Source organism: Chanodichthys erythropterus, chromosome 13, assembly GCF_024489055.1.
Source record: "Chanodichthys erythropterus isolate Z2021 chromosome 13, ASM2448905v1, whole genome shotgun sequence".
Lineage (NCBI taxonomy): Eukaryota > Metazoa > Chordata > Actinopteri > Cypriniformes > Xenocyprididae > Chanodichthys > Chanodichthys erythropterus.
In genome coordinates, this window is record NC_090233.1 from 6,712,336 (window position 1) to 7,000,693 (window position 288,358).

Consider the following 288,358-nt stretch of genomic DNA (forward strand, 5'->3'; position numbering starts at 1 on the left):
CTAAGCAGAGACGCTCAGACTTCCCTCTCCCCCGACACTCCTCCAGCTCTTCCGGGGGAATTCCGAGGCATTCCCAGGCCAGCCGAGAGACATAGTCCCTCCAGCGTGTCCTAGGTCTTCCCCGGGGCCTCCTCCCGGTGGGATATGCCCGGAACACCTCCTCAGGGAGTTGTCCAGGAGGCATCCGAAACAGATGCCCAAGCCACCTCAGCTGGCTCCTCTCAATGTGGAGGAGCAGTGGCTCTACACTGAGCTCCTCCTGAGTGACCTGAGCTCCTCACCCTATCTCTAAGGGAACACCCAGCCACCCTGCGGAGGAAACTCATTTCGACCACCTGTATCCGGGATCTCGTTCTTTCGATCATGACCCAAAGCCCATGACCATAGGTGAGAGTAGGAACGTAGATTGACCGGTAAATCGAGAGCTTCGCCTCGCAGCTCAGCTCCTTCTTCACCACGACAGACCGGTACAACGACTGCATTACTGCAGAAGCTGCACCGATCTGCCTGTCAATCTCCCACTCCATCCTTCTCTCACTTGTGAACAAGACCCCAAGATACTTAAACTCCTCCACTTGAGGCAGAACTACTACACCAACCTGAAGGGGGCAAGCCACCCTTTTCCGGCTGAGAACCATGACCTCGGACTTGGAGGTGCTTCACACTCGGCTGCAAACCGTCCCAGTGCACGCTGAAGGTCCTGGTTTGATGGAGCCAATAAGACAACATCATCTGCAAAAAGCAGAGACGAGATCCTATGGTCCCCAGACCGGACTCCCTCCGGCCCCTGGCTGCGCCTAGAAATCCCGTCCATAAAAAATAATGAACAGGACTGGTAACAGAGGGCAGCCCTGCCGGAGTCCAACACGCACTGGGAACAGGTCTGACTTACTACCGGCAATGCGAACCAAGCTCCTGCTCTGGTCGTACAGGGACCGGACAGCCCTTAGCAGAGGGCCCCGGACCCCATACTCCCAAAGCACTCCCCACAGGGTGCTGTGAGGGACAATGCCCTCTCCAAATCCACAAAGCACATGTGGACTGGTTGGGCAAACTCCCATGAACCCTCCAGCACCCTGAAGAGGGTGTAGAGCTGGTCCAGTGTTCCACGACCAGGACGAAAACCGCATTGTTTCTCCTGGATCGGGGGTTCGACTATCGGCCGAATTCTCCCCTCCAGTACCCTGGCATAGACTTTCCCAGGGAGGCTGAGGAGTGTGATCCCCCTGTAGTTGGAACACACCCTCCGGTCCCCCTTCTTGAAAAGAGGGATCGCCACCCCGGTCTGCCAGTCCAGGGGCACTGTCCCCAACCGCCATGCGATGTTTCAGAGGTGTGTCAACCAAGACAGCCCCACAACATCCAGAGACTTAGTACTCAGGGCGGATCTCATCCACCCCCCGTGCCTTGCCACCGGGGAGCTTTTGAACTACCTCGGTGACTTCAGCTTGGGTGATGGACGAGTCCACCTCTGAGCCCTCGGCCTCTGCTTCCTCAGAGGAATATGTGTCGTTGGGGTTGAGGAGATCCTCGAAGTATTCCTTCCACCGTCTGACGATGTCCCCAGTTGAGGTCAGCAGCTGCCCGCTTCCACTGTAAACAGTGTTGGCAGGGCACTGCTTCCCCCTCCTGAGGCGCCGGATGGTTTGCCAGAACCTCCTCAAGGCAGACCGATAGTCCTTCTCCATGGCCTCACCAAACTCCTCCCAGACCCAGGTTTTTGCCTCCACAACTATTCGGGCTGCAGTCCGCTTGGCCTGCCGGTACCCGTCAGCTGCCTCAGGAGTCCCAGAAGCCAGCCAGGCTCGATAGGAATCCTTCTTCAGCTTGACGGCATCCCTTACATCCGGTATCCACCACCAGGTTCGGGCATTGCCGCCACGACAGGCACCGGAGACCTTACGGCCACAGCTACGAACAGCCGCGTTGACAACGGAGGCAGAAAACATGGTCCACTCGGACTCCATGTCTCCAACCTCCCTCGGGGTCCGGTCGAAGCTCTGCCGGAGATGGGAGTTGAAGATCTGTCTGACAGAGGACTCGGCCAAACGTTCCCAACAGACCCTCACAGTACATTTGGGTCTGCCTAGTCCAGGGCTGGACTGGGACAAAAAAATGGCCCTGGCATTTTTGCTCAGACCAGCCCACCACAATCGGTCGGACACCACCCACCAGAGTATTACAATTATTTGGTAGAATTATTAAAAGTACACTTAGTAAGAGTAGGATTTCTAGATGGACAATGTGCTCCATGATATAAAAGCTAACCCTTAGAACGTGGATGTAGAATACTGATAATTTTATAAAGAATTAAAAAAAAAAAAATTCAATGAAACAGACAGCAGAAAATCTATAATTTACAATTACAAATATACTTTGTTTTAAAGAGCACAAACCCCTGTTTAAGTGTCAAACATTTACCTCTCATTGTTTAGATACTCCCCATTAAAAACAACGAAAAAGAAAACTATACTACCAAATTACTCACAAAAAACATCCTAATAAAATGATATTCATGCTATTCACTTGCCATAAACAACCAAGTGTTCATACCAGAGTAATAGGGTACAAGAGCTACAAAACATAACTTTTATAGCCGAAAAGTGAGATCTAGTAGACCATCATCACGACTAACAGCTATAAATAGGCACCTATAGTCTCATTGTGAAATAAACACATCATCAGTAATATTACATTATAATAATAACCTGAATTTTTTTTTTTTTGAAAAATCAAATTGCATCATTTCAGGTTTTTCTATGAGAAGGGCCGTTACTGCATAAGTGAACTCTGATAGCTACAAGGGCACTGCTAACTACAAAAAACAGTGCAAAATAACTTTTGCTGTGCTATTTGACTTTAGCTGACTGAGTGACCAGTGCAGTAGGTGACAGTCTGACTTTATAATAACGATGACGATTATGTTGTCTTATAATATTCATTCATTTAAGCATCATCGTCGTCGTCGCATCATGAGTCCCTCGCTGTTAATCATGTAACTACCCTGCTTACCGCTTCTATTATACTCTCCTGCTTACTCTGTCCCTCATTGGCTTCACTGTCAGACACCTGCTGCTCCTTTGCCTTACAGGTCTCCTCCATGTTCTTCTATGTTCACCTGTTTTTGCACGTCAGGTACTGTAGGTTTGGAAACTGAAGCTACAGTAACCGCACTAAACATGCCAGTAATTTTTGCACGTTGAGGCATCAACCTCTACATTTTTTTATTTTTTTTGCCCGCAACTTCTCCGCACCCCCCTTGCACTTGCACTTTTGTTTCTCCATCCTCCTAATCCACAGATGTTCTGGCGAAACAGAGGGGACGGGGTGGAGTCTAAGAGATGTGATTGGGCCAGCCCAGTGTCAGTATGGAAAATGAACCAATGGGCCGCTGTCCCTGCTTAATGGGCCGGTCGTTGGCCAATTTTATGTTTATTAAAAAAAATCATATCATATAGCGGCCCCGCCCTCAAGTGCGTCGGCCCACCGGGCATTTGCCCGGTATGCCAGATTACCAGTCCAGGCCTGGCCTAGTCTGTCCAACTTACTACCCCACCATCGGATCAAACTAACCACAAGGTGGTGATCAGTTGACAGCTCCGCCCCTCTCTTCACCCGAGTGTCCAAACGAAAGTGAGAGACCCATCCCTGACCCGAAGGCGTAGGGAAGTGACCCTCTCGTTCACCGGGGTTAACTCCAACACATGGCAGCTAAGCTGGGGGGCTATAAGCAAGCCTACACCAGCCCGCCGCCTCTCACCGCAGGCAACTCCAGAGTAGTGAAGAGTCCAGCCTCTCTCGAGGAGTTGGGTTCCAGAGCCCAAACTGTGCATAGAGGTGAGCCCAACTATTTCTAGTCGGTACCTCTCAACCTCTTGCACAATCTCTGGCTCCTTCCCCCCCAGCGAGGTGACATTCCACGTCCATGTTTTTAGCTGTCTCATAAAGGGCTTCTGAAACGCTCTTTGTCTGACCTGTCACCTAGGACCTGTTTGCCTTGGGAGACCCTAACAGGGGCATATAGCCCCCGACAACATAGCTCCAAGGGTCATTCGGGCGCTCAAACCCCTCCACCACATTAAGGTGGCGGTTCAAGGAGGATATATTATATATTAGATTAGAATTTCTGTACCTGAAAATCTAGTTCAAACCTACATGAGAAACTTGAAAAGCACCATTTATTTCATGTATATGTGTGGTCTGTTGTATTTATTTGTGCTATTACTCGTAATTTGATTATTTGTTACTATTTTATTACTTACTGTTTATTTGTCTAACAATATTTAAAATATAAGTGAGTTAATCTAGTAGCTTTTGGTGTCATAACCCTATTTATTGAGGTTAAATGTAACAAAGACAATAAAAACAACAGCTATGCTTATTTTATAGGCCCATTTTCTTGTCTTTTACTTTTATTATTGTTTTTGTTGTGGGGCCAGAGAAAATGTTGGCGGGGCAAGTACAAATTTGAAACACTGGCCCAACCGGGCCAGTAGAAAAAATCCTTAGCGTTAAGCCCTGTTGTATTTGATACAAAACTAACTAGACTTAACCAAATGTGGAAAAATAACTAAAACTATTTTTATAGTATTTCATTTTCTCCATAAGATTTTTTTATGAAAACTTATAAATTGTTTAAGACAGTCGTACTGTAACTATCAGAGCATGTTAATCGATAGTCTGTGCATTTATTAAAGTCATCAGTTTGAATAATTTCAGCTTATTTTTTTAAAGAATACTGATATTTTTATTTATTATAGCCTACATATATCTATTATAATTACATTTTATTTTTTATTTATAACAGGGTGCTAATTATGTTATACTTATTTTTAATTATTAATTTAAAAAGAACTTCTGGCATACACTTAAATTGACGCCATGGTGTTTTTTTATTTGTTGTGCCTGATTTAGTGTCCTAGACTGATACATTTAAAGGTGAAGTATGTTGTTTGTGTGACACTAGCAGCACCTAGCGGATTACAAAAATACAGCATATTTTGCAAACGCACCTTTCGCATGACGTGCCTCCGCCGACTCAAACATCACAAAAGCTCTTACGGTTGCTTGGGATGGCACGTCTCAACAGGTAAATGTAGGCTACTCTCAATAAAAGATCCAACATATTTGAAATACTTTTCATGGATATATGGATGTCACAGTTTGGTTCATGCAGTCACACAACGAATACAATCAGTCACAGGTGATCCACACTCCAATCCAGAAGGGGGTGTGATAGGTAATGCAATGCTACCAGTAAAAGGCGCAGAAGAAGGAGAAGAGACAATTGGTCTATCAGTGCATTCCAAACGGGATATGTCGCCCTCCGAAGGGCACTTCAGAGTGAAAATAATCATGGCTGCCATATTGAAGGGTCGTTCCAAAGAGAAGTGCTCAAAACAGGCCACTTCAAAGGGCCCTTCAGAATGAAAGATTTCAAAGGGTACAACTGATGGACACTTCGGGCCCCCATGATCATTTGCACAGGGAAGTTGTTTGACGTCACAGAATGGGTACAGGAGGCTCGGAATTTGATTTTAACTATAAATGTATGTATAATATTTTTCTGTACTACTGTAATATTTATACGAGTTAGATTTGGTACATTATTATGGTCAAAACGACATTGTACTTCAACAAAAATACTTTACAGCTCCCTTTATCAGTTCATTCAAATGTTTAAAATACATGGATACAATATAGCCTACATGCGATAAACCTAAAATAAATAAATAAATAAACTAACGTTAAAGAAAAAGGCACAGCTCACAATCTACTCCTCTTTGATTGTCTCATTAAGATGACGCAGAAGTGCGTTCCAGAAAAATAGTTTTTTTGACCCCCACACCCTTCATCCCTTCGATGCTCTCACTCCGGAGGGTAAACCCTTTGAAGGGATTGGGGCATAGGGATGAGCCCTTCCGAATGGAATGCAGGGTATATGTCTATATGCAATCTCTCAGCCAGCGTTTCAACTGCAGAAAGATATCAATAAAATATCTTGAGAATAATATCTCTCGGATTATATTTACCTCAGACATTTAGTGTTGGTAGCATGTGAGTTCATTAGAGAACTCTATTCATTATATTTACTTAACCTGTTAGTAATGTCTTGATTATTTGTGACCCTGGACCACAAAACCAGTCATATGGGTCAACATAATCTGAAAGCTTTCCATGGATGTATGGTTTAGGATAGGACAACATTTGGCCGAGATACAACTTTTTGAAAATCTGGAATCTGAGCGTTCAAAAAAATAAAAAAATACTGAGATAATTGCCTTTAAAGTTGTCCAGATGAAGTCCTTAGCAATGCATATCCACTCACAAAAATACTTTTTTGATATATTCACGGTTGGAAATGATGGAAAATGATCTTTATTTAAAGCTGCAGTCCACAACTTTTTTTGGTTAAAAATGATCCAAAATCAGTAATCTTGTCTCGATTCACAACAGTAAGCTTGTAATAATGTTTTATAATAAGAGCGACATGGCGGATTTCCGTGGGAAATTTGAGCATGCAGCAGTTCCTCTGTGCATCATTACATCACGTCCGTAAACAGAAAGGAAGGAGTCCCGTCGAGAGGCTAGTCAGTTATATCATGTGAGGATGCTGCCGGTAGTGGCACATTTATTTCTCACAGCAGCTGAAATAATTAAACATATCATTTTGATGGCGAATTGTAATCCAGAAAGATCCAAATGACAATCAGCAGTGACAAATGGAGATTCACCCGTAGCCAAAAGGCAAAAGACTTTGAACTGTGGAGTGACTACAGAAATTGAAATCTACAGGTAACGCTAATACACACTAAATACACAGTCACGCAATGCTGATGTTGTTAACAATAACAATTTGAGAACAATATAACAGTAATAATAATTTGCATGGTTTGGCATGATCCGAGCTAAGCGATCGTTAGATTTAATCATCATTGTCAGCGCCATTTTTTTGTTCACACCGGGACGAATAGCGTGACTAAACAACGGGCGCCAATGTGAGTGTGCACACCGACTCGAAAAACGCGAGGCGTAAAAGCGTAATTTAAAAAAAAATGCCTCGGGTTCGTTTTTTTTGGTTTGACGCGCCGCATTAAAAACTGGCCGACCAATGAGATTGGCGCTTTTGTTCAGGTGCCTGGAGCTGCTGAAGTTACGACTTGGTGGCGCTCAAGCACAAAACGGTCTTGCCGAGCACACAAGACGACGAAGAGAAAGTAAGTAGACGAGGAAGACCCCTACAAACTATCCCTGCGTCTCAAATAGCTCCCTAGCTTCCTAGGTCGTGTATCAGTATACCATATAAATCAATGTGGCCGAATCCCTGATCAGTGCCCTGACTAGTAAAGTAGAGAGCTGATTGAGACGCACACTATGGGTGCTCTGCCACAGTATTATTTCTGTATTTTTACTTTTTTTTCCTTTTACATTCAAGAAATATAGTTGAGAATGTCTGTTTCATAAATATGTTTATTTACACTACCGTTCACTTGCACTATATATTTATGTATGTATGTATGCCATTTTATATATGTATTTTTTAAATCTTCTTTAACTTTATTAATATCATATGTTTATTTGCACTACCGTTAAGCACAAGCGCCACATACTGTCAGGGAGTGAATTTGCACTTTCACTCGGCACATCACCGGTGAAAATCGCTTGGGTGTGAACACAAAAAACGTCTCGAAAAACGCTGACGATAAACGCGTGCGATATTCGTCCCGGTGTGTACGGGCCTTAATGCTTTTTTCCTCAGTTGGTCAGAACAAAAGTGGCAGACATGTTACTTACTTGTTCAGATGATATTTTCCAGTGAAAATTCTTATATTGGTCATACTTTCAAGACGTAGTATCTGTGATTCTGAAGTGCAGTATCCACACCGGTGCGGTGACTGAAAGCAAGCATTAGATTCATCCACGCTGACGAGCTGTGCCGAAGCACAACGCGCATACAGATAACTGTTCCGCATATGACTGCAATCGCATGTTTCAAACAGAGATGGCGACAAAGAGGAAAAATCGTGGACTGCAGCTTTAATATCCTAATGATTTTTGGCATAAAAGAAAAATCAATAATTTTGACCCAAACAATGTATTGTTGGCTATTGCTACAAATATACCTGTGCGACTTGACTCGTTTTGTGGTCCAGGGTCACATTTAGTGTATATAAAATAAATTCTTCATGAAAAAAAGTTATGATAGCCACTATTTGCTATTAATGTTATATGACAGCTACTATATTTGTCCTATACACAAATGGCTCAAAACCTTCCCGGGCAACAATTAGCCCCTGTACATACATAAAATAGAATGAAATAAATTATGTTAATCACTTAAATGGCTTATGTAAGCCATAGTTTCAAAGAAGCTTCCCATCTCTAATAGACTGCAAGGAAATCTTAATTTCAGATCACATTTTCTGACAGTAAAAGGCTAGTTCACACTCTCCCAACATCAAATGGCTATTGAGTTTTGTTGAATCGGTGTTAAATGTCTTCTTGTTTGTTGGAGCAGTGTCAACCAGTCAGCTACAAACACTGAATCTGACATCTACTTGTTACATCTATTTTTAGCACTGGGACAAGCATCATTAAATTTGGCAAGTGAAAGGAAAAACGATAGTGTGTTCCTTTGATAATATTAATTCTTTTTCTCATCTCTAAATATAATTTCCAGCACCTTGGACAGAGCGGTCTTTAGAAATCTCTGAGGCCTGCTTAATTCTTCATGCCATCTGCTTAGGTTTTCATAAAGCAGTTGTTTACCTTACTTTAATTTCAGTAGCTTCATCTTCAGAGCTCTTCAGAAGCTTACAGAAGGTCTCTGTAGTTTTATTTTGCTGGAAGTATAAGATTAGCCCTCCAGGGCTATAATGACATTCAGAGGAGGCAGGTGGCTCTTACTGGCAAATTATCAATTAATTTACAGCTGACATACACCTGCACTAACACATCTGAACCCTTATATAGGAACAGAAAAAGGACAGAATTGGGACTTGAGTAGCCTCTGCCTCAGAGATCACACCCACACACCATTGGCTGAATGTCTGATGCATAAGGCACACAAAATGGGAAACACTTTGAGAGTTTCGAAGTCATCATCTGATTGGTTGAATTCTCCAGGAATGCTAGGAGACATGTGTTGCATTTAGTCCACATGGAAGCAAAGCCATTGTGATGCATACAACTATAACAATGGGCACTTACTGTAGGATCAACTAAAAGGCTGGATTTTCAAAATTATGTGATGTTCACAGCACTATTGTTGAGCCATTGTTGCAGTAAACTTGCACAATGTTCTTGAATGAATTGCATGCTGGTCTGTCATTCATACCTTCAAACTAGTCGCTTTTCGATGAAATTCGCCATTTTGAATCAAAATATGTCGTTTATGTAAATCGTGTAGATCTGAAGAGTTTTTTTTTTTTTTTCGGGGGTGGGGGGTGTCAGGATGAGTTTGCAGGGGGCCGGGTCTAGTTTTGAGGTCTAGTACAAATATGATGATGATGATCATTAAAATACTGCTATCTCGATTCAAACACTCGCGATCTTATTCCAAAATGACAACAATTCAGCAGTCTTAGTAAATGTTTAAAGTTACGATCTGCCGGAATATGAATTTAAACCTGCTTTCACACTGCCACTGATCCAGTGTAAATCTGTGGTGAAAAATGGAACTGCAGTGCGCTGTAATTGTGAGCCATTGGGGCAGATTTCAGACTCATTTTAATTTTTTCATGCTTATTTCATTTTTTTTAAAACTTTACATATTCTAAATAAACTTTAAAGGCTGTTTGGAAATTAGCAAAATTGGGTTTAGAGTCACTCCATTTATTTTGATGAATACACAATTTTCCAAATAACAAAAACAAATCGATAATAAGCCTTTATATTTTTCTTTTGGAAAAGTCATATTCATTTGAATGAAATATGTTTTCCTCATTTGAGTGGGAACATTTTTGGGTAGTTCTTGGTGTTGTGTAACAAATAAAACACTGACAACTTGTAATATTTTAAAACTATGTGTGTCGTGTGTGTCAATCAATATTAGATCGCCACCCTCAGGCCAAATAACGCAACGTCTGACAAAAGTGCTCTGTGTGTGTTCAGTGATTAGAATATAAAGCTTGCAAAAATTGTTTAAGCTATCATAAACTAGCGCTAAAACCCAGAATCTGCCCTACCAAAATTTAAGGTCAGGAGCCGCTACTTGAAACTAATGTTACGCTTGATATAAAGATTGTATATTGATGAAATATATCTAGCTATATGATGAAATGCGTTCAAAAAATCTGAATGAAACAAGTCTTCATTCATTAATTAAGGATTTTACAGAATTCATTTAAATTGATAAATATTTTTAATAGACTCATTTATAACATTTATAGTCATTTATAAATTGACTCATTTATAACATTAAAAGAACATTTTGTAAGAACCCTTTTTTTTTTTTTTGGTTGTCTGTTTTGTTTTCAGAATCATGGGAGAACCGTGCTCTCTAAAAAATACAGATTATCCAGTCATAAATTAAGCTCAAAAGAAAATATAATATATTTGGCATCCAATTTATAGTAGGATGTAAAATATACAATAGAGATTACGATGATGTCTTTATGTAGCCTACATTAACAATGATTTGGGGCAATTAAAATGCATTATAATGGAGGATTATGAAAAGTTTTTTTCTTATTTAAAACTTGGTGATTCTCATCCAATGTGCAAAGTTCTGCAAACCACACCGCTCTATCAGGCTAAACTTGATGCTGAACAAAACAAACCGTTGCTTTACATGTTGGTCAGACCAAGTTCCCTCTTATGCCAAGTTTATACTATAGTATTTTAAGCCCGATTTGCAGGTTAACAAGCTCGCCGACAGGTCAGTCAATTCAAGCGTTCGCCAATCTTTATGTATGAACTACTCAACAATGCATCAAAGAGGCTCACCGACGTGTCGCCGACACCTCACTGACGCCAGACAAATATCTAGCATGCTAAATATCTGGAGCTGTTGGCCGACTTGATATCCTGTGGTGTCGCGGAGCAACAGCCAATGAAACATTCACTGATGTGATGGAAGCAGCAGTAACAATCCATTCAAATAGCCTATAATTTGCCCATGTTTATTCATATCAGATACACATTGTGTAAAACTATAAAGCTCACTCTATTGTTCTCCCAGTTCTCCGGCCACATGTATTTCGGTACAAATGAATTAATTCACGTGCTGTAGCCTACAGGACTCTCGGAACTAAAGCGCAAACAAATAAGGCGGCACTTGATATAGATTAAGATTAAAACAATTAAATGACAAAACACTCACTTGCAAATGTATGAGAATCAGAATATCAAATAGTTGATGACATGGTGAGAAAATCGATACATCTGCCATACAGTGAGACAGCAGTGTGTCACGTGACAATCATGACGTCATGGAAAAAATAAACGAAATGTACTAATAGTGTCCTTAAGTCTGGGAGGTCAGCCAGAATATTTTAAACTTATGTGTGAAAAGGTAAGATGCTGTGTGAACGAGACATTTCAAGACTGCCTGTAAGTAAATGTGGTTGTCAATCCCAAAAAACTGACAGTCTTAGCAAGTCATATAGTCTGAACAGCACAGCGATCTGCTGACGTTTAAAGTCCTGTAGTGTAAACTTGGCATTAGGCGGCCCTTGGCCAATGAAAGCTGCAATGGTGTCCAGACCGGTCGAGGGGGAGAAAAGCAACCTTGGAACAATTAAGGATTACTTCATAAAGAATTTTGCACATTATTAAAAGAGGAAGATCCCTGAAAAAGATTCTGAAAAAAAAAAATCTGAAAATTAAGTGCACTTAATTGAATTAAAAACACACTTGTAGTGTGCTTCAAATCTTGAAAGTATTTATTAAAGGGGCTCTCTGTAGGAATGACACCCAGTGTTCAAAATAGGTACTGTAGTCCAAATTCAAAATATTGTTTGTCCAGCCCTCCGTTCAAAGACGCGGGTTGCCTGCTTTTACAGCATATGGTTGCCAGCAACAATAGAGAGTGCAATTGACAATGAAAGCTGACGAGACTTAAACACTGTAAGTTGATAAGTTGATTTATGATTAGTTTTGATATGCTGTTGTTCATAGAAATAATTAGATGGATTCAGAGGCTTTTTAGTAGAGATGCACCGATTACAATTTTCTTGGCCGATTCCGATTTCTTGTTAGTGTGATAGGTCGATACATATTTTTTGCCGATTCCGATTTTCTTTCTAAGAACTATAAATGACAACATATACAAACAAAAATCTACTTTTCTTCAATGCAGAGTTTTATTTTCATTAAAATAAGTAAAAGTCAGTAATAAAATATAAACATCTCAAATAAATGCAATAAAGAGAGCTATGAAACTAAGTTTTTCGGGTTAACTGGGTTTTTATTCAGGCAAGAAATACTACAGAAATTAAAGTAATCAAATGTAAAATAACACATTGTGTTATTTTTGTGAGCGCGAGACCTGCGGGAATGACTAAAATTAATGCGCAATACAAGCACTACTTAACCGGAGTGAATGATATGAGAGAGAGTGAGGAGGCGCCCGTGCGGGTGTGTGTCACTTCACCGTGACAGAGAAGAGAGCAGGAACGCGCAGCTGACGTTACTGCCTGATTCTCTGACCCAGTTTGTTTGCTGGTTTCCATGGCTGTTTTCCGCCAACTGGCAACCTATGATGTTGAAATACAATTGGATAAACTGGCAGCACATGGTTTCGCACAGACCAAAACAAAAACAGACATTCTGACACGGAACGCACATTTTCAAAGTAGAATATCTGGCTGTAGCATTGTTTTTCTGAGAAACAAGTAGGTTAACTTAGCATGTTTCCTAAATATCTGCAAACACATTAGGGTATTTTTATGCTTTATTAAAGTAAAAATGTTACATAGAGCCCCTTTAAGTTTTAACTCCTTGAACTTTTGTTTGTAAATCTCACATTGGCTCTGGCCTGGCTGACATTAACGGCCCACTTGACACATTTTAGGGCTGTGTCAATGGATCCCTGATTCTCTCCCTTGTGACTTCAAACGATCGTGGTCAACTCGCAGTAATAATCGAATTACTGCGAGCCATGCGGCCTCATTCCAGACGTCGTCAAACTCCAATACACGTGCACACACAGAGGAACATACCAGAACATTGCTCAGAATATTCAATATATTGCAAGCACCGCTTCTCTCTATCTTAGATGCGATAAGTTACACGACCTAACAAAGTGATACTGATTCTTTGCTGGCTCTTAAGGATTGTCTGTAAGTTTTGCTGTTTGTCTTCTCTCTTTTCCGGTCTTTACTTTTGCTTTTGTATATATGTGTATTCTTGGTGTATAGCCATATAGCCTATGTATGTATAGTTTCATATATTAAATACATTATATTCATGCTTGACTGTTTCTGCTGCTTATTCAGAAAACCAAGTCACTTCTACGTTTTGATTCTGCAAAACTGTTTTACGCTTTAATTCTAGAATTGAAGTATTCTCCTGGCCAGAGAATAACTTTCTTTTATAATAGCTAGTCTATGAGAAAACTGATGGTTTGCTGGACAAACTAGGACAGTCTTTCTCAAACCACTATTAAACTAGAACTAATCATATATGTAAGTAATTATAATCCGTTGTAATTAATTCACAATATGTGCATAATTCCTAGTCTGGGTAAACCCAGCCTGGGGTGCGTTTCCCAAAGCGAACTATGGTCGCAAGTTCCGTCGTTACCAATAGAGTTTGATTGTGTTAAGCATTTACCTTAGTTTTGACGCTGATTGTGTTAAGCATTTACCTTATCTGAGAGAAATGTAGCAGAGCGTTGATCCGACAGTCTCTTCACAGGAAGATTACAAACGGCGATTAATGACACACAATGATTCTCTGCTGTTATTTTGGTGGTTAGCTTCACGATGTGAGTACAGGACTCTTTTACTTCAATGCTCCTTGTTGGTAGACAATATTTTTATTATTTGCTCTAACATATATGTTTCGTCTCCCTGCTTCTTGAATCTCGCGCCGCCTGAGCTGACTGGAATTATTTTGGTTGTCATGACAGTGACGTTAGAAAACAAATCGCTCGACTGGGTGTAAATATCACTCACTTTCATGTTTTTTTGCACAACCTGCAAAAATCGCTCAATGCCATTGCTGCTCCTGCAAACCGCTGATCAATGCTACAAACCAATACAAACCTGTCTGGAGTTTTCGCATCGCTCTGCAAATTACCTGGATCGTTGATCTGATTGGTTGAAGGACTATCCAATTGCGTGACTAATGCTCGTTGATCACGCCTCTTGTGCAGTAGAAAATCCATACAGACTCTCCAGACCAATGTTCAATTTTAAATAACTACATAATTCCCTCTTTGGTTGATTTATATTATAATGAATCTCCACATTGCTCCGCAGTTCTCGCCATCTCTTAAAAGCCAAGCCAATGTTGATTTTTTTTTTTTTTTTTAAACCAGGTCATTCTCCAGAGATTCGAGATTTGGCAGTCTCCATGTCAACCTTTCTCGCTCATTGTGACAACTAACCACACCATACACGCATCAAAGCAGCTGGAGTAAATTTTCTCTTGTGCTTATGAAAATGACGAGACATGCATGGGTGAATGACATATGTACAGTACGTAATTTCCCATGGAAAGCATCCCGTCAGGTCTAAAATATAAACACTTATAATAGGCTTGAATCAGGGTTAGACAAAAACACGTTTTGGAAGAAGGCTTGATTATGTATTGACTTTTTAAATTGTTAATTTTAAACAAAACAAAAAATATAATATTAATGAAATAAAAAGCCACTTTCATAGTAAACTTTCATGTCTATGGTTATAACACACAGTGCATCTGGAAAGTATTCACAGCGCTTCACTTTTTCCACATTATGTTATGTTAAAGCCTTATTCCAAAATGGATTAAATTCATTTTCCTCAATTCTACAAACAATACCCCATAATGACAACATGAAAGAACTTTGTTTGAAATCTTTGCAAATTTATAAAAAAAAAAAAAAAAGAAAAAAGAAAAAACTTGTACACAAGTAGTATTCACAGCCTTTGCTCAATACTTTGTCGAAGCACCTTTGGCACCAATTACTGCCTTGAGTCTTTGAGTATGATGCTACAAGCATGGCACACCTATTTTTGGGCAGTTTCTCCCATTCTTCATTGCAGGACCTCTCAAGCTCCATCAGGTTGGAAGGGGAGCGTCAGTGCACAGCCATTTTCAGATCACTCCAGAGATGTTTAATCATGTTCAAGTCTGGGCTCTGGCTGGGCCACTCAAGGACATTCACAGAGTTGTACCACTCCTTTGTTATCTTGGGTGTGTGCTTAGGGTCGTTGTCCTGTTGGAAGATGAACCTTCACCCCAGTCTGAGGTCCAGAGCAGTGGTTCTCAACTCCAGTCCTCGGGACCCACTGCTCTGCACATTTTGTATGTCTCTCTTATCTGACACACTCAGTTCAGTTCATGCAGTCTCTCCTAACGAGCTGATGATCTAAATCAGGTGTGTTAAATAAGTAATACATACAAAATGTGCAGAGCAGTGGGTCCTGAGGACTGGAGTTGAGAAACACTGGTCCAGAGCACTCTGGAGCAGGTTTTCACTAAGGATGTTTCTGTACATTGCTGTATTCATCTTTCCTTCAATCCTGACTAGTCTCCCAGTTTCTGACGCTGAAAAACATCCCCGCAGCATGATGTTGCCACCACCATGCTTCACTGCAGGGATGGTATTGGCTAGGTGATGAGCGGTGCCTGGTTTCAGCATGACGCTTGCTATTCAGGCCAAAAAGTGCAATATTTGTTTCATCAGACCAGAGAACTTTGTTTCTCATTCTCTGAGAGTCCTCCAGGTGCCTTTTGGCAAACTACAGGTGGGCTATCATGTGCCTTTTACTGAGGAGTGGCTTCCACTCTGCTATACAGGCCTTTATGGATGATGGAAGCCACTGTGTTCATTGTTACCTTCAATACTGCAGAAATGTTTCTGTACCCTTCCCCAAATCTGTGCCTCAATACAGTCTTGTCTCTGAGGTCTACAGACAATTCCTTGGACTTCATGGCTTGGTTTGTCCTCTGACATGCACTGTTAACTGTAGGACCTTATATAGACAGGTGTGTGCCTTTCCAAATCATGTCCAATCAACTGAATTTACCACAGGTGGACTCCAATCAAGTTGTAGAAACATCTCAAGGATGATCAATGGAAACACGATGCACCTGAGCTCAATTTTGTGTCACGGCAAAGGTTGTGAATATTTATGTATGTGTGATTTTTTTTTTTTTTTTTTTTTTTTTATAAATTTGCAAAGATTTCAAACAAACTTCTTTCACATCATTATGGGGTATTATTTGTAGAATTTTGAGAAAAAATAATTAATTCATTTTGCAATAAGGCTGTAACAACAAAATGTGGAAAAAGTGAAGTGCTGTGAATACTTTCTGTACTTGCACTGTAGTGTGCTTTGTAATAATGTCAAATTAAATGTTTTACTTTTAAAGTACACTCATTATATGTTAATATTTTGTGCTTTAATGAAGCACACTTGTACATATTGTGTTGATTCACATTCAGGACATGCACTTGATCATAATTTTAACTATAGTGTGTTTTCCTACATTATTCCCAATTTAGATGTACTAAATTACTAAAACATTACAAATGTGTAATAAAATAATTATGTAAATAACTATGGAAGTACATCTAAAAATGTACTTATGTCCTAAATAGCTTCAAGTTAGGTGCGTAGGTGCGTGCGTGTTCCATATCCACCATTGCAATTACCACTGTGTTCAATAAAGCCTGTCTTCATTTATACTTACCATCTCCCTGGTCTGTGTTCTGTGACATACATTTTCATATGATTTTTATTTTTTTTTTTCTATAAAGATATCTGTTTCATCAAGAGGTCAAAAGTTGTCTTATTCTGTGTTGACATCTGACAACCCTGCCAGTTAATTAGAGGACATGAGAATCCAATTCAAATTAAATTACTCTGACAGAAATGCTGAAAACAACACCCCACATATTCACCTTCATTGTCCAGGACAGGTCACTCACTTTGCTAGTTTGAATGACAAAATTGCAGAAATCAAAGTCATTTGTACCGAACACAGAGTCGTTCTAACAGGCTTCACACAGTTAACATGTCTTAACATGTCACACAGTTACACACTATTTTCAAGAACAATCATTATGATTGAGAGAACAAACTAAACTATAATAAAGCTGTACTATTTAAAACTACAATGCACATGTTAATACTTGTTGCCATAGATCCATCCAGAAAAATCCCATGAAACACATTTGCATTTCTTGTTATTAAAGCCCTAAAGATTAAACTGGTCATTAAACCAACCAAAGTGAGTCTTCACATCTTTTGTGGTGTCACTCATGGCCATGCAGTAATTTGTGCTTTGCGCATACAACCCACGCAGGAAGTCAGTAAAAAATAACACTGTAAATGGTCAGAACAAGTCATGCTGCTCTCATAGATCCTCGATTGCTGTTATATAAAATCAGTCACATAGATATTTATTGAAAGTCTCCATTAACATTCTTTTGAATTCACTGACACTATTAGATTCATTGTATCCCGAATTCATGATGGCCAAACCATCTTCAGAAAACTAACACGTTAGTTAAACAAGCAAAGCAATAATTATTAATAATATTATTAATAATGTTTATGCTGTAAATAATTCAAGACCCTGAAAATTATGGAGGCATTTAGCTTCCCAGAAGAAAAGTTTTCCAAGAAAATAATAATAATAAAGAAAAAAAAAAAAAAAACATTTAAAAAGAAAACAGGTCACTGTGCAAACTCAGATACAAAGGAAGAATTTACAACTTTACCTGAAGTTCTGATCTACATCTCTGGTCTAGGATGCATGTGGATCAGGCACCTCTAAATTAAAATCAAATGTGCAATTAAAGCACAGTAGGGCCAAGAAGGACAATAACAACATACATACATAAATGAATACAAATTCCCCATCCACACATGCAGTGACTTCCAGTGACAAAGCGACCTCATCTCATTCATTTTCAACTCGCAACCTCTGATGACTAGATTTGTGTGCATGCAGCGACTTGATAAAGTTGAGAAAAGTTTAACTTTATGCAAGAGAAGAGTGGCTTGCATGAGCGATAACCAATACGAAAGAAGATGTGATCTCATGTGATCCATCTCCTTTTAGCTACTACAGTGACAGAAAGATGGAGAAAAAAAAACTGAACCTTTTAACAATTGTCAGCTTCTTATATGACATGTCTCTGACCTCATATAGAGCAGAATTCAGATACAGTGGAATAAGAAAAAAACAATGTAACAGTTCATGTTCGAAGAGAGGAGGAGGAGGAGACGGGAACCTGCAAACATAAAGTTTGAATCACAAAATAAACAACAAAATGAAAGTATAGCGACAGCCGTCTCACGACTGACTGCCGCGTATGATAAAACAACAATGTAAATGTCCCAGGCCTAGTCCTCTATCACCCTTCACTGTCATCGCTCCTCCTTACATCCTTCTGGAGTTCCTTCATGGGATTTGAGATCAGTGTGCTGTGCAGGTGCCTCTCATTAGCATTTGTTCGACCTGGCCTGCTGTACCTTACATAAACCCATCACCCAGCAGACTGCGCTCTACACTCCCCCCTCTCCGTCATGCCAGCCACAGAACATGGTAGTTGGGATAGACGAGGCAAGAGAAAGGAGAAGGAAGGGTGAGGAGGTGCAGAGGCGAGAGAGGAAAAAGAACACTGCCGTTTGGTCCTCATCCAGCTGAGAGTCCCTCACTCATGGTGCCATGCAATGGTACTGGAAGCTCCTCAGTAGACGGTTTCCTACTCCTCAGTCCCTTCTCTGGCTTTGGCCACTCGGCAGAGATCCCACCGTTCCCTTTGCCTGCTCTTTCCCATCATGGCAAATGGCACTGAGTCCTCCATCCCCTCATGAATGGCTCTCTGACAGCATGTATTTTGGGAACCCGCAAACATTCAACGTAAGTTTCAGTAGCAGCTACTGGCTATAAATTTAGGTAGGGCAGATTATGGGTCTTAGCACTAGATTATGATAAACATTTTGTAAGTGTTATATCCTAATAGCTGAACACATAATTCTAATGTGCAAAATTCTAATGTCCTTGCCTTATTTAGCCTGAGGCTGGCACTCTAATGAATATTGACAGACTTTAGTACACATGTCAAATGCATAGAATGCTATCTTAGAAGTGTCTTAAAGGGTTAGTTCACCCAAAAATGAAAATGCTGTCATTATTTACTCATCCTCATGTCGTTGCACACCCATAAGACCGTCATTAATCTTTGGAACACAAATTAAGATATTTTTTTTATAAAATCTGATGGCTCAGTGAGGCCTGCATTCCCAGCAAGACAATTAACACTTTAAATGCCCAGAAAGCTACTAAAGACATATGTGACTACAGAGGTTCAACCTTAATGTTATGAAGCAATGAGAATACTTTTTGTGCGGCAAAAAAAACAAAATAACGACTTTATTCAACAATATCTAGTGATGGCCATTTTAAAAAAAAAACAAAAACGTGACTTTGGCAATTTGATATGCGCTCCAAACCACTGATTCGAAACAAAAAGATTCATAAAGCTTTGAAGCTTCATCAAGCAGTGTTTTGAAATCGCCCATCACTAGATACTGTTAAATAAAGTCATTATGTTGTATCGAATGTTGTTTTAGAATATTGCAAGTTGTGTAATAATTCCAGTGAGGAAAACAAAGTTATGTCTATTCTCAGAACAAACATAAAACAAACACAACAGAACTACTGTATTTAAAGGCTATTCATATGAACATGTTTAAGCTAAAGGATTTATACCTTCATTAATTTGATACGCTACTCCACATAGGAAGAACAGACATGCCAACTAGTTACTGACCTGATGCAGACACATAGCTGAAGCAGACTGATATCGTCTTGGTCTAGAGTGTGGTTTATGTGAGTTAACGTGAAAATAAGTGGGGCACTTGGAAATCTACCCCAATGGCTCTCAATTACAGCATGCTGCATTTCCATTTTTCACCACAGATTTACATTGGAAATTTGTGGGGCTCTGTAGAGCTGGGGAGGGCTCTGAGACCGGCTGCCCCGTTTAGTATCATAATACATGCCTGTCGAATCCATGCTCTTCATTTTAATATATCCTGCTCAATTTATGACTTGAAATAGTCTATAAAATCTAAAAAATATTTTTTATAATACAATATTTAACAATATTAATAATTTATTATTAATTCAGTGTATGTAGAGGTCTATGTTTGGATGAATATTTTGGTGAGGTTTTGTCACACCTGCCCATACAGATGAGCCGCTGCTGGTAACTTCTCTGCCTTCACACTCTCATTTTCATTCACTCCACCAGCCTGGCTCTGTTTACAGCTTTCGTCCCCCTGCTTCACACCACAAAAAGGTATACAGAAACTTTTTCTAAAACACTGCAAAAAATGCAGGAAAAACAGTCAGAAAAATAATGGAAAAGTAATGCAGTTGAAAAGAAAACACATTCTCTGTGAACAGCCCGAACATGTGCAATATTGTAGTACTGTATTTGAGTCCATGTCGAGTCCAAGACCATATTATCATGACTCAAGACTCGCTTTGTGCTATCTTGTCTCCGGACCAGAGCACACTGTGTATGTGCTGTGAAGGTTCACGTGACACTGATACGAAACCAGGTTTTATTCACCTAAAAGAAAGCATATTTAAGCCCCGGGTATACTTCACTTTCCACGCCCGGTTTTTCCTCTTTTTTTTTTCAAGCGTGTTGTTTTTAAACCAGTCTTTTTACACTCTTCTTCGATGGCTGAGCACTGTGCACAATACTGTGCATATTGCCACCTAGTGGACTCTTCTATACTGCTTGTGCACACACTGTTGCATATGGACTGTCCACGCGGCCTCGAAATTTGGACTGCACGCGAACTGGGTGAGCGGCCGGCTGCGAGCCCTTCGCATGACAAAAATTACGTCATGCGGGGGGTGCACGAACGCGGACGCTGTAGTATACCCAGGGCTTTACAGTCTAAATTGTTCAGATGGCTTTAACCAGCAGGTGTCCTCAGCATGCAATGTTTCGAGTGAATAGCTAGTGTAATCAATCTAATCTAACAGTGAATTTGGGAATAAAAACAATGCCTAGTCTTTTTCACTGCAACTTCAAAGGAAGCTAAACAATGTTGTCGAAACTAGCTCTGGATACCTGAGGTAATTTTGTTACACTGTTTGCTAGCCTGGCATAATGATCTCATCATTAATACTCCTCACCATTAATGACTGATTGTTTTTCATATATCCATTTTCTATAAAGTAGCCTTGAAAAGGGGATTTGACTTGTCAAAATGTGGTGGCTTTTTCTGGACCTTGGCAATTTACTTCTCCGCAATGTCATCTGCCATTTTAAAAATGTGCGAGCCCTTAAATTAGAATAGATTCTGATTGGCTTTCAGTGTTTTATCGTTCAATAGCTGTCAGGTATGAAGGAGCGAGGACTCAATTTGCAGGGAAGAGAAGGGCTTTATTTATAATACAAAAAAACCCAAAATAAAACAAAAACTACCCCGTGGGGGAAAAAACAGACTTAACAAAAACAGGACTCGACTTGACTCGACTTGACTTGACTTGACTTGACTTGACTTGACTTGACTGACTGACTGACAACACCAGGGAATATAAGACATTCAGTGACAAATTACGACAACGAACCAGCACAGGACTGCAAACACAAGGAGAATAAATAGGAGAGCAAACAAGGCAGGTAATGAGGGAGGACAGGTGGGGCAAATCAACCAATAATGAGGTAACCAGGTGGGCGGGGTCAAGACAATAGACATGAGAGCACATGGCACAAAGAAACACATGACAAGCCATGTGCTCACACCAAACAAAACAAAGACACAAGCACATGGCCAATGAAGACAAATCACAAGCCATGTGCTTACACAAGACGAGACATGAACACGTGACTATGAAAACTCATAAGCCACGTGTTAACACAAAACATGAGAGCACGCAGCCCGTGAAACACAGACTGCGTGCTACACAAGACAACACCACAACATGAAAGCACGCGGCAGGTGGAAATAACCGCGTGCTACACAAAACATGAGACAAGAGCGCACGGCAAGTGAAAGTACACACAAACCGTGCGCTCACAATAAAGACAGGACTGGGAGCGCAAGTGTCCGAATCCCGACACGAAACCGAAAACAAACTAGACACGAGTGCCGGGATCCGAACGCCACGCTCCCAACATGAAACAAGGCACGCAGACAAGAGAGCGCACAGCCCTGAGAACACTCGAGACCGTACGCTCACACAAAAACACGACAAGAACGGGAGTGTCAGAGCTCTGTCACAAAACCAAGAAATAAACAAGACTGAAGTGACAGAACCCTGACACTACCCCCCCTCTAAAGGGACGCCACCTGGCATCCCTACGAGGGACACAAGACAAACATGACAACATACACGACACAAGACAAAAAAAAACACACCAACAAGACAACATGACAGTACATCAGACACAAAGACAAAGAGGGGAGGGAGGGAGGGGAGCCAAGTCAGTCCAACAAAACAAAAACAGAATGTCTTTAAGGAAACCAGGGAGGGACGGGAGGGACGGGAGGGTCGAGCCACCGGCACCGGCGGGACAGACCAGGGCAGCACCGGCGGGACAGACCAGGGGGGCTTCAGCTGGTCTGTGGTCCTGGCTAAGGACCAGGGCGGTACTGGAGGGACCATCCAGGCAGGCTCCAGCAGGGCAGACAGCTTGGCAGGCGCTGGCAGGGCAGACAGCTTGGCAGGCGGCGGCAGGGCAAGGCGCTTGGCTGGCGCCGGCAGGGCAGACAACTTGGCAGGCGCCGGCAGGGCAAGGTGCTCAGGTGGCGCCGGCAGGGCAAGGCGCTGGGGACGCGCCGGCAGGGCAGACAGCTTGACAGGCGGCGGCAGGGCAAGGCGCTCGGGTGGCGCCGGCAGGGCAGACCGCTGGGGTGGCGCCGGCAGGGCAAGGCGCTTGGGCTGCACAAGAATGGCCTCTGGGGTTGGAGTGGGCTCACGGGCTGGAGAGGACTCCCGGGCCGGAGCGGGCTCTGGAGCGGACTCACGGGCCGGAGCGGGCTCTGGAGCGGACTCACGGGCCGGAGCGGGCTCTGGAGCGGACTCACGGGCCGGAGCGGGCTCTGGAGCGGACTCACGGGCCGGAGCGGGCTCTGGAGCGGACTCACGGGCCGGAGCGGGCTCTGGAGCGGACTCACGGGCTGGAGCGGGCTCTGGAGCGGACTCACGGGCTGGAGCGGGCTCTGGGAAGGCCTCCGGGCCTACAGCGGGCTCTGGGAAGGCCTCCGGGCCTACAGCGGGCTCTGGGAAGGCCTCCGGGCCTTGAGGGTTGGAGGAAGGCTTCTTTCTCCTCTTCCTCCTCTTGTGAGGGTGAGGCAGTGGCAATGTGCCTACCTCCTCTGTGGGTGCTGCAGCTTCTTTGGTCAGCTCGGGGGAGACTGCAGCGGTCACAGCCACCACTGGAGAGGCTGCAGTGGATTCAGCCACCTCTGAGCAGGTGGCAGATGAGGCTGACCTGTTCTTCCTCCTCCTCCCTCTCCCCGAAGAGGTCATCGGAGGACTGGGGACCTGGCAGCTTGTGAGGGGAATGGGAGGTGGACCAAGAGGGGGAAGGCCACCTTCTTCTCCACGATTGTATACATACCCCACAAGCTGCCAGAAAGACAAAATCCCCAGCATTCCCATCTCCCAGGCGCTGACGAGCTCATTAAGGCTGCTGTTAAAAATGTCCTTGAGCGCTGCGTCGCTGATGTTGAGCCCCTCCGCTGTAAACACAAACAGGTGAGCAAACTCCTTCACGCTGGCTTCCCCTTGCCGAAGAGAGAGGAGCTTGCTGCGATGATCCACCATCAGTTGAGCGGAGGGGCTGGGAGATGGGAAAAGGAAGATGCCCATCCTTCTGCTGAGTCCTCAATTGGCTGGTTCGTTCTGTCAGGTTTAGTGGGTGGTGGAAGGAGCGAGGACTCAAATGCAGGGAAGGAAGGGCTTTTTATTAATAATGATAAAAATAAAACAAAAACACAACAAAAACTACCCCGTGAGGGAAAACAGACTTAACAAAAAACAAGACATGACTTGACTTGACTTGACTTGGCTTGGCTTGGCTTGACTTGGCTTGGCTTGACTTGACTTGACGAAAACACCAGGGAAAATATGACATTAAATGACAACGAACCAGCACAGGACTGCAAACACAAGGAGAATAAATAGGAGAGCAAACAAGGCAGGTAATGAGGGAGGACAGGTGGGGCAAATCAACCAATAATGAGGTAACCAGGTGGGCGGGGTCAAGACAATAGACATGAGAGCACATGGCACAAAGAAACACATGACAAGCCATGTGCTCACACCAAACAAAACAAAGACACAAGCACATGGCCAATGAAGACAAAAATCACAAGCCATGTGCTTACACAAGACGAGACATGAACACGTGACTATGAAAACTCATAAGCCACGTGTTCACACAAAACAAGACAACATGAGAGCACGCAGCCCGTGAAACACAGACTGCGTGCTACACAAGACAACACCACAACATGAAAGCACGCGGCAGGTGGAAATAACCGCGTGCTACACAAAACATGAGACAAGAGCGCACGGCAAGTGAAAGTACACACAAACCGTGCGCTCACAATAAAGACAGGACTGGGAGCGCAAGTGTCCGAATAGCTGAATAGCTATGATGTGAGCACTGCTATTTTTTATATTTAGAACGATTTTTAGAACTGTATCTTTATCGTTATCTTTATAGTTATCGTTCTTTGCGTGAACAGGCCTTTACATGAATGAGCTGTTCTCGACTTCTAGACTGAATTTGTATACTTTTAAAGTGCAGGTAAGGCCTCAACAAAGTTACAACAATCAAACGATCAAAAGTCAGAGATATCAATATGGACATTTCTAATTCTTTCAAGATCAAATTATGTCCAAATTATATCTATTACATTTCCATAACCAAAAGAGAACAGTGTCTTTTCATCATGGCCACATCAAATCCAACAGAATATGATCTCCCATAACATCACAACCCATCACAATCTCATTATCAGCATGGACCTTTCCGTCACTCTGAAGCAACCAACTGGCACAAACACATTGCTAATGCTCATCTTTTGTCACCCATCACTAAATAATTCCTTCTACTCAGCTTGTCCTTGAGAGTGCTGTATGGTGATGATGAGACAGGTGTTCTGGATGATTCAGGGAACATGCCTCTCTGCTCCCCATCATTTTCTTCCAATTGACAGTAGCCTGGAAAACCTGCCATATGACCTATTTTTACAAGCTCAAGATTATGTATCAGTGTGAAATTTTGGTCAGTTTCAGTTATTTTTCATTTGACAGACACTTTTTAATACAAAACATATTAAAAACACTTAGGACAGGGACATATTGTGGACTTTGCTCAAGGGCACAATGATGGTTTTATTTTGATCACAACTTCCAAGCTCTGGACCTACAACCTTTTGTTTAACAGCCAAAATCTTTTAGCCATTACAAGAAAACATGAGGGAAAAAAAATATTGACAGCAATTTCACATCCTCGCCAACCGGAAAGGATAGGATGGAGCCAGCTGACCATAGCACAATGGAATGCAGTGTTAGAATGTCACAGCTAGATGTTTCACAGCAGACACCCAGAAACTGAATGACGTATGAGTCATATCACAAGCATTGTATTTTTACAGAAACCCTGCATGTTGTAAAACAGCCAAAGAGGATACACTTTTTTTTTCTCATTGATTTGTTGTTTAAACCAGTTGCATGCTGTATTTATCCTGGTTGTTGTACACCGCAAAGATGCAAATTAAAGCCTATTCACACCAAGGCAGATGAAAATTAGCAGTGATTAAATATTTGAATTTGCATGTTTATATTTTTACGTGTTTAGACCAGCAGTGTCAGAGTCCTGTCTTTGGATCCCTCTGGTCCCTCACCATGTACTCTTGTGTGTTGTTTTTATTGAGCACATTGCTTGTGATTGTTTTTTTCTTTTCTTTCTATATTGCAATTGCTGTCCGGATCCAACTGGATCAGTGTAGACCAGGGGCAGGCAACCCTGCTCCTGGAGAGCTACCTTCCTACAGACTTCAGTTCCAACCCTGCTCCAACACACTTGTTATCTCATTATTAGTTCAATTGCCCCACCAGCTCTCCCTCATTACCCTACTAATTTACTTACCTATTTATACTCCCTGTGTGCTCTGTTCTTTGCCAGATCATCATTGAATGTTCATGCATCTATAGTTTCCCAGTATGTCTTGCATTGTAACTTTATTTCCACGTTAATGATGCAAGACGCATATCCGAAGTAACACACACACACTCCTTACACAGCACCAAATGAGCCGATAAGCACGTCCAGACAGGTTTTTGAACCAAAGTACTGGTTCAAAATCAAGGTAACACTTTAAATTACAGCTTGGAAAGTACTGTGTAATTACAACAAATTTACAGCGTAACTTTCAATAATTATAATGTAACTATACAGTAAGTATGTGTTAGTATAAGGGAACAATATGTGAAGTATTGGGAATAAAGGGGTAACAACCAGGAAAAAGAACAAATTATTCATACTTTTAATATTTTATAACTAAGGGGTACGTATGACATAACTAAGGGGTAAATATGACATTACGGGCCTTAAATTAAAGTGGAGCTTGTTACCCTCTTATTTCATGTAGTTACAGGGTAAGTAATTAATAAAAATAAAAAAATAAATAAAAACGCAAACATTTGGAAAACTTTATTTGAAAAACAACTTATTTCAAAACAGATTTAAAGTTAAAACACTTCTTATTTGTTTCTCTTGCTTGGCTTCCTCCTCCTCTTGTTCCTCTTTTTCTTTCTTTCCACTGATGAATCTTAAGAGGGAATCCCATTTGCTATTCTGTATTTAAAAAATACAGTACACCCGGAAATGTGCTCACCGTTTACTCATCTTTTACCCTCATGCCATCTGAGATCTATACGACTTTCCCTCTTAAGATGAACACAAAAAGGATTTTAGGAAAAAAAGAAATCATCTGGGAACGCTTTATAATGCAAGCTCACGTGTTCCTAAAAGACGAAGCATCAAACAGCACAAGCAGCAATAACTACAGTAATCCATATGACCCTAATGGATGAATCGATGTCTTCTGAAGTGAAACGATACGTATTTGTAAGAAAAATACCAAATATTTGAATATTTTTAAAACTTTCGACCAGCTGTCTTCTGCGCGTGCATGCGAGGGTTGAGAGTTCATGCTGGACGTAACTTGAAGCGCGACGTAAGCGTGCCGAGAGACTCACGCAGATGTTGGATGCCGTCAGGTTTTTTTTTTTTTTTTTAGTAATGCTCACAACAAAATACACAGAATAGCAGATAATGAGAATGAGAAACAAACAAGACAAAATTACAGAGACGGCAGTTCTCGCGCGAGTTTCACACGAATCTCCCGCGAGAACGCCATGAAAGCTCCACGTTGCTCATTTCAAGGCGCTGGTGATAGTTGGTCGGAAGCGAAAAGATGAATAGCCTAAACCATGAGAAAATTTCGGGGTGTACTGTATTTTCTTATAATACAGAATAGCAACGGGATTCCTTCTTAAGATTCATCAGCTGAGAAACAACAGCAGGTGGAAGCCAAGCGAGAAACAACAACAACCAAAAAACGGACAAAACTCGTTACTTTCTGTCAGGACTTTAGAGTTTGAAATGAAAAGTTGATTAAAAAAAATGAATAATAAGTTTTGTAGACCTGTTTTTGATAAAGTTGTTTTTCAAATAAAGGTTTAGGAGTCAGTGACATCAGATTGTTTGCATTTTATTAATTACTTACCCTGTAACTACATGAAATAAGAGGGTAACAAGCTCCACTTTAATTTACGGCCCGTAATGTCATACTTACCCCTTAGTTATACGTCATGTACCCCTTAGTTATAAAATATTTACAGTATAAATAATTTGTTATTTTCCTGGTTGTTACCCCTTTATTCCCAATACTTTACATATTGTTCCCCTATACTTACACATACTTACTGTATAGTTACACTATAATTATTGAAAGTTATGCTGTAAATTTGTTGTAATTACGCAGTACTTTCCGGGCTGTAATCTAAAGCGTTACCAAAATCAATAAAATAAATCAAATCTACAGACAGAGTTGAAAGTCAGCTTTTCAGTAATGTACTGTACGACCGAAAAAGAACCAAATTATCTTCCATCAAAGTTTTTGAAGATTATACTTGGAAAACTTCAACAGTTAGACCAGGCTCATTCTGTTCTTGTTTTTTTTTTTTTTTGTTATTATTATTTGTTCATTTCAAACAAGTTTCTTTTTCAATAATGAATGCTTATTTGTTCATTCTGTATTTGTTTGTTTGCTTCATCGAATGTGCATCTTGCATCATCAGTCTGGAACTAAAGTTTGATTCAGTTTGATTCTGTGAATCGGCTCGATCGGTTACCAGCTTAAAAGAATGATTCATTCAATAATCAAACATCTTCACTTGTCTTGCCTTGCCCTGGTTTCAGTTCAGTGTTGGGATCTGGATACTCATGCTCCATGTTTGGTCTATTGCTGTGAGCACATAGTTGTTGATCTTGTTTCCTTGGGCGTGCTGTTGTCCAGTTCATTGTGAGCACATGGTCTGGGTGTCTGTTCCCTGCTCTTGTATAGTCTTGTGTGTTTTTGTTTGCTTTTGATGTGATTTTCACTAGCCATGTGCTCTTGTATTGTCATGTTTAGTGTGAGCACATAACTTCTGTTAACTTCATGTTTTTGCCATGTGTTTTCATGTCTAATGTCATGACTCCTCCCCTGTTTCACCTCATTATTATTTCAATTGCCCCACCTGCTTCTCCCTCATTATCTTCCTAATTTCCTGCCCTAATTATTATCCTTGTGTGCTCTATTCTGTGCTAAATTGTCGTTGAATGTTCATGCATGTGTGGTGTTCCCCAGTGTGTTCAGCTGTGTATAAAAGCCCATCATACTCACCATCCTTCAATCAAACATGGCAAACACGATCATTCAAATGCCGTCAATGTGACAGAATTATATATAATATACATTATGACCACTGACAGTGAAGTAAATAACACTGATTATCTCTTCATCATGGCACCTGTTAGTGGGTGGGATATATTAGGCAGCAAGTGAACATTTTGTCCTCAAAGTTGATGTGTTAGAAGCCAGAAAAATGGGCAAGCGTAAGGATTTGAGCGAGTTTGACAAGGGCCAAATTGTGATGGCTAGACGACTGGATCAGAGCATCTCCAAAACTGCAGCTCTTGTTGGGTTTTTCCCGGTCTGCAGTGGTCAGTATCTATCAAAAATGGTCCAAGGAAGGAACGGTGGTGAACCGGCAACATGGTCATAGGCGGCCAAGGCTCATTGATGTACGTGGGGAGCAAAGGCTGGCCCGTGTGGTCAGACGAGCTACTGTAGCTGAAATTGCTCAAGAAGTTAATGCTGGTTCTGATAGAAAGGTGTCAGAATACACAGTGCATTGCAGTGTGTTACGTATAGGGCTGCATAGCCGCAGACCAGACCAGTGAGAATGCCTATGCATAACCCCAGTCCACCGCTGAAAGTGCCAAAAGTGGGCACGTGAGCATCAGAACTGGACCATGGAACAATGGAAGAAGGTGGCCTGGTCTGATGAATCAAGTTTTCTTTTACATCACGCCGAGGCATGTGCTTCGCTTTCCTGGGGAACACATGGCACCAGGATGCACTATAGGAAGAAGGCAAGCCGATGGAGGCAATGTGATGCTTTGGGCAATGTTCTGCTGGGAAACCTTGGGTCCTGCCATCCATGTGGATGTTACTTTGACACATATCACCTACCTAAGCATTCTTGCAGACCATGTACACCCTTTCATGGAAACGGTATTCCCTGGTGGCTGTGGCCTCTTTCAGCAGGATAATGCACCCTGCCACAAGGCAAAAGTGGTTCAGGAATAGTTTGTGGAGCACAACAATGTTTTTTTTTCCGGTGTTGACCTGGCCTGCAAATTCTCAATCTCAATCTAATCGAGCATCTATGGGATGTGTTGGACAAACAAATCCGATCCATGGAGGTCCCAACTCGCAACTTATAGGACTTAAAGGATCTGCTGCTTGGTGCCAGATACCACAGCACACCTTCAGGGGTACAGTGGAGTCCATGCCTTGACAAGTCAGGGCTGTTTTGGCAGCAAAAGGGGGATCAAAACAATATTAGGAAGGTTGTTATAATTTTATGCCTGTTCGGTGTATATGAACTCCAATAATACTTGCGCTTTTGTTGACATGCGCAGAGCCAATACTTTTACATGAAATGATGGCTTGGTGGCACTCATAAACAGACCAGTCTACTACTAAGAGACTAGGAGTGCATAGCAGAAGAAGAATCCAGTGAATAAACAAAACACAAAAGTCAGGAACTGTGCTTGTTTCAACTGCTTTCACAGTGCAGCCAAACAAGCAGCAAAAAGCAATTTATTGATAATAATGCAGTGTTTTCCTCTGATATCCATCAGCTTTTACTATCCCATGTGCACTCCGGTATCTACACCCATTTACAATTAGCCAGAATGTGTAAAATATTTGGAACATTCATCTCTAAAAAAAAATGTCCCCTAAGCATTGGCATATCCTGATGAATATAAGTTGCTGAAAAGCCCCAGGATTATAGTTACTCTTTTGTTTGACTCTGAAATTATACAGTGGTAATATTCAGGTGAACAGGTCATTTCATTATGTTGGCTTCATATAAAATGACTCCAGTCATAATTACAAGGGCCAGCATGATAATCATGGTAATTTTGCCAAAGCTATGGCTGAAATCAAACTTACATCCACCCATTGAGAGTGCATTTCATGGTGGTGAAAACATGTAATTTATTTTTATCTAATGTATTTGTTTTTCAGTGTAATATTCAGTATAATCTCAGGGCATTAATTTTTCACAGCTACACATTGGTGGCTAACACTGTTTCAGTGTTAATGTATCTCATTTGCGTCACTTTTTAACCTTTCCACATCTCTGATGCGAAGGTATCAATTACACTGTCTCCCAGTCGTGCTATTCCTTTTCACAAGTGTAAATCTCTATCCCCTCGGATAGGGATGGGATTTCACAGTGCTGACAACCAGGTGTTATTTATTTCACAATACAATAGCCTGCACATCATGATGCCCCAGACTAAAACTAGCCCTCAAAACATACTATTAGTAATTCCTGCCTCTCACATGCTGCTGGGGTGGGGGGTATTATTGATGTTCTTTTTGTTTAAGGCTCAAATCTGCATGAATGATTAAAAATGGATGTGTTTGAAGTCTGTCGGATCAAACCAGATGAGGGCAGTGAAGGTTTGATGGTGTGAAGCCCCAGCAATTTACAAAGCCAGACATAACCTATGGGAAATACAAGAACATGATGTCTTGTTTGGCTTGTTCTGGGTAGTCTGCAAGCATCCAGTAGGGCCGCAAGATAACTAGGATATAAAGTGAATTTTTCACAATCCTTAAACTTAATTAGATTAAAATATTTTAAGTGTTGTCTTATGGGTCTTACTGTATTAGATAACATAAATAATAAATGTAAGACATAGTGTGGGTTCAGTCTAACAAAACAACAATAAATAACAAAACAAACAATAATTTCAAATATCAGCAGAATGGATCTAGAGAAATGTTATCTGATCTCCCCAGGGGATTTACAAATGGTTTTCTAAATTGTGCAAACCTTGGGTTAAATAAATAATAATAATAAAATAAAAAAAAAACAATGAAAATAAAATGCTTAATAAAAATTAAATATTTTGTTTACCTGCATGTCGTGTGACCATTAACTTGACATCAGAGATCCATCAGTATGTGCATTTGTTGTTAAATTATTGAAATATTACCTTCAATTTATTTAGGGGGGTACTTAACATTAGTTTTGACAAAATGAACCCTCGGGATCTAATCACATATCTTAAAAAAAAAAAAAAAAAAAAAACATTAAAGATTGTTTATTCATGATTGTTCTTTGATCTTTCTGAAATATATCACTTAACCTTTCCAAATGAACATTTATCCATAATGTTTTCACTAGAAGAAATCAATTTATTTTCTTAGGAGAATATATTTATATCACCCATGTCCATAAGACCAAATGAACAAGACGTTTTTTGCCTTTGATCATTTTCATGACTTTTCCCCTAATGCCTTGGTTGAGGAAAATAACTGAGTGGGCTTTTTAAGTGGTGCATGACATTCAGCAAAATAGCTTGGTGTGGAGGCCATCTATTTACTGTAGCAACAACATCAAAGCAGTATACGATCTACCTCAAGTGCTATCATCATTTTACCTCATTTTCTGTTTGAATGTGCATGTGGTACATTAAGTACACAATAAAACAGAGCTATCAGACGACTGTGACCTTCAGATATTTCAACAGACTGAAAATGTCAAAACATGTTAAGTTATACCTATTAATGAAGATATAACATACTCATATTTAGGAAGAAAATAAATCAGTTGCACTATAGGTCAGATGCTTTATTGGTACCATGTAGCAGTGATGATATCAGATGGTAGTAACCATAAATGTAACCATATTTTAAAGGTGCAGTGTTTTATAAGAGAATTACTTGTACGGCAGCGTTTGTGCATGTAGGTACCTCACGAAATTGATTTTGGACAGACTTATAAGGGAGGGTAACAGTTTAATGATCTACAGCAATATAGCGCGAGCTTTGGCGAGAACTAAACAAATATTTAATTATTACAGTAGTCATTTCTCAATAGAAATGATATCAAAATTGAAATATGTTTGGTCAAAATCATACATTTATACACAAACAGCAGCAAACACAATTTTTGGATGCCATCTTTATTTTTCTAGCTCAACTGTCACAGAATGGAAAGCACAGGATTGTGGGATATCAAAGGCAGCTAAGGATACATCTATGCTTCATTCAAAAATCGATCAGAAAAAGGTATCTCATGAGACAGGAAGTTAAGCTAACATTGGACTCGGACGTGCCTTGATGCCTTACTACCTTGAAATAAAAAAACATCAACTTGGCAAAACCATATATCCAGTCTCCCAAAACCAGGTGAAAAAGTTGTGTTATAGTCTGATGAGAAAGCAAAAGAACACCACACACAATGAAGCATGGCGGTGGAAGCATCATGCTTTGGGGCTGCTTTTCTTCAGCTGGAACTGTGGCTTTAGTGAATGTTGATTGAATCATGAATAGCTCCAAGTACCAGTTGATTTTGGCACAGAACCTTCTGGTGTCTGCTAGAAGAGAACTTTCGCCTTTCAGCAATGATCCAAAACACACACCTACATCAAAGAAGGCTTCAGCAAAGAAAGATGTATGTTTTGGAATGGCAGCCCAGACCTGAACAGCCCAGACCTGAATCATATCGAACATTAGCGAGAACTTTGGTTTTCAATGGCATTGCACTGGTTATAATTTTTTAAATCTGCAAAAGTTCTGATATGATTTATCTTTGTTTCAGTGTTTACATCACACACACAAAAAAGTCTGTTTTAACAAAGTTGTTTTTATTTATATCCACTGCAAGAAGGTTTTTGATGGCCTCATGCCTTAACTGTCAACTTTGACCATGCCCTTTAGTTTGAGTTGGTAACATTGTTGTAAAGACTGAAACTGTGTCAAAACTATTTTTTTCATTCTTTAGTCCAAAATGTTATTACAAATAACAAAAAACAAAAACAACAACAACAACAAAAAACAATCCATTCAACTTGTTTTCTCTAAAACAGGCAGAGAATGAAAAGACTCATGTGAACTGAACTTAAAATCCATGCTGTGTACCACTACTCAAAGTTCTCACTACAGAAGGATTTTGGATGAGTCCTGAATCCTGATACGCTGAGCCTTTTATGATCAATATAGCTGAAGTGAGCCTCATAGTGGATTTTTAAGGAAACAGACCAAGTCAATAAAACACATCAAAGTGCACTGTGGTCGTGTTCAGAATGTAATACTAGCTTACTATTTACGGAATACTGCACAGTATATACTGTAATATTTAGTAAATGAAAAAATATAAAACTGAACGCATTATGCAACGGTTGTTCAAACAATAGTGTGCTAGTTGTCATATGACATTCTTAGGCATGTTTAATTCAATGAATAGCATCCATATTGTTAAACCTGATAAGTTACAGAATCTCAAACCATTTGAGGAAACTGATTGCCTTAAACTGTTTGAGTTTTAAAACCAATAAGTATGAGTACTCTAAACTCATATATATTGTTAAATTCACTAATACTTTAGTGTTGGTTTAGTCAATCATTAGAGTAAATTCAACTTAAACATTTTAAATTTATTCCACTCATTCAGTTTGAATTCAGGTAACAAATCTAACTAAGTCTTAACAACTATATAGCTACTTAAATGGTTTGGGGAAACAGATTGCCTTAAATGGTTTAAGTTCATCAAAGCAATGATGACAGAACAGGAGCACTGTAAAACTCAATAAGTTCAGAATACTCAACATTTGAGGAAACATATTACATCAAAACATTTAAGTTAGTAGAACTTAAAACTTTGTGGAGCCAAAAGCTGTGGAAGCGGAGCAAGGCCAGTGTTGTGCACAGGTGTCTTTCATTAACCCTTTCGAGCGTGAGTTTAAAATATTCTAACTGTCCCCCCAGAGTGAGTTTTTTTAAGGGGACCGTTATTTTAGAACGTTTGCCTTTAATGTTTCCATAGCGGCGCGTCATGCGTGTCACGAGCGCTGAGCACAGCCACAATAACACTGTATGACAGGTGGATCGCTATTATTTTGTTTTTCCTTGTTAATTTAAAATATTCACAAACTTGCTTACCATAGTATCAACTATCTGATATTCCGATCCTCAAATATGTGTAAGTGAGTGTGTTTTGTTGTTTAAAAGCCTTTATAAATGATCTTTATCTTGATCTATAATGTGAGATGGGCGCCGCCATCTTAGTTTGCCCCGCAGTTCGCAGAGTCCTGTCAGTCGGATTTACAGCAGGTGAATTCACCATTTTCTCCCAAAATATATGCAAGTAAGTGGCTGGTGAACTGGAAGAATAATAGAGTAAACTTTGTAGTTACTTGGGCCCATTATGTGTATCTGATATGAATAAATATCGGCAAATTGTAAACAAATGGATTGTTATTGCTTCTTCCACTGATGTCTGACATCAGTTTGTATTTGATAAACTCTAAATATATTGTTTCACTAGTGCTTATGCGTATTTAAATGTCTGAAACCTTAAAAGAAACATTATGTGGCTGAAAACACTGCATAGCTGTGATATATGACAAGAGTTGTGCGCGTCCGTCTCACAGCCAAAGCGCGAAAGCGCAGTTTGAATCTGGCAGTTATGTGACGTCGCTGAACGTTCAAAATCCCATATGTGGGACCGTACGCCCAGAGGCACTGAAATAAAAATCCCATATCTGGGACCGTACCGCTCAAAGGGTTAACCATCACGTCACTGGCATCTCTTCATTCCCACAGTTCTCAGGCTCGCCAAACTCATCATGCATTATGATGAATTATACAGACCGCAAGTGTTTAATAATGAAAATAGCGACGGCTCTTGTCTCTGTGAATATAGTAATAAATGATGGTAACTTTAACCACATTTAACAGTACAGTAGCAACATGCTAACGAAACAATTAGAAAGACAATTTACAAATATCACTAAAAATATCATGTTATTATGGATCATGTCAGTTATTATTGCTCCATCTGCCATTTTTCCCTATTGTCCTTGCTTGCTTACCTAGTCTGATTATTCAGCTGTGCACACCCAGACGTCCTGCCCTTGTGTAATGCCTTGAACATGGGCTGGTATATGCAAATATTGGGGTCATACATATTAATGATCCCGACTGTTACATAACAGTCTGTGTTATGTTGAGATTCGCCTGTTCTTCTGAGGTCTTTTAAACAAATGAGATTTATGCAAGAAGGAGGAAACAATGGTGTTTGAGACTCACTGTATGTCATTTCCATGTACTGAACTCTTGTTATTCAACTGTTCAATTCTATGGCACCTTTAATATGCAATGTTAAATACCACCATATTTAAGCTTTTCATGTCACAGCAACAACAGACCGCTCCTGTCAGCCAGCATGCTTTGATGGTTTCTTCATGCCAGTGTAATGAAATGTATATGAAAGCAGGAAAACCGCTAAATCTGATTAGTTTCAAGTTTCAAGTTTCAAGTTTACTTTATTTATATAGCACATTTAAAACAGCCACAAGACTGACCAAAGTGCTTCACAAGAGAAACAGCATCATAAGAATAGTAAAATCACATAAAACATAGTATAACAAGACAAATAACCAGAAAAAGAGAAATAAAACACAATAGACAGTCTGATCTGTCAGTTGTTCCCCTGTCTGTCGTGTGTTGTTGTGGTTGCCATCTGCAGCACATGTGTGCGCTGTCATTGTGGCGTCTTTCCCCGCCCCTTTGTTATTCCATTCATTACCTCGTTATTGTTTCACCCTTTCCACCTGTTCGGCATCAATTAATTATTCTATTTAATCCCCTCTCGTGTGCTGTCTTGTGCCAGATCGTTGTTTGTGCTTCGTGCAAGCAAGTTTTCAGCGTTGTCTCATGTTCTGTCGTGTGGATTCCTGCTACATTGTTTTGTGTGCGCCCAGTCAAGTCAGAGTTTTTTCCAGTTTTGTTTTTTTTCCCTTTCAGTTGCTGTTTGTTTTTCACCTCTTCTCCTGAATTCCCAGGCTGAATTACCCTCCGTTGCATTCAGTCCTGCTCGCGCTCTCTGTCTTCCCGCACGGATCGCTGTGTTGTTGCCCTGCTTCACACGCTGCCTGAGCGTCAGCCGCCCTCTGCCTCAACTGCACCCCCTGCTGCATGACATCAATATATTCAGGCTCTTCAGCGGCTGTGTTACTCTCAGAAGAACGCTGCTCTAAATTTATTTTTGAGATTGCTCCTGTCTGGATTATAGACTGCTTTTGTGTTGACTATTTGAGAAAGAGAAACTTTAAAATAAACCTTTTTAGAGCCTGCAGACTGAGTCCGTGTTCTGATTTGATCTGACATAACGATCTGGCCAATTATGGACTCAGCAGGCACAGATCCCCTCAGGTCAGCAGTCACTCAGCAGGGCATCCTCTTGGGCCAGCATGCCTCCCAGCTCTCAGCCACATCTCAGGAGGTGGAGTTTTTAACATCTCAGTTGGCAGATTTAACTGTCCAACTCCAGGAGCTTCGCAGGGAGACTTCAGTTAACAGAACAGATGCCACTACCAGCTTTTCTTCTCCCCATCAAGAGCAACAACCTGCCGCCTTATGATGGTAACCCAAACTCTTGTCGTGCATTTTTGGCCCAGTGCTCTCTGGTGTTTGCCCTACAGCCTCGTCGGTATGCAGAGGAACAGACCAAGGTTGCGTATGTATTAACCTTGCTCACAGGAAAGGCCCATGACTGGGGAACATCAGTCTGGGAGGCTCACGCCCCTTTTTGTGCTTCCTTTGAGACGTTCCGTATTGAAATGATTAAGCTGTTTGACCGGTCTGCCCGAGGTGAGGAAGCAGCGGCTCAACTGGCACGCCTACATCAAGGAAAACATTCAGTGACTGAGTTTGCAATTGAATTCAAGACATTAGCGGCTTCCTTTGACTGGAATGCGGCTTCATGCAGAGCTATATTTCGTGCTGGACTTAATGAGGAGATCCAAGATGAGATTGCTACCCACGTGATCCCAAGCGGTTTTGATGAACTTGTTGACCTAGCTCTCTGTGTGGAGAGTCGCCTTCGTTTTCGGCATCAGCGTTTGGGCCCATCAGTAGCCAGGGGATCCTGGTGGGCACTTCCTCCCTTGTTTCCTCCCCCTCTTCTCGCACCCTCCTTCCTGTTACAGTCCAGTTCAAAGGGTCTAATTACTCCTGCTCTGCTCTAGTGGATTCTGGGGCTGGCGGTAACTTCTTGGACAGTGGTATGGCGGAGCAGTGGGGCATTCCGGCCATCCTCCTTCCTAGTTCCATCTCTGTTCAGTCCCTGGATGACTCCCTTATCACCACCATCACCCACGTCACCCCCCTGTAAGTCTTTTTGTCTCCGGCAATTACCGTGAGGTCACTGAGCTGTATCTTCTCCACTCTCCCAGTGCTCCAGTGGTTCTGGGTCATCCGTGGTTGGTGCAGCACAGTCCTCATGTGGATTGGGCTGGTAATTCTGTTTTGTCATGGAATCAGTCTTGTCTTGCGTCTTGTATGGGTATGGCCTCCTCTCCTGGCTCTGTGTTTCCTGTTTTGCAGGTGGAGACGGCAGATCTGTCTGGGGTCCCGGTGAGATACCATGATCTTCGGCAGGTTTTCACCAAGTCCTGAGCCTTGTCCTTGCCTCCTCACCGGCCATATGATTGTGCCATCAATCTCCTCCCAGGCACTTCTCCACCCAAGGGTCGCCTCTATTCTCTGTCTGGTCCAGAAAGAGAGGCTATGGACAAATACATTAGAGAATCTCTTGATGCCGGTCTCATCCGCCCCTCCTTGTCTCTGGCTGGTGCAGGGTTCTTCTTCGTCAAGAAGAAGGATGTCTCCTTGCGTCCTTGTATTGATTATAGAGGGTTGAATGACATTACTGTTAAGAATAGGTATCCCCTGCCTTTAATGTCATCTGCCTTTGAACTTTTGCAGGGAGCCAAGGTTTTCAGTAAGTTGGACCTCCGTAATGCTTATCATCTGGTCCGGATACGAGAGGGGGATGAGTGGAAGACAGCATTTATCACTCCCTCGGGACACTTTGAGTACCGGGTTCTCCCGTTTGGGCTGACCAATGCCCCAGCTGTCTTCCAGGCCCTGGTCAACGATGTGCTGAGGGACATGATTAACAAATTTGTCTTTGTGTACCTTGATGACATTCTAATTTTTTCTCCTTCTGTTCAGGTACACACTCAGCATGTTCGTCAGGTGCTACAATGGCTGTTGGAGAACCAGCTGTATGTTAAGGCGGAGAAGTGTGTCTTCCACATGGAGTCAGTTTCGTTCCTGGGCTACATCATCTCGGCGGATAGGATCAGAGCTGATCCCACTAAGGTAAGGGCCGTAGCCGAGTGGCCAACTCCAGACTCACGCAAGGCTCTGCAGCGTTTTCTGGGATTCGCCAACTTCTATCGGCGCTTCATCCGAAACTTTAGTCAGGTGGCCGCACCCTTGACTGCTCTCACCTCTACCAAGGTACCGTTTAGATGGAATTCGAAAGCCCAGGGGGCCTTTGATGTTCTCAAGTCCCGGTTCATCTCTGCTCCTGTTCTTTCTTTTCCAGATCCTGAATGGCAGTTTATTGTAGAGGTGGATGCATCTGAGGTTGGAGTAGGCACGGTCCTTTCTCAGTGGTCCCCTAGAGACTGGAAGGTGCACCCCTGTGCCCACTTCTCTCACCACCTGAGCCCAGCAGAACGGAATTATGACATAGGGAATCGGGAGCTTTTGGCGGTCAGGCTTGCCCTGGGCGAGTGGCGTCACTGGTTGGAGGGGTCAACGCAGCCCTTCTTGGTTTGGACGGATCATAAAAACTTGGAATATATCCGTTCGGCCAAGAGGTTGAGCTCACGCCAGGCCCGATGGGCACTCTTCTTCGGCCGGTTCAACTTCACCCTCTCGTATCGCCCCGGGTCCAAGAACGTCAAGCCCGATGCGCTCTCTTGTCTTTTTGGGGCCCCTGGGGGGGTGCACCGGCCGATACCATTGTTCCCAGGGAGATGGTGGTAGGGTCCCTTTCCTGGGGTATCGAGAAGCGAGTGGAGGAGGCTGTATGAGAGAGAGAAGTGCCAAGGGTGGAAGTGTCCGGAGGGCAGGTTATTCGTGCCGGCTGGGTTGCACCCTGAGGTCCTCTGGTGGGGCCATTCGTCCAAGTTGGCCTGTCATCCAGGAGTTCGGAGATCGCCGTCCGCCATCCGCCAGCGATTTTGGTGGCCATCCATGACCCAGGATGTCAGGCAGTTTGTGTTAGCCTGCTCGGTTTGCGCCAAGAACAAGAGTTCTAACCAGCCACCTGTTGGTCTGCTTCACCCTCTGCCCATCCCCTCCCGCCCCTGGTCACATATAGCCCTTGACTTCGTCACTGGTCTCCCACCATCAAGGGGCAACACAGGAGTTTTGACGGTAGTCGATCGCTTTTCCAAGGCGGCCCACTTCATTCCTCTTCCCAAATTGCCTTCAGCCAGAGAGACTGCTCAAGTGGTGGTAGATCACGTCTTCCAGATTCATGGTCTTCCGTAAGACGTGGTCTCCGATAGGGGGCCACAATTTGTCTCCCGGTTCTGGAGGGAGTTCTGTCGGCAGATCGGGGCCTCTACGAGTCTGTCGTCAGGTTTTCATCCTCAGACCAATGGGCAGGCCGAGCGGGCCAACCAGGATCTGGAACAAGCTCTCCGCTGCCTGACGTCCCAGAATCCGAGCTCTTTGAGTCAACAACTATCCTGGATTGAATACGCCCACAACTCCTTGCTGGTGGCAGCTACAGGTATGTCCCCATTTCAGTGTTCCATTGGATTTCAACCTCCTTTGTTCCCATCACAGGAGCCCGACGCCGCTGTTCCGTCTGCCTTAGCCTTCGTCCGCCGGTGTCGTCGCAACTGGAGGAGGGCTCTGGAGGCCTTGGCCCGACCGTCACCGCACTCCTGCCCCTCGCTACATAAGAGGTCAGAAGGTATGGCTGTCTACCAAGGCTGTCTACCTCTCCGGGTGGTTTCTCACAAGCTAGAAGGGGGATTAATTGGGCCATAACAGATCACTAAGGTGTTGAGTCCTGTGGCAGTTAAGCTCAAGTTACCTCCTACTCTTGGTCGGGTACACCCAGTATTCCATGTTTCTCGGGTCAAGCCTGTGTTTCGTTCTAGACTTAACCCATCTGTTTCTGTCCCTACCTCCCCTCCTCCCCGTCTAGTGGATGGCTCTCCAGTCTTCACTGTCAGAAGGTTGCTGGATGTTAGACGTCGGGGTCGGGCTTTTCAGTATCTTGTGGACTGGGAAGGATATGGTCCGGAGGAGAGGAGTTGGATTCTGGCTCAGGATATTCTGGACCGGTCTCTGATCGAGGACTTCTACCGGAAGCGTGGTAGGCCTCTCCCTGGGGCGCCAGGGGGCGCTCCTGGGGGGAGGGGTACTGTCATGTCCCTGGGCTGATCTGTCAGTTGTTCCCCTGTCTGTCGTGTGTTGTTGTGGTTGTCATCTGCAGCACATGTGTGCGCTGTCATTTTGGCATCTTTCCCTGCCCCTTTGTTATTCCATTCATTACCTCGTTATTGTTTCACCCTTTCCACCTGTTCTGCATCAATTAATTCTTCTATTTAATCCCCTCTCATGTGCTGTCTTGTGCCAGATCGTTGTTTGTGCTTTGTGCAAGCAAGTTTTCAGCGTTGTCTCATGTTCTGTCGTGTGGATTCCTGCTTCATTGTTTTGTGTGCGCCCAGTCAAGTCGGAGTTTTTTTCCAGTTTTGTTTTTTTCCCTTTCAGTTGCTGTTTGTTTTTCACCTCTTCTCCTGAATTCCCAGGCTGGCCTCCGTTGCATTCAGTCCTGCTCGCGCTCTCTGTCTTCCCGCAGGGAACGCTGTGTCGTTGCCCTGCTTCACACGCTGCCTGAGCGTCAGCCGCCCTCTGCCTCAACTGCACCCCCTGCTGCATGACATCAATATATTCAGGCTCTTCAGCGGCTGTGTTACTCTCAGAAGAACGCTGCTCTAAATTTATTTTTGACATTGCTCCTGTCTGGATTATAGACTGCTTTTGTGTTGACTATTTGAGAAAGAGAAACTTTAAAATAAACCTTTTGAGAGCCTGCAGACTGAGTCCGTGTTCTGATCTGATCTGACACTGGCAGGCAGGTCATTCCAGAGGCGAGGACCTATTACAGAGAAGGCACGGTCACTTCTACGCTTAAGTCTGGAGTGAGGGATTAAAAGAAGGTTCTGGTCACCAGATCTTAGGCTTCTCGAGGGGATGTACTGATGCAGCAGTTCAGATAGGTAGCCAGGTGCTTGATTGTGTAATGATTGAAAAACAAACAATAATATTTTAAAATGTATTCTAAATTCAACGGGCAACCAATGAAGGGCCTTTAAAAGTGGAGTGGCGTGATCCCTTTTTTTTTCATCTAAAATAAATAACACCCAGATTACGTACCTGTGAAGTCACATAATGCACACTTGCAAGAATCACAAAAAAGAATGTGGGGTAAAGCTTCAGCCATCAACTGAAAGACTAATTAAATTTATAATAAATAAATAATCCCATTACACCAGTAATTGACATCAATAGCTGATTCAAAGTGAGCTATGTTATATGATTTCTAGGACACTATTAATCATGCTAATTTGAAAATAATAAAAAAAAACTATTCAAACTGCATGTGCGATATGGAATGCATGATGTCTACATTAGAAAAAATGACATTCAGTTGCACAATGAATGTGGACTGTAGACCAATGATATGTTTATTTTTTATTATTAAAACAAACTATAGCCACTTTTTATAACGGGAGGAAGAAAAAAAACAATTCTCAGATGTCGCCATTTTCTCTTCAACAATTCTGAATTGATTCTGCAAACTTAAGATTCAATTCTGAGCTGTTGTTCCCCCCTGCATATCCACAAAGGTACTTTTGTGTGCTAGAGACAGCCATATTCTGCATGATGACAGTTACACACAAAACCATCAAAAAGTATATAAACTCGCATACTGTTTCATGGTTATGCAAAATACAAGATCTTCATTGCTCAGCTTCAAAGCATTCTCAGATACTGAAAGCATTTTTTTTTGTTGTTGTTAATTGTTTGTAATGTGCTTCTTTGTTTTCCTTTGCTTGATATGTTTTGAAGCTATATTTAGTTAATCATTCTGAAAATTATTATTTATTTTTCATTTGTAAAATAAATAAAAATGCATATCTTTTCGATGCTTGTCTGTCACAGAAATGTCTTTGAATGCTCTTAATTTAAGGCTTTTCTGAGAAAATATTAACAAATTAGATTGAGATATGAGATAATTTGCCAATAATCTGTTTAAACAGTATATAATATAATTAATTCATTTTTAATTATAGTTTCTTAATCAATTGACAGCCCTAAAGATCTTCTGCTTGTTTAGCATCTATATTTTTTTATTAATTTCAGAACCATTATTTTAAACACATTCTTTTGGACTCACTGATTGTCTCTTCCATCATGTAATATTGATCAGACATCAATGAGTTTCTCTTCCGTTGTTTGGATTTCTCATCACTGGTGACTAGATTTTTTTTTTTTTTTTTTTTTAGGCCAGACCCACATAAACAGATGCACGAACACTGGAGAGGAGAGAATCATAAGGTCCCATAAGCATTTATTAAGTCTCTTGCATGGTAGAGGGAACAACAGCTCCTCTATCAGTGGCTAATGAGATTGGAGAGAATAAAGCGCAGGTTTTGCACGGGTCACTCAAAGGGGTTCGCTGCTGATTACATTTGCTTCCATGTGCTTGATATATTTATCAGCCTGGTGAAAAAGAAAAAGCATCTCTTGCAAACCTGCAGAGATTTAATCCAAATTATAAATAAAGCTGAGACTGCTGTGGGTCTTTAGTGCATTACCATTTCAATCACATCCAATTTTAGTTTTCATTTTCTTTGTAATGTTTTGGGTTGTACTGCACATCTACCTGTGTTTTGGCAAGACAAAGACAGAGATGCACTTCATCCACATCAAACAGATTAGCACATTCAGGCTGACGCAGACAGGGTTTCGTATCATGCTGTTGCTGTGAACAGAGATCTTCCAGTACATTTGGTGTAATATTTCCAAATATAATCTGAAGAAATATAATAATAATAATAATTATTATTATTATTCATAAGCAGTTTTGTGTATGCTTGTTTGTTGTAATATACAGATATATGTCTGTTACACACATCTCATTAATGTCATGTATTGGCTGTGTAGTTTAATTAAAAAATGATAGCCTATACATTAGGGGTGGGAATCTTTAGGCACCTCATGATCCGATCTGATTCCGATTCTGGGAGTCACGATCCGATTCCAAAACGATTCTTGATCCACTTTTTTTCTTATTAATTAATTAGTTTTGTAAACTTATTTTTTATATATATTTAATACATAGTCTATGTAATCATAAGTACTTTTTTAAATAATTACTAGTTTGAATTTTTTTAAATAAAATTTTATGCTAAGATTTTTAAATACAAACAGCTCCAACTATAAACAGCTTCAAAACATAAAAGCAAGTAGTCTAATAAATAATAATAAAAAGGAACAACGAAACATTACAAGCAATAAACAAAGAGTGCTTTCAGTATGAGTATCTGAAGAGTATGGGATTTTTCTCTTTCTCAGCTTTACGGTTGTTTGATTATTATTGATGTCATCATAGACTGCAAAAGAATATAGGCTGCATTCACAATAATGCACAGATCTCTTTTGAAATATAAGATGTTTTTGTCCTCTCTGTTTAATCCCTTAAGACATCTAACTGATGGCGTTTACATTAATTTTGCGGCATAAAAGCATTTTGAGATGCAAGTAGGCTACATTTAAACACTTAAACGGAGTCGCACACAGCCACTTGCGCGAGCGCCCTTCACAAAGCGCACGTGGAAATTTAAAGCAGCCTTCTGTCAGCGAGTTTCATATTTATAAAATATAAACGTAAGATTACATTAACTTAATATCTAGTGTTAAAGTTTGTTTTTACATTCATAATTATTGGAAGCAGGACGCGCCGTCATCTTGCAAGTGAAGTCAAATGATGTCTCGCTGAGGTCGGGGTTGATCGATGTACCCTGAGTTCACACGCCGAATGTCCGACTTTGAGTGGCATTCCAGACGTTATTTCCTAGAAGGAGGTGGGGAAAATCCATTCTGTCTGGAATGTAGCATAAGAGGCAGCCACTAGAGGCAAAATAAAAAGCATCACTGAGGCCTTGTGGTGTTTGTTTTGACACGTGGCTGTGCACGGCAGAGAGCTGGACACTTCAGATGCGGACTTAAATCAAACAATGAAACGGTATGTTATATAGTACACCACCGTAAGTATTTTCATATCATTATAACGTAATTAATTTGTTGAGATGCTACATTAGTGGAGAACAGCAGTATGTTTGCCGTCGAGGCTGAGAGGATGCTAGCCTACCTCAAGCCATTTAAACAATGTGACAAAAATACACGCAAGTCCCACCCAAATGTTTAATGTTAGGATTGTTACCAACTATTTGCATTAGTTTTTATCCAACTGGTCACTTTTATACATTCATTATGCAGCGACGTTGCATATTTAAAGTGCCCCTATTTTGCCTTTTTTAAGGTTCCTAATATTGTTTTAGGGGGTCTCCTACAACAGGTATAAATGCATGCAAGATCAAAAAAAAAACCTTTTAATATCCCATAATAATTACACTTTAAATTATACTTGAGTTTTCATTGTTTTGTAAACGATTCCTTAGAAGCAGTTCATAGAATCAGTCTCTCTAAACCCCTCCTTTCTGTGAGCCTACACTGTTCTGATTGGTCAGATGGCCCAATCCTGTGTGGTTGGTCTACTGCGCGCACTGCGTGCCCATTGCCATAACTAAATGACAGCTATCAATTCGCAAGACATTGTATACAATGTATGGACAGAAAAGATTGATTTTACCGTATCAAGTCAAATGAAATGTCTGAAGTAGTCGAACAACCAGAAACTGATTCGTAATCACGACTGGAGTACGACATTTCTATATGGTGTCATTGTAGTTATTTGATAACAGCGTCACTGTTATACTTTATGAGAGTGCACCTGTGGCAACTGTATCAGAATGCCAAGCGAAGCTGAAAACCTCTAAGATAAGATAAACATTTAGGCCAGATGTGTAAAGACTTTGTCATCATAACTAACAAAGAAAAATGGCTATTTTATTGTTTGACATTAAAATGAGTGTTTACTGTTTACAGAGAGAATACTTTAACTCCTATTACAGGGCAGATAGAGCTCCACTCTACTGTAATAATAAAAACGCAGAAGTTTGAGTTTGTTTTGTATGTTGTATACACCCACGTTAGCCGAGCACAAACGTGAATAGCTGATAATGCATTAGATTTTGAAAACAAAAGTCGTGCTCCATTCTTGATCATTACTCTAAGTAATAAGACAGACAAGCTGCATTAATCAACACATTTTTTTGACAATATTGGACCCACATCTGAATAGCAAAACTACAGAAACGTGAGTTAGCCAGTTAGCAGGAGACATACAGACTACACAACATAACATACAGAACTGCGAATTTTGAATGATCGATAGAAAATATAAACATTATAAACATCAATAATTATTAATCATACTTACAGGTTGAGATTCAGAGGAGCAAGCTGGTTCCAAATAAACTGGGCATTGTTATGTTATAAATGCCACGGGACAAAGACTTGCAGTGATTTCTGCTTATTTCTTAAATGAGCACACACATAGCGTTCATCTCACTGGCACAGTGCACTCTCTAGCACTGCCCGGTCCGCAACACCGTACCGTAACCAAAGTTATTATCGGGCATAACATCACATCTTCCCCCCTTTAAAAGTAAATAACTTTCCTTTGAAATCTTTTCTCCCAATTTGGACTTGTACCAAAAATAACATTTTCATAACTACATCACAACAAGTGCACCACAGAATTTTCACAATGAACTCCTTTTTTTAAACCCATTCAACAAATTTCAATTAACTTTTCAGGAGGTCTAACAGTGCGTTTTGGTCTGCAATACTTCCCAGGTGAAGCAGTAATGTCCTTTGTCGGATCAGAGTCAGTGTGATCCACAGAACTGTTGTTAGCTTGTTACCTTGTGGAAATATTAGACACATCTGTCATTTGACTGCGATTCGGCTTCTTGAACAGTCACTTGTGGTCTTAAGTACCCTCTGTTCTTTCTTAGAATTGCACCATGCATGGTCTGAATCTCATATGACCGTACTAATTCTCTTTCAACACATCCTTGTTGCATCTATGTTCCTGTTGTATGGTTCAAGATATAAAATCTCCAGGCTTGAGTTTCTGCAGGGATTTTGCTTTCTTATCGTAGATCTCTTTTTGTTTGTTTTTATGTTGTTGTTTAGCTTCTTTGATTTTGTTTGCCCCTGCAGGTGTCAACAGATCCTGGTGGATGGGTAAGTTAGTGCGTATCCGTCGACCCATCAACATTTGAGCTGGGGACAACCCATTTTGAAGCGGAGCACTCCTGTAAATCGTTAGACTCCTATGGAAGTCTGTCTTTCTGTTGTGACTCTTCTTCATAAGAGCCTTCACAATCTTTACAGAACTCTCCGCCAGCCCATTGGACCTAGGCTAGTTTGGGCTTGATGTGGTGTGTTGAAATCCCCACTCTTTAGCGAAAGCATCAAGCTCCCTACTGCAAAATTGCGGGCCAGTATTAGAAAACACCTCACAGGGAACTCCATGTCTTGCAGTCAGACTGTCTTCAGAAAAGTAATGACAGCTTGGCTAGATGTCACCTGTAGTGTTGCAACTTCTGGATAGTTAGAGAAATAATCGGTAACTACAATGTGGCTCTTACCATTGCAGTCAAACTGGTCTACTCCAACCTTTTGATATGGATGATCTGGCACTGGATGAGGCATAAGTGGCTCTACTTGTTGCTTAGACCTGTATGTGAGACATATTTTACATGAGGCTGTAGTCTGACTGATGTCATGGTTTATCCTTGGCCAGTACATTACCTCATGGGCCCTACGCTTGCATTTCTCTTCTCCTAGATGTCCTTCTTGAACTTTCTGCAGCATTTCTTTGCGCATCAATGCAGGGATGACAAACTTGTTTTCCTTGAAAATTATGTAATTCACTACTGAAAGCTCTGCTCTACACTACCAGTAATCTTGGATTTGCTTTGGACAGTCACTTTTCTTTTCTGGCCAGCCTTTCAGGATGATCTCTTTGAGTTGTGTCATTGTTCCATCCATATAGGTTGCTTTTCTTATTTGTTCAGTTTTCTGTGGGTACACAGGAAGAGAGGTTACAATCATGTCAACATATGCTTGTATGTCTGCTCTTTTCTCACTGTTAAGCATTTCATGCTTGTCGACTGCCCGAGAGAGTGTATCTGCTGCAAACATGAATTTTCCTGGTGAGTAGTCATTTTGACATCGTATTTTTGGAGTCTTATAAGCATTTGTTGGATTCTCATGGGACAATCATTTAAGGCCATGGATATTATGGACACTAGTGGCTTATGATCTGTTTCCACTTGGAAGGCTGTCAATGCATAAGCTACCGGCTGCCAGCTCTCACCATGTTGCTACAGAAGCACAGCACCTACGCCATATCTTGAGGCATCTGCTGAGATTCGTGTGCTCTTGTGTGGGTCATAATATCTGAGCACTGGCTCCTCTGTAATGATGCGCTTCAGATTTTGAAAGCACGTTTCCTGCTTGTGGGCCCACATCCACTCATTCTTTTGTTCGATGAGACATCTGAGTGGAGCAGAATGCGTTGACAGCTGGGGCTGCCACCGAACCGTTTGTTTGTGCCGGAGGGGTTAAGGTCCTGTGTTATCCAGTGGGGTCATTGTTCCAACATGGCTTGTCATCCAGGGGTTAATCGAACTAGGTTTGTGGTCAAGCAACGATTCTGGTGGCCTGCTATGGCTCGTGATATTCGCAGTTTTGTTTTGGCTTGCTCGGTTTGTGCTACTGGTAAGACTTCCAACCGCCCTCCAGATGGGTTACTCCAACCGCTGTCTGTCCCTTCGAGACCCTGGTCCCATATCGCTCTAGATTTTGTCACTGCCCTCCCACCCTCCCAAGGGTACACGGTTGTTTTGACCGTAGTGGACCGATTCTCGAAGGCGACCCATTTTATACCCTTAGCCAAATTACCCTCTGCTAAGGAGACAGCGGTTACTGTCGTAGATCATATCTTTCGGTTACATGGCCTCCCGGTAGATGTGGTTTCCGACAGGGGTCCCCAGTTTGTGTCCAAATTTTGGCAAGAATTTTGTAAGTTACTGGGGGCGACGGTTAGTCTTTCCTCTGGGTTCCATCCCCAGACCAATGGTCAGACTGAGAGAGCCAACCAAGATTTAGAGCGAATGTTGCGATGTTTGGCATCCAAGAATCCTTCCTCCTGGAGTCAACAACTCTCTATGATTGAGTACGCTCACAATTCGCTACCAGTGTCTTCTACGGGCCTTTCTCCTTTCGAATGTAGTCTAGGTTACCAGCCACCTGTGTTTCCCAGTCTGGAATCCGATGTCGCGGTCCCCTCCGCTCACGCCTTCGTCCAGAGGTGCCACCGCACTTGGAACAGAGCCCGTGAGACTCTGTTGCAAGTGAGGGCGCGCACCAAGGCTAAGACTGATCGCCACCGGTCGAAGCCTCCCGTATACTTCGTGGGTCAAAAAGTGTGGCTTTCTACTAAGAACATTCCGCTCCGTTCTGTTGCCAATAAGCTTGCTCCCAAATTTATCGGCCCGTTTACTGTCACTAAAATTATTAGTCCAGTGGCAGTCCGCCTCAAATTACCTCCGGCGTACAGGAGGATTCATCCCACCTTCCATGTCTCCAAAATTAAGCTTGTTTTTCATTCACACCTTAATCTGCCTGCTCCGGTTCCTCCACCGCCGCGACTCGTAGACGGGGAACCAACCTATTCGGTTAATCGGATTCTGGACTCTAGGCGGATGGGACGCGGATTCCAGTACTTGGTGGACTGGGAAGGTTACGGTCCGGAGGAAAGAAGTTGGGTTCCTGCTAGGGACATTCTGGATCACTCCCTTATTGATGATTACAATCAACAGGTAAAGGGTTCTGTCATGGTTCACGTATCTGCTGTCTCATACTGTTGTCTGTGTGAGGGTTTTGGGTGTGTCACCTGATTGTTCTGTGTGGGCGACGCCGCTGATTACTGATCAGCGGCAGCTGTGGCTCGTTACATCTTGCCTATTTAATGCCTTGTCTTTCGTCTCATGTTTGTCAGATCGTTGTGTGGAGTCCTGGTGTTTGTCCCGTGTCTCTCTCGTGTTGTTTGTTCCTGGCTTGGATTTCTCGTTGCTGTTCCTGGTTCCCGTCTGTTTCATTTGGATTACTCACTCTGGATTTCATTCAAGGATCATTGCACGGACTCACGGACTCACCTCACGGATCACCATTCATCACGGACATTCACCGCTCATCGAAGTCCCTGTGTTACCACTCTCCTGCTGACTGTGTTGCTATTTCTACTGTGTGTTTGTCCATCTACATTTTCTGGCGTGAAGCTCTAATAAAGAAATATTAACTTGCTATTGTATCCAGTCTTCATTTCCGTGACATTATCGGCCAGCATGGGCCAAGTTCGGTATTGGTATTGGTAGACCTAGCCTATATTTGTGTTGGATGATGGTGGAATTTTCACCAAGGTATTCCCAGAAATCCTTTTAAAAAGCAAACCCTTAGTACTTAGAGAAATTCTTTGTTCAGCCAGATGGTAGCATGCTTTTGCTGAATGTTTTCAAGACATGATTAACCGTAGGTCAGTGACACTGTTTACGTTTGCACTGTTTTTTCACTGTTTTTATGCTCTCCCAATGGTCGGATTCTGTTTCTGACATATTGCCGCAGAAAACTACCAGCAGCAGTTGATTATGAGTGCCAGAGTATAATTAAAGTTTATCCATTAATGAGATAACAATAATTGCATAGCTTCTCTGTAAGATTATTTTAATATTTGCTGTATTAGCTATAACTAAGACATACAGAATGGCTGATTGGGCAACATTCATTGATTGCTTTATAAAGATAGTGTGACTGTCTGATGAAAAAAAGTGCAGCGATGGTACTGTCACAGTAAAAGACATTTTGTTCTTAATAACTTTTATGGTCTAACAACAGTAGCTGAACCATGAAATGATTCCGAAAGCAGAAATTGCCAGAGAGCGAGCGAGAGAGAGAAAGAGAGAGATTTATACATTGTCGCAATAAAAAAAAAAAAAAAAAAAAACATCCAGGTTGCTAAATCTACCTGATTTTTCTTATCAACGGCAAAATATTCTGGGACAACCTGGCTTCTCTTGAGACTCCACTGCTTCGCAGCATAGTAATGATAGTATACATAGTATACTGATTGGCTTCATCACTCTGTCTCCTTTCCACCAATAAGCTGGTATGTGGTGAGTGCTCTGGCGATGCTGCACATTGGTGGTGGTTGAAGAGATTCCCCCTTCTATATGTAAAGTGCTTTGAGTACCCAGAAAAGTGCTATATAAATGTAATGAATTATTATTATTATTAATGATATGCTAAATACATTGAAGTTATTGGTTACGAGGTAGTTTTTGATGTCAGAAACGCAAGCAATTTCCAACTGCATTTTTGAGACTCTTTAGATCACTGCAGTTTTACAGAGAAAATACTCAGCAATGGTGCTGACAAATGAATTTGAACATGGTTTGTCTTAAAGTATATTAAAATCACCTCAGACAAATAAACAACATAAAAAACTTGATTTTCACCACAGGGGGTCATTAAAAAGGCTTAAATCTTCTTTAGGAAATATAACTTATTTTTCTTACTTTTGATTTTGAGGTAAAATATGAATTGGGAGTGTTCGTGAGAGTTTTCATGAGATCCACCCTATTATGTTATATACTGCATCTGTTCACCCTTATAGTAAAAAGCATGTCAAGCATAAGCTGATCCATGGCAGTAGAAGTAGGTGGTTTTGCTACGCTAAAAGAAGAGAGCTGCCGTACAAGAACAGGACCATTGTTCTACTGACACATCACCATGGTTACTCTTGGGTAGTGTCCTACTCGCTTGCCTGAAGGAAAAGCCTCTCTTCCTGACTGTATCAGGGTCAACCAAAAATAGGCACAACTTACGGAAATGGCTTTCGGGATAAAAGTCATCTTAGCTAGTGGGAAATGAGGTCTTTAGCTGGTTCTTTAAAACTACAGGTGTATTTAAACAATGTTTACCAACAGTTCCCTGGATTCAAAATGTTGCCTCACTAAAAGGACACAGAGTTACACTGACTCGCATTAAATTTTAATGAGCATGAGAGCTGCTGATTGGGGTATTTCATTAGTGATAGGGGGAAAAAAACCTGTCCAGAAACTGTATTTATGGTTCATTTAGGGATAGGTGCATTTCGATTCTACTTCTGAAGTAGTTTTTAAATATTAGTCAGTGTAAAAAGCTGGTTTAATGTGCAACAGCCACTTTGGAATAAATGAATTAGTCATGGCTTCTGTGCCTGCTAATTGATTGTAAACATTGCATTCACTTGTACTGGACAGGGAATGTCCTCCTTGAAGGAAAATATGTGGGCAGTGTGTAGGATTAGCATTGAGCTCATCATTACAGACTAAAATTCTGAATCTAGGCTCAGACCGAGGGAGTATTGCTTTTCTGCAGCTCCAGACATTTGTCCTTATGCAAATTCTGTCTGATTCATCTTTTGGTCCTTTTTAAAAAAAATTAGTTGAATATACATATCAAAGGGTATTCTAGACCTTTCAGTTTTTTATAATTTGAAATGTTGAAGGTTTGGAGTAGACAAAAGCTTCAGACCACACATTCTGAAAATTAAACATACCCCTTATGAAAAAGAAGTGCACTTATTGAATGTGCAATTGTAGTTACTTCATGTCTTAAAAGTATGTTGGGTAACACTTTGCTTAAAACCTGTTTGTATAATGCATTATTAGTATTGTAACCAAAGCTAAAATGCATTATATTATTTGCAGATACATCTAAAATTGGTTATTTGTCATGCGTTTAAATTAATGCACATTATACTTTCTAAAGGTGTGTTTAATTAATAGATAAGAGGGATACACATTCATACCGCAAATTTTCGGTACGTGTCTTTTGGTTCGGTACACGTCGAATACAGCGTGGTTGTTACATGTGAGGTTGCTGAAGAGACAAGGCAAACACGGACTTCCACAATAACAGATATTTTAATCAACGGAGGAGTAAAGATACAACAATCACACATAAACTAACAATACATCAGACAAGGAGTGCAGGGAGTGAGTCCATTATAAAGGGTGTGCAGACGATCAAGTCCAGGTGCTGGTGATGAGTGATGATGGGGAGATGACGAGGAAGTGAGTGCAGGTGTGGAAACAGGGAGGATTATGGGTAATGGAATCCGGGAACAGAGAGAACTGTGATTACCTCCCTCTCCTGGTAGGCGCGGCCTCGCGCCGTTAATGGAACAACCGGGGAGCAGGGGAGACCTTCATGAAGGTGCAGGGAGAGACACAGAAGGGAACAGACATCTCCAGGGCAGGTCTAGGAGCTCAGACGGCCATGGTGGGTCAGAGGCCGTGGGCAGCCATGGCGGGTCAGAGGCCTTGGCAGGCCATGGTGGGTCTGGCGTCTCGGCAGGCCATGGCGGGTCTGGAGCCTCAGAAGGCCATAGCAACTTTGAAACCCCGCCCATGAGTTCCCCATCCATGGGTACATGCCCCCAAATTTTCTTGGTGGTTTCAGCAGTGGTAGCAAGGGGCTTGTGGGCTGGAACTAGTTGGAGACTAGGAGCTAGTTCATCAAGGGCTGGAGAGGACTCGAAGGCCACTGGAGCGGGCTTGGCGAAGGCTGGAGCGGGCTCGCTGGCTGCTGGAGCGGGCTCGGGGGCTGCTGGAGCAGGCTCGTTGGCAGCTGGAGCAGGCTCGTTGGCAGCTGGAGCGGGCTCGTTGGCAGCTGAAGTGGGCTCATAGGCAGCTGAAACTGGCTCGTGGGAAGCTGGAGCAGGCTCGTGGGAAGCTGGAGCAGGCTTGTGGAAGACTGGAGCGGGCTCGTGGAAGACTGGAGCTGGCTCGAGGAAGGCTGGAGCAGGCTCGCGGAAGACTGGAGTCGGCGTCACTAGGAGCGCTCTCTTCTTTTTCCGCTGCAATCCTGCGCTGGCGGTTTCTTGAGGGCACGGGCATGAGGAAAATACCCATTGTAAATAAGTGGAAGTCCAACTGTATGGTCTGATCTTCTGTTACATGTGAGGTTGCTGAAGAGACGAGGCAAACACAGAGGATTAAGGGTAATGGAGTCCGGGAACAGAGGGAACTGTGACAGTTGTAGCCTGTTAACCAATTTTAACAACCAATAATTGCAATAGGCTCTGTGTTTTGTTACTTTCAGTATAAGAAACAAAGTCTCCTCTTTCATATTCTGTCCATTTTATCATGAAATTAAAAAAATAAATGCTGTTTTTCGATGTGGCATGACAGATTGCTGTATAGGCGTGATCATCTCTCTTCACTACATACAGTATGAAATAAAAATGCATAAACATCTGAAGGTATGCTGAAAGACAGTACAACTTACTGAAATGTGTAATCGCTAAATCAGTGCTTCAAACAACAAAAAACATCAATAAAACAGCTTGTAAACAATATGTCACATATAGCATATACATTTATACTTATTTATAAGTACTATTCTATAAAAATATTCATAAAGACTCAAGATTTAAACTGCATTATAAGAACAGTTATAGATACATTTATTTTATTTTTTATTTTTATAATTACTTATAAGCCATGCATTTTCTTTTTCAATGTGCATGCACATAAGCCTTTATACACTGATTTATAAATGATCACAAAATCTTTCCAGAACAAACACTTGTTTGCTGTATCAACTAGTTATTATGTCTTTAATAGCTAAAGTTTGCATTAGAGGTAATAAATGGTCCTTTTGATATGTTAAAATCTATATCTCCTCAGCCATTTGCATGGTATTGCTTATAGCAGTTTGGAATTATACTTTAAAAATATTGTTGCAGTGTTTTGCTAGTATGTAACATTAAAAAAAAGAAACTTTTTTCAACTGTTTGTAAATAAATTTCCGTTTTTTGTTTTTTTTTACTTACCTGTCTCCAGTCTGTCTCCTGTTCTCCTCCTGTGTGTAGTCCTTGTGTGTGAAGTCCTTTGTTGTGTCTGGAAACCTGCATTCAGCCATTGTCCTTCACCTACAAAACAAAGGACAGTATTAACACTCCATTTATCACCATTCACCTGAAGATTTGCCATTCACTCACCCGCTTAAGTGTTCTTCATCTGGTTGTGAAAATAAACACCTTACTTTCATATATCCAGTGTCTCTGCCCTTCTGTGATTGTAACAGAAGACCGGACCCTAACCGACTCACTCCAGTATGAGCGACACAGATCCATTTCAAGAGCTTGTCGATGCCATGCCCCGTACATCACTTCCACACAACCCAGCACCTCTCCTTTGCCGCCAGAATACGCCAGTCCCATGGCTAAACGGGCGCCCTTCTCAGGATTGGTGGAGGACTGCAATGGATTCCTGCTACAGTGCTCGCTGGTCCTGGAGATGCAATCGCACCTTTACCCGGATGAAAAAAAAGTGGCGTTCATCATTTCACAGTTAAGCGGCAAAGTGCTCCAATGGGCTGAAACGCTCTGGACACAGAAGAATGCGGTAACCCAGTCACTCTCCAGTTTCATCTCCCATTTCAAGGAGGTTTTCAGAAAACCTGCATGGGATTCATCAATTGGTGAGCAACTTAATCATTTAAAACAAGGATCTATGACTGTGAATGAATATGCTCTTCAGTTTAGGACGCTTGCACCACTACTCACCACCTATCGTCAAGAATTGAATCCACGTGTGCGGTTGCATCTCGCTGCATACGAGGACACCATCAGGCTCTGACACTTCATCCAGCTATCTATACGCTTCGCCACTCATATGCAGTTGTGTCTCAAGGAGCACCAGGGCCAGCTTGAGCTTCAAACATCCCTCCGCCGACCTGAATCTGTCAGCCCTCCAGAACCAGCCAACGAACCCATGCAACTTGATAATAATTGGCTGACACTGACTGAGCGGCAGAGGCGGCTGACCCTGAGACTATGTTTATATTGTGGAGGTTCTGGGCATTTACTCTCGGCATGCCCCATCCATCCTCCTCGTCCCATGGTGAGTGCCATTCTTCCTCCTATGAATTCCATGAAACCACTCACCATTGTTGTAAACCTTACTGCTGTTGATGTTTCTATTCCAGGCAGTGCCCTCCTCGACTCAGGGTCAGCTGGCAATTTCATCTCTGGCACCCTCTGCTGCCAGCTCAAGCTCAAGACAGCTAACACGTTGTCCAGCTACCAGATCCACTCAATAACTGGAAGGCCCCTCAGTCGAAGAAAAGTCAATCATATTGTCGGACCCATTCAAGTTCAAGTTGGTATCCTTCACGTTGAACAACTCCATCTGCTGGTTCTGGAGGAGTCCACAGCTGACGTGATTCGAGGGTGCCGATGGCTGGAGCAGCACAATCCTGTATTATCATGGAAAACCAGTGAGATCCTGAAGTGGGCGACAACTGTTTCCCGACCTGCTTCTTGACCCTACCGCAACCATCTTCTCCATGCTCCAGGCATCTCTCCCTCTGTGCCACTTCCATCGAGAGCTCTGTCGAGAAACGGTCTGTGGACATGCCACTGTGCTACGCCCACTTCAGCGAAGTCTTCTGCCCGAAAAGAGCCTCTAAGCTGCCTCCACACCGGCCATGGGACTGTGCCATCGATCTGCTTCAGGGTGAGCCAGTGCCCCGAGGAAAGATCTACCCTATGTCACTACCGGAGGAGAAGGCCATGGAGGAATACATCAGGGAGGCTTTGGAGCAAGGTTACATCCGCCCGTCTACTTCCCCTACTGCTTCGAGCTTTTTCTTCGTGGCTAAGAAGGATGGAGGCTTGCGGCCTTGCATCGATTACTGGTCACTCAACAAGATTAGAGTCAAGTTCTGTTATCCCCTTCCTCTCGTCCCAGCTGCTCTGGAACATCTTCGTGGTGCCACTGTTTTCTTCAAGTTGGACCTCCGCAGCACTTACAACCTCATCCAGATACGTGAGGGGGACGAGTGGAAGACTGCCTCTGTGACCCCTATTGGCCACTACGAATATCTCGTCATGCCATATGGATTAGTCAACGCATTCCAGGATTTCATCCACGAGGTGCTCCGGAAGTTCCTGCACAAGTCAATTCTGGTATACATCGACGACATCCTCATTTACTCCCGGAGCATGGTCGAACATCACCAGCATGTTGCGGAGTTCCTACAACGCCTGAGGGAGTACCATCTGTTCCTCAAGGCAGAGAAATGCTCACTCCACCAACCCTCAGTGCAGTTCCTTGGCTATAACATAGAGAGCAGTGGCATCCGGATGGACGAGGGGAAGGTGGAAGCCATCAAGGACTGGCTAGTACCATCCACAGTTAAAGAACTTCAATGCTTTCTAGGATTTGCCAATTTCTATCGTCGCTTTATTCAGAACTACAGTATCACCAGAACTACAGTATCTCCAGTATCACCAACTACCTCCGCAATAGGCCCAAGTCTCAGTTCTGGAACCCAGCTGCCACCAACACCTTCGAGACCTTGAAGAAAGACTTCACCACTGCTCCTCTCCTCGTCCACCCCGATCCAGACAAACCATTCGTTGTGGAAGTGGACGCCTCTACCACCGGAGTTGAAGCAGTTCTATCTCAGCAGCAGGGGAACCCAAGTAGACTCCATCCATGTGCCTTCTTCTCCCGCAAACTCAACCTGGTGGAAGTTAATTATGATGGCAACAGGGAACTTCTCGCCATCAAGTTGGCCCTGGAAGAGTGGAGGCAATTAATAACAAAATATTCACTAATTTGACAAATAAATCTGAGTAAAAAGTCATTTTAACCATAATATAACATTATAGCAATGCTAGCAGCATCTTTATAAATACATTCATGGAACCATATGACAGGCTAATTAATACTTATAAATCAGTGTATAATGAATTATGAACATACATTGAAAAGGAAAATACATGACTTATAAGTAATTATAAAAATAATATAAATGTAACTATAACTATTCTTATATATATGTCTTAATAAGTTTTTAGAAATAGGTTTTTAAAATAGTAATACTTGCTTATAAATAAGTATAAATGGAGCTATAATTCATTATAAGCTGTCACAGACACGCCAGTCTCCACCATCAGCCCGTCACAGCGCACCCAATCACCAGAGTACTAATCACCGGCACCTGCACCCCATCAGCACTCATCAGTCACAGTATAAAGGACTGACACTCACACACACTCACTGTCCGGTCTCGTTTGTATCATACTTACCTGTATGCTTACCTTAAGGACTCCAGACGATCTACTTACCTGTCTCCAACGTCTCCTGTTTCCCTTGTGTGCTTCTCCATCTGTGTGTGAGTGTTCCAAGTCTCCAGCGTCCATACTCTCCAGTGTCATTCAAGCTCTTCACTCCTACGATCACAAGAAGGACAGTATTACCACTCTGCATTGCTCCATTCATCTATACTTCACGTTATACTCACCTGCACAACTGTTTCCTCTACTGGTATCAATAAACATCACTGTTTGTTTTACTCCTGCCTCTGACCCTTCTGTGTTGTAACAGAAGACCGGACCATCAACAGCCGATTCCAGTATGAGTCACCAGGACCCATTTCAAGAGCTCGTAGATGCCCTATGCCAAGCGCTCACTCCTCAACCACCGTCACCCGCCGTTGCTTCCGCAACCATCACTTCCACTCCTTCCTCTATGATTCATGCCAGTCCCATGGCCAAACCAGCACCCTATTCAGGATCAATGGAGGATTGCAGCGGATTCCTCCTGCAATGTGAACTGGTCCTGGAGATGCAACCGCTTCTCTACCCTGACAACACATCGAAAAAAATTGCGTTCATCATCTCTCAACTGCAAGGCAAAGCTTTACAATGGGCGGACTCTCTTTGGTCACAGAAAGGTCCTGCTGTGCAATCATACTCCTCCTTCGTCTCGCACTTCCGTGAGGTTTTCGGTAAACCTGTCTCTGACTCATCTGCTGGTGAGAAACTTTACAATTTAAAACAACGATCAATGTCTGCCAATGAGTATGCTTTGCAATTTAGAACGCTGGCTGCTGCTAGTGGATGGAACGAGCAAGCTCTCATCACCTCCTATCGTCAGGGTCTGGAACCTAGAGTGCGGTTGCATCTCGCTGCATACGAGGATTCCATCGGCCTCAAACGCTTCATCCAGCTGTCCATCCGCGTAGGCTCTCGTATGCAGTCGTGTATGGAAGAACACCAGGGCCAGTCACTTCCCAACATCCTCCTCCGTCGATCCGAACCCGTCAGCCCTCCAGAACCAGCCAGCGAACCCATGCAAGTGGATACCTCCTGGCTCTCTTCCGCTGAGCGCCAACGAAAGCTGACCCTGAATCTCTGCTTATACTGTGGTGCTCCTGGGCATGTCATATCTGCATGCCCCATCCGTCCTCCTCGTCCCATGGTGCTATCATTCCCTCCATTAAGAATATGAAACCACTCACTACTGTTGTAAACCTTACTGCTGCTGATGTATCTGTTCCAGTGGTGGCGCTCCTCGATTCAGGGTCAGCAGGAAATTTCATCTCCGGCTCCCTCTGCAGACCATCTACCAAGTCCACTCCATCAAGCCGAAGGAAGATCGGTCGGTGTGTGGGAATATTACATATGGAAGAAATCCATCTGCTGGTTCTGGAGGAATCCACCTCTGATGTGGTTCAGGGACGCCCGTGGCTAGAGCAGCACAATCCAACCATCTCCTGGCGTACGGGTGAAATACTGAAGTGGGGCGAAACCTGTTTCTCCAACTGTTTCTCCGAGTTTACTGTTTCCAAGTCTCCTCGTGCGAATGATCTCTCCATCTGTACCACCTCCATCGAAAGTCCTGTTGAGAAACGTTCCGTGGATATTCCAGCCTGTTATGCTCCCTTCAGTGACATCTTCTGCCCACAAAGAGCCTCCACACCGGCCAATGGACTGTGCCATTGGTCTTTTACCGGGTGAGCCAGTGCCCAGGGGAAGGATTTACCCCGTCAGTACCGGAGGAAAAGCCCATGGAGGAATACATCAAAGAGGCACTCAATCAAGGTTACATCCGCCCGTCTACTTCCCCTGCTGCTTCAAGTTTCTTCTTCGTGCCGAAAAAGAACGGAGGCTTGTGGCCCTGTATTGATTATCGTGCACTGAACAAGATTGCCGTTAAGTTCCAGTATCCCCTTCCTCTCGTTCCAGCTGCCCTAGAACATCTCCGTGGTGCACTGTGTTCACCAAGCTGGACCTCCGCAGCACGTACAACCTCATCCGGATACGCGAGGGGGTCTAGTGGAAGACCGCCTTCGTCACGCCCACCGGCCATTATGAATATCTCGTCATGCCATACAGCCTGGTCAACGCCACCTCTGTATTCCAGGATTTCATACATGAGGTGCTCCGGGAGTTTCTCCATCGATTTCTCCTGGTCTACATAGACGACATACTCAACTACCCCCGGAGCTTGGCTGAAGATCGCCATCATGTTGCGGAGGTCCTCCAACGCCTACGACAGTTTCATCTCTTCCTGAAAGCTGAAAAATGTTCATTCCACCAACCCTCAGTCCACTTCCTCGGTTACATCATCGATCACAGTGGCATCCGGATGGACGAGGGGAAGGTGGAAGCTATCAAGTCCTGGCCCACACCATCCACAATCAAAGAACTCCAGCACTTTCTTGGCTTTGCTAACTTCTACTGCCGCTTCATAAAGAATTACAGTTCCATTGTTCATCCACTCACCAATCTACTCCGCAACCAGCCCAAGTCTCTGTCCTGGACTCAAGAAGCCACCAACGCCTTCGAAGCCCTCAATAAAGTCTTCACCACCGCTCCCCTCCTCGTCCACCGAAATCCAGATCTGCCCTTCGTCGTAGAGGTGGACGCTTCCACCACAGGAGTGGGAGCGGTGCTATCTCAGCAGCAGGGGACGCCAAGTAGACTCCATCCATGCGCCTTCTTCTCCCGCAAGCTCAACCCGGCGGAGGTCAACTACGACATCGCGGACCGCAAGCTCCTGGCTGTCAAGCTTGCTTTGGAAGAGTGGAGGCATTGGTTGGAGGGAGCTAAACACTCCTTCCTGCTCTTAACTGACCATAAGAACTTGGAATACCTGAGAGCTGCAAAGAGACTTAATCCCCATCAAGCACGGTGGGCCATGTTTTTCTCCCGATTTGACTTTTCAATTTCCTATCGTCCTGGCTCCAAAAATCTAAAAGCAGATGCCTTGTCCCGTCTCCATGCTCCAGAGGAAAAGAACGAAGAACCTGAAACAATTCTCCCCGAGTCAATCTTTGTGAGCCCCATCTCCTGGTCAGAAGAGACCTTACCCTCCTCCATAGCCTCCACCAACGCTCCGCCGGGTTGCCCCCAAGGCTTGCAGTACATCACAAGGACACAACGCACTCCACTGATTCACTCTGCTCACACGTCACTTGGCACTGGCCACCTGGGGGTCAATGAGACCCTCTCGCTGCTAAAGGAGTGCTTCTGGAGGCCCAACATGGCCAAAGACATCAGAAGGTACGTGCAGGGCTGCAGGGAGTGCGCCATCTCGAAGAGCCCTCGTCATCTCCCAGCCGGCAAGCTTAATCCTCTGCCCGTTCCTGAGCGACCCTGGTCACACCTGGGAGTGGACTTCATTACGGATCTCCCAGCTTCTGATGGACACACATGCATCCTGGTGGTAGTAGTAGACCGCTTTTCCAAATCCTGTCGTCTGATCCCCCTGAAAGGTCTACCTACCACCATGGAAACAGCAGAACTCATGTTTAATCACGTGTTCCGATACTATGGTATTACCGAAGACATAGTCTCAGACAGAGGACCCCAATTCATCTCTTGTGTATGGAAGGCGTTCCTATCACTCCTGGGTGTGACTGTCAGTCTGTCATCTGGTTACCACACTCAGTCGAAAGGGCAGACGGAAAGGAAGATTCAGGAGATCGGCCGCTTCCTGCGTACCTTCTGCCACCAGGACTCCTGGAACCAGTACTTGGGTTGGGCTGAGTACGCACAGAACTCTCTACAACAATCGACCACCGGACTCACTCCATTCCAGTGCGTGCTCGGTTTCCAACCCCCACTGTTCCCCTGGGACGGGGAACCATCCAACGTTCCAGCGGTCGACTACTGGTTCCGGGAGAGCGAGAGGGTTTGGGACTCAGCTCACCACCAACTGCAGCGAGCCCTGCACAGACGCAGGACGACAGCGGGCCTTCGACGTTCCCACGCTCCCTCCTATCAAACGGGACAGAAGGTCTGGCTGTCAACCCGGGACGTCAGACTGCGTCGGCCCTGCAAAAAGCTGAGTCCCAGATTCATTGGCCCATTCACCATCAACAGACAGATCAGCCCAGTACTTACCAACTCCAACTCCCTCCACAGTACAGAATTCACCCCACATTCCATGTGTCTTTATTAAAACCTCACCACCCTTCTGTTTCTCCCCCCACAGAGCCTGACGTGGCAGCCGCCGAGCCCCCCCTTCCACTCATCCTGGACGATGGTGCAGCCTACGAGGTCCTGGCTACGGTCCTGAGGAGCGCTCTTGGGTCCCCAGAATGACATCCTCAATCCCAATCTTCTTGAAACATTCCACGCCAGCCACCCTTACAGACCTGGGAGGGGTACTGTCACAGACACGCCAGGCTCCACCATCAGCCAGTCACAGCCCACCCAATCACAAGAGTACTAATCACCGGCACCTGCATCCCATCAGCACTCATCAGTCACAGTATAAAGGATTCACACTCACACACACTCACTGTCTGGTCTCGTTTATATCATACTTACCTGTATGCTTACCTTAAGGACTCCAGACGATCTACTTACCTGTCTCCAACGTCTCCCGTTTACCTTGTGTGCTTCTCCATCTGTGTGTGAGTATTCCAAGTCTCCAGCGTCCATACTCTCCAGCGTAATTCAAGCTCTTCACTCCTACGATCACAAGAAGGACAGTATTACCACTCTGCATTGCTCCATTCACCTATACTTCACGTTATACTCACCTGCACAACTGTTATACTCTACTGGTTTTAATAAACAACACTGTTTGTTTTACTCCTGCCTCCGACCCTTCTGTGTTGTGACATAAGCATTGTCTTCATAGAAAGTATTACCAAAATGTTAATTGTAATTTAATTTATTTAAATACTGAAACACAATTTGTTCAATAAACCACTGTTTAATAAAATTTATTAATTTATTTTTATTAAAGATTATTTTTGTGTACTGTTACACCCCTAATGGGTATTACAGTATAATGTATTATAAGAGACAATACAATGCCTTATAAGGTGGATTACAAGGGATAATTAATGCATTAAAACTATTTTATAATGCATTATACTGTTTATAAAGCCTTTAAGTAAAGTGTAAAAACTGTAATTGCAGATAAGAGGCCTTAATAGTTTATTAATATTAAGTGTATACTACAGAGAGCCCTACACTATTATAACATGTATTTCTTAAAACACTTAGATATATAAAAAGTATGTTTTAACCTTGTCATGTTTTAATAATTACACTTATTTTGTTGACTAACATACTAAAGCATGTCAAGTATTATAATTTTAGCATTAAATTGTTAACCATAAGAGACTGGAAATAATTATTCCTTTCTGTAATTGTTTTAGAAAGGATCTGCAAAAAGGTTATAGAAGGTAATATTGACAAGGGAAATGGATATGTGATTGTATTATTTGCATGTAAAAAACAAAGCAGCATAGAAATATTCCTAAGAGCTTGTCTAAATATAGTGAAAGCATTTTTTTTTTTTTTTAAATGAAGCCCGGAAGGGGCTGATTTTCCCAAGGGGTTGAGTCTGTACCTAAGAGGAACACTTCCATAACGTGTAACAAATTGTTTACCTGCATTTTATCACAGTCACTTGGCAACAGTGTGTGCTGCACTAAATTATTGATCTATTGTTGTGCTCCATTGTAAGTAGTAGTTATGTTGAAGTTCTTCTGAAACACGTCTTCTCCAGCTTGTATGTTGCATTGTGTTAATTTTAACTTTTATGTAACCAAAAGAGAAGTTGAATGACCATTTCTCATGTCTATTGAATTTATTTGACAAGTAGAAATGGATTTTGTGAATGGTTTCGCATGAAGCATAGGATTATACCTGATACTGCTATTGAACTAGGCATTCACATATTTATCAAACGATTTTAACTTGTCATGTCTTAATCCAATTGACATATGTTCAGGAAACCAGGAATACTGTGGGGAATTGTTTGATGACACTTTGATAGTCAAATGATGGCAGAAAAAAATAATTGGTGGGAAGAAAATCCATTGAACCTTTACTTACCTAAAATAATCTGCAGACTGAAATTGTTCCCAATTATAATTAAAATGTAATGGATTTTACAGTAATTGAGAGTGCATCCTTACCTCCCTTACATATGGACTGCTGGGAACATCAGAACTATTTACGTTGTCCCTTGTTTAAAAAAGAAAGAAAGAAAGAAAAAGAAGTACATTTTAGCATATACTTTTAAAAAAAGAGTACTTAATGGAAATAAGTGCGAACTGAATGTTTCGGACACTTAATTGGATGTTAACTGAAAATGTATAATAGTTTAAAAGCGTATTAAATGCAACTGGCTGAGCGTAAGAATGCTTTTTTGTAAATGTCCTCTATTGTCTTTGAAATATGGTTTAAGTGTACTGCTGAATGTACTGACAGGAAGGAACTGATGGTAAACTGAAATGTATTTTGATGTAATTTCTATTGAAACTTGAATGTCATATATTTAAAATATAATTGTTATTAAACATTTGTAATGATGATGTTGTGACAATTGTTACAATACATTAAATTTAAATGTAATATTGCACACTGCAGTTAAAATGCTTATTTAGCCACAGCTTTGATCTGTTCATATTCCAGATTGTGATGCCAATAGACTTTGTTGGTTTTGCCATGAAAACAAACCCTTGTTCAAACTACATCTGATATGTTGTGAAGCTCTAAGATTGCTTCTGACACAGGTCACCTCCTATAGATTCTACATTGAGTGTGCTTTGTCGAATTCATCCAATAAGCCAAGCTAAACACTTGATGATTACCTAATGGAAGCTTTTAATATGCAAAACCCATACCCATAATGCAAATTAATAATGCATTATGGGAATGCATCTGAAGGATTACATAAGTAGTGTTTAAATAGAGACTATACACTTGAGGATGTATTCTTGTCTCTTTAAGTCAACTTGATGCATGTTAAGTGTGAACAGAGCAAAATAGTGTTAAACACTAAGGAGCATCTATCGACTTCCTGACATTCTTTCTATTAACAAACCACTGTGATATTGACAGCTATAGAAAGTATGAGTGTACTTTGCCCTCCAGTGGAGAATATGATGTATGGCACTGGTATGAGTCTAGAAATTTGGCCTGCTGGCTACATTTTCTAATTTTAGTGCTACCTTGCTGTGCATACACTCTGCATGCCTCAGTCACACTTCGCCACCCAGTGATTAAGCTTGAGTCATGAAATGGTAGAAGGGTTCGCTAATGTTGCTGAAAAGACTGATATCCACAATCGTTTTTATAAGCCTAGCACAGCTAATGACTGTGAGCGTATGTGTGTGTTTGTGGATGTGTAGAAGCTCTTGGGCCCTCTCTCCCTCTCTCTAGGGGGTTTGGAGTAATGGCGCACAGCAGTGAAATCTAATAACAGCTGTGAAGAAATTAGCTGGGGTATATGGCCCCACATGCTGCCGTAGTGATTTAATCTCACATCAAAATCCACTGCTATAAAGATTAAATAAGGCATGGTGGATAAAGATATGGTATATATAGGCAGTGCTAATCAGAGTCTGGACTGATCTTTAAACAATATTTTGTCACAGATTTAAAGGTGCCCTAGAACCCTTTTTCACAAGATGTAATATAAGTCTAAGGTGTCCCCTGAATGTGTCTGTGAAGTTTCAGCTCAAAATACCCCATATTCAACTGCCTATTTTGGGGCATAATTAAAGAGTCCCCTTTAAATGCTCGCACTCCCCACCCCCGAGCTCACAACTCTACACTGTAAACCCTAATGCTCAAAATACTTAATTCGTTTGAGTAGGACAAACTTAAATTAAACAAATTAGTTCAGTTAAATTAACAGTTATGAGTATTTAAAACTTTCTTTTACTTTTGAGTTCACAGCACTGACATATTTCAAGTAAACTAAACTGTTTTAGTTGCAGCAGATTTCTAATTCCCAGCATGCTTTGCATCAGACTGTCTAAATGTTGAAATAAAGTGTTATTTTGTGTGTTTTTGCATAAGATTAACATAGGGAGACATAAGTTAGTGTTTAATGTTGTGTTATGTTGGGATTGACAGGGGGTTCTGTTATGTTAGTTTTGTAGGGTTACCATTCTGGTGAAGAGTAGACCGTGTGGTTAGGTTGAGGATGGGCTGCAAAACTTTTAAGACCACATATACTGTATGTTGTTTGATTATATACATGCAAGTATATATTGACAGTCTCTTTGATAATTATAATAGCATGTGTTTTTTGCTAACTAACATTTAACCAAGACTTGAATGTGATGTTTATGTAAATTAACTATATGTACTTGAGTAGGGCGAGGCTGAGAACTGTGGGAGCGAAGGAATGCCAGTGATGTGATTGTTAATGAGAGACACCTGTGCACCACACTAGCATTGCTCCACTTCCATGGCTCTCGGCCCCGCCCCACTTGTCACAAAAAAATTAAGTTCTACTAACTTAAAAAAAATAAGTTAGTTAACTTAAATGTTTTGAGGTAATAAGTTTCCTCAAATGTTTTGAGTATTCTGAACTTATTGAGTTTTACAGTATATAATACATTGCATAAACAAAGTTCACACAGCTAATATAACCCTCAAAATGGATATTTACAAAGTGTTCATCATGCAGCATATCAGATCATGTAAGTATAGTATTTATTTGGATGTTTACATTTGATTCTGAATGAGTTTGATAGTAGCCTATGCTCCGGCTAACGGGTAATGCTACACTGTTGGAGAGATTTATAAAGAATGAAGCTGTGTTTATGAATTATACAGACTGCAAGTGTTTAATAATGAAAATAATGACATGGCTCTAGCTTCCATGAATACAGTAAGAAACAATGGTAACTTTAATCACATTTAACAGTACATTAGCAACATTTTAACGAAACATTTAGAAAGACAATTTACAAATATCACTAAAAATATCATGATATCATGGATCATGTCAGTTATTATTGCCCCATCTGCCATTTTTCGCTGTTGTCCTTGCTTGCTTACCTGCATAACGTCTGTTGATTCGGCTGTGCACAGCTCCAGACATTAATACTGGCTTGTCTAATGCCTTGAACATGGGGGGAAATTTGGGCATGTACATATTAATGATCCCGACTGTTGCATCACAGTCAGTGTTATGTTGAGATTCGCTTGTTCTTCAGAGGTCTTTTGCACAAATCAAATTTATATAAGAAGGAGGAAACAATGGTGTTTGAGACTCACTGTATGTCATTTCCATGTACAGAACTCTAATTATTTAACTATGCCGAGGTAAATTCAATTTTCAATTCTAGGGCACCTATAACATGATATGATTCTGCTTACCTTTGCAGAATCGTGGGCATTTATAAGATGGAATACTAGCATACTGCTTATTGCTTACCCTATTGTACAGTATATGCTATATTCTGCTAAGAACTGATTTAATTAATGGGTGAAATAGCATGCAATAAACATTTTAAACTGCAAGATTGTCACTAGGTTGTAAAATTTGTACAATGAATTGATTGTTGCTTTTTGCTGTGAATCCAATTTTTTACAAAAATGTCTTATCAATCTATTAAAATTAGTCTAGAAAAAAAAAATCTACACAACTGCTGAACAAGGTGATTTCTTTAGTTTCAGAAAGTTTTTTCTAATTTTTTTTTTTTTTTTTTTTTTTTTTAACTCCTATTACCCAAAAACTTGGCAGATCTTCTACCAAGAATCCACAAGTTGATCCTTGTCTATTTGTAAATTACAAGCCATGGATAGATCAATAGGTCATTATATCCTCCGGGGTGACTGGAAAATTATGTTTTCATTTGTTGACAAGCATTGTTATTTGAAATCTTACACAAGAGAATGTATGGCATGCCACTAGGCTCTGTCTTAGGTCTTCTATTGTTCTCTTTGTGCATGATTTACCTTATGAAATATTATGAGAAAACATGGAATTAACTTCCGTTGTCGATGGCACTCAGATTAATATTTCCTGCAGGCTAGAAAACACTTCTCAATTTTCCAAGCTAGTGGAGTGTATTAATGATATTGGAAGGACTATAAGACCAGCATGACTAAATTCTGACAAAACAAAGCTATTGTTTATTGGGCCAAAAAAAAAATAATAATAAAATAAAAATATTATATCTATATATCTGAAGGTAATCTGCTACAGCTGGACAGAATGATGTAGATGACAATCTACATGACAGAATTGTTATGTCATCAGATCTGGGTGTCTAGCTTGACAGAAATTTGTCTTGTTAAAATCACATTTACAGTCTTCCTACAACATTCTTTCACATTAGAAATATTCTAGGCTCAGAAACATGCTCTCTGTTCCTGACTCAGAAAAGTGTATGTATTCATGATCTCTAGATTAATGTAATGCATTACTAACAGGGTGTCCTGCAGTCTCCATAAACATGCTTCAGGTGGTCTCAGTACTAAAGTGATTTTCAATCACACTATAGTTTGTCATGTTCATTAAGGCCACAAAACAGCCTGTTGATAGTATCTAGAATATCAAAAACTAAAATAAGTGGTTGAGACTTTCCCTTTTGACTCTTAATATTTAGAATAGACTACTTAGCAATGAACTATATGGAACACAGCTGAGACACTCTTTTATTTTAAATCTAAACATAAAGATTCATATCTTTAGCCAGTCATACATCTAACTTAAGTCTCAGTATTTTATTTCTGCACTAAATAATAATAATAATCATCACTCACACTAACATTATCTCAATGGTTTTCCCTTCTTCTCCCTTGGGATACCCATCCCACCTCATCTGTGTTGCTGAGAGACGCCTACTGCCAACTGCAGTCCATGCCAGACAGACAGCAAATGATGCTTCACTAGCCAGCTCTACCAGTCATTTTAGGATGGGATTCAAAGACTACAATGTGCCAACATACTTCCAACACTAGCCAGACAAAGAGATACGCTTCGCAGACCACTGCTTGCATCTTTACCAGTCATTCTAGGATTGGCAAAGAGTATAATGTGCCAGCAGGCTAATACCAGCCAGACAGCAAGAGACACTTCACTGACTATATCTCATTTTAGGTTGGACTACAAATGCTAAAATCTTTGGTCTTTAACCCTGCTCCTGGAGACCCACTGCCCTGCAAAGTTAATTTCCAACCTGCTTCAACACACTTGCATGTACTTTTAAAGTGAACCTGAAGGCATTGATTATCTGGTTCAGGTGTGTTTGATTACATTTACATTTAGTCATTTAGCAGACGCTTTTATCCAAAGTGACTTACAAATGAGAGTAGTAGAATCAATCAAATCAACATGAGAACAACAGTATGTAAATGCTGAGTGAAGTCACAGTTATGTCAGTAAAGTGCTCATAGCGATTTTTTTTTTTTTTTTTAAATAAATACACAAATAGATAGGAGAAGAATATTAGTAAAGCAACTATACAGCACTAAAATCAACTAGAAACGACAGCAAAACACTTACAGTATGCAGATCCTCTTGTAGCTTCAATGATTCTCTCTGATTTGATTTTGGTTTGATTAGGATTGGAGCTAAATTCTGCAGCACAGTGGGTCTCCATAAGCTGGGGGAGGGGGGGGGGTGACTAGGGCGGTGGCTAAGTTAAACATCAAATGGCCAGCAGAAAGACCTAAAGCGCATTTGAAAAGCAAACTGCATGAGCGCTTTCTTCCCGCCCAGTCACAGCCTCAGGGCTTCCACACCGAGGTGTCAAAATCGTGGCAGAAGCCGGCTAAATTTTGAGTATATAACCCTCAGACTTCCCTATAGCAATATAGTAGGATCAAATGAACATGGTTATGGGGCGATGCCTCAAGTAGAAGAGACGCTCGCGGGCTATCTCTCACCTAAGTCAGCATCGTCCCTTAAGTCCCCGATGCTGCCCACCAGACCATTACGTACAACATCATTGCTGGTGGGCAAAGCATACGCCTCAGCAGGTCAGGCGGCGGCATGTCGATTCTCCAAGCCTACCAAGCCGACCCGCTGGGGGAAATTGATGAGAGCGGTGAGGCAAAATCAATTGGCCATTCTATGGCAGCCCTGGTGGCCACAGAGAGGCATTTATGGTTGAATTTATCTGACATCAGAGAGAGAGATAAATCTGTGCTCTTAGATTCACCATTGTCTCCCCTGGGCCTCTTCGACGACACAGTTACTTCAGTCGTTGAGAGGTTTCAGGAAGCAAAAAGACATTCGGTGGCTTTTCAGAGGTTTCTCCCTCGCCGCTCTCTCCCCGCCGAGGCTGCTGAGAGGGAGCAGCCTCGGTCGTCTGCTAGCTCCTCAACTGCGCATAGAGTGCAACAAAAACAAAGTTTTACCGCACGTGCTCCCCCACAAAGATCTTGGGGACCGGGACGGGCAAAGTCTTCCCGGGTTAGGACAGATCTGAGGACTGTCATTATCGCCAGGAAAGCTTCGAAGAAGTCCTGACGCCAGTGGCGCAGGACTTCTGAGGGCAGCCCCCTCCGGAGAGGGTCCTGTATTAAAATCTATCAAGTTAACTCCTCTCCGGTGCCCTCAGGGGGCCATTCTGCCAACCCTGCCACTTCATGTGCTTCAGGGCGCAGCGTTCTCCGCCGACCCTCTGAGCGTTTGATTTGGCTGTTCCCTGCCGGTGCGCCACTTTAGGGTGCCAAATCAAATGCCCGAACAACACCAGAGGCCAGTTTTGAGAGACTGGTTCCCTTAGTAGAATTTCTGGAGGAATGGAAATGTCTTCCCAATATTTCTCAATGGGTGCTGCAAATGATAAAAAAGGGTTACAAAATACAGTTTGGGTTTCGCCCGCCCCAGTTCAACAGGGTCCTTTTGCAAAAAGGAGCTATAGAAAGGGTTCCTCCTCCCAGCAAACAGTCAGGGTTTTACAGCCGTTACTTCATTGTTCCGAAGAAGGATGGAGGGTTGCGTCCCATACTAGATTTACGTATGCTAAATCGCTCAGTGCAAAAGCTGAAGTTCAAGATGCTTACACTCAAACAGATCACCACACAGATCAGGTCCGAGGACTGGTTTGTGACAATAGATCTGAAAGACGCTTACTTTCATGTGTCAATCCATCCTTCACATTGGAAATTCCTCAGGTTTGCTTTCAGGGCCAAGCTTACCAATACAAGGTTTTTCCGTTCGGCCTATCTCTTTCACCCCACACCTTCACGAAGTGCGTGGATGCAGCACTGGCTCCCATGAGACTCCAGGGCATTCGCATGCTAAATTATATTGATGATTGGTTGATTCTAGCTCAATCGGAGCAACAAGCAATTCAACATCGAGATGTAGTTCTGTCACATATGAGAAGGTTAGGGTTGAGACTCAATGCCAAGAAGAGTGTGCTTCTACCAGCTCAGACTACCAACTATCTAGGGGTAGTTTGGGATTCCACTACGATAAAGGCACGTCTGTCTCCTCTCTCTGAGAGCAGCTTATATCCCAGGGCATCAAAATGTGGGGGCAGACACCCTGTCGAGGCAGGGGCAGAGGCCCAGGGAATGGAGACTCCACCCCAAGGTGGTGGAGCTCATATGGAAGAATTTCGGTCGCGCAGAAGTCAACTTGTTTGCCTCGAAATAAACGTCTTATTGCCCACTGTGGTATTCTCTGACTCATCCAGCCCCTCTGTGGTTGAATGACATGATACAAACCTGGCCGAGGCTGCGTCTGTATGCATTTCCCCCGGTTTTTCTGCTCCCTGGAGTTCAGGAGAGGGTTCGGCGGGACGGGGTCCATCTTATATTGGTAGCCCCATTCTGGCCAACCCGAATATGGTTTATGGATCTAGTGTCCCTCATAGAAGGCTCCCCCATGGAGATTCTGATCAGACAGGACCTTCTGTCTCAGGATGGTGGCATGATAATCCACCCTGCCCGGAGTTATGGAAACTGTGGGCTTGGCCTCTGAGGGGGCCGAGCTCATAGAATCCAGTCTCTCAACTGAGGTTGTAGAGACCATACCATGAGAAGACTGTATGCATATCTCAAGTGGATCCGTTCCACTCCTCTATCAGTCATGTACTGCAATTTCTCCAAGAAAAGTTCTCTGATGGTTTATCTCCTTCTACATTGAAGGTTTATATTGCAGCAATCTCCACTTATCATGCTCCCTCACCCGCTCTGACGTCCCGTCACGCTATTGGTTCGATTGCACAAGTGCTTCAAGACATAAACATGCAGAGGCGCTCCCAAAGCGACAACACAGCGTCTTGTTCCCATATTCAGGGAACGTCTCGGTTACAAAGGTAACCCTCGTTCCCTGAAGGAGGGAATGGAGACGTACGTCGGACAGACCGACGAATAGGAATCTCGCTAGAGAGGCCAGTCTACTTCGAGTGTAACTAAAACGAGCCAATGCACATTGGCATGCAATCATATGCATCAGCTGCTCGCCTCGCAGCGCGGGTATATAATGAGCAGCAGGTGCGTTGCATCTTCAGGTTTTCGCTGAGGAGCCGAACCGGATAGGCGGCAGCATCAGCGGGGTACAGCGACTGTGGCGACGGGACGTACGTCTCCGTTCCCTCCTTCAGGGAACGAGGGTTACCTTTGTAACCGAGACGTTCCCATTCAGTCGGTCACGTTCGACGTACGTCGGACAGACCGACGAATAGGAATCCCTACCAAAGCGCCACAGGAGCTGCCCCCTTCCAGCGCTCTGTTGTAAGCCACCTGAACCCCCTTGCTTGAGGATGGTGGGACAGGGCTAACACAGAGAGAGTCGATCACTGCTGTTCCCCAAAACCCATCAGTGAGACAATTGGATAACGCTGGGAAAGCGTACCCTTCGCTGGGAAAGGAACGCTGCGGAAGCCACATCCTTCCCCGAAGGAGTTATGTGGAGAAGTACATATGGACTAACCCTGTAGGGCTGTTCTACATATGGAAGATCTGGGGTGACTCCAACCCGATGAAGGGTAGGTTCTCCCAGAGGGAAAGACACGGGCTTCGTTTAGGAGCAACCGTGGAACCAACCATATGGGATCCCCGTAGGGTCACACATATGGAACCCAGCCTAAACCCGGTTCTCAAGGATACAATGGAGTATAGGCCTGGCGCCAGACGCTCCGCCACGTCGGCTGCCGAAGGGATATCGGAGGACTCGACAGGGTCTGCCTTGTAGGGACTCTCTGGAGAAAAGAAGCGCATGTAGCGCAGCAAGCCGACACTAAGCCGGGGCCTCTCCGTGCCTCTGACCTGTGGCGAGAACATGGGAGGAGACCGGCTCGACACGAAGGCTATAGTATCTAGCGAACGTGTTGTGTCGCCCAGCCCGCAGCTCTACAAATGTCTGTCAGCGAGGCGCCACGAGCCAGCGCCCAGGAGGATGCGACACCTCTCGTGGAGTGAGCATGCAACCTGAGCAGGCAGGGCACGCCCTGAGCTTGGTAAGCCAGGGCGATGGCATCCACTATCCAGTGGGCCATCCTCTGCTTGGAGACAGCCTTTCCCTTCTGCTGGCCTCCATAACAGACAAGAGCTGATCTGAGGTCCTGAGGCTTTAGGTTCTGTCTATGTACAGTTGCAAAGCGCGGACTGGACAGAGTAAAGCCAGGGCTGGGTCTGCCTCCTCCGAGGGCAGCGCTTGCAGGCTCACCACCTGGTCCCTGAAGGGAGTGGTAGGAACCTTGGGCACATAGCCTGGCCGGGGTCTTAGTACCACGTGGCTATCACCCGGCCCGAACTCCAGGCACGATTCGTCGACCGAAAATGACTGCAGGTCCCCTACCCTCTTGATGGAGGCCAATGCCACCAGCAGCAAAGTCTTCATAGACAGAATCTTTAAGTCTGCTGACAGCAAAGGCTCAAAGGGAGCAATCTGAAGTGCTCTCAGCACCAGAGTGAGGTCCCAAGAGGGTATGGAGAGGGGACGAGAAGGATTTAACCGTCTCGCCCCCCTAAGGAACCTGATGACCAGGTTGTGCTGACCAACAGATTTGCCATCTAAGTGGTCGTGGTAAGCGGATATAGCAGCAGTATGGACTTTGAGGGTGGAGGGGGGACAGCCTACGCTCCAACCCTACTGCAAGAAGGAAAGCACGACTCTGATCGAGCATCTTCGGGGGTCTTCCCGGCGAGAAGAGCACCACTCGACGAACAGGTTCCACTTTGAGGCGTAAGCACGTCTCGTAGACAGTGCACGTGCCGAAGTGATGGTGTTAAGTACCTCAGGGGGTAAGTCACCTAGAACCTCCGCATCCCGTCCAAGGGACCAGACATGGAGTTTCCAGAGGTCTGGACGCAGGTGCCAAAGAGTGCCCCGTCTCTGAGAAAGAAGGTCTTTCCTCAGAGGGATGGGCCAGGGAGGGGCTGTCGCGAGGAGTGAGAGTTCTGGGAACCAGGTCCGGTTGGGCCAGTAAGGCGCAACTAACAAGACCTGCTCCTCGTCCTCCCTGACTTTGCACAGGGTCTGTGCAAGTAGGCTCACTGGGGGAAACGCATATTTGCGCAGGCCCCGGGGCCAGCTGTGAGCCAGTGCATCTGTCCCGAGTGTCCCCTCGGTCAGAGAGTAAAACAACTGGCAGTGGGAGGTTTCTGGTGAGGCAAACAGGTCTACCTGAGCCTCTCCGAATTCTCTCCAGATCAGCTGAACCACCTGGGGGTGGAGTCGCCACTCTCCTGGCAGCGCAGCTCGTGATAGCTCGTCGGCCACACGGTTGAGCACACCGGAGACATGAATGGCGCAAAGCGACCTCAGATGCTTCCGACTCCACAGGAGGAGATGGCGGGCGAGTTGCGACATGTGACGGGAGCGTAGACCAACTTGACGGTTGATGTACGCAACGGTCGCAGTGTTGTCCATACGGACCAGTACATGCTTGCCCTGAAGCAGGCCTTTGAGGCGGCTCAGAGCAAGGTGTACTGCCAGCAACTCGAGGCAATTGATGTGCCAATGCAGATGGGGTCCCGTCCAAACCCCTGAGACTGCATGCCCGTATTACGTGGCACCCCAGCCGGTGGCAGAAGCATCTGTGAACACCACAGCATGCCGTGACACCTGTTCTAGGGGCATTCCTGCCCGAAGAAACAAGGGGTCCGACCACCGACTGAAGGTTCGGCGGCACTCCTGAGTGATTGGCACCCGGAATGTACCGCGCTGCCACGCCCATCTCGGGACTCGGCCGTGAAGCCAGTGCTGAAGCGGTCTCATATGAAGCAGACCGAGCGGTGTTACAGCCGCAGCAGCCGCCATATGCCCCAGGAGCCTCTGAAAGAACTTCAGTGGGACCGCTGTCCTGCCATTGAATGTATTCAGGCAGTTCAACACCGACCGAGCACGTTCCTCTGTGAGGCGTGCTATCTGCTCGACCGAATCCAACTCCATACCGAGAAAAGAGATCCTCTGCACCGGGGCGAGTTTGCTCTTTTCCCAGTTGACCTGAAGCCCCAACTGGCTGAGGTGTCTGAGCACCAAATCCCTGTGTTTGCACAACTGATCCCGGGACTGTGCTAGAATGAGCCAGTCGTCGAGATAGTTGAGAATGCGAACACCCTGTTCTCTCATGGGAACAAGGGCTCCCTCCACGACTTTCGTGAAGACGCAGGGAGACAGGGCCAGCCCGAAGGGTAGGACTCTGTACTGATATGCTCGACCTTCGAACGCGAATCTCAGGAATGGCCTGTGTCGCGGAAGAATTGAAACATGGAAGTACGCGTCCTTCAGGTCAATCGCTGCAAACCAATCTCGGGGACGGATGCACTCGAAAATGCGTTTCTGCGTGAGCATTTTGAATGGTAGCTTGTGGAGGCTCTGATTCAAAACTTGCAGGTCCAAGATCGGTCGTAACCCGCCGCTTTTCTTGGGTACAATGAAGTAGGGGCTGTAGAACCCAGACCTCAAATCGGCTGGAGGGACCGGCTCTATCGCGTCCTTCGCCAGTAGGACTGCGATCTCCGCACGCAGGACAGGGGCATCGGCATCTTTCACTGTAGTGAAGAGGACGTCCCTGAACTTGGGGGGGGGGAAGCCGGGCGAACTGAATCGCAAAGCCGACCCTGATGGTCCGAAGGAGCCAGCGAGACGGACTGGGGAGCGCTAACCCGGCTCGCAGAGACCGTACAAGCAGGACCAAAGGTACCACCGGTGTACCCGCAGCAGGGCAGCGAGGTGGAACAAAGGGACGCGGCTCGGGGGGCTCTCTTTGTGAGGTGGCCCGAAGCGGCGTCACAGTGTGCTAGGCAACACTTACCTGGCTCCACGGATGGACAGAGGGAGCAGTCGAGGCTTTGGCTGCCCGCTGCTCGCTGCTGTCCGCTGGCGACAGAAGAGGGGGATGAGAGTGGTGAGGTTTTTCTCCTCCCACTGCTCTCCAAACCCTCTTCAGACCTGGAAATGGAGGAACTGCTCTTTAAAATTTGGGTACCGCTGCCTCTTGGGTCAGTGGCGGAACAGAAACAAACCCAATAAAGGATTTACCACCTGGCCCTCCTCCAGGGGTGGAAGAGCAGCCCCACCCATCTCTGGGTCGCCCGTCTCAGGGGTGATTCTCACCAACCAGTTAAACAGCTGCAGAGACGGGAGGCGTCATCTCCCCGCAATGGATACAGCAGAGCCTGCTGGGCCGGAGTTTCTTGCAGGGGACGACACCCTTGGCGACGAGCAGACTGAGGGGCGGCCCAAGAGGAACTCAATGGTTTGTCATGGGAAGCTCCCCGATCCGCTACTAACTGAGGAGAACCGCTGGGCTCAGTCCTCGACAGTGTCACCGAAAGGCCACCTCGTAAGATGGGAGCATTGAGAAAGCATTTAGCTTGACAACCTCTCACACCTCACAAGGTAAGCCAGGGGGCACTTCTGGACCACGGAGGTGGACATCGTCTGGCTGAGGGCCTGCGCCGTGACTTTGATCACGGTTAGTCAACAAGCGCAGCTCAACCCCAGCACAGAACTACCCTCATGCAAAAAGAGTGCCTTGGCCTCACATGCAGGGTAGGTGTGGTCTGTGTACAGCCACCCCATCCAAGAGGGTAGTGAGAGAGGAAAAACTTATGCAGATTGGCACCTTTGGCATTCCATATTTATGGCACCAATATACCCCCATACTGCCAAGTTTTCCATGCACATCTGGAAGACCCAGGAAAGCATGGCTGTAAACTCTGAATCTGAGTCAGCATAAGCACACACCATTACAGTGGGCAGCGTCACCCTCATTTCCAGAGCATAACAGCACTCTCTCCGATGCTGCAATCGACGTCGGTCCCTCAGCTGGAGCTCTGAATGAAATGCTAGGTTCCCCTATGAAAAGGACCAGCAATCCAATCCAGAAACTGCACAGCTTGCAATGCGCTAGAGAGGGAGGGGCCCTAGGGGGTTGGTTCCCCGAAGGAACCCCTCAACCTCATGTCACCCAAGCCATATCAGCAAAGTAGACCTCTTCTGGTGCACCAGAGAGGGCACAAGGGAACCGCGCATCTAGAGCGCCGAGCGAGCGCTGGGTTGCCGTGACAACCCGCGCTGCAGCCCGGCAGCTCGACGGCACACGACACGCAGAGGAGCGAGAGGTTTGCTCTCGCTGATCTCCACGGTCTCCCAGAGTGTCGGGCAGACCCGCGGCTGTGCTTTTACACACAAGCGGCAGCTGGCCAACAACAGAGGGGACTCAAGCTTCCCGGAGAAAGAAGAGTCACGACCGGCGTGTCGACGTGATCATGTTCTCATATGAAAACATGAACACCCACGAACATCATTTCAGCACGCGCCCAGACATGCGAAACGGTGATCGTGGCCGTCAGTGAGGACAGGAACGATCGCATCCAGAAACACAAGTAGGATGTCGTCTTTAAAAAGACGCGAATCTACTTGTGTAAGCTCTTTCAGGGACTTTACTCTTTTAGAAGTGCTGAAGCACGCAGGGGAACGGCCACCGCAACACAGACAGGGATTGTGTGCAGCCTGTCATGTGCTTTCTCTCTCTTTGAAGGCGCTCACTCTTACCAGCCGTAAAAACGGCTTTTCAGCGCTCAAAAGCGCACCGTACCGGCCGTGAGAACAGCCTTCTGACGCTGTCAAACAGCTATTTGCTCAAAAACGGCAAACGAAACAAAAACAGAAAAAGAGAGGACTTCGACCCCGCTGCTGTGCTGTTCGCCCGCACTCGGAAAAAAAAGAGAAGTTCAACCAAAAAGCTTGACTCGTCTTCTAGCAGACACTCGCTTGCAGAGAACAGGAACAAACACCGTTCGGCTCCGAAGCGAAAAGCTGAAGATGCAACGCACCTGCTGCTCATTATATACCCGCGCTGCGAGGCGAGCAGCTGATGCATATGATTGCATGCCAATGTGCATTGCCAATGTGCATATAATGTATTTAATACATGAAATTGATAATACAAAGGTTATAAAGCTAAATATACACAGAGGATATACATATATATACAGAAGTGAAAGTAAAGAAAGGGAAAGAGAGAAGGCAAGTAGCAAAACTTACTAACAGTCCTTGAGAGCCAGCAAAGAAATCAGTTTCATTAGGTCGTATTAGATGTATCGCATGTAAGATAGAGAAACGGTATTTGCATTAGTTTGTGCTGAGTTTCAAAAGATACAATCGAGAGACAAAGGAAAATGTCTGTGCTTGTCTTTTATGGACAAGCAAGTCAACACGCCTCCTTGGTTGAAACAACCAATGAAAAACTTTCTTTGTCTTGTCTTGTGGCTCAATTTTCATAATTTATGATGTGTTAGATCAGAGTACATTTTCTTCGAAGTACCATTAAAGCTGCAGTCCGCAACTTTTTTTGTGTTAAAAATTTACAAAAATTATATAATGAGAATATACTACATGAATCCATTTTCCAAACCGTGTTTTTGTCTTATCCTGAATCATTATGGTACACTTATAATAAGTGTTTATATTCGCACTATTTCAGACCAGTCTGGTAGGCCTCGCCGCATACATACACGGAGAAAAGTAGCTCCGGCTAGAATGTTCCTCCGCAGGACGTGTGCAGTTCTGTTTATTAACCGCTAGAGGGCCAAAAATCGTGGGCAGCAGCTTTAAAAATAGAACAATGCATTTTACAGTGATGTGACATACATTGTCGAATATGGCATTAAGAGAGCTTTACAAAGAAACCAAACTTGTCCGGTGGAAAAGGCATACAAGAGAAGATATAGTTTACAGTCAAATTTAATCGTTAGAAATGACACTAGCACGACTACAGTCCTAGCTAAACTTATACAGTAGGGATATCTATATGCAATTTGAAATACAACGGTGGGAACACTTAAGCATAGTCATATTTTGCACATACAGTCTTCAATATGTGTTTGTGTGTGTGTGTCTCTGTGGGTGCGTGTATGTGTATTCGATTTTAGGCTGTCTGGTATGTGGGCACATGGCTTGCAGTAATTCGATCCAAGGTGGCCGCGGTCGTTTGAAGTCGCGAGGGAGATATTCAGGAATCTATCGAAATAGCCATAAAACATGTCCCGTGAGCTGTTAATGTCCGCCAGGCCGGAGCCAATATGTGATTTACATGTATATATATATATATAAACCCGATTCCAAAAAAAGTTGGGACACTGTACAAATTGTGAATAAAAACAGAATGCAATGATGTGGAAGTTTCAAATTTTTAATATTTTATTCAGAATACAACATAGATGACATATCAAATGTTTAAACTGAGAAAATGTATCATTTTAAGTGAAAAATAAGTTTATTTTAAATTTCATGGCATCAACACATCTCAAAAAAGTTGGGACAAGGCCATGTTTACCACTGTGTGGCATCACCTCTTCTTTTTATAACAGTCTGCAAACGTCTGGGGACTGAGGAGACAAGTTGCTCAAGTTTAGGAATGAGAATGTTGTCCCATTCTTGTCTAATACAGGCTTCTAGTCTTAGATCTTCTTTGTCGCATCTTCCTCTTTATGATGCGCCAAATGTTTTCTATGGGTGAAAGATCTGGACTGCAGGCTGGCCATTTCAGTACCCGGATCCTTCTTCTTCGCAGCCATGATGTTGTAATTGATGCAGTATGTGGTCTGGCCTAAGGGCCTGAAGATCACAGGCATCCAGTATGGTTTTCCGGCCTTGACCCTTACGCACAGAGATTGTTCCAGATTCTCTGAATCTTTGGATGATATTATGCACTGTAGATGATGATAACTTTAAACTCTTTGCAATTTTTCTCTGAAGGGAGCCGGATGCGAAGCTCAGCGCCGTGACATGTCTTTAAAATTCGAACACATTGTTTTCTATTGATTTCTGAGTCATATCTGAGCGCCACGGACACTCATAGAAAACAATGCGTTCGAATTTTAAAGACATGTCACGGTACTGCGCGCCTCTTTTTGCTACCTGTGCCAACTTTTTTGGAATGTGTAGCTCTCATGAAATCCAAAATGAGCCGAAATTTGGCATGACATTTCAAAATGTCTCACTTTCAACATTTGATATGTTATCTGTATTCTATTGTGAATAAAATATAAGTTTATGAGATTTGTAAATTATTGCATTCCTTTTTTATTCACAATTTGTACAGTGTCCCAACTTTTTTGGAATCGGGTTTGTATATATATATATATATATATAGAAGAGCTAGGAGCTCTTCAAGGAGGGCACCTCAGCTCACGTTCTTCACGGCTCAGGTCCTGCTTCTGCTGAGGTTCTGAGGAACTCGATATTTTAAGTGCCGAAGCAAGAGAAAGTGACTTAGTCCGCCTTTGCCAAGGTAATCACTCCCTCGAATATCAAGATTTTTTGGACATTGCTTATTTAACTGACCTGCCAGACTGTGCACTTGTTGATTTGTTCTGTTATGGACTAAACAAACCACATCAAGATAAACTGGTCTTTCAAGATAAACTGAATTTTTGGACTATGCCCTTTTGCTAGTTGGTTCCTCTTTCACAGTAAGGGAAGTCAAGGAGGATGCTACCCCTAAACATTTTTTGGGAGGTGGCAATAGGCAGCAAGCTCCTGTGGCTACGGAGCTTGACCGACCATGGATTCCAGCAAGCCCTATGCTAAGGGTTGTGAGCCCAGTCTTTGAAGCGACTTCCACACCAAAGCCTCTTCACAACATGGCTGCCATGCCAGAATGTTCAGCCAACATGGCCACCACACCAGAGTCTTCAGTTAACCTGACCGCCATGCCAGAGCCTCTCTACAACATGGCCGCCACACCAGAGCTTCCAGCCATCAGGCCCGCAACATCTGAATCTCGAGCCATCATGGATGCCACACCAGTGTTCCCAGTCATCATGAATGTTGCACTTGAAGACACCCAGGGACTCCAAGGGCATCTGAGGCTGATATCCAGCTTGGCGGATCCACCATTGATTTCGGCGAAGGGTAGCTGGCATCATAAGGCCTGCAAGCATGTCACCCGTAGTGCTGGATGATGCCTTTCAGCTCCCTACCAGTTTTGACAGGGCCTCTGAGGCCAACACTAACCTTTCTGTGCTTTGCATTCTAGTTCCACTAGATCTGCCCTGGGAGTCTTCAGCACCACCGTGGTTGTCATCAGCTCCATTTGCTCCACCATGGGGATCTTTAGTCCCATCTACACTGCTGTGGTCATCTTCTGCTTCGCCATGGGGATCTTCAGTCTTGTCTCATTTGCTGTGGTGGTGGTCTTCTCCTCCACCGTGATGATCTTCAGGCCTGTCTACTCTGCTGTGGTGTTCTTCTGCTCGGCTGTGGGGGTCTTCAGTCTCGTCTGATCTGCTGTGGTGGTCTTCTGCTCTGCTGTGGGCATCTTCAGGTCCTGTCTACTCTGCTGTGGTGGTCTTCTGCTCCACCGCTGGGATCATCTGCTCCACTGTGGTGGTATCCAACTCCAGTGATGTGATCTTTGATCCAGACTGCACTGCCCTGGCCACCTGCTCAGCCTACACTGCCTTCGCCACCTGCATCACCTCCATCTCCAGTCCTTTCTCCACTCCATGGACCTGGCCCTCCATCCCACCCCTTGATCTATCTTTGCTCCACCACCCTCTCGCACTGTGACCAAGTTAGGAGCATCTGGAAGCCGCTCCTTAGTAGGTGGTTATGTCACGACCCCTGCCTGTGTTCCCTGTCTCTGTCATGGACACCAATATTGAAGTTAAGTTCTGTGTTGTCTCCATTGTTGCCTTGTTCACCTCATATTTCCCTGCTACTCTGTTCCCTTGTTTGTTGCCATGGACATTCATTTGATCAAACCCATCTCCTTGTTAGTTTCCATAGTAATTTTTAGTTAATTGGTTTTGTTCAGCATTTATAACCCTGCCCTGACATAACACTACCCAACAGGCCCAATGTTGCAATACAACAAAATTTCCTTAATTTTTTGTCTTTGAGGGTTAAACTTGTGGGGCTGGATAAACAAATTAAGCTTTAAACTTCCCTTGTTTGCACTCAAAAGTTTCCCACCGAAAGCTCGCAAATTCATGGCAGTTCGTGGACGTAAACATTGTGCTGAACGGTGCATTCTGTGTTCTTCTGAGTTCATTCTGTCAAAGTAAGATTAGAACGCAAGTCTGTTCTTTGCGTTCTCAATTGAGAAACAGCCTGTGTCTATCCCAAACGCGAGCGGCGTGACACAACACTGGAACCCATTATAATCATTGATACTGTGTGCACTGGATGTGACTCAGCACAACGTCGAATGCCAGACAGTAAACTGATGCCCCGTTATATTTCTGATGTACAGTACTCCCAGTGCTTGCACTGTTTCTGACATAAAGGACAAATGGATTTGCATTTTGTAACGGTTGCTTTGACCATTCGTCCAATGTAGACAGCTTCAAGCTGTAGTGGCATTGTAGACATGGTGTAAGGCAAATCCTGTCACTCCAAATGTAAAAAATGAGGAAAACCATAATGGAATGGTGCCAAAAAGGCCACAATGGCAAATATAGTAATATACAGCAATTTTTTAAAAATACAGTAAATCTGTATGTGGTGATGTCACAGAAAATTCCCATGATGCAAAAGGAATCACAGTTATTTACTGTAAAAATTTACAATAGTAAAAATAGTTACACATCTTACAAACATTCTCTCACCCCATCAGATAAAAGTCAAGTCATAAAGTCCTAATAATCATTTCTAATGTTGTACTACATATTGTCACATCCCCGTAGCCTACACCACAGTATGCTCATCATTGTTCAATCATGTCTGAAATAGACGGTTCCCATTTCAGTGTACTGCTGACTTGAGAGTGGGTGCTATCAGATCTGATTAAATTGGAGTGGTTATAGCAAAAAAAAGCAGACATCACTAGGTTTTAGAATAACTTTACTCCATCTTGAGTCGGAATGTCGGATATATTTGAGACACTATAATTCATTCATTGAGTGGTTTGTAAATCAGTGCTCACTTTGGTTGCAAACTATTTCAAACTATTCTGTCCAATTTGGTCTATTGATTGAACGGGTAAAAGAGCGATTTGTTTACTAACGGGTGTTACTACAACTTATACCCTGATATTCATTGAAAACAGCATAGCATCCTTGGTTAAGCCACAGCCTGCACCTCAGCATGATGAATGTGTACAGGAAACCTTTGGGCAGATGCTTGCACATCTGTATCAATCTATTTTTCTATTCATAATTTATTGCCCCATCATTGTTGTTTATTAAATACAGTCTGATTTTCCCTGCTCTATTGTGTTGTTTAAAGTGAAATCAAAGTCTCCAGAAGAGAACATGCTGGAGCACAATCTGAAAATAATGAGAGTCAGCAGTACAGTCTATGCTCAGAAATGACTCTGTTTGTGTTTTTGAAAACATATACAAATGCAAAAAGGTCTGTGTGTGTGCCTCAAATTGAGAAACGTGTTCATGTCATGTGTTTTCACACAATAGAACACATTTACTTTGTATCTGATTTTTAATGATAAAACCCCCTAAAATTAATGAGGTAATTTAATACCTTGTATCCTTTTGGGCACCGCAGACACATTGTTATCCATTTGGAAGAACCCCGTATCAAATTATACAACATAGAAACGTCCATGTAAGGGCAGGCTTTAGAAAACAAAAGTGACTCCAATTTTAAGACAGTTTAGAGCTAGAGAGTAAAAAACTGAAAGGAATTCAAAAGAAATTTGAACTGAAAAAGACTTTATTTTAATTTAAAAAAAGATGACATACTTTGTGAGTCTCTGAAGAAGATAATGACAATGGCTTCCCAAACATTGAGATTTTTGTTAATCTACTTCATTCTAAAAGGTAGGTCTATTAAACATCTTTGTATTACACAAATATAATTGCTCTGTTATTTTTACTTTTTTAAAAGAAAATTCATCTTTCTATGCACACTTTTTTGTTTGTCTGAACTTTTTTCGTTCTGTTTCATCTTTTTAAGCCATTCATTCTTTGACTGAATTATGCATCTCACTGAATATATGGGCTTATCTATTCCCAATAACCCACAGTCACCGCCATAAAGCTCTGGTCTCCTTCCGGATGGATGGCTAAAATGCCATGTCAGTATGAATACGAGACTCAAGGAAGTATCCAGCAGCTGTCCCTACAGTGGAGAAGCCCCAGGAACCAGCTCCTCTGCCACCTGATCAAGCACAGAAAGTACAGCAACTGCACAGCTGGATACTCGGTGCACTACAACCCAGGGAATATTACTCTCATCATCGCTGAGGTGAAGCAGGAGGATTTTGGGAGGCATGTGTGTTCTGTGAGCAAGCTTCACGAATTCTCAGACTTCAGCATTGAATTAAACCAGAAGGAAGGTGAGGATGCCGCATTAAATGAGGATTTACAGTAATATCTTACTTGTAATAGATTGAAAGCATGTACAGTATCAAGCTCTGTACTAACTCACAACTTGAAATCTTGTTTAGATCTCTCTGCTGAATTGCCAAAAGGCAAGGTAGATCAGTCAGGTACTGTATGTAACTGAGTATTTCAATTCAGAGAGCATTAATAAAATATCATGGGTACAGTTTTTATGATGATTTTAGATTATTGATTGAGTGCCTAACTCTTTTACCCACAGGTTCTGCAAAGGATCATTTCTTCCTTCTTGGTTGCAGTCTCTTTGTATCCATTTTTGGGTGATAAGACAAGAATAATAATCAATAGTGGTGCCAGACTAATGTTTCATACTAGCAGGTGCCTTGTTTTCTGAGATATAGGATAACTTATATATCCTAAAAATAAGAAGTCGCTTTTTCTTTTTTTTTTATTGTTATTTTTTCCTAACACCACCACTGGATGGCAGTATACTCATGTATATCACTAAACACAATTTTAAAGATATGAGGCATGAAGAACATGATTGATGTGTAAATAACATTAATTAACATTGTTGTTATTGTTAAAGATACAATAAATGTGCTAATAAGTGCAGTAAAATGATCTACTAGTATATATATATCTGTATAGGGTACTAGTAATTTAACCCTGCATAACTAATAACAAAATATGGGTAAACCACCTTTAAAAAATTAACCAATACATGGGGCCCTATTTTTACAGACATTTCATAGAGTGTAATTTATTTGTTATTTTTAGATTAGTGTGGTTATGAGATGGATATTTAAGTTCTTTCAGACCTGTCAAGCAATCAAGCAAGCAAAAAATCACTGTGCTTTGCACATCATTTATGTCATTAATTCAAAATGCACAGTGTGATTATGCATGTGCATGTTTAAATCTGTTAATAGTGGGGGTGTGCAACGCCAAACCAGCATGTCAAATAACTGACAAAATAAATGCAACAACACAAAGGTTTTAAAATACAGAGTGACATGTTGTTTACCAAGTTATTTGTCTTTTTAATGCTTGATTGATGCTTCTTTAATCAAAATTAATCTAGGGTGTGATGAAATGACACTTTCAGAATGAACATTCATTTACCATTGAACATTCAGCATTCATCTTTACAGGCACATTGGCTTGTATGCATTATAGGGGCCTGTGACATGAGCTGGCATGAAACAGTGCCAGCATATAAACATGACTGTATGTATGCCTGAAGGTTTGTGGACTGACATGCCTGCCACCTTCTCAAAGACAATTCAGCCTTAGAGCATTTAATGCTATTTTAATCATACAACGTATCGTAAGAACACAGATAGCTGAAAACAATGACAGTTATGTACATATTAATACATAAAGATGCTGTGGTAACAAATAATTTCATGTTTGCATTGTTATAAATTCATTGTGGCAAAATATATTAAGTTAAGTATTTTGAATTATGTATTATATCTTTAAAAATGTATAAAAGAGGAAGTGTGCTTGTGTAAGAGAAAAAGATGAGATTCTCATTTAATCAAAGTGCACCAGTGGTTGTACAAGTGTAACTGGAATCAAGCATGTCATTTGAGAGTCTGCATGCATAAGACATTAGCTTTATTCATTTTAACCTGTCAGCATAGAATAACACATTAGGCTGTGACCTACAGATTAAGGCTAGTATACATTTTTTAACTGGCAGTGTCATGGCCCACTGATGATGCTGTTCTTTTAAATTTTCTATTCATCAAGGAATACTGCAAAATGTATCACTTTCTACAATATATATATTAAGCAGCACAATTGTTTTCAACAATAATAAGTGTCACTTGAGCAGCAATGATGCTGAAAATTCAGCTTTGCCATCACAGGATTTAATTAAATTTTTTATTTGCACAAAAAAGCAATTTTGAGCTAAGGAAGTATCATTTCATATCAGATTTATAATATGATTTGCGCACATGGTAGTGGATGTTAAATGACAGAACTGGTAACATCTGAATCATCAGGTTCTCTCATTCCATTTGTTATATAACATATACACAAGCTGTTCATTTACATCAAAACACAACGAGAAATATCTTATTTGACCAGACAGGGAGAGTTTTAACACTTACCACTTTATCTGCTGAATCCACAAAGGGTGCACAGAATAGGACAGTGTATACAGTAGGCTTGATTTCACACAACTGTGACTAACACATACCCACGCTGTCTGTTGTATTTTTTGAGTTGTTGGCTTATGTTTTATATATTTGTTTCCAAATTTAATTTGCTCTTTTTAATTGAAATATTTTTGAAATAAAATGTTTAAAATGAAATGAGGGTGGAGGGTGGTGATAAGATTGCATAATAATGATTTTTAAACGTTATTACCACATTAAATATATGCATATTTATTAAAATGTTTTAAAATGGTTTTACAAACTATCTGGTAGTGGTAAAGTTGTAACAAACAGCACTTTTGTATATTTATTTACAAAGTTTAGAGATAAGTTGTATATTCCCTTTTTAGATTAGGTTACAAGCATACTTTCAAAAAGAGTCTACTACAACATAAACAATACTGATACTGAACTTGATGTATTGTTAAGTGCATATTATTTACAATTAAATGAAAATGTATTATAGTTTAAATTTATATTACATGCAATATTTGACCTAAATATGGCTTTTTTGACCCAATTAAGTAGGATTTAAGTATACAAATGTATGTGTTGTCTTTAATATGAGTGTACTGCTGAATATACTGACAAGCATTTATGGTAATACTCTATGACTGTCATTTGAAACATGATATGTCATGTATTTTGATATATTTGTAATGGAAGATGAAATTGTAATTTACTTTTAAAATATATTAACTTAAAATGTAATATCAAATAACACACTACAGTTAAAATTATGATAAAGTATGTTAGATGTGCTTTCGTATGTCAGTCAAAACATCAAAATAAGTGTGCTTCTTTAAAGCACAAAAGATTATTAAAACATTGATTTAAAATGTTAAATGAATAATGTAACTTTTTTTATTTGACTATTACAAAGTTTAGGTGTGTTAAGAAACATAAAACTCTCTTAAGTACAGGTGCTGGTCATATACTTAGAATATCATCAAAAAGTTAATTTATTTCACTAATTCCATTCAAAAAGTGAAACGTGTATATTATATTCATTCATTACACACAGACTGATATATTTCAAATGTGTATTTCTTTTAATTTTGATGATTATAACTGACAACTAAGGAAAATCCCAAATTCAGTATCTCAGAAAATTAGAATATTACTTAAGACCAATACGAAGAAAGGATTTTTAGAAATCTTGGACAACTGAAAAGTATGAACATGAAAAGTATGAGCATGTACAGCACTCAATACTTAGTTGGGGCTCCTTTTGCCTGAATTACTGCAGCAATGCGGCGTGGCATGGAGTCGATCAGTCTATGGCATTGCTCAGGTGATATGAGAGTCCAGGTTGCTCTGATAGTGGCCTTCAGCTCTTCTGCATTGTTGGGTCTGGCATATCGCTTCCTCTTCACAATACCCCATAGATTTTCTATGGGGTTAAGGTCAGGTGAGTTTGCTGGCCAATTAAGAACAGGGATACCATGGTCCTTAAACCAGGTACTGGTAGCTTTGGCACTGTGTGCAGGTGCCAAGTCCTGTTGGAAAATGAAATCTGCATCTCCATAAAGTTGGTCAGCAGCAGGAAGCATGAAGTGCTCTAAAAGTTCCTGGTATACGGATGCGTTGGACCTCAGAAAACACAGTGGACCAACACCAGCAGATGACATGGCACCCCAAACCATCACTGACTGTAGAAACTTTACACTGGACCTCAAGCAATGTGAATTGTGTGCCTCTCCTCTCTTCCTCCAGGGACTCTAGGAAATGCAAAATTTACTTTCATCAGAGAACATAACTTTGGACCACTCTGCAGCAGTCCAGTCCCTTTTTGTCTTTAAACGCTTCTGACGCTGTCTGTTGTTCAAGAGTGGCTTGACACAAGGAATGCGACAGCTGAAACCCATGTCTTGCATATGCGTAGTGGTTCTTGAAGCACTGACTCCAGCTGCAGTCCACTCTTTGTGAATCTCCCCCACATTTTTGAATGGGTTTTGTTGCACAATCCTCTCCAGTGTGCAGTTATCCCTATTGCTTGTACACTTTTTTCTAGCATATCTTTTCCTTACCTTCGCCTCTCTATTAATGTGCTTGGACACAGAGCTCTGTGAACAGCCAGCCTCTTTTGCAATGAACTTTTTTGTCTTGCCCTCCTTGTGCAAAGTGTCAATGGTCGCCCTCCTTGTGCAAAGTGTCAATGGTGGCCTTTTGGACAACTGTCAAGTCAACAGTCTTCCCCATGATTGTGTAGCCTACAGAACTAGACTGAGAGACCATTTAAAGGCCTTTGCAGGTGTTTTGAGTTAATTAGCTGATTAGAGTGTGGCACCAGGTGTCTTCAATATTGAACCTTTTCACAATATTCTAATTTTCTGAGATACTGAATTTGGGATTTTCCTTAGTTGTCAGTTATAATCATCAAAATTAAAAGAAATAAATATTTGAAATATATCAGTCTGTGTGTAATGAATGAATATAATATACATGTTTCACTTTTTGAATGGAATTAGTGAAATAAATCAACTTTTTGATGATATTCTAATTATATGACCAACACCTGTACACTTAAATGGCCTTTTATGTCATTTAAAAAAAAAAATAAATAAATAAATACAAACCCGATTCCAAAAAAGTTGGTACACTGTACAAATTATGAATAAAAGAATGCAATAATTTACAAATCTCATAAACTTATATTTTATTCACAATAGAATATAGATAACATATTAAATGTTGAAAGTGAGACATTTTGAAATGTCATGCCAAATATTGTCTCATTTTGGATTTCATGAGAGCTACACATTCCAAAAAAGTTGGGACAGGTAGCAATAAGAGGCCGGAAAAGTTAAATGTACATATAAGGAACAGCTGGAGGACCAATTTGCAACTTATTAGGTCAATTGGCAACATGATTGGGTATAAAAAGAGCCTCTCAGAGTGGCAGTGTCTCTCAGAAGTCAAGATGGGCAGAGGATCACCAATTCCCCAATGCTGTGGCGAAAAATAGTGGAGAAATATCAGAAAGGAGTTTCTCAGAGAAAAACTGCAAAGAGTTTGAAGTTATCATAATCTACAGTGCATAATATCATCCAAAGATTCAGAGAATCTGGAACAATCTCTGTGCGTAAGGGTCAAGGCCGGAAAACCATACCGGATGCCCGTGATCTTCGGGCCTTTAGACGGCACTGCATCACATACAGGAATGCTACTGTAATGGAAATCACAACATGGGCTCAAGAATACTTCCAGAAAACATTGTCGGTGAACACAATCCACCGTGCCATTCGCCGTTGCCGGCTAAAACTCTATAGGTCAAAAAAGAAGCCATATCTAAACATGATCCAGAAACACAGGCGTTTTCTCTGGGCCAAGGCTCATTTAAAATGGACTGTGGCAAAGTGGAAAACTGTTCTGTGGTCAGACAAATCAAAATTTGAAGTTCTTTTTTTGTTCTTTTACGCCATGTTTTCCAGACTAAAGAGGACGAGGCCAACCCAAGTTGTTATCAGCGCTCAGTTGAGAAGCCTGCATCTCTGATGGTATGGGGTTGTATGAGTGCGTGTGGCATGGGCAGGTTACACATCTGGAAAGGCACCATCAATGCTGAAAGGTTTATCCAAGTTCTAGAACAACATATGCTCCCATCCAGATGTTGTCTCTTTCAGGGAAGACCTTGCATTTTCCAACATGACAATGCCAGACCACATACTGCATCAATTACAACAGCATGTCTGCGTAGAAGGATCCGGGTACTGAAATGGCCAGCCAGTCCAGATCTTTCACCCATAGAAAACATTTGGCGCATCATAAAGAGGAAGATGCGACAAAGAAGATCTAAGACAGTTGAGCAACTAGAAGCCTGCATTAGACAAGAATGGGACAACATTCCTATTCCTAAACTTGAGCAACTTGTCTCCCCAGTCCCCAGACATTTGCAGACTGTTATAAAAAGAAGAGGGGATGCCACACAGTGGTAAACATGGCCTTGTCCCAACTTTTTTGAGATGTGTTGATGCCATGTCATTTAAAATTAACTTATTTTTCACTTAAAATGATACATTTTCTTAGTTTAAACATTTGATATGTCATCTATGTTGTATTCTGAATAAAATATTGAAATTTGAAACTTCCACGTCATTGCATTCTGTTTTTATTCACAATTTGTACAGTGTCCCAACTTTTTTGGAATCGGATTTGTAAATAAATAGGCCTATGAATTAGGCTACTAAGTGCACTTCTTTTTCACACAGGTTTCTAATAACTGATATTTAATTCAAATATGGGAGCATTTGAGACACATACTGAAAAAACAGAGTAGCTAATAGACGTTATAAAACAAAATGTGTTAATTATAATATTTGTCATACCTGGCAACACAATAAGTTAAACAAAATGGCACAAATCTTGTCAAAGGTTCTTAAACTGGTTACTTATTGGTTTAGGCTGAACCTATTGTATTTTTAAGAGTGAAAAAACATCTAAATAAAGTTTATAGATTTTTTTTCACATTCTAATGTACTTATTATATATAAATATATGTATTATACATATTTAATCCATAACAGTCGGCATGAAAGCCCAGATGAAGAGAGTCGTGCGATAAATGGTTGCATGTGATGGGGAATATGTCACGGGCTCTGATTGGTCAATTCAGCTGAAGCGCTCATCATCTACAGACAGTCGGAGCACACAGAGAGAGCTCAACACACACTGAAAGAGAGAGACAACATCTTTACCGATATATTCTTCAGTCATAGTTTAACTGGACAACAAATCTCAAACTACTCAAACCTGTCATCACAAATCGCAATGGATTGTCGAAACGTAAGTGGAGTCCGTGTTTATGTTTGTACAGCTTTAAAAAAAAAAAAACTTATGTATTATGCATTTTAAAGATTTTGGTTAGGCTATTTCGGTTATTTATTAACAGACTGAAGGGAAGTGTTATATTACAATTTTTGCTATATTCGAGACATTTTTAAAAGATCTGTTGTTTAAAAACATATCAACATTTCTGATTTCTCCACAGTTAAGGTAAAATTGAACTGTAAATGTTATTACATAGCCTAATCCAGCAACTTGACCAATTTAGCTGAGTTAATATTTTAGGATTTACCGAATATTTTAGGATTTGCTGGACTCCATTTACATTAAAATATTAAATCTGCAAATTAATAAAAAAATATGCATTATGATTACAGAGTTTAATCCGCTAAAACCAACCATTATCTAAGTGACTATTGACAACACGATTAAACAGAGAACCTGCTGTAGGTGGGTAGGTGTATTTAGAACATGTTCAATGTCCTGACAGAGGAATCAGAACTTATAGCCTAAAGATATTTGAGGAATATTAAAACATTTCTAAAGTTTAAGGCAACATTTATGACTGGTCATGTTTTTGTTTTAAATCTGTTCATATCTATATATATTCACAGTATGTAGACACTTCTCAGGCTGTTTGAAAGGATTGAAATGTGTTAAGCAGATATGCTGTGTATGCAGTCGTTTGTGGTGAGAAGGGTCATTGGTCTTGTGCATTCATAAGTGCTGATTTTCAGAAGTGACATGTCTGTGTCTAAAGATAGAGCACTTGAATACTTGATCAGTTCATTTTTACAAGCTCAAACACAAGTACGGTTCTACTATTTCTACATTTCATGCTGATTAAATAAACTAGAGAAAGCTGGTTAATAGAAAGTGTGCAAAATTGTTGCACACTCCATGTACAGCAGGAGTACAAGCATTCTTTGTTACACAAGTCATTTATTGCGTGGGCTCAGAGTTGTGTGTTTGTGGGAGGGTCTAGAACTTTCTAGAAACAGCAATTATCTGTGTATAATTTGGAAGATGTTGCTGTGACTGATGAGACAGATGGTCATTTGCATATTCCAAACTGATGGGTCGTCTTTCCGATAAGACACTCTCACAAGTAAAGTTCACACAAGATGTTCCTTGATTGATGATTGGTCTCAGAATCAGTGCCCATCTTGCTTGAGAAATCTCGGTTGCTAAACATTCTCAGAAGTATATAAATGTAGTTATTGCTTATCTTTGGTGTTGCACAGAAATTTAAGAGCATGTAGATGGAAAGTCAAAGGTTGTTTTCTTTTCCTTCTATCTTTTTTTTTTTTTTTTTTTTTTTTTTTTTTAGACATAAAGGGCTTTATGGGGAATGATCATCATTTATGGGGTGAGCCCTTGGGTTCTTGTTTGTTGTGTACTGGATTATTGTTTATCCCTGCATAATAGTGCTGAAACCTTAGAGGAGCGTCAGGCTTCCACCCCACTCAGCTGGATCTTCACACTGTTAGCCTGCAAAGCTCTGAATGCTTTCAGCTTCAGTCCCTTGACTGTGACGCACCCCCAGCAGGCAGCAAAAATTAGTCAAGCTGTCGGAAACTTGAGGTTCGTTAGGGACCGCTGACAGATTGTCTCCCACTGGATGAGGAGAATAAAAGAATCACTAATAAAAGAATGTGCATTCCTCTAAATGTAATGATTTACCTTTGAGATACTGTGTATTCTAATTATTTTGATTCTGAGAGAAAGAGAAAAGATTTTAGAGAGAGAAAAACGTAATTAATGGAATAGTATTTATTTTCCTCAAAAAATGAAAATCCTTGCATCATATAAGATGTAAAGATAATGTGAAGATTGTTGGTAGTCAAGCCATTTTGGTTACCATTGACTTCATATAGACAAAAAAATATCAATTTATCTTCTTTTATGTTCCACAGAAGAAAGAAAAGTTTGGAATGACATGAGGAGATGAGTAAATGATGACAGAATTTTCATTTTTTTAGTGAACTATCCCCTAAGAGAGTTTTATTTGTTGCAGTTTACAGTTGCTGATTCTGTTTTAATCAGTATGAAGCAGTAATATCAAAATATTACACTATAATAATGCTATAAATCACAAATGCTGAAAAGTACATTCATCCAAAAATAACTCATTCAGGTGCATGAAAACACATTTACCAATATTAAATCCTAAAGCGGTGCACTGTTGCTCCCAAAGGAATTTTTTAATGGGACTTTCACCAAAAACTGGGTTGGTGAGAGGGCCATTAAACAATTCATTTGGGAGCAACAGAGTGCCGACTTTAGGTTTTGACATGACTATAACAATACTTTACCATTAGACACCCCCGCAAACAACACTGCAGAAGTGAAAAGATACACATTCCACCACAATCTTTAGAAGAATCAACACAATTCGCATAATGGCAATTCATAACTAAAGAATTCATTAAATTTCATCTGCTTACGCCCCACTGACAGTTAGGTTTAGGAGTGAACCTCCATGGTTACTTTTTTCGAAAAATCATGCAACTCTGTACAAATCACATTGTACTAATTCATACAGTTCCACCTCATAAAATAGTAACATTTTCTCATGAGATCGGGTTGGAAGAACTGCTAAGAACCTTCTGAATATCCTATTGTGTGCTCAAGATTAATATATATATAGACATACTGACATAGAACCACTGATCATATTTAAGGTTTTTCCAGGAGCTTATTGGAATCCTTTTGTAAATTTCTCTGAGAACTGATTGGCAATCTGCAGTCATTTTACACTTGGTGTTCTTGATACAGATTGGTCTCAATGGGGTATTACAAAGTGTGAAAGTTCGTTGACACTTTAGTGTAGATCTTGACAAGGATCTGTAACTGTAACTACCATGTAGTCATAGCTAAAATGGCTGACTGTGTTTTTAATTTTTTTTTTTATCTGAACTGCAGGAAGGATGCACTCAGCCGCAAGATGAAGACATCATGGACATTCCCCTTGATGACCCAGCCGCAAACAAGGCTGCTGCTAAGATTCAAGCTGGTTTTCGAGGTCACATGACCAGGAAGAAAATGAAGGATGACAAGCCTAGAGAAGAGGTTAGCAGCATGGGCAGTACATCAAAATACATTTGCCAAGGGTAACTTTATTAATACCACAAAAAAAGACTATACAAAGTACCACACAAAGTACTATTATATAAATTTCCTTTGAATTACAGATTAGAATGCCTGATTACATCTGTAAATTACATATATTAAAATATTCGAAATACGAAACAAATTTACAATTTAAAATACCGTTTTCCATTGAAACAGTAATATCCCATAAAAACAATGCATTCTGGGTAATATTATTTGTCATTTTTGAGAAAGTAGCCTATAGGCCTCTTTTCTTAAAATAACAAATATTACCCAGAATGTATTGTTTTTTATGGTATATTACTGGAAAACGGTAATTTTGTAAATGTGTTTAGTTTTTTTACAGTTGTTTTTTAGTGTGTTGCATGGTTTATCTCAAGACGTCTTTATTTGGTCCCTAAACATTTGTATGTGTAGAACTACTATTTGCACCACTGGTTAAGTATCTTGCTTATACAGCACAAGCCCTACAGCTAGTTTAAAAGTGTCCATAAAGAACATGGCAGACAGAAATACAACAGCAATGTTAACTCTGTAGTGTGATTACTAAATCCATCAGCCAGTCCTCTAAGCCATTATCTCATTGAAGGTTGAATGTATGTGTGATTTTGCCACTCCTGGGTAATTGAGGAAAATTGAAATCCCAATCAATCTTAAATGATCTTAATCCATCATGTATTGAAAGAACAATAACCATTAAAGGTTCATTGGAACTTTCGTTATCACAAACTCTACACAGACGTTTCAGTCTGGAATCAGTATTTCCCCAGCAGACATCAGTATGGTTAAAATGGTATCCTAGCAATAAAGCCTTAATTGCTTGTTGCTAAGCAATAATACAGATGGTATCCAGTTAATGTCATGTGAGCACCATTCTCAGTTGCATTGCCTACGTATGGTAATGCTCCCTATGTTTTACATAAAAAGAAAGCTATAGCTACAGAATTTTGACAGAGTTAGACTTTTATGAAATCACGTTGAAAAAGATTAAAATGAAAAGATTTTGTCATTTCTTGGTTTGAATTTAGCAAGTCTGTTTTATGCACAGGAACACAACACAGTCATTTTTATATGTCAGTCTTTCATAACCTTTGTGCAGGAAAAAAACAACAACATTTTTCATCTATTTCAGAAACAACGAGAGCAGAAGTAGCTAAGAGGAGCACCATCACCACCCCCCAATAGCACATCACTGCAATAACCAGAGCTCTTTTGTTTAAAAAGAACCCTTCAGTGTATATGAAAGCATCAACATCCAAACAGAGTTTGCCACCTGACTAGCAGACTCTTTCACACATTCCTCTTCTTCCTTTAGCATTTGAGTGGCTGTTTCTGACTTGAAACGGTTTCACAGCATGACATTATAAATTCAGTTAATTTTAAGATAGAAATTTGTTCGTGATCTGTCAGCTTTCAAATCTGAAGAGTTTTTCTTGTTGCTTCAAGCAAGGCAAGCCAAATACTCTGTCTGGAGATTTGTTGATTTGTTTGAGGTTGTGCTTTTACTTCTTTGGCTGTACTGAATCTTACAATATACAAGTATGCATTTACTAAACGTCAATGTTTTTTCTAGCATAAATTTTGTTTATGCCTGTTTAATAAAGCAAATTAAGTTCCACATATTTGCTTTCTGTGTTCACTGGATGCTTTATTATTGGTGCTTTTGTGTTGGGGATAATAAAAATGTGGCCCCACTTTATAGGTGTCTTTAACTACTATGTACTTACATTTAAAAAAAAAATTGTTTGGTGCAATGTACTTATTAGGCTTATTTTGTATTGCAAAACACTTTTGCTGCTATAGAGGTGGATAAAGGTAAGGTTAGGGACCTGTGTCGTGGTATGTGTAGGTTTAAGTGGTAAGGGAAGGGTTAACAGTGTAATTATAGATGTAATTACAGATATGAATTACAGCTGTAACCACATGCAGGCTTTTTAATATATATGTACAATGTACACAATGAGTGCATTGTATCAAATGTTAATATAGTAATTAAAGAGGGTCCAAAAATGTTAATTGCTGCTGAAAATAGCATAGATATGTTTTCAATTAATCAAGAGATGTGGTTTATATCACAAATATGCAAGCTGTGCAATACACAGAGAATAGTGTTTTATTTCCAGACAGCTTGTGTCAGACCCATATAATTCAGCAAAGTATTCCCACAGCTTAATCAATCTTTCAAACAGTGAGACCGAAGCCTTCAAATAGCACAGATGCTCATTAAAAATGGATTTGCTCAAAAGCACTCCTTGTGTGCTGTCCTGCCTGTGCATATCTTTTTGGTGCATTTGTGTGTCTGTACCTGTCTATTTGTATTGAATCATCTGCTGGTAAATACAGCATTTTTACCTCATGTTCTTGTAGCTCCACTAGTAAAGCATGGCATTAGCGGTGCCAAGGTCACGTACAGATAAAATGTATAGCGCAGATGCACTGTAAGTCACTTTGGATAAAAGCATCTGCCAAATGTATAAATGTAATGTAAATGCCACTGGAAAGCATTCTTGCCCTTATTGCTTAGTGTTTAATCAGTCTACACTACTAATATATGCAGAAAGCTGTGTTAGCATTGCCTTTTATTTCAATGGCAGTTGTTTGGAAACCACAGAAGTACACAACTTAAAAAATGTGCCATCTTTAAAAGACTTTAAAATAATATAAGGGGGAACTGAATGCCATGTCTTTGGACACTTAATCACATTTTAATTGCTATTAAATGAAAATTAATTATAGTTTAAATGCAATTATTGAAACTTTAAAGTGTTATGTCAGGACAAAAAAAAAAAAAATCAAACACAGCTGATTTGCTGCTGCTAGCTTATTTAGATCTCCCTTTCCACTATAGGCAAGAAAAGCTGTGATTGTGAAAGTGACCCAACATTCTACACTTTGCACTTTCAGTTTAAGAAGTACAGTACATTACCTAGGTACATCTAGTGCACTACACCTCACTGTGCCAATTGATCACTGTAATTTTGCCAAGTAAGACATCAACAAGATATCACCATCATTCCTGTCTGAAAATTTAGTTCTTATCCTATCCCTACCCCTAATCCTAGCCCTATACCCACAACCAGTGTTGGGGGTAACACATTACAACTAACTTGATTTACATAATCAGATTACTTTTTGAAGTAACTAATAAAGTAACTTTTAAATTTACAACAAATATGTGACCTGTGCTGGCAAAATGATTCGCAAAGAGCAAATTTTCAAAAATGAGTTATTGTTACTTTCAAAATCTTTAATAAACCTTCAAATTATGTATGATTTGTTGGAATCAGCAAACAAATGACGCTACACCTGTTTGAAGTCGATAGAGTCAAATTTTGAGAAAAATCGAGTTAAAGTTTTCTGAAGGTTTCAAAACAAATTAAATCACTTACCTTAAAATCCCTGTTAATAACATCTAATTTGGCACACACCTCGTTAAAAACAAATTTCTACAGGAAAAATATATATAATTTTTTTTTTTTTTTTCCAATACTGAAGTACTGTAATTCTGTTTATACGTGGATTGCACGCTGTCTGAGTCATCTTTGTTCGCACGCTTTGGGTCGGTCAGTCAGCATGAGTAAGATCGATTTGTTTACATCAGCATGAGTTTGAAAACCACATTTTTTTGGTTCAAACTCATGCCATCAAAAATTCGCTATGAATATTCACAAAGCTGGAAAGCTGCGCTTTAAAACGATACCATACTTGCGCTGAGGCAAAGTGCGAGTGCTGAAGCGAGCAGAGAAAATGGCATTTTTTTTGGACAAAGGAAAGGTAGGCTACTCCTCTCATAAAACATACAAATAAAGATACTTTTAGATGTCTAATTGCTATTTGAAGCATTTAGACGAGGGCTTAATGAACTAATTTTTGTTAAAGCCTCAAATTTGACCAAAATCAACATTTCTGACTTGTTTTGCCTGTAGCTCATAATTAGCCCATGCGCATTTGGACTCTTTTTTTTTTTTTTTTTTTTTTGCCAGCATGGGTCAAAAAGTTACTTTTTCAATTAAGTAATGAAAGGAAAGTTATTTTTTTTTCCTCTGACAGCTCACTGATGTACTGTAGAAGCACCTAAGTTTAAACTTGACATAAACTGTAAACTTGTCTTTCAAATCTGATTGGTTGATTGGAATGTTGTTCCAGGATCAACAAAGATGTTGATCCAGTAACATGTTGTACTTGGTGGAATCATATTCACCTTGTTTTTATAGTGTGAGTACACAACTAGCAATACTTACACTATAAAATAGCAAGCAATGGGGTGATGCAGTGATGACATATTTTTTCCGATGTATTTGTAGGCTAGCTCAGAAGTTAGCATCAACCTGGTTCTCTCAACAAAAACCCAGTAGGATTTTCCATTGGCTTTTGGATTGTTGCATAAAATAAGCTCTCTGCCCAACAAAAGTTTATGGTTCTTACAACCTTTTTTTCCATCATGATAACCTTCACAAATGAACACAGCTTTTATGAATTTTGAAGCCTACATAAAATCAGCAGAAGTAAAAAGCTAAATGTAGACTATAAACAAACTGCACCATGGTTGCATGACTTCAGCGTTCCCTACATTAAGCTTCCAACAGCTTTTTCAGTCTTTATTTAAAAAACATTTTCCCTGAAAGGATAGATTAAAATAGTTTGCAAGATCACAATAATAAACGTAATGAGGCTGTGAATGTGGACTAATGAGTAGATCAGTTCAGGGTCATTGCTAGTCGGGGGAAAAGAGGGACCGAGTACAGGGGGCCCAGAGGCATTGGAGGGCCCATAACGATCTCCACTGAGGGCACTTTCTACCCCACCAAAATGCAATTTCTACTGAGGGAGTGCAATGCAATAAACTGTACAGGGGGCCCAGTTAACCTAGCAATGCCACTGGGTGGCATGATAACATTCAATGTCCCGTAATGTCCACTGTAGTCCCATTTAGCCACTTGTTTATCTTTAAAAAAAATCACAAAGTATTACTGGTGTATTTTATGTCATAGAATAACATTTGAAAATATCTTAAGCTTGTATCAATCACAGACTTTATTTCAGGCATTTAACCAAAAACCCATTTAAAAAAAAGCAAAAAAAAAAAACATTGACTTTAGCATGATGGAACTGGAAATGCTAAAATGCTAACATCTCTGGGTTTTAGCCTACAAAAATATATCATCCCTGCAGCACTCTTCAATGCAGAATTATGCAAAATGGCACACACCCATAAAATCCAGGGCTGTGTTCAGCCCCGACAAATGTTGCAAAACGTTTGAATGGAAACGGTGGTGCGCTGAACACCCTGTTCAGATGACGCAAGAGTTGCAACTATGGCAGCTGAGAAGGCCATTTTTTGTTTTCTTTTTGAAGAATTGATATGCTATATTTTTACTATAAAACTCTTACGACAAACATGTCTTTTAATATCTTCAGTTGTTGCGTATACCTAGCTGCCACGGACACATTTGTAATCGATTTTACTTGGACCCATTGTGCGAGCTGTCTCTTTAATATCGCATGGTTTATATACATGTTGATGCTAATTGGGCTGACATTTTTGCACACTCACCAAAGAAGAGAAAACGTATCTCAAACCCCGTTGCACACCATTACCAGGAAACATATAATTCAACCCGGAAACCGTAGCAAAACCAAAGAGCTTAGAACCTTAAAACTTAGTGTATATTCTTTGGCAAAACGTTTTGATCTTGAACGTGCCCCAGCCCTGCTTAGATCCTTATGGGTGGCTGTTTGTAATGCCTGATCAAAAACTTGTCACATTAACATGTTATCCATCCATCCAGTTCTCCAAACTGTTTATTCTGTGTAGGGTGGTGGGACATGTTATTTTGTTCAAGATACTCTAAAAAGCTTTTGTAGCAGTGGTTACTTGTATAAGGAGCACTCAGTTATCTCTTTTATCTGTTATATTTTCCGCACTACTGTAACCTATACTATCTAAAACTATGGTTACATATAGTAAGTTCTTGCAAAAAAGAAAGAATACATAAACATTTAGTCAGTATGCAAAGATAATTTTTCTGCCAATTGTTGTAATTCCAACATTTACCAGCAGGGGCTAACTACCATGCTAATCAGCCAAACCCTGACCCTTTTTGGTTTTAACATGCCTTGGTCAAACAAACATTTTACCAGTGGATTGTTTAAAGACATCATTCTTCCCACAGAGTGCTCTTTGTTGGCAATGAAAGAGTTCCTTTAGAACTCATGTTTTAATTACAGTACACAACTCACAATGGACAGGGGAAAGTAGAGCGTGCTGTAATTATCTCTTCCTGCCCTGTCCCCTGACAGAGATTTTATTACATCTTGGCCTCTTCAGTGATATAAAGCAGTTACATTAGAGCAGTGACACAAGACTGCTGCAAGCTACAGTGTGCAGTTTGTAAAAGACACATTATATGTGTTTAAAAATCAGGGTTCAAAAGTGGGTAGAAGTGCTTTGTAAAAAATGAAAACTCTTTTAAAGTCAGCATGAAACGGAAGTTGAGATAGTGTTTTCTTCTTTATTGTGATGTATATCTGAGTGAAGCAGCTTATGAACAAGGGCTGGATTTGATTTTGTCCAAGGGGATTGGATCGTTGGATAATTTTCATTTGCTATTGCTGTGATGTCATGTGAGTGAAAGATTGTCCTGCCCAAAAAAGAGAAGAGATGTCACTGAAAGAGGGAGGGGAAGTTATTTTGATTAAAGATTACAAGGCACATTAATTTAAAAATAATAATAATGATGATGATGATGATGATGATGATGATGTAAACAGATAAATTGTTTAAACATAATAATAATAAACACTGCAATATGCCATTAAATAAATAAGATTTTGATTTCATGGTGAATTTAACCAGAAATCTGTAAAGGATGAGTAGTTAATGTCAGAATTTTCATTTTTGGGTGAACCAACTCTTTAAAGGTGCCCTAGAATCAAAAATTTAATTTACCTTGGCATAGTTGAATAACAAGAGTTCAGTACATGGAAATGACATACATTGAGTTTCAAACTCCATTGCTTCCTCCTTCTTACGTAAATCTCATTTGTTTAAAAGACCTCCGAAAAACAGGCGAATCTCAACATAACACCGACTGTTACAGTCGGGATCATTAATATGTACGCCCCCAATATTTGCATATGCCAGCCCATGTTCAAGGCATTACACAAGGGCAGCCGTCTGGATCTGTGCATAGCTGAATAATCAGACAAGGTAAGCAAGCAAGAACAATAGCGAAAAATGGCAGATGGAGCAATAATAACTGACATGAGCCATGATAACATGATATTTTTAGTGATATTTGTAAATTGTCTTTCTAAATGTTTTGTTAGAATGTTGCTAATGTACTGTTAAATGTGGTTAAAGTTACCATTGTTTATTACGATACATTTGAGGGTTATATTAGCTGTGTGAACTTTGTAAATGCACTGTATTATAGTCGACAGCTCAGGGGGGCAGGGAGCAGGGAGCGCGATTTAAAGGGGCCGCAGCCTGAATCGGTGCATAGTTAATGATGCCCCAAAATAGGCAGTTAAAAAAATTAATTTAAAAAAATCTATGGGGTATTTTGAGCTGAAACTTCACAGACACATTCAGGGGACACCTTAGACTTATATTACATCTTGTAAAAACCTTTAAATATTCGCGAAAAAAAAAAACTACTTTTGTATTTTGTATTACTGTATTGGCTGTAAACGGTTCCATTTATAATCGAGATGGTTACAGGCTTGCTAAATAAAACATAACACCTTTTTCACGCATGTGCTGAAATGCCTTAAAGTGCTTGAACCCCGATAATTGTTGCTCGCAGCTATATTTTAACATAAAACTTGTTCATTTATATATTACCACATTAGGTACATTGTTTGGTTACATGAGTTTTTATTTTCAATGTAGTACAAAGAGTTTTTCTTTGTGTGCTGTGGTATTTCATCTTCTAATGAAATAAAATTTCCCCGTGCATACCACTGAAGTTTTTTTTTTTTTTCATGAGGAAACATTGTATCCTTTTCTTTGACATGATGACACACCTAAAAAATACTATTTTCCAATCTAAAAATACTCTTCAAGAGCCATTCTCAAAAATAGGCGCTTAAGGGCAAATAGTTCATATCAAAGCAAATCAGAACTCAAGGAATTCAGCATAGCAACAACCCCAGCATGTCTGAATCCACGAGTAGTAACTGAATATCCTACTCTGTGTTGCGCTGTGGGATGAGAGCCTTAAGTTGCTTTGGAGCCTCTGAGCCCACTTTACGCCCACGTCGGCTCCCACTCGCTCTGACACGTCCAGGGACTCAGCCGGGGGTGGGAGAGTTATGAAATATGAATTTCACTCAGGTTTCCAATGGCAACACAGACAAAATCTGCCACAGTGTTGCCTCCTGCTTCTGTAGGCTCATATGTTCGCCTTTCATCTCTCCTTTTGTTGGTAAATATGCTTTTTGTTTAGTACAGAAACCATATTCGTGCTAAGAAGTACAAACTTGTTAATGACAAGAGATCATTACATCTACACTGACTTTTATGATGGAAAATGAATTAGTCACTTAACAGGTTTAACCACTTGCTATATTGTATGTGTATTCATTGAAGTGAAATGTGAACATAAATGTGAACGTAATTTTTGATACAGTTCACTTCACCTTTAGAGTATAAGCTTCTAGCCTGTGGTTTCTGTCATGCCCTGCTTAATTTGATTTAATTTTTCACTCAAAAATTAAACTTCTGTCATCATTTACTCACCATCATGTTGTTCCAAACATGTATGAGTTTTTTTTTTTTTTTTTCTGCTGAACACAAAAGAAGATATTTTTAAGAATGTTTGTAACCAGACAGTTGACGGTAGCCATTGACTTCCTACTATGGAAGTCAAAGGCTACTGTCAATTGTTTGATAAACATTCTTTAAAATATATTATTTTTTTTCAGAAGAAAGAAACTCATACAGGTTTGGAACAATGTAGGGGTGAATAAGTGATGACAAAAAGTTTCATTTTTAGGTGAACTATCCCTTTAATGAATTTTTTTTAGTTTTTTTTTTTTTTTTTTTATCAGAGATACAGTAAAACTCAATCTAGAGACCATGAAGAGACACTATCCATTTTGTAGTGGGATAGAGAAGGAGGGGGTCAATTTGGTTCTTTCAAACCAGTGGAGGGCAGCATTGTATAAACATGCCCTACGGAACCCCAGCTGTCTACATACTGTAAAGTGCATAAAAGGTTGCTGTCATTGAAAGCATCTGTAAAGTTGCTGGGAATTCTGCCAATAAAAATCTTTACTACAGCTTTACAGCTTTACGCAAGCAAAGTGATTAATGCAGCTAGACAACTAGACACATATTTATTATGCCTGCAGAATTTATATTAATTGAAAGTCTGCATTATTTGCGTATATTTCATATAGCCTATATCATTTATGCCCATATTATTTGTCAATTTCCCATTTGGAAAATCAAAAATCATTTGGTTCTGGTTCTTGATATGCCTTGTTGTGACCAGTTTTATGATGGTAAGTCAGATCCCAGATCAGCTTAAATAAATTTCTTCTCTTATCTCATTTTTGCCTGCTTTCCCCTTCCTGTTGATGTTATGAACAATGAGACGGAGGAAGATGAAGCATGAAGCAACAAGTGCATTCAGTATTTGCCCGGAATCAAAACCATTTGATCTTTAATAAAATAGATTTGCATGATCATTTGCATGATTTTTTTTTTGTTGTTTTTGTAAGTGTATCAGGATAAGCATATACTCATGCTAGTATTGCAGTACTGTCAATGCTCCTTTTATTTTTTACATTATTTTCATTCATTTAATATGAGCTATTTTGTTGCATTATCATTTTTTTTAAAAAGAAGAACCCAGTTCTTTATTAATTACTCAAGGAAAATTCATTTGTGAAATACAATAAACAGTCAGGCAGTGAAGCAACAACAACCTCCCCACATTAATTACCACCCCCTTCTCCCCTTACACAAACAGACCTATTCAACGACTACAAACATGCCATCATGGTGCAATGGTTGTGTGAAAACATGTACACACGCACATGTGTGTGTGAGTGCACGTCTGTGCGTGTTTATGCGTGTGCGTAGCCCAGCCTCGGAAGGAATGGCAGGACTCTGAGTTGGGGGACGTGCTCAGAGTGAACAAATCATGCTAATTGTTTTGGGAAGACTTTGAAAGTTAGACCCAAGATGAAGGCAGAGAAGGAGGCTTTCTCTTGGACATCAGCCGCTTTTGCAGCACCTCTCCTCTTGATCCTTGCAGTTCTGATCCACTCAGGTAAGAGGGACAAATGTAACTTTATACTGAATGACAACGCTGCACTGTTGGCCTTGAATGAGAGCTTGTGGCGTAGTAGTTAAAAAATGACAGAACATCTTTTAGTTTTATACTTTGTATAAGATTTTTCAAGGACTTCAGTGTTATAGCATATGTCATATGCTGGGGTGTTTGCAATGGGAAGAAACCAGAAAGTAACCATATTATCTATTAGTATGGTGAATGTGATTTCACCAAGTACGACATGTTCCTGGATCAACATCTTTGTTGATCCTGGAACAACATTCCAATCAACCAATCAGATTTGAGGGACATGTTTACTGTTTTTTTTGAGGGACATGTTTACTGGTGCTTCTACATCAATGTTATTCACCTATTTTCCCCTCTGATTTTAGGGATAAGTTATGGGTAGGATTAGGTTTAGGGGTAGGAGGTCAAGACTAAATTTTCGGACAGGAATGTTGTTCCAGGATCAACAAAATATGGCAAAAAATCACGGTGACCCTATTATAGACCAATACAGAATTTGTGCACTTTTGGACACTTCTGCCACATCAGCAAACAAATAATTCTAAAGCTTTGTTTTAAACTAATGTCACTTTTTTAGCTTTACTGAATTTTGTAAACAGTAACTGGTGTCATTGTGATGGATGGTTGGCTACCCAAATAGGTTACACTTTATTTCGATGGTCCACTTTAGACATTGTACTAAATATAAGTAACTTTGTAACTACGTCAACTAACTATCATTTGATTATTAGTAGAGTAGACTGTTAGATTATGGCGTTGACAAGTTGACGTTATCAAAGTTACTTATAGTCAGTAGAATGTCTGTTGGGGAGCATCAAAATAAATTGTTATCAGATATTAAGCAGACAGTCTACTAATACTCAAATGAGAGTTCTTTAACATCTAGTAGCAAAGTTACTTTTAGTTAGTTAAATATCTAAAGTGGACCATCGAAATAAAGTGTTTGCCCAAAAATTAAATGTTTTGCTTGCTTTCTTTAGAATAAATGGTTTGATTTGGTTATATAATGCTATGACATTCATACATTTTAAGAGTGACTAAATGTATGAAAAATACCTGGAATATTACTACCACACCCAAATGAAAATGAAAATAAAAAGTATAGAAAAAGACCCATGAGATGCTGTGTTTCTCTGTGATCTGTAAGTTTTTGCCTGTCCGGATGTACTACTCAGCAGTGTCAGAGCAGATTGCAGTATTGAGACAATAAGTTACTAGAAGGACAAAGATGGATGGACTACTTCATATTCCTATTTACAACATCATGAAAACCCATTTCTATCCCTACATCGTGACTACTTTAGAAGCTTGTTTGTGCTGTACAATTGGCCAATGTTGTCATCAACAGAGCCACAGGAGCCCCGTGTGTCACTTTTCATCTCATCACACTGATTGTTTGTCGCTCTGTGGGCCCTTTTCATTCCAGGAAATTGGGCCAAACAATTCAAGCTTTTGTGTTCTCATCTCTGGCAGGCCTTTCGCACTGTAAGCAGTTACCAGGGAGATGGGCTGTTTCCACACAGGCTTTATTTTGCTGGTTATCAGAGAAAGAGAATACTTTACATTAAATTACTTAAGGCTTTAAAAGCAAATACGCATATTAGAATGATTTCTGAAGGATCACTGAAGACTGGAATAGTTCCGCTTTGCCATTACAATAATAAGTTACATTTTAAAATATATTAAAATAGTAAACAGTTTTTTTATTGTAATAATATTTCACAATATTACAATTTTTACTGTTTTTTAATCATTGAATGCTGCCTTTGTGAGCATAGAAGACTTATTTCAAAAACATTAAGAAATCTTACCAACCCCAAACTTTAAAGCAGTAGTGTATCTTAACTAGTTGGTTGGATTTTGTCATTTATTTTCTGTCTGTGAACCTATCAGAACACACCTGTGATCCTTTTTTGGCCTGTAACCTAGCCATTTGCTATTACATATGTCATTTGGCTCATTAATGTCTGAAAGTGCTCAGTTTTAAAGGGTGTTTTAGGCTGTGCATGTGTGCAAGTGTCCTGTATGAAGGTTATGGTGTTGTTCTGTCTGGCAGTGGGATCTGATGAGTATTATTATGGCTTCATTTGCACAAGATTGCAGTGAAGTAAGACAGAAGGCAGGGAGAGGCCTTAACAAACTGACACATTAAGTGTAATCTTCCCTGTGTGTGTGGAAACAATAATAAGGGGAATGCTAAATCTACATGCACTAATGAACAATTATGTGAACACATATAACGTGAACACATATGGAACTTAAAGTCTGAATAAAATGCAAATTCCTCTAATTTTTAACCCGCTGGTGCTCTACAGTCATTTTGACAGTTTTGTTGAATGCACAAAAAAAAAAAAAAATGGACATGATTCAAAAAGGTTAAATGGTCCTGAAAAAAATAGTCACACTTGTTCTCCTTGCAGTCAAAAATGACATTAGAAATGAATGGGGAACTAATTTCATCTAGTGGAAACTTTTGGTACTGCACCCAAACTAAGTCTTACTGAAAGATAATTTTTTGAGGTATCAAGCTAAATTTGGAACAACTTTTTTAAATTCATGGCTTTGATTGAGTAAACGTCTTTTGGAAAATATATAGTTCATATATAAAATGAATATAGTATTCTTGTACGTTTTGCCATACTAATTTAAGTTCACTTAAAAAAAAAAAAATTATTTCACTTTATCAGTAATCTGCCAAGTGTCGTTTTTAACACTGCAGTCTGTAAGTTTTGCCTCTTTGTCACCATCTCTGTTTGAAACCTGCAATTGCAGTTATTTGCAGAATTATCATCTTTATGCGGGTTGTGCCTTGGCATGGCTCCTCAGCACGGATGAATCTAATGTTTTCTGTCAGTCACCACACAGTTGTAGATACCATGCTTCGAAATCACAGATTGTAGTCTTGGTAGTATGAACATTAGCATTAGCATTACCTGCAGATTTCAATTTCTGTAGCCACTCCACCGACCAAAGTCTTTTGCTTTTGACTACGGGTGAATCTCCAGTTGTCACTGATGACTGTCATTTATTCCTTTCTGGATTACAATCTGCCATCAAAATGATAAGTTTAATTATTGCAGCTGCTGTGAGAAAAGGGTATAAATGATCCACTACCAGCAGCATCCTCACAAGCCATATAGCTGGGACTCCTTCTTTAGGTAAACAGACGTGAAGTAATGACGCAAAGACAAACGAATGAATGCTCGAATTTCCCGTGGAAACCTATCAGTACCAGTTTTATTAGAAAACATTATTATAAGCTTACCATTGTGAATAGGCTAAGGTAAGGAGATAGTTTTGAACACTGGCTGGTTATGTACTTTTTTGATCATTTCATGATCATTTTTAACCAAAAAAGTTACGGACTGCAGCTTTCAAAAGAGACCAAACTTAAGTCTGTGCTCCAAAGCATTCAAGATTTATTACAATTTAATTTGGAAATTTCATTTTCAAGTCAATGCTCAAAAAGTGCATAAATACAATTTAGTATCATAAAATGCCCTGTTAAATAAAAAACATTATCAAACTAAAATATAGTATATTAATTTCATTGAACAAAAATCTGTTATGTTTGACCACAACAAGAAGAGCACCAGGTTAAATGCATGTTATTTATCTTATTGTGAATGTTTATTATTATAATTAAATAGCTTGTAATGTTTAATCAAAATATCATGAAGTGAATCCAAATGTCATCAACTGAATCTTACTGTTAAATGATAGACTTCTCTCTGATTGTATATATTCTGGATTAAATTTTTTTTTTAAAAATTGCTTTTTCAGATGAACATCACAAAAAGAACATACATACATAACGACTTTAAACGGTAAGTTCACGCAAAAATGAAAATAATGTCATTTATTACTCACCCTCATGCTGTTCCACACCCGCAAGACCTTCGTGCATCTTTGGAACACAAATTAAGATATTTCTGATGAAATCCGATGGCTCAGTGAGGCCTCCATAGCCAGCAATGACATTTCCTCTCTCAAGATCCATTAATGTACTAAAAACATATTTAAATCAGTTCATGTGAGTACAGTGGTTCAATATTAATATTATAAAGTGATGAGAATATTTTTGTTGCTCCAAAAAAAATAAATAAATAATGACGGCCGATTTCAAAACACTGGTTTAGGAAACTTCGGAGCATAATGAATCAGCGTGTCAAACTGCCAAACTGCTGAAATCACGTGACTTTGGCGCTCCGAACCACTGATTCGATATGCTGATTCATAATGCTCCAAAGCTTCCTGAAGCAGTGTTTTGGCGCACCAAAAATATTCTCATCACTTTATAATATTAATGTTGAACCACTGTACTCACATGAACTGATTTAAATATGTTTTTAGTACATTAATGGATCTTGAGAGAGGAAATGTCATTGCTGGCTATGCAGGCCTCACTGAGCCATCAGGTTTCATCAAAAATAGCTTAATTTGCGTTCCAAAGATTAACGAAGGTCTTATGGGTATGAGGGTGAGTAATAAATTAAATTTTTTCATTTTTGGGTGAACTAACCATTTAAAGACTGAAATGCTGAATTTTTATTTAATTGTGTTAAATAGCATCAGTCATACTTTATGCATGTGATAATTATGTAAGTATTAATTTATCAGACACTTTTGTCCTACATTGCACTTACTACAGGTTCAATCCTTCTAGAGGAGCCTGAGGTGAAGTGCTTTGCTCAAGAGCATAATGGCTCATGGCTCACTCCTTGTGTGGATCAAACCATTAACCTTCTGATTATGAACCCTGAGCTTTACCCACCGCACAACTTTTACACCACATGACCATAAGCTGGAAGCAGGAAATCCACTATATAGGCTTAAATTTAAGATTCATAAACAAATTAATAAACCTAATATGATGCATATTTGTCAGCCATAAATAAAACAGGTAAGATTTCCATACTCAAAAAAACATGGCATAGTTTATTGATAACTATTTGCATCCATTTGATTTGAACTTTCACTTGATCTCTTCACATTTTGACAAACTAACGTTAATCTCATAAATCAGATGTTTAATAGATGTTCACGTCACAGCAGGTGTTCAGGGGGTGAACATTACCAGTTTGGAGACGCTGATCAGAGGGACAGTAGGTGGAGAAGCTCTGCTCTCTGTCCGATACTCAAGCACCAGTCTGGATCCTCCTGTAATCAAATGGCAGCTGAAGAGGGACAAACCTGTTACAGTAGTCCAGTCCATTGGTACGGAGATCATTGGTAACCTGCGGCCGGAATACAGAGACCGTATCCTTGTGTTTGAGAATGGTACACTGCTGCTGCATAACCTCAGGCTGTCTGATGAGGGCACTTATGAAGTAGAGATCTCCATCACTGATGACACCTTTACTGGAGAGGGCAGCATCGATCTGACAGTGGATGGTAAGACTCTATTTTTTTTTTAAAAAAAAAGGAAATCAGACATTGTAGACATTTGTGTAAATCATACCAATAAAATACTGGCTGATATTTTACCAGAGCCAATCTCTAAGCCACACGTCCACATGGTCACTTCTACTGTTCTGGAACTGACAGAGAATTTCACATTAAACTGCACCCATGAAACGGGTACAAAGACCACCTATAGCTGGGCAAAAGGTGGTCTTCCATTACTAAATGAGACCCGTCTGCTGCTGTCAGCGAACCAGAAGGTCCTGACCATCACACGCGTTCAGGTTGTTGATGAAGATGTCTACAGTTGTATGGTGGAGAACCCTATTAGTAGCATGAGAAGTCTGCCAGTGAAACTCACAGTTTACAGTAAGAATGGGAACATTTGAACATAATGAACAATTTTTAAATACATTGATACTGTAATATATATTCTGTAAATATGTTTATGTAATATTTGCTGTTCGTTAAGAAACAAAATGGCTGAAACTTTTCTTGTTTCCAGAAAGGAGCTCCCTTTATATCATACTGTCCACAGTTGGAATCTTCCTCCTCGTCACCCTTGTAACAGTGTGTGCTTGCTGGAGGCCATCGAAAAAGTATGAATTTATTTTTCTTTGCCACTTATCCATCGTTAAGTTAACAAAATTAGTGTAAATTAAAGGGATAGTTCACACAAAGACAAAAATTCTGTCATTAATTCCTCATGTCGTTCCAAACCCATAAGACTTTCATTAATACACATATGAATTTGATGAAATCTGAGAGCTTTCTGTCCCTCCATTGACAGCTACGCAACTGACACTTTGAATCTTCAAAAAATTCATAGATTGTAAAACTAATCCATATGAATTGAGTGGTTTAGTCCAAATTTTTCAAAGAGACACAATTGCTTTATATGATGAACAGAATTAATTTAGGATTTTATTCACATATAAACATACATCTACTCACACATCAGTTGTGGTAAACAGAAGCTCAAGCATGTTTGCTTGACATGTGCGAGAACCAATGAGATTCATTCTCATGTTGCGCAGCATGTTTGAGCTTCGCCAAGAGGTTTGTTCTCGCGCGTCAAGCAGGTTTGGTTGAGCTTCTGTTGATGTTCGCTGATTGATGTTTATATGTGAATAAAAGACTAAATTAAGGCCCTGTTTACACTAGTACATTTTCATTTTAAAACGCATGAGTTTTGCTACGGTTATGCCTGTCGTTTACACTACGCCGGCATTTTCAAATCTCAAAAATGCAGACTTTCAAAAATGCTGCACACCCCGTTTTAGTTTGAAAACACTGGGGATGTGTTTCAGTATAAATTGAAAATGATAGCGTGGCTGCCCACGTTCACTCTGCGCATCTTTGACAACCGCATAAAAAATAAGACTGAACTGCAATCTTTGCTGGCTTTGTTGTTATTTTTAGTAGCCATTGTGCAGTAAACTCTGCACTCTTTTTTTTTTAAAGGTGCCATAGAACGTTTTTTTTTACAAGATGTAATATAAGTCTAAGGTGTCCCCTGAATGTGTCTGTGAAGTTGCAGCTCAAAATACCCCATAGTTTTTTTTTTAATAAATTTTTTTAACTGCCTATTTAGAGGCTTAATTAGAAATGCACCGATTCAGGCTGCGGCCCCTTTAATTGCTCGCGCTTTCCGCCCCCTCCCGAGCTCTCGACTCTATCATTGCATAAACAAAGTTCACACAGCTAATATAACCTTCAAAATGGATCTTTACAAAGTATTCGTCATGCAGCATGTCTAATCGCGTAAGTATGGTATTTATTTGGATGTTTACATTTGATTCTGAATGAGTTTGATAGTGCTCCGTGGCTAACGCTACACTGTTGGAGAGCTTTATAAAGAATTAAGTTGTGTCGGTGTTATGTTGAGATTCGCCTGTTCTTCGGAGGTCTTTTAAACAAATGAGATTTATATAAGAAGGAGGAAACAATGGAGTTTGAGACTCACTGTATGTCATTTCCATGTACTGAACTCTTGTTATTCAACTATGCCGAGGTAAATTCAATTTTCAATTCCATGGCACCCTTAATACTGGCTACCAATATGCGCAAAAGGCAACTGTTTACACTTGTACACACATGCCCAGTGTGCATGAATGGTCATGTGACATGTGTTTTCAGTTGTGTAGTATAGACTGTTTCTGAAACGCTGTATTAAATCAAAAACGCACTAGTGTACTGTTCATCAGTTCATCATATAAAATGATAGAATCTCAGAAAATATGGACTATAAATATCAACTTCTCAATGCTTCAAAGTGTCAGTTGCGTAGCTGTCCATGGAGGGACAGAAAGCTCTCAGATTTCATCAAAAAGATCTTCATTTGTGTTCCAAAGATGAACGAAAGTCTTACAGGTGTGGAACGACATGAGGGTGAGTAATTAATGACAGAATTTTCATTTTTGGGTGAACTAACCCTTTAACATATGTCACCATAAATACTTTCATTAACAGATCAAAAAAACAGAAGTCCAAAACTATTATACCAAGATCCATTCCACAAAACCACCACATCAGGTATCATGATGTCAAGCCTGAGGGTATGTATTCAATGTTATCAAGTTGTTACTTAATGTTGATTTACTGTCCATATCGAATGTTCATCAGAGTAAATATACTGAATATGCTGATATTACTTGATGATTTAAAAAAAATTGTTTTGATGTATAGTTGATCGAAATTATTTTGACTCATTCCTGTTTTTAAAAATAAGCAAAAATAGTGTACAAGCATGCACTTTGTATTTTTATTAAAGTATGTCATTCATTTTTCTCTATTATATTGTATTATATTATGTCATCTTATATTACATTATATTGTATAATATTACATTTTATTATATTATACTATATTTATATAGTTAAATGATCATGAGCACAGGATGCAATATGGGGCATTATATTATATTATATTATATTATATTATATTATATTATATTATATTATATTATATTATATTATATTATATTATATTATATTATAATATAATATAATATAATCTAATATAATATAATATAATATAATATAATATAATATAATATAATATATTATATTATATTATATTATATTTCATGATTAATTGTTCAATTATATACCTAGATGATGTCATCCCAATAATGACTGATCATGAGCGGAGGAATCCTGTATCACTTTACATCTTAAAAGAGAAGGTATTATGACATCATTATTTAATTTCCCTCTTCCAGCACACCCACACTTTATGGTTAAAAATAGCCTTTCAAGTGGATGAGTGGTCCATTACCTCAGTAGAGCTGTCTGTGAGTCAGAGAGCAAAGGTTGAAACCGTTTCTGCTTCAGAAACATTTCTTTGCATTACACATTAATATTCATGTTTTCACCACATATTCTAATATACAGTAGAATAGGTTATGATGTTATTATATCTGTGTTACAAGAATAGCCTAGAAGTTTTGCATGTCTTCATAATACGAAAGTGCAATGATGTAGGCGTGCGAAGACTGTAAATGCCTGCACTTGACATCCTCAGGATTCTCCTCCTGGCGAACCGCCATCAACATGTGAAACATGCACCTCCATTAGCAGCAGCCCTCCAAGCTACAGCAGCTCATTACCTCCTCCATCCGACTCGCTTGAGCCTCCGGCTCGCTCCTCTCGCAGATACCCTCGCACCTCCACCAAATCCCCACCGCACCATCGCCGGAGGAAAGGACACAGTGAGAGCCCACCAGCCCCCTCCTCGCCCCGCAGCCGAGAGTCCGGTCGAGTCTCACAGTCCTCGTCTCCAGCCAGGAAGCCTGAGGATCCATCCACCCCTCCACAAGAACCCAGAGGCTCCCCAAAAATATAGATATCGATGCACTGACCACGTCTGCCGAGCCCACATGCTGCAAAAAGTCAGATAATGACCTGCACAAATACTTTTGCATTAATGTATGTAAATATGTAAATACACATATATGTGTCTATGCTACAAAACTATGCATTTCAAACTTGTTTAGCTTTATCATGTTAAGACACGTTTTATTTGAAAGCACATTGGAAATGCTGAGTTGATCTAACACTCTAGGTCTCTTCAGGTTCTCTCTCAGAGATGTCACTGGAATGTGATTGTGTTGGCTTGGCAAAGCTTTCTAGCTACATCCGCCATCAAAACAGTTCTTCAGTGTTTTCTGACATAGTGTTCTCACACAGTTCCAGTAGTCCAGCGGTTCCCAACCTGGGGTCCGCATCTCGCTTTGCAGGACATCAGGGTTTGGAAGGGGGTGCGGGAATTATACACTCTAAAAAAATGCTTTGTTAAAAACTAACCAAGTCGGGTTGAAAATGTACTAACACAGCAATTGGATTGTTTTAACCCAGTGGTTGGGTTAAATGTTTGCCCAACGTGCTAGGCAGTTTTATTTAACCCAACTATTGTTTAAAAATTACTGATGGCTGGCTTAAATGAACCCCAAATAGGTTGGAAATTAGAAATCAGACACATAATTACTAGGCAACAATAATAATCAAAATGTGAACATTTATTAATAATCAATTTAATAAATATTTATTGTTTAATTATTATTCATTAAACACATTAATTAATGTTAATTTCCAACATATTTTGGGTTCATTTTTAGCAAGCAATACAGTAATTTTTAAACAATAGTTGAGTTAAATAAAACTACCCAGCAGGTTGTGCAAACATTTAACCCAATCGCTGGGTTTGTCCATTTTTAACCCAACTTAAAGTGATAGTTCACCCAAAAATGAAAATTTGATGTTTATCTGCTTACCCCCAGGGCATCCAAGATGTACAGGTGACTTCTTCAGTAGAACACAAATGATGATTTTTAACTCCAACCGTTGAGGTCTGTCAGTCGTATAATGCGTGTCAATAGGAACTCCATCTATAAGAGTCAAAAAAACATGCACAGACAAATCCAAATTAAACCCTGCGGCTCGTGACGACACATTGATGTCCTAAGACACGAAACGATCGGTTTGTGCGAGAAACCGAACAGTAGTTATATAATTTTTACCTCTAAAACACCACTATGTCCAACTGCCTTAAGCATCCAGTGTGTGAGGTCTGATTGCGCTCTGACGCCGGAAGTGATCTGTCGCACTCATTGAAGTATAAGCGCGAGACATCATTTCCGTCATCAGAACGCATTTTCAGACCTCACACACTGGATGCTAAAGGCAGTTGGACATAGTGGTGTTTTAGAGGTAAAAAATGATATAAATACTGTTCGGTTTCTCGCACAAACTGATCGTTTCGTGTCTTAGGACATCATTGTGTCGTCACGAGCCGCAGGGTTTAATTTGGATTTGTCTGTGCATGTTTTTTTTTACTCTTATAGATTGTGTTCCCATTGACATGCATTATACGACTGACAGACGGCGACGGTTGGAGTTAAAAATCATCATTTGTGTTCTACTGAAGAAACAAAGTCATCTGTACATCTTGGATGCCCTGGGGGTAAGCAGATAAACATCAAATTTTCCTTTTTGGGTGAACTATCCCTTTTAGTTGTTTTTAACCTAGCATTTTTTTATAGTGTATGCTTCTAGTTTAAATAGAGATGCGAAAAAACTACAACATAACTTGACAATACTTTTGTTCTACAGTGTAAATTACACACCCCCTTGCTGAAAATATATATAAATATTTTTTTAAAGCAGTTATATTTATTTGTTTCTAATAAGCAACTAAATAAGACACGTCACAGCAGGGGTATGAGTGTGTGCAGTTTGTTGTAGAACAAAACTTCAAAGTATCATCAAGTTATGTCTACCACAAGCATTATTTTACTCATAATTGAAAAACCTCATTATAAAACCCCATAGGAAAATCTCGAAAGAACCACTAGCGACCCAGCAACCACCTAGCAAGATCTGCATTCAAACTGGCCAAGTTTTCAGTAGTTTACAATTGTTGTAAACTTCCAGGCAATGCTTTGTCAAGCCAACAGTGAATATTTGTGTTTCCTTTTTTTTTTTTTTTTTTTTTTTTTAGTTTTTATTTCCTCATTCACTTGAAGAACATGAACTGGCCTGTTTTTATTTTGGTGAATGTTAATGACAAGTAGAGCTGATCTGTAAAGAAGATGTTAAATAAAATATTGAGAAAGACCTAAATGCAAACTTTCAGATATTTTATGAGATTTTACGCAGTGTTTCACCCGCTAATAATCTGAGTATTATGTAATCGTGTCTGTCTTGTTGAAGTTCATACTGTCCCTGAAAAGGGAGAGACAATGTGTGTGCTGATTCACACAAAAGACACAGTAGGCTCCTTGTTATGCATGGGCACGGCCGCTGAGAACAGGCATTGTAAAGGGAGCAGGCTGATCTTGTGTTGATTCTTACCCATGCATAAATGTATAAGTTGGTGACAGAAACCCAAATAAGCACAGAGAATGCTAATAACTTACCCTGTGGAAAAACAATGCCTCAAATAGTTTCAGGCATGAACAAGTTGTAAAAGACTACAATGAGAAGCATAAGTAGGACATTACATAACAACAATGGCTATTTAAAATGATAAAATGACTTCCTTTGTGCATTTAAAAAAAAATGTAAATAGATAAATAAAAACTCGGTTTTAAATTGATACACAATATACATTTGATTTATAATTTAAAAAAAATAGGGATATGAAATTCTGTGTAAAACCACCATATTTAATTTTAGTCGCTTAGGTTAGGTTAGGGCTTGGGAAAAAGTAGTATAATTGGCGTGGAACTAAAACGAGCATGTAGTCTTTTTCCTATCGAACCTACATTTAGCAGCACATCGGGCGTGACCAAATCGCTACAGCTTTTTGAGTGGCGTCACTTTCGACGAATAAAATCTTGACTTTACAAAGCTGTGGCCAATAGAATCATAAATGGGCGGGACTAAAGCAGTTGTGATTCGGTTAGCGTCATTGACAACGGAGTTTTAATTCTGTCAGATACAGAAGTAGAAATATGAACGTTATTTGCATGAGGACAGTAACAACTTAATGAATTCCCGTCCTTTAAAAAGACTCATATTAAGAAGGTTTGTTTTTGCTTGAAGGGTCAATGTTGTGCTTGCTAATTAAGGTCTGAACATCGAAAAGCCGTAAATGATAGTTATACCCATTCATATCTAACTTACCAGATTTTATACGAAAATGAATCAAGCAAGAACAGCTAAGGAAAGGGTTTGCTCTTCGATAACGCAAAAGAACGTATTAAAAGAAAATAAAAGGATAACCTCTGGACACAGAAGAAAGACCAAAGATGCGAGAGTGTTGGCAGAGAGGAACTCGGCTGTGGCGCCTGTGGGTGTTTGGGTGGAGAGTGGAGATGAGTGTCAGGAACATCCCGCGGTAAGAACTTGCATATGAGAGCTGGAGAGATGCAGTTAAACACGAGCTTCACCTGGTCTCTCGCTTATTAAATTATCTAACGTTAAGTTATTACAGTGATGATTTTGGTCTGTCACACATTTCTGACTTGGAAAAGGTGTCAAGAAACACTCCCACATTTGTTTTCTTTGATTTATGGGACAAAGAAATAACAGTAACTAGTTACGAACCAAAATCTAGACCCAAATTAACTGCCACTAAATTCTGGCTACAAAAACCCTGTTACATCGCCATATTATCAGGGTTGTTATATTTACAGCTAAAATTGAAATAAAATTAAACATTTAAAACTTACATTTTCAGCTTGTTGCCAATTCAGCATTTCAATTTTTTGTTTCGTTTGTTGAAGTACTAAAATAACTAAAATAGAAAATAAAAAATAATAAAACTAGACACATTTAAAAAATACAAACACAAATATAAAAATATAAACTAGCCGCCTAATTAAAAAAAATAATAATAATTATTTATATATATATATATATATATATATATATATATATATATATATATATATATATATATATATATATATATATATATATATAAACACTGGCTGTTATTTGTAATTATTTTCATTTATTTTATTATTTATAAATTGTGTCTATTTTAATAGGCTCACATTTATTTATTTATTATGTAAATTTGTTATTTATTTATTTATTTATTTATAATGTATGTTTTAATAAATAACATAATTCTGATTCTGTTTAGACATATCCCAAATTTTTTTTCAAAACTTGCAAACCCCAGATAAATAGGCTCATATTACATTATTATTAATTAAGGTTAAAGAAAAAAATACTTCAGGCCCTATTTTGTACCTATTTGTGGAAAGTTTCTGCTATCCAGGGATTTAATGTAAATCTAACCCTGTGTGTGGGGCAGGTCCGGGCTTTGCTTACGGAAGAGCTTCTAGAGGAGACCCGACGAGAGAAAGAGGAGAATCTGCGCCGATTTCAGGATGCAGTTCGTAAACGTATTTCGCAGCAGGCCCTTCTGCGCAAACAACAGCAGCTACTGAAATCATATGAGACCGTAAGAAATGTCTGTTAATGAGCAACAGAGGATGGCACTCTTTTTCTCTGAGAAGGGCACAATTTGTCTATTGACTGTAATTTTTACAGGCACAAGGCACAAATCCTGTGTTCTATGGAAAGAGTACTATTAATTATGTTAAATTATAGCATAAACTTTACACTGTTGTTCAAAAGTTTGGTGTCATTTTTAATGTTTTTTTCAGAAATCTCAAGTAATGAGAAGTTATGCTCATTTAGGATTCATTTATTTGAATAAACACAGTAAAAACTGTAATATTGTAAAATATTATTGCTATTGGAAATAACTGTTTTCTATTTTAATATATTTTAAAATGTAATTTATTCCTGTAATGGCAAAGCTGAATTTTCAGCATCATTACTCCAGTCTTCAGTGTTACATGATCCTGTAGAAATCATTCTAATATGCTGATTTGATGCTGAAAAAAATAAATAAATAAATAAAATCTTATTATTATCAATGTTGAAAATGTTGTTCTGCTTAATATTTATGTGGAAAACGAGATGCATTTTTTAAAGAATTAAAAAAAAAATCTTTAATGTAATTTTTTACAATGTAGGTGCGGCTCGCATGTACAATGTAATATATCTGTACTGAATAAAAGTATTATTTATTATATACTATTATATTATTTATTAATATTTACATTTTCAGTTTTAATTTTAGTTGAAGTTCTGTTGTAATTTTTAAAAATATATATATATATTTTCATTTATGCTTATTTCAGTTTGAGAAAATTTCAACTTAAGCTTATTTATGTTTTGCATCTAATATTAATATTGTATTTCAGCTTTACTTCAGTTATCGATAACACATTTTAATCATTTTAGTTTAGTTAACAATATCTGATAAAATTATTATTTAAAAAAAATCTTACTGACTCCAAACATTAAAACAGTAGTGAACATGGTATAAACAATTCCTAGTTTTCAGCACATCAAATATTTGTGAAAAGTGCCTTTAGTATTTTATTGTCTCCAACAACCATAAGCTTGAATAGCTGTGTGGAAAGTCATGACTCCTTATTCTATACCAAATGCTCAAATACCCACACTCAAAAAGTCATTTGTGTATTTTTATTTTTTTTTTCAGGTTGAATGTGAGGGTAAAGTATTGCACACTAGCAAAGCAGCCCATCGCCTTACTCCTCAAACCAATTTATTCCCTTCCTGGACACATGGGGAGCGAGCTATCTGCAGTCCCAGCTTTGTCAGTGCTCATGGGACAGAGGACATTTTTTCCACTCAGCACACGCATCATGTACATGTATTTACAGGCAGAACCTGATTTCATCAAGTACAACATGTTCCTGGATCAACATCTTTGTTGATCCTGGAGCAACATTCCAGTCAACCAATCAGATCTGAGGGACAATATTAGAGTTTATGTCAAGTTTACGCTTCCAACCAGGGTTAAGTGCTTCAACATCAGTGCTATACACATATCATGTCTCTCTGATTTTAGGGATAACTTAGGTTTAAGGGTAGGGATATGGTTAGGACAAAATTTTCGGACCAAAATGTTGTTCCAGGATCCACAAAATGTGTTCTTTTGCATCTATGTGAATCATTTTGTTTGCATGTTTTCATCAGAATCTAGATGTAAGGGAGTGATTCTTGACACTTTTTTCCAGGTCAGTAAAGTCAGGAAGCAGGTGAGACACAGACTAGCTGCTCGTCAAACAGTGCAAGAGGGAGATGAACTATCACAGCTACCTGGTGGGAGATGGAAAATATCCCCAGCTAGAAATGTGAGTCATGCATTTGGGTCATTTCTGAGACCTGAACTTTCAGTGTTGTGGTTTTAATATATTCACATTTGTTATATACAGAAACATGAATCACATACTTTAAGAGATCAGAAGGATTATACTGAAGGTTCAAATGATGGAGGAGAGGAAAATGAGCAGGATGTTGACACGGAAGATGAGCTGCTGTTGGGGCAACATGATCAGCCTTTTCATTTGCATCGCCAGAGAACCAAGACTGTAACTTTTCAGAATGATATGGTAAGAAGTCCTGTGTTAATAAAAAAGGAAGGAAAAGTTGGCACTCCACAGCTCCAGCTACCTGACTGCTATAGAAAATACCAACACTAAAATAAAATATCAAAAATAATGCAATTAATCCATACATACAAAGCAATAACATTATTAAAGAAAATGGAAATTATAACTATGTTAATAGACACACAATGTAAAAAAAAAAAAAAAAAGTGCATGTAAAAAAAAAAAAAAAAGTGCACAAGTTTTTATCACTGCTGGAAAGCAAGGCTTTGCTTATAAATGTGTCAGGGCTGCTACAATGCAGTAAGTGCTTCTGAGGAAGAACCATTATTTTCCAAAGTTTGTGAAGTTCGTGGCATAGGATCTTTGGAGGACATGAAGAGTAAACGATATGCATGAGAACAACATTATTTCCTGCTTTATTTGTGCACTCTGCCCATTAAATAAGTGTTGAATAGATTTACACATGCATGTCTTCAATGTTATCTACGGGTTTTATATCTAATGTATATCAAGGGTTTTAGATGACACAGACCCCCAAATATGATTACCCCCATATGGAAGCTTGTTTCCGCCACTGAATAAATAATAAAAAAGGTAATTGCGTCTTTTTTCTCAAATTGACATCTCGCATTTTTTTTCTCAGAATTGCGATGTAAACTTGCAATTGCAAGTTATGAAGTCAGAATTGCGTGACAAAGTCGCAATTGTGAGTTATACAGTCAGAATTGTGAGATATAAATTCCTATTTTTTCCTTAAAATTGGACTTTATAACTCGCAATTGCGAGTTTATATTTCATGGTTCTGAGAAAAGAAGTCAGAATTGCAAGAAAAAAGCCAGAATTGCGAGTTTATATTCTGCAATTGTAAGTTTATAACTCACAATTCTGACATTATAACTTGCAATTCTGACTTTATATTCTTATAATTAAAAAAAAAAGCCAAAATTGTGAGTCAGAATAAAAGCCAGTATAAAAAGTCACAATTACCTTTTTTATTTTTTATTTAGTGGCGGAAACAAGCTTACATACCCTCCTGCGAGGGACCTCCGTGATAAAATTTAAAAGGCAGTGATATGTATTCATGTATAAAGACCCAATTTATACTGTAAGAAATTTATATTATAAATAAAAAATATATTGTAAATTATTGAGTTTCTGCTTTGTTACATTATCAAGTTTTTTTCTTCTCACTAAAGTATTGTACTCTTAGAGGTCTGTCAAAGTTATAAGATACATTTAAACATTTTTTTTACATTCATATTCTCCAGATTTGATAATGTCACTATTTCTTTTTGCTTCTTATCATTGTGATAATTTTATTCTATTAAGACTACTTTTTAACACTAAAAACATAAAATGTCCATATAGCTTTGTAGGGGAAAAGTTAACAAAAAGTAATTGACTTTAGTCAGTGACAGTATAGAAGCAAATTATTTCATTTGGAAAAAAATATTTAGTTTTCTGGTCTTTGTAATATCACACACAATATTCTTCTCACACAGTACTTTTAAAACCAAAAATTATTCAGACATTATTTATATTTTTGATGTATTTTTACTAGTTGGTGCAGGACACTATAGTTCATTTATGTAATAGCAAAATAAAGTAAACTGTGACATATTATACCCAAAACTTCTTCATACAGTGGACTACCAGTAAAATTGATAAAAAAAAAACAACAACATTTGGAACCAAAAATTATTCAGACACTTTGACCTAACCATGTTTTGCTTAAGTGCTATCTGACATAATTAAGATAATTATTTTCTTACACAGTTTAACTCTGAGATCTTGTCATATTTTATTGCCATTTTTTTTTTTTTTTTTTTACTATAGTAAATAAACTGTATTAATGAATGAAATGTTGAAGGTGTCTGAATAAATTTTGGTTTGACTGTATAGCTGCTTTATATTTTAGACAAAATACTTGTAATGAGATACCAGGCTTTTGCATACTTAATTATTATTGTAATATAATTGATTTTCAGATTCACCTTTCCTTAAACATCATATAAAAACTGGTTGGTGGTGGTTGTTTTTTTATTTATTTTTTTTATTTATTATTATTATTATTATTATTATTTCACATATACCTTAGATAGCCCCTTCCTGATTAAGTTGGTGCTTCTGAATAAAGCTGTCTTACTTACACCAAATGGCCTTTATGAAATTTTTAACACAATATGTTATTATTTCATGTATACAATTTGGTGTCTCTGTAGGTCTATGAGCCAGATCCCATGGCTTCCTGCACAGGCTTCACAACTGACTACAGAGCTTCCCAAGTGCTTTGGCCTCATGAGAATCAAGAGGAGCTGAAGAGGCAGGTGAGGAATCACACTTTATTTAGAATAAAGTCTCCTCTTTAAATTATTTTATTAGGGAAAGTAATGTAGTTTTTATAAACATGCATGCAAATGAAACCGATTATCTGATTGTGAGCATATTACACTGAAAAAAAATATACATGATTCTTAAGTAGTCTAATGTTCAAAAGTTTCAGTAACATTTTTTAATGTTTTTGAAAGAAGTCTCTTTTGCGCACCAAGGCTGCATTTATTTGATAAAAAATATTAAAATACAGCAAATTACTGTAAATACAGTACATTACTGTTACATGTAAAATATTATTACAATTTAAAATAAATGGTTATTTTAATATATTTTAAAATGTAATTTATTCCATTGATTCCTTCAGAAATTATTCTAATATGCTGATTGGTGCTCAAGAAACATTTCTTATGATTATCAATGTTATCAACAGTTTTGCTGCTTAATATTTTGATGAAAATCATGATACATTTTTTCAGGATTCTCTGATAAATAGAATGTTCAAAAGAACAGTATTTATGAATTATATTGAATATTACTTTTTTTTTTACTGTTGCTTTTGATCAATTTAATGCATCCTTGCAGACTAAAAGATAACAGATAATATTTATTAAAAAAAAAAAAAAAAAAAGTTACTAACCTCTAACTTGTGAACTGTAGTGTTTTTAGTGTGTAGTCTTGATTTAGGTGGAGTCTTTTTTACAAAAAAAAATTATCATAATAATATTGTTTTCTTCAAGCGCTAACTGTATTGTTTCAGAGACAGTCTCAGTTCCTCATGTATCGACGTCACTTCATGGACATTGAGCGAGAGCAAGTGAAGGAGCACCAAAGGCACAGGAAACATCTGAAGAGAACTGCAAGGTCGAACCTCACCACATGTTCACGACATCACATGTTTGTCTCTTCGACCTTCTAGCAAATCTGAATTTTTTCTCTTTTCTGAAAAGGATGTCTATTTTCATTCCTTTCCACTTAATGATTGCTCACTTCTCTTTTGGTTTCTTTCCTGTTGTCAGACTACGGGAAACAGTTTACGTAGCTGAATAGTTACTGTAAAATAATAAACCAAAAATAAGACTGTGAGCAGGGTACCAGGTCTTTGTGACAAAGACCAATATAAAAAGACATGACTTAATATTCTAAAATGTAACTCCCATAACAAATACACAGATTTTAAAGTTCCTAGCAGTTTCTTTTTGATTCCCAGAAAAACACACATATTTTTAAAATGTTGTCATGTTTTCATCTATTGATTGATAAATGATTTAGGTAAAAATAAATAGATTCAAAATTAATTTATATGTATATGTGCACATATGTGCACTTTTTTATAACAAATAATAAAAAAAGTTTTATTTTAGTTAATTTTAGTAACCAGTCCCTATGCTTAACTGCATGTCTTTTGTACTATTGAAGCAAGTAACCACACATCATTTTCCTTTCATTAAGTTGTCCAAGAACACAAAAGACTTCATGTTGCGCTTTATATTATACTTTCTTTTATAAACCCGGAGAACTTTTTGCTGTGTGTAGGATTAAGAATGAAAAAGAACAACTCAGGAAAGCTGAAGAGAAGAAGATGGAAAGGCAGCGACAGCAGGAGGAAGAAAGAAAAGGCATGGCTGAGAGGGAGTATTTGATTTTGGAGCGATTGAGGCTTGATGAGGAGGAGGCAGCAGAGAAGGTAGAGCGACGAAAAAGAACAAAAAGGACCAAAGAAAGCAAACGGTACATACAGCCAATATATGCACAACTATTGTCATGTTATGAGTATGCTCCTTATAACCAAAAATACATTACTGTTCAAAAGTTTGGGGTAAGTAAGATTGTTTAATGATTTTGAAAGAACTCTCTTCTGCTCAACAAGGCTTCATTTATTTGATCAAAAAAACTGTAAAAACAGAAATATCAATGGAATATTACTCATTTAAAATCATTAATTGTTTTCTCTTTTAATATATTTTATAATGTAATTTATCCCTCTTCTAGCAAATCTGAATTTTTAGCATCATTACTCCAGTCTTCAGTGTCACATGACCCTTCAGAAGTCATTCTAATATGTTGAATGGCTGCTCAAGTAACATTAGCTATGTTTCCAAAGAAACAAATTTAATATAAGCGTATGTGTTCAAGAGAACCAAGTAGTCACTTCCTGGGAAATTGGAAAATATCTGTAATAAAAATGGAAGTTGCTGCAATCAGTGAAGCCACTGTGGCTCTTTTTTCCTTCATCATAAATGACTTGCGCCTCAGAGCATGCAGATGAAAACTATAAACGCTTTATGTATCTTGCGTTCTTTACTGTAACTTTTGATCAATTTAATGCATCCTTGCTGAATGAAACTTTCTTTAAAAAAAAAAAATCTTAAAGGGTTAATTCACCAAAAAAACAGAAAATTCTGTCATTACTTACTCACCCTCATGTAGTTCTACACCCGTAAGACCTTTGTTTATCTTCGGAACACAAATTAAGATTTTTTTGATGAAATCTGATGGCTCAGTGAGGCCTCTATTGCAAGATAATTAACATTTTAGTGCCCAGAAAGACATATTTAAAACAGTTCATGTGACTACAGTGGTTCAACCTTAATGTTATGAAGCAACGAGAATACTTTTTGTGAGGCAAAAGAACAAAATACCGACTTTTCAACAATATCTAGTGATGGCGGATTTCAAAACACTGCTTTGAAACTTTACAAATATTTTGTTTCGAATCAGTGGTTCGGATCGATTTCAGTAAACGAGGCTTCGTTACGCCATAAGTGTTTCGAAATTTCAATAGTTCATGTAACTTTGGCAGTTTGATACGCGATCCGAATCATTGATTCGAAACAAAAGATTAGTAAAGCTTCGAAGCAGTGTTTTGAAATCGGCCATCGCTAGATATTGTTGAAAAGTCATTTTTGTTTTTTGTTTTTGACGCACAAAAAGTATTCTCGTCGCTTTATATTAAGGTTGAACCACTGTAGTCACATGAACTTTTTAAATATGTCTTTAGTAGCTTTCTGGGCATTTGAAAGTGTTAATTATCTTGCTGGCAATGCAGGCCTCACTGAGCCATCAGATTTTATTAAAAATATCTTAATTTGTGTTCTGAAGATGAACGAAGAACTTACGGGTGTGAAACAACATGAGGGTGAGTAATAAATTACATAATTTTCATTTTTGGGTGATGATGACCGAAAACATAATGAATGCTAGTCTACACCATAAAAGCCATAACCATAAACAAACTGTAAATTCACCATAAAATATATTGGTTTACATTCAGTGGATCAGAATTGTGTTATAATAACTTGTAATGAGCTGTCATGGCATGTGATGATTCTATGACAGGTACATTGAGGCAATGCAGGCTCTACTGAAAGAGAAACTGGAGAAGGACAAAGTAGAGCTGCCTCCTCTGTGTTCCTGTGGAGACACTTTCTGGGACAGCCATCCTGATACCTGCGCCAACAACTGTATCTTCTACAACAATCCAAAAGGTAAACTGCTCACTCTGTATCCGTTTCCTTTTATATTTTAGGATAATTATAGAATATCCTATTGCTCCTTAAATGAAAATAATTTGAATGTCCTGTTATGCTGTGTATTGAGTTTTTGCCCTAACAAGCAGCAAGTGACTCAATATTTTTTTAGTTGCTTGGTTCCTATTTCTGTGGTTTTGTGTCAGATAGGTCCACCCACAGTGAAATATCATAGGTCCAAAGTCCTGCTCCTTATAATTATAGAATGAACTTCAGAAATGTTCCAATTGGTTGTGATTATGTTGTTGGAAAGGAAAGCTTGTCACGCTGTGCCTGGTTAGGAAATTATTTTACTCACAGTACCATGACTGGACAGACGATGCATGTGTGCCTCTGTCACAACATGTCATAACTGTAGATATTTTCCCAGACATTGTGAAGTTTATTCATGGATTTAGTTCATCATAGGAACAGCCTTATTTTAGAATGAGATGAAAACAAGTTTTGAATACCCTTATGAAAAATAAGTACACTTTGGCATACTTTTTAAAAGAGAACTTACGGTTATATAACTAAATGGAATTTTTCAGACACTTTACTAAATGTGATTTACAATTAAATGATAATGTATTATAGTTTAAATTTATATTAAAAGTGCTTTTTTTGACCCACTTAAGTTTAAGACTTAAGTACATCTTTATACGCAATCTCATAATTGTTTCTATTGTCTTTGAAATATGATTAAAATTGTACTGCCAAATATACTGACATTCTGAGAAGCATTTATGGTAAACTTTTATCGTTTGTATGTCAGTATTAGTAATTAAACATTTGTAATGAAGTTGCAAATTAGTACATATTAACTTTAAATGTAATATCAAATGCAAGTACTTTACATGTGCTTTTGTATGTTAGTCTGCACATCAAAATAAGTGTACTTCTTAAAAGCATGATCAAAAATTGTTAAAACATAATGATTTATAATGTACTTAAAAATAAAGTTTCATTTTACATTATTAAATATACAGTAAACCTGGCATCGTATATTATGAATATTGTTGGCTCCTTGACAAAGTGCTTTGTTCCTCACAAATAAAAGCATAAATGTAATGTATTTGTTTGTTTGTTTATTTATTTTTCTTCTCAGCGTATGCTCAGGCTCTGCAGTCTGTCTTGCTAAGCTGTGATCTGAAGGAAGGAGGCCTTGGACAATATTCATCCACCTGGAAGGCATCCTCTATGGATGTCCATTCCCAAAGGAAGTGATTGTATTAAATCTTTAAAATCATTACTGAATGTGTTTTAAGACTGGACAGCCTGAAGTCTTATGTTGTATTAACTTAAAAGGATAGTTCACCCAAAAATGAAAATTCTGTCATCATTTACTCAGCCTTAAGTTGTTCCAAACCTGTATGAATTTCTTTCTTCTGCTGAGCACAAAATAAGATATTTTGAAGAATGTCAGTAACCAAACAGTTGATGGACCCCATTGACTTCCATAGTATTATTTATTTTTATTTTTTTCATACTGTGGAAGTCAGTGGGGTTCATCAACTGTTCGGTTACCCATATTATTCAGAATATGTTCTTTTTTATTCAGCAGAAGAAGAAAAAAATTATACAGGTTTTTATTTTTGGGTGAACTATCCTTTTAATGAGTTCATGTTGTAATTTTTTTTGTATTGTACTCAGTGATGGTTTTAAATAAACGGAGATTAATGTGACCAAAATTTTTACTGTGTTAATAAACCTTACTGAACTGAGAAATTCCATTTTGTGGTTGTTTGTTGTGTCACAGGTTGGTTTTCTTTGAGCACATAAATGTGTGTGTGTGACCTTTAATACACTTAATACAAACAAAATGAAAAATTCAATTAGAGATTGTGTCAACTAGACTATCCCCTATGAAGGCCTCGTCGACATGACTGCCAGTGGCACAGATCCTCAACAAACCTGTCTCCATAGCAGTGTGATGAATCCAATCTTCAACCAGATGGAACTGGATTAAATATTGTGACTTTCCAATCCCAACCTGACTTGTGACCTGTGATGCTGCCTGAATCATAATAATCAAACCATGATTGTTTGTTGGCCAGAGGGGAACTGGCCCCCCCGACTGAGCCTGGTTTCTCCCAAGGTTTTTTTCTCCATCCTTGCTGCTGTCACCTCTGGCTTGCTTAGTTGGGGACACTTAATATTCCACAATATTACTGATCTGCTTTCATTGACACCATTGTATGAGAACTGAACTGAGCTGGACGATGACATCACTGTTCTCTCCAGAGCTGCTGTATGGATAAATTAACTAAATTAATAACTAATGATTTTTACAATGGAAACGAATCAATACTGAACTGCTGTACAATCAAAACAATCTTTGATACATTATTTACCTGCTATTACTCTGAAGCTAATTTGGAACTATATCTGCATTGTAAAAAGTGTTACATAAATAAAGGTGACTTGACAAAACCATATGCTTTAGTATCTGGTTGAGAAGTCAGTAAATTAATGGAAGTCAAATTTTTTTCTGTGTCTGTGGAAATAAGAAGTATTTGTTTCCACTCCAGAAAGCAGCATCCTAATTTCTAGGATGTAATTTCTCTAGTATCCTAATTTCTCAAATACAGGATATGTTTAGTTTGATGCATACAATCTTGTGTTTATTTGGCATGTTACATTTGTATTTGTATTGTCAGTGCAACTTGTGCTCATAAATTAAAAAGATTTGTGCAGTATAGTAAGCACATACAGATTTGTCATAAAGACTAATAAGGTTTATTAAAATATGAGTGGATGAACAAAAAAGGAACTAAGGAACTTTATTTTGATTATCATCAGTAAATTCAACAACTTATGATGGAGTATTTTATGCATCCTATAGAAAACAATTGTAGAATTAGTTTGCTTACTATAAAATCTAGAAGTGTTTTGAGGCCTCTTGGCCTATGTGACTATAAGGGTCAGATGTGTCTGAGAAGTTAACTTGGCCACTAAGGATATTTTGCTGGTAACTATCCACCAGACAACAGGTGGCTGTGAAATTAATAAGATCATCATTAAGGGTGTCACGTGAAGGCTTCTTGCCTCTGGGGAGTGTTTATTGTTTTTGATACAATGTTTCATTTTGCCTATGAGAAAGGGTTGACCATCAATTGGCAGAATTCCACCACGAGACATAAAGTCAAAAGATGTAGACTAGTTGGCAGTCAGCCACCCTTACAAACAGAATTATCTCTTACATAAGCAACAGCTGCAGTTTAATTGGTGAAATGACTGTGGTAAAAATGTTGGGGAGTACTTGGACTCCAAGAATAGAAAGGGAGGAGAGCACCTGTAAATGAAATCATGGAAAATAACTGTATCTCACACTGTAACAGATAAGAAAAATGTATAAAAACTTTGCACCTTTGCAACTTGACATCTCACTTTGTTGCTTGTCAATAAAGTTAAACTTCTGGGAGCTGGAACTTTGACTCTGAGAGTTTTTCTTTGAGACCAGAACTGAAGGGACACAGAGACATTGATTTTGCCAAAACACTTATTGAATATGTGTCAAATATCACAAAAGAAAGAAAGAATCCATTCAGGTCATGCATTACAGTGATTTTATCACATTTAAGGTTTATTTTACCCCTGCTAACTGACAGTGGTGTATTGCTTTAAAGGTGCCCTAGAATCAAAAATTGAATTTACTTTGGCATAGTTGAATAACAAGAGTTCAGTACATGGAAATGAGTGTCAAACTCCATTGTTTCCTCCTTCTTATATAAATCTCATTTGTTTGAAGACCTCCGAAAAACAGGCGAATCTCAACATAACACCGACTGTTACATAACAGTCGTGATCATTAATATGTACGCCCCCAATATTTGCATTTCAAGGCATTACACAAGGGCAGCCAGTATTAATGTCTGGATCTGTGCACAGCGGAATCATCAGACTAGGTAAGCAAGCAAGAACAATAGCGAAAAATGGCAGATGGAGTGATAATAACTGACATGATCCATGATATCATGATATTTTTAGTGATATTTGTAAATTGCCTTTCTAAATGTTTCGTTAGCATGTTGCTAATGTACTGTTAAATGTGGTTAAAGTTACCAGTTTCTTACTGTATTCACGGAGACAAGAGCCGTCGCTATTTTCATTTTTAAACACTTGCAGTCTTCATAATTCATAAACAACTTCATTCTTTATAAATCTCTCCAACAGTGTGTAATGTTAGCTTTAGCCTGTTAAACATGGAGCACAGCCTCAAACTCATTCAGAATCAAATGTAAACATCCAAATAAATACTATACTCAAATGATCCAACGCATGCATGCAGTATGCATGACAAACATCTTGTAAAGATCCATTTGAGGGTTATATTAGCTGTGTGAACTTTGTAAATGCACTGTATTATAGTCGACAGCTCAGGGGGGCAGGGAGCAGGGAGCGTGCGATTTAAAGGGGCAGCAGCCTGAATCGGTTCATAGTTAATGATGCCCCAAAATAGGCAGTTAAAAAAATTAATTAAAAAAAATCTATGGGGTATTTTGAGCTGAAACTTCACAGACACATTCAGGGGACACCTTAGACTTATATTACATCTTTTAAAAACTGGTTCTAGGGCACCTTTAATTCAGGACCATAACAACCATAGACCAAAGTTTCCCAAACTGGGTTTTGCAAACCCCTGGCTGCAGGGGGGTTGTAAATTAATGAAACTATCCACAAGTTTCCTACGCCCCATGAGGCCTTGCGTCAAACGTGGGAGCGTCTTCCGGTTCGAAGTAAACAAGCTGGACGTGACACTCATTCATTCAACAGTTGACAGTCATTCAAGATTTAACGATCCAAACTTGCGAACATTTGTATTTTACTTATAGTTTTAAGATTACAGCAACAATATTTGAACAATGTTTTACAAGAAAAAAATTTAAAGTAATAGTAATTTATTAATTTATGTCGAGGTGCACATCAATCATGCTAAATCTATCTGATATTTATATCACATAAAAAAGAAAACACATACATATTCAGTTGCGCCTGCTTCCATTTATTTAAGATCACGAGAATGCACAACTCCACTAATGCTTTAAATCCAAAGGCTTACACATTTAGAAATATATTGATAACATACCCTATGTTTACGTCACTTTTCTGAGCCTTTCTATTGATTTTCTTCTAAATTATGCGAGGATTGCAATCCGAGGACGTTTGCGCGATCTCTCCGTCTATCTATCCTGATCCTTTCAGCCAGAGCAACAGAGGGAGCTCATGAGAAGACAACAGGAGTTATGAGTTATACGAGTTAACCGGAGTGTGTGAATCTGTGAAAGATGAAAAGACAGATAAAACATTAAACTAAATAAATACACGATTATAATAAGAATTGTCTTCGTTCCTCAAGCAGTCTCTGATATTTTCCATAAACGAGTGTATTTATTATCGCAATGGTTAACATAACCATCGCATAGCATATATGACAGTGGAAACGCGACTGGCTCTGGCGCGCACGACACGTTAGGAGTCAATAATATAACATCATAAAGCTTTGGTGCTAGCATCAGTGACAGGTGAAGTACAGACAGCGGGTTCATGTATTGCAGGGTCAGGATGCTCTAGTCATGCAGCAGTACTTTTGTGGAGGGTCAGTAAAGTAAAGAGCAATTAAGGGCACGAAAACTGTTTATTGTATTGTGATATTATTAACTAATAATGTAGTAAACTGAGATGTTGTCCCTGAGCGCCGTAACGACATCTCTCATAAAGATTTGCAACTTTGCAAAGTAAACAATGATCCAAAAAACACTTAACCTCTTCGCTAATTAGCACACTAAATACCATTGGTATGCTACTTCCGCCGCCTCACCGGAAGTTGTACCCACGTTCTCTTTTACAGTAGCGGCCCGCGGAAACAGGTGGATAATAACAAAAGGATAAAAAGCTCAAATTGAAATAAATCATTTGAAAATAATCAAAATGAAACTTACTAAAAAGATTAAATATTTTATTTCTTTACGCCATCACATCGACATCAGAACCGTGAACATGTGTCAGTAAGTGTTACTAAATTATTGAAATATTAACTTAAAATCTGAGAGAGTACTAAATAAATACTCACTAAAATACTTAATCAATAAATCAATCATTTATTTATAAAGCACTTTAAAAACCGCAAAGTATACCAAAGTGCTGTACAAGAAACACATTTCACAAAATACTAAAAATAATAATAGCAATTAATTAAGATAAGTAAATACCTAAAAAAAAACTACACATAAAACGCCTGTGAGTTTAAGTAAATATTTCAGGTCAAAAGGGTTCGGCTGACAAAAGTTTGTGAATCCCTGGCAGCCCAGAAGAGCCGAATAATGAAGGGTTAATTTAAGCTCTGATGACGTCAATCTGTATCACATGTTCACGCCGCTGCCAGATCCAGTCCAGTGTGTGCAGCAGACCGGGATGGAAAACAGGAATGGCGACGGCATAGCTACACTGCGCGAGCTAAAAATCAATTAATTCTCATGTGATGTTGTATTCCAGACAAACGGGTATTAATAGCATCCGGCTTAAAACGTAGACGGACCACCAGTCAAGGCAACAATGGAAATCTTTGGAAATTCAGAGCGCTTTAAGGTTTTTCCACCTCTGGAATTAGGAAATGACAGCACGTCTCCGATAGTTTAAATGCAACTTTTACATCTGGTTTAGGATTGCCGGCTTTCAGTGAACATGTTTAGATGGACTCGTAGTTTTAGGTCGTGAGAAATTATCGCAAGCTGATCTGAGCCACAAAACGCGATTAGTCAGCTAGTTTCGTTGTATGTTTTAGCTGTTTTTGATTTTACGCTTACATTTGCGTTTTTACAAATATTAATAATAGAAATGGAATTTTTAATGTATCTTTTATAACGTCGTTTAATCTGTAATAAAGCTCCTTTTTTACAACGAGACAAACAACGGTGGGCTACGTTAACTTACCTGTAAAAATGAGATCTCTCGCCCCGGGCATCAAACTCATTACCTCTTTCTCCAGAGACAGCTGGTGAGTAACAGGCCCATGTAAACACAACATACTTTTGTACAGATAACATGCTTTATGATGTTACATTTATCCCATCATGTGGGATTTTATTGTAGAAGACGTGATTATTGATTTTTGATAATGCTATTGATTTAAAGCTGCTTAAATGTAATCTGCAATGCAGTTAGTGCTAATATGCTTCTCAACATGTTGAATTCACTATTTGATTTAATTAGTTTTATTAAAAAATAAAAGTTTTTTTATTTATTAAGAATCTTCAATCACAGTTTAAATATGCTTATGCAAATGTGTGTGTCTTATGAATGATCAGTACCAAAGAAAAAGCACAGACAGAGGACTGTGACCTAGGCTAAATGTCAAGAGGTTTCTCTTTTGCAGCTTGCATAGCCCTCAGACTGATGTACTATGTGTTAAGCATGCTTCCCCCACAGGAAATATAAAAAGAAAAAAAAAATATTCGCATAGATCATTCAGTGTGTGTGTGTTTGCCTTAGGTGAAGTGTTTTCCTGCACGTCACGTAATGTGGTTTCATTTCTATCACAGCTTCGCTGTTTTATGTAATAAAGCAAACACCTTAAGCTTTCACCAGACTTGACTTAATGTTGCTTTTTTTACTTGTAAATAATTTTATTGAAACGTTCCTTTCATTTATTCCTTTTGATTAGGTACAGATTCTCTATCCTCATCCTCACATTTGTCTTCTACACCAGCTACCACCTCTCTCGAAAGCCTATCAGTATTGTCAAGGTAATAAAAATTCATAGACCTGGAACCTAAACATTAACTAGCTAAATGATAGGTCTGACCTGTAGAGAAGACATGCAACAAACAGATTTTTTATATACAGATAAATTACATGATTGCATATATATATATATATATATATATATATATATATATATATATATATATATATATATATATATATAGATGATATATATATGATATATATATGATATATATATGATATATATATATATATATATATATATATATATATATATATATATATATATATATATATATATATATATATATATATATATATATATATATATATATATATATATATATATATATATATATATATATATGATATATATATATATGATATATATATATAGATATATATATGATATATATATATATATATATATATATATGATATATATATGATATATATATATATATATATATATATATGATATATAAATACATTAATATATAATATAATATGTTTATTTATTTTTTTTCTTGACAGAGTCAGCTGCACAGAAACTGCTCTAATGTTATTCATCCAGCAGACCTCAACATCACTGACAATGATACCTGGTGTGATTGGGCTCCTTTTGGTGAGTTTGATTCTTTTTTATATTTGTGGAAGCTTGTTTCCACCATGAAATAAAAAAAAAGGGGAAATTGCAACTTTAATTTTCAGCAACCATTACTCCAGTCCTTAGTGTCATATGATCATTCAGAAATCATTCTAATATGGTGCTTTTTTTTGCACAAGTAACAATTATTATTTAATAATGTTAAAAACCGTTGTACTGCTTAATGTTTTTGTGGAAACAGAGATAATTTTTTCAGCATTCTTTGATGAATAGAAAGTTTAAAAGAACAATTATTTGAAATTAAAATATTGCACCATTGTGTTTTTACTGTCACTTCTGAACAATTAAAATGTCCTTGCTGAATCAAAGAATTAATTAGGTCTTACTGACCTTAAACCTTTGAATGGTAGTGTATATTAACGCATCAATCTCTGTCTTCGATTCAGACCGGTACAATTACCAGAACCTATTTGGAGTGTTGGACAACTGCTTCCTCGTTGCATATGCTATCGGCATGTTCTTTAGGTATGATATTGGATTTTTTTTGTTGGACTGATGTGTTTTGCTTGAGATATAACACCTGCTTTTGAAATATTTTTTGACAGTGGGATGTTTGGAGAGCGGTTGCCCTTGCGTTACTACCTGAGCACAGGGATGCTTCTCAGTGGCCTTTTCACTGCTCTTTTTGGCCTGGGCTTTTACTGGCAAATTCACTCTTTGTGGTATTACTGCTTAGTTCAGGTAAGCTAGTTATATCATAACTATAAACCAATGTGAAAAGGTGTGTTGGTCAGTGAAAAACTTTGCCAGAGAGAGAAAGAGCCAGAATTGCACAATGTGAAACCAAAAAACAGAAGTGATTCTTCTCCAATGGCACGTTTCTTGTCAGGAGTGTGTTTTCAAAACAAAATTAAAAGCATTTTGCGTATTATCAAATAAAAACATCATAAGTGTTTGATAGACAGAAATTGATCATGTTGAACATTTTCTTAGCCCAGAGTTATTTCATAGTAAGTCTTGAGTCATGTTATGTGTCACAAGGCTAGCACATGACCGAACCATGCAGATTACTTTGCTTCTTGAACATGTCAGACTCATGTGCTCATCAGGTTTGCTGATTAATGTGTTTTTCTTTTGCAGGCCTTAAATGGGCTAGTGCAGACTACAGGCTGGCCCGCAGTGGTGGCGTGTGTTGGGAACTGGTTTGGGAAGGGAAAGTAAGTGACTGTCATATTCTGTGCTGCTTGCTCAGTATTTGTGTTGTTGACAGTGCAGAATTGTATCTGTATTTTCCACAAACACAACTAAATGCAGATCTCCACAGTACACTCCTGCTGCCACAATGCCTAACCCTTAAAAAAAACATTATTGTGCTTTAAAATCAACATTAAACCTCAATTGAAAACCATTTTACTACAATAATATGACACATTTCAGAGTGAAGCAGGATATATAACAAGAAAATGGCCAGCCGGTCTGATTTTTATCAGTAATTGATTGGATGGTGAACAGTGTTTTGTTTTTGTTTTTTAATTATTATTATTATTTAAGAGAAGAGACAGATATAAATTTGAGTTAGCAAAACAATTCCAAATAACTATTTATAAGCTATTTATTAACTTTATCCAGTAACCTGCATCGGCTAAATTATGCCAAGTCATTACATTTTATTACATTTTGATTAAAGACTCATGGTAACACTTTACAAAAAAGGTTTCATTTGTTAACAGTAGTTAACTACAATAGTTAACATACTGTAAACTAACAATGAACAATGCTTCTTAATTTATTAATTTAATGTTAACCTTAACATTTACTAATACATTATTAAAATCAAACATTATATCTGTTTAGTTAACCTTGGCTTAAAGCCCTGTGAACTAACATGAATATGAACATTTTTTATGAACATTTTTATTAACTAACAATAACAAAAAAAGGTTGCATGTAAATATATATTGTTCACTGTTAATGTAAGTTAATGCATTAACTAATGTTAACAAATGAGACCTTATTGTAAAGTCTTACCATACTTTTTCATGTTTGAAGTATTTTTCTTATGTAGTGAATAATTATTTTTCTTTTTTTTCCCTTATTTTTTTTTTTTTAAACAACTTCATTGATTATTTGTGCACACAATAAGATAAGATACATGTATACAACCATTCAAAAGTTTGGGGTCAGTAAGATTATTTTTTATTATTATTTTATGTTTTATTTTATGTAAGTGACAGTACAGAAATCTATAATATTACAAAATTTCAATTAAATGCTGTCTTTTTGAACTTTCAATTAATCAAAAAATCCTGAAAAAATGTATGATTGTTTCCACATAAATATTAAGCAGAACAAATGTTTTCAAGAGTGATAACAATAGTCAAGTCTCCTTCATTTAACAATAATAAATGTTTCTTTAGCAGCAAATCAGCATATTAGAATGCTTTCTGAAGGATCGTGTGACACTGAAGACTGGAGTAATGATGCTGAAAATTTTCAGCTTTGCCATCACTGGAATAAATTACATTTTAAAATTTGTCAAAATAGAAAACGGTTATTTAAAATTCTAATAATATTTCACAAATTACTGTTTTTACTGTGTTTCTGAATACATAAATACAGCCATGGTGAGCATAAGAGTCTTAATGTAAAAACATTAAAAGATCTTAAAACCACTAATAAAGTAAATAGGGTCCATTTTGATTTCATGTTGACCTTGAAATTCCAAATTCAATATAACTGCAAATAAGTTTATTGGTAATTGATTGTCAAAGTGCCAGGTTGTGCTGTATATTCAGTCCTCCTGATGCTCTGTTCACACAGGCGTGGATTCATCATGGGAATCTGGAATTCTCACACCTCAGTGGGAAACATTCTTGGTTCCCTCATTGCTGGTGTCTATGTGTCGTCCGCGTGGGGCCTGTCATTCATTGTGCCTGGTATCATCATCGCTTGCACTGGAGTCATCTGCTTTTTCTTCCTGGTTGAAAGTGAGTCTCACATGTTTTATCGGAGGGGAATTGGCATATTTATGCATCCATGTTGTTTACAAAGACAGGAACAGAATCACAACATGCGGTTTCTCTTTTACAGAACCTGAAGATGTGAACTGTACACCACCACAACACCATGTGAGTTCATTAAATATTTTAAAAATTAATTTGCTCCTGCTAAAAATTTGACTATATATCTACTCAATGAGACTTTATGCTGGGTTCACACAGTTTGATTTAGTTTTCGTCTTGCAGTGTGACTCCACTAGCTGCATGTTACTACCATAATTTCACGTAACTTGAATAACCAGCTAAACAGCAGTTCTCCCCTCCCAGCTGTTTCATATGTGAGCAGAGTTGGAAACTAATAGTGTGAAAAGACTCATTGACACATTAAAATAGTTGCATTACCTTTGGTCTCTCATTTGCAACAGGATAGTAAACAACACTGTAGTGAATTGGCTTAGAAATGGCCTGAGAATTGAAAGCAGAAGTTATGGAAGCATATTTCCACCATGGAATAAAGCAATTCTCACAACTGCGAGTTTACATCTCCTAATTCTGACTTTTTTTCTCAGAATTGCCAGACGTAAACTCACAATTGCGAGAAAAACAGTCAGAATTGCGAGATGTAATCTGACTTTATAACACTCAATTGTGACTTTATATCAGACAATTCTGACTTTATAACACACAGTTGTGAGTTTGTCTCACAATTTGGACTTTATAAGTCGTATTTGTGAGTTTATATCACACAATTCTGAGAAAAAAGTCAACTGAAACTGAACTGGTTTTTAAAATCAGAATTTTTTCAACACTAGTAGGCATCATAAACTTGCTGACTTTGTAAATGGTTACATAAGAAAAACTGGGCTTATACACTAAACGACTGACACTACCAGACTTACAAGCCATTCCGAACATGGCCAATAAAAACAGTGTGTTCTAAATTCAATCCTCCGACTGGAAGGAATCATAATCGGAAGCTAATAATGATAAAAATAAAAATAAAAATTGCAGTCTGTGCTCATCATACATTGTGATTTTCTGTGAAATCTGTCAACTCGGACTACCCAAAATGGCTATAACTTTGAGCAACTAGTGTTGACTCCTCCATACTGGAAATCAGGAGGAAAAGCTTTATATGCTGAACAGATTTAATTTAGGCTTTTATTCACATATAAACATTCATCAGCGCACACATTGGTTATAGTAAACGGAAGCTCAAGCATGTTCGCTTGACGTGCGAGAACCAGTGAGGTTCATTCTCGTGTTGCGCAGCACATTTGAGCTTCCACAAGAACCAATAAGGTTTTTTCTCACGCTTGAAGCAGGTTCGGTTGATCTTCTGTTTATGTTTACTAATCAATGTTTATATGTGAATAAATGCCTAAATGAAATCTGGTGATCATGTCTTCAGAAAATTTGGACTAAATCGCTCAATTTATATGGACTAGTTTTATGATCTCTTTATGAACTTTTTGAAGCATCAAAGTGGTAGTTGCATATCTGTCATTGGAGAGTACAGAACTGGCTCAAATTTTATTAAAAATATCTTCATTTGTGTTACGAAGATGAACAAAGTCTGTACTCAAAGTATTGTCTCTTAATGTTCTTCCTTGAACAGACACCACCTCCTTTACCTCCCTTATATAACATTAACAGGCTCTAATGTGTTTAGGAGAGTGTGGAGCAGGAGCCTCTTCTGAGGAACTCGTCCAGTAATGAGGAGATCTTCAACAGTCACACATCCACAGCCGTGGAGCCGGTGGAGGATCACACAGAAGCCATCAGCTTCAGCGGAGCGCTCAAGATTCCTGTGAGTGACCTGTTATTCTCAGTTTTACACCCACAGTTAGTCAGAATATATAAGGAATTTATTTTTAAGAGATTGTGTTGACCTGATCAGTTCGTTATTCTGGATGAGCCCATCTTGTGAAGTGTCCAAAAATAAATAAATAAATCATGCTTTTGCTTTATTTTTTTTACTGAAGTGTACACCTCAAAAAAAAAATTTCTTATTATTTTTGTCTTGTTTTCTATTAAAAATAATTTAAAAAACAAAACTAAATATTCTTAAATCAATGGACATTTGCTTGAGAAGATTTTCTGGAAAAAAAACATAAAAATTATTTGAGTTTGTGCTTAAAACATGAAAAAATCTCGTCATTGAGAGGAGAAAAATAAACTTAATTCAAAGGATAAAACAATATTATTTTTCATACCACACTGACTTTTTTTTTTTTCTTAGCATAAAATTTGGATAAATGTTTCGGTAAACAAGACTTGATATCTTAAAGGCATAGTTCACCCAAAAATAAAAACTTTCATCATTTACTCACCCTCAAGTTGTTCTAAAGCTTTATGAGTTTCTTTCTTCTGTTGAAAAGAAGATATTTTGAATAATGTTGGTAACCAAACAGTTTCTGGTCCCAATTGACCTCCATAGTATTTTTTTCACACAACGGATGTCAATAGGGACCAGAAACTGTTTTGGTTACCAACATTCAGCAATTCTGCTTCTAAAGTAAGTGTATCTTGACTTAAGAATGTTTAGTAATATGTAGTGGAAAAAAGACAAATACTGAGTATGAAAATCATTTTTTGCTATGTATAAAGATCGTCTTATTAACATTTTTAGATTTACATTAGCACATCAAAGAAAGCGCCTTGGAACGCTACTTGCTGGAAGGTCCTTGTGAAGTAATCCTAGAAGGTGATCTTTGGTTGGGTTCCAAACATACTTTTAGAAAAGAATCCAAGGCATTTCTTCTGAGCCAAAAAAGTAAAAAAAAAAAGAAACAAAAAAGCCTGACACACTCTGAGGAAGGCTGAAGGCCAAAATACATCAGTGTGTAGTATTTTAGCCATTTTTAATGTTTCTTTTGTGTTAGCTATGATGTTAATAAAGACTTTTTTGGACCAGAAGAAGTATATTTTTAGATTTACATTTAATCATTTAGCAGATGCAAAATAACTTCTATGAGGAATGCTAAAATAAGCAATTCATCCTAATTAGTAACATAGGAAATTAGGAAATATGATGTTGCAAATTTGATACGGTATTTACAGAAGTAAATATCATAGTGTCATTGTTGCAAAACATATTATCTTTATTCTGCAGGGTGTGGTGGAGTTCTCCTTATGTTTGCTTTTTGCCAAGTTGGTCAGCTACACCTTCCTGTACTGGCTTCCTTTATACATCGCTAATGTTGGTAAGAATCCTTCATCAGATTCTCTCAGATTCACTCGGCACTAATGCACAAATAAACAGTCAAAAAATCCCAATAAATTCCAACAAATCAGTCTGCTCTCTTCTTTAGCTCATTTTGATCCTAAAGAAGCTGGGGACCTATCTACATTGTTTGATGTTGGAGGAATTGTGGGTAAGCACGTAGATATGGCTAAAATAAACCAAATATTTACCATAAGAAATATCCAAGTTTGTGTTTTTTTTTTTTTTCTGTGTTAGGTGGCATCCTGGCTGGATTGATATCGGACTACAGTGGGGGCAGAGCCACTACTTGCTGTGCCATGTTGATTATTGCTGCTCCTATGGTGAGTTGCAATTGTTCTTTTGCCTCATTTTTGCCCAGACTTTGGGCAAAATGTCTACAAAATAAACACACATCGCCTGTTTAAGCAATATATTGTAGATTGATTTGAACTATTCATAGTATGTAAAAGCATTGCATTTTCACTTATCCATTAACTAAAGCTAATCGATTAGCTTTATTAACCATCAAATTTATATTTGGGAGTTGATTCCAGTTCTAATGTGCAATGTTTATGTCAAAAGACACTGATTTTCTCTGTAAATGTTCATCATAGCAGATTGTGCTTCCTAGAGAAAAGCATAAAACTGGCAAGCTTGTAACTACAAACTGTGAAAGGCTGTCAAAGTTTGCTCACAGTTTTTACAGACATCTGAAATCTTGTACACACAACGCCCTCAAGCTCGAGTTTACCCGTGAACCTCTGTAAAAGGATGGACTGGTTTCTCTTTCCTTGGAGAACTGCTGCTTATTCATATTTGCTTTTCTTCCTCAAGCTGTTCCTGTACAATAAGATCGGCCAGAATGGCTTGCCAACCACAATTGGTGAGTACAGAGTACCAGGGGTTTTGGTTTTGTTTTTGTTCGTTTTTTTTGGTTTTGGTTTTGAGTTGTTTTATTTTCTTGTTGTTGTTTTGTTTGTGTTTTTTTGTTTTAGACAGAAAAATTAAATTTTTGCATGGCTTGTTTGCAATGTGATTTTAAAGGAATAGTTCACCCAAAATTAAAAATTATCCCATAATTTACTCACCCTCAAAGTCATTCTAGGTTTATATGACTTCTTTCAGCTGAACACAGCCAGAGTTATTAAATAATGTCCTGGTTCTTCCCAGCATTGTAATGGCATTGAATAGTGTCAGATTTTGAAGCTCCAAAAAGTGCATCCATCCATCATAAAAGTAATCCATATGGCTCCAGTGGGTTAATAAATGCCCTCTGAAGTGAAGTGATGGGTTTTTGTAAGAAAAATATCCATATTTAAAACTTTATAAACTATAATCACTGTAATGCGTTTTAGCATGCACAATCTGCATTCAAGCATTTTTTTTAGTTGTTAAACTGCATTAATATGAAGTTTGCTTTTTGCTTTTTTTTGCAGTCTATTCAGGCTACAATATAGCATTAAGTAATATATTTTACATTGTTGAATGTAAAGGCATCAGATGATTTTGTTAATTATCACAGTTATCTTGTGAATATTGATTCCCACAAATGACAATATGTCTCTTTTGTGTCTGTACCTCCTCCTATGCCCTTTTCTGACCTGCAGGCATGTTGCTGTGGTGTGGTGCTCTCGTGAATGGACCCTACGCCCTCATCACCACTGCTGTGTCAGCTGACCTAGTAAGCGCTGGGCACCTTTCCTCCATGTGCTCTTCACATGGACATTTGTAAAGTTAAAAAAAAGGCTCAAAACAGATATACCAACACTGACCTTTCAAGTCTTTCAGTCAATAACTGATCAATAAACCGTTTTGTAATGCAACAAGCTTCATGTAGTGTAAATTTCATAATGTTTTTTTTTTTTTTTTATCTTTTAGGGAACCCACGAGTGTCTGAGAGGGAACTCTAGGGCACTGTCCACTGTGACCGCCATTATTGACGGCACTGGATCAATAGGTATGCATGGAATGTGAGATTTTTTTTTTTTTTTTCTCTTTTTAGCCTCATGTTATAATAATCTGACAGTGAATTTTAAGTTTTGTTTATGGCACTAATGTTTTTAAAAGGTTATTGACAGTAAATTTAAATGTAACAATCAGAAACCAGTGTTTGTTTTGAAAACTTCACACTGTCCTGGGATGGCCGTCTCGTGTTGTCTAATGTGTTTGGTGGCCTCTAGGTGCCGCTGTTGGGCCTCTGTTGGCTGGTCTGATCTCTCCCACCGGTTGGAACAATGTTTTCTATATGCTCATTGCTGCTGATGTACTGGCCTGTCTGGTGAGACTTAATTTGCAGTTTATCATAATGATTGTGTATTCCAGTATTATCTGTTATATTATCCAATAAGTAATAGCGTATGGATGTGTGTTTTCAAACCAGTGTCTCACTGTCTTCTCTTTATTTCTGTAGCTATTGTCCAGACTCGTCTATAAGGAGGTCAGAGGATGGTGCGGATACACTACAAGGCAGAGAGGGTGAATATCCCTAATTCACTCTTGTTCTTTGCGTTTATGGTGAAATATGTAAGGAGATCCTGAATATATTAATGTAAAATGTATATAAAGGGCTGTCAATAGATACAATTTTTAATCGTGATTAATCAATTAATCAATAATTATTTTCTGTACAGCAAAGTAAACTATTAGATTGAAGGGTGATTTTTCACAAAACTGTATTTTCTGCAAGCTTTTTTCAAGATAAATGATACATTCCAAAAAATGACAGTTGGAAACTCCAAAAGGACACCAAATAACCAAATGATATAAGGACTCCATATAATTCATAAATTTATGCACACCAAAGCACACATGAAACATTACAGAACAAAACTTTTCAAAATCAGTATGTGTACAGTATATATTATCAACAGCAAAGAGCTTTTGTTGAGCGTTTTAGGGTGTGTTCACACTTGTAGTTTGGTTGATTTGGTCCAGACCAAAAAAAAAAAAAAAAAAACATTTAGTCTTGGTCCGATTAGCATTCAGATTGGCAATTTTAGCACCAAACCAAAAGATACTGAACCTAAAGGCATAGGGATGCATTCACAACCTGATTTGTCGGATTTTATGACCTACCAATCATCCAAAACAATGCGGTGTGCTGAGATAAATGCACTTCTTGTGTGTGCGTAGCCTGCATATAATGGTATTTTGGCCAGCTGGGAACTCGTGAAGAGCTTATAAAATGTGTAAAGAAGTCAAAACAGCAGCGGGAATCCCTCTGTCACACACAAACAATCTGCTGCATGGAGACGCGCGCCTGATGCCTGTGATGGGCAAACTCGCTACTAAAAAAACGATATGCATGAGGATTCTGTCCTTTTTAGGGTCACATCTTTCTGTTTTTGGTTCGGTTTACATGCCTTTGGTCCATGTTGTGTTCATATATCATTCGAACCACACCAGAGTTTGTTTGGAAAGATGGAAAAGATGGGTCTCGGTCCGCACCAGGGTTCGGAATGCAGCGTTCACACATGTTCAAATGAACCCCACAAACAGAGCAATCGCACCAGGGTTCGTTTTAATCGAACCAAACATGACAAGTGTGAACACACCCTTAGAACTTGTTTACATTTTAGATGTGTCAAGTTGTGATACTGAACAGGACCATATGGAGAAGCCAAAAAAAAAAAAAAAAACATAAACCTAAACCACCTGTCTGGACCTGATATATATATAGTACATGGATCCATTCAGAATTACTAAACACAGCAACATATACATGACAGATAAAAACATTATCCTGAATATGTTTGGAAACAACTTAAACATACAGAAATGTGTCTGTGCAGAAATACAATGTGTGAAGCATTCACTTACTGGATAATTGGAGAAGCGAGTTAAAATGATCTGATTGAAAACAGAGAAGCGAAACCAAGTTAAAGGGTAAGAATAGAAATTTCTGCCTATCAGGGTTACAGGTGCTTGCTATAATCCAACTGCGTGGCGTAAATTATGTTAGTCCTTCATTAATTTATTTGCGTTAAAATATTTTAAAGCGTTAATACATGTGATTAATTCAAAATCCTTAACATTGACAGCCCTAATTCAAATTCATGCATACATGTATACATTAAAATGCCATATCTCTTCACCTTAAGATTGTCACAAAGATATTGAATATTGAAATGTTTAATTAAAAAATACTTGTATAAATATAGATATTATGTCTACTACAAGACAAAATTTCCTATGATGGCAAAGCTAAATTTCAGGTGTCACATGATCCTTTACAAATCATTCTAATAATAAGCTGGTTAAAAAAAGAAATAATTAAAAAAAGAATAATTGTTTTGATTATTCTTCAATAGTTCTTCATCTTTAAAGGTGCCCTAGAACCTTTTTATACAAGATGTAATATAATTCTAAGGTGTCCCCTGAATGTGTCTGTGAAGTTTCAGCTCAAAATACCCCATAGATTTTTTTTTTTTTTTATTAATTTTTTTAACTGCCTATTTTGGGGCATCATTAACTATGCACCAATTCAGGCTGCGGCCCCTTTAAATTGCACGCTCCCTGCCCACGGAGCTCTCGACTATAATACAGTGCATTTACAAAGTTCAAACAGCTAATATAACCCTCAAATGGAACTTTACAAAATGTTTGTCATGCATATTTCATGCATGCGTCAGATCATGGTAGTATAGTATTTATTTGGATGTTTACATTTGATTCTGAATGAGTTTGATGGTGCTCCGTGGCTAAAGCTAACATTACACACTGTTGGAGAGATTTATAAAGAATGAAGTTGTATTTATGCATTATACAGACTGCAAGTGTTTAAAAATGAAAATAGCAACGCTCTCTTGTCTCCGTGAATACAGTAAGAAACGATGGTAACTTTAACCACATTTAACAGTACATTAGCAACATGCAATCGAAACATTTAGAAAGACAATTCACAAATATCACTAAAAATATCATGTAATCATGGATCATGTCAGTTATTATCGCTCCATCTGCCATTTTTCGCTATTGTTCTTGCTTGCTTACCTAGTCTGATGATTCAGCTGTGCACAGATCCAGACGTTAATACTGCCTGCCCTTGTGTAATGCCTTGAACATGATCTGGCATATGCAAATATTGGGGGCATACATATTAATGATCCCAACTGTTACGCAACAGTCGGTGTTATGTTATGTTTTCGGAGGTCTTTTAAACAAATGAGATTTACATAAAAGCAATGGAGTTTGAAACTCAATGTATGTCTTTTCCATGTACTGAACTCTTGTTATTCAACTATGCCAAGTTAAATTCAATTTTTGATTCTAGGGCACCTTTAATAGTACTTTTACAGTGATATTTTCCATGCTGTGACATCATTGGCAGATGACTTTATCAAGGTCTATTTTTAACAGTCTATATTTAGTTAGTGGCATTTGAATGTGCTGAATGATGCTTCTTGGGCTGATTGCCATTACATGTACTTGATATTAGTGGCAGCCCAAAATGTAGACCGCCATGACCAAAGTCACACTGTACTTGAACTAATTGGGCCTTCCTGCTTTCAATATAATTCAGTGAAGGCTATTTTTAGTGGTTGCAAGGCAATCACAATTACTCTAAAAGCTTGTGACCCACCTTGGGAGTTGTTAGTTTTCACTGTTTTCCCAAATGGCTGGCAGAAATCTGTGTGTTGAGGTGGAAAATGATGTATGCGCTTCAACTGCAATATCATTACATTTCTGACACCCTTGTAATTATCAGTCAGTTTTTGTCTCAAACTAAATCCGGTATTTTCCATTAACGAAAAATGCTCAGCTAAGCCATTTTTGTGCTTTTTACATACATTCATTCCACTAATGGTCTCCAATAGCCCCCTTTGACACTTCCACCACAGGTGGTAATTATTTGATCTGGTCTGTGTTTTATTACATTGAGTGAATCTGATGATTAATAGGGAAGCATTTAATTTTGTACCATGTGTTTGCAGTGGTTTCATCTGCTCTTTTCTTTCAGGTTCAAAGAGATCTGAGCCGCCTGTGGAACAAGTGAATATCACACCTGCGACGGAAAATTACCTGCAGCATAACGACAAAAAGGGACCAAGGATTGATTCAACACACCAAGCCTTTTTATGCCCCAGGGTTATTTTATATGAAAATTGTAACATGAGACTTTCATCCTTTTATACTGACAATGGAACAAAGCTCAGCTGCTGAGGTGAAGGAGGAGGAGAGTTACACACACCCTCGTCCTCATGTCGCCTGAGCCGGACGAACACAAGAGAATCACTAAGCTCTTTCATTTTAATACAGGATGCTTTAGTGACTGATACTTAATCCAAATGTACCTTTTTTCTCACATTAAAATATGCCATCAGTGCTTCGTCCTTTTAATCTGTGCGGCGTCTGCGTGATTATTCATAACCTCACACACTAAGTACATTTCTTGTTTGTTATTGGCCTGGCTGGCCGTGTGATTGAATCGAACGTGCAGTATGTGCGGTTGAACAAGACCTGAGTAAGTATTTCAGTAGATACTGAAGTTGATTCATGTATGTAGACACTTAATGACTCTCAACTTTATATAATAGCAGGTAGCTCTGAACCTCTCTGCAGCTTTGTATGTAGAAAAGCACATTGCTGGTAGCTTGCTTTCTTGCCTTAGGGTGCAGATACTATCACCTTTTGTCATATGATAAAGCGTGTGAACGGCAAACAGTCATGGCTGCGGAATGATGCTCAGTAATAAATAATTTCTGAAGACATGCACAGGACCTTTCCATCTGTTTAAAAGCAAAGTCTCCCATTAGTCATTAGAATTTTGTTTCAAAATATTAAATTATGATTCATACGTTTTATTTTATTAATGCCATGTCCAGTTCATTGTCACACTATATGAGGGTAAGTTGTCATAATACAACCTTCCATTAAGCATTTTTAGCATCAATTTTAGAAGCAAAAAACTATTTAGTAAACATCACAACTGCAGGTAAAATTACACTGAAATACAGCTTTGCCATCACAGAAATAAATTATACTTTTAAATATATTAAAATAGATAATCATTTTTTATTTTAAATTCTAATAGTATTTCACAGTATTTTTGATCAAATAAATGTAGCTTTGGTGAGCATAAGAAACGTATTTTAATGCCAAAAAAAAAAGGCAGACAGATTTGAATTAAGTCAGTGAATTATGAAGGAAAATGCAAAATTAACCTTATGCTCAGATCAAAGATTTATATTGTACAGACAAATGTACACATCTCGAGATATACAGTATTTATACAGGTGCTGGTCATATAATTAGAATATCATCAAAAAGTTGATTTATTTCAGTAATTCCATTCAAAAAGTGAAGCTTGTATATTATATTCATTCATTGCACACAGACTGATATATTTCAAATATTTCTTTTAATTTTGATGATTATAACTGACAACTATGGAAAAATCCCAAATTCAGTATCTCTGAAAATTAGAATATTGTGAAAAGGTTCAATGTTGAAGACACCTGGTGCCACACTCAAATCAGCTAATTAACTCAAAACACCTGCAAAGGCCTTTAAATGGTATCTCAGTCTAGTTCTGTAGGCTACACAATCATGGGGAAGACTGCTGACTTGACAGTTGTCCAAAAGACGACCATTGACACCTTGCACAAGGAGGGCAATACACAAAAGGTCATTGCAAAAGAGGCTGGCTGTTCACAGAGCTCTGTGTCCAAGCACATTAATACAGAGGCGAAGGGAAGGAAAAGATGTGGTAGAAAAAAAGTGTACAAGCAATAGGGATAACCGCACCCTGGAGAGGATTGTGAAACAAAACCCATTCAAAAATGTGGGGGAGATTCACAAAGAGTGGACTGCAGCTGGAGTCAGTGCTTCAAGAACCACTACGCACAGACATATGCAAGACATGGGTTTCAGCTGTCACATTCCTTGTGTCAAGCCACTCTTGAACAACAGACAGCGTCAGAGGTGTCTCGCCTGGGCTAAAGACAAAAAGGACTGGACTGCTGCAGTGGTCCAAAGTTATTTTCTCTGATGAAAGTAAATTTTGCATTTCCTAGAGTCCCAGAGTCTGGAAGAAGAGAGGAGAGGCACACACTCCACGTTGCTTGAGGTCCAGTGTAAAGTTTCCACAGTCAGTGATGGTTTGGGGTGCCATGTCATCTGCTGGTGTTGGTCCACTGTGTTTTCTGAGGTCCAAGGTCAACACAGCCGTATACCAGGACGTTTTAGAGCACGTCATGCTTCCTGCTGCTGACCAACTTTATGGAGATGCAGATTTCCTTTTCCAACAGGACTTTGCACCTGCACACAGTGCCAAAGCTACCAGTACCTGGTTTAAGGACCATGGTATCCCTGTTCTTAACTGGCCAGCAAACTCGCCTTAACCCCATAGAAAATCGATGGGGTTTTGTGAAGAGGAAGATGCGATATGCCAGACCCCACAATGCAGAAGAGCTGAAGGCCACTATCAGAGCAACCTGGGCTCTCATAACACCTGAGCAGTGCCACAAACTGATCGACTCCATGCCACGCCGCATTGCTGCAGTAATTCAGGCAAAAGGAGCCCCAACTAAGTATTGAGTGCTGTACATGCTCATACTTTTCATGTCCATACTTTTCAGTTGGCCAAGATTTCTAAAAATCCTTTCTTTTTATTTGTCTTAAGTAATATTCAAATTTTCTGAGATACTGACTTTGGTATTTTCCTTAGTTGTCAGTTATAATAATCAAAATTAAAATAAATAAACATTTGAAATATATCAGTCTGTGTGTAATGAATTAATATAATATACACTTTCACTTTTTGAATGGAATTAGTGAAATAAATCAACTTTTTGATGATATTCTAATCATATGACCAGCACCTGTGTGTGTGTGTATATATATATATATATATATATATATATATATATATATATATATATATATATATATATATATATATATATATATATATATATATATATATATATATATATATAATTTTAAGTACAATGTAAAAAGGTCAATGTTGTAAAGGAGTTCAAAAGTTGTCCAAAAGTTTTCACTCCCTGGTTCTTAATGCATCATGTTTCCTTCTTGAGCATCAGTGATTTGAATTTGAACCTTTTTTAATAGTTGTGTTTGATTCCTTCAGTCGTCCTCAGTTTAAAAAGATGGATCTCAAAATCATACAGTCACTGCTGGAAAGGGTTCAAATATGCAAAAGATGCTGGAAAACTGAAGAATTTTTGGGACCTAAAGGATTTTTATGAAGAACAGTGGGCAGTTTAACTGCTCAGGACAAACAAGGGACTCATGAACAAACATCACAAAACAAAAAAGCGTCATAGATCATCCAGGTAGCCACACACAGTGTTAAGAATCAACATACTTTTTAATGTGGTCATTTTTATTAATTCAGCTATTTTTTTTTTTTTTTTTTTTTTTGTCTTGTGGACTTGTAAACATCTTTTATGTAAAATATTATATTCATGACAGTACTAAAAATATAACATGCATGATTTGTATGATTGCTCTTATTTTGTTAAAGTTATTCACATTTTAACAGATTCTGCAAGGGGTTCACAAATCACAACCTTTCAAGCAGCACTGTATATATTTTGCTGTCGTTGTGATACAGGTAAAGTTAAGAATAGGTTTGGTGGTATAGTTTAAACTGATAAGTCAACAGTGTAATTATAGCTGTAAATACAGAAATTAATTAACAAGCAGGTATTTTTAAATTATAAGTAAAATGTAAAAACCTGTAAGTGCATTGTATCAATTGATTAATTTAACTGTCAGTACATAAAGGCACTTAATATACAGTGGGACAGAACATTGCATCTATAACAAGCAATTTTTTATTTAAGTATGTTTGGGTAGATATTTCATTTGTCATGAAAAGGAGCAGTTGTAATGGATACGCGTGTCGCCTCCAAGCAGTAGATGACATAGAGTACATAGTCAGCTCTGAGCCGTAACAGTTCCTTGGCAACGCTGGAGAGCAGGGGAGTGAGTGATAGCCTACTTAAAGAGCAGAGCTGTGACTCCTGCTGAAGCCGACCGCATCCAACACCTCCATCAGCATCTCTGAGTGAGCGGCTGCAGGAGACTGAATGGCACATGCTGAGGTAGGGCAACAGCTTTTATTTATGTGCTGTCAAATATTCTGCAAATGCCTGTTTAAGTGCCAATATTCCACTTTATATCCTATGAAATCAGCAGTTGCATGTAACTCGGATGATAATCTGAATTAAGTGAACACTGAGTTCATTTTAATTTTTTTACATTTTGTTTTGAAGTGTTCTTTGCTGGTTCAGAGAAGGAGGTTCCTATAGATTGTGTATCTGTTGCTAAACCATCATCATCATCATCATCAGAGGTCATCATGGGGTCAAGTTCCTCATCTTATGCCCCTAAAACTATTTATCTGGAGGTGGATGGAAAAGTGCAAAGGGTGAGTCTGAAGATTTTCAACATAGGATGTATGTTAACATACAGTAACATGAACTTATGCTAAACAATACTTCTACAGTATTTATTAACATTAATTGAACAATTGTAAATTTAACTAACATTAACAAAGATTTATGGTAACACTTTAGTTTAGGGTCCAATTCTCACTAATAACTAATTGCTCATTTGCATGTATATTACTAGAATATTGGCTGTTTATTAGTACTTATAAAGCACATTAATGCCTTATTCTGCATGACTATATTCTACATCCCTACCCAATACCTAAACTTAACAACTACCTTACTTACTATTATTAAGCAGTAATTAGGAGTTTATTTAGGCAAAAGCCAGAGTTAATAGTTAGTAAATAGTGAGAATTGGACCCTAAACTGAAGTGTGACCAGATTAATAAACGCTGTAAACTATATTTCTCAAATGTTAACAAATGAGAAAGTGTTGCCGATAAACCAAATAGCATCTGTATACAAATGATGCAAGAGCTTCTCAGAAATAACTTAATTTCTTGGAGTCATTTTTGAAATGATTATTAATAGACTAGCATGACTTGTAATGGATGTTTGAAGTCAGTTCTCCTCAGTTCAGTACTCAGCTTCACTAACTATGAACATGACCCACTAATGTTTGACAACCAGAAATTGTCACAACACGTTTAGTCTTAATTTTGAGTACTGTTTATTGTTTTATCCTTTAAAAACTGTGAAAATGTGTGTGAAAATTGTGCTTAAAAATTATGCTTGTGCTGTCTTGCTTTAAGATAAATGCCACTGGTTCAATGTTTTTGTATCTAATACTTTGGCTTAAGTGTACAAATACTATAACCTCTGCAGAATAAATAATGTGTTTTCTGTTCATATATCGTTCAAAGGTTTGGGGTTGAAAAGTTTTTTTTTTTTCTTCAAATGTTTTTGAATGATGTCTTTTATGCTCACCAAGGCTGCATTTATTTATGACATAGACCTGTCACTTTTGATTAATTTAATGCAAATCTTAATAATGACTCCAAACATTTGAACAGTAGTGTAACTTATCTAATAAGGACAACATTGTATTAATATGAATATAATTACACATAACGGCTAGTAATTTAATTTATTTCAGGACAGGCACCTTCAAGATAATTGCTTTTGTTAAAAATATATTGAGGGTCATTGTGGGTGACAGGTGCCTTTGACACTTAGAGATGTGTGACACCTGCCAAGGGCAAATTCAGCTCTGCTATAACGACCTAGTACTAGTAATCACCTCACTGCTAACATGACTGATGGTGTTAGAAACTTAATAGCAAATAATGTTCTTTGATTTTTGTTGATTTCTAATTTTTCATCATCTCATTAAGAAAATATTTCCCTTAGTTTTTCCAGTAATACTTTAGGGTCAAATTCTCACTATTAACTAGTTGCTTATTAGCATGTATATAGGATATTGGCTGTTTATTAGTACTTATAAAGCACATATGAAAGCCTTATTCTGCATGACCATATTCTACATCTCATAATCCTACCCAATACCTAAACCTTTGTAACTATTAATAAGCAGTAATTAGGAGTTTATTGAGGCAAAAGTCATAGTTAATAGTTAATAAATGGTGAGAATTGATTGGACCCTAATCTAAATTTGACCTTTTTTCATAACATGATCTCTTATGTTTTTTTAGGTGATTTTCAGTCGACACTGTAGTCCATGTGACATCAAGGAGCTTCTTTGTTCATCATCTAATATTGCCAGGTCAGTATCATTGTATCACTGCAAAAAGTGATTTAGTATTTTTGTCTTGTTTTCCAGTTCAAATATGGAAACATTCTTTAATCAAGATACATTTGCTTGAGAAGCAAAATTACTTGAGATATTAAGTACTGAAAAATTGATCAAAACGAGTTTGCACTTAACCCTTATGTTGTGTTCAGGTCATTTTGACCCATAGAGGATTTTCTTTTTCCCGAAAATGTTTGTTAATGTTATCATTGGACTAAAACTTACTGACTTACCAAAATGTTTTGGATAAACTTTGTATTTTGAGTTTTGGTTCTTGTGGTGTTCCCAGTCAAAAAAAAAATGGCCTTCAAAATATAGCTTATAAAAATCTCCTTACGTTATATTATCACTAAATATTGGATTTAATAGAAAAATTTAAAAAAATGTTGTATATACTTCAGTGTATAAACTTCCATCAAATGTTTAGCACAGATTATTGTCTCAAAAGTGACTGGAATATATTGTGCTCATGTCTCTTCAGAAACACAGCTATACTTCTGATTGACTCAGAAGGAGCATTGATATCCATTGACCCTACCATGCCAGCAAACACTCCAAAGTAAGAATTCAAAATTGGGATAATGGCGACAACTTAAATAAAGACTATAAATGATATAACTTCTTGTTATAATTAATGCATAATTCAAAAGTAATTATTGTTTTACTTTCTTTCTTTGTTTCAAGCAACTTATATAAGGTTATGCCCCATTCCACAAACCAAGGAGGAGGTATGGAAAATGTTTTATTCATTAAATTTTACATAATTAGCCAAAGGCAATGGCTATATTACATGTGTCAAGTAAAATAGATTAGAAATGAGGCAACTGACAGTAGTTTAATCTATAAATAAACAACTTTTTATTCCCCTCAAAAGAGAAGGAAGACATGTTCCAGAACGTCCTGTCACAAGTGGCTGAGCAGTTCAGCAGGTAAGATGAGTCATATCCTGTCAAACTGTCTGCATTTGCTGTAAAGTAAATGCTATGAATCAAATCAGTGTGCAATTACATTACATGTGCACGGATGTGATATTTGTTTCAGGGCTTTCAGGATCAATGAGCTGAAGACTGAAGTGACCAACAGACTGGCCATGCTGGAGAAGAGAGTGGAACGTGAGTGATGCTCTGAGGTCAAATGCATGTCAGAAATGACACCTGATGTGAGCTAACTGTCTTTGTATTGTTACAGTGGAGGGACTGAAAGTGGTGGAAATTGAGAAGTGTAAGAACGATCTGAAGAAATTAAGAGATGAAATGACCTCTAGAGGAGGAGTGAGGTATGAACTTTGTTTTATTTAATTTACTTTTTTATTAAATATTATATTATATTAAATTACATTATATTATAATTTCATTTAATTAATTAATTTTATCATGTCATAATATATTGTATTTATTATTTTATTTATTTTTAGCATAGCAAAGTAATTCCCTTAGGAATCTATACACCTTTTTTTATTGGTTGTTTATCTCTTGCAACCAGAGTGACTTGCAATTGCAAATATAACTTTAGTGATGATGGGAAGAAACTCTCTCCCAGACGAGATGTCCCGAGCTACCCAAAGGTAAAAACAAACAAACAAATAAATACCATTTGTATTTTGGCACATGCATCCAAGTAAAATCAATGTAATGCTGTTGTAATGTTGTGTTTTGTCACTCTGTTATGTGTTGGTGCAGTACACACTTTCTCAGGAAACAATAGAGGCTCTGAAAAAACCCACCTTTGATGTATGGCATTGGGAACACAATGAGGTCTGTCATCTTTTTGTGTTAAGATATCTTGAGACATTGTTTTGATTTTTGTACAAGAGATGTTTCTGGCTGTTTTATTACTCTTTCATGGCTCAGAAATCTTAATGGAGTTCTTAGTTGTGTTTCATTGAAGTATCAGTTTTTCTTTTTAAAAAAAAATCTGAATAGAACAAAAATGTAACATTTGGCTGCAGTAATACACACAACGCAGGAGATTCAGAGAATAATAAATAATAAATCCAGGGAGAAACTCATAGAATGCAACCATCAAACATAAACGAGGCCGAACCAAGAACCAAAGAAACCAAGGCCTTAAATACATGTATACAGAGATAATGAGGGAAATAATGAACAACAGGTGAACATAATCCAATCAGGAATCATAGAAACTAGCAAACAGAACTCAGGCAAAGCAGAACTGGGAACAGAATAAAAAACAAACCAAACCAAAACACCACTAAACGGACGTAAAAGTTTTTCCTTTGCGTTTTTTGTGTACAGAAAACAACGTTGTCAAAACGATCCCCGTTCACACGGATCCACAAAAACAATTAAAAATGCTGTATTATCGCCAGTAGTTGGCGATGTCACTTTGTGAAGACACACTACACTCCTTTAGACTAAACACGTAATATGCATGTACATGATGTCACCGTTTTCACAAATTCGTGTTTGTGTAGTTTACATGGAAACAGTAACAGTATCATTATCAAAAACTTGCACTTTGAAACCTGTTTTTAAAAGTTTGCGTTTTGAGGCCCCCAAAACGCTGTTGTCGTGTAAATGAATGGCCAAAACGCATGAAACGCGTTAAACATAACCCTGACAACAAATCAAAACAAAATATGTTGTTCATTAATAAAGTTAAAATTATAATCAAGTACTCTACATGTGCTTTAGTATGTTAGTCAACACATCAAAATAAGTGTACTTCTTTAAAGCACAACAAACAATTATTAAAACATAATGATTTAAAATGTAAAACTTAAAGCTTAAAGTAAAAGCATTGTCAAAGTGCAATCTCAAAAGTGAATTTAAAGGATTAGTCCACTTTTAAATAAAATGTTCTTGATAATTTACTCACCCCCATGTAATCCAAGATGTTCATGTCTTTCTTTCGTCAGTCGAAAAGAAATTAAGGTTTTTGATGAAAACATTCCAGGATTATTCTCCTTATAGTGGACTTCAATGGCTTCCAGACGGTTGAAGGTCAAAATGACAGTTTCAGCACAGCTTCAAAGGGCTTTAAACAATACCAGACGAGGAATAAAAAATGATCGGTCATTTTCGAAAAAAATCCAACTGTATATGCTTTATAAACACAAATTATCGTCTTGCATGTGCTTCCGTTTTCCATATTCTTCAAAAAGCTTATGCTGTATGTTCTATGCCTTCCCTATTCAACTTACGGAAGTAGAATAGGGAAGGTGTAGGACATACGGCATAAGTGTTCTGAAGAATGCAGAAAGCAAAAGCACGTGCAAGATGATAATTTGTGTTTATAAAGCATATACAGTTGGATTTTTTTCGAAAATGACCGATCGTTGAAGATGAAGAACCTTATTCCTCGTCTGGTATCATTTAAAGCCATTTGAAGCTGCACTGAAACTATAATTTTGACCTTCAACCGTCTGGAGGCCATTGAAGTCCACTATAAGGAGAATAATCCTGGAATGTTTTCATCAAAAACCTTAATTTCTTTTCGACTGAGAAAAAAAAAGACATGAACATCTTGGATGACATGAGGGTGAGTAAATTATCAGGAAATAAAGTGGACTAATCCTTTGAGTGTGTTAAGAAACATAGTTGTATTTGCATTTTTACTGAATTGATATTATCTGCAAGTACAGTTTTTAAAAATATACTTTTAAGATTTCAAGGTCAATACAAGTGCACATTCAATCACAAGTAACTGAGATATAAATGAGACTGAATTTGTAATTTGTCATTGTCTGTAATAAAAATGAAGTTTGTGGTTATTAGCATTAGTTGTTTTATGAGCCATTGGCCTACAGATCACATGGAATAATGTGTATGTTTGTTCATTGACTGAATGCTGTGTACAGATGCTTAGCTGTCTGGAGTATATGTACCATGACCTGGGACTGGTTAAGGAGTTTAATATGAATCCCATAACTCTCAAAAGATGGCTGGTAAGATGAGCTTTCTGTGACCTGTGTATTAACTAAAGTACTTGACCTCAAAACTCACCTGCTGTGTCTCTGCCCAATCAAAGCTGGCAATTCAAGAAAACTACCGCGACAACCCTTTCCACAATTTCCGTCACTGCTTTTGTGTGAGCCAGATGATGTATGGAATGATCCATCTGTGTAACCTTCAGGTGAGGTCATGGTGACACATGTATCTGTCCTATAGAGAAAGTGATTGTGTGTGATTGTCAGATCAACATGCTACTTGCTTTTGTTCCTTAGGAGAGGCTGACAATGACAGACATGTGTATTTTGATGACCGCAGCAGTGTGTCATGACCTGGACCACCCGGGATACAACAACACGTATGTCACTGACATATCCACCCTCTCAGAGAACAATCCCACTGACAGCACTGTTCTGTGCTATTGTATGCAATGCAGCAGTTAGCTAGCTAGCAAACAAACATATGTTCTAAGAACATTTTGCTAATAGGGCCCGAGCACCGATGGTGTGAGGACCCTATTGTAATTGCTCAGTCAATTATTCTTCTTTTCCGAAATGAATCGCATTTTTGAGGGCCTAAACACGCTCAAAAAGTCATGAAACTTTGCACACGCAAAGATTATTTCCGCATTATTTCTTCTGATATGAGTTTCAGAATTAGGTGTGGCAAAGAGTCTCGATCGCGCCACCTACAAAATTTCAATTAAGTGCCCCTCGTGCCACATTTCGCGTACAAGTATGAAATTCGCTAGACACATATAACATCCCAACACCTACAAAAAAGTCCCCCAGGTGCAAAATCTGAAAACCCAACAGGAAGTGAGATATTTTGAATTTTCTCTGCAAACTTTTTACAGTTTTTGCCATTTCTAGACGTTGTACTTTAACAAACTCCTCCTAGAATTTTAATCAGATCAACATCATATTTGGTCAGTCTAATCTAAAGGCCTTGGCGACGTTAAATTGCGAAGATCTTGAGTTTTCGCTGAAGGGCGTGTCCGTGGCGGCCTGACAAACTTCAATGTTTCGCCATAAAACAGGAAGTTGTTGTAACTCGGCCATACAATGTCCGATCTGCTCCAAACTTCACATGTTTGATAATATTCCTTGTTTGAAGACATCTACATGGCAATATTTAGTTACAGTTAAAAAAAGCGCCACCTGTTGGTAGCAGGAAGTGTGGCACTTTTTAATTACTTTGCCATAATTCTCCTGTATTTACTCACTTACATGCATTTTGCCCACTTTAGACTTATTTCCTAAGGCCACTGGGTGGCGGTGAGCCAGTGTGCGAGGGCCTTTTCATCGCTGAAGAGCATTTTTTGAATAATGGTTTTATGCAAACAATTTCAGAATATAAGTAAAGACCAGATAACTTTGAACAAATGTTTTATTAATGTTACTGGAAGAACATTTGTTCATAACTTTGAGAGCGCTTTGCCACATCGTTAGCTAAAGCTCCTATTTAGCTTGGTATTTTAATGTGTGTTTATTTTTTTATACAGTATGAAGTGATAAAGTTTTGCCTTCTATGGTTCTGTAATCAGGTATCAGATTAATGCCCGCACTGAGCTGGCCGTGCGCTATAATGACATCTCTCCACTGGAGAACCATCATTGTGCTGTGGCCTTCCAGATCCTCTCCATGCCCGAGTGCAACATATTCGCCAATGTAGAGCCTGACTCCTTCAAACAGTTACGACAGGTACCTCAGATCCCACGCACATCCGCATCATGTTTCAGATGCAGTTTCTATCCAGAGGAACACTGTTTTGCTCAAAGGTTGTTTTTTTCATAGCTTCATGAAACCAGTTAAACCACTATTCAAAAGTTTGGTAAAAAATATTTATTTCAGTTGTCCAATTCTTCTAACTATAAGTAACTTTGCAACTACGTGTCAACTAACTCTCATTAGAGTATTGTTAGATCGTAGTAGACTGTTAGTAGACTGTTAGGTATTGTTTAGGTACTAGGGTTCGGGTTAGTACAATAAGTTGACATGTTTGTTGGTGGAGCATCAAAGTAAAGTTTTAGCAGATACAGCATTAAAGGAAAGTCTGCTATTACTCTAATGACAGTTAGTTGACATTTAGTTGCAAAGTTACAAATTTAGTTGAATGTCTAAGTGTACCATTGAAATAAAGTGATTTTTTAATGTTTTTGAAAAATGCTCACCAAGGCTGCATTTATTTTATCAAAAATATAGAAATCAAAGTAAAATATTTTTTTTAATTCAATATAATTTATTCCTTTGATGGCAAAGCGGAATTTTCAGCATTGTTACTCCAGTTTTCAGTGTCACATGATCCTTCAGAAATTGCTCTAATTTGCTAATTTGGTGTTCAAGAAACATTTCTTATTATTTTCACAGTTGAAAACATTGCACTGTTTATTACTTTACCATGTTTTTCCAGGATTCTTTGATGAATAGAAAGTTCAAACAAACAGCATTTATTTGAAATAGAATTTTCCTTTTTTGTCACTTTTCATCAGTTAAATGCATCCTTGCTGAACTTTTTTTTTTTTTTTTTTTTTAAGTAGTGACATATCTTACTCACTACAAACTATTGAATCAGTAGTAAATGTTTCATTTAAGTATCAATTTTGTTTTCAACACTACTTCTAAAATTCTGGAGAAATAAAAATATTAACAAATGGTACATTTGCATACATCTATATAGGTAGCATATTAAATTCACAGTATAGCACTTTTAAATCAATCTGTAGAAATTCAGTGGATAAAACAGAATGGTTCTGTGCATTGTACACTCTTTAAAATAAAGGTTTTCCATAAAGAACCTTTAACATCTATGGAACCTTCCATTGCATCTGGTGGAAAAAGGATCTTCAGATTATTCAAATGTTTTGGACCTGCTTTTGGAACCTTTATTTTAAAGAGTTTAGTCAAAATTCTGCTGACCATCTTAAACAATCCTGGATGTATTCCTTGTGTCTGCTGTAGGCGATCATTACTCTTATTCTAGCGACGGATATGGCCAGGCATGGAGAGATACTGGACTCCTTCAAACAGAAAGTGGACAACTTTGACTTTACCAATGAGGAGCATGTTAAATGTGTATGTGTTTCCTGCTATTGCTTTCTAAATACTTGTTGGCTGTATACTCTATACTCAATATACTCTATACCCTATTATACAGCTGAAGATGGTCTTAATCAAGTGTTGTGACATCTCCAATGAGGTCAGACCAACTGAGGTGGCAGAGCCGTGGGTGGACTGTCTCCTGGAGGAGTACTTCATGCAGGTATCGCTTTAATACAAACAGTTTCATGCAAGTGCTTTGAACATGAATGTGGTCAAAAGCTTACTAAGCTTATTTAAAAATGTATACTTTTATAAGGGATTTATAAAACCATAATAACATTTTCATAAGTTTCATAAGATTTAAAAAAAAAAAATCTGACTCATTTAAAAAAGTAAATATACTATTATACTATTATACTAATTATATTAATCATATAATTAAAATATTTTATTTTTATATTTTTTTCATACAACTTTCTGATTATTTCCTACTTATTTTTGCAGATTTAGATTTTTATCAGACTTTTGGACCCCATTATAATTTGTTTTTTGCTTTGTTTTGGCAGAGTGACAGAGAAAAATCAGAAGGTCTTCCTGTGGCTCCGTTTATGGATCGTGACAAAGTCACCAAGCCAACGGCACAAATTGGCTTCATTAAATTCGTCCTCATCCCAATGTTTGAGACTGTCATGAAGGTTTGTACAGCCATCATAAACACTTTGAACTGTAACTTTGAACTGAAGTTATATAACATAGAGTTTGTGTCTCTGTTCAGCTCTTTCCACAGATAGAGGAGATCATGGTTCAGCCTTTGAGAGACTCCCGTGATCACTATGAGGAGCTCAAGCAGATAGATGATGCCATGTCGGAGGTAAAAAGAACATGTAGAGGAAGTCTTATAAATGGCCTTCAGAATGCCAATCAGATTAACTATTATTTTGCTTTTGTATGATGCATCAGGCACAGAAGAAGAAAACAGAAAGCATGTCTTTGGGTGGAAAGAAGAAATAATCTACAATCTGCTTCTTTTATGGTATGGAGGAAGAACTTTCAATCATGCCATTTATCAAAACTGCTATTGTCTGGTTGTTGACGTTCTAAATGCAGTTTTTAACCACGGAAAAAGGAACGTTTCACACTTGTAATTTAGAAGTGGGGTTAGCACCGATTTTAACCCAGTTTTTACCCAGGGTTTTTGCGGTGCCAAAATTGTACGAACAGTGTAAAACGATGCGGTGTTAGAATGTTACGAGATGTTTAGCAACGGATAACCAATGGTGCCTCATATTCACATGCTTTAGACAGTAGCAGAGACACTGCGCATTGTATTTAAATAGAAAATTCAGCTTTTGACAAATGTTGACTGAAAACGTGACAATTTGATTGAAGAAGCGACCGTTTCATGCTTACCTTTATAGTCCGAAATGTCCATTCAGTGTAAACTTGATAGTAGGCTACAGTCGCAGTATAAGGAGGCGCAATGCTAGAGCTAGGTTATTTAAACAGGTTGCTTGCTGTAACCAAAGAATGACACTGACACTGCAAATATGCACATAAGTTAACTCAGGGTTTAAGAATGTACAATGTGAAACATCAGCTTATGAATACCCAGAATTAATTGTTAACCCCGGGTTAATTATGACTAGTGTGAAAAGTGAAGCAAGATAACCCAGGATTCCATTTACCTGGGGTTTACAATGACCCAGGGTTAACTATTTCAAGTGTGAAAAACACTATTCAGGGGTTTTTGGGACACCATTTCAAGTATGTTTTTTTTTCTGGAACACACACACACAAAAGATATTCTGAAAAGAGTTTCAACTGTTTTTGTCCATACAGTGAAACAGACTGTTTGTATATGGACAAAAAGACTGACTCACTCCTGTTGTCTTCCTCTAGGTATCTCAGGCCGATCCTGCTCCCAGTTTTCTGAAACTGAGGTTTTGAACTGTTTGGGCTCTCCAAGCACCCTATTTCTGAAGGACAGTGTTGGACCCCCTTCTATGTATTGAGACATCAAGAATGTCCAGAAAAGGCAGTCACCTGTAGTAAAGGAGGGGGTCAAAGTGACTAATTCTGTTGATTTTGGTGATCTAATTATTCCTCACAGATAGGCTATGTTTACACTATTGAAATAAAGTGCTTGGCCCTCAAATATTGTTTTACTATCACAGTAAAAAAATAAAAAATAAACACATTTTGGAAGGTGCAATCAAGATTTGTAACTTGAAGATGCTTGATCAGATAATGGCATTATATGAAAACACAAACTGATTTGTACTTTGGTACGTGTTGATTTTAATTCTGGCACTGAGTGAGTTTTGTAGGAACTGATTTTACCAAAGCAGTTAATAGTAATAACTCAGGAAAACATGTTAAGCATTGTTCCAACAGAAAACCTTACATGTGAACAAAAAACTTTTAAAATCAATAAAATATAATCTTGAAACATGTCTAAATTGTTGTTGTTTTTTTAATATTCTTTTTTATGGGACTGTAAAAATTCACAGCATTTAAACTGTGAAAACTATAAAATATTAATTTCTAGATGAGCATTTATAAATTGAAATTGATCCCTGAAAAAAAGTGAGGCACATTTCAAGAAAGGCATTTACTTAAGGCGATGTGTCTGAGACACCTGTTTAAAGACGCAGGTGTTTTTGAGGGCTGCAGGTGCAGGAGACATGTCTGTTGCTCTCTGTCGTCACTGGATCTGGATGTGACAGTTACTACACAGCTAGAGTCATTCACAAGATACTTAAATGCTTCTGTTATTGGCCAGCAGAGGAAGCAATTAAACACTTTTCACATACTGTACTCATGATGATGTTTACTGCCTTGAATAACACAGAAGAAATGCAGTTAAATATATAAAACAAGTCAAAGTTGATGAGACCACATCATTCTCAAAATTTTAGAAAAACTGTAACTAGTTAAAAAACCATCAGAAATATTGGTCCCACTTTATATTAAGTGTTGTTAAATACTTTATACTAAGATTTAAAATAATCTCTTTAATTTATTGCGTACATACATGTTTTTACATTGTACTTGCATGTAATTTCAAAAAAACTGCATGTAATTACAATATTGTAATTAATTCCTGTAATTACATCTATAATTACACTCTTCCCTTACACCTTAAACCTACCCATACCACCAAACCTGTCTCTAACCTTATCAGTATCTGTTATCAGTAAGAGGGAGAGAAAGATTAGAAACCAAAATAGAAGCCCCTGTATCCACGAGGATCATACTATCCCGCCCTAGCAGTTTTTTGCAATACAACATAAATCAAACAATCTTTTTGCATAAGTACACAGTAGATACACCTAAGATAAAGTGTGACCAAAATATCTAATCCAAACATCAATCCAAGACATAAATATAGATATTGTCAGGGTTCTGTCACTTCAGTCTTGTTTATTTCTTGGTTTTGTGACAGAGCTCTGACACTCCCGTTCTTGTCGTGTTTTTGTGTGAGCGTACGGTCTCGAGTGTTCTCGGGGCTGTGCGCTCTCTTATCTGCGTGCCTTGTTTCATGTTGGGAGCGTGGCGTTCGGATCCCGGCACTCGTGTCTAGTTTGGTTTCGGTTTTGTGTCGGGATTCGGACACTCACGCTCCCAGTCCTGTCTTTATTGTGAGCGCACGGTTTGTGTGTACTTTCACTTGCCGTGCGCTCTTGTCTCATGTTTTGTGTAGCACGCGGTTATTTCCATCTGCCGCGTGCATTCATGTTGTGGTGTTGTCTTGTGTAGCACGCAGTCTGTGTTTCACGGGCTGCGTGCTCTCATGTTGTCTTGTTTTGTGTGAACACGTGGCTTATGAGTTTTCATAGTCACGTGTTCATGTCTCGTCTTGTGTAAGCACATGGCTTGTGATTTTGTCTTCATTGGCCATGTGCTTGTGTCTTTGTTTTGTTTGATGTGAGCACATGGCTTGTCATGTGTTTCTTTGTGCCATGTGCTCTCATGTCTATTGTCTTGACCCCGCCCACCTTGTTACCTCATTATTGGTTGATTTGTCCCACCTGTCCTCCCTCATTACCTGCCTTGTTTGCTCTCCTATTTATTCTCCTTGTGTTTGCAGTCCTGTGCTGGTTCGTCGTCGTTTATTCCCTCATGTTTTTCCTCCAAGTCAAGTCAGATAAGTCAAGTCCAAGTCAAGTTTTTTGTCTAGTCTGTTTTCCCCCTCGGGGTAGTTTTTGTTGTTTTGTTTCATTTTATTATTAATAAAAGCCCTCTTCCCTGCATATTGAGTCCTCGCTCCTTCCATACCTGACAGAACGAACCAGCCATTATGAGGACTCAGCGGAAGAAGAGCTTCTGCCATCCACCAGCCTCCACTCTCTCCAGCCCTCTCTATGATCGCATTCTCCAGTTTAAATACTTGAGCTCCCTCCGTCAATAGGGGATTGACTTGAGGGAGTTTGCTATCAATTTCAGCGGTGCTGCAGAAGGACTGGGGTTCAACGATCCAGCTCTCAAGGACCTATTTAATTATGCCCTTGATGAGCCCCTCAACTGGTGGAGAATGAGAGGGCTGGACCACCTGAACTTTGAGGCTTTTGTGGACTTTCTTGTTTGCCCGGGAAAGAATGCTGCAGTCTCCCCAGAGGCGATTGTTAATGCTGCTGTTTCCTCAGAGGCAGCTATCTCCATACCAGTGCCTCACAGACATAAGCGGAGGAGGAGAAGGAAGGCTACCTCCGACCCGGCAAGTCTGGTGATCCCAGAGCCCGCTTCAGGCCCGGAGGCCACCCCAGAGCCCGCTTCAGGCCCGGAGGCCACCCCAGAGCCCGCTTCAGGCCCGGAGGCCACCCCAGAGCCCGCTTCAGGCCCGGAGGCCACCCCAGAGCCGACCAAAGAAGCTGCAGCACCCACAGAGGAGGGAGGCACAGTGCCACTGCCTCACCCTCACAAGAGGAGGAAGAGGAGGAGGAAGGCTTCCTCCGTCCCTCATGGCCCGGAGGCCACTCCAGAGCCCGCTCCAGCCCGTGAGTCCGCTCCAGAGTCCGCTCCAGAGTCCGCTCCAGAGTCCGCTCCAGAGTCCGCTCCAGAGTCCGCTCCAGAGTCCGCTCCAGAGTCCGCTCCAGAGTCCGCTCCAGAGTCCGCTCCAGAGTCCGCTCCAGAGTCCGCTCCAGAGTCCGCTCCAGAGTCCGCTCCAGAGTCCGCTCCAGAGTCCGCTCCAGAGTCCGCTCCAGAGTCCGCTCCAGAGTCCGCTCCAGAGTCCGCTCCAGAGTCCGCTCCAGAGTCCGCTCCAGAGTCCGCTCCAGAGTCCGCTCCAGAGTCCGCTCCAGAGTCCGCTCCAGAGTCCGCTCCAGAGTCCGCTCCAGAGTCCGCTCCAGAGTCCGCTCCAGAGTCCGCTCCAGAGTCCGCTCCAGAGTCCGCTCCAGAGTCCGCTCCAGAGTCCGCTCCAGAGTCCGCTCCAGAGTCCGCTCCAGAGTCCGCTCCAGAGTCCGCTCCAGAGTCCGCTCCAGAGTCCGCTCCAGAGTCCGCTCCAGAGTCCGCTCCAGAGTCCGCTCCAGAGTCCGCTCCAGAGTCCGCTCCAGAGTCCGCTCCAGAGTCCGCTCCAGAGTCCGCTCCAGAGTCCGCTCCAGAGTCCGCTCCAGAGTCCGCTCCAGAGTCCGCTCCAGAGTCCGCTCCAGAGTCCGCTCCAGAGTCCGCTCCAGAGTCCGCTCCAGAGTCCGCTCCAACCCGTGAGCCCGCTCCAACCCCAGAGGCCATTCTTGTGCCACTCAAGCGCCTTGCCCTGCCGGCGCCAATCGAGCGCCTTGCCCTGCCGGCGCCACTCGAGCGCCTTGCCCTGCCGGCGCCACTCGAGCCGTCTGCTTCGCCCTGGCCCTCTGCCAGGACCCTGGGCCCGCCGGCGCCTGCCTGGATGGTCCCGCCGGTCCCGCCCTGGTCTGTCCCGCCGGTGCCGCCCTGGTCTGTCCCGCCGGTGCCGCCCTGGTCTGTCCCGCCGGTGCCGCCCTGGTCTGTCCCGCCCTGGTCTGTCCCGCCCTGGTCTGTCCCGCCCTGGTCTGTGCCGCCCTGGTCTGTGCCGCCCTGGTCTGTCCCGCCCTGGTCTGTCCCGCCCTGGTCTGTCCCGCCCTGGTCTGTGCCGCCCTGGTCTGTCCCGCCGGTCCCGCCCTGGTCTGTCCCGCCGGTACCGCCCTGGCTCTCAGCCGGGACCCTAGACCTGCCTGAGTCTCCCTGGCTCAACCCTCCCATCTCTCCCTGGTTTCCTTAGAGACTTTCTATTGTGATCCTGTTTTGTTTTTTGCTGACTGTCTTGGCTCCCCTCCCTCCCTCCCCTCTTTGTCTTTGTGTTCTGATGTTCTGTCATGTTGTCTTGTTGGTGTGTTTTTTGTCTTGTGTCGTGTATGTTGTCATGTTTGTCTTGTGTCCCTCGTAGGGACGCCAGGTGGCGTCCCTTTAGAGGGGGGGTAGTGTCAGGGTTCTGTCACTTCAGTCTTGTTTATTTCTTGGTTTTGTGACAGAGCTCTGACACTCCCGTTCTTGTCGTGTTTATGTGTGAGCGTACGGTCTCGAGTGTTCTCGGGGCTGTGCGCTCTCTTGTCTGCGTGCCTTGTTTCATGTTGGGAGCGTGGCGTTCGGATCCCGGCACTCGTGTCTAGTTTGGTTTCGGTTTTGTGTCGGGATTCGGACACTCGCGCTCCCAGTCCTGTCTTTATTGTGAGCGCACGGTTTGTGTGTACTTTCACTTGCCGTGCGCTCTTGTCTCATGTTTTGTGTAGCACGCGGTTATTTCCACCTGCCGCGTGCATTCATGTTGTGGTGTTGTCTTGTGTAGCACGCAGTCTGTGTTTCACGGGCTGCGTGCTCTCATGTTGTCTTGTTTTGTGTGAACACGTGGCTTATGAGTTTTCATAGTCACGTGTTCGTGTCTCGTCTTGTGTAAGCACATGGCTTGTGATTTTGTCTTCATTGGCCATGTGCTTGTGTCTTTGTTTTGTTTGATGTGAGCACATGGCTTGTCATGTGTTTCTTTGTGCCATGTGCTCTCATGTCTATTGTCTTGACCCCGCCCACCTTGTTACCTCATTATTGGTTGATTTGTCCCACCTGTCCTCCCTCATTACCTGCCTTGTTTGCTCTCCTATTTATTCTCCTTGTGTTTGCAGTCCTGTGCTGGTTCGTCGTCGTTTATTCCCTCATGTTTTTCCTCCAAGTCAAGTCAGATAAGTCAAGTCCAAGTCAAGTTTTTTGTCTAGTCTGTTTTCCCCCTCGGGGTAGTTTTTTTTTTGTTTTGTTTCATTTTATTATTAATAAAAGCCCTCTTCCCTGCATATTGAGTCCTCGCTCCTTCCATACCTGACAGATATACAGAACTGCAATGAAAAATAACAAATTTGATTATTAGTCTGACATTAGGATTCTTTTATTTCTTCATTTTCTTTTAATAATAGGAGAGGACTATATTATAATATTATATTTGCATACCTAATGTGTATATATTTGGAGCTATGACTACCAAAATATGCATTATAGCAATTAATGTATATATAATTATTTTTGAAAGTCAGTTTCTCTATGACTATAAACACCTTAAAGTCTTAGCAAAAATGAATGAATACATTTACTATTGAAAATGTACTGAATAACAATTATTATTATTTAAAGAATGTGTTTTATTATAACACACATCATTATGTCACTATGGGGAATGTTGTCACACTAAATGGGGTAAGTTGTCACAGTTGGGAACCTGTTGTTTATGGACTTTTATGAACACATTTTTTTAAAATACTAAAAAAAAAATACTAAAAAAAAAAAAAAAAAAAAATCCAATAAAACATATGATTTTAAAATGTGATATTTTCATAACAGCAAAAATGGAAAAGGTAACATACAGAAAATGTAACTGTATATTGTATTAAATTAGAACACATCTGTAATAAACACAACATTTGACAAGCCCTAAAATCAGTCTGACAACTATCTCCAACCTATTTATGAAAATCAGTCTTTCCTAGAGCACACAATTTAACCTTTAAAAGTTTAAAATTCATAATATAGTTGATTGCGGCTATAATGTGTGCAAGAGTAGTTAGTCATACAAGGAGATTGAGATATAAATGCATCAAAATGACTTTAATTCCAAAACAACAAAGCAAAAAAGATAAACCACAGGTAAGTATAAATGAAACTTTACATTCAAAACAATGTTCTTTCTTCTCAAAATGGTATTTTGTTTTCAAATGACACACACAAACCATCATATGCATAGACATTTATAAGAACCAGTTGAACACTGATGTGCTCTATGTAAAACACTATGATGAATGGAAAACACTTCTCCATTCATCATAATGACTTTGGTCTTTATTTGGTTCAATGTTACACTTACTACAGACATTCACTATTCACTATTCCCTACATTAGTCCACTAATAAAGTCCACCTGAAGGAGTGAATGAAAATGAGTGAGTGAATTTGGACACTGAGTGCGCCAGAAGGGCCGCCGCTTTTATGTAGTTTGCGCTTGCTGTTTAATAATCATTTGAAACTTAGAAAACTGACAGCTCCAGTAGTAATAAAGAATATCTTGAACTCTGTCATGAAAACTAGCATGTATAAACCTTAATTAAACAATTTAATAATAAAGTAAAAATGAATTTATACCTGTATGATATTACACTGAAGCCACATAGAGTGCCCCAGGGATGACGCGTTTTTGTAGGCCAACCCGGAAGTTAGCGGTGCATGGGTTCCCTCGACTGAAAGCCTATTCATTTTTCCATAGACTTTTGGAAAATCGCAGAAAATAAGCTCTGTGTTTAACAAAGGGTTATGACACTTACACGTTTTGTCTATCAAGATTATCTTTACAAGTTAACACAACATTTATAGATAAATAAAAACTAGACTAAATAAAGTCATCAGATTTAAAAGGCTAACAGAAGGCTATAAACGGACTACAGCACACCATGGTCGCGGATCAACGTCGTCATCACCAAGCTTCCTCAAACTTTATTCAGAAAACAACTCTATTTAAAAACATGCTCACTGATTATGATCTGCGCTGTGTATGAATACTTTTCCACTTTTTCATGAGAAATGCTGTCCAAATGTCCTGTTTGTCATGATGACGTCTAAAGTCCCCGCCAAAGGAAGTAGTCCCTTTTAGCAATTTGTTAGCAACTGCCGATTTTAAGACACAGTAAAAGTTAAAAAAATCACAAGTGGGTTATAACTGGTGTGTTTTATGTCATAGATCAAAACGTGAAAGTATTTAGAGGCTTTGTTAACCACAGACCAGGGGCGATTCTAGGATTTTGATTTTAGGGGGGCTCAGCCCCCAATAAGGGTAGGCTATGATTAAAAAAATATTATTTGACTGACTGTTGCTCATTTGCAGACCTACTCCCGCACGACAAGAAAAAATGTTGTATATCCATCTACAATGAAATATAAATTATTTTAGTTTTTTAGCTTTTTAGCCTTTATAATCAACAATACGGTTGGATATTCATAAAGTCACCCCATGAAAATTTATGTCATTTTAAGTATTTTAACTAACCAGCTAATATTCATTAAGAATATAGACAAACTATGTATTAATGTAATTGTCTATTGGCAATATGATTAATCTGTTCTATATTTATTTCTATTTATTAAAAATAACAACATGAATTATCAATTTGCCACTTCTATAAATCAAGTACAAATCTAGTATAAATAGTATAAATCAAGAAAATCAAAAATCCCTACTCTACGCTTACTCTAATTTATGTATCATGACACTCCTCCTGATTCATTATTACTTAGTTTTTCTCGATTGCTTACACACATTTTCTGAAAGCATGCCTCATACTCTCAGAACTCTACACACAAATCAAAAAACACACACACAATGGGCAAAACTCCTCAGTTCTCCTGCAAAATGAAACTTTACATTCAAAACAATGTTCTTTCTTCTCAAAATGGTATTTTGTTTTCAAATGACACACACAAACCATCATATGCATAGACATTTATAAGAACCAGTTGAACACTGATGTGCTCTATGTAAAACACTATGATGAATGGAAAACACTTCTCCATTCATCATAATGACTTTGGTCTTTATTTGGTTCAATGTTACACTTACTACAGACAGTACATACATAAGTGTGTTGTAAAATATTTGTAGTATATATATATATATATATATATATATATATATATATATATATATATAATAGTTTTTATAGACAGAACACACAAATACACCGTAACAAATATATTTTATTTTTCCAACAAAAACAATGTACAGTGCACATCCAAACCAATGCAAAGTTGCACATACAGTGGTATACATAAAAAACAACAGAATAATTTACTGTATACAGTAATATATATAGGTATAAAGTATAAAAACAAACTACAGTATGCTGCTCTGCCTCTGTTTCCATTGTTGGCATCCAAAACAGAAGAGCTCACCTGTTGCCCTTTTATGCTAAAGCTCTGTTTGCGAATTGTAAAAATGTGTGACAGGTGTTTGTCCATGTGATGAGTCAGTGTGCATATTTGAATGGCAGTGTGTTCCTTGTGAAAACAAGAGATTTTTCTGCCCGAAAATTGTGCCAAATGCAGAGAATTGTGTGTAGTGTTTTGAAAAAAGTGTGTTTTAGAACTGCAATGTGAGTGTAAAGCAGGAATTGTGCTTGTAGTTTAGCAGAATTGGTTCAGGGGGTTGATGCATGAGTTACATGTTGTGGTCATTGTGTCTCAAGTACCAATATTTGTGTGTAAACAATTGAGAAAAACTGTAATACAAAACTATATTTAATAATACAAAACAAAATAACTCCACATTCTCTCTCTGAGCCATCTAGTGCTTTCAGACAATGATGTGTGTCATTTCTGTGCATGGCTGCATAATGTAATGTCAAAATACATTATAATATGTCTGTAATTGTAAAAAGTAAATTAAAATAAATCATGATCGTTTTCTGAATCTAAAGTATGTTTTCATGGGTGTTACAGTTTTTTCCAATTGCTAACACACTAAAATGACATGCACAGCACAATTATTTAAACTGACACACAGAGAGCAAAACTTCTTCTCAAGTCTCCAAAAGTCTAAACACCTTTTCTGTTTTACACACATTTTGCATTTCAAAATAGCACTTTTTAAATTCACTAAATACAGTTCTCTGCATAAGACACAACAATCTGACATAAAGTCACATGTTTGCCATTTCAAAACACTGCCATTCAAAATGACACTACATGAGCTAATTGGCCAATTACATGTGCCACCTGGCCAAACACCTCAGTGGTTAATTGTTAACACTTCAATCAGGATGTAAGCACTATGAAAAGACCACAGGTGAGAACCTTTTTTTTTACAACAACAATGGAAGACATTGCAGAGAGAGGAAGAGGAAGAGGAAGAGGGAGGTTGAGAATAAGAGGGGGAGGAAGAGTGAGAGGTAGGGGTAGAGCAGGTAGAGGAGTTCATGGCCAAAGAAGACAAACACTTTCAAATGAAATCAGAGCAACCTTAGTAGATCATGTCATCAACCATGGGTTGACAATGCGTGAGGCTGGACAGAGAGTGCAGCCAAACTTGAGCCGTTTTACTGTCGCCTCTGTCATCCGGACCTTTAGACTGGAGAACAGGTATGTAACCAAAATTTCATGTAGTACACATGTAGTATACCCCATGTCATAGTGTATCATTTGGGTGACACCTGTTTACTTAGTGTATGACATCAGCCATTCATGAACTGTACAAGTTTCCTGTACAATGTACTCTACTGTGGGGGAAAATATTTAGGCTGCGTTGTCCAAGCCCTATATATATTTTTATTTTATTTTTTCTAAAGGACTGAGAGACGACACCATGGTGGAGGAAGGGGCCAAATGTTCACCGGGGTACAGGAAGCTGCCATTGTAAACTTGGTTTTGGAAAATAATGAAATCAGATTACGAGAAATTCAAAGCCACATCATCCAAGACAACACCTTATTCAACAACATTCAACGAGTTAGTCTGTCCACATTGGCTCGCATTCTCAAGCGAAACCAAATCAGAATGAAACAACTTTATAAGGTGCCGTTTGAGAGAAACTCTCAAAGAAACAAAGAGTTCAGACGAGCATATGTGGATGTAAGTACTATATTGACTGCAGTACACTACACACAACATTGTTTCCCAGTGTACTGGATAACACCATATTGAGTGATTTTTGTTCTTTGTTTTCAGGGAGTACTGGAAATGGATGCTCATGCAATCCCACATGAGTTCATCTTTATAGATGAGGCTGGGTTCAACCTAGCAAAGACCAGAAGAAGAGGGAGAAACCTCATTGGCCACAGAGCCATTATAGATGTTCCTGGCCAACGTGGTGGGAACATCACAATGTGCGCTGCCATCTCCAATATGCATGGTTTCCTCCACCGTCATGCCAAACTTGGACCATACAACACAGCCCATATTCTCACATTTCTGGACAGACTTCACAACCTTCTCATACCACCAGAGCGTATGAATGATGCAGACCATCAAAGAAACCGGTACGTTGTAGTATGGGACAACGTGAGCTTTCATCGTGCAGCCCCAGTCCAAAACTGGTTTGCTGACCACCCAACATTTCTCGTGCAATACCTCCCACCATACTCACCATTTCTGAACCCCATAGAAGAATTCTTTTCGGCATGGCGGTGGAAGGTATACGACCGGCAGCCCTTTGTGCGCATGCCTCTTGTGCAGGCCATGGAAGAGGCATGTGATGAGATTGATGTGGGTGCAATTCAGGGATGGATAAGGCACTCAAGGCGCTTCTTCCCTCGATGTCTGGCAAGGGAAGATATTGCCTGTGATGTTGACGAGGCGTTGTGGCCAGACCCGGCTGTGCGGCAAGATGCTGCCTAATTATTTTTCTTGCCTTTTTTTTTTTTGTGTTTTTTTTTTTACTGTAATATATTTTCAGAAATTCTTTTTCAGTTTACTTTTTTTGTAAGAATATTTTTGTTCAGTCCCATGTAAATATATCTGCTGTGCTTATGTTGTACTGACTTGTTTACTGTAGTGAAGGAAAAAAAATAAAAATGATGCAACAGCATGTGTGTGTATCTGCAAATATTTCTTTGCATGTGAACAATCTGATACATATTTTAGTATTATGGCAAAGCATACTAAAGATGGGGGTGCTTTTCATTATGCCCAACAGTGTGTAGGTGGTTAGGCAAAAATCTGGTAATATGAATGAAGTGTGTGCCATTTCATGCAAAAGTTTGATTTTGATAATGCTCTGTGTAGTTTCGGTTGCAGTGCTTCATTTTGCAGGATATATGAGGTATTTTGCAGTTTGGGTGTGTGGTTTTGTGAATTGTGTTAAGTGTTTTGATAAAACCAGACTAGTTTGAAAAATTGTGTGTTAGCAATTGGAAAAAACTGTAATCGCTTCATTTTTGTAGGAATAAAAAACATCACACAAGGGCTGAAGGTGAACGCAGCGAAACGTATTGGTATTGGATGAGAAACCGAGCCGTCCCGTGTGCTCCCAATGCTCCAGTAACATTACATTATGTAAACTGCAATGCATTTATGACAAAGAACTCCACCAATGCAGATGTAATATCATAGCATTAGCAATCTATCAATAAATGCACGCACACACGACACACACCTTGTGCTCTCTGATGTTCGCTCTGCTCGGCGCCCCTGCAGATTGAAAAATGCGCTAAATCCAAGCAGACTCAGATAAGGGGAGGAGCCGAAACTTGACGCAGCTTGCCGCCGTTTCAAATGAGTTTTTTTAAAGGGGACTGATCAAAAATTTATTAATCAAATATTTTCTTAGGGGGGCTGGGCAGAAGTTTAGGGGGGCTGAAGCCCCCCTAAAAAGGGCCTAGTGACGCCCCTGCCACAGACCTTATTTCAGGCGATTTAGCAAAAACCCATTCAAAAAACCCATAGACTTTACGGCGTTGGAACCAGAAGTCCTAAAATGCTAACTCGCTTCCGGGTTTTGCCTACAAAAACGCGTCATCCCTGGGGCACTCTATTGGGAACGGTAAGTGGGTGGATGGATGGATGGATGGATGGATGGATGGATGGATGGATGGATGGATGGATGGATGGATGGATGGATGGATGGATGGATGGATGGATGGATGGATGGATGGATGGATGGATGGATGGATGGATGGATGGATGGATGGATGGATGATTCAGCTGCAGGCGCCATCCTCTGGTCAGATGTGGGAATTCATTTGGCGCGTGATGCTACTCTCATATTGCATTATGGGTATTCTCTAGCGATGGAGTGTACATCGTTTGTACATTTCTTATTGCAGTGCATTATGGGATTGAATGAGTGCACTGTGTTACATCCAATATGGTTTAAGACACCACTACAAATGGCTGTCCCTTCAAATAGCGCTCTATTTAAGAGTATTGGATGATTTAGGACACAGCCAAGGAGTGAAAAAACTGAGCTGAAAACACAGGCTTAAGGAAATCAGGAAGGCGAGGAACTAAACAAGGAACAGGTGTAATCAATTACCAAATCAGCAATCATGGAAACAAAGCAGCAGAGGAAACCAAGGAAACAAACAGACACAGGAACTAAAAACAAAGAACAGAAATCAAAACTAAACGTGACTTGTTATTGTGTTCCTTTTTACCTAAGAGCATTACAATAACATGACAAAAGTGGATTTTTTTTTATGTTTGTTTGCTCGTTTTGTTTTATTTTTTAGAATAGACAGCATTTGAAATGGATAACCTGAATAATTACATTCTTCTAAGAGTGATTCACGCCATTAGTTTCAGGTCACTTGTCTGAATCCCCTGCCAGCAGTTAAGGTCTCTGCTCTGAGGGGGAGCTCATTTGGAATGACTCCAGAGAGTCTGGCGGTTAACTAATTCATGAGGTTGTAGTGAGGGAGCTAGGGTAAATATCTCCCTAAACCTCACAGTCTGTCTGCAGGGCTCGCAGGTCATAAGTGGCTCAGTAGGAGCACTTTACAGGCCAGGCCATGTTTTTCACAGCTCAAGCTATCATGATGTTTTGTCATAAATTAGAGAGGTATGCTGTAGATGAATCTGATTTGAATTTGTGAGTCTCTGTGTGTAAAACTGTGTTTATATTTTAATCAGCTTTGCAACCGATTAATATTAACCTGGTATGCTGCTGTCTTCTTACACATGATTATAGTGAAGTGCATACCAGGAATGTGTTTAATGCAAGCTTACAAGAAGTGTTGAGAAGATCAAAAGGTTAAAGTTCAGGGTCTGCCTTGTTCTGGCGTCCTGCTGCCTCCAAAATCTGATGTGAGACTCAGGCCTTTTTAACACCAGCAATGCAGACTTTTGGTGCCCATGTTAACAGATTACAGTTACGATTAACAACAAAACATTTTTTTAGTGTGAAAAAAAAAGCATTTAATTAAAAAAAAAATCATTCTTCTAGTGTATTTTGCAGAAAAAAAGAAACAAAGTTTTGCATTAAAAAAAAAGAAATTATGGCAGAATTATAATTTTTGGATGAACTGTCTCTTTAACTATAAACATGTTGCACATTTGAAAAAAACGGCCAAATAATTTTGTCATAATTCAAAACATATAACCAATTCTTTGTCATTCGAAACCTAACATGCATCTTCTTGTGAATTGTTCTGCTTGAAAACTGCTATTTGCTATTTACATGACAGAATTTGAAAGCGGAAAAACTGAACCCTTCTCTAGCGATGAAACGAATCTGCTCGTGCATGAGGTTAAAGTGCACGAGCAGACCATCTATGGGACAAGCCAGATTCCACCAAAGCATTTTTATCTTTATGCACACAATAATAATCTTTTACATTGTTGTGTGCTGCTGCAGCGTCCCTGTGTGTGTAACTAGCAGAGTGTACGCGTGTTGTGTACCCGCATATAGGTGCATGTTACTAACACGCTCTTTAAATAACCAAACAAATGTTGCACCATTGACTTTAGACCAGGTTTCAGTTAGTCAATGGCTCAGTCTATTTCAAAACAGTAACATTGCGCCTGAACACACCTCGTTTTCAGACCAGCACGTCCATGGGCACACAAATGGGTGCAAATGCATTTGCTATTTAAACAACATGGTGGAGGATGTGAAAATGATAACTACGTCAGGCTGAAACTAGCAAAAAACACTTGTGTCGCACCTGGCTCTGCATTGCGCCAGGTGTATGATAGTGTCCCAAGTATGTGTGCATATATGTAAATAAAGGCCTACATTTCATGGTTACCTAGACTTTCAATGGGATGGAATCCTAAAATATCTTAAAGGGTTAGTTCACCCAAAATGAAAATTCTGTCATTAATTACTCTCCCTCATGTCGTTCCACACCCGTAAGACCTTCGTTCATCTTCGGAACACAAATTAAGATATTTTTGATGAAATCCGAGGGTACGTCCAGAAAGGTATTTGAAAACATAGTGAACATAGTGACTAGAGTGGTTCAACCTTAAAGGCCCTTAAAGGAACAAAGTTCTTTTTTCGTTCTTCGTTTAGGGGTAAAAGGAAGTTCGAAACGCATGACCAGCGATATACTGTAATCAAATATCTGATGCCGCCCACACTGCTGAGAGCGACAGTCATATGAATATGTAAATATGTGCCATGCACTTTCTTCTCAGTAACAAAATAAACATAACAAAAATGAGAAAACCGCAAGCATTTATTATAGAAAGCATAAGAAAAGTGTCTGATCATGACAACATGGGTGAGTATGTTAGCACGAGCTCTGCAAAATAGCACTCCAGTCACGTCACATCTTCATATAGCACTTTATTCAATAGATTGCTTAAAATCAAGCAGCTTTACAGTATCAAACATGAAAAACAGTGTCCGTGCCTCATTTTTTTTACAAGCACAACTTCGTTTTGTACTATAAAGCGGTTATCCAGTGTGTTCATGTTTTCACCCACAGAGCTCTTACCTCGACATAATCAAACACACGAAATGAGTCAAAGACGAGTCCCACGCGAGTGAAGGAGGAGCCTCAGCACACACCTCCTATTACATTATCATCACTGACCAATGGTAGTACAAAGGTGTTTTGCAGCTGGAGCGAACTTTTCCTGAAAGTTTGCTTTGGTTAGCCGTTTCTAACTTCCAAAAAGAACACAAAACGAACTTCATTTTGGCCTGATTTTGTTCAAAATGACGCCACATCAGTTCATTCTTCGATTTTGTTTGAAGTATACCAGGGCTTAATGTTATGAAGCGACGAGAATGCTTTTTGTGTGCAAAAAAGAAAAAAAAGATGGACGAAGGTCTTACGGGTGTGGAATGACATGAGGGTGAGTAATTAATGACAGACATTTGATTTTTGGCTGAACTAACCCTTTAATCTGTGTTTCGAAAATTAACCAAAATCTAATGGGTTTGGAACGACATGAGGGTGAGTAAATGAATTTTAATTTTTGGGTGCACTGTCCCTTTAAATCAAGTGGTAAGTGGTGTAAAGAAATTAAGAACGTCCCTTGTCTTAATGTTGGCAAGTCTGTGAATAAGATGCATTTTTTTTATCTTGATTTTAAAAATATTGGAAAATAAATAGCTATTTAAAAAGATAAAAGAGAGAATTACCTTTATAATGATGATAAAAAAAAAAAAGATTATTGTTATTGATATTATTATTATTTATTAAGGGTCAAGCTCCTTTATGAAATCTGAGTAATGTCCCTAACTTCTCAAAATAATAAGTCTGGTCATTAAACAGATGCTTACATCATGTAATGGGTCAATTTTAGGAAAAAAAGACAACAAAAAAAAAGCCCAGTTTTCCCCCATTGTGTTCCCTTATTATTCCTCATATAATTTACATGTATAATATTTACATATATAAAATGATATTTAATGTAGGATGCAAAACTTATTAACATTCGAGAGATTGAACTCGGTTAAGTGTGTAATGAAACTATTTTTTTTATTCATTTAAATAAAAATAATAATTTTTAAGTTATGTTTTATTACAATATAAAACAATCAAGTTAGAAGTTTTAAGTCTTGAAATCTGAGCCTGTGTCTTTAAGAAGTGGCCCCATGCAGTGTTGGGAGCCCGAGGCGCCTTCAGCCAAATTACTGAAGTTCAGAGGAAGTGACGGGGAATACAGGAGCTTTAAGAGTTAGTAAATATACGCTGTGAAGGACAGTTTTCGTGTATAATTAAGTCAGTGTTTTCCGAATATCTAGGCAAACGTTAGATAAAAATACAATTTTTGATAGAAGCGCAATTTGTTTTGCTTTGATCATCGAGCTGTATATAGCCTATAGTTTTCCACCTAGCTTATTTTATAAACGGGCATTACCTCTCTAAACAGTAGTTTGCATTCGTTGTCCACAGTTTTATTATTTGTTTAAAGTCATTTACTTTGACGATATGTCCCATTGTTGTGTTAAATGAGTTTACATCCTTATTGTCTTTTGTAATGAACGCGAGAGTGACTTTACCGGCTTCAGTCCAGATAGCGTTTGTCGTGTTTACTCTAGTATTATCGGTAAGTGTTTGCTCACAGTTGACGGTTCTTGTTCGTCTTAACGATGGTCAAATAACGGAGGAGCTATTAGAGGCGGATAGTGAGAAGGACATCATAACAGTGGAGTTCAAGCAGGCAGACGGGACTCTCATCACATTCCTGTCTGATTTCAAGCGCGTGAGTATAAATCCAACTAAAAATAATTTAACCACAGCTGTGAATGAACTGAAATCAGTGCACTTTTGGAGCACTGCGATCCAACTGTATCACTATGTGGGAAGAAAAGAGTCAAGACAAGTGCAAACATTATTTGTTTGTGTTTGTTGGACATGCTCCATTGTAGTGCTGTAGTATCCTTGGAAGCACCTTTTAGTGTACAGTGTCAAATACCATAATATATGAATTTCACTTCCATGGTATTTCAGTGCCATGATACTAAGGTATGTCCAAATGTCTTCATACATTCTATGATTCTAAACAGCATGGTAATACTATTATACTTTTTGTATAATGCGTTTTTTGTAGGTGAAGCCTTTTTTGTTTGTTTTAGTATCAGGGTAAATTAATTTCATTTTTATAGCATCATTCTCTATCACGGGACTGTATGTATAGTATCAAAGTACCATGGTAGTACCATCTGATACCATCACTTCACCATGGCACCACTTATAATAGTGATATTCAACTTTTTCAAAACTTTTTTTCACGAGTTCATATGTACATATAATAAAGAGTATGTGTATTTGTTCTCAATTTGTTCCAAACCTTTATGAGTTTCTTTCTTATGTTGAACACAAAATAAGATATTTTGAAGAATGTTGGTAAGCAGACAGACTTCCATAGTAAGAAAAAAAAAATACTATGGAAGTCAATGGGGTCCATCAACTGTTTGGCCCCCAACATTCTTCAAAATATCTTCTTTGGTGTTCAACAGAAGAAACAAACTCATACAGGTTTGGAACAACATTAGGGTAAGTAAATTATGACAATTTTCATTTTTTGGTGAACCACCCCTTTAGTAAAATCACCTAAAAATGCTTTTCCTTTATTTACATGGTGTGATTAGATTAAATTACTCATGAATCACACAGATGTTTATCAGCTCTTTATGAATGTTATTTTAAAGGTTTGAAAGATCTTAAAGTGGCAGTGTTAGATTCATATGGAACCCAGTATCTAAATGAAGGGTCTCTTTGTGTTGATGGAAATATTTTTCAGGATAATATTTCATCCACAAAAAAACAAACAAACAAACAAAAAATAAAAGTTTCAGCACTCTGAAACACAGCATTTTTTTCTTGACTTGACATTCTTAAATGTAGAGACTTTTCAGGATCAAATTATATTCTATTTGATTTTTTTCATCCATGGAAAGTTGGAGGATATCAAGCTGCCGTTAGCCAGACAATCATGCTGCCAAAACCATGCTGTGGGCTTTATGGGAAACATCAGGCAATATGCAAAGCACCCAAAAAAAAACCAAAAAAAAAAAACCCACAGAACAGGGAAACATCATAGACCATAATTATATATCCATAATTATATATTATACAACATTATAAATAAATTAGCCTAATTGTCCATTTGAGGTTGAGGTGGTTTTTATTTTTTATATTCATAATAATTACCTGGATATGAAAGCACATGATAGGGATGCATTTGCAAAGGCAAAATGTTGATAAACCTCAAAATTAGTTTCACTTGTCCCTCTTTTTCTTAAAAAAAACACAAAAAACACTTACAATGGAAATGAATGAGGCCAATTTGTAAACGTGTAAACAATATTGAAACAGTATTTTAACAAGATAAGTTATATCCATTTTTATAACAACCCCATAAACCCTAAAATCTTTAAATGAAACCGCTTTAAAGTTAAAATACACTTTTTAAAGGAAAAAAAAATGTCTTTTTCCATGTTTAAATGCTATAACCGGGTCCCCTGTGCATCCACCAACCCAGAAAACATTAAAAAGGACAACCAAGTAACTTTGTTTTGGTAAGCCTTTCTCTGCAAGCATGTGACAAAACAAGCCGTTCAGATTCCGCTTCCCATGTGATGTAGGAAGGGGATCTTATTACAATATTACTGCCCCCTATATCTGTATGTTTCCACTCACGGTGCCGCCATTTTGTTTTTGCAAGTGACAACTGTGTACCTGTACCAGTGACACTGGTCCTGTAGTGCATCTGTCCTGCACAGTTTAGCTACAACCCTGATCAAACACACTTGAATTTCTTCAGGATTACTAAAGCTACGTGAAGGAAGGTGAGTTGGGTTGGAGCAAAACTCTACAGGACAGCAACACTAAAGAACGACATCCCTGAGCTTGTGATATTTCTCATCTATGTAAACATTATCACTGATCTGTTAATGGCTTTAATAGTAAACATATGAGTCTCCATAATCTCCTGGCATCTGAGCCAATACGGATGCAGTTGGTGTATTTTTAGTTATGAAGGGAATGTGTCCAGATAAATTCATATACCAGTCTTTGCAAGTCATTTTTTACACCAGACTGCTTTGCACATGAGGGTCAGTAAAACTGTTGTCAGTTAATGTTGCCTTTCTATCAGCTCGAACCAGTCTGGCCATTCTCCTCTGTCCTCTGGAATCAACAAGGCATTTTTGCCACAGAACTGCCACTCACTGGATATTTTTTTCTCTTTTTCAGACCATTCTCTGTAAACCCTAGAGATGGTTATCAGTTAAAATCCCAGTAGATCAGCAGTTTCTAAAAAAGGTGCCCTAGAATGCTTTTTCACAAGATGTAATATAAGTCTAAGGTGTCCCCTGAATGTGTAAGTGAAGTTTCAGCTCAAAATACCCCATATTCAACTGCCTATTTTGGGGCATAATTAAAAATGCTCAGATTCTGTGTGAGTCCCCTTTAAATGCTCTCACTCCCCGCCCCCGAGCTTGCAACTCTATAATACATTGCATAAACAAAGTTCACACAGCTAATATAACCCTCAAAATGGATCTTTACAAAGTGTTCATCATGAAGCATATCAGATCATGTAAGTACAGTATTTATTTAGATGTTTACATTTGATTCTGAATGAGTTTGATAGTGCTCCGTGGCTAACAGGGCTAAAGCTAACATTACACACTGTTGGAGAGATTTATAAAGAATGAAGTTGTGTTTATGAATTATACAGACTGCAAGTGTTTAATAATGAAAATAACAACATGGCCCTGGTCTCCATGAATACAGTAAGAAACAATGGGAACCACATTTAACAGTACATTAGCAAAATGCTAACAAAACATTTAGAAAGACAATTTACAAATATCACAAAAAATATCATGGATCATGTCAGTTATTATTGCTCCATCTGCCATTTTTCGCTATTGTCCTTGCTTGCTTACCTGCATAACTCCTGGTGATTCTGTGCTGCTCCAGACGTTAGTACTGGCTTGTCTAATGCCTTCATCATGGGTTGGTATATGCAGAAGTTGGGGGCGTACATATTAATGATCCCAACTTTTGGTCACAGTCAGTGTTATGTTGAGATTCGCCTGTTCTTCAGAGGTCATTTGCACAAATCAAATTTACATAAGGAGGAAACAATGGTGTTTGAGACGCACTGTATGTCATTTACATGTACAGAACTCTAATTATTTAGAGGTAAATTCAACCTTTAAATATTCAGACCAGATTCAGTCACTTAAATCACATTTCTTCCCCATTCTGATGCTCAGTTTGAACTTCAGCATATTGTCTTGCCCATGCCTACATGCCCAAATGTATTGAGTTGCTGCTAGGGCTGGACGATTAATCGAATGTAATCGAAACCGAAATTCAGAACCTCTAACCGACATAATTTTCCCATGTCGGTTATTTCGTTTTTTTAATCCTGTTAAAGGATTACTTCACTTTCAAATTAAAATTTCCTGATAATTTACAGGAAATCGAGGTAAAATGTTCAATTAATCGTAATCGAGGTAAAATGTTCAATTGAGATTTTGATTTTAGGTCATAATTGTCCAGCCCTAGTTGCTGCCATGTGATTGGCTGATTAAATATTTGCATTAAAAAGCAGTTGAACAGGTATACCTATTTAGAGAGCTATGTGATTAATACAGTTTACATTTTTGCAACAATATAAACAATCATGCTGACAAGATTTGCTAGTGTATATATTGCTTTACTTATGTATACTGTGTAAGTACACAGGTAGGATGTACTACATTTTCAACTTTTAATATATTGCTGAGCAATAATATAAAACTTTTACTAAATTATAAGTTTATTCAACTTCTTTTATACATTTTTTTTTTTAAAAGTCCGAATTATTTATTGTTGTAATCAATATTATGCCACAAATTGTGTCGATTGAGTTTATATACTGAACCCCCCAAAAAAAGAGCAGCAGTTATGACTAATCTTTTCAGTGACACCTTTTCTATGATTTCATATCTCTCTCTCTGTAAACAGAATCTAAAATTTAAATTATTTTGAGCAAATGAGTCTTATTTTGAGTTCTCTAGCTGACATTCTCACGGCTTTAGTCGTATTCAGTGTGAATGCTGTAGTGCGGTTACCACTGGGACGGACGCAAAGAAAAGCAGTATTGTTGTCATGAAAGAGAGGCTGTATTCTTGGTTATGTGCATATGGAAGCAGTTAGCTTGTTTTGCTCTGGGTAAGTTGGTGGATCAGCTGATGCTCAGTGTCATGATAGGAGGTTACGCTTCAGTTGCATGTGCTCTGACAAGCTGGTATGTTTATAGTTAGACAGGGGCCTCTGCTTTGTTTTAGTGTTCATTAAATGATTTTTTTATTATTATTTTTTTTATGATTTGTGTAACAAGTAACTTTTTGAATTTGGATGCCTCTTCCTCCCAGTCTTAAATTACATTGTTCACATTCATTATTTATCTTTCGTTGTTTCGTTGTATGGAACTTATACTGTGAAAATATAGTAAAATCTGAAAACTGTAATAGACCAGGACAAAATCTCTTTATTTTCTATTCATTCTATGAAAATAAGTCTTAATATCTTATGCAATTTCGCTTTTATGGTAAATTAATTTTGCTTTAATGTAGATGTTTTGCTTTAAAATGCAAAACGGGTTATACACATTTTTCTTAGTGTTTTTATTTAAAAATATTTGCTAAACTCTAACCATTGATTGAAGTAAAATTATACAAAAATGAATGTGAATAAAACTGCCATAATTGTGGTGATCTGTTGCAAGAGCTGCTATTTTGGCAAAAGGAAGGTGCACAAAGTATTACATGAAGGGATACCAGTAATTGTGGCACACATATATAAGGTATTTTAAACTTTTCTTTGATCTATTTAAATTTTTTTTTTTTTTTTTTTTTTTTTTTTTTTTTTTTATATAAAAGTATATAAAAAGCAGTTAAGTTTTTGCAGCCTGCTTTGCTCAATATTTACCAAGGTTACCAGCATTATTGTTATAGTTGTAGTGTGGACTCTGCTGATTTTTAGAACTACATTTTTATTGCTATCATTCTAGTTACCATCCTTTGTGTGAACGGGCCTTTAGTTGAAGATGCTGTCTGCACTGGGAAAAAAAAGAAAAGAAAAAAAAGCAACGTTTAGGTTTAACTACTTTTTATTCTTACCTTACACAACGGATCACAAGTAAATGAATATTAAGTACTGTAGTGATATTAGCTCAAAGGGGAAATATTAATGATATTAATAACTCATTATGATTATTAATTATGGTTAATTATGTATAGTATTTGAATCAGTTAATCAGATTACAGTTTTTTCCAATTGCTAACACACTAAAATGACATGCACAGCACAATTATTTAAACTGACACACAGAGAGCAAAACTTCTTCTCAAGTCTCCAAAAGTCTAAACACCTTTTCTGTTTTACACACATTTTGCATTTCAAAATAGCACTTTTTAAATTCACTAAATACAGTTCTCTGCATAAGACACAACAATCTGACATAAAGTCACATGTTTGCCATTTCAAAACACTGCCATTCAAAATGACACTACATGAGCTAATTGGCCAATTACATGTGCCACCTGGCCAAACACCTCAGTGGTTAATTGTTAACACTTCAATCAGGATGTAAGCACTATGAAAAGACCACAGGTGAGAACCTTTTTTTTTTTACAACAACAATGGAAGACATTGCAGAGAGAGGAAGAGGAAGAGGAAGAGGGAGAGGAAGAGGAAGAGGGAGGTTGAGAATAAGAGGGGGAGGAAGAGTGAGAGGTAGGGGTAGAGCAGGTAGAGGAGTTCATGGCCAAAGAAGACAAACACTTTCAAATGAAATCAGAGCAACCTTAGTAGATCATGTCATCAACCATGGGTTGACAATGCGTGAGGCTGGACAGAGAGTGCAGCCAAACTTGAGCCGTTTTACTGTCGCCTCTGTCATCCGGACCTTTAGACTGGAGAACAGGTATGTAACCAAAATTTCATGTAGTACACATGTAGTATACCCCATGTCATAGTGTATCAGTTGGGTGACACCTGTTTACTTAGTGTATGACATCAGCCATTCATGAACTGTACAAGTTTCCTGTACAATGAACTCTACTGTGGGGGAAAATATTTAGGCTGCATTGTCCAAGCCCTATATATATTTTTATTTTATTTTTTCTAAAGGACTGAGAGACGACACCATGGTGGAGGAAGGGGCCAAATGTTCACCGGGGTACAGGAAGCTGCTATTGTAAACTTGGTTTTGGAAAATAATGAAATCAGATTACGAGAAATTCAAAGCCACATCATCCAAGACAACACCTTATTCAACAACATTCAACGAGTTAGTCTGTCCACATTGGCTCGCATTCTCAAGCGAAACCAAATCAGAATGAAACAACTTTATAAGGTGCCGTTTGAGAGAAACTCTCAAAGAAACAAAGAGTTCAGACGAGCATATGTGGATGTAAGTACTATATTGACTGCAGTACACTACACACAACATTGTTTCCCAGTGTACTGGATAACACCATATTGAGTGATTTTTGTTCTTTGTTTTCAGGGAGTACTGGAAATGGATGCTCATGCAATCCCACATGAGTTCATCTTTATAGATGAGGCTGGGTAAGACCAGAAGAAGAGGGAGAAACCTCATTGGCCACAGAGCCATTATAGATGTTCCTGGCCAACGTGGTGGGAACATCACAATGTGCGCTGCCATCTCCAATATGCATGGTGTCCTCCACCGTCATGCCAAACTTGGACCATACAACACAGCCCATATTCTCACATTTCTGGACAGACTTCACAACATTCTCATACCACCAGAGCGTATGAATGATGCAGACCATCAAAGAAACCGGTACGTTGTAGTATGGGACAACGTGAGCTTTCATCGTGCAGCCCCAGTCCAAAACTGGTTTGCTGACCACCCAACATTTCTCGTGCAATACCTCCCACCATACTCACCATTTCTGAACCCCATAGAAGAATTCTTTTCGGCATGGCGGTGGAAGGTATACGACCGGCAGCCCTTTGTGCGCATGCCTCTTGTGCAGGCCATGGAAGAGGCATGTGATGAGATTGATGTGGGTGCAATTCAGGGATGGATAAGGCACTCAAGGCGCTTCTTCCCTCGATGTCTGGCAAGGGAAGATATTGCCTGTGATGTTGACGAGGCGTTGTGGCCAGACCCAGCTGTGCGGCAAGATGCTGCCTAATTATTTTTCTTGCCTTTTTTTTTTTTGTTTGTTTTTTTTACTGTAATATATTTTTTTTCAGAAATTTTCTTTTTCAGTTTACTTTTTTTGTAAGAATATTTTTGTTCAGTCCCATGTAAATATATCTGCTGTGCTTATGTTGTACTGACTTGTTTACTGTAGTGAAGGAAAAAAAATAAAAATGTTGCAACAGCATGTGTGTGTATCTGCAAATATTTCTGTGCATGTGAACAATCTGATACATATTTTAGTATTATGGCAAAGCATACTAAAGATGGGGGTGCTTTTCATTATGCCCAACAGTGTGTAGGTGGTTAGGCAAAAATCTGGTAATATGAATGAAGTGTGTGCCATTTCATGCAAAAGTTTGATTTTGATAATGCTCTGTGTAGTTTCGGTTGCAGTGCTTCATTTTGCAGGATATATGAGGTATTTTGCAGTTTGGGTGTGTGGTTTTGTGAATTGTGTTAAGTGTTTTGATAAAACCAGACTAGTTTGAAAAATTGTGTGTTAGCAATTGGAAAAAACTGTAACTTGATGTGGCTATATTAAAATTACAATCAACACTCAGTATTGATTATTAATTAAATCTAATAGGTTATTTTTCATGGCCATAGAAAAATAATTCTTTCTTAGCATTTACTTACTGTTAATAGGATCTAAATCATTTAAGAGACAATTTATTCACAGAAGGGGAGTCAGAACCAAATATTTATTGTGCACAAGTTTTATTAACTAAATCACAAACACATGACTAAACTAACAAACACATAAATACACACGCGCAAGTCACATGTACATGGGTAAAATGAGGAATGATAGAGTGAGACCGGAAGTGGGAAACATGAGGAGCTATGGAAAAGTCAAAAACCTGGAAATGAACATTTCTTAGAATTAATAAACAATTAACACTGAGTGCTCACTGGACAAACAGGTTAATTGATTGTAATATTAATTTTATTACATTAAGTTAATTTTACTAACTGCTCCAAATATTTATAATTAATTATAACTAGTTATGATTAATTACTCATATTTCTTTTTAGCTAAATTGCTACAGTATTGAATATTTTGAATGGACAATAATGTTTATCTGTTTCCCTGCCTGTTCTTCTAATTTGCATGTGCTGAAATTTCATAGGAAAAACATCCTGATAATAAAATCCCCTAATTCATTGAAATGTAGGTGTGTTGAAATGTAGGTTTGTCTTGTGACTGTCTAAGCTCATATTTTCTTCATTTTTTCTTTTTCTTTTTCTTTTTTCTAATAGCGTGTGAAGATCTTTCGTGCACTGGTGCTTGGGGAGCCAGAGAAGGGCCAATCACAGTACCAGGCCCTCTGCTTCATCTCACATTTGGATCATGGAGAGCTCATCCCCAGTGAAGCCATGGCTAGACTCAGACAGGTCCAAATTTTAAAAAATTTAAAGCACCATCTGTGTGTAATAGAGAGAGAGAGAGAGAGAGAGAGAGAGAGAGAGTGTAGTAACCATTGATGGTGTATTGCTAGTACTCTAACCTTTTAATATTATATAATATTGTAATATATGCCCGTTCTTATGATTATTGTTTGAACTCAACAGAAAAACCCTCATGTGGTGCGGAGTGCGGAGGAGAGACGTGGTGTGGAACAGTTCACTATGAACGCGGTGCTCAATATGAGTCGCTCCTGGTACCTCAGTACTCACATACGTAATGTGTGCAGGGATGCACGAGACCTTGTATACACACGGCAGCAAGATGTCAAGCAATGGCTGGACAAAGGTTAGATGAGAGGATGTTCTTCTTACACAAGTTGATGCATTGCTGTAAATGTATGTTTCAAGCCCTTGCCCTGTATGTTAAGAATTGTCAGCAAAAACTGTTTAACTTGTGCATGAAAATTTCAGGAAACCTTTTTTTCTGTAAGCTTACAGCTGAAATTTCAGGAAAATAATTATACTTAGAATAAATATCTTGGAGTAAACTGTGGTAATATATTCAGTGGGCCTTGTAATAAATCACACATAATTTAAATTCTTTTGAACTTTCAGTTCATCAAATAATTAAAAAAAAAGTTTCAGCAAAAATATTAAGCAGCACAACAGTTTTCACCGTTGATAATTATATGAAATGTTAGTGGAGCACCAAATCAGCATATTAGAATGATTTCTGAAGGATCTTGTGACACTGAAGACTGGAGTAAAGATGATGAAAATTCAGCTTCTGCCATAGCAGGAATAAATTACATTTTAAAATATATTAAAGTAGGAAACGTTTGGTTATGACATTAACCATGGTTCCCTGAGTAGGGAACGAGACGCTACGTCAAGATGACGCTATGGGAACACCTCGGCGTAATTGCGTCTGAAGCACTTGTCTTATCACCTATTGGTGAAACATCATTCTGTAGTGTGACGTCGTAACCAGGGATGACTTCTCACCAGGTTCTCAAGTGCTCATGTCCTAAGCTGTGCTCACCATTATTCAAACTAAGCCAGGCAGTTGACATTATGGCATAGTGGGTATTCAGATTCCCATAGCGCCATGTAGACACAGCGTAGAAGTTCCCTCGTAAGAGGGTTGCGACTATCTCCGTTATAATTATAACCATGGTTCCCTGAGTAGGGAACGAAATGTTACATCGCCCTGCCATGCTTTCTGCATGCCTGTGAGCAACTTACTTCAGCCAATCAGAAGCTGATGATTTTTGGTCTGGGTATCCTTAAAGGTGCCGTAGAACGTCTTTTCAAAAGATGTAATATAAGTCTAAGGTGTCCCCTGAATGTGTCTGTGAAGTTTCAGGTCAAAATACCCCATAGATTTTTTTAAATAAATTTTTTTAACTGCCTATTTTGGGGCATCATTAACTATGCACCGATTCAGGCTGCGGCCCCTTTAAATCGCTCGCTCCCTGCCCTCCCGAGCTATCGACTATAAGTGCAGTTACACAGTGCATAAACAAAGTTCACACAGCTAATATAACCCTCAAAATGGATCTTTACAAAGTGTTCGTCATGCAGCATGTCTAATCGCGTAAGTATGGTATTTATTTGGATGTTTACATTTGATTCTGAATGAGTTTGTTGGTGCTCCGTGGCTAAAACTAACATTACACACTGTTGGAGAGATTTATAAAGAATAAAATTGTGTTTATGAATTATACAGACTTCAAGTGTTTAAAAATGAAAATAGCGACGGCTCTTGTCTCTGTGAATACAGTAATAAACGATGGTAACTTTAACCACATTTAACAGTACATTAGGAGAAACCGTTTTTACTCTGTTGATAGTTTTGAAAAGGTTTTTAATCAAGTGAGCCCAAGCATGGTTTTAAGATTTTTAGAGGAAATAAATTTGAAATATCTTTTTTAGTCTTCTTTTGATTTAATTATACTTTATTCTCGCCATGAATATAGCCTTTGAAGCTGGTATGGCGTTAAAAAAGAAAGAAAGAAAGAAAGAAAGAAAGAAAGAAAGAAAGAAAGAAAGAAAGAAAGAAAGAAAGAAAGAAAGAAAGAAAGAAAGAACAGTACATTAGCAACATGCTAACAAAACATTTATAAAGACAATTTACAAATATCACTAAAAATATCATGTTTTCATGGATCATGTCAGTTATTATTGCTCTATCTGCCATTTTTCGCTATTGTCCTTGCTTGCTTACCTAGTCTGATGATTCAGCTGTGCACAGATCCAGACGTTAAAACTGGCTGCCCTTGTGTAACGCCTTGAACATAGGTTGGCATATGCAAATATTGGGGTCAAACATATTAATGATCCCGACTGTTATGTAACAGTCGGTGTTATGTTGAGATTCGCCTGTTTTCCGGAGGTCTTTTAAACAAATGAGATTTACATTAGAAGGAGGAAACAATGGAGTTCGAGACTCACTGTATCTCTTTTCCATGTACTGAACTCTTGTTATTTAACTATGCCAAGGTAAATTCAATTTTTGAATCTAGGGCACCTTTAATAGCTTTCTGGTTACGATGTCACACACTACAGAATGATGTTCCAACAATGAGTGATTAGACAAATGCCTCACGCAGAGGTGTTCCCATAGCTTCATCTCAATGCAGCATAGAAGTTCCCTGAAAGGGAACAGTTAAAAAAACAAATTAATCATTATGGACTGCAAATATCATGACCATGCAGAGGCATTTTTTTGTTTGTTTGTTTTTTTTTTCTGTTAATTTTATTTTAACCCATTACATTTCTCTTTACAGGTGTTGAAGGTTCAATATTTGAGGTCTTTCCTCAGAGTCTGAATGTGAGTGGCTTGCAGAGCTGCAGCTCCACAACAGACCCATGGCAGCCCTGCACTTGCACTTACAGGTTAAACCTGGAGTGGTTCCCCTGCCAGCTGAAGTACTGCCGGGGTCAGGGGCCCAATCCCTACAAGTGTGGCATTAAGAGCTGCAGCAAGGGCTACTGGTTTGACTTCTATACACCTTATAAACAGCTATGCCTTTGGGATGATGACTCTTAGTACAACCTGAGAGAGAGAAAGGAAAGTTTTGTAAGGTACTCTACAACAAATCAGAAGTTTACTTTTACCTCAAGGAACCATTTTGATAATGAGATTATCTAGAAATTACTTGTGCACTTCATTGTATTGAAAGCAACTAAACATTTGGTCTCAACAGGGAACTTTCTCAGATTTTTATGCATTGAGTCAAAGAATGGATATTTTGATATGGATTTGTCAAGCCATTTGTCTTTTCACTTTTGGGCATCACTACAATGATACCTCAGGACAGAAAATGCTGTTTTAATGGTTAAGTTTTATGTTAAAATATTTGAATGGTAAAGTATTAGCTTTCTGTAACATTCTTTGTTGAGGATATAATTAGTATAAAGGATTGTATTTTGAAAATATTCAAATCCTATTGTACAAAATGTTTATAATATGATGTCTGAATGTGCATGTTTTAGTTTTAGCTGTTAGTTTAGGTTACAACTTTATTATTCATTATTACTTTTTTTAACCATGTTGCCTTCACTTTGTTGTTTGATAAGCTAATGATTGTCTACTGCATTGTCGTGTCATGCAATAATCTGCAACAGTTTGACTGCTGCAAAATAACATATTTGACTGTTTACAATCTCATCATACATGTTTTCAAAAAAATTCACATTTTTGTTCTCTGTTTATGAAGCTAAGAGTATGAAGCTGTAACAAAAAACCTAAGTGGCAGCTAAGACATTGTCTCTGAACATATTGTGATGTCTATTTATTGCAAATTTATTCAGTAGATGCCAAATTTCTTATTCTCAGCTAAGATGCTCTCTATAGCCATGACTAATTCTAATTTACATTTCAATTGCAGCTGTCTTGTGAAGAGTCTTTTGCTTTGGTTTGTGATATACAACATGGATGTTTGAGCTTCGGTCTGGCCAGGCGTTCTCTGCTTTCTTGTGCCACCATCTTGATGTCATTTTCTATCTTCTCGGATTTATATTGTCTCGGATTATATTTTTTTTTTTTTTTTTTTTGTCCAGACGTTTTTTTTCCCATAAAATATTTGCATAAAGTATTTGTAATGGGTCTATTTGGTTCTGTATGCCAAATAATGTCAACATAACTATACAACCCAAATGAAGAAGAAGAAAAAAAAAAAAAAACATTGTGTTACTCTTTCTCTCTCTTTTGCTCCTTAGTTGGCGCGAAACGTAGGGAATTCAGGTTTTAATAAAAATTGTGGAGGCCAATCTTCCCAGTCTCTCTGTGAAGCCGTCAGCAGAGATACTACCAATGTTGGGGAAAGTTACTTTAAAAAGAAATGCATTATGATATTGTGTTACTCCTTTAAAAAAGTAAATATGAAAAGTGAAAAAATGACAAGTAATGCTTTGCAGTACATTTGCGTTAGTTTTCTCATCTGGGCTGGGCTTTTTTTGTTTGTCTTTTTAATAACCAAAAAAAAAAAAGATCTCTTTTTTTTTGCAAATATAAAGGCCCTTTCATACCAAAACTTCAATGAATAAGCCTCATGCTGAAAGAAATGTAAATTAGCTCCTTTGCGGTAGAGGGCGCCGCTCAGGCAAACCTTTCAGCTGTGAAGCCAATGCATGATGGCTTGTAGAAGAAATGGATTGCAGAAGAAGTACAACCAAAGAGTATGGTAAAACTTTGGTGCAACTCTTTTACTGTCTATGGGTGCAACACCGGGCCTGTGGTCTTTCTTGGCATATTTCCGGTATTTGGCCAAAGTGTTCATTGGTGTTAACAGCAGATTTTAATTTAGTTTTAATCATAGTTTTTTTTTACTAAAATGCAATTTTAGTTTTAGTCATATTTTAGTCATCTGCTTTGTTTTAGTTTTAGTCGATGAAATCTACTGTAGATTTAGTTGACTAAAATATATTGGGTTTAATTTAAGTGTCATTTAAACTATTGTAATCTGCACTATATTCTAACTTAAAATAAAACGTCTCGGTTACGTATGTAACCCTCGTTCCCTGAAGGAGGGAACGGAGACGTACGTCAGTAGTGACCGACGAATTGGGATATCGCTTAGAGAGCCCTATCATCTTCGTGTAAACTAAAACAAGCCAATGGAATTGGCGTGCGATATTTGCATAATGCGCACCGCCCCCGACAGGTGTATATAAATAGGAAGCAGATGCAATCGCACTCTGTTTTTCGCTGAGGAGACAACTGGTGTCCGCACTACAGCGAGGGTACAGAAACTGTGGCGACGGGACGTACGTCTCCGTTCCCTCCTTCAGGGAACGAGGGTTACATACGTAACCGAGACGTTCCCTTTCAGTCGGTCACGTTCGACGTACGTCAGTAGTGACCGACGAATTGGGATCCCAACTAAAGCGCCACAGTTACGAAACCCCTTCCAGTGCCCAGCACAAGCTCAGCCGCCCATAGCACCGGCTGGCGGTGAAGGGGGCGAGCTTACACCGAGAGAGTCTACTGCTGTCTAACCACTACCCACTAAGTAAACTAGACACACTGGGGAAGCGAACCCGTAAGGGACGCTGCGGAAACCACTACCTACCCAATGGGGGAGGAGTTTACGTGGGAATACACACATGGACTGGCCCGGGGGGGCAGTACGCATATGGAGTCCCTGGGATGGCTCCACCTGGTTAGGGGGAGACTCATCTGACAGGTGACAGCAGAGCTGGCTCTGCTAAGGGAAAGACACGGACTCGGCCTGTAGGGAGTTTTAAACCGTGGAAAATACACATATGGGACCGCTCACGTAGAGGGGTCACGACATATGGGCCCCAGCCAACAGACAGCATCAGCGACGGATGTAGGCCTGGCATCAGACACTCCGCAATGTCCGAGCCGAAGGGGGAGGCGGAGGAACTCGACAGGGTTCGCCAAGCGGGGAACGCGACTGGAGTGAAAGTATGCACGTATCCGGCCAGTGGCGGGAATGGCATTGCAAGCCGACACTTAGAGTGGGTACAACACGTCTACCGACTAGTGGATGCGAGTACACGCGAGGATACCGGCTCTACACGTAGGCTATAAAACCTAGCGAACGTGTTAGGTGTCGCCCAGCCCGCAGCTCTACAGATATCTGTCAGCGAGGCGCCATGAGCCAGCGCCCAGGAAGAGGCCACCCCTCTGGTGGAGTGGGCTCTCAACCCGAGCGGGCAAGGCACGCCCTGGGATTCGTACGCCAAGGCGATGGCATCCACTATCCAGTGGGCCATCCTCTGCTTGGAGACAGCCTTTCCCTTCTGCTGGCCTCCGTAACAGATGAAGAGCTGATCTGAGGTCCTGAAGCTTCGCGTTCTGTCCACGTAAACGCGCAGAGCGCGGACGGGACAGAGCAAAGCTAGGGCTGGGTCTGCCTCCTCCGAGGGCAGCGCTTGCAGGTTCACTACCTGATCTCTGAAGGGAGTGGTAGGAACCTTGGGCACGTATCCAGGCCGGGGTCTCAGGATGACGTGAGAAGCACCGGGCCCGAATTCTAGGCACGTTTCGTCGACCGAAAATGCATGCAGATCCCCTACCCTCTTCAGGGAAGCCAATGCAACCAGAAGAACCGTCTTAAGAGACATTAGTTTCAGGTCGACTGATTGCAAAGATTCGAAGGGATGACCCCGGAGAGCTGTAGAACCAGGGTCAAATCCCAAGAGGGTACGGCGGAAGGGCGAGGAGGATTCAGTCTCCTGGCCCCCCTCAGGAATCTGACGATCAGATCGTGTTTCCCCAGAGACTTACCCTCAACTGCATGGTGATGTGCGGCAATGGCGGCAACATACACCTTGAGGGTGGAGGGAGACAGCCTTCGCTCCAACCCCTCTTGCAGAAAGGAAAGCACGGATCCGACCGAACATGATCGGGGGTCCTCTCGGCGAGAGGCGCACCATTCGACGAACAGGTTCCACTTCAGCGCGTAGAGATTCCTAGTGGAAGGAGCTCTAGCGGAAGTGAAGGTGTCTACAACCGCTTGCGGGAGATCACTCAGAACCTCCGCATCCCGTCCAGGGACCACACGTGGAGGTTCCATAGATCGGGACGCGGGTGCCACAGGGTGCCCCGTCTCTGAGTCAGGGGGTCCTTCCTCAGAGGAATCGGCCAGGGAGGTGCTGTCGCGAGGAGAATGAGGTCTGAGAATCAGGTCCGAGTGGGCCAGTACAGAGCCACTAACAGAACCTGCTCCCCGTCCTCCCTGACCTTGCACATGAGTTGTGCGAGAAGGCTCACTGGGGGAAACGCATGTTTGCGCAGACCCGGGGGCCAGCTGTGTGCCAGGGCATCCGTGCCGAGCGTGCCGCCGGTCAGGGAATAAAACCACTGGCGGAGGGCAGTTTCCGGGGAGGCAAGCAGGACTACCTGGGCCTCGCCGAAACGCTGCCAAATCAGCTGGACGCCTGGGGGTGGAGCCGCCACTCGCCCGCAAGTAGATGCTGCCGTGACAGCTCGTCGGCTGCACGGTAGAGCACACCTGAGACACGAGTGGCCCGAAGGGACCTCAGATCCTTCTGACTCCACAACAAGAGATGGCGGGCGAGTTGCAACATGCGACGGAAGCGTAGACCACCTTGACGGTAGGTATACGCAACGGCCGCAGTGCTTAGTGAGCGGACTAGAACGTGCTTGCCTGACAACAGCTCCTTGAAGCGGGCCAGCGCAAGACGAACCGCTAGCAACTCAAGGCAATTGGTATGCCAATGCAGCTGAGGCCCCGTCCAAAAGACCTGTCACTGCATGCCCGTTGTACGTGGCCCCCCATCCCGTGGCAGAGACATCTGTGGAGACCACAGCATGCCTGGACACTCGTTCGAGGGGTACTCCGGCCCACAGGAACGAAGGGTCCAACCACCGGACAAGGGTGCGACGGCAGCTCGGTGTCACGGGGACACGGAGCGTGCCGCACTGCCACGCCCATCTCGGGACCCGGCCGCGGAGCCAGTGTTGAAGCGGTCTCATATGAAGCAATCCGAGCGGCGATACCGCGGCTGCAGATGCCATATGCCCCAGGAGCCTCTGAAAATCTTTCAGTGGAGCCGCTGTCCTGCACTTGAGCGAGCTCAGGCAGTTCAACACCGACTGGACGCGCACCTCGGTGAGACGCGCAGTCAGTGCGACCGAGTCTAGCTCGAGACCGAAACAAGAGATCCTCTACCCGGGGGCGAGTTTGCTCTTGTCCCAGTTGACCTGAAGACCCAACCGGTTGGGAGCTACAACCATGTCGGGTAGGACTTTGTACTGACATGCCCGACCCTCGAACGCAGACCGACCTAGGAAGGGTCTGTGTCGAGGCAGAATCGAGACATGAAAGTATGCGTCCTTCAGGTCTATTGCTGCAAACCAATCCTGGGGACGGTCCAGGATTGGCCGTAGCCCACCGCCCTTTTACGGTACAATGAAGTAGGGGCTGTAAAACCCCGACTTCATATCGGCTGGAGGGACCGGCTTGATTGTACCCTTCGCCAGGAGGACAGCAATCTCCACCCGGAGAACAGGAGCACTGTCCAACGACACCTGAGTGAAGTGGACAGCCCTGAAGACCGGGGGACGCCGGGCGAACTGAATCGCATAGCCGAGTCTGATAGTACGAATGAGCCAACTGGACAGGCTGGGGAGCGCTATCCACGCTTCCAGACACTGAGCCAGCGGGACCAAAGGCACCACAGACGCACCGGGGGTGGGGCAGCAAGGCAGAGAGGGACCCGACTCGGACGGCTTGAGGGCGGCCCGGAGTGGGGTCGGACTCTGCGAAGCAGCAGTGTGCATGGGAGACGGCGCACGGGACGCGGTCTGCACCATCACACTGCCACCTGCTGGCGAATGGGGAGGGAGCTGACAGCAGCGAGGCGGAGCCTGGCACACTGGCAGACACCCCCTGTTGTGACCTGGAGTTTGAGGAAACTGCTCTTTTTGTGGCAAAGTGGGTACCGCTGGACTCCGGAGAGCCAGCGGCGGTAGATGGACAGCCGCCACAAAATCCCCCCCGGCCCTCCTCCGGGGGTGGGAGAGCAGATGGAATACTCTCCCAAAGGGCAGGAACCTTCCGCTCCAGGCTGGGCACCACGTCCGCGCCCGGCACCCTGCTGTTTGGCTGGTGTAGGCTGCTGCTTTGCCAACTTAGCAGGGGCGGAGGAAGACGCAGGCGGGCGCCCTCGGCGACGAGCGGGCTGAGGCTGAGCCACGGGCGGCTGGGTGGAGGCAGCAGCGGACCGCCGTGGCCTGACATGTCTGATAGCTTCAGCCTGCTTCTGTGCAGCGGAGGACTGTTGGGCACAGCTCTCCACCGCGTCGCCGAAAAGGCCGACCGGAGACACGGGGGAATCCAGGAACCGATGTTTGTCGGTCTCCCTCATGTCTGCCAAGGTCAGCCAGAGGTGGCGTTGCTGGGCTACCAGAGTAGACATCGCCTGGCCAACAGAACGCGCTGTCACCTTCGTTGCCCGGAGGGCAAGGTCAGTGGCAGCGCGCAGCTCCCCAAGCAGCTGTTGGTCAGGACCTTCCTGGGGCATCTGCGACAGCGCTTTTGCCTGATAGACCTGCAAAAGGGCCATCGCGTGCAGGGCAGAGGCAGCCTGCCCACAGGCACTGTAAGCTTTCTCAGTCAGACCGGCTGAGAATTCACAGGCCTGGGACAGGAGACGCGGCTCACCGCGCCAGCCAGCGGCCGTTGGACACAACTGCGTCGCAACAGACCGCTCGACTGGCGGGATCTTCGCGTACCCCCTGGCTAGCCCGCCGTCCAGGGAGGTGAATGCGGACGAGGGACCAGGCCCTGTACGAGCCCCATGCGGAGCTTGCCAAGACCTGGTCACCTCATCGTGTACTTCCGGGAAGAAAGGCATTGGGGCGGGACGCTGGATTTGACCAGCGCGACCCCCCGCCAAGTACCAATCGTCCAACCGAGATGGGCCGGGACAGGGTGGAGGGTTCCACTCAAGCCCGACGCACAAGGCGGCCCGGGAGAGCACAGCCGTGAGCTCGGGATCCGACTCGGGCAACGCTACCGTCCCGGGCGGCAGCGCGTCCGAATCCTCCCCCGAGGACTCAGGCTCACCTTCCGATGCAGCGATCGACATCCGATCCGCCGCCAGCACACCAAAGGTAACGGCTGGACAGTCCGTAGAGGGCCCAGCGGAAACCAACGGTGGCACGATGGGTTGCGGTGCTGATGAGGCGGCAGGGGCCCGAGGAGCGTTTCCGCTCGGCGGGGAAGCCCTGACCGTAATCCTCCGGTCACCCTTCCTATACAGCGCCGTTCCGTCATTCCGGTTCCCGGGGCCGGAAAAAACGGTCGTACGCGGCATAGGAGAGGGGACCCCCGCTTCCTGAGACTTCAGGAAGGAGAGTCTCGACCTCAGCATCGCGATAGTCATGTTCCCGCAGTGGGAACATGAACCATCCACAAAAGCTGCTTCAGCGTGCAGAATGCCCAAACACGAGATGCAACGATTGTGCCCATCAGCAGGGACCAGGGAACGACCGCACCCATTAACGCACAGACGAAATGACATACTGTCAGGGTTCGTCTGTAAAGCTCTTTTAGAAGGGGAAGTCAACTCACTCGTGCTGAAGCACCCAGGGAGCGACGCCATGTGTCAGTTACACCACTCCCTGACACACCGAGGAACCGGCCCAAATCGCTACACACGCACACACTCTTTGTGTTGCTGTGAAAACAGCAGTTTTCGAGCTTATAGCTCAGCTCCTCGGAGACTCGCGACCTCGCTGAACGTGCCCTTTCACCAGCACTGAAAGCTCGCTGTAAATCCTCTTCTGAGGCAATGTTTTAGAATAAAACAAACGAAGAAAGGAGTCTTCTAAAACAGGACACCAGTGAATGGCTCCGAAGCGAAAGACAGAGTGCGATTGCATCTGCTTCCTATTTATATACACCTGTCGGGGGCGGTGCGCATTATGCAAATTTCGCACGCCAATTCCATTGGCTTGTTTTAGTTTACACGAAGATGATAGGGCTCTTTAAGCGATATCCCAATTCGTCGGTCACTACTGACGTATGTCGAACGTGACCGACTGAAAGGGAACCAAGTCTCATTAAAAATATGGAATATAGTCTTTCCATAAAAGACCAAAAATTATTTATGCATTGTTTATATTTTGCAAATGAAATTCTTAATTCTTTAAAGCAAAAGTGCAAATATCCAAAATATTAAAAAGAAAAAATGTATTTGACAGTAATGCAATTTCAAATACTTTACCTGAATCAACAGTTCTCTTTATAATAAATAGTTTATTTATATATAAGGAATATATGAAAGAGTAAATGTACTGAAACAGCCCCTTCCTTCTTACACCTCAACAAAACAGAACAACAAAATATTATTTTGGTGCCAATTCAGTATTAAAATAAAATCTATTAGGTTAAAATGCCAACAATGCGTGGAACTGAAAATCAGCTCATCTTATTTTTTTAGCATTGACAGTAGAGGTCACTATAAATGGAACTAAAAGACCTGTAAACATTCTAGGAGTGTGCATATTGTTGCTATAAGAAGTGCTATCAGTGGCACTCAATACAACAGTTCTATTTAGTTTGATTCCTTTTAAGGAAAGCACTTTGTGCCAATGTGACTCTTGCTTTATTTCGCCGACCTCTAGTGAGGTCACCTGTGACACTGAAAAACCTTTCTGCAAAGGCTTGAGAAGCTGGCATAGCCAACAGGTCTAAAGCAAAAGGTTTCAACTTGTGATAAAAAGTGTCACTTTTTGCCAACCAAAAGTCTATTCCTGTTTCTTCAGTGATGGGTTCCTTTGAAAGCTCTTCCTTATACTTTTTGATCTGCTCCCTCATGCTGGTCATTGAGGTCTTCTGTTTAGGCCTTCTGCGGCATTTCGAAAGAACCCGAAAGACTGGCAGCTTTGATGAGGACGGTGCATCTTCTGGTTTCTCAGGATTTTCCTCTTCTGCATCATCTTCAGAATGATCCTCATCTTGTGTGTGTAGCAGAGTGGATTTTTTTTATCACATAGGGGAGAGTGGGGTGATTTGTGCCAGGGAGGAAGTAGTTCCACCCATTGTTTCTGGAAAACTATAGAAGAAATTGGTCATGTGACCACATAATTTTGAAAAGCCATCCATTTTACTCATCCTCCAAAGAAGAGAGACACATGGCATGAGAGGAAAGTACTTTTTTTTTCTTTCAAAATAAAATTTCTATGATCAAGGTTTTTTGATTGTAGTGTCTGAACAATTATACACAAGTTTGTAAACATTTCACAAGTTTTAGTGCTTTAGCAGGCTACACAATGGGTCTCATTCCTGAAACATTCGTAAATATAGGAGTAAATATCTGAGTGATTTGCGCGTTGAGACCTTCCCGAAAACTCTTCTCCTGATTCACAAATACTTTGTAAACGTCAGAAGTGATAGTGAAATGTGTGTGTGTGTTAATGAATTCCAATCAGTCGTAAAGATAGTGTAGATCGTGTAGATTTCTTTCTTACCAACTAACATTTGGAAAATACGAACATTTTAATGAATCTGAAAATTTACGCCAGAACCACTTTACACACGATTTACCCAAAATTCATTCTGCTCGTGTTTCATGAATGAGACCCAATGAGTCTATACAGTTAGCATGATGTTAGCTCTTAACTGCTGGATCACGTTAGTTTTTCAAACTTGTATTAATTTGTAATTGTACATTGTACTCTTACATTTTAGCAGTTAAACTATGTGACATTCTTGATTTTAGACCAAAACCCATCATGCCACGCACTTATAAAACGCACTTTCTGAAGATGAAAAGCATGAAATGGTCCAATGTTGTGCAAAAGGCATGAAAACAACTAATATTGTGTGAAACTGAATGGAGATTATCGAATTATCATAAGATCCAAAGTTATTGTTCTCAGGCATGCACCACATCCTAAAAATATATGTACATTCTTAACCCTCTGGAGTCTGAGGCTGATTTGGGGCCTGGAGAAGTTTCGACATGCCCTGACATTTGTGCTTTTTTCAGTTGTTCATAAAGATATTAATGACACAAGTGTCATTACACTGTATTCAGCACACACTAGGCTACCATAATATGTGTGGAACATGTATGTACATGTTTGTATTTTTGAAGGAATAACATTTATGCGTGGTTATTGAAAAAACAAAAAACTTAAGTCACTGAAATAAGGCCAAAAAAATGATATTAAATCTGTGTTCACAAGACTTCTGGGTATTGGAGGTTGTAGACATCAGCCTGACTACGTCAGACTTCCTACTTCCGCTCAATTTCATTTCGCTTCTGTACTCAGTCTGATACAGCGTCAGAGCTTTCTGTTTGCCACCGGTCTGGAAACAGCCGGGCCAATCAACGAACAGAGGGCGGGCTGAGAGCCGTGACGTAGATGCTAAGCGCAGAGTTTTACATTGTAGGTTAGAGAAATCGAAAACCGAAACGACCGCGGAAATGGGAAACGAGACACGGGATGCAATTCGCTCTGTTATGGAGAACATTCAACTCTTTTTCAAACTGAAGCCAGAACAAGAAGAGTGTTTGATAAACATTTGTTTTATCATGTGTTTACAACAGGTTTACAGTGGAAGTTCAATCATAGATTTGAGTTCGATGCATGATGTCTGTGCTTCGATGCGGCTGTACAGGCACATAACATACGTCATAACTAAACGTATCTGATTGGCTTACGGGTAACCAATGATTTTAAACTTCAGACAAGCGCCCCCTAGCGAGAGAGAAAACACTTCTCTATTATGCCATTCCAGACTCTGTCTACGAAGCAAAGTGAAGTAGCAGAGTCTGGTATTACCAGGCTATGTAGACATTACTGCCATGGCCTCACTTTAAAGTCACTTTGAGTAAAAACTGGCACTTCCCCCTACTCCTCTGCATGTTTAAGAAGTTCCTCAATATTGTCATCAGCCACATCAACTAGAGTTTCACAGACAGTAGGGTTGACAAAGCAGGCAGCTGCTACAAGTGGTGAGAACTTTTCATCGGCTGGATCCAAGAGCCAAGCAAAACGCTGGTTCACACTGGTTTTCATTTTATGTGCAAGAGTGGAAAGGTCTCTGTATGTAGCGTTCTTTTCAAAGTCAGCAAGGTGGCTGAGTAGATCATAGAGGGCTGGGACCACCAGGGACATTGACATAGTGTAATCTGGAGGGTTTTTGTATGTTCTGCAAAAGGCAGCAGTAGCTCATGCAAAGATGTAAGCTTTTGCCACTCACTTGGAAGCAAGCTGTCCCATCCCATGCTGTTTGCAATTTGTGAGACTGAGTCTTTCACTTTGAGAAGTCGAGCAACCATGTTGAATGTGCTTGACCAGCGTGTGGGGCAGTCATTTACAACAGTAAGGCCACACATGCCCAACATCCTCTGTGTTGCAATGGATGACTTACGAAACAGCTTTACCACTGACCTTGCTTTATCAAGGATTCTTTTGACACCTGTCTCCTTCTGCACCATGTTTACCACCAGTTGTAAAGTATGCACCACACACAGTGTTCTATCTAAATCAACATGATGATACCTAACGAGAAATACCAAATAAGTTTCTACTTAACCCTTAAATTTAAATCTTAATGATGGAAATCCTTTTACATGACATTACAAATACATCATAAAAATTAAAAGATACACCACTAGAGAACAGTATCAATATTTCATTATCTCATATTCATTGACTATCATGTACAATACTAACAAATACAACACACTCACCACAGGTCATCATCTGTTTCTGAATCAGAGTTATTTTCCACCACGGGGGAGTCTTCAGAGTCAGAGCTGGTTTCTTCTGCTGTGGTCTGTTTAAATGCTGCCACCATATTACTTCCATTGTCTGTTATAATTGTAAGGACCCTTTCCTTTGATATTTCCCACACCTGCAAACATTTGTCCACACATGCCTTGATTGACTTTGCAGTGTGTGGGTGGGCTACTTGTTCAAGGTTTAATAATATGCGTTCAGGTTTATTTTGTTCAACACAAAAGTAGCATGAACTTATTGCAAGGAATGAAGCCGACAGTCCTTTTTTTGTCCACAAGTCAGTGCCTATAGCCATACTCCTGACAGCAGACAGTCTTTTTTTGAATTTTTGTCTTTCGTCTTCTTAATGTTTGTCAATCAGATTGCTTATTTTACTTTTCTTTGGAACAGTCACCCTCCTATCTACTGTCTCCATCATTAAGATAAAGTCCTCATCTTCAATTGTCGTGACGGGTAATCCTGTGCGCCCCAATCCATTTTGCTATGGCGTCCTCCTTAGTCTGCTGTTCTTTAGAGTCACTTTTGTACTTTGATGCTGTTCAAATACTCTGTTGGGATGTACTAATTTTAATTGGAACATGGTGACCCATCCTTCTCATTTGAGGTCTTTTGTATCTGTTAAGTAGGGGGAAAAAATCAGGTTCATCAATTCAATCAATCTTTTTCTTTCCCCTCTATCATGCTCACATGCACAAGTAGTTCTATACTACATTTCTACTCCTTTCACACCTCTTGTGGTGAAAACATTATCAAACATATGAAAACATTATTTAACAAACATTGTATGTTAAATCCTTAAAACTTCAACCAAGACAAATAAAATTATGCCTAAAAACACAAAACAGCTTTTGCGTTTAGAAATAACATTTACTGTAACTTTACACACATAAATCTGTGCTTATGTTAAATGTGGGGCTGTCTTCAATGATCTTTGTATTGCACCCGACTACTGTCTTTGCTAAACAAAATTGATGCATTTTTTAATGACTGATTCGCTCATTTCGTTCACGAACGGGCCAGCTGATTCAGTCGCGCATGCGCAATATTCTATAGGTTCTGTACTGCTAGTAGTAGTTCACCTGTTTTGGGCTGTTTCTCAATTCCAAGAATGCAGAGAACGTATTTGTGGAGTCCGGTCTTGCCAGGCGACCTTCAAAGAACTAACTCGGAAGGATGCGAGGACACAGAACGCATCATTTGAGAATTGAGATGTGCTGCGATGTTGTTGCTCAACTGACCGTCCCAGCATATTATAAGTGGCTAATGCACAATAAGTACAACATAACTGTTATATTTGGTAAGGATCACACCAACACAAACAGTTGCGTCAACTTATCATATCTTTTTTACTTAGTCTCTCTATTATCAGACCTCACTAAACAAACCCATACATAGTCAGGCATAACAGAATGCTTCCCACATAATCAAACTATATGCATCACTGAACACTAACTCCATGCATTACCAAAACAACACTTGTGAGAGAACATAACATTCCCCCATGTCTGGAGCCCATGCGGGAGCTATCTGAGGTGTCAGCTGAAGAGCTGGGGTGTCCTGCCAAGCTGGGGGTGTGTCTGGAGGCGTCACACCTGTTGTATGTGTCGGAGGCGGCATTTTGCGGAGACGAATTGCATGCCACTGTGTGCCGTCACTGAGCAAGAAGGTAACTGGTCCCAGCTGGTGAGTAACATAGAGAGGGGAGGACCAATACGAAGCAAGCTTGTGGTCTCTGTGGGGCCTGCGAACCCTGACCCAATCTGCAGCCTGTATGTCAGGGACCTTAGCCCTGACCCCCGGTAGTGGTCCCTGAGGCAGTGTGGGGCTGAGCCTGTCGAGGGGAAGGTGGAGCTCACGGCCAAGCATGAGGAAAGCTGGAGAGACCCCTGTCGTAGAGTGTTGGGTGGCCCTGTAGTGCAGCAGTGTGTGACGAATGGCCTGTGAGAAGGTCCATCCCTGAAACAAGTGCGCCCTGAGACTGTTTTTCAGTGACTGGTGGAAGCGTTCAACGCCACCGTTAGCTTGGGGGTGATAGAATGCCGTGCGAATGTGGCGAATAACCTTGTTTTTGAGGTATGTGGTGAACTCAGCTGAGATAAACTGCGGGCCATTGTCAGTAGTGGTAGTGTTTGGAAGACACCAGCGGGAAAACAGAGAGTCCAGAAAGTCAATTATGACCTTAGAGGTGACAGAACCGGTGGCAATGAGCTCAGGCCATTTCGAGTGTAGGTCATAGACAACCACTAGGAAGCGTTGGTGATGAGGAACTCCCTGTGCTACCACATATGTCCAGCTGCAGGTGGTCCCAGGGCTGCGATGGCCAAGCAAGAGGTTGTAAGGGTGGGGGGGCCTGGTGACCAGTCTTACCGCTTAAGAGACAGGCGGCACAGTCTTTCACCAGGGCCTCGATGTCTTTATCTATCCCTGGCCACCACACTCGGTCTCTGCAGCGCTGCTTCAATTTCACAATTCCCAGGTGGCCCCCGTGAGCCATTGCCAAAACACGTGCACGTAAGTTGCTGGGGATGACTGTGCAGAGGCCACGTGCCACACAGGTGTCGTTCCAGCAGGACAGCTCCTGCCTTATTCTTGAAAATGCTGCCAGCCCTTCCGGCACCTCCCGAGGCAAGCCGTTCAGAATATAAACACGGAGCTGAGAAAGGACTGGGTCCTGTTCCGACGCCTCCCTCAGTTCTTGTAGTGATACGGCGGCCTGGAGGGGTGTGTGTAACATCTGGACAATGTCCTGTTTCACACGGTCCGTGTCGGTGTGGGTATGTGTGGCAGGGTGGGGTGGAGCAGAGCAGGACAGTAAATCTGCCAGGGCTGCAAAGACTCTGCTGAGGCGTTCATCGTGGCTCTCTGTGGTGGGCCCATGGATAACCACATCATCCAGGTTAATTTGCACCCCAGGTATACCAGCCAACACAGACACCATGATTTTTTGGAAACAGCTGGGGGCAGAGCTAAGTCCAAATGGCATACGTGTGTAACAAAACACACCTGCATGGGTCATGAAGGCTGTGAGGTTTCTGCTGCTGGGGTGCCGAGGCACTTGTAGGTAGCCCTGTCTAAGATCCAGTTTAGAGAACACAGTCAAGCCATGGAACTGAGCAATAAGCTCCTCTGAGGTAGGCAATGGGAACCTGTCCGGGATCACTGCCTTATTCACTGCTCGCAGGTTGACACACACCCGTAAGCCTCCTGATTTCTTCTGAGCCACCACCAGGTTCGAGACCCAGGGTGATGCATCCACTGGTTCGATAATGCCAGTGTCCAGCAGCTGCTTAAATTCAGCTGAGACACCATCACAGAAAGCCAGGGGGATGCGGCGAAGTGGTTGGATGACTGGCTTAACGGCGGGGTCCAGGAGAGGTTGGTGGGCAAAAGCAGTAAGGCAACGCAAGCCTTCAAACAGGGATGGCCACTTTTGCTGCCAAGGTGTGGAGATTGTAGTATTGTAGCTCCCTTCGTGTCCACTAGGGAGAATCCCAGAGCTGAGAACAAATCCAGACCCATCAGGTTGGCCCCACGACAGGCAACATGGAAGGTGAAGCTGGGTACCATCTTGTTGCCATACCCAACAGCCACTTGTAGGGAACCCACTAAGTCAATCTTTGAGTCGGCATAGCCACAGAGTGAAGCAGAGGGTGCAGAGAGTGGCAGCGCTTTGAAAAAAATACTGTATGTGTGCATGTTCAGAAGAGACACACTGGCACCAGTGTCCAAAAGCAGAGGGATACAAACATCATTTAGGCGCACTGAACACGTTTTAAATGAGACTGGTGCAGAGGAGACATTGTGAATGATAGTAGGTGCTTGGGCTGACTCAGATGGAGCAGAGCGGCAGACTGAAGCAAAATGATTGCGTTTACCACAGTTGTGGCACGTTTGTCCACGGGCTGGGCAGTTCTGTGCTATAGACGGATGAGCTGAAGATCCACAGTAATCACAGGGACGTGATGCTTGTGTTTGTGGCCGTGGCCGAGACCGCTGCTGGCGCCTCAGTAGCATAACTGCAGAGGAGTCTGCTGCCGCCTATGTGTCGTTCTGGCTGGGCTGTAAAATCGACGGGGGCATCGGAGAGGGGGCTGGGCAGTCCGTGAATGTTTGCTGTTTAGTCAGAGCCAACGCACATGCAGCTGCACTCTCTATTTGTAATGCAATCGTGATTGCTCAAGACAGTGATAAATCAGGAGGTAGTAGTACTATATCAGCCATCCTCGTCGTCAAATGTTATATTTGGTAAGGATCACACCAATACAAGCAGTTGCGTCAAATTATCATATCTTTTTTACTTAGTCCCTCTATTTTCAGACCCTACTAAACGAACCCATACATAGTCAGGCATAACAGAATGTTCCCGCACAATCAAACTATATGCGTCACTGAACACTAACTCCATGCATTACCAAAACAACACTTGTGAGAGAACATAACGATAACATCACAAATAAATGTCATGGCCTAATAAAAGATTTCTTTCATATTATTATAGACATTGCTTTCATTTAATTTTTTTATCTGTTTATTTCACCGTGTGTATTTATGAAAATGAGTAGCCTTTGTGTTACATGCTTTGTCAATCTTAAGATAATTTTTTATATTCCAATAAAAATACTGCAGGCTTTCTTCAGGTTATCACTTTATTAAAATTAAGCAAAACAAACGGTTTACTTTCACGAGCCGTCACGTATTTGCGAGCTTGTAGCGGGAATCTCATAAGTGAGAACGAGAACTTTAAAGCTTGCAGGCTTCCGTATGTCGACCGCCCGCAGCGTCTTCTGGGATTTTTAACGGTTCGATTCTCTCAAGTTTGCATTCGATGCATCCTCGATATCAAGAACACATCAGGGTTTCTTTCATGCATCCTCTGTTCTTGCGTTCTTGAGAATTGGAGTGAACTTCGACGGTTGATGATGACGTAGAGCAAGAACACAAGGACGCAAGATCGCTGAAGAACGCATACAAACAGCTGAGCCGGAAAGAGAATTGATTATTTCATTTTGTGAGTCTTTCGGGTTTTTGAGTCGTTCCTTAATCACGTGACAGACCCATACACTAACCAATCTTATTTCATTTGTCATTATGTCCTTTTTAGGCAATTATTATACCAGCAAACTCAAAATTAGATTAAAAATGAACAAACTAGGCTATAAATACTTTGTATTGTAGGATTGGATTATTATACTATTATATAGCCTAGTGTTTATGTACAGATAAACAGTCAAAAAGACAAATTAATCAATATTTTATTTATAACAGGGTTTTATTTATTTATAAAATAATAACACACCACAGATCCTCAAGAAAAAGTAACAAAAACATAGTGACAGAAATGTCAGAAATAGCGTATGGGTCTGTCACGTGATTAAGGAACTACTCAAAAACCCGAAAGACTCATGAAACGAACTAATCAATTCTCTTTCCGGCTCAGACTGCATTGGTTTAGCGTATGGGTCTGTCACATGATTAAGGAATGCCTTAAACCTGAAGACTTGTCAGACAAGAGGTGAGGTGAGTTTATCATAGACCCAGGTAAAGAATGGATTAATCTTTTCTGTATCTTATAGCATTGTAGTTTTGTACACCCAAAAGACAACATGTGCTGGTCCACAAGCACATCACCAGCATTACAACCTGATCCCAGCATGCAAAACATACCTTATGCTGGTCAACCAGCACACACACACTTCCCATGCTGGGAATCAGCAAACCAGCATCCCTGTTCTTAGCTTGCAAAACACAGGACTACCTTATGCCGGTGACCAGCAATGCTTATTTTTGTCTCTTTTGTTATGATGATCTATCCTACAATTTTCAGCTATACAACACTGTAAAATCAACCATATGTAAAAATAAATACAAACCCAATTCCAAAAAAGTTGGAACACCGTACAAATTGTGAATAAAAAAGGAATGCAATAATTTACAAATCTCATAAACTTATATTTTATTCACAATAGAATATAGATAACATATCAAATGTTGAAAGTGAGACATTTTGAAATGTCATGCCAAATATTGGCTCTTTTTGGATTTCATGAGAGCTACACATTCCAAAAAAGTTGGGAGAGGTAGCAATAAGAGGCTGGAAAAGTTAGATGTACATATAAGGAACAGCTGGAGGACCAATTTGCAACTTATTAGGTCAATTGGCAACATGATTGGGTATAAAAAGAGGCTTTCAGAGTGGCAGTCTCTCAGAAGTCAAGATGGGCAGAGGATCACCAATTCCCCCAATGCTGCGGCGAAAAATAGTGGAGCAATATCAGAAAGGAGTTTCTCAGAGAAAAATTGCAAAGAGTTTGAAGTTCAATCATCATCTACAGTGCACAATATCATCCAAAGATTCAGAGAATCTGGAACAATCTCTGTGCGTAAGGGTCAAGGCCGGAAAACCATACTGGATGCCCGCGATCTTTGGGCCCTTAGACGGCACTGCATCACATACAGCAATGCTACTGTAATGGAAATCACAACATGGGCTCAGGAATACTTCCAGAAAACATTGTTGGTGAACACAATCCACCATTTGCCATTGCCGGCTAAAAATCTATAGGTCAAAAAACATGTAACATATCTAAACATGATCCAGAAGCGCAGGCGTTTTCTCTGCAGCCTGCAGTCCAGATTTTTCACCCATAGAAAACATTTGGCGCATCATAAAGAGGAAGATGTGACAAAGAAGACCTAAGACAGTTGAGCAACTAGAAGCCTGTATTAGACAAGAATGGGACAACATTCCTTTTCCTAAACTTGAGCAACTTGTCTCCTCAGTCCCCAGACATTTGCAGACTGTTATAAAAAGAAGAGGGGATGCCACACAGTGGTAAACATGGCCTTGTCCCTGTGGTGTAAAAATAAGAAACCGGGCAAGAAATGTAGTGAACAACTCTCTGTTTACTCTTACTCTCCAATCTTCTCTTATCACACACAAACTGGGCAGAACCAATCATGCATAACAATCAGACATGCATTGTGATCACAGAACAGTCTCTCTTTTTATTAACAGTGCTTTTCCACCCTCTAGTGGACACAACATTTCCCCCCCCCTCTCCCCCCCTCCATCCCTCCCATGATCTCTCTAAACATGGAAGGTCGCAACAAAGTCTTTCAAGTGACATGGCCGGAATCTGGAACGCACCGGTCGTGGGAAGGAAAAGTCCTGACACTGGCCTGAAGGGCCCAGAGACTGTGGGGCCTGTGAAGTTAAGGGCAAGGTAAGGGATAGAGGGGGTGGAGGCAAAGAGGTGTCTAAGTCTTGCCTGCCAAATTGAGGTGTTGCAGTTCCCTGTTCCAGTGGGAGGAAGGTATGTGACAGATTTCCACTGTTTTGTGGGCAGACTCGGGTAGGCACAGCTACTTTACAAAGACGGCTAGCGTGCCATCGGGTACCATCCTCCAGGAGATAAGATGCCCTGCCAATCTGATGAGTAACCAACAAGGGAGTAGACCAGAACGAGGCCAATTTATTCCTCCTGTGTGGTTTGCGAACTCTCACCCAGTCTTGAACAGCAATACTGGTTCTTTGACACATCTGAGTCTGTCAAATCTTTGTTTCATTCTGCGCTGCTGGCGGGTGACGTGAGTTTTAACCCCAGGGGAGGGTCCCTTGGTTGTGGCAGGGCAGAGTCTGTCCAGTGGCAAAGTGAGTTCCCTGCCCAACATTAGGAAGGCAGGGGAGACCCCAGTGGTACTATGCTGTGAGGCCCGGTAGTGTAGCAATGTCAGACGAATGGCTTGGTTGAAAGAACACCCTTGTGCCAGGTGTGCCCTAAGGCCATTTTTCAAGGACTGGTGGAAACGTTCCACTCCTCCGTTGGCCTGGGGGTGGTAAAGGGTAGTGCGGATGTGTTGGATACCTTTGTTCTCCAGGTAAGAGGAGAAGTCCACTGAGATGAACTGAGGGCCGTAATCCGTTGTAATTGTTTGTGGAAGGCCCCAACGAGAGAACAGCGAGTCCAGAAAGTTCACAATGACCTGAGTGGTGACTGAACTGGTGGTGATTAGTTCTGGCCATTTGGAATGCAAATCATATGCTATCACCAGATATCGCTGGTTGTGGGGAACCCCATGAAATTCACCACAGATATCCATCTGCAGGTGCTGCCAAGGACGGGTAGGCCAGGTCAGGGGTCGGAGGGGCGGGTAGAGGTGGGTTGCCCGTTTTTCCACTCACAAGACAGGCTGAACAGTCTTTAACTAAAAGTTTGATTTCTCTGTCTATGCCAGGCCACCAGACTCTATCCCGGCAACGCTGTTTGAGCTTCACTATTGCAAGGTGCCCCTCGTGTGCCATTTTGAGCACACGCGCCCGAAGGGGCCATAGGACCACAGTGCAAAACCCACGTGCCACACGTGTCATTCCAGCAAGATAGTTCATCTTTGATGCGGGCAAATGGCTTCAGCTCTTCTGAGACATGTAAGGGCCAGCCTTCTCGGATGTAAGTGCGGAGCAGAGAGAAGACAGGGTCCTGTTCTGAAGCAGGTTTGAGCTCCTGTAGTGATACCACGCACTGCAGAGGTGTGTGTAGAAGCTGGATGATGTCTGTGTCAGGCCTAAAGTCTTCTGTTATTTCTAGAGCTGGGACAGAGCGGGACAAAAGGTCAGCCACCACGTTTTCAAGACCTGGAGTGAACTGAAGGCTGTAATTATACTGACGGAGCCGGTCATACCAGCGATGTAGTCTCAGTGGTCTGTGACCTGTTCCTGACGTTGCCAACAGTGTCACTAAGGCATGATGATCTGTCCTCAGAGTGAAATGGCGGCCATACAAGTACACGTGCCATCTTTCGCATGCCCATAGGCATGACAGCGCTTCCCGTTCACCCACTGAGTATCGTTGCTCTGTTGGGTTAAGGGCCCGAGAGGCAAAGGCTATAGGCTTTTCAACGCCCTCCTGTACCTGTGACAAAACAGCTCCGATGGCTGTGGCGGATGCATCGCAGGTGACCATGGTTTTACAGGAGGTGCTAAAGTGTGAAAGTATAGGAGGTGAAGTGAGTTGGGCCTTGAGAGCACGCACAGCCTCCGTACATGCCTGCGTCCACACCCAAGGCTCATCTTTCCGGAGTAGTTGCCGCAGTGGGGCAGTAGTGGCTGAATACTGAGGCAGAAACTTTAAGTAGTAGCCCATCATCCCTAGAAAGGAAGCCACCTGGGCAGGTGAGGTTGGTTCGGGGATGGACTGAATGGACTCCACATTAGACTGGAGTGGGGAAATGCCCTGTGCTGACAACTTGAACCCCACAAACTCGATGACGGGTACAGCAAAAAGACATTTTTCGCCATTTAAAGTTAGCCTGTGCTTACTGAGTGCATCAAAAACCCTGTTAAAGCGTTCATCATGGGTGTGCAGTATGGGCCCATGCACGACAATGTCAGCAAGGTAGATGACGACGCCTGGTATTCCCGCTACCACGGAGGTCATGACCTTTTGGAAACAGGAAGGGGCGGAGCTGAGGCCAAAAGGCATCCTAGTATAACGAAAAACTCCCTCATGTGTCACAAAAGTCGTCAGATTCCTGCTGTCAGCATGGAGGGGCACCTGCAGATAGCCTTCTCTAAGGTCCAGCTTAGAAAACACTGTGGAGCCATAGAATTGAGCCGTGAGTTTCTCCGTCGTTGGTAGCGGGTACTTATCTGGAATGACTGCCTTATTGACTTGCCGCAAGTCCACGCAGATGCGCAGAGCACCAGATTTTTTAGTGGCCACCAGGTTTGAGACCCAGGGTGACGCATCCACATGCTCAATGATGCCTGCTCGCAGCAGGCGCTGTAGTTCCGTTGAGACCCCCTCACGCATGGCCAGGGGAATACGGCGTAGTGGCTGAATTACAGGGCTGACAGCATGGTCAATGAGAGGCTGGTGCATAAATGAGGTGAGACAGCCCAGCCCATCAAACAGTGTTGGCCGCTGTTGCTGCCATTTTGTGGTCACAGCCAGGATAGCAGCCCCCTCCATATCCACTAGGGCAAACCCCAGCACGGTGAACAAGTCTAGTCCCATTAAATTTGCTCCTTTACAGGCCACTTGGAAGATGAATGAGGGCAATGTCTTCGCACTATAACGCACAGTCAATTTAAGTGAGCCCAGCAACCCAATTTTGGAATCACCATACCCGCACAGGGCCGTAGAAGGTGGGGCTAGGGGAAACGCGCTGAAGAACTGACTATAAGTGCTTGTATTGAGCAGGGACACACTGGCCCCTGTATCCAAAAGCAGTGGAACACTAACATCATTCAGGGCCATGGTGCATGATCTGAATGGCACAAGACATGAAGTTACATTGTGGATGATGGCAGGTGGGGACTGACTAGTGTGCGTATGTGATTTAGTTGGAGCTGAATGGCAGACACTAGCAAAATGATTTTGTTTTCCACAATTATGGCATGTCTGGCCCTGGGCTGGACAATTTTGGGCTCTGGTGAAATGAGAACGAGATCCACAATCAGCACAGGGCTGTTGTTGTTGGTGTGGTCGACGACGCTGTTGCCGCATGAGTTGCATTACTGAGTCAGGGGCATCTGCAGCCGCTTCTGCACCCTGTTCGGATGGCTGCTGGGCTGGTCCAGTTGTTTCCATAAATGTCATTTGGCTGTGAGTTGACTTATTTTGATTTGTGAGAGTAACCACACATTCAGCAGCGCTTTCCACTTGAAATGCTACAGCAATTGTCCTAGATAATGTCAAGTGATCCGGCTGTAACAGCAGGGTTTCTCTAAGTTTATTATCACTTGTGTGTTCAATCAGCTGATCGCGGATCATTTCATCGCGCAGCCCTCCGAATTTACAAGAATTTGCTAGCCCTCTCAGATTGGCCACATACTGATGCACAGACTCACCAGGAAGTTGATGGCGCCGGCAGAATATGAACCGCCGCAGCAGAACGCTCTGTGGAGCGGCGAAATATTTATTCAGGGCCGTTACAGACTGTTCATAAGTGTTTTCACCAGTGTCGCTGATTGTTCCGAGCACTCGCTGTCCTTCCGCCCCCAGGCAGTGTTGGAGAAGGGCTTTTTTTCGGGCCGCACTCACCTCTGAGGTCAGCCACGATGAGATATGTCTCAAAAGACTGCAGCCAACGGGGCCACGGAATCGGAGGTTCGCCTGGAAGAGCGAGGAAGGGCGGCGGTGGTGGTAGTGAAAAATCAGCCATCCTAGTCGCCAAAATGTGGTGTAAAAATAAGCTACCGGGCAAGAAATGTAGTGAACAACTCTCTGTTTACTCTTACTCTCCAATCTTCTCTTATCACACACAAACTAGGCAGAACTAATCATGCATAACAATCAGACATGCATTGTGATCACAGAATAGTCTCTCTTTTTATAAACAGTGCTTTTCCACCCTCTAGTGGACACAACAGTCCCAACTTTTTTGAGATGTGTTGATGCCATGAAATTTAAAAACAACTTATTTTTCCCTTAAAATGATACATTTTCTCAGTTTAAACATTTGATATGTCGTCTATGTTGTATTCTAAATAAAATATTGAAATTTGAAACTTCCACATCATTGCATTCTGTTTTTATTCGCAATTTGTACAGTGTCCCAACTTTCTTGGAATCGGGTTTGTAAATAAATAAGATTAAAAAATCATGCAAATGGTCAACAATGACTTTATGCAAGCATTATGTCTCCAAGATTAACAAAGACTGAATGCTGCCCTCTTGTGTATGTTTTCTGTGTTGTTCAATCTGTATGTGTGACAGTAAAACTGATAATGTTACAACTTATTAATGTAACATGGTTTCTTCGTGAATGTAATGTAGAGGTGGGTCTTACCAACAAAGTGTAAATCTGCTCAAACACAGGCATCTGTGACAAACAAAACACAGCTGTGCACACTAACTGCATTAATATATAAAATATAACCTATTTTACACTCTTGCAAGTTTTTTTTTTTTTTTTTTTCTCAGTCTTTTATCGGGATGACACAAACTACTAATGGATTTGAACCGGTTCATTCAAAGAAATTGTTTGAAAGAAATAAATTAGTCAGACTTTTAACTAAACAGTTAGTCAGACTTCTGAACTAAAGAGTACCATAACATTCAGGGCTGAACTGGGACAAAAAAAAAAATCAGTCCTGGCATTTTTCGTGCCTGGAAACAGTACTATTCTGCCCGAGTGAATGAGACCACGAGTGAGGTAGAGGAAGCAGGTGTGTGTCAAACTGTCAATTCGCCATCGGAGGGAAGGGAGACCATGCAAGAACATGTAGAAAGTATTGGTGTTTCACCAGGCTACTGTGGAAAATGAGTACTGGAATCGTTTCAGATATTTATATACATATTGAAATATCTATAATTTTTACAACATTAGCACACACACATATATATTATAGCTATATTACCCAAACACAACTAATTAATTAATTAATTAATTAATTAATTAATTGCCTAATAATAATAATAAATGTATTGGCCCCAAAGTGTGCCAGCCCACCGGGAAATTCCTGGTATTCCAGATACGCTACACCCCTGCAAACCATGAGTCATGAGAAACTTTAACAAGTCAATAATGAATTGACTTACTATATCAAATATGTTTTTGGTTAAAGAAAAAAATGAAGAGACACTTTTAATGGGCGTTTTTGCTTTTAATATATTTACATTTCCACAGAACTCTGGCTAGAGAAGCAATCTCCTCATCTCTGTTGTGCAATGAACCATAACTGCCAGAACTTATTCAGTCAAACCCATTCTCTTGTAAAGCCTAGTAAAAAAAAAAAGCATCATAATTCCAGTGTTGCTATATCTGAATAAATAGAGCTATGCCATGTTCAATCAAAGACCAGGCACACTTTAAGTTTGCCAATGTACATAGACACAGGCAGAGTTGCACGCATGCTCTTATTCTCAAGCTTTTTGAAGTTTGCTGTCTGCCTATTGTTGTTTTATGCAAAAAGTCAGAGTCTGGATAGGACACACCGAGGGCCTTATGCAAATGACGTGTCTATCGGCTGGTGTGGGATACTGGAGAGTTGAATGCTCTTCTACTAACCCACATTGCTAAATGTGTTTCTCTGAACCTTTTTGAGAAAGCTTCACTCAGTTCACCTAAGAAAAACACCACAGAAGCAGGGATTTAATCTACAGAGACTGGATCTGTGGATCTTCCCTTCTATAAGGTAAGTGTAGCTGTACTTCTCAAAGTTTTTAGAGAAATACTGCTTCGTTTCCCAGATGCCTGTTCTCTTCTCAAGCAGTGACCGTATTGTGGAATCATATTGTTTTGCATTGTACCTGTTCGCAGCTCTAGATATTGACAGATTTAAATGTTTTTGACTAGAAGAGATTAGGGTGGAGAGACAGAGTGATTGTGGTGAATGGTGAATGGGGATACCCTTGCTCTTATGAATATTACAACAAGCTTTTTACATAAAGGAGACCATTTGAAAGCTGGACACATTAGAATAAACCTCAAGATCATTTTACTGGCTGGGCCCGGGCATGAATTGCCTCAGTGTCTGCATAAAGTTGTGATCCTGTAGGAAAATCAGCTGTATTTATCATTACAGATATTAAGATGAGCACAGAGGCTGTTGAACAGACAGAATCTCAGCATGAACCAGCTGGTAAGGTGCCTTTTCACTCTCTGGAATATTTACAATTGCCTTGAAATGGTACAATTACCTCTTAACTAATGTATGGTGACATTTGAATGTAAATAACATGGAAATATTATTCAATCAATTATGTGACAATTAAAGTTTTCTGCTTACGCTTGTAAAATAACATCATTTGTGTGACGTGAAACAGTTATAAGTGAGATTTACAATATTTCAAAACTCTCTTTTAAATGTACATTTGAAAATTTTATGTGATGCATTACAAATATTATTAGATAATTTTCTTAAATATTTAAAATATATATATATATATATATATATATATATATATATATATATATATATATATATATATATATATATATATATTTTTATTCACTTTTTTAGATCTACATGTGATTATTTTTTGAGCATATTTTCTCACAAATTGTCTACTTTTCAGACCCTTTTTTGAACATTTTTTCTGTGGAAAAATGTGTTTATGATTCACCTTTACGTTCACTAGAAATGAGGATCATAATTTCACGAACTGCCACCGGGCTTCTTTACAAAAACCGTTTGTGGTTATGACCAAAAGTTTAACTCTTTGTGTTGATAGGACACTGGTCACGCTCTCAGGCGAGTCTGTGGAAATGGCTTTGTGCCAACCTTAGAGGTCATTTTTATGTTCTGTGCATTTCTATCAATACACATTTTTTTATTATTATTTTATTTGTCATCCCATATTTTTGTATTTATTAAAAAGGCATTCTCGTAACTTATGTTCTGTTGAATTCAGAATACAGAGTTTATTAGCCATCTAGGTGTGTGATACGTGCAGGTTGATGGATGTGAAGTCTACCAGGATGTATGTGGCGGTTTGTTTGCAGTGAAGCGCTCATAGCCTCAGGTGCTAATGAATCATGGTCTGGTTACAATGGCTTCTCTACGGAACCATCTCACTCAAATGAGGAACCTGAGAGAAATGAGAATTCAGAGAGAGCAGTGTATTGTCCCTCAATGTTAAATATATTTATTTCATTTATGTTCCATCACCTCTATGGTGTGAAGTGTTTGGATATGGATTAGGGTTAGACCTATCAGATGTCCCATCAGGTCATGTGACAACTACAAATATTTGGATTGTACGAATAAAATGTTGTTCGTGTTTACAAACATCTTCAAATGAACCTACATGGAATCTACACTGTAAAAAAAAATATTGTTGGTTTAACTTAAAAAAAAAGTTAACTGGTCTTAAAATTTTGAGTTCATTGAAGTAAAAAATTTGAGTTAATACAATGAAGGAGATTTGTGCAATAAATAGAAACTCAAAGTATTATGTTATCCGAACCACATTAATTTAAGTTGATTTGACAAAAGAAAAAAGTTGTAATAAAAAATCATGAAAATAATTGTTTACAGTGTACTGAAAGTACATCTAAATATTTTTCTATCATTATTATTTTACTGTTTTGTAGTTTTAAGGTTGTTTTATTGCTTTGGACATGTACAATAGCTATCAAGTATCATCACAGTTTATGTGCAAGCATGTATGACTGATGACTATAACCATTCAGACTTTAAAATCCGTGATTTTAAGAAATATGATGTAATCGACATAGGTTACACCAGGTTTTATAATCATAGTATTGTTGCATTTATAGTTGTGTGTATGTGTGTGTGTGTGTGTGAGGGAGAGAGAAATACAGAGGGTAGGAGATGCACCTGGAGGTCTGTAAGTATTCAAATGTGAAGGCCTCTAAAGGTTGCCATGGAAACTCATTTGCATGATCTGATGATTTCCATACTGGAAGTTTGGCTCAGGAGAAGGGTAGATTTCCATATTGTGGAGTGAGTGAGTGCCGTTCTAACCACGGCCTCATAGAGATAGATTTGAATTTCAAATGAAGAGAGATTACCTGGTATTGACGACCTTTGAACCGCCGACTGACTCTCTTCGCTCAGTTTAATGGAACATTTGGGAGTTTGTTTTTATGGTATAGTCTTAATATAAAAACCCCTTGAAAGAAATAATGATAAAAGTTTAAATGAAAACTAAAATGTTTTGTAACATTGGCTGGATCCCTCAGGTGGGATGCGGTCTGAATGTTAATGCATACGTGTAACTCTCACTTTGATGCTGAGTGTGATTATCTTTTCATTTTCCAGATATTGAACAAAATGGCATTGACTTCACCAGACAAGTGAGTACAAACGTTGCCTTACTTAATATTCATAATCTGAAATATCTGTTTTTTGTATTCAGAGCAGTGCATTGTTCAAGGAGAAACAGCTTGAAAGATTACAAAAGTTTTCTAGTGTTACACTACGGGAGATATTTGAGTCATAATGAATAAGCTTCATTAGTCCTTCAGATCAGCCTTGTCATTTGATCTAGTAGTGAGGACAGTGAAAAGTTTCGTGCACAGGAACTAGCTTCAGGCTTCTGAGGGCATTTGCATACTGTGCCTGCGGGAAGGGAAGGAATGTTTGTTAAAGGCCCTCTGCAGAACGAGTCCTGCAGCCTTACTGGTCTCTGAGTACACACAAAGAGTGCATGTATACACACATGCCTGAGGACCAAAACACAACAGTGAACAACTCCATATCTTGAAATGTTCACCTGGTTTGGGTTATCTAACGAATATTTTGTTTCACGTACAGATAAAGACTGAGAACCTGAACGATTCTCCTCATTCTGGATCGTCGCACAAGACATGCCACTTAACTCAGGGATCACCGGTGCCTGGTGGCCAGCTTTCTGGGGTACGTCTTTATCACCTAGAGGGTCCTGAAATCCATCACAAGCATGTTCGGATCATATACAGTCAAACCAAAATGTATTCAGACACCTTGAACATTTAATTCGTTATTACAGTTTATTCACTATAGTTTAAAAATGGTAATAAAATATGACAAGATCTCAGAGTTAAACCTCGTCAGAAAAAAAATAATCTTAATTATGTCAGATAACACTTAAGCAAAACATGATCAGGTCTAATGTCTAAATAATTTTTGGTTCCAAATTGTTTATCAATTTTACTGCTAGTCCACTGTATGAAGAAATTTGGGGTATAATATGTCACAGTTTACTTTATTACACTATCTTCACTTACATAAATGAACTATAGTGTCCTGCACCCACTAGAAAAAAAGAAACACACACACACACACACACACACAATTATGTTTTGCATAAGAAAATTAAGCCTATAAGATCATTAGGCCTTTTGGCATTGTTACTTTTTAATAATAGTTAAAGGGATAATTCACCCCAACCCCCAATTCTGTCATCATTTACTCACCCTCAAGTTGTTCCAAACCTGTATGAATTGAATTCTTCTGCTGTTTGGAACAACCTAAGGGTGAGTAAATGATGACAGAATTTTCATTTTGGGGTGAACTATCCCTTTAGGCACCAATTAAGCAATTGATTTGAGTCCCAATTCTCATAACTGTAATTACTGTAATGTAAGAAAAATTGATATATAAATATTTATTTTTTTGTTTAAGTATTTATGAGGAAAAAACATCACATTAAATATTTATTATTTTATTATTTAAGTATTTATAAATCATGGAAGTATTTTGTTTAATGCCTTTAATTTATAATGATTTCAATTTAAAAAAAATGTAATACCATTTTTTCATATAATACAGTAAAAGAGATTCTAATTATGGATGCCATAATTATGGCATTATGTTAATGGGAAAGTGTGCTTAAAGGGATAGTTCACCCCAAAATGAAAATTCTGTTATCATTTAGTCATACTCATGTTGTTCCAAACCTGTGTGAGTTTCTTTTTTTTTTTCTATTGAACATAAAAGAAGATATATTGAAGAATGTGTGTAACCAAACAGTTGATGGTAGTAGTATTTCTTTTTATAACCTCATTCAGGTTTGGAACAACTTGAAGGTGAGAAAATAAATTTTATTTTCAGGTGAATTATCCCTTTAACTGTCATGAAAATTATGTCATAATTCAAAATATCTCAACAGACTTTAAGCAAAATATTTTCTTCTTTTTGGTTGCATTGTGACCTGAAAATATTTTGTGGGATTTAATCCTGTAAAGTTCACACAAAGTGAAACTGTGGTGAAAGATAAGGTATGCATGTAATGGCTGGTGTTTTTTAGGAGCTGCCCTCTCTGCACTCTCTCCCCCAGCTCGTCCTGATGCCTGGATCTCATCTGTCCTCCCCTTCATCATTTCTCCTCTCACAGGCCCAATCAGGACACCAAGGTCAGTGGATGTACTGGATCATCATCATTAAGGGTGATGTTGCTCATTAGTACACATCACTGAGAAATTTATTTTTGTTTGACTTTACTACAGTACATACATGTTTAAATGCTGTTTCCTCCAGCACTGCTGCAGCCCAATCTGCTTTCCTTGCCATCTCAGTCCCAGACAGGACTCTTACCGCACCAGCCTGGTCTCGCACTCACTCCTCAGGTGAGCCTAATGTTGGATTATTTCTTGAAACAAATTAATTCATTAATGGAAACAGTTCACAATAAGGTTTCATTTGTTAGCATTAGTTAACCACTGTACATTAGTTAAAGGGCTAGCACACCCAAAAAATTGATATTTTGTCATTACTTACTCAACCTTAAACTTGTATGAGTTTCTTGTTTCTTTCTTCTGTTGAACACAAAAGGAGATATTTTTAAGAATGTATGGTAACCAGGCAGTTGACGGCACCCATTAGTTTTTTTTTTTTTTCCTATGGAAGTAAATGGCTACCGTAAACTGTCTGGTTACCAGCATTCTACTACTGTGACTACTACTGTAATGCATAATACCGGGGTGCTTTTTTAATGGCATGAGAAAAGGAAAACACACACCCAAACAATAATAGAAATAGCATGTATGCAAACAAAGGTGATAAGAACTGATTACTTACTCTAAAAGCTTATATTTTCTCATAAGGCAATGGGTAGGACAGGGCTGGCTGGCTCTTCTATGGATGGACACTTGGACATGTCTCACTTACAGGTCCCTAAACATGTGGGATCACCACAAGATGAGCCTAATGACCTGGAGGAGCTAGAGCAGTTTGCTAAAGCCTTCAAACAAAGACGCATTAAACTAGGCTTTACTCAGGTAAGACTTTGTGCCTGGTTTTATTACGGTTTTAGCTGTATATGTAAGCAAATACATATACAGCTTCTTGTTTTTATAAAACGGTTACCACACAATACAAATATTAAAGCCAAAAAAATGTGTATCAATGCAACTTTCATGAAGTAAAATCACTAAAAACCTTCCTTCCACCAGAAAAAATAGTCCCTGACCGTAAACAGCAACAGAAGTTACATTATTACGCCATTCGATGGCGGCAAAGACTGTCTTTATGAGTGATTCACTCAGTCGCAAAGACTTTTACATTGAAAATACTGAATTGTTGTGAACATAGAACAAGACGCAACTGACAGATGCTTTGACTAGCGCTGTCAGTCATGGAAAAACCCTTTAAATTTTAAAAGGACAAGATATTGCAGCAGACATTTAATATTAATATTATGAATATAGGACTGACCTGAAGGATAATGCTAAATCTGAATGTAGGTAATAAACTCGCTCACTTGATCTCTTTCTCACAATACTCTTCTATATACAGTAAGCTTCAATGAACAATATCAATTGAGAACATACCGTTTACGTTGCTAAGAGTGGTTGCTAAGGGTGTTGTGTAGTGATACACAGAACCATTGGGTGAAGCGGTCATAGCTGTGTTTTATCGTGAATAAAACAATGCTATTGACCAATCAGAATCAGGAAGGGGACTAACTGTTTTATTATTTATGGTTTTGAACAGACTATACATTATAAATATCATCAGTGTCCGTTGAGTTTGGAAAATTCTTCACACACTAATCATCGGAATATCTCTTTTCTGGTCTCTGAAAATGTCCAGATTTTTAAATCTTCTTGCTGACACTTATTTTACAGCAAGTGGCGGTTAGTCAATTGAATATATATATATATATATAACCGGACATAAATGAGTTGTACTATCTAAAAACGGAAGTGCGTCATGAAACTCGGTACAAGTAGTCCATCCCGAAAGAGAGAGAGACAGATTGTGCTTGAAGCTGCTTAAGTCTCATCTCATTCTCATAGAAAGCGAATAGAAATGACAATTCTATGTATCCGAATACATATTATGTAGGCCTAAATGTGTGAGTATATGAATTTTCTCTCTAATGAACATTGTTTAGTCGAGCCCTGCGATCACAAATAAACCGGAACAAACATGATTGAATACATACAGATATTCTATTCAAAATAACTACTGATTGATTTTGCATAATTTTCCTGACAGAAATGAGGAAATTACTGTCATTGTAACCAGGTTTTATCATAAACCAAATATTGAAGCTATTCTAATGATACACAGTTTCTCAAGCTCAAATAAGAATGTTTTGTGTTTCACGTATCAGTGAATAAGTCCAAATGTATTATGTATTTGATTTTGTTGGACTAATAAAATTCACCTATATTGTGACAGTGTTGTTGTTGTTTTTGTATAATTATTATTTTATTATTGCAGTTTTGTAAATTTCTTTCCCTGTCATTTCAATTGTCTTTTCATTTTAATAATGAAATAATAATACTTTCATTGGGTATTATCCACTCAAATTTAAACGGAAAAGGAGCCAATTTTGAATAGGCTATGTTGCCCGACCCTGTCATGGATCTCATCCAGTTCTCTTGCGTAACTTGTGTAACTCTTTTATCATGTGTTTTCAGGGTGATGTGGGGCTTGCCATGGGAAAGCTGTATGGGAATGACTTCAGTCAGACTACCATCTCACGCTTCGAGGCTCTCAATCTTAGCTTCAAAAACATGTGCAAGCTCAAGCCCTTGCTAGAGAAGTGGCTGAGTGATGCAGGTATGTGCTGCTGCCCTCTTGTGGACAGAAGTTACTAATGTTTTTTTTTTTCCCTGTAAGCATCGTTAGGTAATTGTTTGGCAGACTGTACTCAAATACCTGGGATATTAAACCTTCCCTTCTTTCCCTCACCTCAGAGAACTCACCATCTGACTCCATGACCAACCCCACCACCCTACCACCCCTTATGGAGGGTTATGGGAGGAAGAGGAAAAAGAGAACAAGCATTGAAACTAACATCAAGCTCACGCTTGAGAAACGCTTTCAAGATGTGAGTTTGTCATTTTTACTCCTTTTCAGATGCTTCAGGCCCTCATATGAACATCATTTTCTGCTTTTTATGGCTAGTCTTGTAAGGTGGTATCAGGGAGAAAGAATTTCTCGTTGTAGAGAGCATTTGATATGCTGGAAGAATGATTAATATTTTTGGTCCATACAGAGATAAAAAATTAAATTGGTAACACTTTACAATAAGGTCTAACATTAACTTACAATGAGCAACACATTTGTAAGTGTTTGTTAATTTTCAACATTAATTTTCAACATGAATGTTAGTTCATGTTTTACATATTTTCAATTTTTCAATGTATTTGAAAGAAGTTTTCATTCATGAAATTTTGATAAAAAATAAAGTAAAACAGTAATGTTGTGAAATATTATTACAATTTAAAGTAACTATTTTCTATTTGAATATATTTTAAAATGTAATTGATTCCTGTGATGTCAAAGCTGAATTTTCAGCATCATTACTCCAGTCTTCAGTGTCACATGATCCTTCAGAAATCATTCTAATATGCTGATTTGCTGCTCAGTTGTTATTATAGGTGCTCAATTATTAATAATGTTTCTTATAATTGTCAATGTTGCTGCTGATATTTAAGTGGAAACCATTAACTAATATAGTTAACTAATGTTAACAAGTGGAACCTTATTGCAAAGTGTTACCTTTGATCTATCATTTGCAGTGATATCATATAATAATGTTGCATTTGTAATCTGCTACATGTTAATTTAGTCGACTGTGTGCACTAGCAGTGGAGGTTTAATCCTAAACTATCATAAGATTTAGAAAACTATAAGATCTCACTACCTGCTCCAGACAGTTCCCAACCTGCTCCTGGTAAACTGAATTTACTAACATGGTGTAACAGGTCCTTTTCAGCAATGACAAAGTTTTCTTTTAGTGCCCCCTGCAGGCTGTGATACATAAACACACTTTATTCTCTGTCTAGAACCCAAAACCCAACTCTGAAGAGATTACGCACATCTCAGAGCAGCTAGCCATGGAGAAGGAAGTAGTACGGGTTTGGTTCTGCAACCGGCGGCAGAAAGAAAAGAGGATATACTGCCCCATTTCCGCTTCACCCATGAAGTCTCACAACTACAACCCTCGTCTGGTGAGTCTGAGAAATCATTGAATGAGACGGGTGTCTGTTTACTCTAGTAATGATTCATCACGTCCAGAGGAAATTATTAACAGTTCAGTTCAGCTACTTCTGAAATTTTTGAGCAAAGCACCTAACCCCCAATCGCTCCACGGGCGCCACTGCAAATGGCTGCCCTCTGCTCTGATTGTGTGTGTCCACGGTTTGCAGTGTGTGTGTGTGTGTGTGTGTGTGTGTGTGTGTGTGTGTTCACTACTCACTACTCCTAATATGTGTGCACTAACTTGAATGGGTTACCATACTTGGCCTTCACGTCACGTCACTTTTCACTTTCAACCAAAATGGTGACCATCAAGTTTTATTACTAATAATCTCTTGTTCCACATGGATAGAGCCACATTGGGCAAGGCATTTTATATTATATTATATTATATTGTTGTCATTAGTATGTTAGTTTCTTTGTGTTTTGGTTCTGTTCTGTTCCTGTTAGCTTGTGTTCCCGATCCTTGTTTGTTTCTATGATTACTGATGATGTTACGCACCTGATTCTAGTTCTCTTGATTAGCCTCCTTGTGTATTTAAGCCCTGAGTTGTCCTTAGTCCCTTGTGTTAACATTTTTATAGTGTGTAGTGCTTTGTTTTCCCTGGTGTTCATTAAAAGTCAGTTTGATCATCTTCTTTGCGTTCTCCCTTGAATTACTAAAGCTAACTGTACAGTAACAATTATATTATACCATTCCATGGTTTGGGGTCGGTACAATTGTTTAAAAGAAATTTATACTTTCATTCAGCAAGGATGTCTTTGTCATTTTTGATGAATTTATTGCAATAAATTGATCAAAAATGACAAAGACTTACATTTTCTTAATGTAAAATAAGATTTATATTTCTAATAAATGTTGTTCTATTGAACTTTCTATTTATCAAAGAATCCTGAAAAGATATGTAGCATGGTTTTCACAAAATATTAAGCAGCAAGACCATTTTCAACTGTGAAAATAATAACGTCTCGGTTACGTATGTAACCCTCGTTCCCTGAAGGATGGAATGGAGACGTACGTCAGTAGTGACCGACGAATTGGGATATCGCTTAGAGAGCCCTATCAGCTTCGTGTGAACTAAAACAAGATGCAATTGCACTCTGTTTTTCGCTGAGGAGACAACTGGTGTCCGCACTGCAGCGAGGGTACAGAAACTGTGGCGACGGGACGTACGTCTCCGTTCCCTCCTTCAGGGAACGAGGGTTACATACGTAACTGAGACGTTCCCTTTCAGTCGGTCACATTCGACATACGTCAGTAGTGACCGACGAATTGGGATCCCAACTAAAGCGCCACAGTTACGAAACCCCTTCCAGTGCTCAACGCAAGCTCTAGCCGCCCATAGCACTGGAGGAATGGAGAAGGGGGCGAGCTCACGCCGAGAAGTTTACTGCTGTTTTACCTCTGCTAAGGGAAAGACACGGGCTCACCGTAGGGAGTTTAACCGTGGACAATTACACATATGGGACCGCTCATGTAGAGTAGTCAACACATATGGACCCTAGCCAACAGACAACATCAGAGACGGATGTAGGCCTGGCATCAGACACTCCGCAATGTCCGAGCCGAAGGGGGAGGTGGAGGAACTCGACAGGGTTCGCCATGCGGGGAACACGACTGGAGTCAAAGGATGCACGTATCCGGCCCAGGGGGCGGGAATGGCATTGCAAGCCGACACTTAGAGCAGGTTCAACGCGTCTACCGGCTAGTGGAAGCGAGTACACGGGATGATACCGGCTCTACACGTAGGCTATAAAACCTAGCGAACGTATTAGGTGTTGCCCAGCCCGCAGCTCTGCAGATATCTGTCAGCGAGGCGCCATGAGCCAGCGCCCAGGAAGAGGCCACTCTCAACCCGAACGGGCAAGGCACACCCTGGGAACCGTACGCCAGGGTGATGGCATCCACTATCCAGTGGGCCATCCTCTGCTTGGAGACAGCCTTTCCCTTCTGCTGGCCTCCGTAACAGACAAAGAGCCGGTCTGAGGTCCTGAAGCTTCGCGTTCTGTCAACATACACACGCAGAGCGCGGACGGGACAGAGTGAAGCTAGGGCTGGGTCTGCCTCCTCCGAAGGCAGTGCTTGCAGGTTCACTACCTGATCTCTGAAGGGAGTGGTAGAAACCTTGGGCACATATCCAGGCCGGGGTCTCAGGATGATGTGAGAATCACCGGGCCCGAATTCCAGGCACGATTCGTCGACCGAAAATGCATGCAGATCCCCTACCCTCTTAAGGGAAGCCAATGCAACCAAAAGGACAGTTTTAAGAGATATTACTTTCAGGTCGACTGATTGTAAAGGCTCAAAGGGATGACCCCGGAGAGCTGAGAGAACCAGGGTCAGATCCCAAGAGGGTACGGAGGAAGGGCGAGGAGGATACAGTCTCCATGCCCCCTCAGGAACCTGACGATCAGATCGTGTTTCCCCAGGGACTTACCGCCCACTGCATGGTGATGTGCGGCGATAGCTGCAACATACACCTTGAGGGTGGAGGGAGACAGCCTTCGCTCCAGGCCCTCTTGCAGGAAGGAAAGCACAGATCCGACTGAGCATGATCGGGGGTCCTCTTGGCGAGAGGAGCACCATTCAACGAACAGGTTCCACTTCAATGCATAGAGGCTCCTAGTGGAAGGAGCTCTAGCGGAAGTGATGGTGTCTACGACCGCTTGCGGGAGATCACTCAGAACCTCTGCATCCCGTCAAGGGACCACACATGGAGGTTCCACAGGTCGGGAAGCGGGTGCCACAGGGTGCCCCGTCTCTGAGTCAGGAGGTCCTTCCTCAGAGGAATTGGCCAAGGAGGGGCTGTCGCAAGAAGCATCAGGTCCGAAAACCAGGTCCGAGTGGGCCAGTATGGCGCCACTAACAGAACCTGCTCCTCGTCCTCCCTGACCTTGCACAGGAGCTGTACGAGAAGGCTCACTGGGGGAAACGCATATTTGCGTAGGCCCCGGGGCCAGCTGTGTGCCAGGGCATCCGTGCCGAGCGTGCCGCCGGTCAGCGAATAAAACCACTGGCAGTGGGCAGTTTCTGGGGAGGCAAACAGGTCTACCTGGGCCTTACCGAAGTGCTGCCAGATCAGCTGGACCGCCTGGGGATGGAGCCTCCACTCGCCCGCAAGTGGAGGCTGCCCTGAGAGCTCGTCGGCTGCACGGTTGAGCACACCTCGGACATGAATGGCAGGAAGCGACCTCAGATGCTTCTGACTCCATAGCAAGAGATGGCGGGCGAGTTGCGACATGCGACGGGAGCGTAGACCACTTTGATGGTTGATGTACGTAACGGCCGCAGTGCTGTCCGAGCGTACCAGTACGTGCTTTATCTGACAGCAGCTCCTTGAAGCGGTCCAGTGCAAGACGTACTGCTAGCAACTCCAGGCAATTGATATGCCAATGCAGCTGAGGCCTCGTCCAAAGACGTGACACTGCATGCCCGTTGTATGTGGCCCACCATCCCGTGGCAGAGGCATCTGTGGAGACCACAGCATGCCTGGACACTTCTTCGAGGGGTACTCTGGCCCGCAGGAACGAAGGATCCGACCACCGGATGAGGGTGCGACGGCAGCTCGGTGTCACGGGGACACGGAGCGTGCCGCGCTGCCACGCCCATCTCGGGACCCGGCCGCGGAGCCAGTGTTGAAGCGGCCTCATATGGAGCAATCCGAGCGGCGTGACCGCGGCTGCAGATGCCATATGCCCCAGGAGCCTCTGAAAATATTTCAGTGGGGCCGCTGTCCTGCGCTTGAGCGAGCTCAGGCAGTTCAACACCAACTGGACACGCGCCTCGGTGAGACGCGCAGTCCGTGCGACCGAGTCTAGCTCAAGACCGAGATAAGAGATCCTCTGCCCGAGGGCGAGTGTGCTCCTGTCCCAGTTGACCCGAAGACCCAACCGGCTGAGGTGAGCTAAAACCATGTCCCTGTGTTCGCACGACCCTCGAGCGCAAACCGTAGGAAGGGTCTGTGTCGAGGCAGAATCGAGACATGAAAGTACGCGTCCTTCAGGTCGATCGCTGCAAACCAATCCTGGGGACTGACGCATTCGAAAATGCGCTTCTGCGTGAGCATCTTGAACGGCATCCTGTGAAGATACCGGTTCAAAACGTGCAGATCCAGGATTGGCCGTAGCCCACCGCCCTTCTTCGGTACAATGAAGTAGAGGCTGTAAAACCCCGACTTCATATCAGCTGGAGGGACCGGATCGATTGCATCCTTCGCCAGGAGGACAGCAATCTCCGTTCTAAGAACAGGTGCACTGTCCAACGACACCTGAGTGAAGTGGACACCCCTGAAAACCGGGGGACGCCGGGTGAACTGAATCGTATAGCCGAGTCTGATAGTGCGAATGAGCCAGCGGGACGGGCTGGGAAGCGCGATCCACGCCTCCAGATTCCGAACCAGCGGGACCAAAGGCACCACAGACGTACCGGGGGTGGGGCAGCGAAGCAGAGTGTGGGGACCCGATTCGGACGGCATGGAAGCGGCCCGGAGTGTGGTCAGACTCTGCGAGGCAGCAGTGCGTATGGGAGACGGCGCACGGGACGCGGGCTGCACCATCACACTGCCACCTGCTGGTGAAGTGAGAGGGGGCTGCGAGCGGCAAGGCGGGGCCTCGCACACTGGCAGACAGCTGCATTGCAACAGACCGCTCGACTGGTGGGATCCTCACGTATCCCCTGGCTTCCCCGCCGTCCAGGGAGGTGAAGGTGGACGAGGGACCAGGCCTTGCACGAACACTACACGGTGCTTGCCAAGACCTGGACACCTCATCGTGCACTTCCGGGAAGAAGGGCATTGGGGCGGGACGCTGGGTTTGACCAGCGCGACCCCCCCCCCAAGTACCAATCATCCAACTGAGATGGGCCGGGGCAGGGTGGAGGATTCCACACGAGCCCGACACACTCGGCGGCCCGGGAAAGCACAGCCGTCAACTCGGGATCTGACTCGGGCAACGCTGCCGCCCCGGAGGGCGCCAGTGCAGCCGGATCTTCCTCCCCCGAGGACTCTGACTCACCCTCCGATGCAGAGATCAACATCTGCTCCGCTGCAGGCGCACCAAAGGTAACGGCTGGACAGTCCGTAGAGGGCCCAGCGGAAACCAACGGCGGCACGATGGGTTGCAGTGCTGATGAGGCGGCAGGGGCCCGCGGAGCGGTGCTCGGCGGGGAAGCCCTAACCGTGATCCTCAAGTCACCCTTCCTATACGCCGCCGAACCGTCATTCTGACCGGAGCCGGAAAAAACGGTCGAACGGGGCATAGGGGAGGGGACCCCCGCTTCTTGAGACTTCAGAAAGGAGAGTCTAGACCTCAGCACTGCGATAGTCATATTCCCGCAGTGGGAACATGAACCATCCACAAAAGCTGCTTCAGCGTGCTGAACGCCCAAACACAAGATGCAGCGATTGTGCCCATCAGCAGGGACCAGGGAACGACCGCACCCAGTAACGCACAGACGAAATGACATACTGTCAGGGTTCATCTGTAAAGCTCTTTTAGAAGGGGAACAGTCAGCTCACTCGTGCTGAAGCACACAGGGAGTGACGCGATGTGCTCAGGTACACCACTCCCTGAACACACCGGAGGAACCGGCCCAAATCGCAACGCACACACAGGTGGAAGATTTGAGAGTTGCTGTTAAAACAGCAGTTGAGAGCTTTTAAGCTCGGCTCCCCGGTAGCTCGCGGCCTCGCTGAAGTGCCTTGACTGCCAACACAAAACAGCGCTGTTGATCCTCTTCTGAGGCAGTTTTAGTTTCACTTTGTGAAAGTCTTCTTTGAAGCAGGACACCAGTGTTTGGCTCCGAAGCGAAAGACAGAGTGCGATTGCATCTGCTTCCTATTTATATACACCTGTTGGAGGCGGTGCGCATTATGCAAATATCACACGCCAATTCCATTGGCTTGTTTTAGTTCACACGAAGCTGATAGGGCTCTCTAAGCGATATCCCAATTCATCGGTCCTACTGACGTACGTCGAATGTGACCGACTGAAAGGGAACAAATGTTACTTGAGCACCAAATCAGCATATTCAAATGATTTCTGAAAGATCATGTGACACTGGAGTAATGGCTGCTGAAAATTCACCTTTGTCAACACAGGATTCAATTACATTTTAAAATATATTAAAATAGAAAATGGTTCATGTGAATTGTATTAATATTTCACAATATTAGTGTTTTTACTGTATATAAATGCAGCCTTGTTCAGCATAAAAGACTTATTTAAACAACCTTACTGACCCCAAACTCCACATATTTTATAATTTCTACATGATTAAATGGGACAAATGGATAACCCAATATGTTATAATAAATTTTAAAGGTGCCCTAGAATCAAAAATTGAATTTACCTCAAAATAGTTGAATAACAAGAGTTCAGTACATGGAAAAGACATACGATGAGTTTCAAACTCCATTGCTTCCTCCTTCTTATATAAATCTCATTTGTTTAAAAGACCTCCATAAACAGGCGAATCTCAACATAACACCAACTGTTACGTAACTGTCGGGATCATTAATATGTATGACCCCAATATTTGCATATGCCAGCCCATGTTCAAGGCATTACACAAGGGCAACCAGTATTAACGTCTGGATCTGTGCACAGCTGAATCATCAGACTAGGTAAACAAGCAAGAACAATAGCGAAAAATGGCAGATGGAGCGACAATAACTGATATGATCCATGATATTTTTAGTGATATTTGTAAATTGTCTTTATAAATGTTTCGTTAGTATGTTGCTAATGTACTGTTAAATGTGGTTAAAGTTACCATCGTTTATTATTGTATTCGCGGAGACAAGAGCCGTTGCTATTTTCATTTTTAAACACTTGCAGTCTGTATAATTCATAAACACAACTTCATTCTTTTTAAATCTCTCCAACAATGTAGCTCGTTAGCCACAGAGCATATAGCCTCATTCAGAATCAAATGTAAACATCCAAATAAATACTATACTCACAGGTATCAATGCATGCATGCAGCATGAATGACAAACACTTTGTAAAGGTCCATTTGAGGGTTATATTAGCTGTGGGAACTTTGTTTATGCACTGTATAACTGCACTTATAGTCAAGAGCTCGGGAGGGCAGGGAGCGATAGATTTGAAGGGGCCGCGCAGCCTGAATGGTGCATAGTTAATAATGCCCCAAAATAAGCAGTTAAAAAAATTAGTAAAAAAAATCTATGGGGTATTCTGAGCTGAAACTTCACAGACACATTTAGGGGACATCTTAAACTTATATTACATGTTTTGAAAAGATGTTCTACGGCACCTTTAAATTAAAAATGAATCCTGTTGGCATGTTTATAACTTCATTGTACTCCTCAAACTGTGTGTGTTTTAGAGGGTTTGTGATTAAAAGGATGTATGTTTTTCCTTAAAAAATGTTCTCCACCCTGTTTCCCACTAATTTGATTAATTTCCTATTTCAGCCTTCAACTTCACGCTCATTCAGTCCACTCACCTCTGGAGGTGGTAAGTATAGTGCTGGTGGGATGACAAACCACACTATTGCCATTGTAGGAAAATGTAATGTTGGAGATTTATTACCTTAATGTGTTTTCTGAGGTTATAACACATTTTTCTTGCAGTGTCAACAAGCTCCTCCCCCAACAGCCCCAGTCGAGGCTCTTCCCCCAGCACTCTGTCCACCACATCCAGTGCACTGACGGCACAGGGGGTCAACCAGACGTTCAACACTGCAGGGTATAACCACATCAAATACCATCTTAATCTTAAGTTACTTCACACATGCAGCCATTTTATGTAGATCATATGATGCTATTTTAAAAGGTCATTATTTTGTTTATTGGGTGTACTAGAATAGGTTAACATGCTTTAATATTAAAAAAAAAACTTTTTGTAAAAGCGCCCAAAATGTGGACGATAAAGCTGGGCAGCGTTTCCCAAAAGCATCGTAAGCTTAAGTTGATCGTAGCTCCATTGCCACCAGATCGATAGGAACCAACTTTGTAAGCACGAGTTGTGCGTTGTACTTGTCCAGTGTGGTGAGAAATCAAGTCCCCCCAGGAATCAGGTTTCCTTTAGGAACCCGAGTAATCTCACTGGTTCAACAGACTTTTAAATGGATGTATTTTTAGCACCTGATTATAATTCAATATAGTTTAAAATGCGTTATAATGACAATTAATGTCTTTTAAATTACATGGTTCATTCACTAGTATATAACTGAAGATATAAGTTGTGAAATCAAGCATTTCTCTTTCTTACTGGTTTTTTTTTTTTTTAGTTTGCACTTAATGTAATAAACATCATACAATAGTGAAATAGTGAATAGTGGTTATTATTAAAGACATCATGAAAACAACTTTTGATTAGGCATCACTGCCTGGGTCCTAAAGGAGACCCGATTCCTGGGGGGAATGACACCGGTACACTTGGTGGGAGACTTTTAGCTTTGTAACTTTGCAGATCTTTTACATGCACAAACAGATACATTACAAAGCATCGTATGGCCTCTTTAATTAATTAAAGAACCAGTCAAATTGACATATGATGAATTTTACAGATCCTGGTATCGCTGGAACACCACGTCATACCACCACTGAGCACCTCTCCAGAACTCCAGTACATCCGGAGGCAATAACTTCACTTCATAACTTGCCAGACGAGAGGGGTCTCTGTGAAAGAAAGGAAATATTCATTCTGTAATGTTTACAACCTGCACTAAACGTGGAGGCAGAACGCAGAGAACCACTATTCTGCTTCTCATGGTCTAATGTTCAAAGGGCTTGTGAATAGCTTCACTGCTAATTACTGAAGGGAAAAGCACTAATATGCAACAGCACATTGTTTAGATATGCAAACTTGCTGCAAAGAACATAACAGGCATGTTCAGCATTTTCAGCAGAGCTTTTAATGTGCATGAAACCTTATTTTTACTTCCTGTGCAAGATCTCTGTGCCAATTTTGTTGTACATGAAGGTTCAAATCTGGCTTTATGTGTACTGATAATGATGAATAAACTTTTAGTGGATTGGTCAGCACAGTTTACAGTTTTTCATATGTTTTCAGCATGTACCTAGTTTTGTGTTTCTGAATTTTTTCTAAGGATTTCTGGCAGGGAAAACATTTTATAAGCCTGGTGTGGAATATAAATATTTCACACTACTTTTTATGCAACATTGTCCAAAGCATTCAAAGTGCCTTGAGTTTCACATTTTAGCTTTAATGTATGATTAATAATATTATCTAGATATTGTTTGTTTGGTTGTTCTTTGCTTTTTTTAATTTGTAAAACACTGTTGTAAATTTCAATTTCACTGTTTGACTGTTATTAAAATGTGCACTTACATTTGTCTCTTTTTAATTTACTATTCAACTGTATTGCAGTGGGGGGAAGGGGGACATATAATTATGTCATGATTATGAGATAGAAGTCGGAATTATGATATACTAACTATAATTATGAGATAAACAGTTTAAATTATAACATAAAAAGTGTAGATTATGAGATAAAAAGACAGAAATATGACAGATTTTAGTCATAATTATGCATTTTTGCCATCATTTTCTAACAAAACAAAAGTTCACCTGGGTTTTCTGAGGAACTGAGTGCTACTAAACAATGATTTAGGACAACCTTTAGTTCCCACATCCCAAATCATCATTGCATATGTAAAATATTAAAGCAATCCTTGATTATGATATCACTTTTTTAACTTTAGTTAGTGTGTAATGTTGCTGTTTGAGCCAGTGGCGGAGGCAGAAAGTGGATGGTGGGTGGGCCTCTAAAAGCGTGGGTGGGCCAGAATAATTCGCATCATCCCATGTTTTTCAACTGGCTTAATTTGGTAGGGGGAAAAAATGATGGACCGTCCCTAAGTGGCGTCAATTCACAAAAAGTCAAGGTATGGCAAGTTCAAATTACGTTATTTAATATAATATTACGTGACAATATCAATTCAAGTAAATCTGAGATAAGAACAAGACAAAACTGCAGTTACAACCTAACCCAACAGCACCAACTGATTAAAAAAAAAAAAAACCTAATAATAATAATCGCATAATAACCTGGCATGGTAACAGGCAGCTATGGATAAATAAAAATAACAAAAAAGTCAGCTTACGATAAAAAAATAATGAAACAAAATCAATACTGATTTGAGACTTGTGACAAACGCTCACACATTAACCCGATCACTTTATTTAGCGTTCATGTAAACATTCAGATTCATCGAATTAATTTATAGCCTATTTATTTATTTATTTAAGAAATTCATTAAAAACAGAATATTGCTTCAGCCTTATTCAAAGGCCACAGAAACATGTTCGTTTGTTACGCACTTCAATACATTCCACCCGACGTTTTTGGTTTTCTTCCTATTTATTAAATATAGGCAATTGGTTGATGAAACAGTGATTGAAATTACGATACAATTTCTACAAAACAAAATTCACTTTAAAGAAAGGCTTACTATAAAACAAAACTTAATGAAGTGGTCAAACTCATGTCTGACCCGCTGCATGTCTCCCGACAGCGCGCATCCGTCATGCTATTCACTTTTCATAATCAGAAATTTATCAAATAATATAGGCTCTATAGCCTAATATTTAAATATATGAAACTAAATTGGCTATTTTTATCGCCGGCGCGTTCTGGATTTTTTCCTCATGACAGAAACAAAAAGCCTTTCGTCAAGACTACAAATGGTCTACTTTTATTCGTGTACGCTCACAATAACAACAAAACCTTGCACTTTTGTAAAATAAAATACATTTTAAAAAGGGTGCGCTTTCAGCTGTTTTTCTGGGAGAATCTTTCTGAAACGTCTCAAAAATGAACACCGCGAATAATTGTAGGCTACCAAAAAAAAAAAGAAACATCTCTATTCGATAAGAAATTCGTGTCTGTGTTAAATAAGAGGTGATCAATGGGCGTCGGAAGCAAAAACAATGTGGGTGGGTCATCCCTCCAAAATTTTTTATGCAATTTATATATAGATAGATAGATAGATAGATAGATAGATAGATAGATAGATAGATAGATGAAATGTCAATCAATCGGTAGTTATTGTTTTTGTTTTTTTAATAGAACAACGAGACACAAACCTTTACATTTCAATCGCATTTTTGCTCACATTTATTTTCACACATTGATCACACAGTGCATACAAAGTTTAGTCCCAAAGCGCGCACAACTGGAGGAATACACGATTACCTTTGATTTTGTTCGATAGAAAAGAAGCAGGGCCGTTGTCACGATCACCGTCTGCCCCTGTCAAGTTTCGGACTACATTTCCCATCATCCCCCCCTGTCAATCACATGCACTCACTCCACCAATCACCTGTTGCCACATACAGTCATGCACACTCCACACTAATCACCACACCCAGCTGATACGCATTACCTGGACTATAAAGGACTCACACATACACCACCCATTTGCGAAGTCTTGTTTACCCTGTGTGACATTTCTGAGCGTTTCCCTGTGTTTATTGTCTGCCTGTTTATCGTTACCGATCCTGCCTGTTTCCTGTTTATCGACCCGTTGCTGCCTGTCCTGACCCTTGCTTTGTATACCGACCTGTGAGTGATATCTGCCTGTCCTGATCATTGCCTGTTCCTTGACCACGATTCTGCCTGTTCCTTGCTGTTCCTGTTTGCTCCTGTTTGACCCTGCCTGTACGACCACTCTCACTTTAATAAATGCTGCACATGGATCTCTGCCTCAGTCCCGATTCGTTACAGAAGACTTCGCCACCACCACGATCCAGCAGCTTTCCCGGAGGATCTCTACACGGTATGGACATTAATCAATTGTTGTTATGGAGTACGCAGGGCACACGATCACTGGAGGATTACATCACAGAATACCTGAACATTGCATATTATTCAGATCTGCCTGACTGTGCACTTATTGACTTTTTCTGCGATGGTGTCAACCAACCACTCAAAGAACAATTAATTCGTGAGGGACCCCGTTCTTCTCTTAGTCATTTCCTGGACTATGTGTTATTGACTGTTGGTTCTCTGTTTACCGTGGGGGTCGCGGAGGAATGCGACACCGAGATAAACCACGTAATGGCCGCTGCGCCAAAGGACATTCACAAAATGGCGGCTACCACCATAACAACACCGAGCCACATCTCCGCTGATCGCCCAGAGCCACGTCAAGCCTACGCAGATCGCCCAGAGCAACGTCACGTCTCCGCTGATCGCCCAGAGCAACGTCACGCCTTCGCTGATCGCCCAGAGCAACGTCACGCCTTCGCTGATCGCCCAGAGCAACGTCACGCCTTCGCTGATCGCCCAGAGCAACGTCACGCCTTCGCTGATCGCCCAGAGCAACATCACGCCTTCGCTGATCGCCCAGAGCAATGTCACGCCTTCGCTGATCGCCCAGAGCAACGTCACGTCGCCGCTGATCGCCCAGAGTCACGTCAGGTCTCTAGATCAGTCCGGGAGTGGAGAGGGTTGCGTTCCAGTGTGACCGATCCCCCGTTGATTTCAGTCCGAGCAGCTGGCAGCCCCAAGTCTCCGTCGGCCGCTTCGCTCTCAAGCCCGCCGGCCGCTTCGCACTCAAGCCCGCCGGCCGCTTCGCACTCAAGCCCGCCGGCCGCTTCGCTCTCAAGCCAGCCGGTCGCTTCGCTCTCAAGCCAGCCGGCCGCTTCGCTCTCAAGCCAGCTGGCCGCTCCGCTCTCAAGCCAGTCGGCCGCTTCGCTCTCAAGCCAGCCGGCCGCTTCGCTCTCAAACCTGCCGGTTGCTACGCTCTCAAGCTCGCCGGTCTCAACGCTCTCAAGCTCGCCGGTTGCTATGGACTCTTGTTCGCCGATTGCAGTGGACTTATGCACCCTGGACGCGATGGACGAAATGGCTGCTTTGCCAGTGCCCACGGGCAAGATGGCCGCCCCTGCGGTGCTCAAGGATGCAGGGGTTGTTCCAGCCATTGAGTCCGCTTCAGCCAGTGAGTCTGCTCCAGAAACCGCTCCAGTCGGTGAACCATCGACTCATCCTCGGAAGAGGAGGAGGAGGAGGAGGAAGGCTCCATCTGTTCTTCCCCCTCTTACGTCCAAACGTCTTGTCCTGCCGGCGCCACCTGTGCTCCTCGCTCTGCCGGCGCCACCTGTGCTTCTTGCCCTGCCGGCGCCACCTGTGCTTCTTGCCCTGCCGGCGCCACCTGTGCTTCTTGCCCTGCCGGCGCCATCCACGCTTCTAGCCCTGCCGGCGCCATCCACGCTTCTAGCCCTGCCGGCGCCATCCACGCTTCTAGCCCTGCGGGCGCCTTCCACGCTTCCAGCCCTGCCGGCGCCACTCAGGAGTCTTGCCCTGACGGCTTCACCCACACGCCTGGCCCTGCCGCCGCCACCCGAACCCCTTGCCCACGAACCTGCGACGGGCCCCGCTGAAATCCCTAAGAACTTTTTGGGGGGGGGCAGTATACCTAGGGGTGGGGAGTTTGTGGGTGGGAACCCTGCACGGCCGCGGTCATCAGCGGTCCCTGAACTGCCCAGACCACCTGACCCGCCGTGGTCGCCAGAGACTCTTGACCTGCCATGGCTGCCCAAGCCACCTGAACTGCCGTGGCCGCCCTTGCCACCTGACCTGCCGTGGCCGCCCTTGCCACCTGACCTGCCGTGGCCGCCCTTGCCACCTGACCTGCCGTGGCTGCCCTTGCCACCTGACCTGCCGTGGCCGCCTGAGCCACCTGACCGATCCTGCCTGTTTCCTGTTTATCGACCCGTTGCTGCCTGTCCTGACCCTTGCTTTGTATACCGACCTGTGAGTGATATCTGCCTGTCCTGATCATTGCCTGTTCCTTGACCACGATTCTGCCTGTTCCTTGCTGTTCCTGTTTGCTCCTGTTTGACCCTGCCTGTACGACCACTCTCACTTTAATAAATGCTGCACATGGATCTCTGCCTCAGTCCCGATTCGTTACAGCCGTACGCAGGGTATTACTGAGGTTACAAAATGTATTATGCTAGGGGGGTTCGGGGGGCATGCTCCCCCGAGAAAATTTGGATTTCCTTGGTGTACATAAATGCATTTTAAGACGTTTTAAGACCATCAAATTGGATAACAATAGCTTTAAAACCATGTCAACAAATACATACATGCACAGTTTTGAGGCAGCTTTAATCGCATGTTTGGTAATTTCATGACTTAATTTACACCAGAATAACGACGGTGCATGCCCGTAGCTTCTTATGCGTGCCATTTGCGCGAGCAATTCTTGAGTTCGCGCCTCGAGCACAGTAGGCTGATTGGAGTTTTACTGGCATAGCCTGACACAATCTCATCTGACTACAGTTCACTGTTGTTCAACTGAAGCTACCTTTTCCGCGCTCGTTTGACTTGCGCCTGGCGCTGAGGCGAAGGTGGAATGCGCGTCTGCAAAATGTCTCGTTTTTTGTGGTCGTAAAGAGACATTTCTTTATAAACGCGTGTTACTTGGCGATCTTTTAAAAACTATCTCTATTTTTGATATTTTTTATGTTCTGTTGGTGGTTTGTGGAGCATCACCTGGGGGGATTAGACAAATGCTGAATTAGAGACGTTAAAATTGAGTGGGTCCAATATATTGGTCTTAAAAAGTACAATGGTTACAATGGTTCCGACGCCCATATAATATATTTCCCTGGCTCTGACTGGGTGGGCAAGCTGTCAATCTGGGTGGGCCCAGGCCCACCCGTAGCTCCGCCCCCGGTTTGAGCATGAGCAACATCTGCAAAGTGATGATGCTCAAAGTTCAATGCTAAGGGAGATATTTTACAGAAATCGCTTTTTAAGGACTACAAAAAATGGCTGGAAGGGACTACAACATACTTCTTCCGGGGTTGGTGACATCACAAACCCCAAAATGTACATAATCCCTGCCCCCGGGGAACAAGCAACAAAGGGGGTGAGGCCATGTTGGGCTGAGTTGTTGTAGTACAGTGTTGTTATCATGTCATCATTTTATACCGGACTGCTTCACAAACAAGGGTCAATTCAATGCTGGATTTGCACAAAAGATTAACATGACGGTACATGCTAGACGATGAGTTGAATCAGCTCCACAGCAACTACATAAATTTATCCACTAACCATTCAGAAATGTCCAGTTTCATACTAAAAGTTGTAACTTCTTCCTGAATCTCTCCATCAGTGTCTGACTCCGGTTTGAACAATGCAAGGCTGAACACTGTTACAATCCTCATTTTGGCTGTGTGAGATTCTCCAGCTTTATTGTTGTTGCGCAACCAAAGCGTGAGCTGTTAAAGCTCCGCCCTCTTTTAGAAAGGGGGCTGGGAGCAGCAGCTCATTTGCATTTTTAAAGGGACACACAAAAATTGTATGTTTCTGCTCAAACCCAAATAGGGACAAATTTGATAAGCTCGTTCAATTTGATAAATGATCTGTGGGGTATTTTTGAGCTGAAACTTCACAGACACATTCTGGAGACACCAGAGACTTATATTACATCTTGTAAAACATCCTTAGACAAACCGTAATTCCATCATATGCAACTTAAGCATAAAGTTTAAAAAAAATTGCAAAGCTGTTTTATATTTATGTGTATATATTTTCGAACACATGTTTTCGTTGAAAAAAATTCTGATTGCCTGAATCATGGAAATAGAGTTGCAATAGTTTTTTTCTTCCCTATTGTGATATCCGAGAGAATCTGCTTCTCAAACAAGAAAAAGTGTAAGGTGGGTCTTGATTTTGTCAATCAAGAATTGATTGGATGGTTGTGGTTGGCTATTGCTGTGATGTCATGTGAGTGACAGGTTAGATATTTGTAGCACTGGCTGTATTTAAGTTGTGAACTTTTTGGCTCTCATTTCTCCTAATCGTTGTAGTTGGAGCATGGTAGGGAGGTGGAAGCCTTTATCTTTATGTTATGATTTCTCTTGTTTTTGGAAGTTAGGGAGGGAAGCTTTTGTAATTTTACTATCAGAATTCTAGGTTAGTATTTAACATCAGTTAGATATGTTTTGTTATTTATTTTGGCCTTGCCCCCTTCCAAAGTTTATGTTGCCTGTTTCATTTTCTTAATATTTCCAGTGCTGGGGGTACGCATTGCAAGTATCGCAAGTTATGTAATCAGATTACTTTTTTCAAGTAACTAGAAAAGTAATGCATTACTTTTTAATTTACAGGAAAAATATGAGTTACTTTTTCAAATAAGTAATGCAAGTTACTTTGTTTTCCCATTTATTGACTGACACCTCAACCTGTTTCCATGTTGAGAGGAATCATGAGTAATAGTGCAGAGGTGTTGTGTGTGCTGTGTAAACATGATGGTTATTGTAGTTCTAGACTAAATGTGAACATGCATTTACTCATCTCACTTGCACAAAAACAGTCAGTATTCCTCAAAATTAATAAAACCAGTCAAATGCAAGCTCAGAATATTGTGCAAAACTGCACTAATTAAATGTAAAAAAAAAAAAAACAATACACAAATATACTTTATGTATTTAATCTCACTTTATTAACCAGTGTCTTTGCTGCTGACCTTCAATGATCCAACTCAACCATAAGCAAAAATGACTTTAGATAAACATCACATTTGTGTTTAATTTTTTTGTTTTTATTGTTGAAGCGTGCTAAACTTTTGTCTGAGCTGCACCCTCTACTGTACAGGCGTGAATTTGAAAAAACAAGCAAGCCCAGCCCAGATAAGAAAAAGTAGCGTGTTACGTGCGCGTCACGGCGCAAGTGCAACCCTCCCTCTAAACAGTAAATAACGGAAATGAGCGGAAAAGGAATACACCAGTTCTAAATTTGGACCAGCGACCAGAAGATCAGACTCGCTCAAGAGACGGTGTTAGCAACAAGGGTAGAAAGAAATGATGACAACACTGGCTGCATCAAAAACAGGTAAGATGTATTAAAGGATATGTCAATAATGCAATAATAAAAGGAGAAAATCAATAAATAATAATAATAATGTCAGAGATTCAATACATCAAAACCAATAAACAGACAAAAAAACAAAACAAAACAAAACAAATGGATATAGTGACCAAAAAGGGGTAATGGAGAATGAAATAAATGAAAAGAATAAAATAAGTAAATGTGTTCTTCTTATAACCCTTATATAGTTAAATTTTCTATTTTTCTATTTTATTAATTGTTTATATTTCATTAATAAATCTCTTTTAACCTATTTAAGTTCAATCTAATAAAGCTAACCGACTCTTATTCTGCTAATATGGAATATAGATATATAGAATATAAAATTTATGTTTACCTATTTATTCAATTTGTTTTTAATTGGCTTATTTAATATATATAATAACTTTGAATTTGACTATGAATACAATTCTTCCAAATGACACTTTGAAATACTTTTTTTTTTTTCACTCTTGTTCTTCAGAAAAACAACAACAAAAATAAAATAAAATAAAACCAAATAATTTGACAGTGGAATATGAGAGTAGAAAATCAGAGAAGAAAAAGAAAAAAAAAAGAAAGAAATTACAATAGATAAACCTTAATGCTCACAATAAGAGTCCCAATGTGGATTAGGGTTTCACCAAACTTTAACTCAGTTCAGTGCTGCTTACACGAGATCCGTCTTCCGCAATTTAGTTCTGAGCAACACAGTTCAGTCAGGAAAACCGAAGGAAAAGCGTGTGCACAATCCTACCACTTTCTTGATTCACGTAGCTCGATCCTTATATGGGCATGGCTCGCCAGTTCCTGCTCGCAGGCTCTTTCTAGTGCAATGCAGGGACAGTTCAAGTTCAAAGTCTTCTTCGACGATCGTCCGATTCCAGAAAATATGCTGCACCCGACTCAAGAGATGATGGAAAGCAGAAGATAGGCAAAAGACAGACAGAGATGGGAAAGGAAAAAAAACAAAAAACAAAAAAAACCCAACCAAGAGAATTCGAATTTTCTAGTTATGAAGTTTTCAGACAGGCAAAACTCCAACCTCTGGAAGTTTCTCTCTCCTTTAACAGTTTACACCAGCATCAACCGTGATAAACGATTGACGATGTTCAATTCACGTTTCTTCTCTCAAAATCTGTTATTTTTCTTAACAAAAGTGCTGATTTATGTGTTCTAATTCTGTTTTTCTTCTTCTTTTTCAGGACTGTGTCGTAACTGCTGTTTCTCTCTCTCGCATTCGCGCGTTCTCGCTTCGTCCTCTCCCTCGCACAGCTCCGATCATAGGGCGGGGCTAACTCTTCGCTCTCCTAATTGGACCAATCTCAAATTTGTTTTATTTGAATATTTTTCAAATTAGTTTATTTCTTTTTGAATTTATGCATTTTCCTATTTTCTATTTCACAAATGTTATTAAAATAAATTACTGATTTACATATTCATGAGTGTTATAGTTTTTATTCCCTTTTCTGTTTTTCATTAAAAAGGCTCTTAGTAACCTGGGTTACACCCTCCCCTCCTGAATTCATGCACGTCCCGCTGCATCTGCATATTTTTGGGGTTGAGTTACAACCACAGGTACAGTATCAGCAGAAGCAACATTCGCCCCTAAAGAAGTGCTGAATGCGGCACTCAGACCTTGCAACAGAGATTGAATCACCACGGTAAGCGGATTTCCCAATTGGGGATACTCAAGTCTTTTTGCAGGCTGTCTTTCTCTTTGTGAACGCCTGGGAATCACTCCGTGCTCAAACTCGGTGTCATTTCCTTGTTCACTCTGGTCACCTACAGCATCCATAGTTTCACTTGGAACTGGACTCTCTCTACTCCTATTCTCACCCTCACATTCTGCTTCCGTTTCAGTCTCCTGGGCAGGCAACTCATCTACCGACTTGGAAAAGAGATCCAATCCTGTATTGATGGGACCTAACTCTAGCTCATCAGAAGACGGTCCTACTTCTCCTAATTCAGGTAAGCTTTCCTCTACAGGTCCGCAATCAGGTATGGCTTCCTTTACAGGTTCTTCTAAGATCTCCCCTGATAACCTACAGGTAGGTACACTCTCTCCAACAGGTTCACCAACAGGTAGGTCAATTTTGACGTTCTGGGGTCTTGGGCAGGGTAAGGGCTCAGGATTCACTAAAACTCGAGTTTCAAAGTTCAGCCTATCCCTAAACAGAGGACTAAGAAACTGATCATCCTCCGACCCAGAATCCTCACACACAGACTCTGGCTCTTGTAACTCATTATTTGCAAAAGCTCTAGTCCTAGGCCTGCAAACTCTTTGCTTAGGCTGCCGCTCATGTTGATATGGCTGCAAAAATCCACAGGGCAACAACAAATCACGATGTAACGTCCTGAGAGGACCACTCTGCCCAACCGGCCGGACAGTGTACACTGGTAAGTCACCTGCTCTCTTGACTACTACTTGGACACCTTGCTCCCACTTGTCAGCGAGCTTATGCTTCCCTCGCAACCTAACATTGCGCACAAGAACTCTGTCACCCTCCTCTAAAGTAGAAGCAACTACGCGTTCATCAAACCTTCTTTTGTTACGCTCTGCTAGTTTAGCAGCATTCTTCTTAGCTATCTCATAGCTCTCTCTCAACCGGTCTTTCAAATCTTTCACGTACTGAGAGTGGGATTTTGCAGGAGATTCTATTGGCAAGCCGAAAGCCAAATCCACTGGCAAGCGAGGCAGCCGCCCAAACATGAGCTCATAAGGAGCATACCCAGTTGTATCATTGCGCGTACAATTGTATGCGTGCACTAGGGGCTTTACAAACTCCTTCCACTTAGACTTTTTCTCATTCTCCAAAGTCCCCAGCATTTGGAGAAGAGTCCGGTTAAAACGTTCTACCGGGTTACCTCTGGGGTGATAGGGTGTGGTACGAATCTTATGGATACCCGCAACATGACACAATTCCTTGATTGTGTGAGATTCGAAATCGGGCCCTTGGTCACTATGTAGTTTCTCAGGAAACCCATAATGTACCAAGAAATTTTCCCAAAGGCATTTTGCTACTGTACGAGCTGTTTGGTTCTGGGTCGGTATCGCCACGGCGTACTTCGTGAAATGGTCGGTGATAACCAATATGTTCTTGGTATTGCTGTGATCTGGCTCTAACGATAAAAAGTCCATGCAGACCAACTCTAAAGGCCTACTGGTTTGAATATTGACCAGAGGAGCGGCTCTATCTGGAGGAGTTTTTCGGCGCACACAACGCTCACAGGTTTTGATCTTTCTTTCAACTGTTTGGGACATTTTAGGCCAGAAGAACCTGGACCTCACTAAGTCCAGGGTCCTCTCAATACCCAAGTGCCCCATGTCATCATGGAGGCTGCGCAACACTACCTCCCTTAGCCTAGCTGGTAGCACTAACTGATAATGAAGAGCCCCCTGTTCCTGTTTCCTCCTATACAGCACCCCATTTCTCAGTTCAAGTTTACTCCACTCCCTCAACCACAATACCATATCAGGTGGTTGACCCCTTAGAGTACCTGGTCTGGTCCCATTCTTCATCCACTCAAATACTACCTCAAGCTCTGGATCTTCCCTTTGCCATTCTGCTAATGTGGCCTCTGAGATGTTAGAGAGATCAGGAAGACCATGCTCAACCTCGTGTTGAAATTCACTCGGCAAAGCATCAACGCTATGAGTGAGGGACTCGACCAATGTAACTGGAGAGTGTGCCAAGTCAGGGCTTTCAGGCAAACCAATCACCTGATGCCTCTCACAAATGGCATTCACCACATCCGCCATGAGAACCTCAGACCCGGTTTCAGGCGCTGCCAGGTGGTGGAGTGTAAACTTGATCCTTTCTCTTTCTTTCTGAGAGACGAGATCATCCAGAGGCTCACCATGCGGACGCCGGGAAAGCCCGTCTGCGTCCTGGTTTTGACTCCCAGCCCTGTATTGGAGCTTAAAAGTATATGTCGACAAACTAGACAACCAACGGTAACTGGTAGCGTCAAGCTTTGCAGAAGTCAAAACATACGTCAGGGGATTACTGTCGGTTACCACAGTGAAATCTGCACCATACAAATAGTCGCTGAACTTGGCTGTGACAGTCCACTTTAAGGCCAAAAATTCAAGCTTATGTGCAGGATATTTCGCTTCACTCTTTGTCAGTCCCCTACTGGCGAATGCTATTACCCGCATCTGCCCGTCCTGCTCCTGGTACAATGCCGCACCAAGCCCAGTAGTACTGGCATCGGTGTGAAGCATATACGGGAGCTTGGGGTCTGCAAAACCCAGGACAGGAGCGGAGGACAGCTTAGAAATGATAACATCAAAGGCATTCTGACATGCAGTAGTCCACCGATCACCAAACTGCTCTTTGGTGTTGAAGTACTCACCCCCCTCTCGTTTCCCACTGCGGCCCCTACGAAGCGGAGGGTACCCTTCAGTGAGTCCCGTGAGAGGTTTGACTATCTTCGAGTAGTCACACACAAACCTTCTGTAGTACCCTGCAAATCCTAAGAACGCTCTCAGTTCTTTCAAATTTGTGGGCCTTGGCCAAGTCTTAAGAGCTTCAATCTTAGCCGGGTCAGTCTTTACCCCATCCCTCGAGACTACATGCCCTAAATACGTGACTGATGTCTGAAAGAAACGACATTTTTCAGGCGACAACTTCAACCCGTATTCTTTAAGCCGGTTGAGGACCTGTACTAACCGTGACTCGTGTTCTTCCAAGATCTCTGAAAAGATTATCAGGTCGTCAATAAAGACTAGTACCTGTTTCCTGTGAAGATCACCCATGCACCGCTCCATTAATCTTTGGAACGTACTCGGCGCATTCGTGATTCCTTGGGGCATTCTATTGAATTCCCAGAATCCAAGAGGGCATACGAAAGCAGTCTTGCACTTATCAGCCTCATCCATCTCAATCTGGTAAAACCCAGACTTTAAATCAAGCACAGAGAACCACTTTGAGCCTGTAAGTACAGAAAAGACTTCTTCCAGATTGGGCAGAGCGTATGCGTCTTTGATCGTCTGGGGATTCAACTTCCGAAAGTCGATGCAGAGCCGTACCGAGCCATCTTTCTTTCGGACTACAACTATGGGCGAAGAAAAGGGGGACTGCGACTCACGAATAACTCCAGCAGTCATTAGTTCCTGAAGATGCTTTCGAACAGCATCAATGTCCTGTGGGTGAATCGGACGTGCCCTGTGTTTGAAGGGTGTCTCATCAGATAGTCTGATTTGATGTTTTACTTGACCTGTACAGCCATAATCAAGATCATGTAAAGAAAAGACCTCAGGCATGGAATTTAACAGGTTTGTTATCCGCTCCCTCCAGTCTGAAGACAAGGGAGAGTCTCCGAAATCAAAGGTAAGATTGGCGTGGGTAGGTGCTGGTGACTCAACCTTGCTTGAATTCTGGGCCGGTTTCTCTACGACTCTCTGTACAGCATGGATCTCAGCCAATACTGCTTTAGGGGGTATAGTTAAGTCTGTCTGAGTACTATTCTTAAGCAGAACGGACAGCTGAGAGGAGCGTTTAGAAGGCAATGTGTGCACACAGTTCGCAACCAGGAGGCCGCTTGGAAATGGAGCTGATGGGGGCTCAAGAATTACCCATTTCTCCATACAGGGTTCCCGAAGCTGAACGTATCCATTCAGAACTACAGTGCTCCCGGCAGGAACGACTTCATGAAGATTCCCTACCAGCCTCACTTGTCCTAATGCTTCACTGCTAGTTTGCCTCCACCTTGCCTCAAGGACTTTAAGCACCGCCTGATATCCGTGGAGACTCGAATGAAGGCTACTCTCACTTTCCTTAATGCAATGGCTGTAAAGCACGTCCAGGGAGTTGGTTCCGACAAGAACTTGCGACAGACTCTTTAGATCAGGAACTATTAAAGCTAACGTGGGGACCTCAACTTCAACGCCTATGAACTCTCTAGGAAACTTTAAAGTCAGTTCAGTGTACCCTAAGTATGGCACAGCTTGCCCATTGGCTCCCTCCACTTCCAACAAATTTTCTAATGACTTCAGCGGGTGATCAGACAAATGTGCCTCGTAGAATGACTGGGGAACTGTAGTGACCTGAGACCCTGTGTCTAGGAGACAATCTACTTCCTTTCCATCAATAATGATCTGCGCAGTACACTTAACCCCTACTAACCCCTTCGGCAGGCTTTTTAGTGGTGCTTTATGATGACTGCTCGTGACAGGCTCTTGCCTGTAACATTTAGGGCGGATATTTTTACACCTCGTCTCTGTATGCCCCGCTACAGAGACTTCCCTTAGTTTAAAGGCAAAGGGGAATGACCACGCAGCGAGTCCCAGTGAGCCTGTTGCTCCCTCAACTTACGCCTCTTTTCCTCAACCTTTGCGGGGTTCGCAGCGTTATCACAAGCAACGGCCAAATGCCCGTCTTCTCCGCATCTGAAACAATATCCAGGACGAGGCCGATTGGTCATTGGTTGGGCCCTTCTAGCACTTCTACCAATGTCTGTCTCTAACAAATTCTGAGGCTGGAAAACTCGGGGACTTGCAGCTTCACGGGAATAGTCTCTATAACTCTTTTGAGCAACACTCTGAGCCTGCAGTTCAGCAACTTGTTGTCGCAGCTTAGCGATTTCTAAGTCATCTGAATTTTCGCGCCTTACTTCGTGGGCCATGGATGCCTTCAGAGTGGTTACTTGAGTACGCAAATCTTCCACTACTTTCCTCAAAGTGCGCAACTCCACCTTCTCAGAGGACGCACTCGGTCGCTTATGGCCTGTGGTTTGATCTAAATCAGCAACTTGGGCCTGGACCTCTGCAAGTTGTTTCTTTATGAGATCTGTTTCAGAAGTGTCAGAATTTGATGTCTCATGAGAATAAGCTGATACTTGGTGAGGGGCAGCTCGTGGTCTCGGGTAGGTATTAGGAGCTTTTGACAACCCAAGGTACTTTTTCATCCGCTCTTCCTTGGAAGCATGCTTACCCTCCTCTGTTCGGATTAATACAACTAACTCAGCAAAGGTGGGTGGGCGAGCCTCCCTCCTTCCTAACTGAAGGCTGGCTATGAGACCATCATCCCAACACCCTCTCATGAACTGTTTCAAGAGGCAACGATCGTGATCTCTCTCCGCAATGCCTCCCCTCCTAATCGTTGTACTCAAAATAACTTGCAACCGATGCAAAAAATCTGACGACTTTTCTCCCTGATTCTGTAAGGTGCCCATGAACTTGGCTAAAAGTTCATCACCATCCTCTACAGAACCATAGACTGACTCCAGCAACTCAAGATATACCGCCGGCAAAGCTGGAGTTCGCACATGTTTCACTACGTCTGCAGCTGGAGGCAGCAAGCTGTCTAAGATCCTCCGCGCTCTATGCAAGTCTGAAACTGACGGGTCACTTAACAGGAGATCTACACTTGCTCGCCAAGTATCAAAATCAGGTTCATTTGGAGGGCGCAGGCTCCTCCCTGAGAAAACTCTAAGTCGAACTGAGGCCTGCTGTGCCATTGTGGCATCAGCAGTCTTCACTATGTGCTCTACTACCATTCTTTGAATACCCGGTGGGTCAGCAATGCTCGCAGGAAAGGTAGGGTTAGTAGTCACAGTAACACCATCAACAACGTTTTCTGGATTTGGGAAGGTCATAGAGGCCTCCCGTCTCTTGGTTGGGTCTCTTGATTCTGGGGTTCGCATTTCAGCAGAGCTAGACAAGGGCATCGGGGAACAACACACAGGTTCTGGAACGATTGCTTCCACACTCTCAGAATCATTAAAGCTCGCATTTTGTGCTCTTAATGGAGAACGGTTAGCGGAGTGGGCTTCCTGAAGCTTTTCCAACTCCCCCTTAAGCACATCTAAGAAAGACTTCCCACTTCCTCTAGCAAGGGCCTTCAACGTTTCAAGATACTCTTCAGTGACCGTACCACTAGCTGTCTGCTTACAGACGCTAGCCAGAGCTCGTACTTGGAATGTAACACTCGGGTTTGAGAGACTTCCCAGGGTTAAGGGTAACAAGGGTGTTAAGTTCAACATGGAAGTGCTGTGAGCATATTCCACAATACCATGGTGATGGAACTCAGAAGTTTGGTCATCAATTATCAGATTACGTCTAATTGAGCCATACTTTTGCAAGAATGTCTCTAGCTCGCTATCTGTCTCGGTTAACGTGAGGCCTTTGACTATGAGAGCATTTTCCACATTCACGTTTTCTCTCTCTATGATTTCCATTATCGCGAAGTAAGCTCAACACTCTGGTTTTTTTTCTCGAGAAAAAAAAAAAATGTTCTTGTTTTCTGGCTTTCCTACTGCTGTCCTTGTTGCTAAGCAACAGTCTCCTGGCTGGCTCGCCAACTTTCTGTAACGTGCGCGTCACGGCGCAAGTGCAACCCTCCCTCTAAACAGTAAATAACGGAAATGAGCGGAAAAGGAATACACCAGTTCTAAATTTGGACCAGCGACCAGAAGATCAGACTCGCTCAAGAGACGGTGTTAGCAACAAGGGTAGAAAGAAATGATGACAACACTGGCTGCATCAAAAACAGGTAAGATGTATTAAAGGATATGTCAATAATGCAATAATAAAAGGAGAAAATCAATAAATAATAATAATAATGTCAGAGATTCAATACATCAAAACCAATAAACAGACAAAAAAACAAAACAAAACAAAACAAATGGATATAGTGACCAAAAAGGGGTAATGGAGAATGAAATAAATGAAAAGAATAAAATAAGTAAATGTGTTCTTCTTATAACCCTTATATAGTTAAATTTTCTATTTTTCTATTTTATTAATTGTTTATATTTCATTAATAAATCTCTTTTAACCTATTTAAGTTCAATCTAATAAAGCTAACCGACTCTTATTCTGCTAATATGGAATATAGATATATAGAATATAAAATTTATGTTTACCTATTTATTCAATTTGTTTTTAATTGGCTTATTTAATATATATAATAACTTTGAATTTGACTATGAATACAATTCTTCCAAATGACACTTTGAAATACTTTTTTTTTTTTCACTCTTGTTCTTCAGAAAAACAACAACAAAAATAAAATAAAATAAAACCAAATAATTTGACAGTGGAATATGAGAGTAGAAAATCAGAGAAGAAAAAAAAAAAAAGAAAGAAATTACAATAGATAAACCTTAATGCTCACAATAAGAGTCCCAATGTGGATTAGGGTTTCACCAAACTTTAACTCAGTTCAGTGCTGCTTACACGAGATCCGTCTTCCGCAATTTAGTTCTGAGCAACACAGTTCAGTCAGGAAAACCGAAGGAAAAGCGTGTGCACAATCCTACCACTTTCTTGATTCACGTAGCTCGATCCTTATATGGGCATGGCTCGCCAGTTCCTGCTCGCAGGCTCTTTCTAGTGCAATGCAGGGACAGTTCAAGTTCAAAGTCTTCTTCGACGATCGTCCGATTCCAGAAAATATGCTGCACCCGACTCAAGAGATGATGGAAAGCAGAAGATAGGCAAAAGACAGACAGAGATGGGAAAGGAAAAAAAACAAAAAACAAAAAAAACCCAACCAAGAGAATTCGAATTTTCTAGTTATGAAGTTTTCAGACAGGCAAAACTCCAACCTCTGGAAGTTTCTCTCTCCTTTAACAGTTTACACCAGCATCAACCGTGATAAACGATTGACGATGTTCAATTCACGTTTCTTCTCTCAAAATCTGTTATTTTTCTTAACAAAAGTGCTGATTTATGTGTTCTAATTCTGTTTTTCTTCTTCTTTTTCAGGACTGTGTCGTAACTGCTGTTTCTCTCTCTCGCATTCGCGCGTTCTCGCTTCGTCCTCTCCCTCGCACAGCTCCGATCATAGGGCGGGGCTAACTCTTCGCTCTCCTAATTGGACCAATCTCAAATTTGTTTTATTTGAATATTTTTCAAATTAGTTTATTTCTTTTTGAATTTATGCATTTTCCTATTTTCTATTTCACAAATGTTATTAAAATAAATTACTGATTTACATATTCATGAGTGTTATAGTTTTTATTCCCTTTTCTGTTTTTCATTAAAAAGGCTCTTAGTAACCTGGGTTACAAGCGCAAATATGAGGTAACACATTACTTTCCATAAAAAGTAACTATATTACAGAATTAGTTACTTTTTTAGGGAGTAATGCAATATTGTAATGCATTACTTGTAAAAGTAACTTTCCCAACACTGTTTATTTCTTACGCTATTAATGTGGTTGCAAGCTTTGAAGTCTTGGGAGTGAGAGTGGGGGCTCCAGGGATCTTTTTGATAGTATCCCTGTTATTTGATACAAGTATTTTTTTTTAGATTATAATAATTCATAACAACAGATAAATCATTTATAATAAATACTGAAATATTCCATAAAAAAAAAATAAGAATGGTCAATTTTGAATTCATGGTGACTTTAAATGACAGAAGATAAAGTATAACTTTAGACTTATAAGCATAAAACTACTTAATGGCAATAGAGAGATTATATTGTTCTTAAGAATCAATATTGATTTCACAAGAAGACACATACCCTGCAATAGTAATAAATAAAATATTTTGGTCTGTTTGTTCCTCAAAGCTCTCGCATGACTTCAGAAAATGTGGAATATAGTGCGTTAGCTATATGAACCACTTTTATTGAACTTTTGTAGCTTGAAGATTTCTCATTTTGTGTTCCACATGAGAAATAAAGTCTTATGGGTTCGGAAAAACATGAGCATTATGAATATTAGTTAGGATTAGTCATTGTCCCTCAGTAGCCTTAATAATAATAAAATTATTTACCATGTCAGTTAGAACATGCATTCCAGATTGAAGGCCTCCCTAAGGTGTATCGAAGGGAAGGGCTGTTATTTTATACACACCTGGTCAAACCTGTTCTCTGTGCTCACTGATTGGCTCAATCATACCGTTCAGTCCTGCTTGTCTGGTTTCAGCCATACTGTTATTCTGTTATTTCCCATCCCACTGTTTTATCCAGAGCACTGTGAGTCGTGCACACACCTGTACTCTATAGGACAATATGTTGGCTGTGCTCTTCATCCTGGGGGCGTTGTGTCCCCTAAACTTTGCAGGTAAAAAATAATAACCTTTTTTTATGTCTTCACATTACCACTACAAACTACTGTTGCTTAATATTCGTTGCCAGTAATTGTTCATTATACAGTTTTAATTATTATTTTGCTTTTTAGTAATCCCGATTAGTTTGCTGAGTCCTGAGGCAGATGGGGTGTTGGCGAGCAAATTCACAAACTCTTTTCTACTGAAACTGCCGGACTGCTCTACTTATGGAAATAAGGCCGTCGAGCTGCTGTACTCAGAACTGGGCACCAATATAAACAGTATGCATTGTTTTCATCCTGAATATAGTTCACATGACATTGTCTAAAGAGTAAGCATTATGACTTATGTATCTTGCAGAAACAGAGAATTTCACAGTTCCATCTTGTCCAGTCAGTCAGCCGTGGTTCCTTCTGAAAGACCTGAAAAATGGAACAACTTACAAGTATGTGTGTGTGTGTGTGTGTGTGTGTGTGTATGTGTTTCAGGTACACCCTACATTATGGGGACAAAATTATCCTCACAAAGATGGCAAACTCTGAAATTAATACAGTTACAGTACAGTACAGTTTGTATAAAAACCATTACGTCTATGCATAAATGTGTGTGTGCGTGTGTGTTTGTGTGACCATCAATTAGCAAATTGAATCTCATTATTAATGTCTTTGTCTTTCAGCATGAAGTACAAGACTGAAAATGATACAAGCACAGTCTTGACTGATACGACTACCAACGGTAATAGATTTACATTTAAAAAATGTTACCGTAATTTTTAATGAGCTACTTGTGATATGATACACATGCCAATTTGATCTTTTATCATGCCAAAAAAATAAAAAATTAAAATTAAAGAATGAAACCCCAGCTTGAAAAATATGTAACATTAAGGGTTAGGTTGTTGTGAGATGACTATCTAATCAGGTCTGTTTGTTTGTTTTTTTCCCCAGTCATCGACTATCAGCTAATAAACAGTGGTCTTCCAGCGCGCAGTGGAGCCATGGTGGTCATCACCGTCATCCTGTCTTTGACTATGGCAATTCTACTGGTTGGCCTCTTTATTACCATGTTCTTTTCAGGCTGAGCTCAACCGATTTGTTCTTTAATAATAATGCACTTCAACACTACATGAAATCTATTTAATTTCAAAAAGAATTCAATTGCATTTCAGATTTAGAAGAGATCTTTATTTCTTTCTCTCTCTCTATATTAGGTAATAGTTTACCTGTGTGGGATGTAACAGGGAATTACACAAATGTAAATATATATATTCATTAATCATTTCAAAATGAATGGTGTAGTGCATTTCAAATAAATCTTGTTCCTTAAATACATGGTTTTATGTTTGTTGCTGGTTTTTTTTTTGTTTTTGTTTTGTTTTGGTTTTTTTTTGGGGGGGGGGGGGTGTATTTGTTTGTTTTTAGACATAAATGAGTTAAATTAAAATAACTGACAAGCAGAAAATATTATCAAGGCTCTCAAGTGAGACACGCATTTCAAAACGTTCACACGCCACACCTTGTATTTCTCACGCAGAGAAATCTCCAGGATAATGCACAACAAGTTGCGCCGCTATTAGAGGAATCAAGCGAGTACCACATAGAGTTCAGAAGGCCCTGCCAAGCACCAGTTAAGCTAATTTAAAAATATAGCTACCGAACAGCCAATCAGAAAATAGAATTGCTGTATCCGGGTAAGAGATTTAGATATTCCTGCCAAAACAACGTTTACGTTCTGATTCCAACGACACATTCTGTGATTCACGGGCTCGCTCACTGCTGATTCAGATGCTTGCTGCTACAGAAGAGGACATCTGTCAGTCACATTGATTCTCACATCTGGCTACAGACTGATCGTGATCGACGTGGGACCATATCCTATGAGTACAGTAAGTCATCTCATCAAATTGCTGGGGAATATTTGCGTCCAGGCAGCTGGTAGGTTAGTTAACAGTTTGACCAGAGTACGTTACGTGAACTAGCCTAGCTAGTAGGGATGGGCATTTTCCAAAATATTGTTTTCGAATATTTGGGCTAATAAAAACTGAATATTCGTGTATTTAAATGACGTTATTTTGAAAAAATGAGAGAGACAAAAATCTTTTTTTATTTGCGTTGTCACCATTTCTTAACAAACTTATGATTAGGTAATATACACAACAAGTTTACGTTTTATCTTAAGGTTTTTATTCAGTTTAAAACGTTAAACAAATATGTGTAAACAAAAAATATAGGCCTAAAGAACAAAAGCATTATAAGCTCAAACAGCGAGCGGGAAAAAACACTAGTAAAGCAGAGCGTGCGAGTTATCGTGCATAACGTAACGTACCAACCCCTTGACCGGACGTCATTCATTTCCAATGGAGAGTAGTACGGGGGCTGCGTGGAGTTCCGATCATATGTGAATGCGGAAATTTCGGATCCGATTTGAGCTTCGGATGCATTGAAATATTTGAACTTCTGCGGCTAGACCGTTTGCGGCCGACCGGATATGATGTATTCTAGTCAAAACGATGAGCACGAAGTTAGAATTAACTTACCAATATTTTAACACTTTAACGTTATTATATAAACACTATTTCTTTAAAATGGTGGTTATCAATAATTATGTAAAGCAAAAAAGTTATTTTATGATTATTAAATACATTTTTACGTTGAAGCTCTATAAAATCTACTAGTATGTTCAGATGTATTGAGGGTCATTTGCTTTGTATATGGATATATTCATACATGCATTAACGTTACAATCATTAAAATCATTCAGTTTACCTTGGTGGTTGCTGGGTTGGAATAAGCTGAGGGTAACTGTTGCTTCACTACCAATTTCAAAGTTCCATGCGACTGCCGCTAGGGGGCGAAATGCGACAATCGGATGCGAATGTCGTGTGCAGTGGAAAGGCGGCTTGTCTCACGGCGAATTCGTACTAATTCGTACGAATTAACCAAGTGGCTAAATCGTACGAAATTGTACGAGCTAGGTCGTACGAATTCGTACGATTTATTCATTGCATTCAAAACAACCTCGTCAAGGCAATTCGTACTAATTCGCACGACTTAATGGACGGTTACTTCCTGGTTGTCGTTAAGCCAGCTCGGGCATTTCCTGTGAACTGTTAGCTGTTCATTCTGTAGTCACTGTACATCGACACAAAACCATCAATGGTTGACTTTTTAATGTTGTATTGATATTTTAATGCAGTTATCACCTAATTTGCCAATAAACCAGTTGTATTGATTGCAATAAAGACGAAGCTATTCAGACCGTTTAAAAACGCTGTGTCTGTAGACACACACACACATTTTTTCCTCAGCACTTCAAATGTTATTTTTAATGTGGTGACCACAAACATTACTTGTTCATCCTTCTAAGATTGTCCCCATTGTAAAACCGATCATTTTAAAATGTAGTAATTTCATCATTTGATAGAAAACACTTATTTAAAAATAAAAAAGACAATATTACCACTTTAGCCAGCAGGTGGCATGTATTTGCGCATTTGCGAGCCATTTCTTCTAATCGTTTTTCACTCCGTTTTTGACTAAATGTTAAACATTATAAAATAACTAGGTTTACAAATACATTTTGTCAATGTGAAGTATGAAATGCTTACAAAATCTTAAGAAAAATAATAACTTTTATAGTGAATTAATTAAACAGAAAGTGAGTTGCCCTACCGCACTTTTACCTTGTCACAGCAGCTGTCAGTCAATGCAGCGCAAGATCTATGATTTCAGCCCACTTATAAAAACACATTTTATTCAATGAATCTAACTAAAGTGCACAATAAATATTAATTTTTGAAGCTTTTTTTCACATAGAAGTGTGAAAACTGATAGTCGAATTGAATTTAGCTGAGGAGGAACACTGAGGTATGTCTTTATTTATTTATTTTTTATGCGTGTTACTTTGAATAACTAAATTAATGCTATGCCTGTCTATTTAAGTGACTATAATCTGATAATAAACTAAGCATTACACTATTGATGCTCAACACACCAGCAGATGACATCTCACCGGAAGTTTTCGAGCTGGCTTATATTAATGTGGAAGTTCTAAAGAACGCTCCGTGCATATAGTCCATTACATGGTTAAATCGTGTAGATTTGTGTAGATTTCTTGTTCGCGTTGAATAAGCATGTCCCAACTCTCGATTGGAAAGCATCGCAATATTAAACAACAGTTACATGTGCCACATCTCAGTAAGTAGTCTGTCATATGCTGTCCTTATGTCCTTTTATAATGTTCCATTATATGTTATTTATTAATCAGATCGGCTCCATAATGGATTTTATCTGCCATCTCTTAGGCTACTATGTTTTGTCCCAAAAAGTTGAACATATATCGTTAGCTAGGGTGATTAAACGCGTTAGCGTTACCTAGCTTCGGTCAGTTTATGTTCATATTGGTGGAATAATAAAAGTACTGACCACCACTGTACTTCTATTACTATTTTGTAGTTTTAGCTCAATAACGGCTATGCTTACTAAGCTTTTACCATAGTTACTGTTATTCTACTGTGCTATTCTGTAGCTAAAGCACAAGCATTTATGTTTAGTCCTTGTTATTTATGCTGTTAATTCCTTTTATTTAATATGCAAAAATTGTAATTCAGCATTTCTTTTTCTATCTTGCAGTTACTTCAGATCCCACACTACTCTTTCATATAGACTTCCTACAAATTAACCATTTTTCATATCAGACCCCTGTCCCCACCCAAACCCCCATCGCTGCTGCCGCCGAAATCTCACTCTGAACTCAAAACTTGAGAGCCCTGTACTATTTTCAATTTTTATATGAAATCTATGTTTTTCAAAACACATTTTACTCTAAAACTGAGAAAATCAAACCCATAAATCTAAACAAATTGTGTTCCAATTCCAGATTTTAGGTTGATATATAGCCTATCAAAAAATAAGCTTTCAGTAAGATTTTGTTTGGGCGCAGTACCAAATGTTTCCACTAGATGAAATGTGAATAGAAATGAAAACATGTTTGATATTTAGGATTTTAAATTGGGAAGATTATGTCAGTTTTTTAACAACAGCCACTGAGAGAAGTGAATGAGAGCGCTTTTGAAATCAGATGCTGTATGGGTTCGTTAGACAGCGGAGATGGCGGAACGGCGCGTGGAAGTGTTGCAACAACACGACTGCTTGAACAACATGTCTTCGAAAAAAATGACACAACCATACGGAAAAAGGGAAAAGCTGGGGAGAAATCTGTATGGTTTTGAACATATCGGGTGAGTGTAGAAAGCTGCTAGCAATGTAAACATGACCTGTTTAGATGTCAGCGGCGATCTGCTATGTATGTTTACATCTGCTTCCCCACGAGATCACGTGAGGTGCTCTTCTGGGTCTGATAATATCCTTTTAGTGTTCACATCTTGTAGTGTGTGCATGTTTGAGATTTGCGAGAAAAAAAAAAATCTGTGAAGATTCTCCTTATGTGTGTGCTGCAACCAGATTCCACAAGCGGGATTTTAAAACTCTAGCCCCCGGTTTCACAGACAAGGCTTAAGCTAGTCTCAGACTAAAATGTTTGAGCCATTTTAACTGAAAGCAACGTGCACTGACATATCTTAAAATATGCCAGAGCCATTGTTTTGTCTCAAGATGCACACCAGTAATGTTTCTTTTTAGGGTACATTTATAAAAGTTAGGCTACTTAAATGTCTTAATTGAACTAAGGCCTAATCCTGGCTTAGTCTAAGCCCTGTCTTTGAAACTGGGCCTAGAAGTGTGGATTTCACAATACAACGATTTTTTCTAATGTTCAAAGTAAATTAAACTTTTTTAGAATTGAACTAATCATCTTCAATGGGAAATGTTGTAGTTTTTGTGGGGCATACAGAGGAAACAAACTCCGGGACAGCATCATTTCAAAACAGAATCACAAAAATATTAAGCAGAACAACAATGATAATAATATGAAATATTTTTCAACATTGATAATATATATATTTTTTTTCCAGCAAATGAGCAAATCAGCATATTCCAATGATTTCTGAAGAATCAGGTGACACAGAATGACTGATGCTGAAAATTCAGCTTTGCCATTACAATAAATTTCAATTTAAAGGGCATATTGCAGGTTAGAGCTTTAGTGATTCAATGTGTAGAAAATACATTGAATATTTCAATGTATGAAATAGATTTTCTTGAAAAAACACGCATAAATACGTTACATTTTTTGTGAGAGAATTTTACTTCCGCATCTGAAAAATGCCCAATCAGACGTGACGTCACTGAAGGGAACGCGATTAATATAAACCATAGGAAAACAATGGATCGCAATGACAGTTCGGATGCTGAGGAAATTGTAAATGCTTATTTATACTCGTATAACTAATCACAGCCATACAATTAGCCTGCTGTGTGGTCAAGAGAGCAGGGACAGGCCAGAATTAAATGGTCAAAAGTGACAAATTGAGCTGTTGTGTGAGGAGAAGCAGTGGAGAACAGGACATAGACCGGTGTTAGCTTATAAATATAACGTTAACGACATGTGCTCAGATCACAATATTGTACAGATTATTATCATGAGTCAGGCAATAGCAAAGCTATTGGTCATCTAGGAGTAGGCCTAACTGATTACTAATAACAGAAACAAATAAACTGATCAAGCGTATGTCACACGCGTTAATATCCGTCCACACTAACGTTACGTGATATAGCCGTTTCTCGTCACGACTGATTTGGTAGTTAGCAAATGTAATAATCAAACACAAAACTTAAAATGTGCACCGTAAGTCTTCATCGAGCTGCATCTCTGACGGATCCGTGATCATGTCTCCCGCCGGCGGCCAAACATAGTGTTACTGTATGTTTCATGTTATCCTTTATTCATTAATTCTGTGTTATGAGTTTATTCCGTGCCCATTCACTGATAGTGTGAGGATGACGCCGTGATTGTAGTTGTGTGAACTTATGTATATATAAGTTTACATACATGGCATGCATGAAATTGGAGTATTTACATTACCAGCACATAATTCAAAACTGTTTTGTGTAAGTTTGAGACTGTATGCATGTGTACATAATTTGTATTCATCAGTGTTGAAATTGATTCAAGTAAAAACGGTGAAGAAGCATAGCGTGTGTACGTTTATTCATTTAATATAATAATTTACAGAAGTATTACAATGTTGAACTCCATCATATCGCCAGGATGATAATCCTCCAGTCTAAAATGAACGCGTTTTTCGACGCAGATGCAGAAGTGAAGTCCCTTCTCTTCACCTGCACAAAACACCCCGGCACGGAAGATAGCAGCGTCCTTTTTCTTGTTAGTAAACCTCTGGACTTGATGTCCTGACAGGCTGAAGTTTTATGCAACCTCCACAAACACAATAATTTACCATTACGATGATAAATAGAATACAAAAACTACCGAAAAAACACTGATTCAAGGCCGCTGTTGCTAAATACTAATATATATACAGAGACCGTCACTTTATCTACTAAATTAATGCCCTTATGTCTCGCAAAACATTTTTAAACCCTGCAGTACCTTTTTATATGGTATTTTTGTACAAGGTAATATATTCATCTCGAAAAAAATGTTAAACCTGCAATATGCACTTTAATGTAATATTGAACTGTATTTAATATATTTTAAATATATTAACATTAAAATATATTTCATATTATTTTCTATAATAAAATAGAGGGAAAAAAGCTATTTTAAAAGCTCATTGTTCAGAGTTCTCACTGTTGTGACATCATAGTGGAGATTCCATTCTGGCAGCACTAAACTGCAACTCTGACTCTGGTCTGCTGTTGGTGTGTTAGGAGTGAACTGATCGAAAGACTTTTGAGACTTTCTGCAGATATATCGACAAATATTGAATTCGATTGCAGCATTCAATGTCCATTAATGGCGCTGTTTAGCAGTGTTTTTATTCGACTGTTTGAGCGTTTTGCTCACTTCTTGCGAAGAAGGGAGACACAACCGTGTGCAGCGCAAGAATGGGCGGCTGTAGCGAAACTACCAGAGGAGTGTGAGGCCTTCGACTTCCCTGCCAATGACAGGAAGTGCAGGAAGAGACGCCGCAAGGTACCTAAGAAGTGCCAGCTTGGAGAGAGAGAGGAGGGAAGAGAGGTGAAGATCGAGGGAAAGATCAGTCATAAAAATGAGGCTGAAGAGGAGAGAGCGCCACTCAGACTTGAAAAGATAAAGAAGAGTGGATGTGTGCATCAGAAAAAAAGAGAGATGCACAGTCTGGAAAAGTTGATGGAGGGAGGAAGTGAGCTTAGGGAAGCTGTAGAAAAGAAAAAGAAGAAGAGAAAACTGAAGCAATGGAAGGCCACAGAGCCAACACCACTTCTTGTGGAGGTCAAACCTCTGCATACTCCGGTCAGATCTTCCTTCTTGAAGCCAATAGATGGAGAACTACCAATGCCTCCAAGTGTCTCCAAACACCTCGCTCTACCAGCTGCTCGCTTCGAACCCCTGCCACCAGTGACAAAACCACCTGAGAGTCCTCAGAAACCGGCTCCAGCACCTCAAGTGGATCCTCCCAAACTGTCTGTGGTTCCTCCATGTCCTGATGAAGTTGTTTCGCTCCAGAACTCTTCATCCCAAGTGCGTCCTTCCAAACCACCGATGCTTCCATTGGCGGTTTCTCTGCGGCCCACTCCAGCATCTGATGAATGGTTTTCTTCATTTCAAGGGCATCATCCCAAACGACTTCCTCCGAGCCTGATTCCTGCACCTGATAAAGTCGTTGCTCTGCAACGTCCTCTCAGCCGGAAGCCTCAGCCATTTACTTCTTCCCTGTTTGAGCCGCTTTCAGAACTTATGCTGATCGATATAGAGGATGAGGAGAATGAGTATGTGACATTCCCGGCCAGTGACTTTCTCAAGTCTGAACGCCCCCAAATGCCGGAGGCTGAAATGAAACCGAGAAAGATGGTTGCTTGGCTGGAGAAGGACAGCGAGGTGCAGGAGGAAGCGTGGGAGTGCAAAGTCGTGGATGTCCAGGGATTTGAAGAAGAGGACCTCAGTGAAATGGGAGACTCCAGTGCCATACAAGGCCATGCCTCTCCAAAAACAGAGCTCGATGAGCTCTCAATGAAGCTCTTCTGTGTAACCTCTCCTGACTGTTCCAAGAATGAGACCCAGCACACTGTGAACATCCAGGAAAAGTGCAAAAGAAAAGTGCCGCTTTTTCTATTCACCTGGGCAGAGGAGAAGGCCAAGAACAAGGAGGAGAAGAAAATAATCAAGGAAAAAGAGCGACGAGAAAAAGAGTTGTTGCTTGAACGCTACATGAACGATCCGAAACTGAAGCACTTGTGGATCAACAAGCACAACCGCAACTACTGCTTCTCCTAATGCGGATCATCGTCCCTCCTAACCTTTATCCTGTGTAAATAAAATCCTCTTTACCTTTAACCTGTGTTTGTCTAACACATGTAATATGAAGTGAATCGATTTTAACTAGTTTGGTTAGTTAAAACTAACTGTTTAACCAGTGTTGGGGGTAAAGCATTACAAGTAACTTGAGTTACCTAATCAGATTACTTTTTTCAAGTAACTAATAAAGTACCACATTATTTTTAAATTTACAATAACATATCTGAGTTGCTTTTTCAAATAAATAACTAGGGCTGGGTATCAATCTCGATACTTTTTAGGAATTGCCTCGATACTATCAAGTATCGAAAAGTATCTTGTCATTCGGTACCAAATTTCGATGTCTCAGAACGGAGCCGGGGAGAGGGGACAGGGAAATGCTTTCTCTGTCTCGTTGAGCAAGTAATAACGTTGCACTACATTTTTATTTATATCTAAATATATAAAACTATGCGTGTGAGAGAGACCCTATGTGCGAGAGAGCAAGTGAATCAACGGTTTCACTTTCAGTTTTATCTCCGAAAAGGATGGGTGAGTACCAAACATAAGTGTCGCGCTGCCTGCAGAAACAGCGGGACACGCAATGTTTTTTTAGACTAGTTATGGGCAGGTACAACACACAGCAGCTTTACATCAGCGTTTGTACCTTAAGTCTATGTAAACACGCGACCGGTTTGTGACGGGCTCTAGTTCGCCTGCACAAGCCCAGGCTCTGGCTCCAGAACGCGAACAATTCTGGTGGAAAAGGGGTATCAGCATCCTCCTAATAAAAAAAAATAACATTCCAATTAATTGCGGGTGGATGAGAGATTAATCATTAATGTGTTGATTTTAATAAAGACACGGAACTCTCATTTCACAGTAAGACGCAACGAATGTGTGTCACTCTACTTTCGCTTTGAACTGAACGTATTTCTCTTCAGAGAAAATCAATCAAGCAAAATGTGTGCCTAGAGTACCTCCTAGTGGTCATTATATAAAACACAAAGAGATGCTTTATAACTTAACAGCATTAACTAAAAATATACACAAGCTTAACTAACAGAAATTATATAATTATACATCCAGCAATGATGTAAGGAAACAGTGACAATTTAAGGTTTAAAGGTCCTCTAAGCAATGTCACACGTTTTTAGGCCAAAACATTTTTTGTCACATACAGCAAACATCTCCTCACTATCCGCTAGCTGCCTGTCCCCTGAACACACTATAAAAAAATGTGGTCTCTGTAGTCGCCACAAGCTCCGAAAACGGCAATAAAAGCAAACTGGTGCAGCCTGGACCACAAATCATTATAAACATGCTCCAGCCAATAACAGACAAGAATGATGCGTTCATGACTGTTTCAGGAAGCACGGAGGGGAGGGGGAAGAGGAAGAGGAGGAGGAGGGAGGGTCTAGCTAGCCTCTGTTTTGTTTGACAACACTTCGAACGTCAACAGGAAGTTACTCCACCCAGGATCACTTAGAGCACCTTTAAGGGAGTAAAGCCTGTTTTTAGGCTGTTAAGGAAATTAAATTAAGCCAAATAAGAACTTTAATGTTAATTAATAAGCAGCTTACTTCAGTGTGATAAGTTACCATATCATCATGCTTAAAGGTGGTAAAGAGGATGTTTTGTTTTATACATTTTTGCAATATTACTTGAAACGGTTGGACATAGTGGTGTATTAGAGTTAAAAAGTGATATAAATACTGTTCGGTTTATCGCACAAACCGATCGTTTCGTCTTAGGACATCAATGTGTCGTCACGAGCCGCAGGGTTTAATTTGGACTTGTCTATGCAAGTTTTATTTACTCTTATAGTAGAAGTTCCCATCCACTAGCATTATTTGACTGACAGACGGCAACGGTTGGAGTTAAAAATCATCATTTGTGTTCTACTGAAGAAACAAAGTCACCTACATCTTGGATGTTGGGGGTAAGCAGATAAACATCAAATTTTCATTTTTGGGTGAACTATCCCTTTAAAGGGAAAACAACTATTCCTGCTGCCTGTGTTTTCTTATAATGATTAATCTTCATTTATTTTATACGGTGAAGATAATATGCAGTGCTATTTTGATTACTTTATCCATTTTCTGTACCTGAAAACTATGGTTAGATACCTGAAAAACCTGAAAATCACTGTTTATTTTATTTGAATATTTGCTCTATTATATTTATTTGTGCTGTTGCTAGTAGTTTGTTTGTTCTTATTTTCTTTATTTTTAGACAATAGTCCTATTTTTCCGTAACATAGCAAATACCGAACCGTACCGAATCAGTGACCCTAAAACTGTGGAGTAATTTGAACCATTGCACCCCAATTAGGCTACAAATATATATTCTTAAATAAAGTATGTTGGAGATTAAAAACAGTTTGACTCTCTCTTTCCCTCTTATATTTTTATATAGTGTTGGAACAGCGATGGAGCACTTTTGTGTTTGTGGACATGCATGCATCCAGGGAAAATTGTCCCTTTAAGCGACTTCTTTTAAAAATATTAAAATGTTTAGTATATTCCAAACTTTTGGCTGCCAATGTACATAAATCAAACAATGTTTGGAAATAAGTAAAACTATTTTGAAAGTAGGGACGGGTTATGTGTCATGTTGCCTAATGAGATTGAAAAGAACTGTTTTGTCCTTTGTTGGACATCCTTTTTGACTGCTTAAATAGTATTGTTATATTATGCATTGAATTTAATCATTTATATTTCATTGTAATACATTTTGACAATAAGAAAAACAACCAATGACTTTAAATTCTTTTTTTTTTTTTTCAAACGCTAACGTTTTGTTTAGGATTTTAGGTACTTTTTTTAACACAATGTGTTTTACACATCTTTGTGTTAACCTTTCAGACACATATGTGTTAAAATCATTAACACGGTGACTCTAAATCAACGCAAAAAACGTTGTCCCTACACTCACCCATTGATGTGTGAAATTTTAACACAGTTTGAGTCAATTTTAACACATCCTTTCTAAGAGTGATAAATGACATTATTTTCATTTTTGGGTGGACTAACTCTTTAAGCTGTATGCTATGAACTCAACTCTTACGGTCAGCAAATCTACCGTTTTTGTAGTCAAAATGTATGCGCATACAGACAAACTGATTTTAGAATGACAAATTAGCCCCAGCTTGTTGAACACACTTGATTCCTAATAATGAAGCTTAATAATTGCCACCTGTTATAATGAACGATATCGCCACAGTTTAAATCTTAATCGAAACAACGCCATTTCTTCGAATAAAAAAAAGATAGGCCTAACATTACCGGGCTTTATTTACACACGGTTTGCTGTCTATTCTAACATAGTCGACGAAATGTATTTACAGCTTCAATCCAAAAGCAGATTTCTCGACCTTCATTTAACCAGCGGCTTACATGACTGGGACATGAACGAAGAAATAAAGTTAACGACGACGACTGACCAGTTTTACCACGGTAAAAAAATTTCAGTGAGAAATTCACTCGAGTTTGCGCAATAGGGCCGTTTATTCAATGTCACTGAAGTGTCGTGTTTTGGCAGATGACAAGCGGACTGACCAGTATCTGGCGCAGTGGCACTACGCGAGAATCTCCAGAAGATCATTACCGGCCGAAGCTCACAGGAGTTTCCTGCTCCCGCTCAGCGCCAGAGGTGTGTTCCTCAAACACTGCTTTCATTACATCACCACAGATTACTAAACCTACAACACAAACTACATCTCCCAGTGAGAGGTTTCTCCCAGAGGTTTCAAAGCTTTTTCATTGCAAAGCCCGTAAAAATGCAAATTCAGTAAAAATGCATTTAAAAAGAGTAGCTACACAATCACAACTATGTTTCTTAACACACTTAAAGGATTAGTCCACTTTATTTCCTGATCATTTACTCACCCTCATGTCATCCAAGATGTTCATGTATTTTTTTCCTCAGTTGAAAAGAAACTAAGGTTTTTGATGAAAACATTCCAGGATTTTTTTTTCCATATAGTGGACTTTACTTGACTCCAAACGGTTGAAAGTCAAAATTAGTTTCAGTGCAGCTTCAAAGCATTCTACATGACCCCAGACGAGGAATAAGGGTCTTGGAGAAACCATCCCCCATTTTCTAAAAAGGAAAAAAAAAAAACACAATATTTTTATATATATATATCTATATCATAATCATATGTTTTAACAATAAATGCTCATCTTGAACTAGTTCTCTTCTCTATTAGAATTCCGGCAGTGTAGCGATATGGCTGTATATCAGCACGCTGTGATTCGTCCGTAGGCACGAGGCCGCAGGTAATCACAGCGTGCTGATATACAGCAATATCGCACGGCTACGAGTGTGATATTGCGTTTGTACAACAGTTCGACGGCACGAGTGTGTAAATAAATAAGAACAACAACGGAGTGTCTTTAAAACCCTCTTTTGTGCAGCACTACTTCCTTCCGCCACGGATTCAAATCTCAATTTGACAGTTGGACCAAGCCTCCGTTACTAATTCTAAAACGTCACTTTAGAACTAGCAACGAAGGAACGTTGAGTCGCTTCATTGAAACGCATTGAATTTTCTACAGTATTAGAGAGAGGGAGAGAGAGAGAGAGAGAGAGAGAGAGAGAGAGAGAGAGAGAGAGAGAAGGCCAGTATCAGTACCGGTGTCTGGTATATTGCATTACATTCATTCATCAAGTCGATGTCCATAATATTACATCCTTTATACAAGTCTGTTTGAATGTCTGCTGAGGTAAGCGATCTTTGTATTTGTCCTTTTTGTTTTCTCAGCTTTGGGAATTTTCCATCCATAACACCACAGCGCTAAAACAACTTGCTTTTGCAAAAGTTCCTTTCAATTTAAAAGTCTCTTGTGACTCACTATTTCTCCTGTAAAGTGTTGCCGCCATCTAATGGCGTATTAATGTAATGTTCACTCAATCCATATTACTTAATGGACATATTTATATAAAATAATATTTATTGAACAGCATATAAGCACAATTGTACAGTTCAGTCAAACATAAAGCACTTATTTAAAAAAAATAGGTCACCATTTACGCTGGTATGTGGGTTTTACAAATATTTAACGAATGAAAAGGATTTTAAAAAGCTTGTGACAAAACCTCCTAACTCCATTGGATCCTCAAACTGTCAATCAAGCCTCATTAATCCACCTCACCTCGTGAATGAAGTGCGCACGCAGTTTGGACATCTCCTCTAAAGATCTGATGTTTGGGAAAAAAAATTGTAAAGCGTTTTCTTTACTCAAAAAAAACATGTTTATAAAGTTTAATGTTTTATGTATCTGAAGCAGAGAAGAGTCTGATATGTCCAGTCTAGTTGTAGCCAATGTGCTATATAAGGATGTAACGTTTATTATTATCAAATTTAATATAGCACAATTCGACTTGCTCTGGAACAAATAATAGATTAATAAGACCAAAGACTGCCCGTTCTGTGTACTCCAATTGAATTATGTCTCATGTTTAACCACTATAAGAGCCAGCGGCAAATCCCTGAGGCACTGGCAGAGATGAAGCTGTTCTCGGCGGTTACAGAAGCACTGAATGGCCGCTGACGCACTCGAGCTCGCATCTCCGAAAACGTCAAAACAAATTGTAAAATAGGCTCTGTTACTAAATATGAGTCACATATTTCAGATCTAAACAACTACTTTTTCGCCTAAAAAAAACTATTAAAACTACAGTTCGTGGTACAAAGTGGTAGTATTTGTAAAAATTACGGTTGATTTGATCGGCCGCCATGACGGTTATTTCAAGCGGAGTGATACAAACGGTGAAAAGGCAGTAGGAGTGCTGTTATCACTGAAATATCCCATCGCTATCAGCCAATCAGATTCGAGAACCAGACAGAACTGTTGTATAAACTAATATAACTAATTGTTATAAACTTGTATATGATTGTAAATATTGTAGATATTTTTTGTCTTTGTAGATTTTTTCTTTAAATATTGTATATGACAATTTAGTTCAAACTTTGACCTGTGGAGGGCAGTAATAGACTTAGGAGTGCTGGAATTCAAATAGAGAAGACAGCTAGTTAAAGATGAGCATTTATGGTTAAAACGTATGAATTTTATTTCTTTAGAAAATGAGTGACGGTTTCTCTAGATAAGACCCTTATTTCTCATCTGGGATCGCTGTAAACTGTCATTTTGACCTTCAACCGTTTGGGCTCCATTGAAGTCCATCGGTCTTTGTCAGACACGTGATTTTGTTGTGTGTGACGTCACCGCGGCGCCATATTTGTGGTATCCCTGCTGACTGTGAGAATGAAAGAGATTACACGAGTTGAGATAACAAGCAAATAACTCGCAAATATGAAGAAGCACAAGAACTAAGTTAAAATTTCATATCGCGATAAACTCACCAAAGATGCCAGGGACCGTTATTTGGAGAAATTTTCATCCATTCATAACATAGATCAGTACGAACTGACTGCAGTAAGTTGGAGTGCTACTGACCCCGCATTGCTACCTAAATCATCATACTTAAATATTGTTAACTGTCTTGTTTATGGCATAAACGCATAGTGAACAATTTAAAAACTATAAATCCCTCGAAGCCCACAGATATTTCACTAATGGGTGCAGGATTTACTTATATTCTGAAGGAAGGACTGCGATAACACAGTAGTAAACGATAATGATGATGATGTCGTGTTAACTATATAACAAGTGCATGATTAAGGATGGTTTAGTGTTATCAGGAAGAATTTTGAACTAATACTACCCTTTTTTTTCATGCATTTTTTTCTTTATTGCATTAAGTACATAAACCAATGTATACCACAATAAACATTGTTCCAATAAATAAGGCATCATCAGAGATGTATGTAGAATTTAATAGTGTATTTTATTATAGTACATTCTGATATAGTATACCTTTTAGAGCCAAAATAATTTGTAAATTATTGTCCTCCATCTACCTCTGTGTTGTCTGGGTCAATGACATTATGAGTCTTTTTTTTTTTCTTTTTTTTTTTGTCCAAAGGCCTTAATAATAATAAAAACAAAGGTATGTCATGCAAGTTAAATATCTGATTTACAGATTGTGTAATACTGTTAATACTATAAGTGCATATAACCTAAATCTACAAATCACCCTGAAATTTAATTATACATGCTTTATTGTTCATGCAAGACTGGATAAAGCATCAGCACATTTTTACACTACAATTCTACAAAAGATTCAAACATGCGCTGATTGGTTTCTCTGTGAAAATCTCAAAACAGTCAATAATCTCTGCTACTCTGTATTTAAACACAGGAGACATATTTCTGTGCAAATCATCTCTGTCTGCCCATACAGCTGAAAGCTTCAGGTTTGCATAGATATGACACAGTTTCATTGAATGTTCTGTATACTGTTCTGTATACCGTCTCAGGGGAAACATTAGAAGTTTTGTGCAGGCAGATCAAATCTGAGGTATATTAAGGTTCACAGAAGCATTTGAAATTTGTATTTGTTGCGTCTGGAATCAGAGGCACAAAAAAAAAAAAAAAAAAAAAAAAATTTTAATAACGCCATAAAGGTTCCCAGGTTTGGCAGACCTGTATAGTACATTAACATCATCATCTCCAAAACAAACATCAGACATCCTGTACATATCAAGTCGGTTTACTTCTGCACATGCAGATCACCATCTCCTCCAGCCTCCTGCATCTTCTCAGTGTGAAGATGATCACTCTCTCCAGCCTAATGGACCATAGTGTTAGCTGACTAACTTGGGTAAAGTTGGTTTTATATTCGCACATCCGTATTCAATAGCCTTGTTAATCACACTACATTGGACATTCAGTGGACATTCACAAGTAAATATGCCATTAAACAATACTTGCCTATTTTGATCGACTGTGAAAAATGTTATAGGTTGACAATCGTTGGTTGTCAATATCATGTCGCTGCTTAAAATTCGCAAACATTAATTTATTGCATATTTATTGGAAAGTCTGAATTTATCAGAAGTCTGAATGTGCAAATATAAAACCAACTTTACCCAAGTAGCTGACTGGATTGTTTTTCCTTACTTAGTGTCTGTGTGTGCATCTCAATCAGCTCTGAGCTCTTGAATCAGTATATTGTGTATACAAATTTTGTGACTGAGACAGTCCTGATCAGTGCCCTAACTACTGAACTAGGGAGCTGATTGAGACACAGCCTGTGTTTAATGCTGATGTGGCCTTAATGTAGGGAGGGATGGTGTCCAGTTGGGGTCAGTCTCCATAATCTTTAAGCAGGCTGATCTGCAATGAAATGAAAAGGTCCACAGACCACAGCTGTAAAAAGTAGTCAGAAAATTAGAATCAGTATATGGATACAGAGCAAAAATGTCATACCTTAAGTATAAAAATGCTGTAGCAAAATTAAGAAAAAAAATGTAGACATATTCAAGTAAAGGGATTCAGTTTAAATTGACTTGTTTCATAGCACATACAATCCAAAACAATGCGTTGTTATAACGTTTTCTACTTTAGAAAACAGAAACCTCTAACTTACCTTTGTGAAATGTAGAAAGCAAACATACATGAATGGAGATATCTTGACGAAAGTGATGTTTTGCGTCTCACCGCGGCAACCCGTGCGATCCGGCGCCTCTGTTATTGCCTCTACATACTCTCCGTACAGCCTTTTTTCAAGTAGGAAACCGACTAAATCTAATCTCGTAGTAAAGTTTTTGACATTTTCTATCATGGGACATTTTATTGCAGCTTTTCACACAACAAAAGTGTGCCATTTTTACAATGAAAAGAAGCCAAAGAAGAAACAACTCTGCACTGATACAGAGATTGTTTGGATACCTCACAAATGGCGGCGACACCCATAATGCACTTCGGTTTTCACGAGTGTGACGTCACCTGACAAAGACCGATTACATGGAGAAAAATCCTGGAATGTTTTCATCAAAAACCTTAATTTCTTTTCGACCGAAGAAAGAAGGACATGAACATCTTGCATGACATGGGGTGAGTAAATTATCAGGAAATTTTAATTTGAAAATGAACTAATCCTTTAACTTATTTATTTTCAAGTTTATTTAAAATTTTATTTCCAGTCTATTTGGAAAAAAAAAACATTACTGGAGTGCATCTTGAGACAAAACAATGGCACTGACATGTTTTAAGATATGTCAGTGCAAGTCACATTTAGTTAAAACAGCTCAAACATACATTTTAGTCTGGGACTATCTTAAGCCTTGTCTGTGAAACCAGGGGTAAAAATTCCAGATGAGCGTATCCTCTAGAATAGTGTTTGATTCTCTGAAAATCCTTATGTGAGGGTCCTTTCTGATTGGTTCCAAATGATGAAAGACCTTCCAATAGGAATCTTGTGTACATTCTTAAGATTTTTTTTTTTTTTTTTTTCCCTCCAACTCCTGTTTTTAAGTTTCTTGATTCTGTCTTTAAAGAGCCTGAAATACAACCTAATCTGTGGTTGATGGTGAATCCCAGTTTAGCCTGCCCCATAAAATACCCTATTAATCACCTCAACGCCCCAACACCCCCAAAACCAACAGCACTTTCAACAATGTCAAGAACCACCACACCTGTTCTGGAACAAAGTGTGCGGCCAGTGATCCTGCCTGATGAGACCTGCCTGAATGAGTCCGTGCACGACACCTCCCTCTCCAGCGAATATCAGGTATGAGTAAAACAGCATTACATACTTTGTTTGCCACGCTGATGTAATGTCAAGCAAACCTGAGAGATTATTTATGTCTTGGAGAGTGGCATGTAAAACATAAATGTTTGAAAGCTAATTTGATATCTGACCATTTCCACCTTGTCCCAGTTCACCGATGAAGATGACGCCTCCTCTGTAGACGTGCCTGTTTGTCGTAAGGTGAAGGGTGCTCGGAAGGGGAAGACGCCCAAAGCGTCCACTCGCAAACTGGGTCTGACGCAGAACAGAAGGCTTCAGAGAGCGCTGCAGGACAGCATCAACCTGAAGAACGGCGGATGGCCTCGGCCACCTGTTAACTACTGCATCCTCATCGCCATGGCCCTCAGCAGCAGCCGTAACGGCAGTCTTAACGTACAGCAGATCTATAACTTCACCAGGTCTCTTTTATATAGGGTTAAGGATATATATATAATATATATAAATATAAATATACACACTGCCCTCCAAAAGTTTGGAAACACCTCTGGTAAAGTGTGGTTTTGGACTATATCAGCATAAATCCTTATTTTATGGTGCAAATACATTAAAGTAACTTGACATTATCATTGAAGACCAGCAATAATTTTCATTTTGATTACATAATAATGGCAATATCTACATGTCAAAGTCAGACATGCCCCTTTGCCAGCGGTGATGCCTGGTTACTGGATTAAACTTGGCCCAGGTTTGTAAAATATTTTTGGGTCAGCACACCTTAATAGCTTCAATTGATTGCCAATTAAGTTTAGAATGCAATGAACCAATTAGAACCCAGTTTAGGTCAGATAGCTGCTAATGCTGGATATTTTGAATCAAAAATTTAATTTATTTTCTATGTATAAACTGTTTATGTAATAAAATGTTTTAGTAGTTTGTGTTGTCCCTTATCAGTGCAAAATTATCACAAATTAAAAAGGATTCATGCCGATATTGTTCAAAACCCCACTTTTCTAGGGCGTTTCCAAACTTTTGGAGGGCAGTGTATATTTACTTTTGGCTGCGTATCTCATCCCATTTTCTTTTCGGTCTTTCTAGAGAGCACTTCCCCTTTTTCCTTACAGCTCCAGATGGGTGGAAAAACACAATCCGACATAATTTGTGTTTCAGCAACAGTTTTAAAAAGACCCCACAGCAGGTATCTGGAGATGGCAAGAGGAAGTCGTGTCTGTGGCATCTCACTCTGGACGGCCGACAGAGACTGAGAGATGAAATTCACACACTTACAGGAGATTCCTTCAGAATGCTGAAGAGGAGCATGAACTATCCAGGTGAGGACTTGCATCTGGAAGGGCTTGAGTGGTGAATTAAGCAGCATTCTGTTTAACATGAGTGAGTTAACTGATTTTACTCTATCACAGATATGATTCAAGCGTTGCTAGAGCTATAATCTAACCCCTGACTTGACCCCTGACAAATGAGATCATCAGGCTGGATGGCAGGACCGGCCATGATATATTTTTCTTTATGAATTTGTGAAATATCACCTTTCTCTCTTTAATTTCATTGTTATTTATGAAATCGTTTTCTTTTTGTGTGCCTGTTTCCTTTTTCCTCAATGTACTCATTGTGCCTTATTAAATAAAGAAACTACAACAATAATATGCATTTGTTTATTTCCTTAAAGCAGATTTTATATATAATTTTATATATAATATAATTTTATATATATATATATATATAAATTATAATAAAAAATCACCCGTATGTATAATGCATTATACATACATATACTTTTTTTTTTTTTATATATAAATTATATTAAAAAATCACACGCATGTATGTATGTATAATGCATTATACATAAACATTTTTATATATATATATTGATAACATATAACATTGATTTCTGAACTTGGAGTGGTCTCAGTTTTTTCCATAGCTGTATATATAAAATCAGGTGTTTTAAACCTTGATAATGTTTTGTGAGCACAAAATCAGAAAATTATTTCTGAAGGATCATGTCATGTGCCACTTTACAATCACAAGAATAAATTAAAAAAAAAATTCTAGTAATATTTCAGAATATTGCTTTTTTTTTTTTTTTTTTTACTGTATTTCTGATAAGATAAATGCAGCATTTTGAGCGAATTCATATTGAGCTATGTATGCTGCTTGAATTTGTTTCTCAATGATAATGCCTTTTTTTTTGTTTGAAGAGGTTTAATAAAGGTTTTGCGTATTTCCACATCCCAACCACAAGAGGGCGATGCTGCATATTTGACAACAAAAAACGTCACTCTGTGTTTGGGAAAACATCAAGTGAATGTTAGCGCTTGTAGTGGCTAAAGAAACAAACCCAAAGCAGCCAAATGGGAGCATTTTATTGCTCGATCTGCAGAAAAACAGATTTTACTGGAAAAGGACACATTCATGGGAAAAGCCACCAGAGTAAACTTAAAGTGATTCTTGTCAAATTCATGGAGAAGGTAAGTTTGCTAACTAAACTAGCTGAAGATACTGCTACAGTTTCTCCAAATACGATTTGGGTGCTCAAGTCAAAGATAATGCTTGAATTTTATTGTATTAAATAACAAAACATCTAAAAGAGTGAGCCATTTTTGCAGTTCCTTTTAATCAAGTGCTAATTTTTTTGTTGTTTAGTGTCTGCTTGAAGTCAGTTCAGCTGTACTTCACCACATTAAAGGGATAGTTCACCCAAAACTGAAAATTTTGTCATTTACTCGCCCTCAAGTTGTTCCAAACATTTATGATGTTCGTTCTTCTGCTGAACACACACAAAAAAGATATTTTGAATCTGAAGAATATGGGTAACCTAACAGTTGGTGGACCCCATTGACTAATTTAGTATTTTTTCCTTTGTTTTGGAACATTGAGGATGAGTAAATGATGACAAAATTGTATTTGGGTTAACTATCCCTTTAACTATAAATGGGTTCAGCTGATTGATTGTTGACAACCTCAAATGTATTAAAATTAAGTATATACTTCTTTTTCCCTTTAACAATGTATTGAAGCTTGTTTCCACCAAGGAATAAAAAAATAAAAAACGTAATTGCGACTTTTTATCTCACAATTCTGAAAAAAAAAAAAAAAAAAACTGAATTGGTTATAAACCTGAAATTGCGAAGAAAAAAAAAAAGCAATTCTCACTTTCTCGATTCTTGTGAGACAGTCTGTTATTTTTTTTTATTATTGTGATTTTATATCTCACAGTTCTCTGAATTACAATTTACAAACTCAGAATTGCAAAAAAACAATAAAAATAATTATGGGTTTATATGTCGCAATTCTGATTTTTTTTCTTAGAATTGTGAAATATAAAATAAATTAGTTTTGTAAACTCAAACTCACAATTGTATGTTTAAGTCAGAATTTTATATATATATATATATATATATATATATATATATATATATATATATATATATATATATATATATATATAAATTAGTCAGAATTGTGAAATAAAAAGTGACAATTCCCTTTTTTTAAGTTCTAATTCCATGGCGGAAACAAGCTTCCATAGAAATCCCATTTAGGATGACTTGAGTGTCGATGTACTGTTTGATGGAAACTTGCTTCCGCCACAGAATAAAATTTTTAATCTCACAATTCTGATGTTTTTTCCCTCACAATTGTGAGTTATGTCAGAATTGCAAGATATAAACTCGATTATTTATTGCAATTGCGAGTTTATATCTCTGATATTTAAGTTTTTTTGCAATTCTGTGAAAAGAATTGGACTTCGAAGAATTTCCCTCAGAATTAGACTTTATAACTTGCAATTGCGAGTTTATATCACACAATTCTGAGTCAGAAGTCAGAATTATGGAATAAAAAGTCGCAATTACCTTTTTTTTATTTTTTATTCAGTGGTGGAAACAAGCTTCCATACAATTTGGAGCCACTACCTGAAATAAATGAGATCAGCACTGCACATATATAACATTCCCAGATGTTCTTATAGGTCAAAGAAGCACGGCGGACCATTAAAAATCCTCAGGTGGACAAATACAGTCCCCATCATGACGTTAAGTTCTGGTGTTACTGCTGCTCGCTTGAGGTGCAGACACATGTGACTGACAGTAACATCAGTGTGATGTATGGAGGACTGCTGGAGCACATGAGCACGTAAGATCATATCATGCCCAAAAACATTTGAGAAACACTTGCAGAGCTTCCAGTGAATTCACAGAGCGCTTTTCATTACAGCCCAGAGCACAGGAAAAACACACACAAGTTCTGGTGGGACAATAAAGCCGATCCCAAACTACGAGACAAGTTTATCATAACAGAAGAGGAAACTGAGAGGTAGCTTGCTTGCTTACTTATTTGTGTTTTGGGAAATAGCTGTGTTCAATAATAGCATTTACTGTTACTGTAAAAGTGTTCAGATGTTCAACACAGAAATAAATGAAGAATGCCTTTTTTTTCTAGATTCAAGGCTGAGGTTTCCAAGGCTCTTGAACAGTTTGAGGAAAAAGAGGATGTGTTTATTAAACAGGTAAGATGTTTTACAGGTTCTTTCTGTGTTAATGGTTGTCGGTTCAACCGTATCTGATGGTTTCTTCTCTTCTTTCGTTCCTCAGCAAGCTGCAGTGATCCGATCTCAGGAGCAGCACAGACTGGAGGTCCTTCAGTCATTATCAGAGGTTTGTTTTCCTGGGATGCTCCAAGCGTATCCATATCTCAGTACTCGTCTGTTCTGTTTGTTTGATGAAAATCTTAACTGAAAATGTTTTTTCCAAACCCCAGTGTTGATACTTTTTAAAAACAGCATTATTTGTCAAAATAATTCCTTTGCTGGGAAAATAATGTTAAAGAGACATGGAGCATTACTGTTGACTTTTCCTGAATCAAACTTAGCCTGATCCAGAACTGCTACAGCCTGCTGAACTGGACCGGTGCAGCAATAAACAAACAGCCAGGTAAAAGATGTGTAAAAATGATGACCAGTGTTCTCCTGAAATGTTAGGGATGCACCAATACTCGTTTACCAAAATGCTCCAATACCTGTATGTATCCATTCCAATACACTTGCATTCAAAAGTTTGGGATAATTTTTGTTTTAATTAAATTGATCAAAAGTGACAGTAAAGGCATATATAATGTTACCATAAGGTTTCTGTTTCGAATAAATGCTTAAAAGTATTAAGCGGCACAACTGTTTTTATCAATAATAATATTAAATACTGAGCAGCAAATCAGCATATTAGAATGATTTCTGAAGGATCATGTGACACTGAAAACTAGAGTAATGATTCTGAAAATTCAGCTTTGACATCACATGAATAATTTACAAATATAATAGAAAAGTTATTTTAAATTGTAATATTTCACAATATTACTGATTTTACTATGTATTTGATTTAAAAAAAAAAGTCTTAAGAGATAAGAGACTTTCAAAAACATTTAAAAAAAAATCATATGACCCCAAACTTTTGTGATTATATATCCAATACTGTGCAGTTTATGCGAAGATGGAGTGAGAATGGATAAATAATTCAATTAAAGGGAAGTATAATGGAAATAACTGATTACATTGGTTTTATGTAAGATTATATTCAGCTATATTGGCATTTTGCAGAGTACAGTACTAAGCAAATGGTTTAAATGTACTTGTGATGCTTTAGGGGTAGTTTTCTGTATTTGATATGTTATAAATGATGAAAATACTACACTGTCATTAAATTGCAGTTACTAGAAATACTGTTGCAGATTGATCGGTGCATCCCTAATCTTTATACATATAAACAATACTAGTCAAAAGTTTGGACATGTGAAATGATAGGATATTATACCTATATATGAATTTTACTTAGTTTTTCTTCTAGTTTTTTTAAAAATGGATTTAATTTTAATTAACATTTTTAAACACTACATAATTTACCTTATTTCAATTTATTAAATATTTTTGATGACTGTACCATTTTAATAAAATGTGTAAAATGATAATAATGAGTAGATGTGTCCAAACTTTTAACTAGTACTAACACCTGTCAAAAGTTTGTGTAATATGCATTGAGGAACAGAAATGATATGCAACTGAATGCTGGTTTAGTATCATTTGATGATCAGAATCAGAGTCTGTCATATCTAAAGCATGAGTTTTGATGTTTGATAAGAAGGTCCCACAGTCGCTCTTATGAAATGGAAGCACAGCCCGGGCCGAGCCACAAGGATCTCGCCTCACACAGTCAGTGGAGTGAGCCAGTACTCGGCCTAACTTTCATTGGTTACCAGGTATTCTCTCTACACTATATACATGAAACTATGATTGACTGGATCAATAAACAAGGAAGGCGTCATTTTGGTTTGCTGTCTGTATTTGCAGGATGCATCCAGCAGTGGAAATGTTCATACTGGTGAGTAAAACTGATTTAGTTTGGGGTTGGCATGTGGATTTATCTCTTTAGCTTTACTACTAGTTACAGCATGAAATAAACATGAATGAACATCAGAAGGTATGTTGAAAGATACAGTACAACTTACTGAAATGTTATTCATGTTATTACTCAACTGCGGAAAGACTGTTTCAAGAAACAGCTTGTTACGTAACATCACCTCAGAAAAAAAAAAAACATTCAATGTCCATAATAGGGCTGCACGATATATCGCATGAGATTGTCACGCGCATTTCGTCAGTAAAGCCGGTTCCCTGATTACCGCTAAATCGCCATCACCTGCTTTCAAATGGATAGGTATTTAATAGACAGAATAGTTCACTGACAAGCCACACAATATCGCGTTCATATCTCAGATGAATCGCCTTCGATAATGAACGCGATATTGTGTGGCTTGTCAGTGAACTACGGCTCTATTAAATGCCGCTCCATTTGAAAGCAGGTGATGGCGATTTAGCGGTAATCAGGGAACCGGCTTTACTGACGAAATGTGCGTGACAATCTCATGCGATATATCGTGCAGCCCTAGTCCATAAACTCGTTATTATATTCTTACTTAACTCAACGTATGAATAAATCCATGATAAAAACAAGTGTTTATGACAGCCACTGTTTAAATGTTTATATTTCAAAAAACAAATTGGAGTAGAAACACGAATGTCATTAAAAAGTAAAATAACATATCCTTCCCTCTTGAAGCGCCATCTCTTCTCTTCTCTGATGACGTGTTTACTGGCATGAGGGCAGAACCGCCATAGCAATAGCAAACCACAACCATCCAATCAATTCCTTATAAACAAAATCATGTCCCGGCCCTACGTTTTTTCTTGTTTGAGCAGCTTCACTCTGATATAAGTCACAATAGGGAAGAAAAGACATTGCAACATCTGTTTCATGCTGACTTTAAAGGATTAGTCCACTTTCAAATAAACTTTTCCTGATAATTTACTCACCCCCATGTCATCCAAGATGTTCATTTCTTTCTTTCTTCAGTCGAAAAGAAATTAAGGTTTTTGATGAAATCATTCCAGGATTATTCTCCTTATAGTGGACTTCAATGGAGCCCAAACGGTTGAGTCAAAATTACAGTTTCAGTGCAGCTTCAGAGGGCTTTAAACGATACCAGACGAGGAATAAGGGTCTTATCTAGTGAAACGATCTGTCATTTTCGAAAAAAAAAAAAAAAAAATGTAAATGTATATCTTTATATAAACAAATGATCACCTTCTAAGTGCTTCCACCAAATCCGCGTTCCGTATTCTCCAAAAAGATTATGCCTTCCCTATTCTACTTACGGAACGAACACAGCACAACATCTTGGATGACATGGGGGTCAGTAAATTATCAGAAATTTTATTTAAAAGTGGACTAATCCTTTAAATCAGTGGTTCCCAAACCTGTCCTGGAGGACCCCAGCCCTACACATTTTGTATGTCTCCCTATTTCTGACACACCCATTTCAGGTCTTGCTGTCCCTACTAATGAGCACATGAGTTGAATCAGGTGTGATATATGAGGGAAACAAAATGTGCTGGGCTGGTGGTCCTCTGGGACAGGTTTGGGAACCACTGCTTTAAATGATTGTATACAAACCTATAATTATATCCTTCAATATTATATTAAAAGGCTTAATTCACCCAAAAATGAAAATTGTCATTAAGTAATGCCCAGAAAGCTACTAAAGATATATTTAGAACAGTTCACGTGACTACAGTGGTTCAGCCTTAAAGTTGGTAAAGAGGATGTTTTGTTTTATACATTTTTGCAATATTACTTGAAACTGTCTTTACTAAGTGATAAGACTATTTATTAGGTGCACTGAAAGGAATATTATTAATATACATCATCTGTGCACGAGGTAGGGCCTTAAAAACATCAGCCAATCATTTACACGATCATCACGTGAACGATTGGCCCTCTGGCTTGTCAATCACTGCCATGACGTTCCTTGTGAGAAACTTTGCACACTCTACATGCGCCGCATGCAATGTTTTTGTCAGGAGACAGGAGTAACAACTGCAGATTATGAGTTACCTGCGGTGAGTCCGACATAATGAATCCACTAAGTGTGTGCGCGGCTTAACGATTGTAAGGCCGATTATTAATGTAAATTGATACTTATGACTGATCGCGCTCAAACGCGTCCAGTCAGAGCCAGTTGCGTTCAGTCTGCGATTACAGTCGGTGTTCAAATTCCATGTGAAAGTATATAAATCTGCTTCAGGAGCAGGAAACTATCGCTGTATGTTGAGCACAGTCAGAACGTTTTAGCTAGTCGTAAAATGTGTGCCCGGCTTAATAACACAGCGAATGCCGGTGGTAAACAAACACTCATGCACGAGTTTTGGGAGGCGTTCACTTGAAATGAGCTGTGAAGGAGGGGGATTGTTCTTCCGCATGCGCTCATTTCAAAAACTCAGTCGACGAAAACATCCTCTGTACCACCTTTAATGTTATGAAGCGAGAATACAATTGCGATTCCATTCTATTCCTACAAAAAGTATCAATACTCAGCTCTAATACTGACCATGCTGTGTTGAATTGCAGGTGCTGTACCGCCATGGTTATTGGAGGAGCCTAATGAAGACTCAGGCAGCGGACAGCAGGAAATGGGCCCCTCACTCCAGGAGTTTCTCAAACACAGTATGTACTTCACTTTCATGGTGACACTTTTAAGTTGCCAGCCAGCATTTTTGATCATTTTCATGTTCATTGCCCCCAAAATATTTTGTTGTATGAATATATGAACATGCAATATATCAGAAGAAAGTTTTATTCTAGTTTTATTCTAACTTCATGCTTTTTTTTTTTTTATCAGCACTTGAATGTTGCTAATTTTTAAAAAAGCAACTTTTTTTTAATGTAAATGGCGGGCCTGTCTGTGAAACCAGGCCAAAGGGACAGCTCACCCAAAAGTTTTTCAGCAAACCAAAATTTTTCTTAATTGACTCACCTTCATATTGTTCCGAACATATACAGAAGATATTTTAAAAAATGTTTTTTTTTTTTCTTTCAAAAAAGTGCTATTAACTTTATATTTTGTAATAATACTTAATATATTAAAACAAACTTCCACAGTCTTCCTTCTATGGTTATAATATTGCAATAAAATAAGGATATTTTTCATTTGATAATTTTTTTTATATATTTAACCGTTTAAGAAGTTAACCAGGTTTACTGCAAGTTGTATTCTGTATATACTGTAACTGTTACGAATAAGGAATCTTTAATATTGATTCACAGAGGAGCAAGAGAAGCTTAAGAAGCTTCCCCCCAACCGTGTGGGTGCAAACTTTGACCACAGCTCACACACAGATGCCAACTGGCTGCCATCTTTTGGACGCGTGTGGAATAGTGGCAGGCGCTGGCAGTCTAGGTGAGTGTTAACTGCTGCACAAATAGCAGGCTCATTTAATTCTTCTCATTGCTTACTGACACTAGTCCCCCCCCCCCCCCCCCCCCCTCAGGCATCAGTTCAGAGAAGAGGAGGCAAAAACTAGGGGGAAGAGGAAGTGGCAAGATGATGGGAAAGCAACAAAGAAGCAAAAAGGCCTCAGTAATGGAGAGTTATGAAATGGTATACCAATTACACTGGCTGCAGGAGGACAGTATGTGAAAAATGGCATATATATTGCTTTTCTCATATTGAGAATAACTATGTAAAGGCTTACATTTGACACCAATTAGGAGTATTATGTTTGTTTCAGCTTCTGAATATCTGAAACAGTCGTTATGAAGAATTTGTATGAGAAATGAACAGCACCGTTTGTGTTTCCAGTTTATTGAATACATTTCTTTTTTTTTTGCTACAGATGTTGTGTAATTTCCTTTTTTTGGTCATAAATCCAAAACAAAATATCCTTCCCACTCTCCTCAAAAGGTAAATGTGATAAAATGAAGACACAATGTGCAATAGCTTCTTTCCATTTGGAACAATACATCAGTTCAGTCAAATTTAATAGAATCTCATCTATTAGAGCTATTTCATGTTCTCAACGGAAAGCCAAGACCATATTAATGTTCAATAATATAATAAAATACCTCAAACGTCTAGACAGAATAATAAAAATACAGATTACATTAATATTAAAGGATACCTTGCAGTCTTTTATTTTTCTTCTTTTTTTAGTAGTTTCTGTTAAAATAATACATGACTGAACGCTTTAGAATGCAAAAGAAGAAGAAGAAAAAACAAGTCTCTGTAAGAGATGCAGTGTTGGTCATAATTGTACAATACATTACATTTAAAATGGACCATTAAGGGTCTTCATCAAGTTCCTGCGTTGAAGCTTCTTTCTATTTAACTTCATTCTCAAAACCAAGAAAATCTGAAAGATGGGTCGGGCCGAGCTGCCGGAAATAGGTTGCGTCAGCCCAACCCGACGACATTACGAAAGGTCCGGTTTTCCCATGGCCGCGAGCCAGAGAAAACGCTTTCAGTAGCTTCATTAAATAGCATGTGGTTTATTAAGAGAGGAGGAATGCGAGACACCACCACCACAATCGTCAGCCCATCCTCAGACTCGTTTCCATACTAGTATCATTTGCCTTCATCAGTCAGCAAACATTGGCAGTTCCTCTTTGAGACGTCTCATTTTAGGCTAGTATTCTCTGCACATCTAACAACGTTACAGGACTTCAATCGGAAGTTTTGACGCGAACCGATTTCTATATCGTAACATCACATATACCACATGCCAGATTGAAACAGAAGTCAGGCATTCGGTTTATGTCAATTTCTATCAGAACTAACCACTCTTATCATCGTTATTAAACATGCTAGTGAGGTCAAAGATCTGTGGGGCTACCCATGTAAAAGATCACGTGACCGCTCAAGCTGTACTTTGATTGGATGAATCAATATTAGCCAATGAAACTTCATGAAAAAATATCATGCAACCTGGGGGAGTTTTGTAGACCCACGCTTACATTTACCCTCAAATCTTTTCTTTCCCATCCAATGTGGTTCATCAGGACAACGACGGAGGTTTGCTGAATTGTCTTCCGTCTTCAAAACTTGTGGTTGAATGAGAGGCGATGAAACTTCCTTGCGTAGCAATCGTTCTCAAAGTACCATGATGTGCGCTTGTCTCTGCTGGTGTGCAGAGATTTGGAGCGAGTGATTGGGGTTGTCCTGTTGTGTGTGAGTGTGTGAACAGAAGCTCCAGATCTCCTGTTCATTCTGTCTCGAGCATGAGCGTTGTTTTAGGAGAAGCAGAGCTGGAGCAACCCAGTGTCTCTGTGTCTCCTCCTGTCTCAATAAACAGAAAGAGCTCCACTTCACTAACTTTTATCTGAAAGAAGGATAAAAAAAGAGATACAAATAAGAGAACTATGAAATGAAAGCTCTTTTATGATATCTATAGGGGCTTTCGCATCTGGTAGTTCTAGGAACAAGCCATCAGGGTGGTTCCTCGAGAACTAATAGTCCCCCTAGGGCCAATTTCCTGGTTGCATTCGCCAGTGGGAACTATGAAGTGACGTAAGCTGGGATTGTTGCGACTTTTATTATGACAATTTCTCCATCTTCATTAATTTAAGATTTGTTTTTATAGCCTGTCTAATAGGGGTGGGACAAAATATCAATATGCTGATATATCGTCATCCTTCTCTGTGCGATACGAGAATCGATATGCTGCACCAAATATCGATATTTTAATTGATAAAAAGGCGCTATAAATTCTCTGCTCACAGCGTAGCTACTTAAAGGTGGCATTCAACACGTGAACATAAGTTAAACAGCCTAAAGGTCCTTTCAAACTGGACGCGCAAATTATTCACGCGATGGTTTTGTTTTTTGATCAGCTGTTTGTGTAATGAGTGCTTCCACACCGAACGCGAATGTGCTGCTGCGAAAAAACGACGTTTATTTTTTTCGCTTCAATGCCGATTTTTTTTCACATTCGAGGCGACAGAAAAGGCTTCAACCAATCAAATACAAGGAAACAAAGGTGATGTCACAGCAACAATGACGGATCATCTGATAGCTTGTGTCTCGACGCATTTATAATAGAAAACTACCTTGTGAATGTTTATTTAAACTATATGTCTAGTAGTTAACCTTCTATCTGTAGTCCATAGGCATACAATTTCCCCATTGTGGGACAAATAAAGGTTTTCTTTAGACAGAAGCCTATTTATAGCCTTTCGCAGTATATGTGAGTGGGTTTCTTTTCTGTAAAAGAAATGTCCAGTAGATGTCACTAGCTATTCAATCAACATTAACCTTTGACAGGTATCGCAATTTCTCACGAGATTACAGCTCCTGTGGGAGTATATGCAAGGATAACAACCTTCTGAGGTAAAACTTGTTGATTTTTTTTTTTTTTTTTTAAAAACCTAAATTGTGTCCGTGACTATGGAAAGTGAATGTGGTGTTGTTAAGACTGGGTGCAGCCAAAAACTTCCTTTCGGTCTTTGAAAAAAAATGAAAAGCTCATCTTCACTGGATGATGAAGTGTCTATGTTGTTTGTCCTGAGCAGTTAAACTGACCAACCTTTCCAACAGGATGAAGATTATTTTGTTGAAATATATATATATATATATATTTTTCATTCAGCTGTCGCCGCGAATGTTTTGGAATCTTTCAGAGCACAAACGTCGCAAATTCACGTCACTGCTGATGTGAATGGTTTTGACGCGAACTATTCGCGTTATCGATTCGCTTTTCCTTTACGCGTCCGGTGTGAAAGGGCCTTAAGAAAAAGAGGTTTTTAACAGGATGGCATACAGCAGTGTGAGTAAATAGATGCCCCAGCCACGGGGATATTCAAATTTCTGACGGGGCTTTATCCGTTTCGCGGATAAAGAGAGAAAACCTGCACATTTTGTTTTCATAGTTAGACAGATATCGAGATGTATCATTATAGGATTGTCTAGCAAAATATAGATTATCGCAGAATCATTGAATCTTAAAATTATTGTTATTGTGAGCCAATGCGTGAGGTACCCTGCGATTCCCACCCCTACTGTCTAATATGTTAGTAGAATGAACTGTTATACAAAGAAAGAAGAAAGTATATGAAAAAATATTATTATATTATTTTCCATGTTCATAGAGTTAGTTTTTGGAGTACATCTATAGGCTATAAACTGTGTGTATTCACAGGTATTTTAAAAATGGTGGGCACCAGTGTTTTGCGTGCGTTCGGCCAATCAGCATACACTTACGTCACAGATAGTTTCTATAGTGCTGGGTTAGACCCTACTCTGAAGTAGGAGCTAATTTAGGTCCCCCAAAAAGGAGCTCCTATTACTAAAATCGTTTCCCATTTCCTGTGGTGTAAACACAGCAAAATCCGGGTGCCTCCGCCAATAGTTCTTGGAACTATGAAAAAGTTCCTCCGGTGCGAAAGCCTTTTATAAATGGCAGCACAACACCGAACCACCAGCAGGTAGAACAAAAATACACTACCTTTGTTTTCCTCTGTGTCAGTAGCGGTTTCCTCTGATAGCCTTTGGCGTAGTTGGTTATACTTGATTTCTGTATCCTGAAGAAAAAAAGACAAAACAGATTTGAGTATTACTTCAAAATTGTGTAAACCGGTATGAAGAACTTAAGCCAAACAAGTATATTTTGGTTTATTTTTTAATTACTAAAAATCATTTGACATGCAGTGGGCCCCAAAAAATATTTGGACACTTCAGTCACATTAAATGTATGAATCTCCTTGCATTAAATCAGGGGTTTTCAAACTGTTTTAATTTCAAGGACCCCAATATATTGATCCCCTTGCAAAGACCCCCTGTTCTAAAATATATAGACAGCTATATATTCTTATGAATACAGACTAAGTTAATATTAAAAATTAAACTTTTGGTCTTTTTTTCATTTGGCAGTCAAAAATATTAAAATATCTGGAGATTTACATAAATTACAGCATTTATTTCTCTACAGAATATTAGTTTGGGATACTATTAAAACATTTTCAATACATTTATATTTTTAGCACTGTTCAGTAAATACTTGTTCTACGGCTGTTTAGAATTATAAGTGCGCTAAGCTTGCAACATTGCAAGGAGAGATTTAAAGGGTTACTTAATCCAAAGATAATTTCTGTCATTAATTATGCACCTTCATGTCGTTCCAAACCCGTAACACATTCATTAATCTTCGGAACACAAATTAAGATATTTTTGATGAAATCTGAGATTTTCTTTTATCTTCCAAAGAAAGCAATGAAATGACCACATTCAAGGTCCAGAGAAGTAGCAAAGACATCATTAAAATAGTCCATGTGACTACAGTGGTTCAACCATAATGTTATGAAGCGATGAGAATACTTTTTGTGTGCAAAAACAAAACAAAAAATGACTTTATTCAACAATTTTTCCTCTTCCCTTTCAGTCTCAGTATTGACCGGCTCCTGCGTCAGCGTCACACGCATGCGTCGTGGTGCTCACGTGAACAGTGTTGGCCAATACTGAGCCGGTGTTCGGATGTAAACACGGAGGCTCTGCACTGTGTTCACTGCACCAACTGAGAAGGATACTGACAGGGAAGATGAAAAATTGTTGAATAAAGTTATTTATGTTTTGTTTTTGAGCACAAAAAGTATTCTTGTCGCTTCATAACATTAAAGTTGAACCACTGTAGTCACAATTTCGTTGCTTTCTATTTCATCAAAAATATCATAATTTGTGTTCCAAAGATGAATGAAGGTCTTGCGGGTTTGGAACGACATGAAGGTGACTAATAAATGACAGAAATTTCCATTTTAGGTGAACTTGCCCTTTTATTTTCAAGGAAGTACCATTGTCTATTAATGGGTATAGCTATAGTGATGTTAAAGGTGCCATCGAATTGAAAATTGAATTTACCTCGGCATAGTTAAATAACAAGAGTTCAGTACATGGAAATGACATACAGTGAGTCTCAAATTCCATTGTTTCCTCCTTCTTATATAAATCTCATTTGTTTAAAAGACCTCTGAAGAACAGGTGAATCTCAACATAACACCGAATGTTACGTAACAGTCGGGATCATTAATATGTACGCCCCCAATATTTGCATATGCCAGCCCATGTTCAAGGCATTACACAAGGGCAGCCAGTATTAACGTCTGGATCTGTGCACAGCTGAATCATCAGACTAGGTAAGCAAGCAAGAACAATAGCGAAAAATGGCAGATGGAGCAATAATAACTGACATGATCCATGAATATCCACATATTTTTAGTGATATTTATAAATTGTCTTTCTAAATGTTTCATTAGCATGTTGCTAATGTACTGTTAAATGTGGTTAAAGTTACCATCGTTTTTTACTGTATTCACGGAGACAAGAGCTGTCGCTATTTTAATTTTTAAACACTTGCAGTCTGTATAATTCATAAACACAACTTCATTCTTCATTCAAATCTCTCCAACAGTGTAGCATTAGCCACGGAACATAGCCTCAAACTCATTCAGAATCAAATGTAAACATCCAAATAAATACTATACTTACGCGATTAGACATGCTGCAAGACGAACACTTTGTAAAGATCCATTTTGAGGGTTATATCAGCTGTGTGAACTTTGTTTATGCAATGATAGAGTCGAGAGCTCGGGAGGGGGTGGAGAGTGCAAGCAATTAAAGGGTCTGCAGCCTAATCGGTGCATTTCTAATTATGCCTCAAAATAGGCAGTTAAAAAAAATTATTTAAAAAAGATCTATGGGGTATTTTGAGCTGCAACTTCACAGACACATTCAGGGGACACCTTAGACTTATATTACATTTTGTAAAAAAACGTTCGATGGCACCTTTAAATTATAGGGTGTGATGAGAGTTGGCTCACGAGAAGAGACACGAGATTAGGTTTACGAAAACGAGACAACAATTTTGCACAGTATTTTTAAGAAATCCTCAATGACAAAATTCATGATTGGAAAAATAGTCTACAGAACATTTTGAAATGTTTTTACTAATCATGTAATGAATGTCATTTCAGTTCTACTTTCTGAGTAAGAATGATCATATGTATTGAAAGACAACAATATAAAACTCCTTTCCACAAATTGAACAAGATAAGACATTTATCAGATGCTTAGGCTCTGTTGCGCAACAAACCCTTCGCCATGGTCTTGTCAGTCATCTCGCTTTACTCTCATCACGTGATCAGTGAACTGTGATTCCTGCTGCACTGTGCGCGACTCTGCAGCTCGTGCTGGATGAGCAGAGCAGATGTTTACAACTAAAGTGACCATTATCCAACTGAATTAAATGTTTTTTATTTCTACATGAAAGCAAAACGACAGTGGAGGCGGTGCCGCCATGGGCACCATAATGCAATGTAGTGTCTGCATGGTGATATCGCGAGACAGCTTT

At 39.9% G+C, this 288,358-nt stretch overlaps 11 protein-coding genes across 19 annotated transcripts in view; 10 read left to right on the forward strand and 1 right to left on the reverse strand.

Moving 5' to 3' along the window:
- The first annotated feature begins 91,755 nt into the window (after positions 1 to 91,755).
- On the forward strand, positions 91,756 to 96,596 carry nrgna (neurogranin (protein kinase C substrate, RC3) a). The gene is made up of 3 exons (XM_067408090.1): positions 91,756 to 91,883; positions 94,809 to 94,955; positions 96,130 to 96,596. The coding sequence occupies exons 1-3, from the start codon at positions 91,869 to 91,871 to the stop codon at positions 96,148 to 96,150; spliced, it is 183 nt and encodes a 60-aa protein (XP_067264191.1). The 5' UTR covers positions 91,756 to 91,868; the 3' UTR covers positions 96,151 to 96,596.
- Positions 96,597 to 105,180: 8,584 nt separating this feature from the next.
- Positions 105,181 to 115,359, forward strand: hepacamb (hepatic and glial cell adhesion molecule b). Its single transcript, XM_067407517.1, has 7 exons — positions 105,181 to 105,280; positions 110,363 to 110,704; positions 110,801 to 111,082; positions 111,219 to 111,312; positions 113,186 to 113,271; positions 113,830 to 113,900; positions 114,239 to 115,359. The coding sequence occupies exons 1-7, from the start codon at positions 105,193 to 105,195 to the stop codon at positions 114,557 to 114,559; spliced, it is 1,284 nt and encodes a 427-aa protein (XP_067263618.1). The 5' UTR covers positions 105,181 to 105,192; the 3' UTR covers positions 114,560 to 115,359.
- A 2,242-nt stretch (positions 115,360 to 117,601) lies between these two features.
- On the forward strand, positions 117,602 to 128,676 carry ccdc15 (coiled-coil domain containing 15). Of its 2 annotated transcripts, none has more exons than XM_067407044.1 (10): positions 117,602 to 118,054; positions 118,982 to 119,131; positions 120,245 to 120,418; positions 120,786 to 120,902; positions 120,984 to 121,160; positions 123,383 to 123,487; positions 124,252 to 124,355; positions 125,028 to 125,222; positions 126,831 to 126,979; positions 128,109 to 128,676. In XM_067407044.1, exons 1-10 carry the CDS (start codon positions 117,857 to 117,859, stop codon positions 128,225 to 128,227), a joined length of 1,488 nt encoding a protein of 495 aa, XP_067263145.1. In that variant the 5' UTR covers positions 117,602 to 117,856; the 3' UTR covers positions 128,228 to 128,676. The 2 variants fall into 2 exon arrangements, with proteins under 2 accessions (XP_067263145.1, XP_067263146.1); XM_067407045.1 differs by having other exon boundaries at positions 120,245 to 120,412.
- Positions 128,677 to 133,391: 4,715 nt separating this feature from the next.
- Positions 133,392 to 147,866, forward strand: slc37a2 (solute carrier family 37 member 2). 2 transcript variants are annotated; one of them, XM_067406400.1, is made up of 18 exons: positions 133,392 to 133,997; positions 134,664 to 134,745; positions 135,260 to 135,350; positions 135,779 to 135,857; positions 135,938 to 136,073; positions 136,473 to 136,549; positions 138,153 to 138,319; positions 138,423 to 138,460; positions 140,004 to 140,141; positions 141,447 to 141,537; positions 141,646 to 141,708; positions 141,795 to 141,880; positions 142,374 to 142,422; positions 143,147 to 143,220; positions 143,418 to 143,496; positions 143,720 to 143,817; positions 143,950 to 144,062; positions 147,499 to 147,866. In XM_067406400.1, exons 1-17 carry the CDS (start codon positions 133,942 to 133,944, stop codon positions 144,016 to 144,018), a joined length of 1,473 nt encoding a protein of 490 aa, XP_067262501.1. In that variant the 5' UTR covers positions 133,392 to 133,941; the 3' UTR covers positions 144,019 to 144,062; positions 147,499 to 147,866. The 2 variants fall into 2 exon arrangements, with proteins under 2 accessions (XP_067262501.1, XP_067262499.1); XM_067406398.1 differs by having other exon boundaries at positions 143,950 to 144,014.
- A 4,003-nt stretch (positions 147,867 to 151,869) lies between these two features.
- pde9ab (phosphodiesterase 9ab) lies at positions 151,870 to 162,968 on the forward strand. The gene is made up of 19 exons (XM_067406963.1): positions 151,870 to 151,938; positions 153,616 to 153,686; positions 154,195 to 154,272; positions 154,398 to 154,441; positions 154,588 to 154,642; positions 154,755 to 154,825; positions 154,902 to 154,989; positions 155,196 to 155,277; positions 155,393 to 155,467; positions 157,534 to 157,620; positions 157,704 to 157,808; positions 157,900 to 157,982; positions 159,171 to 159,327; positions 160,585 to 160,698; positions 160,781 to 160,885; positions 161,232 to 161,360; positions 161,441 to 161,536; positions 161,626 to 161,698; positions 162,565 to 162,968. Exons 1-18 carry the CDS (start codon positions 151,870 to 151,872, stop codon positions 161,674 to 161,676), a joined length of 1,560 nt encoding a protein of 519 aa, XP_067263064.1. The 3' UTR covers positions 161,677 to 161,698; positions 162,565 to 162,968.
- A 15,791-nt stretch (positions 162,969 to 178,759) lies between these two features.
- On the forward strand, positions 178,760 to 192,156 carry oafb (OAF homolog b (Drosophila)). Its single transcript, XM_067408074.1, has 4 exons — positions 178,760 to 179,294; positions 188,034 to 188,168; positions 188,346 to 188,526; positions 190,970 to 192,156. Exons 1-4 carry the CDS (start codon positions 179,070 to 179,072, stop codon positions 191,230 to 191,232), a joined length of 804 nt encoding a protein of 267 aa, XP_067264175.1. The 5' UTR covers positions 178,760 to 179,069; the 3' UTR covers positions 191,233 to 192,156.
- Positions 192,157 to 215,953: 23,797 nt separating this feature from the next.
- Positions 215,954 to 233,990, forward strand: pou2f3 (POU class 2 homeobox 3). Its single transcript, XM_067407703.1, has 13 exons — positions 215,954 to 216,076; positions 216,467 to 216,523; positions 218,669 to 218,703; positions 219,164 to 219,265; positions 220,638 to 220,743; positions 220,868 to 220,956; positions 221,434 to 221,607; positions 223,258 to 223,399; positions 223,537 to 223,670; positions 224,632 to 224,796; positions 232,261 to 232,303; positions 232,420 to 232,534; positions 233,358 to 233,990. The coding sequence occupies exons 2-13, from the start codon at positions 216,475 to 216,477 to the stop codon at positions 233,395 to 233,397; spliced, it is 1,194 nt and encodes a 397-aa protein (XP_067263804.1). The 5' UTR covers positions 215,954 to 216,076; positions 216,467 to 216,474; the 3' UTR covers positions 233,398 to 233,990.
- Positions 233,991 to 252,616: 18,626 nt separating this feature from the next.
- upk2 (uroplakin 2) lies at positions 252,617 to 253,765 on the forward strand. Its single transcript, XM_067405758.1, has 5 exons — positions 252,617 to 252,698; positions 252,816 to 252,965; positions 253,045 to 253,129; positions 253,361 to 253,419; positions 253,632 to 253,765. Exons 1-5 carry the CDS (start codon positions 252,647 to 252,649, stop codon positions 253,763 to 253,765), a joined length of 480 nt encoding a protein of 159 aa, XP_067261859.1. The 5' UTR covers positions 252,617 to 252,646.
- An 11,574-nt stretch (positions 253,766 to 265,339) lies between these two features.
- Positions 265,340 to 273,083, forward strand: foxr1 (forkhead box R1). Of its 2 annotated transcripts, none has more exons than XM_067408134.1 (6): positions 265,340 to 265,478; positions 265,564 to 265,674; positions 271,430 to 271,662; positions 271,813 to 272,081; positions 272,719 to 272,951; positions 273,042 to 273,083. In XM_067408134.1, the coding sequence occupies exons 1-6, from the start codon at positions 265,358 to 265,360 to the stop codon at positions 273,068 to 273,070; spliced, it is 996 nt and encodes a 331-aa protein (XP_067264235.1). In that variant the 5' UTR covers positions 265,340 to 265,357; the 3' UTR covers positions 273,071 to 273,083. The 2 variants fall into 2 exon arrangements, with proteins under 2 accessions (XP_067264235.1, XP_067264236.1); XM_067408135.1 differs by having other exon boundaries at positions 271,538 to 271,662.
- An 854-nt stretch (positions 273,084 to 273,937) lies between these two features.
- On the forward strand, positions 273,938 to 286,639 carry cenatac (centrosomal AT-AC splicing factor). 3 transcript variants are annotated; one of them, XM_067405493.1, is made up of 12 exons: positions 273,938 to 274,109; positions 275,612 to 275,775; positions 275,857 to 275,955; positions 276,082 to 276,148; positions 276,234 to 276,296; positions 276,511 to 276,572; positions 277,770 to 277,887; positions 277,979 to 278,009; positions 280,596 to 280,691; positions 281,292 to 281,424; positions 281,516 to 281,625; positions 286,397 to 286,639. In XM_067405493.1, the coding sequence occupies exons 1-11, from the start codon at positions 273,993 to 273,995 to the stop codon at positions 281,619 to 281,621; spliced, it is 1,056 nt and encodes a 351-aa protein (XP_067261594.1). In that variant the 5' UTR covers positions 273,938 to 273,992; the 3' UTR covers positions 281,622 to 281,625; positions 286,397 to 286,639. The 3 variants fall into 3 exon arrangements, with proteins under 3 accessions (XP_067261594.1, XP_067261593.1, XP_067261596.1); XM_067405492.1 differs by lacking the exon at positions 286,397 to 286,639 and having other exon boundaries at positions 281,516 to 281,649; XM_067405495.1 differs by lacking the exon at positions 286,397 to 286,639 and having other exon boundaries at positions 277,773 to 277,887; positions 281,516 to 281,649.
- Positions 281,672 to 288,358, reverse strand: part of arhgef12b (Rho guanine nucleotide exchange factor (GEF) 12b) — a 101,202-nt gene continuing 94,515 nt past the window's right edge. For 3 of the 4 annotated variants that reach the window (XM_067405489.1, XM_067405488.1, XM_067405491.1), the window contains 2 exons: positions 285,464 to 285,539; positions 283,171 to 283,299 (listed from right to left, as the gene is read on the reverse strand). In XM_067405489.1, coding sequence (XP_067261590.1) covers positions 283,226 to 283,299; positions 285,464 to 285,539 — 150 coding nt within the window. In that variant the 3' untranslated portion in view covers positions 283,171 to 283,225. Of the gene's footprint in view, positions 283,343 to 285,463; positions 285,540 to 288,358 lie in introns of all 4 variants that reach the window. The other variant, XM_067405490.1, reaches the window with a different exon arrangement.

Excerpts from the sequence above, each read along its gene's own strand:
- nrgna (XM_067408090.1), top strand. Across the intron at positions 94,956-96,129 it reads ATGACAAGCCTAGAGAAGAG|AAACAACGAGAGCAGAAGTA; the intron begins GTTAGCAGCATG and ends CATCTATTTCAG.
- hepacamb (XM_067407517.1), top strand. The coding sequence starts at position 105,193 with ATGAAGGCAGAGAAGGAGGCTTTCTCTTGGACATCAGCCGCTTTTGCA. Across the intron at positions 105,281-110,362 it reads TGCAGTTCTGATCCACTCAG|CAGGTGTTCAGGGGGTGAAC; the intron begins GTAAGAGGGACA and ends TTCACGTCACAG. Across the intron at positions 113,901-114,238 it reads TTTACATCTTAAAAGAGAAG|GATTCTCCTCCTGGCGAACC; the intron begins GTATTATGACAT and ends TGACATCCTCAG.
- ccdc15 (XM_067407044.1), top strand. The coding sequence starts at position 117,857 with ATGAATCAAGCAAGAACAGCTAAGGAAAGGGTTTGCTCTTCGATAACG. Across the intron at positions 125,223-126,830 it reads AGGACCAAAGAAAGCAAACG|GTACATTGAGGCAATGCAGG; the intron begins GTACATACAGCC and ends ATTCTATGACAG. Across the intron at positions 126,980-128,108 it reads CTTCTACAACAATCCAAAAG|CGTATGCTCAGGCTCTGCAG; the intron begins GTAAACTGCTCA and ends TTTTCTTCTCAG.
- slc37a2 (XM_067406398.1), top strand. The coding sequence starts at position 133,942 with ATGAGATCTCTCGCCCCGGGCATCAAACTCATTACCTCTTTCTCCAGA. Across the intron at positions 138,461-140,003 it reads GTACACCACCACAACACCAT|GAGAGTGTGGAGCAGGAGCC; the intron begins GTGAGTTCATTA and ends TAATGTGTTTAG. Across the intron at positions 143,497-143,719 it reads TGACGGCACTGGATCAATAG|GTGCCGCTGTTGGGCCTCTG; the intron begins GTATGCATGGAA and ends GGTGGCCTCTAG.
- pde9ab (XM_067406963.1), top strand. The coding sequence starts at position 151,870 with ATGGGGTCAAGTTCCTCATCTTATGCCCCTAAAACTATTTATCTGGAG. Across the intron at positions 155,468-157,533 it reads GGCATTGGGAACACAATGAG|ATGCTTAGCTGTCTGGAGTA; the intron begins GTCTGTCATCTT and ends TGCTGTGTACAG. Across the intron at positions 161,537-161,625 it reads TAGATGATGCCATGTCGGAG|GCACAGAAGAAGAAAACAGA; the intron begins GTAAAAAGAACA and ends ATGATGCATCAG.
- oafb (XM_067408074.1), top strand. The coding sequence starts at position 179,070 with ATGAACGCGAGAGTGACTTTACCGGCTTCAGTCCAGATAGCGTTTGTC. Across the intron at positions 179,295-188,033 it reads TCCTGTCTGATTTCAAGCGC|CGTGTGAAGATCTTTCGTGC; the intron begins GTGAGTATAAAT and ends TTTTTCTAATAG. Across the intron at positions 188,527-190,969 it reads CAAGCAATGGCTGGACAAAG|GTGTTGAAGGTTCAATATTT; the intron begins GTTAGATGAGAG and ends TTCTCTTTACAG.
- pou2f3 (XM_067407703.1), top strand. The coding sequence starts at position 216,475 with ATGAGCACAGAGGCTGTTGAACAGACAGAATCTCAGCATGAACCAGCT. Across the intron at positions 216,524-218,668 it reads ATCTCAGCATGAACCAGCTG|ATATTGAACAAAATGGCATT; the intron begins GTAAGGTGCCTT and ends TTCATTTTCCAG. Across the intron at positions 224,797-232,260 it reads ACAACTACAACCCTCGTCTG|CCTTCAACTTCACGCTCATT; the intron begins GTGAGTCTGAGA and ends TTCCTATTTCAG.
- upk2 (XM_067405758.1), top strand. The coding sequence starts at position 252,647 with ATGTTGGCTGTGCTCTTCATCCTGGGGGCGTTGTGTCCCCTAAACTTT. Across the intron at positions 253,130-253,360 it reads AAAAATGGAACAACTTACAA|CATGAAGTACAAGACTGAAA; the intron begins GTATGTGTGTGT and ends TTTGTCTTTCAG. Across the intron at positions 253,420-253,631 it reads GACTGATACGACTACCAACG|TCATCGACTATCAGCTAATA; the intron begins GTAATAGATTTA and ends TTTTTTCCCCAG.
- foxr1 (XM_067408134.1), top strand. The coding sequence starts at position 265,358 with ATGTATTTACAGCTTCAATCCAAAAGCAGATTTCTCGACCTTCATTTA. Across the intron at positions 271,663-271,812 it reads CCCTCTCCAGCGAATATCAG|TTCACCGATGAAGATGACGC; the intron begins GTATGAGTAAAA and ends ACCTTGTCCCAG. Across the intron at positions 272,952-273,041 it reads GAGGAGCATGAACTATCCAG|ATATGATTCAAGCGTTGCTA; the intron begins GTGAGGACTTGC and ends ACTCTATCACAG.
- cenatac (XM_067405493.1), top strand. The coding sequence starts at position 273,993 with ATGGGAGCATTTTATTGCTCGATCTGCAGAAAAACAGATTTTACTGGA. Across the intron at positions 275,776-275,856 it reads CTGCTGGAGCACATGAGCAC|CCCAGAGCACAGGAAAAACA; the intron begins GTAAGATCATAT and ends TTTTCATTACAG. Across the intron at positions 278,010-280,595 it reads CAGTGGAAATGTTCATACTG|GTGCTGTACCGCCATGGTTA; the intron begins GTGAGTAAAACT and ends GTTGAATTGCAG.